Source organism: Engystomops pustulosus, chromosome 5 (assembly GCF_040894005.1).
Source record: "Engystomops pustulosus chromosome 5, aEngPut4.maternal, whole genome shotgun sequence".
In the NCBI taxonomy this organism is placed as follows: domain Eukaryota; kingdom Metazoa; phylum Chordata; class Amphibia; order Anura; family Leptodactylidae; genus Engystomops; species Engystomops pustulosus.
In genome coordinates this window covers 67,659,663-67,948,020 of record NC_092415.1, presented here as the reverse complement: position 1 = coordinate 67,948,020, position 288,358 = coordinate 67,659,663, and the positions used below count along the sequence as shown (strand labels likewise).

Sequence of the window (288,358 nt, the reverse complement as noted above, 5' to 3'; positions counted from 1 at the left end):
CTCCTCGACATTTCATATACAAAAACTTTTTGGGGGTCATTTACTAAGGGCCCGATGTGTTACCCGAATATTTCCGATTTGCGCTGATTTTCCATGAATTGCCCCGTGTTTTTGGCGCACGCGATCGGATTGTGGCGCATCGGCGCTGGCATGCACGCAACGGAAATCGGGGGCCTGGTCGAACGAAAACCCGACGGATTTGGAAAAACCGCTGCATTTTAAATAAAAAATCGGTCGCACGCGCCATACTTACATGCACCAGGAAGAGATCAGTGAACTCCGACGCAACTCAGCGGACCTTGGTGCAGCAGCCACACCTGGTGGACATCGGGCGCAGGACCTTCATGAATCGCCGGAAGACCCGAACGCTCGTCCGAGAAGCCGCCGCTGGAACGCGAATGGACCAGGTAAGTAAATGTGCCCCTATGTTTCTTTGTGCAATCCCTCCAGCAGAGGTGGCTGTATCCGAGGAAGCTCTCTCGTTTCTAAGGGACAACATGACTACATTTATGAGAAATTATCTTCACAAAGGAACATTTTTTTTTAATAACATCCAATTGAAGAAATGTTTATATATGACAGATTAATGAAACTGAATGTGAGTGCCCAGACGAGAATACCCCTTTAATGCTAATCTGTGTGCTAAGTTGTCTCTCCTCCGAGATCAGTTATCCACAAAATGGAGTGTAGATTATATGGCTATGGGGACATAACTTGTTGGTTTCTTTTTTTATAGTAGGTTGCTACTGGCAATGGGTACAGTCCAATCCTATATTATACTGCCATGGATGGGTCTACTCAGTTTGGCTTACTGTGGGAAATAATTTTAGGACATTGTTACTCACGGAGGTTACTGGCATGGTTCCCTATAGCAGGGTGTACAGTGATAGATGTGTTTCCCCATTGCAGGGTGTACAGTGATAGAAGTAGGTTCCCTATTGCAGGGTGTACAGTGATAAATGTAGGTTCCCTATTGCAGGGTGTACAGTGATAGATGTGGGTTCCCTATTGCAGGGTGTACAGTGATAGATGTAGGTTCCCTATTGCAGAGTGTACAGTGATAGATGTGGTTCCCCATTACAGGGTGTACAGTGATAGATGTAGGTTCCCTATTGCAGGGTGTACAGAGATAGATGTAGGTTCCCTATTGCTGGGTGTACAATGATAGATGAGGTTCCCTATTGCAGGGTGTACAGTGATAGATGTATGTTCCCTATTGCAGAGTGTACAGTGATAGATGTGGGTTCCCTATTGCTGGGTATACAGTAATAGATGTAGGTTCCCAATTGCAGGGTGTACAGTGATAGATGTAGGTTCCCTATTGCAGGGTGTACAGTGATAGATGTAGGTTCCCAATTGCAGGGTGTACAGTGATAGATGTATGTTCCCTATTGCAGGATGTACAGTGATAGATGTAGGTTCCCAATTGCAGGGTGTACAGTGATAGATGTAGGTTCCCTATTGCAGGGTGTACAGTGATAGATGTAGGTTCCCTATTGCAGGGTGTAGAGTGATAGATGTAGGTTCCCTATAGCAGGGTGTACAGTGATAGATGTAGGTTCCCTATTGCAGGGTGTAGAGTGATAGATGTAGGTTCCCTATTGCAGGGTGTACAGTGATAGATGTAGGTCCCCTATTGCAATGTGTACAGTGATAGATGTAGGTTCCCTATTGCAGGGTGTAGAGTGATAGATGTAGGTTCCCTATAGCAGGGTGTACAGTGATAGATGTAGGTTCCCTATTGCAGGGTGTAGAGTGATAGATGTAGGTTCCCTATTGCAGGGTGTACAATGATAGATGGAGGTTCCCTATTGCATGGTGTACAGTGATAGATGTAGGTTCCCTATTGCATCTGTGTGGTCAGATGTCTCTCCTCCGAGATCAGTTATCCACATACTGGAGAGTAGATTATATACTATACACTGCTGATCTGTTTGGTCAGATCTCTAATACTTGATATTCCACACTGTTGATCTATTTGTTAGAGCTGTCTCTCCTTTGAGAGTGCTATAATAATGTGGTGCTTAGTTTTATGGTGAAATATCTTGCTGGAGCTCATAATACATGAGTCACAGGTGGCATTGTGGGGTGCTAGCCCTGTGTCCTTCACAATGAGCCCATCCCTTGCAACCTCTTGGGGGGATGCAAGTCCGTAATGAACAACTCAGACACAGTTTATAACTAGAATAAACTGGAATCTTTAATGTAAAAAAAAGACTATAATCCAATGCACATTTCAGGGTACAGACTTGTAAGGTGTCAAGAGTGTTGGCCACAATTCCCTTTTTTACATAGTTTTCACCAGCTTTCATATTGGCTATGGGGACATAACTTGTTGTTTTTTTTTATAGTAGGTTGCTACTGGCAATGGGTACAGTCCAATCCTATATTATACTGCCATGGATGGGTCTACTCAGTTTGGCTCACTGTGGGAAATAATTTTAGGACATTGTTACTCACGGAGGTTACTGGCATGGTTCCTTATTGCAGGTTGCACAGTGATAGATGTAGGTTCCCCATTGCAGGGTGTACAGTGATAGATGTGGGTTCCCTATTGCTGGGTATACAGTGATAAATGTAGGTTCCCTATTGCTGGGTATACAGTGATAGATGTAGGTTCCCTATTGCAGGGTGTACAGTGATAGATGTAGGTTCCCTATTGCAGGGTGTACAATGATAGATGGAGGTTCCCTATTGCAGGGTGCACAGTGATAGATGTAGGTTCCCTATTGCAGAGTGTACAGTGATAGATGTGGGTTCTCTATTGCTGGATATACAGTAATAGATGTAGGTTCCGTATTGCAGGGTATACAATGATAAATGGAGGTTCCCTATTGTAAGGTGTACAGTGATAGATGCAAGTTCCCTATTGCATGATGTACAGTGATAGATGTATGTTCCCTATTGCAGGGTGTACAGTGATAGATGTGGTTCCCCATTGCAGGGTGTACAGTGATAGATGTATGTTCCCTATTGCACTGTGTACAGTGATATATGTAGGTTGCCTATAGCAGGGTGTACAGTGATAGATGTAGGTTCCCTATAGCAGGGTGTACAGTGATAGATGTAGGTTCTCTATTGCTGGATATACAGTAATAGATGTAGGTTCCCTATTGCAAGGCGTACAATGATAAATGGAGGTTCCCTATTGCAGGGTGTACAGTGATAGATGCAAGTTCCCTATTGCATGATGTACAGTGATAGATGTAGGTTCCCTATTGCAGGGTGTACTGTGATAGATGTATGTTCCCTATTGCAGTGTGTACAGTGATATATGTAGGTTCCCTATAGCAGGGTGTACAGTGATAGATGTGGTTCCCCATTGCAGGGTGTACAGTGATAGATGTGGGTTCCCTATTGCAGTGTGTACAGTGATAGATGTAGGTTCCCTTTTGCGGTGTGTACAGTGATAGATGTAGGTTCCCTATTGCAGGGTGTACAGTGATAGATGTGGTTCCCTATTGCAGGGTGTACAGTGATAGATGTAGGTCCCCTATTGCAAGGTGTAGAGTGATAGATGTAGGTTCCCTATTGGGGTATTCAATGATAGATGTATGTTCCCTATTGCAATGTGTACAGTGATAGATGTAGGTTCCCTTTTGCGGTGTGTACAGTGATAGATGTAGGTTCCCTATTGCAGGGTGTACAGTGATAGATGTGGTTCCCTATTGCAGGGTGTACAGTGATAGATGTAGGTCCCCTATTGCAAGGTGTAGAGTGATAGATGTAAGTTCCCTATTGGGGTATTCAATGATAGATGGAGGTTCCCTATTGCAGGGTGTACAGTGATAGATGTAGGTTCCCTATTGCAGGGCGTACAATGATACATGCAGGTTCCCTATTGCAGGGTGTACAGTGATAGATGTAGGTTCCCTATTTCAGGGTGTACAGTGATAGATGTAGGTTCCCTATTGCAGGGTGTACAGTGATAGATGTAGGTTCCCTATTGCAGGGTGTACAATGATAGATGTAGGTTCCCTATAGCAGGGTGTACAGTGATAGATGTATGTTCCCTATTGCAGGGTGTACAGTGATAGATGCAAGTTCCCTATTGCATGTTTAACAGTGATAGATGTAGGTTCCCTATTGCAGGGTGTACAGGGATAGATGTATGTTCTCTATTGCAGTGTGTACAGTGATAGATGTAGGTTCCCTATAGCAGGGTGTACAGTGATAGATGTAGGTTCCCTATTGTAGGGTGTACAGTGATAGATGTAGGTTCCCTATTGCAGGGTGTACAGTGATAGATGTAGGTTCCCTATTGCAGGGTGTACAGTGATAGATGTAGGTTCCCTATAGCAGGGTGTACAGTGATAGATGTAGGTTCCCTATTGTAGGGTGTACAGTGATAGATGTAGGTTCCCTATTGCAGGGTGTACAGTGATAGATGTAGGTTCCCTATTGCAGGGTGTACAGTGATAGATGTAGGTTCCCTATTGCAGGGTGTACAGTGATAGATGTAGGTTCCCTATTGGGGTGTACAATGATAGATGGAGGTTCCCTATTGCATGGTGTACAGTGATAGATGTAGGTTCCCTATTGCAGGGTGTATAATGATAGATGGCGGTTCCCTATTGCAGTGTGTACAAGGATAGATGTAGGTTCCCTATTTCAGGGTGTACAGTGATAGATGTATGTTCCCTATTGCAGGATGCACAGTGATAGATGTAGGTTCCGTATTGCAGGGTGTACAGTGATAGATGTAGGTTCCCTATTGCAGGGTGTACAGTGATACATGTAGGTTCCCAATTGCAGGGTTACAGTGATAGATGTAGGTTTCCTATTGCTGGGTGCACAGTGATGGATGTCTTCACTGCATTCCTAAGGCATTGGAATGCAATAGGGAACCTATTGCATTCCAATGCCTTAGGAATGCAGTGAAGACAGCCCCGGATGAGAGAGAGGGAGGTACATAGATCCCGCGGTCACAGCATTAGATCTAACTGGTTAACAGCCGGATCATAAGACATAAGACGGATCATATAACAGCCAGGGCACTGATATTCTTCCCTGTACGGGAAGGGGTGGGGCGGGCAGAACTTAGGCTGGGCCGATGGAGAAACCGGTTGATCTAACCCAAGGCCGCTTAGTGACCGATGTAGAAATCTGTATGGATGGTCACTAAGGGGTTAATTATTCAGGCCTATTGTGAAGATAGATTATCAATAGTAGTTCCTGATCAACCCTTTGAATAATAACTTTTCCCTTTTTCATTTCCTTTTACAAAGTTTTGCTTGACATTTAGAATTGAGTGATCTCTAAGCAGTGAAAATGCCTGTTGTTCTAAACGCGAAGTCGGATTCTATTCCAGCTTTAATCAACTGTGATTTATATGCTATGCTATGCGTATTTATAGGTATGTGCTTTTAATTACATAGCAAAAATAATAGTATGGCTAGAGACATGTTCTGTGAATTAATGACTCTCAAAGGATTTTCCATTTATAGCGCTGTATCACTATTTTGAAGATTTTCCAGCCAATGGAAACAATGGAAATCGAAGGAATAATGTTTCTATAGTAACCATATCATTACACATTGGGGAAGGTTCTTACGATTCATGCCATTTTGTCATTTAACAACTGTTACTGAAAGTGTCTATAATGTGTATGACTATAAATATAAGGCCTTTTTACCGCGTGGCTTACGATTTGTATGCATATTCAATGAAATCAATACATGAACCAGGTTTTTATAAACAGTGTGCTTTTTATTCATGTGTTAGCATATCAAAGACAGGTTCATCTGATACAGTTAGAGGTTGCTATGTAAAGCAGTTACTATTTCCAGCTTATGGCACATTTTAATATGTACCTTAGAACTTCATATTGGTTTGGATAACTTCAGACGGTAAAACCAATTTTATACTGTAATGAGAATGTGTGTCGAAGAATACAGTTAATTGAGACAGGAATACTGGTTGGTATCAGAGAGGAAAATGGAAAATCTGGCAATGGCTGATCCTCGCTGCCTTGATTAGCACATTAATTATAAGGCAGGTGTTTCTGGACTGTGTAAATTGCCTGTGTAAAAGGTCAGGAATGTGTAGCTGTCATTTCTCCAGAGCGAGTATTGATTATTTCCCAGCTACTCACATTTTTAATGTCTTTGCTGAGGGAAATTTACTTTTCTGCTGCATATCATATACTTCACACCATCATTACGAAAAACAAAATATATCAAGGCACACTTGTTTCCGCATAAACTTTAATTGGTTTGTGCATTAGGGTGCCGTTTTGATGAATTTTTTCATGTGGCTTTAGAAGCCAATGCAAAATCTAAGACGAGAAGCAGAATCATTTCAATTTTTTCCTTCCCTTTATATATCTACTGACGACATTGCCTTTTAAAAATCTTAAACAAGTGTACTCAGAGAAATGTACATAGTTTCATTTGTACAGTGTCAACTATTGTCTGTAATATTACTAAAAATTTATGTAATTGTATCCCAGCTTGAAACTCTTCATGTTTATAATTGACTATGGTTGATCTTTGAACAATGGATTAAAATGTAACTAAAACATTTATTGGAGAAATGAATTGTGATAATAGTAAGCTTTGTAATATATGTATACATTTTTTCAAAACGTTTCTTCTCTTGCAGTGTATCTGGCTTCACGGGAACAGCTTAAAGGGGTTGGCCATCCCTTTTCATAAGTGTCACAATACTAGTGGGACGGGAGCAGGAGTCCAGTAGTCAGGTAAGGCAGAGGAGGCTGGAGGCAATACACAGATAGCCCGCAGGGGGCTGCAGTAGCAGTCTTGAGCAGGAGTGCAGAGACCAGAGTAATAATCCGGTATATCTCAGAAGCTGAAGGTGCAGTATAGATAACTTGCAGTCAGCAAAGGAAATGTTCCGAGGAACTAGAAGAAGATCTCCAGCAAGGAGGTCTCCTGGGTGTACAGGCTGTACTCAGAAAACTGAACACAATACTAACACAAACAGGAAGTGTCAGAGGCACGTATATATAGGCAGACCAATCAAGGTAAACTCAGGGCGGTACTAATCAGGAGAAGCAGGTGTCGGGTTTTGCAAGTAGGTTCAGCACCATAGTCCAGCAGACAACTATTCAACTAGCTGAGTGGCTCAGCATACAAGGAGACAGAGAACCAGGCACCAGAGCACAGGTTCGAATCCTGACATCACTCCCCTCCTAACGGCGACCTCTGGGCGCCACAGGACCTGGTTTTGTTGGATACTGCTGATGAAAACGTTTAATCAAGCGAGGAGCATTGATATTAGATACTGGTTCCCATGAGTTTTCTTCTACCCCATAGCCTTGCCATTTGATAAGATACTGTAGTTGATTTCTGCATTTACAGGAGTCTAGAATCTTTTCCACAACAAATTCTTCCTGTCCATCAACTTCAACCGCATCTGGAGGTGGAGAAGATCTTTCAGGAAATGGATTGACTGTAACCTTTTTTAGTAGAGACACATGAAAAACAGGATGAATTTTCATTGTTTCTGGAAGTTGTAGACGTACTGCAAGTGGACTAATTATTCTAGAAATTTTATAGGGTCCAATAAATTTCTGTCCGAGTTTGGGTGCAGGAACCTTCAGCTTAATATTCCGAGTTGAAAGCCACACTCGATCCCCTACTTTGAATTCAGGAGCCGGTCTCCGATGTTTATCTGCCGCTTTCTTATATCGCTCCTGAGCAGCTCCCAACGTGTCCTTTAACATCCTTAGATTTTGTTGCAATGATGTGATTCTTTCTGTAACTGCTGGAATTAACGAAGCAACCGGATTTTTGGGGAAAATGCTTGGATGGTATCCTAAGTTTGCAAAAAATGGTGTTTGCTTTGTTGAAGAATTCTGAGAGTTGTTGTAAGAGAATTCAGCAAAAGGCAATAAATCTACCCAATCATCCTGCAGATGGCAAATATAACAGCGCAGATATTGTTCTAAGGTTTGATTAGTGCGTTCTGTCTGTCCATTAGACTGAGGGTGGTAGGCAGTTGACAGGTGAAGTTTAATATCTAACGATGTACAGAAACTCCGCCAGAACTTAGACGTGAATTGGACTCCACGATCTGACACTACTTCGTCCGGTACACCATGAAAGCGAAAGATGTTGTTGATCATTAAGTCAGCCGTTTCTTTGGCAGAAGGCAAACCAGTACAAGGGATGAAATGAGCTGCCTTAGTGAGTCGGTCCACCACTACCAGTATTGATGTCTTTCCTTTAGAATTAGGTAGATCTACTATAAAGTCCATTGAGATCGAACTCCAAGGCCGTACTGGAATGGACAACGGCTGCAGCAAGCCCATCGGTGAGGTACGTGAAGGTTTGTAGCGGGCACAAGTATCACAAGAGAGTACATATTTTTTCACCTCTTCTAAACAGCCAGGCCACCAGAAGTAACGGGATAAAAGTTCTTGTGTCTTCTGTACTCCCTTGTGTCCTGCTAATCTGGAATCATGTACAAACTGTAGAATCTTCAGACGCATGGCCTCTGGTACATATAGATGCTTACCATCAGTCCACACTTGATTCCTAAGGAATAGGTGCACATCGCCTGATGGATGTGCTAGAAATGGGTCAGTGTCATAGGCAGCTTTTAAGTCCTTGAGTAAGTCACCTTCATGAATAATACCTACCACCTTTTTCTCAGGCACAATGGGATTAGGTGGAACTGATGGGTTAGAATCACTAGAGAACATCCGTGACAAAGCGTCTGCTTTCCCATTACGAGATCCTGGTCGAAAAGAAATTGTGAAATTAAAGTGATTCAGGAATAGACTCCATCGGGTTTGACGAGGAGAGAGGCATTTAGCTGATCTAATGAACTCTAAGTTGCGGTGGTCAGTTAAAACAAGTATCTGTTGTGAAGCTCCTTGAAGAGGGTGTCTCCACTCTTTAAAAGCTGAGACAATAGCGAGTAATTCTTTGTTCCCTACATCATAATTCTTCTCCGCTGTCGACATCCTTTGGGAGAAGAATGCACATGGATGTAACAGCTTCTTCTCGCCTGATCTCTGAGACAATATAGCACCAACCGCACCATCTGATGCATCAACTTCCACTACAAATGCAAGTTCAGGATCGGGATGACATAGAACCGGAGCTGTGGTAAATTTAATCTTTAAACGAGAGAAAGCTTCATTCGCTTGTGGTGTCCAGGAAAAGTGGCTCTTTTTCTTTGTCAGCTCAGTGATAGGAGCTACAATTGCTGAAAAATCTTTAAAAAAACGTGTGTAAAAATTAGAGAAGCCTATGAATCTTTGTACTTCCTTTATGGTCTTGGGGGTTGGCCAATCAATGACCGCTTGAATCTTTCTGGGATCCATACGCAATCCCTGTGAAGAGATAATGTATCCTAGGAATTGTATCTCTTTCCGATGGAACTCACATTTTTCTAGTTTGATGTAAAGTTGGTTTTCTTGTAGTCGTTTTAAAACACGTCTTACATGCTCTTGATGCTCTTCTAGGGATCCAGAGAAGATTAATATATCATCTAGATAAACTATCATGAATTGATCTAATAAGTCTCTGAATATATCATTTGCTAAGTGTTGGAAGGTAGCAGGAGCGTTGCATAGCCCAAATGGCATTACTAGGCTTTCAAAGTGTCCATATCGAGTACGAAAGGCGGTTTTCCATTCGTCCCCCGGCCTTATCCGGACTAGATTGTAAGCACCCCGCAAGTCTAATTTGGTAAAGATCTTTGCTCGTTGAACCTTTTCCAACAGTTCGGGAATTAGAGGCAATGGATAACGGTTTTTTATTGTAATTTTATTAAGTTCTCTGTAATCTACCACTGGCCGCAGTGAACCGTCCGACTTCTTAACAAAGAAAATAGGAGCCCCTGCAGGAGAGGAAGATGGACGAATAAACCCTTTTTTCAAGTTCTCGTCAATGAAGTCCTTAAGGGCTTTTAATTCCGGTCCTGACAATGGGTATATAGTCCCAAATGGTATGGGTGCTCCAGGAAGCAAGTCTATCGGGCAATCGTAAGATCGGTGAGGTGGTAGTTTGTCTGCTTCTTGTTTATCACAAATATCCTTCAAATCCTCATATACTACTGGTAACTGAGGCTGTTCTTGGTCTTCAGTAGAAACTGGTGTTTCAGGTTGATCTTTGACCTTTTCGTCTTTTGTGGGAAATCTCAGCACCTTGGTTCCCCAATCGATAGAAGGATTCTGTGCCTGTAACCAAGGTAGGCCTAAGATGACTGGAAAATGAGGAGAGGCAATTAATAAGAATGAAAGAGTTTCATGATGCTGAGGTTCTATGAGAATCTCCAGAGGTACAGTTTCCTGATCTACAGGTCCCGAACTCAGGGGAGACCCGTCTACTGTCTCCATCAAAATAGGTGAATGTCTTTTAGACGAACGTATTCCATGTTTTTGAGCGAAACCAAAGTCCATGAAATTCCCGCTTGCCCCAGAATCCACCATAGCTGATGTTGAGATCCACATGGAGTTAATAAGTAATTTAAGGGGAATAAAGTAATGTGAGTCCTTATTCTTCTTTTCAACCTGAGAGGTCACTGATGATATATAATGGACACTCTCTCCCGCTGATTGTTCCCCTTCTGAAGCAGAAGACTCCTCATTGGATGCATCAGGATCCACTACAGCTGCCACTGTTCTCCGAGGACGATTTGCAGAGCGGTTTGGGCAGTTTATAAGGAAATGTCCAGATTTCCCGCAATATAGGCACAGATTTTCTTTAAACCTATGTTCCCTTCGCTCAGCATTCTCCCGTTTCTGAATTGCATCAATTTGCATTGGCTCGGGTTGGGATTCACGAGACTGCTGATCAGATGACCTTTTAAAACCCAGTGGTGTTGTGGTAATGTGCTGACCAGTTGTGCGGTTTGCAAAGCCCCATTTCTCTTGTCGACGTTCGGTCAGACGAGTATCAATCTGAATGCAGTGGTCAATAAATTCAGAGAAAACTGAGGGTGCTTTCGCTCGTGCTAATTCGTCTTTAATAATGCTAGAAAGTCCACTCTTGAAAAGTGCTAATCTTGCAGAGTCATTCCAGCTAGTGTCCACAATCCATCTTCGAAATTCCATGGCATAATCTGCAACAGAACGTCTGCCTTGCCGTAACGCTAGTATGGTAGTCTCTGCTGTAACTGTTCTGTTGGGGTCATCAAACATCCTTTTCATGGAATCCATAAAGTCTTTGTAACTGTTTAAGCAGACGTCATCAGTTTCGATTAGCGGATTTGCCCAGGCAATAGCTTTGTTTGTAAGTAGCATAATAACGCACAGCACTCTTGATCTTTCAGTCGGATACTGGCTTGTATGTGCGTCAAAGTAAAGGTTGCACTGGTTCAGGAATCCTCTGAATTTGTCCCGGTCACCATTGAATCTAAATGGAGGCAATCTTGGAGATGGAACAGAGACCGGAAACAGGCCTTGCGTATCCAGCAGAGCAAAACGTGTTGTGACCGTATTCACGGATTCCTGCAATTCCTGCAGAGCTTGGCCTTGCACAGAAATTTTGCCAGTGATCAGCTGATCAAAAGACTCCCATTGTTGTTTCATATCTTGGACTTCCGCATACATCGCACCCAAGGCAGCTTCTACTTTTTTGAAGCGGACCTCCCAAGCTTCTTTCCCAACGGACTCCATTGTAGGTGTTAGTATTCTGTCACAATACTAGTGGGACGGGAGCAGGAGTCCAGTAGTCAGGTAAGGCAGAGGAGGCTGGAGGCAATACACAGATAGCCCGCAGGGGGCTGCAGTAGCAGTCTTGAGCAGGAGTGCAGAGACCAGAGTAATAATCCGGTATATCTCAGAAGCTGAAGGTGCAGTATAGATAACTTGCAGTCAGCAAAGGAAATGTTCCGAGGAACTAGAAGAAGATCTCCAGCAAGGAGGTCTCCTGGGTGTACAGGCTGTACTCAGAAAACTGAACACAATACTAACACAAACAGGAAGTGTCAGAGGCACGTATATATAGGCAGACCAATCAAGGTAAACTCAGGGCGGTACTAATCAGGAGAAGCAGGTGTCGGGTTTTGCAAGTAGGTTCAGCACCATAGTCCAGCAGACAACTATTCAACTAGCTGAGTGGCTCAGCATACAAGGAGACAGAGAACCAGGCACCAGAGCACAGGTTCGAATCCTGACAATAAGTTGCCCATCTGCATTTACTACCTTGTAGATAATCCTTGAATGCTCATCAGGTGATTCAGCAATCCTGCTACTTACTTTTGTACTGTTTGCAGATCCTCAATGCTTCTTTCTTTATATCTCTGAGCTCTGCTGAATAGTTGAACATGCTAAAAACAGGGAAAGGCTGCAACTTGGGTAATTGGGTATTACATGGGTAATAGAAGATATTTATTGAAAAGTGACTTGCCCCTAAACTCTGTAAATGTCCCCTGGATGCATTAATAAAAATAGTGGTATGCCCAGGGCTCAATACAGATTATCTATTTCATTTTCCTGGCCGTCAAGCAAACTTCCGCTGTGGCTTGGACCAAAAAAACTGTTTCAGTTTTTCTGAAACTGAGGTTGAACTGATAATGATAAGCTCACCTCTATCTTAAATAGACAAACACAACAGGTTTTGTAGATTTGCTTCCCATGGTGGGATTATCTTCACTCTTTTAACAGTGCAGCCTCCCTGCTTTTCCTCTAGTACCTGTTACAGTACGTGGCCTAGCCAAACAGGACCCCCCCCCCTTATCTTTTCTTTTTCCCTTAATCTACTCCTTTCTCTTTAACCACACCAGTCTTGTAATTATAAAAAAAGTAGTTTTTCTCCTTGATTAATTGTTTACCTAATATTAGGGATTTTTAGCTTCTTAAGGACAGCATAACTATTGAGTAAGAAAATTTTGCTTAACAAGCTAACCATACTGGCTTTTTCACACACGTAACAAAGCTTTAGTGAGTGGTGCAAACAAGCAAAAAGTCACACAACTCTTAAGAAAGTGAGCATAAAAATTTACAAAAAATGTTTTTGAAATGTTTTGAAGGAAGAATTGTGTAAGCATGAAAGTCATCTGTATACCTTTAATGACAGATGTTAGTCTGCAAAATGGACCAAATTAGAATATTTCCATTTTTTCCTGGAATCACATCATAGTCAATGGGAGAGTTTACGATTATACAACATACTAGCGATCATGTTATCTCAAAGATGCACCAGGTTTATGAACTTATTGATAAATTTACCTACTTTGAGAATTTTTGCATCCAGAATTCTGGAGTAAAGGGAAATTAACCATCGTAACTCCCACTTAGATTTAAGTGTTGTCTGTTATTGCACCAAGACATTGATGTGTGAATATTATAAGATATGTTGCTGTCATTTTATCACCATTACAAAATTACACATGTATTTTGCAGCATGGAAATTTAGCTGTAAGGCAGATGGCTTTGCAAATTATCATATTAACAACACATAACAGAAAAAGACACTACAGTATAATAAGGTTATTGAATTATACTGATCCAAAACAGGGGTTTAGTGTAGTGTGTAGTGTGCAGAGGGCACCAGATTCATGATTTGTCCCAAATCTTGTGCACCCTGCACTGCCCTGACAGAGTGCACCAACAATTTTTTGGTGTACCTTTAAACATGGGGCGTGCAGCACACTTCTGTTGGACATTGGATATTAAATGTGGCGCACACTCCGACTGAGAACTGGAAAGCCCATTCCAGTGACAAAATTTGTGTTGCGTGAAGAATAGTGCAGCCTAGACACAAAAAGAACTTGTGAGACACATATGTGGCGCAGATACTTCTTAAATACATGTGCAATAAGTTTGCACATAAAATAACGTGCAAAGTTCGACAGATAACCGGTGCAAGGTCCATAGTAAATGTGACCCACTGGGGGTAATTTACTAAGGGCCCGAATCACGTTTTTCAGACGGGTTATCCGAAAATTTCCGATTTGCGCCGATTTTCCCTGTATTTCCCTGGGATTTTGGCGCACGCGCCAGCATGCGCGAAACGGAAGTCAAGGGGCATGGCCGTATGAAAACCTGACGGATTCGGAAAAACCGCCGCATTTAAATTAAAAAAAGTGTCAATTGCGCTTACCTGCAACCACGATAGGACGGTGAACTTCAGTGCACTCCGATGAACTTCAGCGCAGCAGTGACACCTGGTGGACATCGGAGGAACTACCTTAGTGAATCCCGGCAGAACCCGAATCCTCCGCAGAGAACGTGCCGCTGAATCGCGAATGGACCGTGTAAGTAAATCTGTCCCAATATGTTCAAATTGAGGTCTGATCCAGTGAAGGACCACCCATCTGATAATAAAGTTTGCATAATTTCCATTTAGTTTCACTACCTATCTATGCTGCAAACTGTAAGTTAGGTGGTCAGGGGCTGGAATAGACTTAATGCCTCACCAGTTCTGACAATAGAGATCTGTAACTTAAAAGAGAAACTAAACCTTTGTTGCTATTTCAACTGAGCAGGTACATTTTGTAATATACTTCATTAAGTAAAGCTGCTTCTTTGTGTCTTGTTTCTGATCTTTTGCTTTAGTTAGAAGTGTATCTGAAAGCCTTAAGAGGTTGATCCACTTCAGACAGATAAGAAGGCTACTGATTAACTCATTCCAAACCTAGAGAACATTTCCCTTGTGATTTATCTCTCTCAGGTGACTTTCCAGGGACTGTCTGTTAACATTTAAGTCATTGCCCACGTTATCAGGTTCCTTTATGATTCATCTTTCAGTGAAGAATAGTACAGAAATCTGATTTACAGAAACTGCTTAAAGTGGTCCTGTCACCAGGTTTTACCCTGTTACTCCTCAGGTAGAAACATGCTTTTTGTACCATATTAAAGATAGGACTCTTGTCACACAAAGATTATGGTTCTGTAAGCTGAAAAACTGGACATGTAGGCAGTTTTAAAAAATAAGCGGAGACAGGTTCCAACAATGGCGCAGATTTATCAAGCTGTCTGAAAATCGGAATATTCTTGGGTGCCCATGGCAACCAATTACAGCTCAGCTTTCATTTTACCAGTGCTCATGAAAATTTTAAAGGGGAGCTGTGATTGGTTGCCATGGGCAACTAAGAATATCCTGACTTGATAAATCTGCCCCTGTGTCTTTAGCTGTATGAAAGATGAGATGTGTATCTTTAGTATGACATCCCATGTGAAAATGATTTTAGAAAAGTCATATTTACTTCATTTTGGGGGAGATTTTTTATAGGTAAACATGTGAAATTTCACATAAAAGAGGAAATTCTAGAAATGACATTTTTGTACCCCAGCTGAGTGTGCCAGTAGTTTAGAGGCTAAACACCTAATGGCTTCATACGCAAAGCCAATGAATCAGAATAAAAATATCCAATAAAACATGGTAAACTTTATTACTGATGATCAATGTTACATAAAATACAGTAAAACTGCAGGCAGTGTAAAGGGACAGACAGACAAAAAAGAAAGTACACTCAGTTCAATCAAGGTAACAATAGACACTAAGTGTTCCCAGGTAAGTATGGCTACGGAAAGTAAATGGTGGACACAAGTAACGCCACCCACACCTAAATCCGCAGTAACATAAATCCAAAGTGGAGGCTTAGGGAAAACAAATATGCAATACAGACCAAGAGCGTGTGTACCACCCCGACACGTGTTTCGCACGATAGGCTTCTTTGTGCGAAACACGTGTTGGGGTGGTACACACGCTTTTGGTTTGTATTGCAGTTTCACCCCGTGAACTTTTATGCAGTAGTTTAGAGGGTTAAAATCTGGTGGAAGGTCCTGTATAAATAAGGATGTAAAAAATATATAGGGTGTGATATATGTAATAAGATGTTATATATAGGGGTATATATCTTTATAGGGGTAACATGTAATAATATAAATGTATATATAAATGTGTATAAAAAAATTATATAACTAATAAAAAGTGAATACATTTAACCCCTTAAATGTTTGAAAAGGCTTTAGGTAATTTTTGTTGTCATTTTTTTTTTCATGATACATAGAGCTAAGTAAAATTAACAATTGTTAAAGGACTTTTTTTAGATTTTAATTGGGTTTAAAGTGAAAAAAAGCCTTTCTTTGTACTGTAATCAATCTTGGTTCTTATCTTGTGTCTATGTAGTATTCTTATTTTCTTGTAGTTCGTGCATCTTTAAGATGTCAAACTGCTGTTTTGAAAAACTGTTCTTCTAATAACATGCAGGGGGTTATGGACAGAGGTATTAGCTGGACGCCCCCTATAGGTCGGCCTAGCGTAGCATCAGCATGCGGCCCTGCTTGCAATATCTATGTATCTCGCGTTTAGTGAATCAACACATAGTGCTATATATCTGCTTTCGTCTTGTCCAGATGGGTCTGAAAGTGGAAGCAAAATTATCTCATGTCATGTTATTTTTTTTTCCCCCGATACAAGAGCAATTGAAAATACTTGTTTTAGCAGGATGCAGACAATGTTATATTAGGTGCAAAATATTGTTTTAATGGACATCTACCACCAGGATGAAGGATTGTAAACCAAACACACTGAAACACTGGTGTGAGCCCCCTCCGGCAGGATCTGCTCTTCTTTAAGTTACCTACGCCTTTGTTTTTTTTAAAGGCTTTAAAAATTATGCAATAAGTCTGAGATGCCCCAGATATGAATGGAGCCTTGAGCAGCTCAGGCTCTTTTCCATGATTTTAAAACCCTTTTTTGTAAAAAAAAACATGAAATTAGAAGCTAAAATAAAATCAGGCCCTTCCAATGTATTTGGTTTACAAACCTTCATTCTAGTGGTAGATGTCCTTCAATGGAGTTTCACCACTACTTTTTATAAAATAGTGGCTGCTTAGTTCCATAGTTAGTATACTTGAAAAGGGACACATACAATTCTGTAGTCTATTAGTTGATTTTAGCATTTTATTGGAATACAGAATTTCCAATATGCAAAATATTTCCTGAGAAATTAGAAGTTAAAAATATACAATACATTGCCATGGACACTGATGATTTCCATTATGAAAACATCAACCCCACTAACTAATGTTTGGGTTTGATGGGATCGGAACTTCGAAACTTCAACTCGGACTTGAACTGAAACCCAATTCTGAACCGCATTGAAATCAAAGGGTTTCAAATGTTTACACCCAAAAATGACTGTAAAAAGGGGGTAGTAAGCAGTAAGTGGCTGCAATAAGCCTTCCAAAGTGCACTGGGGAAAGTACTTTCAATAATATCATACAATAATTTTTATTTACTAAAGCCAAATTAAATGCTTTCACTGTAAGACAGTGTATACAGTGGGTATACAGATGCAATTATTTTGACTACGCTATAATATACTACAGGAATCCAGATGTAGCAATTCATACTACATTATAAGAAGCCAGGGCTAGGGAAATTACCATTTCAGATTAGAAATCCAGTGACTTCTTATGAGACCATTTGAGAATAGAAATGTAGCCACTGCTCTTTGAGACTGTTTGAGATTAGTAATGCATCTACAGCTGTATGAAATCACTTGGGATTAGAAATGTAGCGTATGAGAACATTGAGCTTAGCAAGTCAGTGACTGCAGTGTGAGACTGAGAATAGAAATGCAGTGGCTGTATATTAGACAGTTTGAGATTTGTCATGCAGGGACAGCTGTATGAGACTGTTTGAGATTACAAATGCAGTCCCAGTGACTAGCACTGCACTTAAGTACAGTATGTGTATACAGATGCAGTTATTCACACTGCCAAGGAAAGAGCAATTTCCAGCTGTTCTCTTATAAAATAGCTGCCTCTACTATACCTACCCAGCTGCCCTGAAAAGGACAACAATGAAATCTTAATCAGTCCGTATATGCCTGTCCCTTTCTCCAGCGGCAGCTTTTCCCTTTCCGATTCCTCTATATAATATTCAGCTTCAAACCAAAGGTGGGCTTTGGTTTGTGGACCTAAATGTGTCAATTTTGGTACAGACACAAACGTTATGGTTCGGGTCTGCTCAACACTACCGTTGACCATATTTCTTAAAAAAGAAGATGTTAAAAGGAAGCTTATATGTGTGAATGTACAGCTAAAAGCTAGAAGTGTTTTATGTCGGCCTGTGGGTCATTCAAAGGGTCAGTTGCCAGAGTGAATCTACCAGTTTCTCCTATAAATGATCAATTGGCAGTATATCTGTCACCAGGGAAAACAAAGGTACTGTTGCAATCTTACAGTACTCCGAATAAAGATAATGGTGGCTGTTTTTTTAATGGCAGGACATGCATGAGTTCATTGTATACCTTAACCAATGTCATTCTCTTATCAGATTCTCTGCAGAAGAAGATCCTAATGTCATTCATTATCTAGATGTAGAAGTTAGAAAATCGCAAGATCAGTTCATTACTACTTTATACGCTAAGGAGACTGATCGTAATAATCTGTTAAATTATGACAGCTATCATGCTCCTCAAACTTTTAAAGGAATCCTGGAAGGTCAGTTTATACGGACTAGAAGGATCTGCAGTAATATTGAAGAGTACCTGATCCAGATGAAAAAATTGATACAGAAATTTGTAGAACGAGGCTATCCGAGAGAAGAAGTAGAGAGAGTAGGTATGGAGGTGTCATTGTTATCAAGGGAAACAGTTAGATCACCCAAATCAAAATGTGTTAAGGACCAAGTGTCCTATATTTCTCAATTTGATAAACATGCCCATCTTATTAATAAAACTATCGTTAAGCACTGGTTCATACTTACCCATGATCCTAGGTATGGAACACTGTTTAGGGGTAGTCCGAAATATATTTATAGGAAAGGACGCTCCATCGCCAATGAATTAATCAGATCCGATATAGCAGTTAAGAAGAAATCATGGCAAATATTTTTAGCTAAAAAGAAAAATGGTACATTTGCATGTCTGTCTTGTCAGAACTGTACAGGGATCATTAAAGGAGACACTTTTAATCACCCAAGAAAGGGTACATTGATACAAACAAAGGGATTTTTTACGTTCAATACTCACTTATGTCGGAAAAACTATGAGATCAATCAAAACTAGACTAAATGAACATAAATCACTGATTAGACAGTTCCTTACTGAAACCGATGAGGGACTTAAGAACAGCAATGAAAGGGTTAAGCATGAGACAGGAGTTGCTAGACACTTCCGGGAGTTTAATCATAATGTTAGCGATCTACGGTGCTTAATATTAGAGAGTGTTGAAATAGATGATGAGACTGCTTTAAAGAAGAAGTTACTCCAGCGTGAAGTATACTGGATTTCTATATTGGATACTATACAACCCTGAGGTCTTAATGAACAATGTCATTTTAATGTATTTTTGTAATCTTTGTATTTGTTTGTGTCTACTGTACTATTGTTCTATGTAGGTAAGCTATATGGTATATTTGGTAGATTTTTAATTGATTAAAAATAGGAAATAGACATTAAAGTATTTAAAGCCTTACCTGGCCGGCATTACGCATGTCTGAGGAAGGAGGACACACCTCTGAAATGTCACAGGACATTCCGGGCATTAGCGGCTCAGTGAACAGCCATTACTTCCTAGCGTGCATTTTTCCCACGGACAATTGGCATATCTCGCCGAAGTTTGGTGATGTATATATATGTTTCATGTCATTGGATGTTTTTGATACATAAAAACGCTTAATTACATTGATGGTCTGGATATTTTTTTAAAGACGTTATGATTTAATGGGAAGTGAGAGCCCATGATACTAGACCAGTGTACACACTGGGAATATTACAATACGGAGCCGATTTTTTGTATTTGTCAGGACATGTAATGGTCACTGTAACACCAAATATACCTGTAGTTAGTGCTTCATAAATACACGAGATGTTGTCACGATCTTATAGGCCCTGCTTCACTTAGAAATCTGGTCACAGTATTTATCCATAAGAATAGTTTTATTATTAATAGGCACAACACGTTTCCGATACGGGCTGGAGCCTTTGTCAGGTGCAGTTGATTGTAAGCATTGTGATTGTGATCTCACTTGAGTTCTCTGCACTCTTTATCTCGTTTCTCTATATTGGCTTTGTTGTTGTTGTACGTCTGTGGAACTCCACAGTCATCTACCCAATGCCAGTCCCTCTGCATGTAGTTAGTGCTTGAATTGAAGTCTAGAGTCAGTGTTGCGTAATGAAGGCACCTCCTGTGTCTGAAAAGTGGACAATCAAACTGTCGGAGCTGCTTGTACATGGTGGATCAAACGATTCTGCGTTATTTCACAGTATTCTGTATGTTATACTGTACCTCTCCCAACAGGTAGCTCAGAACAATGTAGATGTAATTTTTAAAGCAATATTTCTTCTCCCAGTCCAATATATCTTTGAGGAATATCTAACAGTCAATTGCATCTTACCAGGGATAGATTACCCAAAAATAACTGATAAAGAGGGTGTGGGGATTGTGTTCTTTTTACTCAGTTCCTATTTGTTTCAGTGGTTTTATCCAGCCCCTTAGTCTATGCTATTTACCATAAGAACCCACTCCAGTCTTTCATACATCACAAGAGTGACATACAATCCTCACAAATATTTATATATAAAAATAGTTTACTAATGTTATACATGTGTCAAAGTAACTACATAAAATACAATACAAAATACATAGAGGACACAACTACACACAAACCTCCTTTCCTGCCCCCTCATGGACCCCAGTAATGTGTATGTATATACAATATATTCTATTACTACACCATATACATGTACCTGACCATATACATGTACATATAGAGACTCATGCACAATAGCATCTATATATCTACTCCACCAATACACATGCAGGGCAGAGATCCATGTGTGAATGGGATATGGCTACAGGTTGTACATGTAGTTATACTTATATATACACACTCACTACAGACAGTTATGTATATATGATAAAACACAGAACACCTGGAACATCTATAGGTACACGCATAAAGTCTACTATATTATAATAAGTACTATCTTATAATTACTCTTATAAAGTTATATACATACACAGAAAGCACACACAATATATGACCTGGCTCCTTATATTAAGTGCTGGTCGTCCAGGAGGATCAGGAAACAAAGAGAGCAAGATTTCTGGTTTCACCAGGCTAGATATCCCTGTGGGCGGCCCCTGCCCACCCCTCATAACTCCACCTTAAGACCACCTTAGGATAGACCCCAGTGTGTGTAGAGAATCTCACACCTGGTTCATGGTGGCTTCTTCCTGGTCTAAGCCTTTTGCTATGTTAATGACATATGCCCTTGGTACACACTGACATCTCACCACAGAATATCAGTGACTGTGGTCAGTATATACTGTATCCATTTGCCCTATATGCAATATATATAATCATAGAGCAGAGGGTCCAGTTAGGAACAATATTCCCCTGTAACAGTAACCTATGATAACTTCTGTATAGATGAGCAGGAAAAGCATGATAACTTTTTAGTATTGCAAAACCTGTTGTCTATTTAAACCTCACGTAACTAATTAAACCACACTTAAACTTTTGCCTGAGACATAAGTGTATTCCAAGTTTCTTTCCAAGTATTTAATGTGGCACAATTTTATTAAAATATAAATGTTATTAAACATGAATGCTGTAAAGGATTTAAATGTGGAAATCAACCGTGCACCAAACAGTCCATAGGTACTTTTTCCAGGCACCCAATGTTTTCACATCCCTATGCTTTCTCCAAATTAATGTTTGATAACATCTGTATGTTTGAAATGTTACATTTTAATCAAATTATTCAAGAAAACCTTTGTCTGCTTCATCCTTATGTTGTGCACAGGCTTTTTTTTTCTTTACATTGGACGGGGTGGGGTAAAATCTCAAATGTAAACACTGAATATTTCCAACGTTTGACTGTACATTATTGATATTTGATGTTTTATAGGTTTTGCAGCAGTCTGACATTTCTATCTGGGAGTATTGTTTGGTAATGACAGTATTTTGTTCAATATTAGTCAGAGAAAGAAACTAGAAGATGCAAATGACTTGTGTGTGTAAATATAACTAAGAACAAAGGCTTGTCATGGTCATGTACACTGTAATCCATGTAGGAAATAATTAACATGGAGTCACATTTTTTGATTCAAAGCTCATACAGGTAAGAAGTAAAAGAGTGGTGTTTTTTATTCTGTCAAGTTCATCAAATTTCTTGTAATAAACTTAATACATTTGGTGTAGAATAGGGAAACACAAATTTCAGCAAAACTAACTTCTCTCAAACATTCCTCCTTTAATACATAAAAGGGGTTTTGAGAGTTATAGGTAGTGTTAAGGAGATCGCACTGGTTTCGGACATCATCTTGCATACTGTCAGCCATTTTAGATCCAGCGGCCATGTTAGGTTCGACCTGGGGGGGGGGTTATGTTGCCAACTCAGAAGCTATATGGTTAAAAATCACTATTCAAACTCCATCCAGTGTGAAAGTGTTCACTTTGTTCTTGCTCCTCTCCACTTGAAGGTCATGTTATGACTTAACAGAGATAACACAAGGCCAGTTATCTGAGAACAGGGAATAGTTTACACTTCATTAACCTTTTCCGAGAATGTGTTGATAAATTTATTATGGCCAATAGCAGACCATGTCTGTGTCTTGGGCTTGTTCTCTCCATGAAAGATTTAATTTAAAAGTCACCATGCAATGGAGGGTTTGAGCCCCAGATAAAAATCTGTAGAAGTAGAAACAGATAAATGTGTCATGCTAAAATTCCACACAGCTTGATAAAAATACCAAAGATTATCAGTGATGGTGATACAAGGGTTCTTTTTTGGCTGAAAAAAGTAGTTGAACCCTTTAATGCCATTTAGGACTTTTTACTTTAACTTTACCACTGTACATGGCATGGGTTTGGCCTCACCCAGAATATAAAGTTCACTTCTGGGCACCATTTCATTGAAAGGATGCCACATAGTTGGAGTGGGTACAAAGAAGAGGAACAAAAATGAAAAGGGGTATGGACGGCCTCAGTTATGAGGATTTATTAAAATAATTAGATTTATTTAGTCACGAAAGAGACGGAGAGGGGGCATGATTAATTTACATAAATATATAAATGGTCCCTACAAAAAATGTGGTGAAAAGTTGTTCCTGTTTAAATCAAATCAAAAGACAAGGGGGCACTGCCTGAAAACAAGTTTTAATCTCCAGAGGCGACACGGCTTTTTATTATGAGAACTGTAAATCGGTGGAATAGCCTGCCTCAGGCGCTGGTCACAGCAGGGACAGCAGAGAGCTTTAAAATATGGAATTGGTTTTCCTTACATCCCTTCTTCATTCCATCCCTTCCCTTTCCATCCTTGGTTGAACCTGATGGAAATATGTTTTTTTTACCCATACCATCTATATAACTATGTAACTTTATAACCCTTCAAATGCTAATCCTTTGTGACCCAATAGGTAAGTAGTACTAGCTTTTGATCTTCTATATATTCAAACAAAACTCAGCAAGGTACAAAAATAAATTGACGAATACATAGAAAATAAATAAACAAATCACCAGAGACAACAGCAGATTCCATTTACCCTTCATATGATTGAAATGGACACATAACAATTTGTGCTCAATCTATGCTACTGAAGTGTCTATGCTACCGCCTCCTGTCATCTTTCCGAATCTGTGAGCATGCATTGCAACAATAGATGATAGTATACCAGTTTATTTAGGTTTATTTCACATTTTGTGTGCCCAGTTGATTGCAAAGGAGTGCTTGTTTTCTTCCCAGTGTCTCAATCAGGTCAATTGCAGAACAGTAGCGGTGTGATTATTATGTGACAGACAAGCATGCCTCTGGGAAACCAGTCAATGTAAAAGCATATTGGTGAAGGAGTCTTCAATTAATATGATTGAGAAGCCATATAACTTTCTTTGCTTATTACTAGCTAAAATGTGAAAGAAAATAACAGAAGAAATGGTCAGACAAATAATACATCCTCCAAATGAATCCAAAAACAATCATCCAGACATAAATTATCTTTCCATAAGCCTGATTACGGAATGAATTTTGCTTGTAGTAGGCTTCCTCAGAATTGTGTCTCTTGGGTATCATATTTGATGGCCTTGAAAAAAAATCTGTTCATACAAGGTTAAAACAGCATTTTCAAGCTATAAAAAGCATTGTGACATTGTCTTCTCATTTATTTCTCCTTATTAGCTTGAAAAAGGCAAGATATAGATATGGCAATTATATTAATCCCTCAAGGGAGAGTAAAATAAATGATAATTTATATTAGTAAATTATGATGCAAAGGACGTTACTGGTAATACATCTGAGCAGCAGTGAGTGCATACGGTTATTTATATGATATTTTCTAGCATAACAATTTCAGAATTATGTTGTGGCTGTCTAGTTCCAGGGTAGTTTATATATTATTAGAATTTTATTCGATTTTTTTTTGTCTTTGAGTGTAGCTTTTTGTCATCGCTAGAACTATTTGAAAAGTTTAGGACTTCTCTGTTAATAAGCTTTTGTTTTCATTGGCATTTACTGTGAAGAAAGACAGCTCAGTGCATGTAGCTAATGGGAAAAGAGCTAAACTATACACGGCTTTCTATAGACAGTAACTCAATTTTTCCCATAGCAAATACCAAAAATGACTCCCCACGAGTGCATTTCCAGAACAATAGATGTTTCATGTGTTCCTGTTGAACTTTTCAACCATGATGGGTTATCTACAATGGTGGTGGTGGCCAACTGTCATACCAAAGAACTACAACACTCAGTATGAGTTGGCAGCCATAGATTGAGTGTTGTAGTGACAATAGATTGGGATAACTACAAGCAATGCATCTTGTGGAGAAACAAAAGAAAAAAGAATAATACTATACAATTACAAAAGATTCAAATGAATTAATATTTTATGCTTTATCTATGCTTTAACTATTTTCCATATTTTTCTCCTTCTTAAAAGCTATATCTTTTCACATTTTCCTCTCTCAAAGACATACAGTACAAAGGAATATATTTTGAGGGTTGTGTTGCATTTTTACAGTGGTATCATTTTAGGTTCATATAACTTAATGTTGAGCTTGTTGGAATACATATTTTTAGTGGGTGGGGAATAAAGAAAAAAAAATAAAGTGGGTGCAAAAAGTATTCAGACCCTTGTTACACTCTTTTTAATTGCAGCCAATTGGTAAGAGCAAAAAAAATCTTTTTATTTGCTCATCAATGTACACTCCGCACCTCATCTTGACAGAAAAAAAACAAAGATATAGACATTTTTGCTCATTTATTAAAAAGAAAAACTGAAATATCACATGGTCATAAGTATTCAGCCCCTTTGCTCAGTACTGAGTAGATGCACCTTTTGAGCTAGTACAGACATGTGTCTTCTTGGGATTGATGCAACAAGTTTTCACACCTGGATTTGGGGATCCTCTGGCACTCTTCCTAATAGACCAGTGATGACAAACCTTTTAGATGCCAAGTTCTTAAACTACAACCAAAACCTACATATTTTTCGCAAAGTGCTGATGCGACAATTTTAACAGTAACTTATTGCTCCCTACTCTGTCACATGTCTAAATTGTATAGGCACCTGAGGACACAAATACAGTAGAAAGAAGGAGAGGAATCTTCCTTCTAGGGTCCTGGGCTGCCTGGGACTGCAAGAGGCCTTGAGTCCTTTCTGGTGAACTCTGTGCGGGGGTGATGGAATGGGTGCCCATAGAGAGGGCTCTGAGTGCCACCTCTGGCACCCATGCCAAAGGTTCACCACCACTGACCCTATCCAGTTCCTTCAGGTTGGATGGTGAATGTTGGTAGACAGCCATTTTCAAGTCTCTCCAGAGATGTTCAGTTGGATTAAGGTCAGGGTTCTGGCTGGGCCAGTAAAGAATGGTCACAGTGATGTTCTGATGCCACTGGTTTGTTGTTATTTTAGCTGTGTGCTCAGGGTAATTTTCTTGTCTTTGTCCCAGTCTGAGGTCCTGAGTACTCTGGAAGAGGTTTTCCTCAAGAATCTCACTTTATCTGACCTCACTCATCTTTCATTCAATTGTAACCAGTTATCCTGTCTTTGCAGCTGAAAAACACCTTATAGCATGATGCTGCCATGTTTCACTGTTGGGATTGTATTTGCCAGGTGATGAGCAGTGTCTGGTTTTCTCCACACATACAGCTTAAAATGAACACCAAAAAGTTCAACCTTCATCTCCTCAGGCCAGAGAGTCTTATTTCTCATTGTCTGGGAGTCCTTTATGTTTTTTTTCAATTTGTCTCTTCTCCAATGATTGCTTAGTTTGGCTGGACGGTCAGTAAAATTTTGATCATCCCAAACTTTTTCCATTTAAGGATTATGGAGGACACTGTGCTCTTAGGAATCTTGAATGCTGTAGAAATTATTTTGTATTCTTGACCAGATCTGTGCCTTGCCATAATTCTGTCTCTGAGCTCCTTGCTCTGACATGCACTGTGAGATCTTATATGGGCAGGTGTCTACCTTTCCTAGTTAAGTCCAATCATTTGAATTAAACAAAGCTGGACTCCAATAAAGGAGTAGAGCCATCTCAAGGAGGATACAAAGGAAATGGACAGTATGTGAGTTAAATATGAGTGTCACAGCAAAGGGTCTATTTCAGTTTTTCTTGTTTAATAAATTAGCAAAAATATCTATATTTCTGTGTTTTTTTTTTTGTTAAGATGGGGTGCAGCATCTACATTATTGAGCTTACTACTTGGCTGCAATGAAACTAAGAGTAAAAAGTATTTGAGGGGTCTGAATACTTTCCGTACCCACTGTATGTCGCTTTTTTGTGCTTTACCTTAATCATTGAAAGGATGCCACATAGTTGGAGTGGGTACAAAGAAGAGGAACAAAAATGAAAAGGGGTATGGACGGCCTCAGTTATGAGGATTTATTAAAATAATTAGATTTATTTAGTCACGAAAGAGACGAAGAAGGGACATGATTAATTTACATAAATATATAAATGGTCCCTACAAAAAATATGGTGGAAAGTTGTTCCTGTTTAAATCAAATCAAAAGACAAGGGGAAACTGCCTGAAAACAAGTTTTAATCTCCAGAGGCTTTTTATTGTGAGAACTGTAAATCGGTGGAATAGCCTGCCTCAGGCGCTGGTCACAGCAGGGACAGCAGAGAGCTTTAAAATATGGAATTGGTTTTCCTTACTATTCTTCTTCATTCCATCTCTTCCCTTTCCATCCTTGGTTGAAACTGATGGAAATATGTTTTTTTTTACCCATTCCATCTATATAACTATGTAACTTTATAACTCTTCAAATGCTAACCCTTTGTGACCCAATAGGTAAGTAGTACTAACTTTTGATCTTCTATATATTCAAACAAAACTCAGCAAGGTACAAAAATAAATTGACAAATACATAGAAAATAAATAAACAAATCACCAGAGACAACAGCAGATTCCGCTTTTTTTGTGCTTTACCTTAATCTCTGGAACAGTACACTTCTGGAGTCACCAAATGTAAATTGTTATTTAAAAAAAAATAATGCTTCAAAAAGATTATAAATTAATCATATTTTGCTAATGAAAACTTTCATTGGCAGTGGCACACCCCATAAGTATTGCCTAATAAAAGTGTTGGCAAATTAAAAATAAAATATATCTGCTCTTTTATATGCAATTAATATGCAAAGATATGCAACTTAGGCATGCATATATATATATATATCCATTTCAGAAGTGATGTGATGATGTCATCACTAGAGATGAGCGAACACTAAAATGCTCGGGTACTCGTTATTCGAGACGAACTTTTCCCGATGCTCGAGTGCTCGTCTCGAATAACGAACCCCATTGAAGTCAATGGGAGACTCGAGCATTTTTCAAGGGGACCAAGGCTCTGCACAGGGAAGCTTGGCCAAACACCTGGGAACCTCAGAAAAGGATGGAAACACCACGGAAATGGACAGGAAACAGCAGGGGCAGCATGCATGGATGCCTCTGAGGCTGCATAATCGCACCATTATGCCAAAATTATGGGCAACAGCATGGCCATGACAGAGTGACAGAATGAAGCTAGATAGCATCTAAAACATCCAATAATTGACCCTGACACTATAGGGGACGGCATGCAGAGGCAGCGGCAGCAGGCTAGAGAGTGGCATGGCGACATACCCTAAATGGACTCAGGCTTCAAACCAATGGGTGGCAGAGAGGAACCAAAGGAGGTGAGCAAGAAGCGCTCAAATAATATCGGTACATGATAAAAGTTTGCCAGTATATTTTGTGGATTACACAGCAGGGTGGCGACAAAGTTAACATGGAAGCCATGAAAACAACCCAAAATTCTGCCTGACACAGCTCGTTTGATAAGGGGACCATGTATGGAGGCAGTGAACTAGTAGTAGATTAAAGGTGCTGCAGTTAAAACTATGTTAGTTGGATCTTGGCATGGAGCTGGCGCTCCGCTGCCAGGCGAGCTTTCGCCAATCCAAGCCCCTGTCTCTAGGCTACTCCCCAAACAGCACTTCTAAGAACCTTTTGTATAAGATCAAGTGTAGTAGCGTTCTTATAAGTTTAGGATATGCCGGGTGAGGGGAATGTAAACAGATGCGCAAGAAGCGCTGAAATAATATCCCTAAATGGTAAAAGTTTGCAAGTATATTTTGGGGATTACACAGCAGGGTGGCGACAAAGTTAACAACTTTGATGTGGAATGCCCTGTAATAGCTCTTGGGCGGTGTGCCTTTTATCGCCTAGGCTCAGCAGTTTCAGCACCGCCTGCTGTCGCTTAGCGACGGCACTGCTGCTGTTCCTAGAGCTACCGACTGATGGCGCCATGCCCACGGATGGTAATTCGGAGGAGGAGGAGGTGGAGGAGGGGTGGGAGGAGGTATAGTAGGCCTTTGAGACCTGGACCGAGGTAGGCCCCGCAATTCTCTGCGTCGGCAGTATATGACCAGCCCCAGGGTCAGACTCGGTCCCAGCCTGCACCAAGTTAAGTGTAGTAGCGTTCTTATAAGTTTGGGATATGGCGGGTGAGGGGAATGTAAACAGATGCGCAAGAAGCGCATGATGCGCATGGAGCTGGCGTTCCGCTGCCAGGCGAGCTTTCGCCAATCCAAGCCCCTGTCTCTAGGCTACTCCCCAAACAGCACTTCTAAGAACCTTTTGTATAAGATCAAGTGTAGTAGCGTTCTTATAAGTTTAGGATATGCCGGGTGAGGGGAATGTAAACAGATGCGCAAGAAGCGCTGAAATAATATCCCTAAATGGTAAAAGTTTGCCAGTATATTTTGGGGATTACACAGCAGGGTGGTGACAAAGTTAACAACTTTGATGTGGAATCCATGAAAACAACCCAAATTTCTGCCTGACACACCTCGTTTGATAAAGGGACGATGTATGGAGGCAGCTATATGGACGACTTTTGGAGGTAGCAATGGAGACAACGTGTGGAGGCTGCTATGGAGACAATTTAATTTGGATAGTGCCTGTATGTGGCAGTCCCAAACATTTTTCAAACCAGAGGAGCAGGTAGGTGGCCCTCCAGTAAAATGGGATAGATTGAGTGCCTGTATGTGGCAGTCCCAAAAATGTTTCAAACCAGAGGAGCAGGTAGGTGGCCCTCCAGTAAAATGGAATAGATTGAGTGCCTGTATGTGGCAGTCCCAAAAATTGTTCAAACCAGAGGAGCAGGTAGGTGGCCCTGCAGTAAAATGGAATAGATTGAGTGCCTGTATGTGGCAGTCCCAAAAATTGTTCAAACCAGAGGAGCAGGTAGGTGGCCCTGCAGTAAAATGGAATAGATTGAGTGCCTGTATGTGGCAGTCCCAAAAATTGTTCAAACCAGAGGAGCAGGTAGGTGGCCCTGCAGTAAAATGGAATAGATTGAGTGCCTGTATGTGGCAGTCCCAAAAATTGTTCAAACCAGAGGAGCAGGTAGGTGGCCCTGCAGTAAAATGGAATAGATTGAGTGCCTGTATGTGGCAGTCCCAAAAATTGTTCAAACCAGAGGAGCAGGTAGGTGGCCCTGCAGTAAAATGGAATAGATTGAGTGCCTGTATGTGGCAGTCCCAAAAATGTTTCAAACCAGAGGAGCAGGTAGGTGGCCCTCCAGTAAAATGGAATAGATTGAGTGCCTGTATGTGGCAGTCCCAAAAATTGTTCAAACCAGAGGAGCAGGTAGGTGGCCCTGCAGTAAAATGGAATAGATTGAGTGCCTGTATGTGGCAGTCCCAAAAATGTTTCAAACCAGAGGAGCAGGTAGGTGGCCCTCCAGTAAAATGGAATAGATTGAGTGCCTGTATGTGGCAGTCCCAAAAATTGTTCAAACCAGAGGAGCAGGTAGGTGGCCCTGCAGTAAAATGGAATAGATTGAGTGCCTGTATGTGGCAGTCCCAAAAATGTTTCAAACCAGAGGAGCAGGTAGGTGGCCCTCCAGTAAAATGGAATAGATTGAGTGCCTGTATGTGGCAGTCCCAAAAATTGTTCAAACCAGAGGAGCAGGTAGGTGGCCCTGCAGTAAAATGGAATAGATTGAGTGCCTGTATGTGGCACTCACAAAAATTGTTTCAAACAGAGGACCGGGTAGGTGGCCCTCCAGAAAAATTAAATGCATGAAGTACTATAGCAAGAGCCAGTGGGCCCTGTCAAAAAATAGCCATTTTCCTCTGCTTTACTGTACAAAGAGGAGGAGAAGGAGGAAAATGAGGAGGAGGAGGAGGAGTGGATCAATTATTCAGGTTGAGCTTCCTTCACCTGGTGGAGATTGGAAATTCTGAGAAATCCAGCCTTTATTCATTTTAATAAGCGTCAGCCTGTCAGTCGACAGGCGTGTACGCTTATCGGTGATGATGCCACCAGCTGCACTGAAAACCCGCTCGGACAAGACGCTAGCGGCAGGGCAGGCAAGAACCTCCAAGGCGTACAGCGCCAGTTCGTGCCACATGTCCAGCTTTGAAACCCAGTAGTTGTAGGGAGCTGTGTGATCATTTAGGACGATGGTATGGTCAGCTACGTACTCCCTCACCATCTTTCTGTAAAGATCAGCCCTACTCTGCCGAGACTGGGGACAGGTGACAGTGTCTTGCTGGGGTGACATAAAGCTGGCAAAAGCCTTGTAAAGCGTACCCTTGCCAGTGCTGGACAAGCTGCCTGCTCGCCTACTCTCCCTCGCTACTTGTCCCGCAGAACTACGCACTCTGCCGCTAGCGCTGTCAGAAGGGAAATACTGTTTCAGCTTGTGCACCAGGGCCTGCTGGTATTCATGCATTCTCACACTCCTTTCCTCTCCAGGGATGAGAGTGGGAAGATTTTGCTTGTACCGTGGGTCCAGGAGAGTGAACACCCAGTAATCGGTGCTGGAATAAATTCTTTGAACGCGAGGGTCACGGGATAGGCAGCCTAGCATGAAATCTGCCATATGCGCCAGAGTACCAACGCGTAAGAATTCACTCCCCTCACTGGCCTGACTGTCCATTTCCTCCTCCTCCAACTCCTCCAACTCCTCTTCTTCTGCCCATACACGCTGAACAGTGAAGGACTCAACAATGGTCCCCTCTTGTGTCTCGCCAACATTCTCCTCCTCTTCCTCCTCATCCTCCTCCACCTCCACCTCCTCCGATATGCGCTGAGAAACAGACCTCAGGGTGCTTTGGCTATCAACAAGGGAATATTCTTCCCCCGTCTCTTGTGACGAGCGCAAAGCTTCCGACTTCATGCTGACCAGAGAGTTTTTCAACAGGCCAAGCAGCGGGATGGTGAGGCTGATGATGGCGGCATCGCCACTGACCATCTGTGTTGACTCCTCAAAGTTACTCAGCACCTGACAGATATCAGACATCCACGTCCACTCCTCATTGTAGACTTGAGGAAGCTGACTGACCTGACTACCAGTTCTGGTGGAAGTTGACATCTGGCAGTCTACAATCGCTCTGCGCTGCTGGTAAACTCTGGATAACATGGTCAGTGTTGAATTCCACCTCGTGGGCACGTCGCACAACAGTCGGTGAGCGGGCAGTTGGAGGCGGCGCTGCGCTGCCCTGAGAGTGGCAGCATCTGGGCTGGACTTCCTGAAATGCGCACAGATGCGGCGCACCTTCGTGAGCAAATCAGACAGATTGGGGTATGTCTTGAGGAAACGCTGCACTATCAGATTTAACACATGGGCCAGGCATGGCACATGTGTCAGTCTGCCGAGTTGCAGAGCCGCCACCAGGTTACGGCCGTTGTCACACACAACCATTCCCGGCTTGAGGTTCAGCGGTGCCAGCCACAGATCAGTCTGCGCCGTGATGCCCTGTAATAGCTCTTGGGCGGTGTGCCTTTTGTCGCCTAGGCTCAGCAGTTTGAGCACCGCCTGCTGTCGCTTAGCGACGGCACTGCTGCTGTGCCTAGAGCTACCGACTGATGGCGCCGTGCCCACGGATGGTAGTTCGGAGGAGGAGGTGGAGGAGGGGTGGGAGGAGGAGGAGGCATAGTAGGCCTGAAACACCTGGACCGAGGTAGGCCCCGCAATCCTCGGCGTCGGCAGTATATGAGCAGCCCCAGGGTCAGACTCGGTCCCAGCCTCCACCAAGTTAACCCAATGTGCCGTCAGCGATATATAGTGGCCCTGCCCGGCAGCACTCGTCCACGTGTCCGTGGTCAGGTGGACCTTGTCAGAAACGGCGTTGGTCAGGGCACGGATGATGTTGTCTGACACGTGCTGGTGCAGGGCTGGGACGGCACATCGGGAAAAGTAGTGGCGGCTGGGGACCGAATACCGAGGGGCGGCCGCCGCCATGAGGTTGCGAAAGGCCTCGGTCTCTACTAGCCTATAGGGCAGCATCTCCAGGCTAAGCAATCTGGAGATGTGCACATTAAGGGCTTGGGCGTGCGGGTGGGTTGCACTATATTTGCGTTTCCGCTCCAGCGTCTGGGGTATGGAGAGCTGAACGCTGGTGGATGCTGTGGAGGATCGTGGAGGCGACGATGGGGTTTTTGTGCCAGGGTCCTGGGCAGGGGGCTGACTAGCAGCTGACACAGGGGAAGGAGCAGTGGTGTGCACGGCCGGAGGTGAACGGGCTTGTTGCCACTGAGTGGGGTGCTTAGCATTCATATGCCTGCGCATACTGGTGGTAGTTAAGCTAGTAGTGGTGGAACCCCTGCTGAGCCTGGTTTGGCAAATGTTGCACACCACAGTCCGTCGGTCATCCGGTGTTTCCTTAAAGAACCTCCACACTTCTGAAGATCTAGCCCTCGCCGCAAGAGCCCTCACCACGGGAGCTTCACTAGTTGACAGTGGCGCTGATGCACCAGCTCTGGCCCTGCCTCTCCGTCTGGCCCCACCACTGCCTCTTCCAACCTGTTCAGGTCGAGGACTCTCCTCCGTCTCAGAAGCACTGTGTTCACCCGGCCTCTCAACCCAGCTTGGGTCTGTCACCTCATCATCCTCCGATCCCTCAGTCTGCTCCCCCCTCGGACTTCCTGCCCTGACAACAACTTCCCCACTGTCTGACAACCGTGTCTCCTCATCGTCGGACACCTCTTTACACACTTCCACTACGTCAAGAAGGTCATCATCACCCACAGACTGTGACTGGTGGAAAACCTGGGCATCGGAAAATTGCTCAGCAGCAACCGGACAAGTGGTTTGTGACTGTGGGAAGGGTCCAGAAAACAGTTCCTCAGAGTATGCCGGTTCAAATGCCAAATTTTCCTGGGAGGGGGCAGACTGGGGGGGAGGAGGCTGAGGTGCAGGAGCTGGAGGAGTGGCGATTTCGGTGACATGGGTGGACTGCGTGGAAGACTGACTGGTGGTGGACAAATTGCTCGAAGCATTGTCAGCAATCCACGACATCACCTGTTCGCACTGTTCTGGCCTCAACAGTGCTCTACCACGAGTCCCAGTAACTTCAGACATGAACCTAGGGAGTGTAGCTCTGCGGCGTTCCCCTGCTCCCTCATCAGCAGGTGGTGTCTCACCCCGCCCAGGACCACGGCCTCTGACCCCTGCAGTAGTTGGACGCCCACGTCCCCGCCCTCGTCCTCTACCCCTAGCCCTCGGGTTAAACATTTTTAAAATGAGAGTTATAACTTTATTTTTTTTTTTACTTTTTTTTTTTTTTTTTTTTTTTTTTTTGTGTTTTTAAAACCAAACAATGCTATCCTATTGCTATGGCTATTTTCTAGCCAAGTATCAAAGGAAGCACAGTACTATGCCAGATGAGATGACACTGAGTTATTGCCTAATAGAAATCCAACCCCTACTGAATTTTGCCACTTCGGCCTTTGCTATGGATATGTGCGCCACTAAGCGCAGAACACAGCGGTCGCAAGTCCCACTACAAATTGCTCAGAATTGGCAAGTACATGCACTGCAGAAACTACAGCCACCAGCAGATCAACCAGAAATCAAATATATAGAACGCTACTGTAGGCTTCAAGATCAAGAAGCTGTTTGTATTCTCCTATGGCTATTTTCTAGCCAAGTATCAAAGGAAGCACAGTACTATGCCGGATGAGATGACACTGAGTTATTGCCTAATAGAAATCCAACCCCTACAGAATTTTGCCACTTCGGCCTTTGCTATGGATATGTGCGCCACTAAGCGCAGAACACAGCGGTCGCAAGTCCCACTACAAATTGCTCAGAATTGGCAAGTACATGCACTGCAGAAACTACAGCCACCAGCAGATCAACCAGAAATCAAATATATAGAACGCTACTGTAGGCTTCAAGATCAAGAAGCTGTTTGTATTCTCCTATGGCTATTTTCTAGCCAAGTATCAAAGGAAGCACAGTACTATGCCGGATGAGATGACACTGAGTTATTGCCTAATAGAAATCCAACCCCTACTGAATTTTGCCACTTCAGCCTTTGCTATGGATATGTGCGCCACTAAGCGCAGAACACAGCGGTCGCAAGTCTCACTACAAATTGCTCAGAATTGGCAAGTACATGCACTGCAGAAACTACAGCCACCAGCAGATCAACCAGAAATCAAATATATAGAACGCTACTGTAGGCTTCAAGAAGCTGTTTGTATTCTCCTATGGCTATTTTCTAGCCAAGTATCAAAGGAAGCACAGTACTATGCCGGATGAGATGACACTGAGTTATTGCCTAATAGAAATCCAACCCCTACTGAATTTTGCCACTTCGGCCTTTGCTATGGATATGTGCGCCACTAAGCGCAGAACACAGCGGTCGCAAGTCCCACTACAAATTGCTCAGAATTGGCAAGTACATGCACTGCAGAAACTACAGCCACCAGCAGATCAACCAGAAATCAAATATATAGAACGCTACTGTAGGCTTCAAGATCAAGAAGCTGTTTGTATTCTCCTATGGCTATTTTCTAGCCAAGTATCAAAGGAAGCACAGTACTATGCCGGATGAGATGACACTGAGTTATTGCCTAATAGAAATCCAACCCCTACTGAATTTTGCCACTTCAGCCTTTGCTATGGATATGTGCGCCACTAAGCGCAGAACACAGCGGTCGCAAGTCTCACTACAAATTGCTCAGAATTGGCAAGTACATGCACTGCAGAAACTACAGCCACCAGCAGATCAACCAGAAATCAAATATATAGAACGCTACTGTAGGCTTCAAGAAGCGGTTTGTATTCTCCTATGGCTATTTTCTAGCCAAGTATCAAAGGAAGCACAGTACTATGCCGGATGAGATGACACTGAGTTATTGCCTAATAGAAATCCAACCCCTACTGAATTTTGCCACTTCGGCCTTTGCTATGGATATGTGCGCCACTAAGCGCAGAACACAGCGGTCGCAAGTCCCACTACAAATTGCTCAGAATTGGCAAGTACATGCACTGCAGAAACTACAGCCACCAGCAGATCAACCAGAAATCAAATATATAGAACGCTACTGTAGGCTTCAAGATCAAGAAGCTGTTTGTATTCTCCTATGGCTATTTTCTAGCCAAGTATCAAAGGAAGCACAGTACTATGCCGGATGAGATGACACTGAGTTATTGCCTAATAGAAATCCAACCCCTACTGAATTTTGCCACTTCAGCCTTTGCTATGGATATGTGCGCCACTAAGCGCAGAACACAGCGGTCGCAAGTCTCACTACAAATTGCTCAGAATTGGCAAGTACATGCACTGCAGAAACTACAGCCACCAGCAGATCAACCAGAAATCAAATATATAGAACGCTACTGTAGGCTTCAAGAAGCTGTTTGTATTCTCCTATGGCTATTTTCTAGCCAAGTATCAAAGGAAGCACAGTACTATGCCGGATGAGATGACACTGAGTTATTGCCTAATAGAAATCCAACCCCTACTGAATTTTGCCACTTCGGCCTTTGCTATGGATATGTGCGCCACTAAGCGCAGAACACAGCGGTCGCAAGTCCCACTACAAATTGCTCAGAATTGGCAAGTACATGCACTGCAGAAACTACAGCCACCAGCAGATCAACCAGAAATCAAATATATAGAACGCTACTGTAGGCTTCAAGATCAAGAAGCTGTTTGTATTCTCCTATGGCTATTTTCTAGCCAAGTATCAAAGGAAGCACAGTACTATGCCGGATGAGATGACACTGAGTTATTGCCTAATAGAAATCCAACCCCTACTGAATTTTGCCACTTCAGCCTTTGCTATGGATATGTGCGCCACTAAGCGCAGAACACAGCGGTCGCAAGTCTCACTACAAATTGCTCAGAATTGGCAAGTACATGCACTGCAGAAACTACAGCCACCAGCAGATCAACCAGAAATCAAATATATAGAACGCTACTGTAGGCTTCAAGAAGCTGTTTGTATTCTCCTATGGCTATTTTCTAGCCAAGTATCAAAGGAAGCACAGTACTATGCCAGATGAGATGACACTGAGTTATTGCCTAATAGAAATCCAACCCCTACTGAATTTTGCCACTTCAGCCTTTGCTATGGATATGTGCGCCACTAAGCGCAGAACACAGCGGTCGCAAGTCTCACTACAAATTGCTCAGAATTGGCAAGTACATGCACTGCAGAAACTACAGCCACCAGCAGATCAACCAGAAATCAAATATATAGAACGCTACTGTAGGCTTCAAGAAGCTGTTTGTATTCTCCTATGGCTATTTTCTAGCCAAGTATCAAAGGAAGCACAGTACTATGCCAGATGAGATGACACTGAGTTATTGCCTAATAGAAATCCAACCCCTACTGAATTTTGCCACTTCAGCCTTTGCTATGGATATGTGCGCCACTAAGCGCAGAACACAGCGGTCGCAAGTCTCACTACAAATTGCTCAGAATTGGCAAGTACATGCACTGCAGAAACTACAGCCACCAGCAGATCAACCAGAAATCAAATATATAGAACGCTACTGTAGGCTTCAAGAAGCTGTTTGTATTCTCCTATGGCTATTTTCTAGCCAAGTATCAAAGGAAGCACAGTACTATGCCAGATGAGATGACACTGAGTTATTGCCTAATAGAAATCCAACCCCTACTGAATTTTCCCACTTCGGTCTTTGCTATGGATATGTGTGCCACTAAGAGCTAAACACAACGGTAGCAAGTCCCCCTGCTAATTCCTCACAAAATGGTAAAATATGCAAATTAAAATAAAAAAAGTAGAACGTTATTGTAGCCCTAAGAAGGGCTGTTGGGTTCTTTGAGAATCACTCCTGCCTAACAGTAAGCTAATAGAACACCCTAACGCTTTCCCTGAGCAGCAGCAGCTCTCTCCCTAGCGGCATCCAGAGACAGAATGATCCGAGCAGCGCGGCCAGCGGCTAGTCTATCCCAGGGTCACCTGATCTGGCCAGCCAACCACTGCTATCGACGTGTAAGGGTACCACGTCATGCTGGGTGGAGTGCAGAGTCTCCTGGCTTGTGATTGGCTCTGTTTCTGGCCGCCAAAAAGCAAAACGGCGGGAGCTGCCATTTTCTCGAGCGGGCGAAGTATTCGTCCGAGTAACGAGCAGTTTCGAGTACCCTAATGCTCGACCGAGCATCAAGCTCGGACGAGCATGTTCGCTCATCTCTAGTCATCACCTTTGTCCTTTTACAGCAGCACAAGAACAATGGGCAGTTCTATTACTTTATTATTTTATCATTGGTATTGTTCAAGGGAGTACAGTATAGGACGCCGGGATGTGGGTTGGGGATGCTACTTGGATGGTGTAAAACATATAAGTTTATAAGGATATGCTGCCCTTTTTCTGAAATTCCTTGCTCTTTCACCCATTGCTCCACTAATCCAATTGGAATCAATCATCCAAGACTCTACCCACTACTATGTCAGCCGTTGTCTCTCCTTACATTTTATACCATTCTATTCCTTACCAAGAGATACCAACTTTCTCATGGTTTCTCTGTATGTGTGATATTGGAAAAAAAGTAAATAAAGTACTAATATGAAGCTACATTATTCAGAAAATGACACACAAGTGGTATTCTTCAGCATCAAAGTCATGCTGAAGATCCCTACAAGAGTAGGGAACTTACAACAACATCTAATGGCTACATCCAACCATTCAACTTTTTTCAAGGGAACTAATTGGCATAATATCTCGTGTGTGATATATAAATCATCATTGTATCTAAGCAAATCATTTTGAAGCACACACCAAACAACCTACCACTTTTCAATTTCCTGGCACCCCACATCACTGCTGCATACCTTCCTTGTGATGCTCCCTGCCTCCCAGTCTCAACCACTTAGAATCGCCAAAGAAGACCTGGGATACAGACTATAGGAATTATTTGCGTGTACTTACCATGACCGGACCCCTTTTTAAAGCATTTGGTCTCCATGGCAACAGGTCTACAAATCCTCTGTTTACAGATCCCTTTAACAAATTGACCCTTCTTCATATCTGACTTTTACATTGAACACAGGTTGCTGAGCAATTCTATGGCTACTGTCCCTCTCATTTTTTCTCTATTCTTTTTTCTCTCTCTATCTACCATAATCTTGACATTCTCTCCTTTAACAATATCCTCTGAGTCTTTTGTCACTTTTATTCTGCCTTTTAACACGGGTTTAATTGTTGAATTGCAACCTTACTGTGAAATGAATTGTCTATCATCACCTTTCGGTTAACTGCACATTGCACATTGTTTTGTTAATGTGTTATGATTGTTGCAATAAAAGCATAATAAAAATGAAAAATAGGGTAAAAGGCAGTAGCAGGAATGAGTTAACACTGAAAATATTAGTTTTTTTTCTCAGTAGTGCTGCTAGTTTTAGTGTGATCACTTGTAGTTTTGATTGGGTTATAACCAACCCTATACAAAAAAAATCAATTATAGTAACATTTATTTAATTATAATAATTTAATGTTGATCAGTTTAGTTAACATATATCAAAAATATACTAACATACTATTTTATAATACTTTACAAATCAGACATTACAATGAAAGTATGATCACAGAAGCTGGCAGTAAAAAAGTAAAAAAAACTTATCAGCAGGTTGGAGAGCAGGGATGAGATGTCCAGCACTCCGGGCTGCTAATTATGCATGTCCCCTCTCTGTGACATCGCCTCCCTCTCCAATACAGGGGCATGCATAATTAATATACCAGAGCACAGGACCTCTTGTCCTTGCTCTCCAGCCTGCTAATATTAAGTCTTTTTTCTAGGTGATCTCAGCGTGTCAAGATAAGAGAAGACAAGCGCCAGGATCAATATGATGAGCAGGACAGGTGAGTATCTGAAGGGTTTTTTGTCCTGCCACTTAAGACAAGGCGAGCTTTTACGCACTTTTTAGCAATTTTTTCGTCGCTGGTAGCAAATACAACTAACTGTAGTTAGTTAGAGGTTCCGATACTGTACGTTCCACATGACCCAGACATATTGACAGATTGGCTGGCCACTCAAAGATGTGGCTAGATACGAAGGGCATTAATATACTGGATTGACTGTACTGCAGCCAATCCAGCAAGATTTCCATGTTGTGTGGGGGCGCACCCGAAACCTGAATGTAAAAGTAGAAAAATGTAGAAACCCAACCCATTTTGAGACCCCTCAAAATGTAGAAAAAAAATTATATATCTCCTCAATCATATGCAGTGATAAACCTGGTGCATCAGAAAGCTGTCTATATTAACTCTTCACTGTTTAGCTCTGAAGAATAAGCCCTTATAACTCTTGGTTATTGTTTCTTGTGTTGTGTGAAAAGTGTGCAGTACTGCAATTGTCTGAATTTCTGTGTTTCTGATCTCCAGCTCTGTATTCTGTTCTGTTGAACAGATCTCGCCCCAACAGAATTTGCCAACTCTGACCTCCAGCTTGTACCTTGGACTCTATCTCATGGCTACCTGCCTTGAACTGCAACTTGTATCTCAAACGAATTTCTGCCTGCCGGAACCTAGACTGTCTCTGACTATTCTCTTTCTCTGGTACTTTGTGCTGGGTGAGATCACACACTTGAACAGAATTGAAAGAGTGATAAGCAAATGTATGAAAAGGAATAACACCCTTTGATTAGTCTACAGACAAACAGTTTAGGTTGGTCTACATCCCACTACTGGTTATAATCAAGTACTGAAACAAGAGTTTACAATCCATGAGGAAATTTAGATAGCACAAAATTCTACTTATATTGTACAATGGTGGGGAATTTATAAACGCAGTTGCGCCACAATTCTGTTGGTTTTGCTTCTTAAATATCTTGCACCACAGTTATCAATGCGTTTAGATCTTTTTTGGGTACTTTCTCGACTTGTCCGATTAAGAGGGAGTGGCCTTTGGGAGATGGGTATGGCTTCACAAGAAAGGGACATGGCTTGCGGGAAATTGTCTGTGCGCCCAAAATTCTAGCGCACAGTTTATACCAACTAAAAGTAGGTCTAAAGTAGGAACAGACAGTCTTATGCTGCACCAGAATTCATCACCATAGTGATAAGTCTGGCGCAGCAAAAGACTAGTGTTTTCCAGCTAGAAACTGTCAGAACCTGAGACACATTGTTACCCCCCCCCCCTATGTGTAATACATTATTTGATACAGTAATACATCTACCTTTTAACAAACAAGGTAATAAAAATTTAATGACTTGAGTCAACAATGGTCAGTTCTAACCATACGGTATACAAAATAAATTATGTAAATTTTATCATAATGGTCATCACCTATGCAGTGACATCATTTATACAAGGGATTGTACTTTTTGATTCATTTTTACTACTTAGGTAAAAGCAGGTTCATAACGAGGACATCATGTTTTTGCTCCAAACAGAATCACATGGCTAAGCAAGTTTTAATTTCCTTTTTTCCCCCATGGTATGAAAGTTTTCAGCAAGTATTAAGCATTCATCCATCCATTTTTATCTTCTACAACCTGAAAACTTTCAACCATTGGAAGTCTAAATTGAATGTAGAAACTTGAAAAGTCTTTAATGAAATATACCATGTTTATTGTAATAAGTAAGAAAATGAGCTCAACAAGTTATGAATAAGTCCCACGATATGTGTGAATTAAGGATTCAGTAAATAGCATATTCAATAAAATTGAATAATGTACTGCTTTCCAACACTGAACAATGCACAACTAAAATCTATTTTAATGATCAATATCGTAGGGAATCGCATTAGTTCTTATAAGAATGAAGCAGCTACAAAAGCCTAGCTGTAAATAATTAATGAAATATCCATATAAATTTGTGCATTTTTAAATGGCTGTGCCCTTGACAATTTTTTTCTTAAACAAGAGTACCTTGTAATCACTTTGATGTGTGACTTCCTTGTCATGGTTAATAATGTCACCATGGCAACAAAATTAGAATTTGCTATGGTTTATTGACACATATTGTTTGTGTTTTTACACAGTATCTCTATGGGGAATTGGAGGTTATACCATAAGAACATTTGCAATTTATTATAAGGTTTTTTAATCAGCATAGATTTATCCCATTTGTTGACTTGTTTACTTGGCAGCTATTTACATATAAAGTCTTCTGAAACAAGTTTGGAATATTAGTTGCTTTATGTTTAATTAGCTGTATTATACTATATTTCCTTCCTTTGTTTTAGTATATACATTAGTTATCTCTGAAATCCATGTTAATTGATATTCAGTGTTTCACCTTTGTCTCTGGTATACATCCTCATTGTATGTGGATGTTACATTTCTGTTTTTTTCTACAGTATTTCTCCAGGATCAAAGTGTATCAATGACATTTCACTTTCCTATTGTCTTCTAAAATGGTCTTGTCCTTAGAGTCTGTGTTCTAAAGATTATGTATTGGTTCAGGTTTGGATCAGATAAAGCCAAAGGCCTCCCAAGTCATATTCATTTAGTGGAAAAATCAATTTCCTTTTATTATTTAAGGAGATTTATCAGCTTCAGTCGTTCATGATGAGTCCAGAGGGAATTATCATTGCATTAAGTTGCATTATCATAGATTAAAAAAGGTAAAATAATGTTCATTATGTTCCCAAACTGCACAAATCATATAGAGAGGCCTTGTGTGGCACAACACTAGCTAAAAACCCTGAAAGACTGAGAAAGCCTTTTCACTACAACAATGGGATGTTGGTTACAGTGTTGCTGCCCCACTTGGAGATAGGTGAGCGGGCCAATTTACAGATTCCTTCTGTTTATGTAATGTTTAGCATTAATACCCCATAAAGAAAACAAATGACCCATGTAGCTCCAGGTGTTTAAGGTCTATTTTGAACAGCCCTTAGAAGGATGCTGGGGTTCCTCCCAAATGGTTCAAATTACTGAAACTTCAGGAGCCAAGATGGGTCATAACTCAATGGATGATCATAGAGTACATGTTCTCAGTTTTATATTGTGTATTCAATAAAAGAGGATCTTTACTACGAATGTCTTGCGAATGTCTGTGGAGCAGTGCCGGGATAATCTTTCCACCACATCATAGAGTAATGGTACATATAGAGACCAAACAATGCCCGGTTTTGACGCTTCCCAGGGAAGTTCTCCATATCTCCTCAAATGAGAGTCCTAGGAAAGACTGAAACCCAGGAAAGCTTTCATCCTCTTCGCCCAACACTCCAGTAATGTACTCGCTGGCTAGAACGCACCATAACATCATAACACACTTATGAATTATGTCCCAAAGATTTCTTTGCAGCTTCGGCTATTTGTGTCTTAAGGAGATCTCGACTCCAGCCAATCTGGCACAGGTGTTAAAATCCCATAGCCTCTGAAGCCAGACCCCCTGTGGTTAGTGAGCTTGAAAAGAAGATATTATTTGGAGGTCGTAGGTTGTCCTGTGTGTGATGGGTATAATATTGCACATGAAACTGATTTCTCTACTATATTCTCCACATCAGGTCCCCACTCAAGTGAACTCCCACTCATTATTCATCTGGATACCACTTATTTCCTGTATGAATCTGACAAAATTACATTTATTCCCCAGTCTCGTCAGTACAGAACTGTAAGGGAACATTATCATTACTGTACTTAAGAATTCTCTCTTGGGCATTTGTGATTTTTAAGCTCACCTTATGTTTGACTTTTTATGATAATTATGCCACTTCTGAATATGAAAGTGGGTGACGTTAGCCTGTTAAAGGGTTGGTCCAGGTTTCATTGTCTACTATCCACAGGGAAAGACAATGTGATGAGTGTATGTTAAACCTCAGGGACCCAACTAATCACATGAAAGGGGGGTTGCATTCCTTCTAATTGATGAAGTGGCATGTGAAGCATGTGTCTTCTTCTACATTCAATGTCTATAGGGCTCCCCAGATGAATCAAAAATATATCTACAGTAGTATTGTAGAAATACATTCAATTGCCAGAGTTAGCTGAGCATTGGATTCCACTACAGTTCAGATCCAGGTTTGACAAAGCGCTAGTAGAGCGAGAAAGCCTGTTACCTTTTGGACCTCGGCCTCCTCACACGTCTGCTTGCCTGCACGCTAAATAAAGTTTGTGGATTGTATCAACGAGTGCCATCCTATCCTTGGATCTGAACTATTACATCTATTTACCTTTGGGACTTGAGCACTGCAAGTGATCCAATTGCATCTGAAGACCCCAGCAGGTACCGCACCGACTTTCTTTTTCGAGGGTTAACCAGCGAGAAGCAGCGGGGGTTGTGCCTGTTCTACTGCGATTCTTTTCTCCCTTGCTGGATTTCACTACAGTATTTCTGATACGTTTTCAACTGAAGGAACATCTTTTCTGATGATTAGTGGAGGTCCTGCACATGCACACCATTAGATTGTTATTTCCTATGCACAGAGTTTCATTCCCCTAAATAAAGTCAGGATATTTTTACTCCAACAGATGTAAACCAGCAACACTCATATATCCAGGCACTGTGACTGTGGATATCCTTTATATTTGTTATACTTGGTCTCCTTCCTCAACTTTTAAAATTATTATAATGAGCCTGAAAGATTTCTGTGGGTGTTATTAGAGCCCCTTCATGCAGCAGATTTACAGGCTGCTACACTGTGCAGATGACTTCCTCTCCCACTATGTGCTGAAACTTTCTCTGCTGCAATGAGATTACAGGGAGGGGGAAATGTAGAGGGAGCAAAGGGGGAGGGTTAGACAATGAAACAACCTTTGAAGATGCAGCATGGAGTGGCTCTGTAACCCCTCTCCCCGAGCCCTCAACTAGAGTTAATTTTAGAAGAAAGGAGGCTATGGGTAAGAAATAAAAACATTATATTTTCTTTTAAAAAAAAGTACAAAGCCTATTTATTTTTGTAGACTTTGGCACATTTGGAATTTTTTGGGAGTTTATTATAGAAAATTATTTATGGAGTTAGTTGCTGACAATGCACAGCAATTTCATAGAAGGTCATTATGAATTCTATGACTATTTTGTATGTTATGAGAACAATGACAACTTTGCTCTCATAATTGATTCTATTCATTAGAACACCAGCCTTTCTTTGTATTCACATCTTCAGTTTCATGTCTAGTGAAACAGCGAACTGTGTTGATACATCTTTAGAGTCATGTGTAAAAATGGAAATGTCACGGTGGTGCCTATATATTTAAGGATAGCATAGAGGAATAAATTGTGCATGAAATAAAAAAGATAACTTCATTACTGAAAGGCAGAAAATAGAACACATGAAAATGTACCATGAAAAGATGTTGTGCTTGATCTGCCAGTACTTATGGAACAGAAAGATAAAATGTGCTCTTCAATTTAATGTTCAATTTTGTGCATATCAATTTCCATGCAATAAATCTGGCTAGGGAACAGTATGGTTTCTGTTTTCTGGAAACTGCATAAGCAAAATGGAACATGCTTTGGTAATTACATAGTGACATGTAGATTTAGCATAGTAACCTATAATTTAGACAAATAGAATTGATCATTATTGCCTCACCCTTTCTTGCACTCTGTTGGGTTAGAGGACTTCTTTACATCTGGAGAATATCAGGCCATATTGTGGTGCTGATAGGTAATAACTATGTTGTGCAAGTCTGTAACTTTTATTGAGATTCATGAACTATTGAAAACTGTCCTCATATCAAGTTCACGCCCAGTCAATAAGGGATGCTCCGTATTGATTATCCAATAGGTCTTATCATTACTTTAATACAATTTACACAAATTAAGTGATACCCTTGTAGATCTACGCCATAACTGAAATGTAACTATTCAGAACCCATATAATAGTGATGTAAACTCCAAGATTAAAAATGTCTGATCTCTCTATTGAATTGCACATCTTAACTAGCAAAATGATATGTAAGCATAGAGGGTTATTTATCATTAGGCAGTTTTTTCTATGTCTGTTTTGGGAGCTTCGCTTCACATCAGATTGATTAAAGTGGTTTTGGCCCTTTAATAGATCTTCTTATGATCTAATTGCTGCCTTTCCACCCCTCTCCAATATGCTATGCTTGTATCCAACCTCATGACCGCAGGTTTGGACGGCAGTAGATACCTGTCCCGACTCTAATACCTCCATGAAGCCCCTGATAAGTACCAGCATTTGGTACGTATAGAGCCTCAATAGGGTCAGATTGGGACTACCCTTGTAAGGGCAGGAGCAAACTAACACGGGGATGCCAGGGTGCATTAGGGCATAAACAGGGCCTTATATGCGTCACCTGGTTTCAACCACTCAATAGTGGACCTATGGACCTAACAGGCCACAAAAATTCGTGTGATACCCCGTTAAGAAGACAGCAATAGGTAAGAACAGTCTACTTTACTTCTGCTGGCTTTGAGCAACCATTATACCATGAAAGCTATACTGGGAGTAAGTATGGACATGGTGAGGCACTTGTCGTACATTTGGATGAAAATACCCATTGCACATTTATGTAGTACTTGTCTGTATAAATCATATGGTTATCCCACTTGCAGTTAAATATTTAGCTTTCTAGACGCTGTATGGCTAACATAAACTGTTTAGTTTGGATACGTCTACAGTCCTCTATATCTTCTCTTGTGTAAGATACACTAGGTCACACAACAAGGTTGTGGCAGGTGTAACCTCACGTTTGTACGATTTGTCTGTTATGAATTGGAGCACGATTCCTTTTTAATTGTATTTTAGAATAAAAGTTAAAGTTTTATTTGTTCACTGATGCTTATGAGTAATTTTGATTCATGGTGAACCTTTCTGTGCACTTACATAATGCACAATACTTGTTCTCTTGCTTTTTTGTTGTTCTAATTGCTTCCTGTAATTTTGTATTCAAAAAAACGCATGGCATTGCACTAGCAGTAGTAGTTTGTTTACGCCAGATTAATATAGTCGAAATAGTCCTGTGCAACTTTTTAGCAGTGGAAAGTCCCAAAAAAACCTCAATGTCATTTTTTGAGACTTTATTCACGCAAAAAAGTCTGCCAACACCAATGATAAACACTAGAGATGAGCGAGCATTAAAATGCTCGGGTACTCGTTACTCGAGCCAAACATTTCCTGATGCTCGAGTGCTCGTTTCGAGTAATGAGCCCCATTGAAATCAATGGGAGACCCGAGCATTTTTTAGTAAAATTAAAAACTGAACGAGCACTGTTCAGTGCAGATGTTTTCACTAAAAGAACAGAGTGAAAGAACACTGCAGAACAGATTGCAGATGTTCGCAAACATCTGCGATCTGTTCCGGAGACATGCGTGCAGAACGATGTTCTCTGCAACTGTATTTGAAGAACAATATGTGTAGAGAACAACTTGCAGATGTTGTCAAACATCTGCAAGTTGTTCTTCACACATATTGTTCTTCAAATACTATTGCACCGTGCAAGCGTGTCTCCGGAACATCTGCGATCTGCTCCGGAGACACGCGTGCAGAACGGTGTTCTCCGCAATAGTATTTGAAAAACAATATGTGTGAAGAACAACTTTCAGATGTTTAACATCTGCAATCTATTCTGCACAGTGTTCTTTCACTGTGTTCTTCAATTAAATGATTAAATTAAATGTTTTAATTGTATTTTTTTACTGTTCTTTACTTTTTTTTTTTTAAATTAAATGCTCGTTATCGAGCAGGGCAAATACTCGTCCGAGCAACGAGCCGGTCCGAGTATGCTAATGCTCGACCGAGCATCAAGCTCGGACGAGTATACTCGCTCATCACTAATAAACACCCCTATAATGTCTAACTGGGGAGTGCATCTGTTGTATCACATACTGCCAGATCACATTTACAGAGGAGTAAATACATTGTTGAGGCAAGAGCTTATGCCAGTTTTTTAATATCAATTTACAGTAAGTGGATGTTCTAATATAGCTAACCCAATCACAAAATAAGCTCAAGATGAGAAGAGATAAATAATGGACTCAAGAATGGTAAGTATAGTCATTGGTTTTTTTTATTCTATTTTATTGAAACTATTCTGTTTTTCTATTTCCTATTTGCTTTTTTAATTTGTCTCAAGCCTTTCTTGCTGTCTTAAAAATGGAGATGTCTAATAGATGCCATCTATTACTTTGAGTAGAGTTTGCTAGTACAAATGTTAAACCAATCCCTTATCACTATCCTGATACTCCCTGCCAGAACTGGTTACAATCCAGTTATTCAGCAGCAACAATTATTTCATTATTAGGGTGGATATAGTCTAGGTACTATGTGGGAATTATGCACCGTGTATAACATCAAGGAAGTGGAGAATTTAGCACTGAAGTCTATCTATTACCTTCTAAGAATGCCTATGTCACCATATTTGATATCCTTACATCCATGAACATCAGTAACTGGCTCTCCTAAAGTCTTGTGACTTCACAACACAGCAGCAGTGTTTTGTAAGACGATGAGAGCTATATTCTTTTTGGGATCATCTGGTATGTGCCCTTTAACCACTGACTCATTCATTGTGATTGTGTATGTGCATCACCAAATAAATGCTTCTGCAAAAAAAGTACTTTATGTATGTGTGTGGGGGGAATTGTTCCGGTAGATTCTTGGTAGTAGTGCAGGAAGCAGGGACACATGCAAGATATAGTCTAAATCAAGCCTCAGCATAGGCATAAACAAAAACAAATCCTACTGGTCTGAGTTCTGTCTAATACAATAGCACGCCCCTTGGCCAGCAGGATACATGGAGGCACTCAGTTACCTTTGCTGTATGAACACAGTCCAGCCTTCAGCTCTCCAGGTAGTGCCTCACCTACTGCTTCTGGCCTGCAGTCTTAATCAGGCTCTAAGTCCTGTGACCCGCACCTGTGGACTATACAAAATCCCAGGTACGATTCCCATATGGAGTAGGCGACCCACTTCCAGCCTACCCCTACTCCATAATATGCAGGCCCCAGTACAGACATTACAAAAGTGTTTGTGCTATCTAGGCCAAAAAAGACTAACAAACTTAACTCTGGGGTAACTGTAGACAAATCTAGATCTTTTACCATGCACCCTTCATCTGACTGTATGACAGATAATGGTGTCCCAAACAACACCTCTCACTTTCCCACTGTATGTCAACATCCAACAACAATAAAACCTGGGCTCAACGTGTTTCCTTCTACTATATGTTAACTTTGTTTAATTTACTTGGCCACAACTATAGAACATAGAGCAGGTGTACACAATAAAAATATATACAGAGGAAAGATTTTAGTATATGTCATAAATACACTGAGCATGAACGAAACTGCCTAGTAGAGCAATAGATCCACATCTTTACATGAGGCTTGTATGAGGTCGGCATCATTAAAAGCACATTATGGCAGGCCATGCTGTGTTGGCTGAGGATCGAAGGCACTTACTGACTACTCATAATGGTTATATCTTACAAGCTACAAAACTACAACTGTGCAACTAGTTACCTTGAATACAAACCTCAATACATTATGTTTAGGCTCCCTGGTTCACAACACACACTGCACACCTTCAGCTGCAAAACTACAGCTTATTCTTTGGCTGCCATCCCCATAGGAGGCTTATTTAATGAAAATACATCTTTTAAATAGCTATCTAGTTCATGGAACTCTTTATTACAATCATCTTTACACTGTGTTAGTAAGGCAGAATAGGGAAGTTATTACTTATTCCAAGAGACTATTAAAATTATTTTATTGTTCAGCTATGAAAGTGTAAACCTAAAACAAATAATATTTAATTGCAACCAGTTTTTATTTCTAGCAGTTGCAATTCACACACACACAGACAGACAAACACAACCGTGTGTGTTCTATTTTGCCATTAAATTGTCCATAATAATGATAATAATAATAACAACAACAACTATAATAATAGCAATAACATTGTTTGAGTATATACTGAATCATGAAATGAAATCCAACCGTAGATTTCTGGCTGAAGAAAATTGGAGCCATTGCTTTTTGTATATAATTTATTGGGAAGTGACATTTTGACAGTATGCCAATCATGAAGAAGTAAGAATGAAAATAACTGTTAGATTGGCAAAGTCCAGGTCACAAGAGACTACTGTAAATGTCACGAACCGGTGAAAATGATAATCTTCAAACTGATGCTGATCTTGTTGCATTAACTAGCACTGAGGTAAAACATCCCAAAAATAATGTAGCAAAATATTAATCAATATTTACTCTTACAGATCTATTCACATTAGTTCATACACTTAGAAATCCAAGATAAGTTATATTCCACAAAAATAGCCATCAAGATTATTCAAGCAATGCTATAATTCAACCAAAATAAGAAAAAAATTGTAAGATGCTTGTAAGAGAGACAATGCATACAGTGTATAAAATATGTATTGTAATAAAATCTACATCTGGCTACTGTACTATGAGTAATGAAGCAGGAGCCTGGCAGTGTTGCAACTGCAACAGTAGAAGTAGACTCAGATTGTGGCCTTTTAACCCCTTAGACACTAAGGTCAATACTTACCTTATCATCCAAAGACATATGTGTGAAGTACAACCTTGTCCACTCATTGTCTGGGCTGCAATTTGAAAAGAGGGGGCATCGTTATGGTAGCTGGAGGCCTAATGAAGGCCCCATGATTGAAAGTGTTAATCCCATAGTAGCCATTGCTGAAGGAAGATGTAAAATGTTTGAATCTTTTTTTTACTGACAATCAGTCTATCACATCTTCTAGTCCCCTCCTGTGAGTTTTTATTTAATATGTTTTGAGAATTATAAATACAGACGTGGGCTACGCTATTGATGCTATGTAATTATGGGATAGATAGTTGATTTTGAATATTTAATTTATAGGTCCTGTAGGTATATGGAACAAATGTTAATTTTTAGCTTACTATGTTTCAGTATGAGTCCATTGAATTTATAATGGCTCCTTGCTATTTAAATATCACTCAAATCCATGATGTCACCGCGATCATGATGTCTTACATTAAAGGGTATTCCAGGAATCAGCATAATTCATATGCACTCAAAATATAAGCTAATATATAATAAGTTGCTATTTAAAATGTTGCTCCCCTTAGCAGAAAATGCTGTGACATACACTATGATGGAGAATTAAAATGCTACTTTCCCTTTAATCAGTCCGTTAACTTCCTCCTCACGAAGAAGACACTATATAGAAGATGGCCGCTGGTCACATGTCCACATCACATGTCCTGCACCTGCCTGGGAAGGTCATGTGATCACTACTAGGTTTGGCTGTAGTTGGTTGCTTGCAGTGCATCCAGTATGGCCAGTATGGCCACATCATCTCAATGAGGTAATGGGCAGGGATGGCAGTTACACACATCATTACTATGGTAACAGAGCAGGACAGTCTGTTATATCATCACTGGGAGCAGAGCATAAAAGGGAGGAGGAGTTACTCAGAACTAAAGGATCATGAAACTTGTAGTTTCCAGTGGTGGCCATCTCGGTGATAACTCTGCATTCTTTAGAGAGGCCATACATTTTGTAAATCATAAAATCCAAAATATTTAAGCTCCATTTTGTGATTAATGACATTGGGGCTCATTTAATAAGGGTCCGCGGACCTCACTATCATCAGAATATCTGACAATTTCCTATGTGCACTGTATTTAGAAGGGTTTTTTGGTGCACTCAATCGGCACCGGCTTTCATGTGACAGAAATCGTGGGGGGGTGGGAGGGGGGGCGTTGGACAATCTGATGGATTCGTACTAAGCGCAGGATTTAACATTCAAATTTGTGTCGCAAGCCACGCACTTACATGCACTAGGAAGAAGAAGGTGAACTCCAGCGGACCTGAGTGGGGAAGCGACACATGCAGGATATCGGGCGCGGGATCTACGAGGATCGTCAGGTAACGCACCTCGGGGATCAGTCAGGTAAGTAAATGTGCCCCATTGAGTTTTGTTATATTCATTTATTTATATCATCATGGGTTTTTGTGTCAGAGGTTCATATTCCCTGAATAGCCCTTTAAATCCAAGTAAAATAAATGAATACAACATATATTTAGTAAAATTGACAAATTAAAGTTAGTTTTCCAATACAATTGGTAAAGCACTGAAGCTGAAGAGAAGCCAGGGACTGTGTTTTTTGTATATGTATTATAGATCATAATGCTTTTACTCCTGATTATCACAAATAAAAATTTTTTTAGCTATGATTGATTGCTACAAATGACGTCTGATGCATATCCATTCGGATGATATTTATGAAGAATCAGTAAACAGTCAGAAAAGAACAAACATTTTATTTAACACAATATAATCAATAGTAAACATGAATATAAGAAACATTGTAATTTATTTCAAAGATAGTTGAATCCTGAATCAATGTTTCTAGAGAATGTCTACTTCTTATTGACACCTACAATGACCATGAAGCATACATACTGTGCCTCTTTTTCTGCTTCTCCGAAGAGATCATCAAAGGCTCTCAGAGCTGTTGCCACATAACTCTTATTGCACCCAAACTCACACTAAATGGCATACCATAGGGTATAAGCAGAGAAATATTAATTTTCTGCCACATTGTAGTATTTTTCAATGGAAACCCAAAAATGGATACCAAAAATGATCTAATAAAAAAGAAAATGTGATAAGGCTCCATATAAACAGTACAACAGTAGTTTGGATTCTCATTACAAAGATATGTAACCAATTTTGTGTAAAATGACGAGACACAATTTTAACACTCACATTGTGAATTGCTCTAGTATCTAAACACATTCTTCAACTCAGGGAGTACATTGATTCGTGAGAGCCAGGACTCTTTATAGACATAATGGAAGTACTTTGGCATGCAGCCATTAACAAAGTGGAATAGTCTTATAAATTATACGACGCTATGTTCATCAGCTAAAGGCTTGCATGCCGTAACCAAGCTTGTACCTGGCTCCCAAGCTTCCAGCAACTGCAAGTAATATTGTTCTCTAACTTTAAGTGGCTGCTGCAGATGCTCATAAAAGAGTTTTATTCAAGGATTAAGTCTTAATGTCACTAAAAAGCATACAGTAAAGCCCACTGTTAACTTGGCTGAAATTCTACTTCAATTTCTCAAAAAAGCAATGTAAAACAATATTTACAGTCACGGCCATAAGTTTTGAGAATGATTCAAATGTTAATGTTTACAAAGTCTTTTGCATCAGGTTTTATAATGCAATTTGCATATACTCCGGAATGTAATCAGCTTAACAGCAATTAATTGCAAACTCAATATTTGACTAGAAAATTAACCTTTTTCCCCCAAAACATATTTCAACTTCATTGCAGGCCTGCTTTAAAAAGAGCAGCTAACATTGTTCCAGTGATTACTCCATTAACACAGGTGTGGGCGTTGATGAGGACAGGGCTGGAGATCAATCTGTCATGATTAAGTAAGAATCACACCACTGGACACTTTAAAAAGAGGCTGGTGCTTGGCATCATTGTTTCTCTTCTGTTAACCATGGTTATCTCTAAAGAAACACGTGCAGTCATCATTGTAATAGATGATGTGGAAAATCCCCATGTACTGCCATACTATACTATGGCAATATATGGTAGGATCAATAAGACATCATAGGCTTAAAGTACCCTAGGGTGTCTTAAAAATAGTAAAAAAACAAAAACAAATATAAGGTGTCACCACGTCTCAAAATGTACGAAATATCAAAATATAATAATGGTTATTCCCAGTGTTTAACCACCGAATGGAAAATAGCACCCAAATACGAAAATGCACTTTGCAACACATAAAAAAAGTAATAAAAAGTGATCAGAAGGCCGTAGAGACCTCAAACAGAGCACTGAAAACGTTATCACAACTCACAGAAAATTACACCACACACACCTTTGTACACTGAAGTATGAAACAATAAATTAGTTCCAGAAGATGGCAAAATGAAGAATTTGACAAGAGGTTTTAATTTTTGTTAATGTATGAAAACTAGAGATGAGCGAACACACTCGTCCGAGCTTGATGCTCGTTCGAGCATTATCGTACTCGAAACTGCTCAGTGCTCGGACGAATACTTTGCCAGTTCGAGAAAATGGCATCTCGCAGCATTTAGATTTTTGGCGGCCAGAAACAGAGCCAATCACAAGCCAGGAGACTCTGCAGTACACCCAGCATCACGTGGTACACTTATATGTCCATAGCAGTGGTTGGCTGGCCTGATCAGGTGACCCTGGAATATACTAGCCACTGCCGCGGTGCTCGGATCATTCTCTGCCTGGATGCCGTTAGAGATAGAGCTGCTGCTGGTCAGTGATAGCGATAGGGTGTTCTATTAGATTAGTGTTAGGCAGGAGTGATTCTACAAAAACTCAACAGCCCTTGTTAGGCCTACAATAGCGTTAAATTTTATTTTTTTTTATTTGCTTGTGGCTGGGCTTGCTGGCACTAGTAATGCAGCTACTACCATATTGTGACCAATTTACAGGTAGACTTGTAAACGTTATTTTTGGCTCTTAGTGACACACATATTAATTTCAAACAGCTAAGTGGGACAATTTATTGGGGGTTTGATTGAATTAGGCACAGTCTGCCAATTTTTCTTTTTTTTTTTAAAGTGAAAGTCACAGCACAAAATACTTTTGTGTGCTGTCAGTGGTGCAAATGCAATTTCACCGTAGTCTGCCCGCTACTGTTTAGTAAGCTAGTCTCCAGAAATCCCAATCCACATTCTCTCTGCCGGTGAAGCGTGCTGTATGTCACTTGTGGCATAATCTAATACGTTTTTTTGTTCACATTAGTGTCATCGCCATGCTGTTGCCCATAATTTTGGCATAATGGTACGATTAGGCAGCCTCAGAGGCATCCATGCATGCTGCCCCTGCTGTTTCCTGTCCATTTCCGTGGCGTTTTTATCATTTTCTGAGGTTTTTGGCCAAGCTTCCCTGAGCAGAGCCTTGGTCCCCTTGAAAAATGCTCAAGTCTCCCATTGACTTCAATGGGGTTCGTTATCCAAAACGAGCACGCGAGCATCGGAAAAAGTTCGACTCGAATAACGAGCACTCGAGCATTTTAGTGCTCGCTCATCTCTAATGAAAACATTATAAAACCTGTATAAATTTAGTATACCCTAGATCGTACGAACCCAAAGAATAAAGGAGAGCACAGTTGAAACATGTCAAATCCAAGCCCACAAGAAAATGGCGCAAATGCATTTTTCACCAATTTCACTGCATTGGTCATATTTTTACCACTTCCCAGTGCATGGCACTATGAAGTGCAATTTTTTACGCCGGAAACAAGCCCTCACACAGTTTGAAGGTGAGGAGTGAAAAATGGAAACACAAAAATGAAAATCTGCCCAGCATTAAGGGGTTAAAAAGAAGCTTGAAGGCCCATCACATAGATCCGCAGCTGATAGCTAGCCATGGATCCACAAGTGATTGCCAAAATGATAGGTAAATAAACAGATTCTTTGGTCCCAAACCTCTGAATAACCTATTCACAGAATAAGCCAAAAATCAGTAATGGGGGGGAGTGCATCTCTTGTAGGGAGCATCTCTCAATTTTTGGATTTTGGAGATTGGCTTTGGCAATCTATGATTCTTGTAACTGTTTAACATTATTATACACCAGAAATGTGAGAACATTTGCAAATAACAGATATGATATATTCTAAATGTATATTTCAAATCTTTTCTTTTTCCTGCAGGAAAACGTAAAACCAATTTTCTTTGAGGAGGTAATGCTCTGACATTCTTTTACGAAAATAGAAACATATTAAAATATTTCTTTGAACAGAATTTGTTGAGTCAGCATCCATCGCGTTGTGTAATTCACCTTGGAATATTCAGATGTGTCTGCAATACTTTTACTTTGTCTATGCTTAAAATGATTGAGTGTGACATGCAAACTTGATTAAATGCATTAACCTATGTTTTCCCTTCTATCATCTGGAAACAAAAGAGACATTTATGGACACATAACATAATTAAATTGAAAGACATCTAGAGTATATAATTTAAGACTCAAAATATAAAGTTTATAATGGTTTGTAAACATTATGTTATCCCCAAATCCCCACAACATTTCCACAAATGAGAGTCAACAAATTCATAAGCGTTTTAATTACAAAGTAATTTAGACATAATATGCACAACAACGATGTCACTGTTAATAAAAAACATGCACGCAAAAATAACTAATATGTACTTAAGTATACTTCAATTCATATAATAAGTATGTCAATCAAATTTCCCCAGTGTCACATCAAAGCAAGAAGCTTCATTTTTAATGCAATTGCTAGAATTATGTCTCGCTGTAAACATGTTTCAGCCAATCAAAATACGCCATCATTATTAATTATATTTCTTTCATTAACGTGCTAGGACATTTTTAATAAAGCAAATTAATCTGTTTCTCTGGCTTATTAATTGTGCCACAACATAAACATTCAGGAGTTATGTATCTATGAAAGCTATATTACACTCATTTACTCTGCGTGGTATTGGTATCTTTTTGCTGAACTGGAAAAAAGACTCTAGACCGATCTCCTGAGCTACTTCCAAGTCAATTATTTAAAAAAAAGACTAAAGATGATATCATATTGGCATGTATAGTTGGCCAATAAAAATGTTATTCATATCTGCTAAAAGTAGAATGTGCTTTTCTTGGTCCCGTGACCAGTTGGCCAGTTGGCCTTAGAAATGGTCATCCCATAGAAGAGAGAAAAGCAACTGCATCAATTAAAAATGAAAGGGAATTTATAATTAAAACAAGCATGATAAACCAGGGGCACTCATAGATCCAGGCAACTTGAATGTGGTCATCTTTTTATATATATATATATTTCCATGGCCTCCTTCCTTTTATTGTCAACTTTTAAAAATATGCTAATGAGCATTACAAGAGCCCCCCTGTGTTGTAGGTTCACAGGTTGTTACACTGTGCAAGTACATTTCTCCCCCTCCCCTGCTCCCTCTAAAAGTCCCCCCTCCCCTTCTGCCTGCTGTAATCTCACACAGTTGGATCGGGAAGTACTTCTGCACACTTTAACAGCCTGCAAAGCTACAGCAAGGAGGGACTCAGATAACACACCCAAGAGCCCTTCTGACTCTTTAGCATAATTTTAACAATATAATAAGATTACCACCATACTCTAAGAGTAAGTGCTCCTAGTTTATCATACCTAATTTTGATGGTAGATTTAATTTAAAGAATAACGATCATTTTAAAAAAAACTGTTTTTATATGTTGTAGGGTATGCAATTATAAGCTCTTTTGCAATGAGATTAGTTACACGAATCTTGCTCCTTTCGCTTCTTTTCAGCAATCTTCCCCCAGTTATCAGCCTCTGTCAGTGATGCCTTAGATGCCAGTTGCTAGGCACTGTACTTGTCAGATACACCCCCTCACTGCTCAGCTCTCCTGCACTGATTCTCCTCATGACTTCTACCAGCTCTCATGTGCTGCTATGAGCCACAACTTATGCAGTAACAATCTCCTTATACACTCCCTGTCTCTACCTAACTACAGTCATAGCCAAACGTTTTGATAATGACACAAATATTATATTTTCACATGATCTGTTGCCCTCTGGTTTTTATGTGTGTTTGTCAGATGTTTTTATCACATACAGAAATACAAGTGCAATCATATTATAAGTAACAAAAGCTTTTATTGAGAGTTAGAATGAGTTAATGCAGCAAGTGAATATTTGCAGTGTTGACCCTTCTTCAGGACCTCTGCAATTCTCCCTGACAGCTCTCAATCAACTTCTGGACCAAATCCTGACAGATAGCAGTCCATTCATGCCCAATCTATGCTTGAATTTTGTCGCAATTTGTTGTTTTTTGTTTGTCCACCCATCTCTTGATGATTGTGAATGCAAATAAAATAATAATGTATTAAGTTTATGTGAACACAATTATTGCCTTGTGCTGGCTGTCTTAGGTCGTTGACCTCTGACAAGAATAGACATTGTACAGCTCTGTGAATGACAGCTGTAGCTGGACTCTGCAAGACTTCCCCCATCACTAAAGACTATTTTTATATTTAGTTGCACATTCTAGCTTTCTCATCAGCTTTATGTAAAGGACATATATGGATGGCATCATGCGTTCTCTTATGTCATAAGTCACATGTTTATGTAGATTGTGAGGGGCAGTCCCAGGATTTCACTATATATAATAAAGTTTATTTGAATGCTCTGAGGGGGGAGAAGGTGGATGGAGCACTAAGCAACAACGTGTCACCTGTGTCTCTGTCCCTACTCCCTACCCCCACCATCTCCCATGGGGGGATGACTCTGTTCTCTCTGTATGTCTGTCAGTCTGTCTGTCTCACTCTCTCACACCCATAGATAACTTGCTGTAAGCCGCTGCAACGACATTACTTGGGGGCTATCGTCCGCGATTATGGAAGGAACCAAAAGAAATAATTCATGGCGGGCAGTGGCTAACAGGACAACAGGGAATCACACTATTGGACTGGTGAGTAAGACAATTAACACAATTGTATTGGCTGCTGTCCAGGTGTTGTTTTCTCGGTGTTAAGTAGGAAGTATATGGACCTAGTTTTCTATGGGTTGAGTATATGTACAGTTGTCTATGTTTAGTTGGTGTTAGAATAAGAAACTGACTGTGTGATGTTCCTAGGTTGTGAAAGTGATCCAGGTTGTTAAGAACTAACTTTGAGTAGTAATTAGGAAAGTATCTAGGGGCCATTCTAGTTTAGAAATTTAAGGTTGAGTAATCCTACATTTGTTAAGTAACTCATTGATGTTGTTTAAGGCCATTCTGCACGGAGCCTAGCAGATTCTGGTGGTAGTTTAACCAGCTGCGGAATACAAGTTGATGCTAGACGCTTGATCCGGTGGAAATCAGGTTGGCTGTGAAGGTAGGGTGCAGATTGGTTTTTCTACACCCGGTGATAGTTACTGATTTTTTCAGGTGAGGGATCGCGTTTTGGCCTGCGATATCAGAAGTCTGATCAACTTCTTTTGTTTAATTACTGTAGTGGCACGTGTAGTAAGGTGAGGTGCGGACCGGTAGTTAATTAGTTGCGCCTGTAAGGTCAGGTGTGGATGGGAATATCGGGGTCTAAAGCTAATGCAGGAAAGACCACAGAGAGTGGGGAGCTACGGCAGCAGAGATAGTTACTAGACAATGTACGGAGAAGGCAGTTAAAAGATGCGGCCCTTGGGAGCTAGAGATTTAAGTGATGTGATTTGGAGAGCTAGACATAATGAACTAACAGTAACTTTTAACAACTTTAAGAATTGTGCCTTATCTGGAACTAAGTGAATGAGTGAATTAACGTGTTTATGTTTTTTTTTTCCAGGTAATGTGAGTTAAAAGGGAGAACTGTCTATTTGTAATTTCAATATGTTGAAAATGTTTGATGTAAAATGTAACGGATATCCTTCAAATTGGTTAATTGGTACCAGGTCATGTGACAACAAATGAGCTCAGTTTTGCATTCTGTGTGCATTTTGTCTGTTTTTGTGTAATTGTGCATGTGCATTTTTGTGGATGTAAAAATTGACGTTCCTATTTTTAGGTGCATGCCTTTCCTTCTGGAGTTATGTGCATGTTGTGGAATGTTGGAAAGATCCATGCCAATTGATTGACAGGAGCAAAGTGACATCTGTGACCATTTGAGGCTAAGAATAGGTTATGTCACATTTTTGGTGTCTGTTAAATGTCACTAAAGTGTAAAGTTAATGTATTATTGCACATGTTAGGTATTGTATTACTTATGATTTTTGGTGCCTGGGTAAAGGCCTGCCCAGTCATTCAATGTATAAGGTAAATTATAAGATTGAATACATTTGCAATTAAGATCTTGGCAATGTTTTTGTTTAATTTTTTATATGTGATCTACAACTAAGTGTTCTATGTGTTAATTCTGCACAGTTGTAGTTGGAGCTCCAGTGAAAAATTTGTCATAAGTGTCTTGTGGGCCCATTGTCTATTTATGTTAAATGTATTTTGTTTGACCCTTTTTGGTGTCATTAGTTTCACCTGTGGTGTCAGACAGCTGTCACATACAGTGATTTGTATTTCTTATTTGTTGTCTACAACAGGTGCGGAGTTTACTTGTGTGTGGATCATAAAGAAATAGCAACATAGAGTCTGTTTGAGACTATTGTGGGAGAATGATTTCTCTATGCATCTTCACTAAATGTTTACTTTGTATTTGTTCATATACCATTATTTTGCTTATTTATTTATTTCTTTTCCTGAGCTATTCAAATTGCTGATTATATTGATTTACAAGGCCACAAACAAATATTATCATCAATTATGTTTTAGTCTGGTTGTTTAAGTTAGTGAGATACGCAGTCTCCTATTTAACATTTGTCTGCCTCAGTGAGTATGAAACCCTTCCTTTATTTAATTCTGTTTTTATATCATAGTAGTGTGTTTTGTACCCTGCTATATTACATATTCAGGGTCCAAAAAGACGGGAGATATGATATGGTTAAATAAGGAATGACAGACATATGGGACTGTGGGATAGAATACAGACTGGTCACAGGAAATTCTCATAGTACACAGGTGACTACATTGCTCATTGTCTAACTGATACTTTAAGTTGTCTTGTAGATTATGTCCTGAGGAATCTACTAGATCAGAGATCTTCTTACCATCCTGACAGCTGGAATAGAGAACCACTCCTGCCCTGTCATCACAGGAGGAGCTGAGGGCATCGCTGATACATGTAAGCTGGTAAGAGGTGTCTTTGGTATTGTGGTTATGGCCAAGTCTGAGATGTTAAGACCTTGCTGGGTCCTCAGGAAATCTCATGATGAATGTTGATGAGTGGTTGTGATCCTGACACTGCCTCTGTATTGTGTATTATCAAGGTGTGGACACATATATGTTATCTGATGAGGCAGCTGAGGCTGCTGCCCTGCTCTACCTTTCCTATAGGATATGGTCTCTTTCATGACTGTGGAGGATAAAGGTCCTGTAGTCGTGTTAGATGAGCTGCAAGGATGGATCCCAATGGCTGAGAGGAAGCACTGGGAAGCCTTCAATGTATCTTGAAGTGATGGAGCAGGAATAAAATAGTGTCTGCCTAGAACTATGTTTCCATAATGGTTCAGTTTGTGGATGGAGGGACAAGTGTCAGGACTAGGACTATGTTTACATGATGATGGGTCACCCTGGGATCTAGCAATGCTGCCAGATTTGTGCAATGATATATGTGTCTGCCATAACCTGACAACACTATGTGAGTTACAGAAAGGCACATGGAGAGAGCAGCTTACACATCTCAGCGACTGCAAAGGGTAACTAGAGACTGTCAAGGGTTGGTGAGTATAAGGATGTTCTGGTCTGTGCAGATCTCTTCTCAGGTGGACAGAAGGTAGATGTACCAGTAAGAGTGATAAAGGTATTGCCTTTGCTCAAAAGGTAATAACTGAGATGTTTTAAAGATTCTGGATAGAGGTCAGGCTTTCCACACTCCTTAGTCTGAAGAGAAGTGGGAAGGTGGAAAGACTGAATTAGACCATCCAGCTTGGAGTTCTGGTGGCAATGAGAAATGTGTGTTAACTAATGACAAATGTTTGTCAACTGATGAGAAATCAGGAAAACCAGATGAGAAACATGGTATAGTGTTTATCTGTCAGCTCTTTTTAATTTTCATAAAGGAGTATTAAGGCTATAAGCTTGTTAAACATCATGTGACCATAGTAAAATATAATTATTATCATTATAAGTGTTTCCTTTTTATGGAAGTAGTTTTTTTATTAAATTATTGGGACCTGGCATAGTATTGTTAAAAGTAGTGTCTTTTCTAGTAGTATGACATGTGCCAGGTGGTGGGTTCTATCAGTGATATATAGATCCTTTTGGTCTTTGTGGGTCTAACATGATGTTGAGCAAGTTTAAAGGTTAAGGAAAAAAAAAATTTCAACCATAATTTCTAACTCAGTAGAGGATGAGAATTTCTAGTGACCGTCCTGTCTTAGTTTGTTTAGTTAACTGGTGGTGGCCTTGAGGGATTTATCAATTTTAGAGATTTTAAATGTATTGATTGTAGGGATATGTATTTTTGCTGTTTTTGCTGTCTTTTAAGCTTGTGTTTTGCTTTTGTGTAAGGTAATTTAAAGCAACAGCTGAAGATGCTGAAACAGTACAAGTCCATTGTGGTCCAAGATCAGCAGAGTCCAAGGGGAGATGATTAAAGCTTTCTGAAGTCAGATGATGTGACCCTTGAACTTCTGGAGTTTGGCGCCGCATAAGAAGATCACCCTACTTCAATACTTTATTTGATACAATCCCTTAGATATAGTGAAATGACTGGTCTGCAAGAGTTCCAGAGTTTTAGTATTTCCTTATGAGGTTGTGGCCCAACTGGTGAATGACGTTCGAGTGTCCTGGTCCGGGGGATCCGGCCAGAAGTAGCTGTTTGGGTGCAACAACATAAGGAGGCAATAAATGTGTTCAAAAGGAGGAAATGTGAATGCAAATAAAATAATAATGTATTAAGTTTATGTGAACACAATTATTGCCTTGTGCTGGCTGTCTTAGGTCGTTGACCTCTGACAAGAATAGACATTGTACAGCTCTGTGAATGACAGCTGTAGCTGGACTCTGCAAGACTTCCCCCATCACTAAAGACTATTTTTATATTTAGTTGCACATTCTAGCTTTCTCATCAGCTTTATGTAAAGGACATATATGGATGGCATCATGCGTTCTCTTATGTCATAAGTCACATGTTTATGTAGATTGTGAGGGGCAGTCCCAGGATTTCACTATATATAATAAAGTTTATTTGAATGCTCTGAGGGGGGAGAAGGTGGATGGAGCACTAAGCAACAACGTGTCACCTGTGTCTCTGTCCCTACTCCCTACCCCCACCATCTCCCATGGGGGGATGACTCTGTTCTCTCTGTATGTCTGTCAGTCTGTCTGTCTCACTCTCTCACACCCATAGATAACTTGCTGTAAGCCGCTGCAACGACATGATTGACCACAAGTTCTCAATGGGATTAAGATCTGGGGAGTTTCCAGGCCATGAACCCAAAATCTCTATGTTTTGTTCCCTGAGCCACTTAGTTATCACCTTTGCTTTATGGCAAGGTGCTCCATCATGCTGGAAAAGGCATTGTTGATCACCAAACTGCTCTTGGACGGTTGGGAGAAGTTGCTCTTGGAGGACATTCTGGTATCATTCTTTATTCATGGATGTGTTTTTAGGCAAGACTGTGAGAGAGCCGATTCCTTTGGCTGAGAAGCAACCCCACACATGAATGGTTGTAGGATGCTTTACAGTTGGCATGAGACAAGACTGGTGGTATCACTCACCTTGTCTTCTCCAAACAAGCTGTTTTCCAGATGTTCCAAACAATCGGAAAGGGGATTCATCAGAAAAAATTACTTTACCCCAGTCCTCAGCAGTCCACTCCCTGTACTGTTTGCAGAGTATCAGTCTGTCCTTGATGTTTTTTTCTGGAGAGAAGTGGCTTCTTTGCTGCCTACGTTGACACCAGGCCTTGCTCCAAGAGTCTCTGTACTCACAGTGCGTGCAGATGCACTCACACCTGCCTGCTGGCATTCCTGAGCAAGCTTTGCACTGGTGGTAGCCTGATCCCGAAGCTGAAATACTTCTAAAAGATGGTCCTGGGGCTTGCTGGTCCTTCTTGGGCACCCTGGAGCCTTTTTGGCAACAATGGCACCTCTCTCCTTGAATTCCTTGATGATGTGATAGATTGTTGACTGAGGTGCAATCTTTCTAGCTGCGATAATCTTCCATGAAGGCCAGTTTTGTGCAGTGCAATGATGACTGCATGTGTTTCTTTAGAGATAACCATGGTTAACAGAAGAGAAACAATGATGCCAAGCACCAGCCTCCTTTTAAATTGTCCAGTGGTGTGATTCATACTTAACACACAACACCTACACCTGTGTTACTGGAGCAATCACTGAAACAATGTTAGCTGCTCCTTTTAAGGCAGGCCTGCAATGAAGTCGAAATGTGTTCACCGATGGTCAAATAACTCAATATACATGATAAATAGATCACAGTAGGCATATATTCAGCACTGATCTTCAGACCTGGGCCAAAACATGACTTTTAAGTCAGGTCCTGTAGAACTCACTATTATCAGTTTGTGCATATAATGAATCCATTAATACTTTCCATTTCAGTTGACATAAGCTTTATAGGGGAGATTTTTCAGAAGTGTCTAAGAGCAGAACCAATCAGATCTCAGCTTTCATTTTCCCATAGCTGCTTATAAAATTAAAGCTGAGCTCTGATTGACCTCAGCACTTCTGATAATTCTCCTCTTATGTGTTTCTGTGTGGGATTTTTCTACCTGCCTTAGTGTGGCTTGTGCTGATTATGGCCGGATATGCTGGTGGTACGTCCATACAGTTTTTGTGTGTATTTATTGATCACACCTTTATATAGTGTATGCACAACAATAGAGCCTGTGATAGTTCCTCAGTCTTGATCTTGTCTCTAAGGTGACTCCGATAGTGTAAGTCTTTTGTTTCACAGGGCATCTCATTTTTTTTAATCCAGCTTGATGTTGTCGACTTGTACTTGACATGTTTAACACTGTCGTTGATTGATTTCTTTTGCTGTCCCTGTTGGGACTGTATGACTGTAACGAAAGCCATCATCCCTGACCTTTTAGTCAGCATCAGCCAATTCAGAGCCTGCCATATTAAGTATAATTGGACTTCTCTGTGTCTGGTCGGTTCACCAATTCCATGTGCATGTTAGCGAGGTCTAAAGGGAAGAGATGCTGTAAGTGGTCAGCAAGCTCACCCAGGCTGTTATTTCTTAACAACAAGGAATCATGTTTGACATTTTGCACTCTGTGCATACTGTAGCTCTAAACCTGATTTCCATCAGTTGGCTTTGCTATTATGTATTGTGACTGAAACTCTTTACTTCTTCTGAAATGTAGGACCTTGGTCATAAAAGATGTTCTTAGTGTTAAAAGTAATGCTCAAACTCCCTCAATTTCTTTGTATGTGCACAAAACTTTTTTAGTATTAAAGATGAAAGGCATGCAAACAAAAAAATTATTTTCTAATTTAAATTTTATTTTCTTTGTTTACTGCTTTGCTCAGAATGCAAGTTGCTTGGTAAAAAGTGGATATTTTTGTTCAGGTTGCTTCAGCGGTGTCCTGGAAAACATACATATTCATTCTGCAACTTATTCTCTTTATCTTATTCTCATTGTAAGAAAACAATACAAATGTACAGTTATTTTATGTTAATATTTAATTCTCACATTTAACGAGGTTTACTTGCCTGAATGCAACTATAATTTTCATTACCTTGGAATTAACTATAGAATCTAGAATAGATAAAATATGCACTTGACCATGTACACATTGATTCAACCTGGGAAATCCAGACCTCTATGCAAGAAGCCCTTGTTATTCATATCTCTACTATTTGCATCCAAGGCTTTTTATTATTTGAAATAAAATAGCATTTCCTGGAAGCAGCAAATTGATATGATTTTTTTTATCAAGTAGAAGAGTAGAAATCCTTGTTTAGGAGGTTTTTTCCAAGCTCAAATATCACATTGTATGAGAATTACATTTTTTGTTAGTAGTTTCTATTGATCCAGGGAGTTATTCTGCCTACCATATGAGGGGTGGGGAAGGAATATTTTCCTGCTTTGTGCCAATTGGCATCAGCCTTACGGGGTTTTTGCCTTCTTCTGGATCAATGCAATATAATGTATAGGTTTGGGTTGATGGACTGATGTCTTTTTCTTACCTCTTTTACTATGATAATAAGGCGGTTAAAGATAGTGTAAATGTAGACATTGGGCCACATTTATCACTATTAGTTGCGCACTGTTCTGGCGCACTGTTTTTAAACACAGTTTAGGTGCAATTTTGGCGCAGTTAAGGTGCAATATTAGATTACATGTGATCCTGCAACAAGCTCCTCTCTGCTTCTCCCACATCCTAGAATGAAGATAACACTCACAGCAGCACCCAGGTGTGTGACACCCTGCATCCAGTTACCTCCTCAGCAGAGGCTTCTCCTGGAGGGGATCCCCCAGTGCTGGTCTCCTACTGCACCCCTGTAATTCTTCCCAGTATCCTCCTCAGACACACTGGTTATATTGTGCAGGATTAGATGGGGGACACTTGTCAGTGCTATCTGCAACATTCTGCAAACTTCTCAGCTCTTGCTGTGAGCTCAGAAGTTTGCAGAATGTTTTGTAAATAGAAGGTGATTAACTGTAAATAGAGGCTGCAGCTCCTGTCTGCAGAGTATCTAATGTCTGTATTATCTGTACTAGTATCTGGCTGAGCTTTGCTGCTGGGAATGAGCTGCTCTGCAAAGGGGCTCAGTGCTACTTCTCAGTTTACGCCACCTTTGGGCTGGAGTGTTTTTGCGCCCGATTTTGTGGCTAAATGAAAAGTCGCAAGTGATGAATATCATTAGGCACAACAAAACATCTGGATTTGTAGGAAAGATGAGGGAAACCTGGTTATTTTTGCTGCGTGGCTAGTTTGGCGCTTAATCTTAAAAATGGCGCAAAAACGAAAAGGCGCAAAAACAACTGAAAAAGCGAGTGATACATGTGGCCCATTATACTCTAAAAAGGTGAGTTTTCAACCAGCAGCAGCCACTGTAATGCATATGGTGCAATTAAAACTAGTTTAAAGAAGCACCAAGAAAAGAGATATTTGACTTTGAAGCAAATCTCTAATTTTAGCAATAAAAATTAGTTCTTGTTAATATACCATTAACCCCTTAAAAACATGGCCTTTTTTCATTTTTGGCAGCACTCCCCACTTTACAAAAGCCATACAGTTTTATGGCCCTGGTCTGTGTGGGAGAAAAAAACACTATACTGTTCTTTACTTTGACTATACCAAGTGTAATGTGTTACAAAACTAGCATTTGGAATGCTATTTATAGCGATAGATAGATAGATAGATAGATAGATAGATAGATAGATAGATAGATAGATAGATAGATAGATAGATAGATCTATAGATAGATCTCATTACACAGAAATAAAAAACTAGAAATGGTATTCACCTTTAATTACTCATGTCCTTATGTCAGGGCAGTAGTCATCTAGAGGACATGAAGATTGAAGATGTAAAATTGAAGCCACACATTAAAGCCAGATAATTACCTTTTGCTTTTCGAGTGCTGTAAGAGAATGATAGACAGTACTTGGGGGACATCATTTATACAACTTGGATGTACGTTGGCTAGCTAAAAATACAATGGGAGAAGAATAAAAATAAAGCATGCATATGCTAGCACTATATCTTCAGTAATGATTTCTCGGTGTAGAAGACATAAATCAAGGTATTCTAAATCTTAATTGTTTTGAAGTATGTCACAGAGCCTTAACATTTTTATTAAACCTAATAGCTATTATACCATACATTGAAAGGACCTTCAAGCAAAAGATATATCATAAAATACATTTTTCCCTTGACAGGGAAAATATTAAGGCAGGATATTTTACAGATCCCAAAGAAATTATGCTATAGTCATTGAGCTTGAATGTTGTAAAATTTTATATAGTGAAATAATTATGAAATGATGTGAATGTAAATTATAATTTTTGAGAAGGCGAGAATTACTTTGAATTGTGGTATAAACATTTATAAACATTTTTCCTTAAAGAAACTTGAAGTGTCCTCTCAGAAAGTAATTATCCAGAGCCTGAACGTCTCCATTCATTGGCCCACATTTATTAAAGCCCCTGCACTAGTTTTTTGCCTGACTTTGCACATTCTTTTCAGTGCAAACTGCTGGCACATGTATTAATTTGTGTCACCGCTGTACTGTACCCGAAGCAACACAAAATTCTGCACTGAAAGGGGCATCCGAGTGCAGTTGGACCATGTGTTACATTTATCATGCAGTGTATGACAGAATTATATTGCACGTAGAGGAATGGGTCTGCCAGATCCTCTGGTATATTATATTGCACTTCACAGAAAACAATGGACATAGATCAACTCTCCCTCAGGAAGACAGCTGGAATTAGATATAGAACTCACAGATGTTTCAAATGAGAAGATGGCTTGGGCTGGGGCCTGTCACAGACACATTGCGTTTTGCCCAATAACTTACTAAATAAAGGTACATTTACAGTTCTAAGAAACCAGATCTCTCTCTTCTCATTGCCATCCCTGACTGGGATTCTCCAGTTCTATATTAGACCCATGAGTAAAATCACAACTGGAATCTGGAGTAAGCTGGAATCCATTTTAGACAAACCAGATCAATCCAAGGGCCTAGCAAACTACTTAGACACCCCTTCCCCAACATACATTTTTACACAAAATTAAAGTAGACAATTTTGCAAGATAGATTACTGCTAAACATCCTTGGATGGGAACTCCAACCTGGTTAGAAGAGATAATGAGTAAACCCTACAGGACAGAAAGGCTAAATTCCCACTATATACAAGAAACTACTAGAGAGGGAGAAGTAAAACCGGATTATATTGCTAGATGGGAGAATCATTCACCTTCAGTGATGCTGATATCACTAAAATACACAATAACTCTCATGGCCTTTCCACATGTGTGAAAGTGTAGGAGAACTCATATAAATGAATGACAAGATGGTACAGAACCCCAATATTACTCCATCAGATGGGACTATCACCACACGATTAGCGATGAAATGCCTCAAATGGCTCACAGGTTCAAATATTTTGGTCCTGCCCACAAATTCAAAAATTCTGGAACGATGCTTAACCAAATCACTACCCAGGTCTTACTTCTTACACCAGCAAGTGTACTGCTTTGGCTACCCAATAAAACATAGGCACCTTCTAAAAAAAAAGTTTAGCTACAGCCCTGTTCCAAGCTGCTATATTGTTAATCCCCCTCCATTGGCCAAGCAAGACCCCCCTACAATCCCAGAATTGATTAACAAAGTAGATCAAATGTGCAGTTATTACCCAACTTCAATAACTACAAGTGACTTAAGAGACAAACGCTAAGCTGGGTGAAACATTCGATCGGAGGTAGCAAATATATTGTCTACCAACGATTGGATGTACTATATAAAATGTCCCATATCCTGGTCTTGATTCAAGTTATTCAGTTAATATTTTTGTTTTTAAATGTTGTACCTGTACAGTTTGTTTAACCCATTTGGTTTTATTGGTGACATCAATGCAGTGATACATTAGTAGCGGTATAAGTTGCAACCAGGCACTTTGTGAACAAATAGTACAGGTCGTTCCCTACTTAAGAACACTCGACTTACAGAAGACCCCTAGTTCCAAACGGACCTCTGGATGTTGGTAATTTACTGTACTTTAGTCTTAGGCTGCAATAAACAGCTGTAACAGTTATCAGAGGTGTCTTCAATGAAGATTGTTAATTCTGGTTTTTATGACAACTCAACATTTTTAAAATCCAATTGTTACAGAGACCAAAAAAATTCTGCCTCAGGTTACAATTATAAAATATACAGTTCCGACTTACATACAAAGTCAACTTTAGAACAAACCTACAGAACATTCCTGTATATAACAAACAATTGTGTGAGATTTTGTAAACAATTGTTCTCAAAGATATAAAACTTTCAGTGAACAATATATCCAGGAGTGTTATGGTATCATATATGGTATCGTCAAACAGCTTTTTCCAGTCAGTGTGTTTGGCCTGATACTGAGACTTGATATTAGCAGACCTGCTGTTATTGTTATGCAATGGTAATGCAAAAATGAATAGTTGGGAAATTTTGAGAAAACTCATGGGTGTGGAGGATGTATACACATTTGTGGCTTTGCTTTTACGCGTTCTGTGTTGTAACAATCTCGACGTTGTTGCAAGTGATTGCACTTGCCATCATGCGTCTTGCTTGTCTTGGAATGACTCCGCTCTTAGTCCATCTGTGCACACATGTGTGATAGAGAGAACGCTATATCCGGATAGTAACAGAGTTATTTTTTTTTAATCACATCTATAAGCCGCATATGTAATTCCTAGATTTCGTAACAGGAATATCCTCAGACTTCTTGGTGGGAGTTTCTCTTTATGAAAAAAGCATTGTGATCTTTGTTGTACTGTGCAAATTGACTCTTAGATTCGATCCATCTCCATATATTACTGTTTGTGACTCTCTTACTAAATGCGCTTCGAAGTGTACTGCTTCTTCATCAGAAATATATATACAGAACATGTTAAAGCAAAGCCACAAATGTGAATACATTCTCTACAACCGTGAGTTTTTTCATAAGTATCCAACTATTCATTGTATCATTTTCGTATCATCATTGCATAACAATAACAGCACATCTGCTAATATCGAGTCTCATTTCATTGAAGAGCCAACAAATTGACTGGAATAAGCTGTTTGACTGACTACTCATATCGGAAGTGTAGGGCACTACATTCTGATAATATAACCCTCCTCGATATTTTGTCAACTGAAAGTTTCATATCTTTCAGAACAATTGTTCACAAAACCTTACACAATTATCTTTTATATACTATAGAGGAAAGTTTTAAATATGATATAAATTGTATTGTTTTGTTTTTATTTATTGATTTTATGAATCTTTACCTTGATATTAATTACTGTATTATTATTAAATACTTCATTATATGATATACTGTATAAATTCTGTAAACCTCTGTTAGTGCCCACATTTCCGTTGTTTAAAAAAAAAACTGTCTAGGATTGTTATGTGGGTATTATTTTTAGTTCTTGTTTGTTTGGACCAAATGCATTAAGTGTAGCTGTCGTTATTACATGTCATGCCACATGTTATGAGGACATTATTAGGTGAGTAGCACAATGAATGTGGCCACAAGAAAGGAGTGTAATATAAAATAAGGGGCCATATATTTTATACGGTCGCTGTAATTGGCGGGTTTATCATAAAATGTGAGGTCATGATAAGTGGGGCATACACAATGTGCATGCACAATGTAAAGTACTGTGTGTAAATCAGAATGTGGAGTTAATAATGTGAGGGACAATTATTCAGTCATTAGAAAGTTTTGGGGCCAAAATCCAGACAGTGCAGTATGGAGGGCACAGTTGTTTGTAATATAGAGTGTATAAAAACCCACATTTGAGAGCATTATGTAATTAAGGAATTATTAGGAGGACATTTTATAGTTTAGGACCAAGAATAGGGGGAGTTTACAATGTGTTAAACTAGGTAGAATTATGTGTATGGATATTTATATTATGTTTTGGGGATGGGGAACTGTGTGTATCATTGCTGCAGTATATTTGTTTGGCGCTATCACATGTGAAGGTAGCATGTGCATGAGTGGACACTACTATGATTTTGCATATGCTTTGGGGCCTCTGAGCAATAACCACTAGGGAAAAATCTTTTGTGGTCAAGCAACACTATCATGCTTAAAGGTCACCAGATTTTTTCATAAATACAGCTAGTGGCAGGTTCTAGAGCCCTAGTTACTAACTGATACCCTTCTTTTAGCTAAAAATTGTTCCCCCCATACATTCAACTTTATAATTTTACCTATCTAAGGATGTATATAGTGAGTTGAGGTGGACGTGGCCTCCTCAGCAGCTCCTCCCCATTCTTTTTCTGCATGCAGCAGTAATGTCATGTGACCAGGGTAACATTGTTGCAGGTCTCTTAGCCTTCTAACTTTAGAATACTGTACCCAGCATATTTATCATGAAATCGCAGCAGCCTTCATGGAGTATAAGTCTATGCAGGCATGCTGTGATTTTTTTATGTTGTTAGATGTCAGATATGTGCATGGGGTACAGTTTGCTAATGTTAAAAGGCTAAAAGACCTGTGATGATGTCACATGACCAATAGTCTCACACATAACCAGCACTCTGTATCTTTCTATTTATCACTAATGGTAAACAACACTACAATCAACATAAATTAATACATATATGCCATGCTGCAATGATATTCACTTTCAATGTATATATTGCAAGACTCCTTGATGAAATAGTAAAAGTCCTGCTTTATCAATGTGTATACACAAAGCAATGTATTTGGTCAGCCTTTGTCAATATTACTAAGGAGTCCTGTCATGATTGACTCAGAAATCCTGTCCCAATACATATTAACCTATCACAGACAGTAATTTCTCCCCACCTATCATACAATAAGCTGCTATGACATAGTGCAGCACAATGCAGATCCAGACCTGGGAAGAGACCTGACTTGCTTATGGTTCTGATGTGGCCAGTAGGCGAGGACTACTGAATAAGTAAGCAGAACAAAGACAGCTCAAAACCTAGTGCAGTATGGAGTAGATCAGCTGATCAAGTTATGACAGGTAAATGTGTGGATTCTCACCTCTCTTTACTCATAGCTAGGCATTTAATACATTAGCAGCAGATGTCCCCTCCTTGATGGAGTTTAATCTTACTAAGCTCCAGATACCTCTATCCGGTTTTGGAGTGTACTATCCACGGTGCAGATCAAAACACTTTAAAGGATTGCTTTAAAGATGGTGTTGCAGCTATGACAATTTTTGAAACTACTACAAAGAGAGGCGCTAAACACAGATTTCATTAGTTTTCTATTGTGGACATTGAAAAAATCCTAAATTATATACAATAACAGCAATCGAAGGTTTATTGTCATAGAAGAAGAATTATTTTTGCTGCTATGTTTGTTAAGATGGAAATGTAAAAATATATAAAAGGAAATGTCCATGGTATGCTTACCGCAGCTTGGAAGATACAGGGGGCATGGCCAGGAATTGCAACTTTTTATTTCCCTATGTCACCTCCAAAATAAGTCAGCATGGAGAAGCAAGGACTCCCCAGCCTGGTGTATTTGATTTAGCTTCTGCCAGGAAGTAGCACCTTATTTGGAAATCACCTGGGAGCCAAGGAAGGGGTGGAGTATCACAAGTGGCACATGATGCGCCTAGTAATGATAAATCTCCTCCACTAAGTATGATAAAGAATGGAAATTATGTAACCCTCCTAGATGAATAATGGCAGAGCATAGCCCAGTGGCATATCTCTACAGGTGCTACCGCTCCTGCTGCAGAATTCTTTTAACTTCTTATACATCATTTATTGCTGAAAAATTTTTAGATTGGAAGGAAATGGTCTGATTTTTATAAATTTGTAAAGAACAAATAACTCCATTATGCTTTCCTCCTGTATACCACAATTGTGCCTACTCAGCCCGTGAGCTTCGAGCATCTGGGTAATAAAACGATTACAGAAAGGGAGCACTAATGTTGTGTTGTATGAAATGAAATCAATGTCTCTCCTCCTACTTTAGAAATGAAAGAAAAATCGAAAAAATAGCATGAGCCATAGTCTGGTCTAGCTCTTCAAATTCAGTATGTTTGTGTCTTTGCTGTGGATTCCCCATAGCTACAGAAATGTACTTTAACAGATGTTAAAATATGAAAGTTTATAAAGACAACTTATTCAGCGCTGAAAGTGATATTGTTATGTATTTGGCATAATAAACTGTTCTCATTTAAGCTAATGGGCAGCACAACATAAAAAACTGTTCGATAATTGGAATTCAGAGAGAGCAATCTCTATTGTTTCTGCCCAACAGCATAGAACATCAATTTCTTTCTTCTAGTTATTGAATATTGATGGGAGACTTTCCTTCTGACAGGCAACAAAAAATTAAGTCAGCACTTAGCCAGTCAAATCTGTTGAATACATAAGAAGGTTAATGCCTGAAACTAAGTTTAAATTACTTCGCTTTCCCATAGTAATTACAATTTTTTTGCATTACATTTTGTTTTAAAGTGAATATGTGTGATTTTCAGCTCCTGAAGGCCAGTGGATATGAGATGGAATTTTACCTTTTTACAAACTATGGAAATTTCAGATTAAATCAACTCTAAGTTAGGAAAAGGGGAAACTGACTGAACGTGGATTGACGACAACTATTGCCGAAGGTTACATGGAAACAATTAATACAGCAATCAATAATGAGCTTGTAGTGGATTTAGCTCCTACAGGTTCAAAAGAGCAAAGTAGATAACCTTGTTTAAATGGAACAACACAGAATTCCCTCATTAACACCAATAACAAGGGAAAGACAAACATGTCATTACACAAAACAATCTGTTTGGATATTTATAGAATTATAGAAGACAAAATTGTTACAGTCTATGACAATATCATTTAGAAATGTCAGTCATATGGCAACAATGTTGTCCCGTAGCATTATCTATACATTACTCTATACACGCCATTATCTTTAGAGACATCTATCAGTGCAAATTGTATAAGGTGTTTATTATATGTACCATGCAGCATATTATAATATATATTATATACATAAATCACTTAATGGATGAATGTGATAAAGGTACAATACTTTTCGCCTTTTTTTAAATGATTAACATAATACCCCAGGATGACAAAGCTTTAAAATATGGAAAATAAACTTGTCTACAAGCTTGTTTAAAAATCCACCTTCCATTACGAAATCACCATTCTTGAAATGCTATTTCGAGACAAAGGGGCACATTTGCTAAGAATTTGGGAAACTGTACTAAAAGTGCTCTGCCGTGTATAATGCTGCGTGCGACAAATTCTTTAAGAACGGCCCAATAAAGTTCACTAACTTTTTTGTGGTGCGCCTTTAACATAGTGCTTGCAACAGAGTTTGCATGTTAAAACAGGTGCAAGGTCGGACTGAGCGCCAAAACGCCCGTTAATTCTTGCCACATGATGCCTAGTGTCACGCGCGACACATTTGTGGTGCAAACACTTCTTAAATACCTGTGCAAGCAGTTTACACCTAAAAGAATGTGCAACGTCTGTCACTTTTCTCACTCACTGACTACTCTAACTACTATTAACTGACTTAATCTACACTATTGTAGTTTTTATTACTTCTCAACACATAGCAGTAGATTAATCACATCAATTAAGTAATGCCCTCTGGGGCATATGTACCTCTAAATGGTGATAAAAAAAAATCCAAATTATCCCATGTCTTGAACCCTGCACGCCAGAGTCCAAACATGGGGTGAACCTACTCTATGGAGTCCCAGAATTTAGCCCTTGAGGTCTGCCCACTTGCACTAAGTGGCGTCCTAACGCTAAATTTACTCCATGCACTCGGCACCTAGATCCAGTCACTGCCACCACCCATGAGTTACCTATACAAAGAAGGCCATAGGCACCTCAACTACACAGACAATGCACACTGATGGTTCACACATGCAATTGCTACGTATAATATATTAAAAAGATGAATTCGCACAGTACATGTGATTGTTACAATTACTACATATACCGTATATACTCGTGTATAAGCCGAGTTTTTCAGCACAAAAAATGTGCTGAAAAACGTCCCCTCTGCTTATACACGAGTCAATAAAGTGTGTAAACTGTAAAAAATACTTTAAAAATAATCTTATATACTCACCATCCGGTGGCCTCGATGTGCAGCGCTGCTCCCCCAATGTCTGCGCCGATTGTCTTCAGGCTTCCGCGCCCGTCTTCTTTCTTCTGCTGGGCACCGCCATGTCTTTCCCCCGGGCGGTGCCTAGTATGACGTCAGGAGCGGCGCATCATACTAGGCGCCGGCCAGGAGAGAGAAATGGCGGCGCCCAGCAGAAGAGAAAAGGAGTCAATAGTTTTTCCCAGTTTTTGGTGGTAAAATTAGGGGTCTCGGGTTATACTCGGGTCGGTTTATACTCGAGTATATACGGTACTGTGTACAAATGACCTCTGGTAACCTAATTCCCTTCAAAAAGTCAGATTCTTTAAGGCTACAAGCAGAGGCTTATTAAAGTTAACACTTTAATATACATAAAAAAGATAGTACATTCAAAAACAAACTTGTGAGATTGCAACAAAAGAAAAGAAATTAAAAACGGTATACACACATTACATACAAACAGTTTAAGAAAAAAGGAAACAATATTACCCTTACTATCAGATAGCAAGTGGCAAATTGGCCGGGGGACACGGCATAACTTTGGGCCAGCCTTCTAGTGAATAGAGTCCTCAGAACTGAACAAGACCATGTGGTTGCTTTACTGATTTAAAGCAGAAGGTTTTTGACACCCCCCTCCCCCCCCGGCCGTTATGTCACTATAAGGGGGAGTATATGTACCCCCTCCCATCAGCAAGGTACTCTTTGTTTCTGGGGTTTTATTAAAACCCCATAACTTTTGATTGGAAGATGGCACCTTATTACTTTTCACCCCATACCAAACTCAGGGTGTCTAAGCTTGCAGATAAGCTTCTGATACTCAGTCCAGGAGTGTATTTAGATTCTATATCTCCCCCTTGTAACTGGGGACCAATAATTATGAATTATGCCCCAGTTATGGACAGCTATGATATTTCCTTTGTCTGAGGAGGGAATAGACCACGTAGTCTTTCATCCAGTGTCTTCCAGCAGAAGCTGGCACAAGGTGTCAATTATCCCACGAAGAGCATGTTTCTCAAATTAAAAAGAGACTACCTGGGGTTTGGAGGCTCACTGCCCCGCCCCTCTTCCTGGCTGGTTGTAAAGCAATGTGCCCCTTCAGCCATTTTCTCTCAAGAAATGGAGCATCATGACTCATAACAGGACATAATGAAACAACACAAAAGAGAAAAAACACTGTAAACACATATGAAACGTTTTCATAATGAAACAACACATGTCATCAAAGGTCCTTTACCCAATTACATGCAATGTCTACCAGATATATTTACCTGATCACATGAAATCACAGCAGCATTCATGGATTTCTACTTCTCCCCATGCCTCAATGTAGGAATGAGGTGATTTCATGTGATGAAATACAATCCTGGGGTAGACGTTTGGAACCTTGACTTTAGATGACATCACCGTGTCACATGACAAGAACTGATCAATGAAATAACAAAGCTCTTTCTCAATGTTCCACATAGCAGCATGTTCTAGTGATGAGACCTGTCAATCAGGAACACGGAGACAGGGATTCACTTATTGTGGTTGGACTCACATCATCTGAGTTGCAAGTTTACAAACAGATTTTTTATCATTGCAGCAAAGGAAAGGAAAGTGCTTTTCAATCATAGTTTTTGCTTTTCAATCATAGTTTTTAATTAAGTGTTTATTTTGGGTGGGATAATTAAAATGGCAGATTCCCTTTACGTGACTTTCTTTGACTCACTTCTAGCTCCCTAATCCTCCTTTTACTCAGAAATCTCTTCTGAATTCTATATTTTTGTAAGGGCGAAAAGAAGATGATGGTTTATACATAAGCTCTATGGAGAAGGGAGGGGGGCAGTAAGTATCAGAAGAAAAGTCTCTAGAAAGGAAGGACTGTCAATTTTCCTACACACACCACAGGCCTATATCCCTATTTCTATTGCTTGACAAATGTACAGAGATATTTTCCACTGTAAGACTTGCACATACTCTTTTATTATACTCTGAATGAACACCAAAAAGTCTGCCTTTATTAAAAATTACAGGTACGGAAGCTGCTCCATGCATGTTGTAGGACCCTCTTTACAACTCCATCCATAAGGGTAGAACTAGAGATGAGCGAGCACTAAAATGCTTGAGTGCTCGTTATTCAAGTCTAACTTTTCCCGATGCTCGAGTGCTCGTTTCGAATAACGAACCCCATTGAAGTCAATGGGAGACTTGAGCATTTTTCAAGGGGACCAAGGCTCTTCACAGGGAAGGTTGACCAAATACCTGGGAACCTCAGAAAATAATGGAAACACCACGGAAATGGACAGAAAACAGCAGGGGCAGCATGCATGGATGCCTCTGAGGCTGCCTAATCGCATGCCATTTTCTCAAGCTGGCAAAATATTCGTCCGAGCATCGAGCAGTTGCGAGTACGCTAATGCTCGAACGGCATCAAGCATGGACGAGTATATTCCCTCATCTCTATATACAACAATTGTATCCTCTGACCTATACAGAATTTAATTTTAAAGGCCATTGGTTTATTTAAACAGAATATATTTATTAGTTAAAGCTTTTGAACATGTATTTGCATAAGCATTTATATACTGTAGATTTCTGTTTTGTGTTTATTTCCATTTTCTACCTGCATTTGTGAAATCCACTGATGCACATTTTAGTGCTTTCAAGTTAAATCCTCCATAAATCTTTGATGGTTGTTACAAATATATTGTCTCAGTCTGCAGTGCAATTGTTCACCATTAGCCGCTTCAGCTTGATGGCAATCAAAGGCAAGGTAATAAGCGCAATAAATAAAATTAATAAGATTTACCTGAGAAGGAAACATTCTTATGATATCCTCAAGTCATGGAAAAAGAGTTCTTCAAAGAGAAATAGAGGAAGGGAAGTTCATAGAACCTGCTTTCTATATATCTTTCACAGTCACTGATGATTATGTTCCATATTTGCTTCATCTGACACTTCCTTATGAAATGTTATTTCCAGTATTCATTATTTTCCACATGCCACAATGGCACTTTTATACAGATTCACTTCCTTTGCATTTCATTACGGCCACTTTCATCACTTACAATTACCTCTACTGGTTTGTCACTTCAGCACTTTCCATATTTGGCTTTTCTATTCAACAGCAAAATGATTAAATCTGGTCTATTTATCAACCTATCTTCTGAATCTATCAATATGTTTTTATCATACAAATTACCTATTTTTTCATTAAAAATCTTAAATATCTTACACATGCTTGGACTGACAATTTACTCAGGCTACCCTGTAGCATCCAACACATTATTGTTGAAGCGAATGTACCACTTCCCCAGGCAGTTCAGCCTACTGGGAGCATGTTGTGGAGAAAAGCACTAGGATTTCCAAAATACCTTATTTCTGCCCCTTATGCAGTTTCTAAAATAATCCTACTTTAATGTTTATGTTAATGAGGCAGTTGGTGCACCCCGTAGAATGTCCTCAAGACAGGGAGCACTATTATTGCTGCATGAATTATTCATCCCCCATAAGATAAACTGGAAATTTGGGAGAAACACTCGGCAACAGTGGAAGGAGAAAGTAGCGATCCAGGCAGGTGTAGCAGTGCTCCGGGTGCTAAAGACATGTATTGGTTGTATCAACTAGCTAATTAGCATAACAATCCAAATAGAAATATCTCAGAAATTGCTTAATGGAGAAGAATAGTAAGTTTGAAAACATAGGTCAGTTCTGTACAACATGCAATAGATTATTACACTTAGTGGAAGTGGCAGACTTCCTTTGAATTCTCAGAAATCAACATACTACACTAAATGGTGATTCTGGCTCCAATAAAACTGTCAGCAGCCAAACTGTATTTAACACACCAATGTGCCAGAGAGGAGGGATGAATGCTTCTCGACCCTTCCCCCTCCATATAGCATAGTGACATGTCCTATATTTTCCTGTGCTCAATGCACACAGGGCCAGGCACCAATATCTGGCTGCAAATCTTGAGGCAGGATATCAGCCCCTTTTGAGTTTTTTTGAATGTACCCTTAGAGTTACATCTACCCATTGATTTCACCACAACCCCAAAAGTATATGTTTGGTTATGGAAGAACGGAAGGGTTTTCTTTTCCTCAGCTAACAAATTAGGAAATAGAAGGGTCAGCCGTTTTACTTCTTCTTTCAGTGTCAACCACTGCCAATAACTTAGTATAAAGTAGAGTTTTCCCAGAAGTGGGGTGCTTGACTGGGGATATATACCTGTCAAGGTGTCCTAAGGCAAGCTCAGGGAGGACAGAAATCTCCTGTGGAGCAGAACTTTTTGGATTTTGTACAAATATGATTAGCCTACTATCCAAAATGTTGCCCCATTAATTTAGGATAAAAGTATTGAGTCAAACAGTTAATGAAGTTGTTATTAGCCTTTCAGTCCATTACTGGGAGAACATGTTTTTGGCAAGGGGGTGTGGGTGACATTTTCCAGTCAAATAAATGTAATATTTTTATTTTTGCCAGAAGTTGGCACAAACTAATGGTCGCATCAATGACTGCAATTTCTAGGATGGATTGAATTGGTGGAGCAGAATCTGCTTATCCAGATTTTTGTCAAATTTGCTGCTCAACATCTCAGGGCCAAGGAGTTGCAAGTATTTCCACCCATTGGCAGATGTTTTTTCAATTTGTTTTCTTTCAAAATAATAATGGTCATAGAACACTATAGGATTGCTTTTTAGATATAAATCTCTGGCAGATTGACAAGACTATAAATCATGGAATGGTTCCCATATTTGGCTCCAAAAGTTTGAATATTTTTTCAATTTTATTAAAGACCATTGACTTATGTTGCTTTTTACTGAAATTTATTATCATATTAGTGTAATTTGGCCCTTTCTATTTATTTAGAATTTTTTAATTTCTCACAATAGCCACCACATAATTTTAAGGATACCACGAACCTGGAACTGCAAACAAATGACTCAATGCTCTGCACAGTCATCAAGTGGTGTCACATTGTCATTTCAAGCCCATTGACTTAAGTCTGAGTCAAGTCTGAGATGAAAAACAGTATTTTTACAACAACTGTGCCAAATATAGAAAAAATAACAATGATAAATAAGCCCCAGAGAATCCATAACACAGCAGATGAGTACATCTTTGCTAGAACTTGCTTGAACCTTTTCTGGTCATGGACACATTGGCACATTTCAGTAGTGATGCATGTGTCCTAGGACATATCAGATTATTATTATTATTATTATTATTATTATTATTAATAAACATAGCAACTTTAATATTTGAAGCAAGTGTTAAGGTAAACCTGCTGATAGATCAAATCCTGTCATTTCTACTTGTTCTATATTCCTAAAATCATTGTAACAGAGACTTCATTATAAGATGGCGCCGGCATCGTGATCGTAATGAAAACAATTAAAGCTAAAGAATGTCAACAAGACTTCAATCCTGACGTCAATAAGCAACAGCAAGGAAGTTCTCCAATCAAGAGACTACACGAGCTGGGAATTCTCCGCCCCTTCTCCTTCTTCCATAATTTCTATATAGTTTTATGAAACCAAATAAAGTTCTGGCAGTGCAGATGTGCCATGGCCATGATCGCATGAGTGAGATTTAAGTCAGCAAATGTGTCTGAATTAATTTCTTATGATGTGCACGCATGCTTATTGATTAGAAACACGCAGCCAATGCACACTAAAAGAGGATGTCTAGAATCCTACCCTAACACAAGCATCACAAATCAATGGATTATTTTAGTCAAGAGTGCACAACCTATGACCCATAGGCTGCAAGTGGCCTGCTGAACCTTAAGTTGTGGCCGATACCCTGCTGCCAGTCAGAGTTCAATGAGCACATCCGTCATGACTGGAATCTCTCATTGTTGTAGGAAGCAGGGTAGCTGGGAATACATCCAACAAGTACTTACCCTTCACAGCACCTCTCCTGATGCTCTGGCTTTTGATGCTAGGAATATGTTTTGATGTCAGGACCAAGAAAATGAGAGGATCTCGGAGCAGTGACTAGTTTTTAGCTTTTCTGTACTTACCATTTCCAAGTCCTCTCCTGCTCCTGGTGTCACTCTCCTTCAGGTTCTGACATGGCTAAAACAAGCAGCATAGTGACACAGAGCAGAAGAAGGGTGTAAAGAGGAAGAGTGGTTTATTTATTTATTTTTTTCTCTGGGGTCTCCACTATTACTTGTCTGCTCTAGGGGGCTCCAGTATTTGTCTTATCTGTGGTCTCCAGTATTAGTCTGCTATGGAGTCTTCAATATTAGTTGGTCTAAGAAACTCCAGTATTAGCCTGTATAGGAGTCTGGGATATAACAAATATGTTCTTGAGTGTCTGGTATTTTTATTATCTGCTATGAGTTCTCCCATAATATCATTGTCTGCTCTTGGGTCTCCAGTATTTGCCTGCTCTGGAAGTCTCCAGTATTTTTATGCTTGCGGTGTCCAGTTTCAACTGTCCTGGGATCTCTGGTATTAAGGGGTCTCCATTATCATCATTTTCTGCTATGGAGATCTCCAGTATTATTATCACTGTCGGATCTCCAGTAATTGTCTGCTATGGATGTCTCCACTATTCATCTGCTTGGGTCTTTAGTATTATTCATGTGCTCTGGGGTTTCTGGAATTATAACTTTTATTATCTATTGTCTGGTCAAAGGAATGTATTATTTTGTTATTGAATGCAATATTTGTATGGTAGATGGTATTTATTGTTGTACTGTGGTTTTAATAACTTTTGCGGTGTCATTTTGTACTGTTTTGTGGATGTTGGTACACATATGAAAATTCATTGGGTGCAGGCGCACTCTGCAATGGGCCCCCCTTTACACCCCCTCCCCCAGCGTGGAGGTGATGGAAAGGGGGAAATAATCACAAGTGCTAGCAAATATGTCAGATAACTTTAAGCCAACCAAATACATGGAAAGAAGTTTTTCCTTTTATAATATGCTCTACACATTGATATTTTCAGTAAAAATGGGAATTTAAATAAAAGACGGAAATGGCAAATATGACTTGCTAAAGCAATTATAATAGCATTTCGACATAAATGTCATGGTATTATTAAATAAAATTTAATTAATTTTTTTTGGTCTTTTGATGTGCTTGACAAATTAATGTAATTCTGAGAATAAAAGTAAAATGTGTTATCTTTTGCTCTATGGACATGGAAGTATTACTGCTCCAATTTTTACAGAGCCACTTTAAACCTTATTGGACAGTCATTTACTCATGTATGTTCAGTTTTATAAAATGGTAGACAAAAGGGTATTTTTTGGCAAATTCTTACCATGTATAAAATTACTAAAGAGAGGCACCAAATATGTATAAAGGAAATCTTCCAATATATTCAAGCATGACACCTACACATAGATCCAGGCATCGTGACTATGGTAATCTTATTTTTGTTATTCATGGACTACTTTATTCTAAAATAAACTTTTAAACGTATGCTAATGAGCCACAAGAGCTCTGGGATGTGTTACCAGAGCTCCCCCGTGCTTCAGCTTCACAGCTGTTTCACTGTCTCACTACCTACCTCCTCTGCTTGCCTACTCCCTCTGCCTGTTGTAATCTCATGGCAGAAGAAGTTTCAGCACATAGTGGGTGGGGGAAGAACCCTTGAAGAATTTGCAGGACAGATGGGCTCTAGTAATGCCCCCAAGAGCCCTCTTGGCGCATTAGCATTGTTTAACAAGTTAATTTAAGTTGGAAGGAGAACATGAATAAGAAATATAAGAAGAGTATCAAAGTCATAATTCCTGGATCTATGGTGTCCCTGGTTTAATTTCCTTCATGGATTTTTAGCATATAATTTAGGGTCTTATCCCACCTTATGGGATTCCTGATGTTCATATAAAATCTTATGAATTATTAGGAGTTTTATTTAAATAAAGGATACTGTATGTCTTTGAGCTGTTATCTTTTCACCAGATGTTTTTAATCGGAGGATATCTTAAAGCAGATTTAGCTCGAAAAATGATATAAAGACTGGATTATAATATTGGGTTTTTTTCAATTACATGATTGCTTGTTGATGAAGCTCGCCTAACTTTTCAATAAATCATATAGATCAATAGTACAATAATGAGGGACAACATTGTTTTTGACATTTATATGTATTTTATTAATTTTTTGGCAGTTTTACCATCTGCAGTCTCAGTGTTTAATTTGATATTCTTCATAAACTGTCCAAAGGAGAGAATTTTCTCACCTACAATAACTCTTAATACTACTGAAGCATTAGCAGGGTAATACAGAAGAGTAAGGAAAACAGGCAATACTTTTTTGAGGCTAAAGGACCTTAGAAACACCTTAACCCCTTTGCGCATCTGGGCATCATAGTACATCCTTGCAGGTACATACTTCCCGCCATGGGATGTGCTATTACTCCCAGCTTCTTAATTTAAAGTAGTGGAACCAGCACCACATACAGTAAATGGCCTCTAGGTCATTGCATGTATGAATAACTCAACCACAGAAAACAAAAGATACATGCAAAGGCACACATGACCAAGACAATAAATTCTTTTATTTATTTGTTGATGTAACAAATCACCACAAACAAAAAAATAAAAATATTAAAAATGTGAACAAAGTTGTACAGGAAAGCTATACAAGTGATAGTGTTGGTTGTCCTAAAACCACCAGCTCCCCCTATAGACAAAGGCCTCATATAACACGAAAAAAAGTACAACAATAATATTCTAATAGCAAATGCTCAGTGAGCTCAAGATAATACAAATCCAGCATACAAAAATACCACAGAGCTACACCTGAGTCAAAAAATGAACGTATATTACCTGTGTGGCAAATGTCCAAACAAGAGGGAGTTGGGGATGAACACCCCATGTGTATCACCACCAAATGTGGCTTCTTCAGGGCTCAGACCAAGTGGCCCAGGGCTGCCCAAAGACTGCAGCAGTCAGACCCCTTCCAGGTCTGACTGTAAACTGTCTGAGCATGCTCCAGTATCGCTGGTTTCAGTCCAAGTTTGTATAAAGTACAAAAATGTAAACAAAATAAGCTTACACAATTAAAATATATAAATAAATAAATTATAAGTCTAAAATAACACATTCCAATATAAACAATTTATACAGCATAAAAAAACACAAATAAACAATAATCCCAGACATATTGTATATAAACGAGTATAAGCTGACCTGAATATAAGCCAAGGCCCCTAATTTTACCACAAAAAACTGGGAAAACCTATTGACTCGAGTATAAGCCTATGGTGGGAAATTCACTGGTCACAGCTTCCCCAGTATATAGAAACCAGTGCCTGCCCCACCCCACTATATAGCAGCCAGTGTCTTCCCCACAGTATATAGCAACCAGTGTCTGCCCCCCAGAATATAGCAGCCAGTGCCTTCCCCCCAGTTTATAGCAGCCTATGCCTGCCCCCAGTATATAGCAGCCAGTGCTTGCCCCAGTATATAGCAGCCAGTGCTTGCCCCTAGTATAAAGAAGCCAGTTCCTGTCCCCCAAGCATATAGCAGCCAGTGCCTGCCCCCAGTATATGGTAGCCAGTGTCTGCCCTCCATTATAAAGCAGCCAGTGCCTGCCCGCCCAGTATATAGCAGCCAGTGTCTGCTCCCCCCACTATATAAAAGTCAGTGCCTGCCCCCAGTATATAGCAGCCAGTGCCAGCCCCCCAGTATATAGCAGCATGTGCCTTCCTCCCAGTATATAGCAGCCATTGCCTGCCCCCAGTATATAGCACCTAGTGCTTGCCCCCCAGTTTATAGCAGCCAGTGCCTGCCCCCCCAGTCTATAACAACCAGTGCCTGCCCCAGTAAATGGAAGCCAGTGTCTGCCCCCCAGTATATAGCGCCAGTGCCTCCCCCCACTATATAGCAATCCTGGTCTGCCCCCAGTATATAGCAGACAGTGCCTGTCCCCCAATATATAGCAGCTAGTGCCTGCCCACCCAGTACATAGCAGCCAACAGCCCTCTTCTCCGTTTTACAGCCAATTGCCCACTCCCCCAATATATAGCAGACCCCCCCCCAGTATATAGCAGCCAGCAGTCCTGTTTTACCCCCTGCATGTCTTCAGTTCGATCCGTCCGGGAGTGGGAGGTCTGTGCTGCACACAGCGCTGACATCAGAGTGTGTTCCAGCTGACGGCATACATAATACTATTGCAGCGCGCTGATGTCAGAGCCTATGACACTGCACGGACCTGCCGATGCCTGACGGATCAAACAGAAGACCTGCAGGGGGCTCAGGGAAGGTGAGTTTCCAATTTCTTTTTTTTTAACCCCAGTGTAACCTGAGTTAGGGTTTTTAAATTTTTTGTGCTGAAAACTGCGGCTTATATTCAAGTATATAGGGTATTTGGTATCATTGCATCTGTAACAATCTTTACAATAAAATGGAATCATTATTGGATTATTGGTGAACACCATAAAAAGCCCTGAAAAACATTTAGAAATAAGATAATTTTTATTAACACCCTTAAAAATGCTCTAAAAGGTGATAAAACAACTCTTCTCCCAAAAAACATTTGTCATCCAAAAAATAAAAAGTTATACCACTAAAAAGATGGTGATGTTAAAATTAACAAGATTTTCTCAAAATTAGTTTTTATTAGACAGTAAAATTATGAAAAAAAATAAAAATGAGGAATTTTTGTAATTGTGGAAACCCATATGAGGTATTGGCAAATTCGACAGAAATTGGAACCTTTTGTCATTTAATCCATTGTGAATGTCTAATTTTCCATCCAAAACATATGTATTGTCCAGAAGTATTACAATTTGTAACAATGCTTGTTTGGTGAAAACTACATTTGTACTTTTAGGCCCCTGCTGTTTTTATCATGTTCTCAGAAGTGTTTGTGTCTCAAGTTACTTTATTTATACTCAGTAATGCTGGTGGAGGGGCCAGGGTGTGGATAATAACATGTGAGGATGTCATGTAATTTATGGTGGGAGTGATAAGGCCATGACATCACCTCAGGTCCCCTGAACACAGTAATGAGCTGTGTATAGGGTACTGAGGACAGTATACACTGAATATACAGTATACACTGACAGTATTCTGAAGTACACTGACAGTATGCACTGAATACACAGTATACACAGAAGGATTTGGGGTCTGAAATAGTCAAAACTCTTGCTGTTCTAATATTCAATTCAGGTAGAAACATCACCATGCACAATTATTTCACCAATGTTAAACTAGGCAATTTTCTGCTTGCAAAAGCTACCGTATTACACTTGTTGGTACTGTAATGCCTCACATGATAGAGCCAAGCGACTTAAAATGCTTGCCAAAGCAAACTAAAGAAACAATGAAACAGTGTGACGTACAGCTTCAGATTATTCCAGAGCCAGGAGAAAGAAAACAAAAGCGTTGTTTCATGTGTCCGAGAAACATAGAGAGGAAAACTGAGCGAAATTGTTCCATTTGTAAGGAAACTGTTTGCAAAGAACACTCTTCTGAAAAAATAACATGTCAGAATTGTTTGGAAGACTAATATAATAGAAAAGAAAGTTAGAATAAAAATGTAGCTGCAGCTAATTTGCTATAGATTTCTATGCATTTTTGTGTGTTTTCATGTTTCGCGTGAAATTTGGGGGAAAAAAAGATTTTTTGGTGTTTTCTGTGAAAAATTATAATTAAAATGTTGTCCACTATTCATATTTTATTGAGCAATTTTGAAATAAACTTTTGAAATTTATTTAAGTGTGTTTTCTATATTATGTGCATGGGGGCCTAAAAGGCCCCCATTACGTTAATATGAATATTTTTAACGTCATGCGTTCTAGGGTTAAAAAAACATGCCAAGATATACATGCCCCTGTATATCTTAAAGCGTTCCAAAACTATAACCACATATACTGACATAGGGCAGATTTTAAAAGTTGGGCTGTGTCCTGGAGGGGTTATGTGCAGTTTGCCTCGCTAATGTGCAGCCAGTGAAACATTCAACCAGTATTCACATGTATGAATGTGCAGTCTACGCTAGAATTTTGGCATGGACTGCATAGTGAATCTGGGTCTAGATCTTTGTAAAGAGGTAATAGAGTGAGAAAAAGGAGAGGTCTAGGGATGAAGCCTAGTTGTGAACCAAAGTCAAACGATTAGGATTGCACAGTCGGTTCACAACCCACAGTGCTTTACATAAATGCCCAGAACCAGGCTCACTACATAAATTCAGCATCAAAACCAAGTTTAGTACAAAAATACAATCAAACAAAGTTATGAACATTCATACCAAAAGTATTTGTGGACATTTGGTAGTGATGATCAAGGAGGAGCAAAGTGCAATACCAAATTTCGTGGTGCTGACCAAACTATTTTACTAAGCCACATAAAATTTTGACACATAACATACCTGTTTTTTGGGACAGGATACACACATAAGTAGTAATGTACATAAAGTACTGATACTGGTTGGGTCTTCCAGTATGACAATGACCAAAAACACACAATTCGGGCAATTAATGAGTGGCTCAGTTAGAAGTATTTCAATGTCCCAGAGTGGCCTAGCCAGTCTGAAGACCTGCACATAATAAGAAATTTTTAGAGGTAGCTAAAATTCAATGTTGCCCCAAAACCTCAGAGATCCGAGATCACAGCCTGAGAGAAAGCTTCCTAGCGATTATTCCTGTGTGTTTCTGCTCCTGAGTCCTGTGTTGCTGTGTTGCTGTCTTACCTAAGTTCCTCCATGTTGCTGTGTTACCTTAGTTCCTCCGTGTTGCTCTGTTAACCGAGTTCCTCCGTGTTGCTATGTTACCTGAGTTCGTCTGTGTTGCCATGTTACCCAAGTTCCTCCGTGTTGCTGTGCTTGTGTGCCCATTCCCTTCTGCTTGGACCTCCCATTGCTGACCCTGGATTTGGACTTGAACTTGACCCTGCCGCCTGCCCTGACCCTAAGCCTGGATCCGAACTCGAGACTGTCTTCCGCTAAGGTACCTCAACCTCGCCTGCCACCGCGCGGTGGAATAACGTGGTAGTATCCTGCCGCAGCAAGTCCAACCCACTTTGCGGCGTGCTCTGTTGAAAACCAGGTGCCACTTAAACTCCTGTTCCAGGTGTCGACTAGTACCATCTCCCGCGGTGGTCCAGAGGTTCCACTGATCAGTACCCTGACACCGGTAAAGATCTGTATTAAGGATTAGCCCAAAACCTCTGTAGTGTCTGAAAACGTGGTCAACTACAAGCAATGTCAAATATTACATAAAATGGCAAATATTTGCCTCTTGCAATAAAATTCTAACTATTTAAAACTAATACATTGTGAGTTTCATGTTTGTTTTTTTTTATTTTCTCACCCAAAATTGTACATTCCTTGTAGGTAGGAAACCAGCAGTTTCATGGTAGGAAATACTTATTTTCTCATATGTATATATATATATATATGACTTGAAACTATCTTGAGATAATATTATGAGTTTCATCAGATTAGAACTGTACATGCAAATACTCTCCACTGAGAACTGCAAATGCCTTCAGCTATATTGAAATGCTGCACCATAGTATCATTGGCAACCTATTCATCATGCTCCAGGAAAAATCGGTAACTATAAATTAATCTTCTCTTGGTAAAACATTGTCTTATCTATGGATGAAACTTTGTCTTCTAGAATTGATTGCCTTCTCAAGCCTTCTTCACCCTAATTATTTAGCCATGCAGTATTTTTGTTAATATTTATGTCCTTATATACTCTTGAATCTAATCTGAAAACTGACATACTTTCTGAGCTTAAACTAATGATAAAAATGCTTTGAAATTTTAATACATTTATTTATAATTCCTAACACAGAAACATATCTGTGGAGGTTAAAAAAAAATTACAAAAAGTTTTTTGCGTCCTTTTTGCTGAAAAAATCCAATTTAAACTAAATCAGAGATTTACATTTTGAGGAGTTCATCATTAAAGTACATAAGTACTAAACATAGTAATATAAATGTTAAAATAAAAACCAGAAGCAAAGCTTTGATTGATGGAAATAATTACAGACAGGACACATATGCTACATATGTTTCATCAGAATTTTCATCTTACACAATTAAAGAAAAATGTAAAGATGAAGTAAAATGAAGATTTAAAAAAAAAAAAATACAAAGAAGATATTGACCTTGAGGGCATATGTCAAGTAGATGTCACCCCTTTCAGGGTATTTAGGGAATTGTAACGCAAATCAACATAAAACGAAATGATAATAAAAAAGAAGAAGAAGAAGAAGAAGAAGTTGTTAATTTCATTGTGCTAGAACTTAGGTTTGAGTAATGTTGAGTAGACCCGACCAGCACTGTTCATGAGAGAGGATACAGGTAGAATCACAGTAAATGACACCTAGAAATTTTAACTAATTACAGTTTTCAGGGCATTGTCCAGAACTGAGTGTATATTCCCAGAATGGAGAGGCCAGACAAAGTTAAGGCATTGTTTAATTTCATTGCAAAGAGTGTCTTAATTTTCACGTTGTGAAAAGCCCTCCACCTCACCCCCCATTCAAAACAGCAAGTATGTCTTAGCCACAGGTCAAGGAGTCACTAATGCTCTATTATTAATCTACTAGATTCCATGGGCCATCTACCTGCCCCGGCAACAGTTGCAGAAATAGAGCTCCCAAATGCCCAACAAATTTTGTTGGAGGATGAGGATGTGGACAGCCCCTACCATGAACATGAAGAAACCAAAGTGTCAACTTTTGCATCTTTCTTTAGACTGAAGACTGACAGGTTGACTACGGTGATAGCTTGGTGGAAGAATTCCTGAGCGGTGATGACATTGTCTTAGACCAAACATGGCTCAAAGGCAATGATAGTTCTGAGGAAGAGGCAGTCGTCACAAAGCCCTAGGTAGCAAGCATAAAATGCAGAAAGGAGCAAAAGTGCATCGGACACCTCAAAGCCACAGCATGGCTTGTTACCACCCACCGTACCCAGTTATGAGCACACAAAGGCGTGGCATTTTTCTTAAAAAGTGCGCAGAATACAAAACATGCGTCATTTGTACTTTGTGCCAAAATATTTTTTGAAAAATGAAAACTTTGTGGGAAAAATAAACTATTTACAAAAACAAACTATACAACCCATGAAAGGTATTCACAGATAACATCAGTTTTATGATCTACATATTAGTCTGCACTGTTCACAAACAACCAAACTTTTATGATTTACATATTAGTGGATACTATTCACATGCAACAGCACAATCTACATATTAATGTGCACTATTCAGGGAATTAGTACTTTTGCGCTTTTTTTTGGAGAACATCACTTTTATGATTCAAGTATTAGTGTGCTCTATTCATGGAAAATTCTTTGGAAACTGTTTTATGATTTATGTATTGGTGTGCGCTATTCACTGACAACAGCACCTTTATGATTAAGGTCTTACTGGGCGCTATTCACAGACAACAGCATTTTTATGATCTACGTATTAGTGTGCACTGTTCACAGAAAACAACACTTTTATTATCTATGTTTAAGTGTGCGCTATTCATGGAAAGCATCATTTTTATGATTTATGTAGTGTTGGTGCACACTATTTGTAAATAACAGCACTTGTTCACAAAACAATGATCTATATATTAGTATACACTATTTACAAACAGAAGCAACATTACAATTAATGTTTGATTGATGATGATTTTTCTGAAGCTGAAAAATATACAGAAACAGGACCTTCAAGATCTTGCTAGATGATGACATAACATTAGCCTCCTTTATACACCTAAGTGCCCTGAAAGGGGCAATTGATGGTTTTTTTAGAAGTCCCCATGACAAACAGCAAGCTCTCCCTAGCTCTATGTGCTGTGTGTAATGGTGACTAGACATGTCCCTGGCCAATGACAGAAATGCCTACAGAGGACATGCCAAGGGTTGCTAACCTGCTGCAAGCTGAATGATTGGCTGCTTCAGCAGTCAATCAAACAGCTTGGTGCATTTTTCTGTATACAGAATCGGATCCCTATATACGGACACCAATTTTATTACTCTTTTTTGATATTATTATTAGAGAAAAAAGGAATTTTACTGTTGCAGTTTTTGCTGTGTTCTGTATTACATTACATACACAGTATGTAATCATTTAACCCTGGTTTGTTTTGAATAATGAAGCTTCATTAAACCTAACAAGCAAATAGTTTTCATCTGCAAATATAGAGCTGGGGTCATCTTCTTTTTTTGAGTCTTTAGAAAGAGTCTTTACTTTTAGTTTTTTTTAATATACTGTTTGTTATTTCTTGTAATGTCTGTAATGTTTTTCTATGTTTTCAAGTTCTTCTATAGAAATCCATGGTTACAAGTGTACCTTGACCTTCAACCAACTTTAAACTTTTAATAACTTAGCCATTTTCTGTTACTATATTTCTGTTTTTTAAAACACTCCTTTCAAAAGCCATAACTTTTTTTTATTTTTTAGTCAACAGACATGTATGAGGAAATATTTTAAACTTGACATAGCCTCAAATACTCTAATCAAGTAAGGATAAGTACAGGATGTTAGCAAATGTCTTATAGTCGGTGCTCTGAAACCCATCTGGCCCATTAGAGGGGGACATTTTTATTGTTTTTATTACTTCCTCAGTTGTTATTTCCTCTTCCTCAGGGAGAGTTGAGCTTTGCAAGTTGCTCTTTGGGATTGAAAGTTTTGGATTTGTTTTTGAGTTGGTATATTAGTGTATGGGTCTGTGTTTAAATTATATAAACTTTTATAATACTCCCTAAAAGCGTATGGGTAAAGTGTAAGTGTGCATTGGGTGGTGTATATAGGGAATGTTGAATTGTAATGTGCATTTTTTAAGAGAGATCCTACAATTTGAACTAAGTTTTTGCATAATACGGGTATGTCTTTGGAGTAATAAGTTTCTCAGATGGTGTTAAATTCCAACTCTCTGACTCTTCTAATTTTTTTCTTTTTTTCATCTTTGATATACCTTTTATGGGTAATCCAGAAGGAGAGAAGGTCTACCTCTGTGTTATCATTAAAGGTCAGGATTTCTCTAAGAGCCAAATCTATCTATTTAAGCTGAATTTTGGGGGTGTGCTATAGAGGACATATCTGTTTTCCAAACAAAATCATTTTGGTTAGCTAGGTGGTCCGTCAGTGTCTCTTTTACTGGGACGTGATTGGACCACTTATTTAATCAGATAGGGGAGGAAAGTACTCAATCTATTAATGACTTGCGTAAATATGATTTGTGTCTAGGGGAAAAGTTGTTTATTGTACACACCAGATGTCATATATCTCGTTTTCCCAAAGCAGATTGCTGAGAGAAGAAGATCTATATGTTCTCTGAGATGTGGTATCTTCTAGAGGGTGAATTATGGTATTGAAATCTCTGCATATCATGAGATACCGTTTCTTAACTACATTGACTTTTTTCAGTAGGAAGTTTAGGAAAGATATTTGTCCACTATTAGGGGCATAGAGATTGACGATCATGTATATGGTCCTGTTGATTTCGCAAACCAATATTATGTATCTACTATCTGTATCTACATATAAATGTAGTATCGACACTGACAGGGATGACTTGATCGCTATAAGAAACCCTCTTTTTTTGGAAAAGTAGACATAAAGATGTGTGAGAATTTTGGGTGGGAAATTTTTGGCAGATTGAAAGAACTTGAATGCATTTCTTGAATGAATAAAATATCACATTTTTCTTTTAAGGCTTCCCACCAAAAGAGTGATCTTTTAAATGGGCAGTACAAACCTTTAGCATTGAGTGATAATATTGTTATCCCCATTTTAATTGTTTACTACGGAAACTATATACAATGCTAGTAGCTCCATCAACACCACCAATTGGTACACAGTAAAACATATACTGATTATCCCTAAAGCAATCACAGGTCATAAGGTCAACAACACAAACTAACTTCATAAAACTATAAAAAAAAAGACAAGCATGGTTTTACGGTATTTGTTGTAATAAAGTACTTTGTTCGGGGTAAACAGCTCCAGTGGAAGTGTAGTGAGAGTCTGGGTAGCCTCCTTTCTTCAGTTCGTCCAACTAGACAGATGGATAGAGTGGCAGAAATTATTTAACGTTCCGGTCAGGGTCAAGCCGGCCTTGACAAGATGGTCTTGGGAGAGGCGAAGGGTCTTCTGAAGAAATGCTTTCTGGTCAATATGCTGCCTATATTTTCAAAGAGAATGGGGCAGATTTACTTACCAGGTCCATACGCGATCCAGCGGCGCGTTCTGTGTGGAGGATTCAGGTCTTTTGGCGATTCACTAAGGCAGTTCCGCCGATGTCCACCAGGTGTTGCTGCTGCTCTGAAGTTCATCGGAATGCACTGAAGTACACCAAGCCGGGCCGGGTGCAGGTAAGCAGCGACACTTTTTTTTTAAAAATGCGTCGGTTTTTCCGAATCTGTTCGTGTGCACGCCAGCGCAGATGCACCACAATCCGATCGCGTGCACCAAAAACCCGGGCCAATTCAGGGAAAATTGGCACAAAAAGATTCGGGTAACCTGCCGAAAAAACGGGATTTGGGGCGTTAGTAAATAACCCCCAAAGTGTCATGATAATTTAGGAACAAAAACAGAAGCCTTTTAAGCAGAACAGGGACAGGATCACAAGAATGGCCTTCTGTATTCTTGGTGATTAAACATTACACAGGACTTTGAATCTTGCACACAAATAACCTAAAGTGTCATGGAGGTGGAGAAGAGTAACACTGGTCTGACCCATCCTGAATTGATTTATTTCCTGTCTAGCTTTACTATGGGATATGAATTAAGCCAGTAGGGGACATCCATGTGTCCTATACATAATTTCTGTTCCTCACAGGACCTTCTGCTTAACTCTATCACCATCCACTCTTTGACTTCTGTCATGCTTATCCCATACTCTGGAACTCTATAACAAAATGTGTCAGACCACCCCCACTTTCCAAACCTTTAAACATAACCTGAAAACCGATCTGTTCAGGGTCACCTACAACACACATTAATTGCCCTGCTTCCTCAAAACATAGATTGTGAGCTGTCAGAGGCAGTGTCCTTCTCCCACTTGTTTTGTACTTGCATTTCTTGTCTTTATATAATGTATGTGAATCCCTTATTAATGGTACAGCACCAATGTTTTCCTCATTAGCATATTATCTGCATACAAACTGTCAGTCTATATGGATGCTGGGAAGTAGGAGTCCGGCTTAATGATCTTATCAGCTGTTTACATGAAAATAATAAATGAAATAATATAAAATTATTCTGTAAATATTATATACTAGATTTTATGCATAATTCTTACTACTGTACATTGAAAGCCTACTACCTCTTTCCACCATAATGACATCTAAAGCAATTCATAATTGCTCTTTATGTCATGCCTCTTTATGTAGCGTGAATTTTGTTTCTATTCACAAAAAATGTTCTTTAAATTTTCAAATCGCTAATATGTTATTTAGCGCTGCTGCCACATGTTCTAAACCTTAAAATATGATCAGTACAGATGGCACTTTGAAGTTCTCTCGGGAGTTTTCAAGCAGATTGCAATTGAATCCTTGACTTTAACCATTTCAGGTATAAAAATCATGCAGTGTTACTGAAATATTTACTTAATTTCATGGTCTCATTTAGACAGGCATTAAAGCAGATTTTTTTAAACGCAGCATTAAGAATCTCTGAGTAATAAGAAAACTGGCAGAAATCCCAAAGTTATCAAAATCCGAGAATAAAAACACAAAACTACTATTCTAAATGTCAGCAATTAAAATTAATTAAAAGTCATTAGCTAACACCCTGTTCATTTCTCCCTATTGATGTTTTTTAATTTTCACAGCACAGATTTAGTCATGACTGCAGAGCTCTTGTTATTCTGCACTAAGAGTACATTTATCTAAGTAAATATTCTTGTTTTGTAGTTCAAAGGATGGAATATGTTTTCTTTCATTAAAAACACAGCAACAATATCGTATTCTAAATGCATGCCTATATATATACATATTTTATACAAATATAAAATCAGGACAGAAAGATAGTACAATCCATTTGAATTCTATGGCTGTATGCGTCATGGCAGAAATTTTTAAAATCTCGTCCTCAGATAAACCAGAGATGAATGCCCACCAACGGATCCTATCCTGTCATTATTTATTTAATAAAAATGAAGCCAAAATGTAAAAGTCATGTGTGAATAATTAAGTGCACCCCATGAATCAAAAACTTTTACAACCTCCTTTAGCAGCAACATCTAGAAGTTACCATTTCATTAAAACCATATCACTTTGAAAGAGTTTTGGCCCTTTATTTCTATAAAGTTGAATCTGCTCAGGATTTTTTAGGGCAATGTTTGTGCTCCCACTCTATTCTAGCACAAAATAAACTTTATCTTCATCATCATATGACATACATATCATAGTCTTGTACACTAGAAGGTTAATCAGTGACTTTAGTACTAACACAGATAAAAGGGGCACTTAACAACTCACCATTGATTATTGTGCTCTTTTGGTTTTAGAACTTAATGTTTTCTTCTCTATGAAATATCACTGATGAACTTGATCTCGTGATATAACACCACACTACTCCCCTAAAAATACTATAGTCACTTGCAGTCCAGCATCCCCTGGGTAACAAATATGTCCCACACTTCTAAATACAGTATACATCCCACATTGCAAATTGACCATAATGTGACCCATCAACTATCAAATATGCCCCTCACAAATCTGTAGGTATGCTTTAAACCTATAATACAAACATATACATTTAAAGGGACAATTTATCATGCCTTGTATTACATAAAAGGTATGAAAAGTTCACAATTCCTGATGTACAGCAAGGAATTGTGACTTCTTCCTCCTCTTGGCACCTTCACACGCCTTCTAACCATGCAAGTAGTAGAGACTCCATGTCAATCCCAGAGCCCTCCACCTGTCTACCACAGTGTTCCACTAATTGTCTTTCAATTTTCTCTGCCCTGCCCCTTATCTGTTTATGTGACAGGGATCTCCATTGGTCTTAAAAACATGACACTTTTTAATGCTGTTTATACATTTACACAATGCACAGACAGTATACTATAAGGTCACTTTTCATGGCGTCTGTATTAGTTTCTTTCTTCACCTGGCATCATCGGAGGAGGGGTTGTGCGGACTGAGAAGTTTACTCCTGGGCTTGTGCTTTCTCTGGAAACATGATTCTTTCACTGGTAATTTACAAGCCATCACCAGTGACATAAAGATAAAAACTGTACAGAAGTTTCCTGACTAATGAAAAGTGTGTTGTCCATCTTGGGCCCCTTTCACACTGCCGTTGTTTATAAGTATATGTGGCCGGATATGCATCCCCATACACGCATATGGTGTTCAGCCATAGTACATGTGCAAGAGTTCTCACTATCATTTCCAGTGTTTACACTACACAATGCTTGTCATGCCTCACTATGAAAAGTACTCGGGGAGACCGGGAGGGGTGACTGTGGGCTATGGGCAGGGAAATGTGAAAAAGAGGCCTAAGATCAGCAAACAGGGAATACCAGCTTGACAGGCATTGTTCTAGAGAAGTGGCTGTCAAGCTGGTATCCCCTGTTTACTGAACTTAAGTAGAGACCATACTCTTTGTTGCATCAAGAGGCTGCTAGCTCCCTAAATGTCATGCTTTTATGTGGTTATGGATACAAAATCTTAGAAGGTGAGTGCAACTCAACTCGCTTTCAATTTGCCATTTCTTAGTTTTAAGGGTACTACATTATTTAGCCTTTTTTATCTTCCCACTTACCCTAGTGTATTCTACCGCATGATATGGAATAAATAACAAGAGATTAAAAAAAAAATCTAATATGAGGAACATTAATAAGAGATAAGAAAAATGTTGTATAAAACAAATGTAATATGAACTTATTTTAACCTTTTTTATTGTTTATGATGTTTACTACACATGCTATAAATAAGTGAAGGTTTTGACATATGGCAAAATACAGGGTCAGAAGAGAAGCTCTCTGGCTTTGCTTGATTTTATGAAAAGCACTTTGTGTTTTAACCCTTACAGAACCTTTTTTGTTTTTGCGTTTTTACTCACCTCATTCAATAAGCAATAACTTTTTTATGTATTCATTTTAATAGATGTAATAGGGCTTCTTTTCTGAGGGAGAAATTGTACTTTTTAGTGGTGCCATTTAATATTCCATGCAATGTACTAGAAAGCTGGAAAAAAAAATTCCAAGTGCGGTGACATTGACAAAAAGACACATTTCCTGCATTTTCTTGTGGGCTCTGTTTTAATTTTGTGCTTCAAATTATGAGGGCAGTTCAATAAGTACCTATGTTAGAAATGAAAACACCATTTTTTCCAAAAAATTTTTTTTATTTTTCAACATAGTCCCCTTTTAGAAAAATACACATCTCTCAACATTCCTGACATTTTTTTATTTGGCTGCGACAAACCCGGATGAATGTGCTGGTGCATTATTGTGGTGAAACAGCAACCTCTTTTTTGCCAAATGCGTGGTGAAACAGCAACCTCTTTTTCACCAAATGCGTCCGTGTCTCCCTTAATTTTTCGTTGAAGAGGTCCAATAACTCACTGCAGTATTCTTCCATTTTCTAAAAACTCCATGAGGATGACACCGTTTGCATCACAAAAGATCGTTGCCATGACCTTTCCGGCCGATGGGACCTTCTTTGGAGGAGATTCACCTGGAGAAATCCATTGTTTTCATTGTTGCTATGTTTCTGGTGTGTAATGATGAATTCAGGTTTCATCAACGGTGACAAATCAACACAAAAACTCCTTCGGATCTTGCTTAAATTGCTCCAAAGACTGCTTCAAAGTTAACAGCCGCATCCGCTTGTTGTCTGCTTGAGCAATCGCGGCACCCACCGGGCCAACTTATCATGTAAAATATTAATTGCCATTCCGGTTGACACACCTAAGGGCTCTGCTACTTTGCCCACTTTTGTTCGTTGATCAGCAAGTATCATGTCAAAGACGTTTTGAATGATTTTCTCGGTAACCCGGCATCCTGGTCGCTCCTCATCAAAAATGGATGTTAGCCCATTGAACCAATGAACCAACTGTGGTCATAGATGGCAAAGTGTCCCTTTAAACGGCATCCAACTTTGCTTTTATCTCCTCACATTTTTTCACCCACACATATAGTACAATTTATCAGTGCTGCAAGAACAGTATAAGAAGACACATAAAGAAGTTAATCAGTGATCATTTAGGCCTCCTTCACATGGATGTATGCTCGCCCAGCTGTAGTCTGGGCGAGTATACTGCCGCAAGCTGGAGGGGTGGAGGGATGAGAACTGCTCACCCCTCACTTCTGCATAGCTAAGAATGGTGGCCGTCTGTAAACACGAGATAAGATATCTTTTTTCTGTGCAAGGTACGGTAAGGTGACACATGTGTGAGAAACTTAATATTAGAATATATGTGGTACAGTTGTGAAACAGAACCTTAAAAGCAATAAGGGTATTTTATTAACTACAGTACAGATTTCTTAATGACCTTCTCTGTTGTATGGAAAATGAACTAGTAGCTCAGTCATATTAAGAACTGATTAATTACTAGTGTTTTAAGTGATCCACAAAGGTGCAGAGTCAACAGATCAATTTCTGTGTTGCAGTCAGGATAAATTAGATTAGCATAATTGCATGAACTAAACAAAGCATTATTTAACCACTTTTCACATTGGAATATACTTAGAATTTCAGGCAAACAACAAATTCATCTGAATAACAATGAAAGATTGAGTTAAATGTGAAGCAATTAAAGTCTGCCCAAAATATAAATATGGCTTTATCCTTCAAAGTGATCAAAATATTTCGGGTAGCAATTAGTCAAAGATAATGCTCAAGAATTTTCTAAGCGGAAATTAATGTAATACAACTTGTTCACTGTCTGTTATTGAGATATTTTAATGTTTGTACCGCTAAAAAGTCTTAGCAACGTGTAGTTCATTGCTAAGCTTTTCTCCTTATAAATGAGTATATAAATATTGTGAAAGAAAATCATATATATTCACTCGTCTTCCTTTTTTTTGCAACATAAGAAAGAAGTATTGTAGATGTGAAAAGTGACATCATGTTCTACATAGGAAAGACGATGTATCCCACTAGTTTCTGCTCTATAACCTCCATATATGCCATTCAGGCTTACAATTATGGTGCCTACATAAAAAATACGGAAAGTAGACTATTTTTTATAAGGAAATAATTATAGTGGCACACCAAAGGAGAGTAAAGAGAGGAGGATATTATTACCTGATATTATTACCAGATTTATATAAGCCTGTGTCAATGTTTGTCTCATATATTAAAGGGCGGTAAGTAGATAAATATGTAACATAAAATAATCTGGTCCAATATTATTCATTCATTTGTGCATGGGATTCATAATTACAGAACAAAAAGATAACTTAGACCGTCGTAAGAATCAACATTCCTTTCTTTATAGTTATGCAATACAAAAGACACACATTTGGCATGAGTCCTTCCCCACTCTTCGCTTACAACATGCCGTAGTCCGTGTTAAAAGTCCACGATTAGGCTTCCATTGTTTCCACTGAGATGCCAAACGCCTGGTAAGTCCTGTGACGTTTTGTAGGGAGTTCCTCCTTCCTCAGACATTCCTCAGGGAACTCCCTCCGAAAGGTCACAGGACATACCAGGCGTTCAGCGTCTCAGTGGAAGCCATGGAAACCTAAGCGTGGACTTTTAATAGTGGACTTTTAATACAGACTATGGCATGTCATAACCAAAGAGTGGTGAAGTACTCATGCCAAATATGTGTCTTTTGTATTGCATAACTATAAAGAAAGGAATGTTGATTCTTACGATGGTCTAAGTTATCTTTTTGTACGTGATTACTATGAACGTGAGAGGCTCTGAATGACTAGTGTACACACTTAGGATTTGTATATGGAGCGGTTTCTTCTTTTGTAAATGTCAAGATCCATAATTACAGAACACTGCTGATAGGTCATTTTGCACCTTCATGAACTTTCTCAAGCCTATATTAAGGCAAAATAATAGAGGAATTGTCCAGCAGTAAAAATACAAATCCTTTGAATTTGGCTGGGAATGGGCAGTAAAAAATAATAAACTTATCTCTGTGTTCCCAAACAGCTACTGTGCTGTTTATAACTGCTTGACTCTGCATACATAGGTCAGCGGTGCTGTCCCAACTATAGTCATGCAACTGCTACAGCCTGAAACTCATGCTGTATCAGGCTAGTGGCTGTGGTCGGAACAGCACTGCAGTAACCGGTAGTGATGGACTGCACAGCAACTAAAATAAAAGCTGAGTATAAAAGGTTTATTTCTGTTATATGCAGCAATATATATATATATATATATATATATATATATATATATATATATATTTTTTTTTTTTTTTTTTCCCCAGATAGTCCCTTTAAGAGTAGTGACCAATCACAGGAGGGGTTGTTCTTGATCCCCAGGTCGCTCCAGATGTATTGTACCTCAAGGATATCATTGAAAACCTGTAAAATCTTTAATAGTGTTGGGTTGGGATATCTGTGAATGGTCCTGGACTGTGTTGCCTGCTTTTGCTATTTTACCACACCTGGAATCCATTTGTCTGTATTGATAAGCATCACCTGTCCGTTAAGGCATTTTGGTTTGGTGGTCTACATGAACATATAGTACAATACTGTACTAGAGGTTATATATTTTGATGATGGTGCGCTGTAAGTAGTGCTTCGACAGTTTGTTAAAGGAGTCCCTGATGCTGTAAAAGTAGTAAAAATAAATGAATTATCTGGAGAACACGTGATGCATGAGAGGAAGACTTTCTTATCAACAATGTAAAGTGACGTAAGGAGATGGAATTGTACTCAATATTCCAGTTGTGGGATAATCTACATCTTTGGGAGATATGTAAAAAAGTGATGCAGGAAGCAGAGGGTGATTCTGTTAAAGGACACCTGCCATCAGGTCTGTGTCACTAGTTCTGTCACCTCTACCTGTTGGAGCAGCTCACAAGGATCCCATCCCAGCCTTTATCTTGTTATTTCATACATTAATCATGGTAAAATCATCTTTTCTTTATTATGTAAATGAGGCTGGTCACATGGTCAGAGGCAGTGATGTCACCCCTGTTACCTCTCCCCTCTCCTCCCCCTGCTCATGTCTCTGTGTAATGTATAGTAAAGCATTGCTACTGTGTGAGCTGCATCTGCTGACATGCTGCATTCTCCTAATACACAGAGACACAGACATCAGCTACACAAGTACCTGATATGTTCTGCTATACACATGTGTGACACACAGACATCAGCTACACAAGTACCTGACATGTTCTGCTATAGCATGGCTGCCTGGAGCTGTTGTATCTCTCCTATACACACACAGGCTGCAGGGGGTGTGGCCACCAGCAAGCACATGGGGCAGCCATTACATGGAGCAGCTGTCAGTCAAGCACTGGGGGTGTGGCTGTGCCTCCCACTCATGAATAAGCCAGGCAGCTTAAATATGCTAATGAATCATTGGACATTTCACAGGACCTCATTGCTTAAGTTTACAGGCATGTAGAGGGACAATGAAGGGATAGAGGCAATGCTCTCTAATGGCAGTTTATGAAAATATATTTCGTTTAGGGGGTTATTTTGCATGACGGGTTCTCTTGAAGTATTGCTTCTGCTACACAGGCTTGTGACATGTGCATTAACAACATTGTCTCTAGGTCTGTCACATTGAGGAAATTTGTCTTCCAATTTAACACCAAGAAGAGGCAGACCACTGTCTATCTGATATCAATCACTTATATGAAAAGTTAAGACACTTAAGACACGTTAACAACTTCAAATGTATTGCATAGATGTGGATCAGTGTAATTATATCATCTAGCAAACAGTGTAAGTAATTGTGCTTAAAATAGGAATACTGTCAATAGCTTGTCAGAACCGTAAGACAAGCTTGACTTGTGTATATATATATATATATATATATATATATATATATATATATATATATACAATTTATAGATGTAATATATATATAATAACTTGACTATATACATATATATCTCTGGATATGTTGGAGGTATCAAAAGCAAAAAAGTGTCAAAAGCAATTCTAAGCGAGTCTAAACTTGTTACCTAGAAGAGAACTTTTTTTCTACTTACTTTACTCCCTCATTGCTCCCTTGCTCTCTATCTGATACTTGGAAGAATTGACCAAAGCTTACTAAACTTTCATATTACAAAATGAATGAGAAGAGGGAACAATGAGTCACAGCAGTTAGAATCCTACCCACCATTTTGAGGGCTCCACAAATGAAAAATATACTTTTCAGATAACTGCTTAAACATGAATTTAAGTAAAATTTCACCAACTTTTTCAAATGATTTGGTTCGGTTCTGAATCTATTCAGTTTAAAGCATAGTTGCTTCAATTGTTCTATAAAAGCCCTCTAGTCTTCTAAAAAAACAGGTTTAAAAAAGTGTTTAAAAAAAACCCTCAGCGATACAGTGCACTACTGACATGTAAAGTTGGAAAGTTTAGGATAGCTTTCTGTTTTCTAAACTCATGTGTGTTACTGTAAAATCATATTTTATATTGTTTATTTATTTGTAGAATTAGACAATGATATCTTAAACAATGTAAACATTTATCTAAAAATTTGAAAGTAAACTGCATTTTTTTAAAGATGTGCAGCAGCAAGAAATTTGCATAAAAGATTGTTAAAAAACAGAACAAATAGCTGCTCATTCTGAACATCTGCCAAGATCTTTTGCAGATAAACCAGAGGTTACTTATTCAGGTCAGCGCACAATACCTTACTTATGTGGCATATACTCTCTTGAAACCATCTTTTATATTGCCTGTTTCCTTTAATCATCCAGTAAGGTCAGACATCACAAGCAAAGTGCAGGTAGAAAAACAAGCTGTTACATGTGATATGCTCTTAGGTGTAATGAGCCATTGGCCTCCTGTTTCCAAAGAAGATTGCCAATGTTTTATTAATATAAAGCCTGAGAACAAGGAAGAAATATATACTAACATGTCATAAGGCTTTCCATATTGTGAAGTTGACTTGTAGGTAAGAGCAATGCATGGACCCATCACTGTACGAGAAAAGCTTGGCAGGGAGCTAATTTGACAGAGCCCTGACATGGCTGAGCTCTCACTTTCTGGAACATAAACTTGGCAAGAGAATGATTCTACATAGTGAACCTGCAGAGAACACATTGTAATTCCTTGATAAATTGCCATGATTGCTTAGTGCTTCTCCTCGCTGATACATCTAGCCCCAAATATATTTTACAATTTTTGTTTCACAGTCTGTAAATTTTCCAAGCTCTGCTCATAAAGTGTCAGCGGAAAAAAATCTAACATTTTTTGACTATAAAGCATTTTTAAGGCGTATTAAATAATGATGATTTCTGCAATGTAATCAGAGGCTGCAATAATTATGTATTTTTCTATGTTTCATGGATTTATGTTGCACCTTTCTTGGAGTAGGATTTTTCCATAATTGGAGCACAAATACATCTCTGAACACCAATTAACAAAAATACATGATACATATCCTCAAATAATTACCTAAATATACAACAGCTGTCGGTGACATAAAAAAAAAAATAACAGCGTAAGACACACATGAGTAATTTCCTTACAGAGTTTGTTGTAAATAACATTAAACTTGCTCATTAACACAACTACACGGAGAGTACTGGTGGGTGACATTGCCCATCACCCTGACCTGTTCCCCACAGTCAAACTTCATTACCTTCATATCATTCTGTAGGACCACTGACACTTTATGACTGATGGATTATAGAAGAAACATGTTGTGTGTCTATCTAGCAAAATGTCAAACATTTATCTACAAAGATGGCAAAACAATTTAGCGTTTTAACCATTTCCACCACTTCATTGTGCAACCAAGACTATACTGTTCCAAAAAATGTTAAATTTTTCTTGTCTTTGCTTTTTTGTCATATTTTCTCATATATGTCATTTATGAAATCTGTACCTTATTACTTGTATTTGATTTTGTTAACAGGGTTTTTTTTATCCCTTTATCTATAAAGCCCTTTTCTATTTTAAATGTGTTTCTGTGTTTTATTATTTTTCCCAAATTTGAGAACTTTTCTATTTTTTTATTTCATTTGAGATACAGTGGGTACAGAAAGTATTAATACCCCTTTCAATATTTCACGCTCTGTTTCATTGCAGCCCAATTTATAAGATCAAAAAAGTTCTTTTTTTGCCCAATAATGTACACTCTGAACCCCATCTTGACAGAAAAAGACAGATAGTTTTGTTAATTTACTAAACAGGAAAAACATAATTATACAGACTCTTTGCTCAGTATTTAGTAGAAGCCCATTTTGAGCTAGTACAGTCATGATTGTCTTGGGAAGATGCAACAAGTTTTTCACACCTGGATTCAGGGATCCTTTGCCTCTTTCTTGCAGATCCTTTCCATTTTCAAGTCTCTCTACAAATGCTCAAATGAGTTTAGCTCAGGGCTGTGGGTGGCCAAGTAAAGAATGGTCACAGAGTTGTTCTTAAATTTATATGCCCACGGAGACAAGTTTCTTAAATATTCTCAAGATAACAAAATAAAACATTCTCTAATTCACTGTTATTAACACAAATACAGCATTTCACTGATATAATTCCAACCTGTCTCTATCTGTCCTGGTGTACACAATTTCAGTATCCCCTGGTATGCGTTGCTGTATCTTCTGACTTTAGGGTTGGCAGTAGAGATGAGCGAGCACTAAAATGCTCGGGTACTCGTTATTCGAGACGAACTTTTCCCGATGCTCGAGTGCTCGTTTCGAGTAACGAGCCCCATTGAAGTCAATGGGAGACTCGAGCATTTTTCAAGGGGACCAAGGCTCTGCACAGGGAAGCTTGGCCAAACACCTGGGAACCTCAGAAAAGGATGGAAACACCACGGAAATGGACAGGAAACAGCAGGGGCAGCATGCATGGATGCCTCTGAGGCTGCTTAAATGCACCATTATGCCAAAATTATGGCCAACAGCATGGCCATGACAGAGTGACAGAATGAAGCTAGATAGCATCTAAAACATCCAATAATTGACCCTGACACTATAGGGGACGGCATGCAGAGGCAGCGGCAGCAGCGGAAGGCTAGAGAGTGGCATGGCGACATACCCTAAATGGACTCAGGCTTCAAACCAATGGGTAGCAGAGAGGAACCAAAGGAGGTGAGCAAGAAGCGCTCAAATAATATTGGTACATGATAAAAGTTTGCCAGTATATTTTGTGGATTACACAGCAGGGTGGCGACAAAGTTAACATGGAAGCCATGAAAACAATCCAAAATTCTGCCTGACACAGCTCGTTTGATAAGGGGACGATGTATGGAGGCAGTGAACTAGTAGTAGATTAAAGGTGCTGCAGTTAAAACTATGTTAGTTGGTTCTTGGCATGGAGCTGGCGCTCTGCTGCCAGGCGAGCTTTCGCCAATCCAAGCCCCTGTCTCTAGGCTACTCCCCAAACAGCACTTCTAAGAACCTTTCGGATAAGATCAAGTGTAGTAGCGTTCTTATAAGTTTGGGATATGGCGGGTGAGGGGAATGTAAACATCTGCGCAAGAAGCGCTGAAATAATATCCGTAAATAAAAAAAGTTTGCCAGTATATTTTGTGGCTTACACAGCAGGGTGGCGACAAAGTTAACAAGTTTGATGTGGAATGCCCTGCAATAGCTCTTGGGCGGTGTGCCTTTTATCACCTAGGCTCAGCAGTTTGAGCACCGCCTGCTGTCGCTAAGCAACGGCACTGCTGCTGTGCCTAGAGCTACCGACTGATGGCGCCATGCCCACGGATGGTAATTCGGAGGAGGAGGAGGTGGAGGAGGGGTGGGAGGATTTGGAGGTATAGTAGGCCTTTGAGACCTGGACCGAGGTAGGCCCCGCAATCCTCTGCGTCGGCAGTATATGACCAGCCCCAGGGTCAGACTCGGTCCCAGCCTGCACCAAGTTAAGTGTAGTAGCGTTCTTATAAGTTTGGGATATGGCGGGTGAGGGGAATGTAAACAGATGCGCAAGAAGCGCATGATGCGCATGGAGCTGGCGCTCCGCTGCTAGGCGAGCTTTCGCCAATCCAAGCCCCTGTCTCTAGGCTACTCCCCAAACAGCACTTCTAAGAACCTTTTGTATAAGATCAAGTGTAGTAGCGTTCTTATAAGTTTAGGATATGGCGGGTGAGGGGAATGTAAACAGATGCGCAAGAAGCGCTGAAATAATATCCGTAAATGGTAAAAGGTTGCCAGTGTATTTTGTGGATAACACAGCAGGGTGGCGACAAAGTTAACAACTTTGATGTGGAATCCATGAAAACAACCCAAATTTCGGCCTGACAAACCTCGTTTGATAAAGGGACGATGTATGGAGGCAGCTATATGGACGACTTTTGGAGGTAGCAATGGAGACAACGTGTGGAGGCTGCTATGGAGACAATTCAATTTGGATAGTGCCTGTATGTGGCAGTCCAAAAAATGTTTCAAACCAGAGGAGCAGGTAGGTGGCCCTCCAGAAAAATGGAATAGATTGAGTGCCTGTATGTGGCAGTCCAAAAAATTTTTCAAACCAGAGGAGCAGGTAGGTGGCCCTCCAGAAAAATGGAATAGATTGAGTGCCTGTATGTGGCAGTCCAAAAAAGTTTTCAAACCAGAGGAGCAGGTAGGTGGCCCTCCAGAAAAATGGAATAGATTGAGTGCCTGTATGTGGCAGTCCAAAAAAGTTTTTAAACCAGAGGAGCAGGTAGGTGGCCCTCCAGAAAAATGGAATAGATTGAGTGCCTGTATGTGGCAGTCCAAAAAAGTTTTTAAACCAGAGGAGCAGGTAGGTGGCCCTCCAGAAAAATGGAATAGATTGAGTGCCTGTATGTGGCAGTCCCAAAAAATTGTTTAAAACAGAGGACCGGAAAGGTGGCCCTCCAGAAAAATTGAATAGATTGAGTGCCTGTATGTGGCACTCCCAAAAATTGTTTAAAACAGAGGACCGTGTCGGTGGCCCTCCAGAAAAATTAAATGCATAAAGTACTATACCTAGAGCCAGTGGGCCCTGTCAAAAAACAGCCAGTTTCCTCTGCTTTACTGTAGAAAGAGGAGGAGAAGGAGGAAAATGAGGAGGAGGAGGAGTGGATAAATTATTCAGGTTGAGCTTCCTTCACCTGCTGGAGATTTGAAATTAGGAGAAATCCATGCTTTATTCATCTTGATAAGCGTCAGCCTGTCAGCGCTGTCAGTCGACAGGCGTGTACGCTTATCGGTGATGATGCCACCAGCTGCACTGAAAACCCGCTCTGACAAGACGCTAGCTGCAGGGCAGGCAAGAACCTCCAAGGCGTAGAGCGCCAGTTCGTGCCACATGTCCAGCTTTGAAACCCAGTAGTTGTAGGGAGCTGTGTGATCATTTAGGACGATGGTATGGTCAGCTACGTACTCCCTCACCATCTTTCTGTAAAGATCAGCCCTACTCTGCCGAGACTGGGGACAGGTGACAGTGTCTTGCTGGGGTGACATAAAGCTGGCAAAAGCCTTGTAAAGCGTACCCTTGCCAGTGCTGGACAAGCTGCCTGCTCGCCTACTCTCCCTCGCTACTTGTCCCGCAGAACTACGCACTCTGCCGCTAGCGCTGTCAGAAGGGAAATACTGTTTCAGCTTGTGCACCAGGGCCTGCTGGTATTCATGCATTCTCACACTCCTTTCCTCTCCAGGGATGAGAGTGGAAAGATTTTGCTTGTACCGTGGGTCCAGGAGAGTGAACACCCAGTAATCGGTGCTGGAATAAATTCTTTGAACGCGAGGGTCACGGGATAGGCAGCCTAGCATGAAATCTGCCATATGCGCCAGAGTACCAACGCGTAAGAATTCACTCCCCTCACTGGCCTGACTGTCCATTTCCTCCTCCTCCAACTCCTCCAACTCCTCTTCTTCTGCCCATACACGCTCAACAGTGTAGGACTCAACAATGGTCCCCTCTTGTGTCTCGCCAACATTCTCCTCCTCCTCATCCTCCTCCACCTCCACCTCCTCCGATATGCGCTGAGAAACAGACCTAAGGGTGCTTTGGCTATCAACAAGGGAATCTTCTTCCCCTGTCTCTTGTGAGGAGCGCAAAGCTTCCGACTTCATGCTGACCAGAGAGTTTTTCAACAGGCCAAGCAGCGGGATGGTGAGGCTGATGATGGCGGCATCGCCACTGACCATCTGTGTTGACTCCTCAAAGTTACTCAGCACCTGACAGATATCAGACATCCACGTCCACTCCTCATTGTAGACTTAAGGAAGCTGACTGACCTGACTACCAGTTCTGGTGGAAGTTGACATCTGGCAGTCTACAATCGCTCGGCGCTGCTGGTAAACTCTGGATAACATGGTCAGTGTTGAATTCCACCTCGTGGGCACGTCGCACAACAGTCGGTGAGCGGGCAGTTGGAGGCGGCGCTGCGCTGCCCTGAGAGTGGCAGCATCTGTGCTGGACTTCCTGAAATGCGCACAGATGCGGCGCACCTTCGTGAGCAAATCAGACAGATTGGGGTATGTCTTGAGGAAACGCTGAACTATCAGATTTAACACATGGGCCAGGCATGGCACATGTGTCAGTCTGCCGAGTTGCAGAGCCGCCACCAGGTTACGGCCGTTGTCACACACAACCATGCCTGGCTTCAGGTTCAGCGGTGCCAGCCACAGATCAGTCTGCGCCGTGATGCCCTGTAATAGTTCTTGGGCGGTGTGCCTTTTATCGCCTAGGCTCAGCAGTTTGAGCACCGCTTGCTGTCGCTTAGCGACGGCACTGCTGCTGTGCCTAGAGCTACCGACTGATGGCGCCATGCCCACGGATGGTCGTTCGGAGGAGGAGGTGGAGGAGGGGTGGGAGGAGGAGGAGGCATAGTAGGCCTCAAACACCTGGACCGAGGTAGGCCCCGCAATCCTCGGCGTCGGCAGTATATGACCAGCCGCAGGGTCACACTCGGTCCCAGCCTCCACCAAGTTAACCCAATGTGCCGTCAGAGATATATAGTGGCCCTGCCCGGCAGCACTCGTCCACGTGTCCGTGGTCAGGTGGACCTTGTCAGAAACGGCGTTGGTCAGGGCACGGATTATGTTGTCTGACACGTGCTGGTGCAGGGCTGGGACGGCACATCGGGAAAAGTAGTGGCGGCTGGGGACCGAATACCGAGGGGCGGCCGCCGCCATGAGGCTGCGAAAGGCCTCGGTCTCTACTAGCCTATAGGGCAGCATCTCCAGGCTTAGCAATCTGGAGATGTGCACATTAAGGGCTTGGGCGTGCGGGTGGGTTGCACTATATTTGCGTTTCCGCTCCAGCGTCTGGGGTATGGAGAGCTGAACGCTGGTGGATGCTGTGGAGGATCGTGGAGGTGACGATGGGGTTTTTGTGGCAGGGTCCTGGGCAGGGGGCTGACTATCAGCTGACACAGGGGAAGGAGCAGTGGTGTGCACGGCCAGAGGTGAACGCGCTTGTTGCCACTGAGTGGGGTGTTTAGCATTCATATGCCTGCGCATACTGGTGGTAGTTAAGCTAGTAGTGGTGGAACCCCTGCTGATCCTGGTTTGGCAAATGTGGCACACCACAGTCCGTCGGTCATCCGGTGTTTCCTTAAAGAACCTCCAGACTTCTGAAAATCTAGCCCTCGCCGCAGGAGCCCTCGCCACGGGAGCTTCACTAGTTGACACATTTGGCGCTGATGCACCAGCTCTGGCCCTGCCTCTCCGTCTGGCCCCACCACTGCCTCTTCCAACCTGTTCTGGTCGAGGACTCTCCTCCGTCTCAGAAGCACTGTGTTCACCCGGCCTCTCAACCCAGCTTGGGTCTGTCACCTCATCATCCTCCGATCCCTCAGTCTGCTCCCCCCTCGGACTTCCTGCCCTGACAACAACTTCCCCACTGTCTGACAACCATGTCTCCTCATCGTCGGACACCTCTTTACACACTTCTTCCACTACGTCAACAAGGTCATCATCACCCACAGACTGCGACTGGTGGAAAACCTGGGCATCGGAAAATTGCTCATCAGCAACCGGACAAGTGGTTTGTGACTGTGGGAAGGGTCCAGAAAACAGTTCCTCAGAGTATGCCGGTTCAAATGGCAAATTTTGCTGGGAGGGGGCAGACTGGGGGGGAGGAGGCTGAGGTGCAGGAGCTGGAGGAGTGCCGATTTCGGTGACATGGGTGGACTGCGTGGAAGACTGACTGGTGGACAAATTGCTCGAAGCATTGTCGGCAATCCACGACATCACCTGTTCGCACTGTTCTGGCCTCAACAGTGCTCTACCACGATTCCCAGTAACTTCAGACATGAACCTAGGGAGTGTAGCTCTGCGGCGTTCCCCTGCTCCCTCATAAGCAGGTGGTGTCTCACCCCGCCCAGGACCACGGCCTCTGACCCCTGCAGTAGTTGGACGCCCACGTCCCCGCCCTCGTCCTCTACCCCTAGCCCTCGGGTTAAACATTTTGAAAATGAGAGTTATAACTTGTATTTTTTTTTTACCTTTTTTTTTTTTTTTTTTGTTTCTTTTTTGTGTTTTTTAGTTTTTAAAACCAAACGATGCTATCCTATTGCTATGGCTATTTTCTAGCCAAGTATTACAGCACACTACTATGCCAGATGAGATGACGCTGAGTTATGAAAAAAATAAACGTAAAATAAAAAAGGAAATGGCAGACTGTGCCTAGTTGAAATACAACCCCGGGCCCTAATAAATTTTCCCACTTCGGTCTTTGCGATGGATATGTGCGTCACTAAAACACAGTGGTCGCAAGTCTGACTCCAAATTGCTCCCAATTTGATAGTAGATGCACTGCAGCAAGTACAGCCACCAGCACATCAACCAGAAATCAAATATATATAACGCTACTGTAGGCGTAATTAAGACGTTTGTATTCTCCTATGGCTATTTTCTAGCCAAGTATTATAGCACACTACTATGCCAGATGAGATGACGCTGAGTTATGAAAAAAATAAACGTAAAATAAAAAGAAACTGGCAGATTGTGCCTAATTGAAATACAACCCCGGGCCCTAATAAATTTTCCCACTTCGGTCTTTGCGATGGATATGTGCGTCACTAAAACACAGTGGTCGCAAGTCTGACTCCAAATTGCTCCCAATTTGATAGTAGATGCACTGCAGCAAGTACAGCCACCAGCAGATCAACCAGAAATCAAATATATATAACGCTACTGTAGGCGTAATTAAGACGTTTGTATTCTCCTATGGCTATTTTCTAGCCAAGTATTACAGCACACTACTATGCCAGATGAGATGACGCTGAGTTATGAAAAAAATAAACGTAAAATAAAAAGAAACTGGCAGATTGTGCCTAATTGAAATACAACCCCGGGCCCTAATAAATTTTCCCACTTCGGTCTTTGCGATGGATATGTGCGTCACTAAAACACAGTGGTCGCAAGTCTGACTCCAAATTGCTCCCAATTTGATAGTAGATGCACTGCAGCAAGTACAGCCACCAGCACATCAACCAGAAATCAAATATATATAACGCTACTGTAGGCGTAATTAAGACGTTTGTATTCTCCTATGGCTATTTTCTAGCCAAGTATTACAGCACACTACTATGCCAGATGAGATGACGCTGAGTTATGAAAAAAATAAACGTAAAATAAAAAGAAACTGGCAGACTGTGCCTAATTGAAATACAACCCCGGGCCCTAATAAATTTTCCCACTTCGGTCTTTGCGATGGATATGTGCGTCACTAAAACACAGTGGTCGCAAGTCTGACTCCAAATTGCTCCCAATTTGATAGTAGATGCACTGCAGCAAGTACAGCCACCAGCAGATCAACCAGAAATCAAATATATATAACGCTACTGTAGGCGTAATTAAGACGTTTGTATTCTCCTATGGCTATTTTCTAGCCAAGTATTACAGCACACTACTATGCCAGATGAGATGACGCTGAGTTATTAAAAAAATAAACGTAAAATAAAAAGAAACTGGCAGACTGTGCCTAATTCTACTCAAACCCCTAATAAATTTTCCCACTTTGGTGTTTGAGGTGGATATGTGTGTCACTAAGAGCTAAACACAACGGTAGCAAGTCCCCCTGCTAATTCCTCACAATATGGTACTAGCTGCAAATAAAAAAAAAAAAAAATTATAACGTTATTGTAGCCCTAAGAAGGGCTGTTGGGTTCTTTTAGAATCACTCCTGCCTAACAGTAAGCTAATAGAACACCCTAACGCTTTCCCTGAGCAGCAGCAGCTCTCTCCCTAGCGGCATCCAGACAGAGAATGATCCGAGCAGCGCGGGCAGCGGCTAGTCTATCCCAGGGTCACCTGATCTGGCCAGCCAACCACTGCTATCTACGTGTAAGGGTACCACGTCATGCTGGGTGGAGTGCAGAGTCTCCTGGCTTGTGATTGGCTCTGTTTCTGGCCGCCAAAAAGCAAAACGGCGGGAGCTGCCATTTTCTCGAGCGGGCGAAATACTCGTCCGAGCAACGAGCAGTTACGAGTACGCTAATGCTCGATCGAGCATCAAGCTCGGACGAGTATGTTCGCTCATCTCTAGTTGGCAGCCATCTTGCCAAATGCTTCACTGAGCTTCTCTCTCCCTCTGCTACCTGGAGGAGCCCCTATCCCTGCAATACAGGACGAGCTCTCACACACTGATAAAGACTGCCAGCAGCTGCGTGAGGAGTATAAAGCTACAGTCAGATAAGTTCTTTATACTGGGTAGAGGAAGAGAAGTATATAGATGTTTATGTTATGGCTGTGATAGAGGGGAGAAAGTCATCTGTAATATGCATCTCATAAATCATCTTTCATCTCTGATCTGTCACAAATCTATTTTCAAGTGTCAGATTAGTACAATGTTCATAAACTAAATGAAAGTGTACCCTGATCATCTAACCACATTAACAGAACAGAGAACTAGAGGGATCATGAAGTGTCTGCTTATAGCATCCCCACCCATACTCTGGAATCTTTACACTAACCATCACTGAGTGATAGGAGCTAAAACACCAAGTAAGGGTTAAAAAACATTAAAAACAGAAGCTGACATTACAGTCGTGCACCAGCTGGCCCATGCTCATGGAGTTGTTGCGGACCTCGTGCTGGCATGAAGAAAGAAGAGGCGCTGCCCATGGAGCTGTCGTGGACCTGCCGCACACCTGATGATAGATGAGGAGCTGTTTAGGAGTACTCAGTATATATATATTTTTTTTATGAGCAAGCTATGCGCTACAGGGGGCTGGCTATATACTTCAATGGGCTGGTAGGCTATATGCTAAAGGGGGGGTTGGCTATATACTACAAGGGGCTGGCAGGATATATACTATAGGGGGCTGGCAGGCTATATATTACAGGGGGCAGGCAGGCTATATACTAGAGAGGCTGGCAGGCTATATTCTAGAGGGACTAGCAGGCTATATATTAGGTGGGCTGGCAGTCTATATACTACAGGGGGCTGGTAGGCTATACACTACAGGGGGCTGGAAAGCTATATACTGGGGACACTGTAACCAATGCATTTCCCACCCTCGAGTCAATAGGTTTTCCCAGTTGTTGGTGGTAAAGGTATGTTTGAGAAGAGAAAAATTTTCAAATAATTTAGAACTTACTGATTGACACTAAAATTGGAGTGTAACTTTGCCTATTATCTATGTTACCTATATCCTATAGTTTCTTTGCTATACCCCTCAGATTACCTCAGTGCTGCAATTGCTGCCTCCTCTCCATGTGCTGATAAGCCCTATAAGTCAGTAGCTTGTTTACCCTTTGTTTCTGAGTTGGTTTCATGGAAAGGGAGGAGCTGCTTCTCCCTGCTAACAGAGGAAAATGTCATGTGACAGTGAATGTAGCAGCGCTGAATGTGTACAGAACATTGAATGTAGATGTCTCCTGCACAGAATAGTGAGGTACAAGATCTCCCTTGTTCTCTGTCAGTCCCTCCATCTGAGTCTGTGATTCTACAGAACTTTCTCTGTCTCTGCTCTTCATGCTGCTTACTTCCCCCACCTTGACATCTACAGTATAATCTAGCAACCCTTAGTGCTCACACATCACAGGCATAGACTCAATGTACTAATGATTTTTACCACTTATTGCATGCTCCCTCTCAATCTGATAGAAGCTGCCAGGCTAGTCACCATTACTTTGAGGGAAAACACAAGGCACCATGGGATCTGTGGGCAAGCTTGCTGGCCTCAGCCTGAGGGCATAGACTCACAGACTCCACACACTTCAACACTGGAAAGATTTTTATCAGACACTTTCAGAACACACAATACCATAACTTTGGAAACAAAGCAGTACAAAATAGGTCTTGTTCTGTTTCTTTTCAAAGGGAGAAGCCCATGTAATAATTTGGTAAAATCACTAAAGCTTTACAGTTACGCTTTAAGCATTGTGCCTATTTTGCACATTAAATTGTCATTTAGTAAATTTTTCCTTGTTCTCTCTACATTCCCATAACTCTGGAGAGGTGAGCCGAGTTACCTCTGTGTGCTAGCAGTACCTATGCATAGTGTGTGTCCAGGTCAACTGTACAGCACTTAAAAAGTGTGTATCTGGGTGTGTGTGCTATCCTGGGTGTGTGTGGGGGCATCTCATGAGCCATAATTACAAGTGGTGGCAGGGTTCTGCGCCCCTTGGGCATTTGTGGTGTGTAGTATCTGGTATTCAGATGCGTTCTGTTTCCCTGATGTGAGAACTGAGTTGAATCGGTGTGCTTTGGGAATAGGAATTAGCACAAGGACGCCATTTTGCATAAGTGGGAAAAACTTAAGGGCTAATTTGCAAGGTTCCCTGGCGTAAGTGCACCCTGTGTTTGAATTCCGGTGTGGAGCTTCATGACTGGGACCATGAGGACGAAAATATTTAGGAAATGGCAAGAGCCAAACTGAGATACAAATGTCAGTCAATTAAAGATAGTTTTCCAAACAAGCACTTAATAAAAGGTAAACAAGGTACTTAATAAAATAGAAAAAAAGCATAATGCAGCAAAAACTCACCACAAATACCACTAATTGCTGTTGTTAACCATTTAAATGGTGCTGGCAAAATGGAAAGTCCAGATGGTCAAAGGCATTCAATTTGTGATGAAGGAAAGTGGAAAGCATGTAAATTCACTTTAGCTCTATAGATCATTGACATAAAAATTGGCAACAGCACATAGTACACCACCAAGATGTCAAGGAGAGAGCCCCCTCCACAAAGGGTGGTGGTCTAAGTCAGCACATAGACACGACTATTGTGGCCTTAACTGGGGCCCCATGTGACTTTTAAAGAAGAGCAGCAGATTCACAATATATTACAATAAAGTAGTATTGCAGTAACTAACAAGGTCTAAAAAGGTAACAAATTAAAAAAATTATTAAACATAGAAAAAAAATCAAAAGTTCAAATCACCCCTTTTCTCTAGAAAACATAATTAAAAAGATAAAATCATAAATTCGTCATGTATGGTATCCATGTTCCCAAAATGCCATCCCTCCTTCCAAATATGCCATATCTATCAAAGTATCAAAATAATTATCCCATACGATGAAGCCTGTAATGTTAATAAAAATCTAAAAGTCCAAATTGATCACACACAAAACATTTTAATAATAAGTTATAAAATATTCAGTACAGCACTACACTATGGTCACATGCTAGGGAATGTGTGAAACGCAAAATGGCCAGTCGCCTGCTGCAGTTTGCTTGTCTTCTGTATGCTGCAGTAATGTAATAAAGTTTAAAGTTTTCGATGCACAACTTTAGTGTGTTTTTTATCATTTCATATTGTAGCTCAAAAATTGAGCACACCACAAGTAAAACTCCCAACAAAGAATAGATTTGATCAGCTCTTCAACTGACTCAAAATCATTCAACACAGCTTGGCTCCAATGAAGACGACACCATGCCTGGGACCATTTGCTGCCTGTAACAAAGCGGAAAAGTTTAATGTAAAATAGGAAAGGATGCGAACACTGTGGCTACATTTTAGTTTTTAAGTACATTTTAACCTGACATATGTGTGTCAACACCAACAGTAGCTGAACAGTTTCTGTGGCGAAACACAAGTTAAATGCCTTCAAGATTAAGGATATTTAATTTGTGTTTCACCCAAAATACATCAGCTACTCTTGATGGTGAGATGCATATGCTGGGCTTTTAAATGTACTAATAAAGTAAGATGTTTTAGCCACAGTGCTAGGATCTTCTCCTATTTTGCATTCAAGTTTTTAGTTGAAGTCCAGGCAGCAAATGGTTCGGGGCTAAAACTAAATAGTCAAATCCAGAAAGGGGCATGGAAATTTATAGCACAAAATGAAAGTGTCTCCAGCTCACCTTTGGCTAGCAGTAACTCATTTACGGTAGCACGGATCCAACTTGGCTGTCACAAGTATAGCAATTCCGAAAAACATACTTCACGGATCCAGCTTATTGCAAAGGATAAGACCGCCTTTATTTTTCTTTACATTGCATCCAGCAGCATATATCACCGTCAGCTATATCATCAAATACAGGGGGATCAACATGGCTCAATAGTGTGGGATTTTATAAATGTGGAGGGACTCCATGCAAAACATGCAATTATGTTAAAAATGTAAAGATGTTCAGCAACAATAATGGGAGTAAAAAGGTACCCAATACGCAGTTTTATTAATTGCAACGCGATTAATATCATATATGCGATTTTCTGCGACGCCTGCCAGGTACAATATATTGGACAGACGAGCAGAAAGTTTAAAACAAGGTTTCTAGAACATCTGAATGACAATAAACACTCGGAAGACAAAAACCTTTCGGGTGTATCTAAGCACTTTGCGAATGTACATGATGGTAAAACCAATTTGATGACAGCTTATGCCTTTGAGAGAGTCCGACACCCCAAGAGGGGAGGTGACATCGCCATGCTTTTAAGAAACAGGGAAGCCTTTTGGCAATTCAGCCTACAAACAATCTTTCCACAAGTGATGAATTATAGGAGCTAGCTAATGCAACATTATTGAATAATACAACATTTTCTGTAACATAATGTATGTAACAGGCAATGCGCTGCTTCTGGTGATTCATATTTGTTTTTACAGTCTCTGTAAATAGTTTGATAATTTTATACTTTTTATCTCCCTTTTTCTAGTCCCCCTCAAGGACTGGTCTCCATCCGAAGGCCAACCGGCGATCCAATGCAGGTTTTATCTCACACAATTTTGCTATCCATTACTTACCTGACCAGCCGAACTTCGCGGGTTGGTCCTGGATGAACCCGGTCCTGAGAAATATCGGTATAGTGCCGCTAAGATCATGAACGTGGCATACTTCATGCTTTTGTATGTGGTTACCATAGCAACGGCACATTCTCATAGTCAGCATGATGCACTCAAGCCAAGGAGTCACGTGAACAGTCAGATGACCGGTCACCTGGGTAACGCTGTGCAGCGTCTCCAGCAATCAAGACACCAGACTCCTGTATTACAACATACACTACTGGTACAAAAATATTTTACCAAACTGTACAGGGGGACTGAAAATATGAATATGTATGCATTTTTAAATTTAACTATTTGTTTTTTGTATTTGAGAGATATCTTTGTATGGATAGGGGAGGGTCGTGATTGGACATCAGGTGTATAAATCACCTCTACTCCCTCATAATTAGTAGTCATGAGTAAGAGCACGTTCCTGTGCTAGAAACCCTTTGACGTTTATATCCTGTGTACCTGTTATATGCTGCTGGATGCCATGTAAAGAAAAATAAAGGCGGTCTTATCCTTTGCAATAAGCTGGATCCGTGAAGTATGTTTTTCACAGGGAAATTTGTAGGCCTGCCATTGCCAGGTCTAACTATGCACCACAAATTGCAGCAATAAATGTCTAGGGAAAAAATAAGTGCAAGAAAACTGTTGGGAAAGAAAAGCCATGCCCACATTAGAACCAAAATATAAAAAGGGCATGAATTATAGCAAGCTTGGCTTTTTGTGGCACTGATACACTGTATTTGCTCGAGACTGGCGCAAATCACAAAACCATAAGATAGCCCGACTAAAGACTGCTGTAAAACATTATGAAATTGCCCTTATTGTCTGAAAACAAGCAAATCTTATTTCCTGTACTATTACTATTCATTTTGTTAAATATATCATGAAAAATAATCCTTACAATCACACAATATGTATTACTGAAATATACTTATTTTTACTATTTGTTTCTCTGTGAGTTTTTGATATTTATATACAAGAAATGAATTGTATTCAAAAGAAAACAAAATGTTGCAAAGAATCTTTTGCAGTTTTCACTTTAGTGAATCTTCATTAAAATAACAAATATTAGTTCAGAAATACAATATTATACTGCTGTTTTAAAAGTAACCTACAGAACAGAGGATGATTTCAGCTCTAGGGAGGGCAAGGGGCATAACTACAGTGGTAGCAGCCGCTATGGGTCCAGTAGTGCCTTGGGGCCCTCTCATCATGCCTGACACTAAAGAATTGAGGATGATATTTGCACATTTTACACATTATAACATATATGTGATATACAGTATATATGAAGTATAAGTGTGTATGTGTAAGTGTGATGAATATATATTGTGTTTATATCATCTATGGTGTATATATACTTTATATGTGTATATGCTCTCTACATCTCTATATAGCACTGTATGTGTGTATATGTGATTTGTGTATAGATGCAGTCCCCGGGTTACGTACAAGATAGGGTCCGGAGGTTTGTTCTTAAGTTGAATTTGTATGTAAGTCAAAACTGTATATGTTATAATTGTGGATCCAAACAAAAAAAATGTTGGCCCCAGTGACAATTTGAGTTTAAACATTTTTTGCTGTAATGGGACCAAGAATTATCACCAGAGGTCAGAGGGGTCTGTCTGTAACTATGGGTTTTCTGTAAGTTGGGTGTCCTTAAGTAGGGGACCGCCTGTACTCTAAATGCTTGTGTGATTGTGTATAAGAGTGTATAAATGTGTGTGAAAAAATGTATGCTTATATATATAAATATATAAATGTGCACGTATACATTGTACTATGTATTTTTTAAGTGGGAAGGGGAGCCCATTCAGAAGTCTTCTATAATACCCCCCTTTTCCTAGTTACACCCATGGGAAGGAGGGATAAAGGACATGCAGACACACATAAGCTGAAAGAAACACTGTTTCGCATGAATAACACACACTTTTGGGATGCTCTTCTGTTTCTGGTAGGGTGCCAGGTAGGCTTACAAAGTTAATTTACTGGGGATAGGAATAATGCATTTGTTAGCTAAAAACAGTGAGGACAACAGTTAGTATAGTGCTGTTGGAACCTGTTATTAGACTTATTAGGGAAAATCTGATGACAGGTTCCTTTTAAAGATGCATTCATTTGAACTAATTACATATTTTCAAATGTTTAATTACAGATGTGTCTTTTTTACCTTACTACATAAAATTGGTGTTCAGTTTTCATGAAGTTCATGTAACACACCAATGGCTTTAAACAACAATAGCATGAAATAATATACCCAGAGAGAATCAAGTAATATTAAAAAAAAATACATTTAATCCATCATATAGAATGAAAACACCCAAATGCGTAAATATCTGACTCTTGCAAAAGTTATCAAATTAAAAAAATGCTTTAGAAGTTGAAAGTATTTTACTATTTGCCCAGTATTAACCAGTATACAAAGTATGTTTTCCAAAATCAATATGAGAAGTTGCAAAAACAAGGTCAACTCAATAGCAAAAACAACAGATAAGATTTGAATGCAAAACAGCTTTATCACTGTATATCATTAACAACACAAAAAGTCCCGTTTTTCAGTGGTCGTAAATTAGTAACAGATCTAACAGGTATTTTTGAAAATCATATTTCATTTCATAGTCATCGTCTTTAGTTTCCTCTTTTCCAAGGGAAAATAGCATACAATTATTTGATTTGAATGTCTCATAAATATTAATGGCTCAAAATCAAATGTCCTTGTAAGCGATTTCTTTCTGTATCAATGCCGTTCGATTGCTTTACAGTTCTTTCTCATTTTCCATGCTTCATTTCATTCACATAGGAGTATAGAGGAAAATCAGCACGTTCTGCTGAGACTTATACTGCAAGGCAGCAAAATGGACCTGAATTTTATGTAGATCAGTGCTCCAAAAATGTAACGCAACAAAACACATCTAGTAAAAAGGTAAATGTCCGTTATAAATAAGAGGATAAAAGAAAACAAAGAATGCAACTATTAAAGTTACTGCCTGAGGAACCAGCACTCTAAATTTATCATTGTTACATGACTCGGTTATTATTTTTCTTTTGCTTCTGCAAATAAGGCAATCACAAAATATATACTGCTAAGAGTTTCATTTCTCAAGCCTAATGTAGGCAATTATATTACATAAGCTTGCAGCAACATCCTTGTAATTAACCCAAAAACCTTATGCCAATGTTCATCATGATATACATAATCAATACAGAATAATCTGGTACAGTATTGCACACAGTTACACTTGTAACACTTTGCCATGGGATGTAGAATGGAAATGAAACATATCATAATGAAATCTTACCAAAGTTATGATCATTTTACATTTTACTGACCCTTCCCATAATGGCATTTTTATAAGACAATATATATCATCTGTAATCTAACGTTAAAACCTTGTGCTGGCACTTCTTGTTATTAGAAGGGGCTTTCTTAATTTTTGAGGAAAATTCATTCAACAGTGTTGGAACATACAAAAATTGTGGTATCTTAAAAATCTTGTCTCTTCATCACAGCTCATATTTATTATATAGGCAATTACCCCTAATTACAAACGGACCTCTCTACCCATTGTGAAATCTGGTGCAATAAAAGACTGGTGAGTTGTAATTTGCTGCACCACAATATCGAATTTTCTGGTGCACAGACTGAATTTTCTAGCACATAGACTACTCAAATTATTCTTTTAGATTTTTTCACAATGCGTTTGCACTTACCTCGCATGTACATTCCATTTACATCACAATTTTTTAACATTGTATTTATGGAAACGCAGTGTAAATGCAATGTCAGTGGAATATTAGCAGAATGTGCTCTAGATGAGCATACAGAAATTACAGCTCAATACTGTTCATAGTAGCTTCTCTGACATCACCTGCCGCTGCTGATAGGACAGTATGAGAGAAGATTAGCATAACACACACCTCCAACTCCAACACTAGCTCCTCCTTTCTAACAGAACACAGATTATAATGGTCAGATACTGGGACAGATATCTCTGCAGACGTTGGGGCTATTAAGGAAATTCAAAGTGTCCCTGAATTTGTGTAGCCCCTACAGAATGGCATTCTAATCCATATAAGTGAGGTGGTGAAATGTCCTCTATAATGTGACTTGATAGAGCTTCAGTATTAAATATGTGACTTACTTTTTTTTTTTTAGGAAGTTTTTCTATTTTCCAAACTAACCTCTATTAAAATATTTTTGGTTCATAATCCATCTCAGTGGTTATTAAATGAGTTTGTCTAAACTCCTATACTTCAGTTTATATCAAATACATAAAGAAAGCACAACCTTGCTGCATAAATTGCTCAGGTAAGAGTCACTTAAAGTGCCATATACATAAAATAGTAAGTTTAAGTGTATCTTTAAATGGCTTTAAGTTTATACTGAACTGTAATTGCTGTACTTATATTAGCCTCAATTGTAACCTCCTACTTTCAGACTGTACAAATTACTGCTGCACCAGCACGAGTGAATAATTCTGTAGCTCTGTAATTTTATTTTCAGTTTTTGGAACAGCTTGTCCTGTAGCTTAAAATGTACTTCACTGATTTTAGGTCTAGGAAGGTGACAAAATCTTGAATAACCTTCTGAGTAATCTAAATTAAGAAAATAGTGGCCTTTTTGTAAACTTAATTAAATACAGCACTTTTTTTTGTAAAAAATGGGAGGAATTAATATGGATATCTTTGGATACATTTCTTAATGTTAATCTACATTTATTGTTTGAAAAAAAAGAACTTTTGTATGAGAATTTTACTAAGCCTGTATTTGATTTGTTAAGTTTTTGGTGTCATTTCTGGTGCTTCTATGTTTTACACAATTCGCAGCAGAGTGACTTTAAACGTCAGGCTGGTTCCCTGCTAACTCACTCTCCACCTTTTCTCTTACCTCTTTTGTATTTTTTATTAAATTGATTCATGACCAAATCAAAGTTAACTTGCATATGGTCCCACATCAGATACGGGAGAGGTCAGAGAAGAACTGAAGGACAAGCCACTCAATCAGTCTTCTGCAGCTGGCTGTATAGTGTACAATACATAATACTTAAGAAATATAATTGTTTTTAAGAACAATTCCTACTGTAACTATGCAATTCCTTTTCTTTACCTTACTGAGATCCCACTCATGTTATGCAAGTTTACATAACTTTGAAAAGTAAGGACTAGAATTAAGGTACTGAACAGGTGGGCTAGGAAATGGATCGCGCATGGAGATCTTTTCTAATGTAGTGCACATCAAGCTAATACACTTTTTACAACCAATTCACTTTTTACAAAATAATACTGAATATACCCAAATAAAAGGAGTTGGACAGTTTTTCCTTAATTTAAAATAAAAATATTGAACAAATATATAAATAACTCAAATAATTTTTAGAGTTGTCATACAGCCTTATTACAGTATTCCTTTCCCCTCTCTCCTCCTTGCTAACCATAAGAATTCTACATTATTAAGAATCAGAACACAGATATAAGAGAATGGGGTTAATGTGCACCAGTCTTAATAATTGGCACACCTGGCACACGACATACAGTGATTACTAAGAGCTTCAGACCTCCAACTATTTCCGGCACTGCACTGGTATGCTGGGATTGAAATGTATGTGAGTTAAGAGCATGAATAGATGACAACTGTAGCTTGCACCAGTTTTGTTTACGAATATTATATTAAATTTGGTTAGCCATGGTGTCCCCTCCCCAGTCTTCCATGTCATTTTATAATGGGCACAAGGGGTGAAAAGTTGCAAATTCCCAAGTGTGTACCAGTGCTTGCCACCTGCACAAGGCATTATACATTGGCCCCAATATGTTTTAAAATCATACTAGAAAGAAACTATTTTTAATATGAAAAACCTTGTCTGAACATGATGTTTTATTCTGTGTTTTAACCAAGACTATTTCCAAAACTGCTTCCCCTTATGTAACTGATACATTTGGAAACTAAATGAAAACAGTTGGGCACATTTTTGAACGCAGATGTTTCTTGCACCAATCAATCAATCAATCAATCAATTAGCAGTTTCACTGAAATGAATCAATAACTTCTGCACACAAATTCATAGTCATATCTTGAATACATAACATTGATATAATTACAGGGGTTTCTAATTTTGAAGGTACTGGTCAAATTCATTGTATAAAAAGTAAAGTGACTTCACTTTCAGGTCATTGTAGTGCCTCGAGCAGACAGAAAAAAAAATCCACAAATCAAAATTGTCTAATGATACAGTGAGCACAAATGTACATCTTAGCAGTCATTACTGAGTTTGTTAAGTGCCTTAGTCGCATGTATTCCAGTGCTAAGAGTACAAGTTATCCTCAACAGTGCCATACATGTCAGCAAGTCTTTTAAAACGAGGACCCCAATCACTTAGGTAGTCATAATTATGTTCAGAGTTTGAGCTGATTGACCCTAAAGAGCTTAGTGACTCTGCAACTGAGCCATTTCCTTCAAATGCATATGTTTGTAAGGAGTCATAAGGTGGGGCACAAGGATCCACATCAGCTTCCTTTAGTCTTTCCCAAATAAATTCCCTAAAGATTAAGTTGTCTGGTGCACTTCGTAGAGATGGTCTGCTCAAGAACTGGATTTCTGGCGTTACATCCCTTCTGCTTTTGTTGTCTCGAATTATATTGAGATTCCTCAGCGTTGTCATGTCAAAGGCTTCTGTGTCTTCTTCACCTCCACCTTCATCATCATACCTTACAATGTTCTCTCTAACATCCCTCTCTTCATCAAAAATTAAAGGCTCCTTTTTTCTTCTCCTCATAGTGACAATAAGAAGAACAAGCACTAAACAAAAAAACAAAATGAGTTAGCTTCAAATAGACACTTTCAAAGAAATACATTCACTCAGGTTTAAAACTGCTATCTAAGCTCTGATGTTGCCTACCCCTCATCTGTCTCATAGGATTAGACTGAAACCTTTCAGGACGATGCTCCTGTGTATGAACAAAATTGCCGATGGGTGCTCCATCAAGCAGCAAAACTATGTGAGCCCAAGGTGACATTGAATCTTTGTGGAGAGACCCTTGCAGCAAGGCTAGATACATGTGCCCACCTTATAGTGCATAAGGCAAGAAGTCAATTATGTGAGTATGCCACGATAAGTAAAAGCTGGGCCAAAATAGTAACAACAACCTTGCGAAAATAATTGGTTTTGTTTACTGCGTTTAAATATTTAACAGGACTCATACTGTTTAAAATATAAGAAAATGGGATTTCATTTAAAATGTAATAGCATGCTTGGATAGCTATCATTTCTAGGTGAATTCCTCCATGCTGAATTATTGCTTAGGTTAATATGTGTTTTCACATTTATTTTACACTTTGGGAGATAAATGATCCTAATTTACAATACTTATCTCCTGTATCCTCCTTTGAAAGATTTTCCTTTCTCTGTTTAAGCCTATGGGGAAAACTGTTAAAAGTCGGTCTCTGTCTTCATAACGGGGTGAAGCACATTTTTTTCCTGCAGCCTCCCTTGACACATATAACAAGCAATAAATTACTTGTCATGTAGTAGCTACCAGGCTTTCCTCTAATGATCCATATATTAGGAGATGTCTTTCAAATGTAAAATATTGCTCGATCAGCCTTAATATTTGCTTGAGAAATAATGTAAACACTAGTTCACTTCTAAATTAAATAGAGGAGACAGCAGTTTTAGGCATATTAGCAAGAATTTTTCTGCGATGCTTTAAAGAAATTTCTGTGACCTTTTCAAATGGCATTTAAATGGTTTTATGTTGTCTAAATAAGCCGAGGCAGTATCATTTATAATTAAAGAATAAGATAATTTTCCATGAATTCTTTGCCAATTGCTTCATTACAACTGGAACCACAACAGCTCTTTTTCGTCCAAATATTTGTATGCATTTTTGTGATGCAATACACTAATTATATATCACCTACAAATTTTACATTTGGAAAGTGTATTAAGAATCTTGGTTAAGATATTATACGTCAGAAAAGTAGATAACATAATTCTTATGTTTAAAAAATATACATTTTTAAAAATGTTTTTTCATAAAAATGAATACATTAACATTTCTGGTGTCCTTTAACTAAACTGCATTACAGCTGATCACCTCTGTAACACAGAGATAACCTCAATAATCCTCTTACTAAAATGCAAGGTCTGCAAAATCAGCATTGACAGTAATGGATTAAATCTGCAATGTTCCAAAGAGGAAATCTAGGCATGGGTCTCTTACTCTTGTGCCAACAATCATTTCCCTCAAGTTCATAGTAGAGGAATGAAATAATTTCATCCTTCCACAGATAGTCTTATTATAATAGAAGTGCTACACTAATAGATCATAATTAGAAGCATTACATAAACATACTGATAGGTTAATTGCCATTAAATTGCCTGCAGGATACTATACCGTATAACATTATATAATCAAACCATTAGGGACAGGGACTGTTGTGAGAGACAACATGCAGTTTGGTAGATTTATTACAGCTGTTCTACATTTAGACAGCTTAAAACTAGATGGAATAGGCAGAGCATGTGCCAAAGTTATCAGAGTGGTCTATCAGAGTGATATACACTGTCTTGCAAAAGTATTCAGCCCCCTTGAACTTTTTTACCTTTTGCCACATTTCAGGTTTCAAACATAAAGATATAAAATTGTAAAAAAAAAATGTTTACGAGTAATGAACAACAAGTGGGACACACTAATGAATTGGAACAAAATGTATTGTTTATTTTAAAATTTTGTAAAAAATAAACTGAAAAGTGGATTTTTATCTGGCCCATTTACTTTCAGTGCAGCAAACTCACTCCAGAAGTTCAGTGAGGATCTCTGAATGATCCAATGTTGTTGTAAATGACTGATGATGAGAAAAATCCACCTGTGTGTATAAATACACCTTTTCTGTGATAGTCTCAGGGTTATGTTTAATGTGTAAAGAGCATCATGAAGACCTGGGAACACACCAGGCAGATCTGTGATACTGTTGTTGAAAAGTTGAAAGCCAGATTTGGATACAAAAAGATTTCACAAACTTCATCCCAAGGAGCACTGTGCAAGAGATCATATTGAGATGGAAGGGGTATCAGACAACTACAAATCTACCAAGACCCGGCCGTCCCTCTAAACTTTCATCTCAAACAAGGAGAAGACTAATCAGAGATGCAGCCAAGAGGCCTATTATCACTCTGGATGAGCTGCAGAGATCTACAGTTGAGGTGGAAGAGTCTGTCCATAGGACAACAATCAGCCATACACTGCACAAATCTCGCCTTTATGGAAGAGTGGCAAAAAGAAAACCATTTCTCAAAGATATCCATAAAAAGTCTTGTTTAAAGATTGCCACAAGCCACCTGGGAGACAGACCAAACATGTAAAAGAAGGTGCTCTGGTCAGATGAAACCAAAATCAAACTTTTTGGCCACAATGGCGAATTATATGTTTGGCATTAAAAGCAACACAGCTCAACACCCTGAACACACTATCCCCACTGTCAAACATGGTGGTGGCAGCATCATGGTTTGGGGTTTTCTTTAGCAGGGAGAGGGAAGATGGTTAAAATTCATGGGAATGTAGATGAGCCAAATACAGGACCTGTAATTCTGGATTCTGGAAGAAAACGTCTTGGAGTCTGCAAAAGACCTGAGACTGGGATGGAGATTTATCTTCCAACATTAGAATTGGGTACACATATTATACTTTTTCTTGCCTTTTTCTTTAATGTTTGAAACTTTTCTTGGTTCCTGTGCTAATTTGCTAAATTTTTGCGCCTAAAACCATGTCCTTTCAAAGTTCACCATTGTCTAGTTTCCTGCAGTGTTATCACCTCAATCCAGATGTGAAGGTTGCGGAAAAAAAAGTCGCAAAAAGTCACACCTTTTTTGCTAATCTACCGCTGCCTCCGGCCAGGTGTAGAAATTAGCTAGGAAACTGTTTGAGACTTTTTGCGACTTTTGTTTTAAATAAACAAATAAATAAAAACCATTAAGATGCATCTGACCAACAGGAAAGCCAAAAAAATTCTCAAAAAACAGACAGAAAAAGACAGACTTATGATACATATGCCCCAATGATTCCAAACATAAAGCAAAATCTAAAATGGAATATTCACAAATAAACATATCCAGGTGCTAGAATGACCAAGTCAAAGTCCAGACCTGAATCCAATTGATAATCTGTGGAAAGAGCTAAAAACCGCTGCCCAACCTCACTGAGCTCTAGCTATTTTTCATGGAAGAATGTACAAGACAAATCCCAAGCAACTTGCAGCTGTAATCGCAGCAAAGGGTGGCACTACAAACTTAAGGGGAATTATATTTCACGCCCCACTTTTCAATTTATTATTTTTATGTTTCAAGGCTGAAATGTGGCAAAAGTTTGAATAGTTCAAGGAGACTGAATACTTTCACAAGGCACTGTATTTTTGGTGCATCTGGCTAAAAACTGCAGAAACTTTTGAGGCCATTTAGCTTCTTCTATATTCGGCCTTTAGCTGGAATATATCTCCTGAACCCTTCCACCTAGAAACGTTCTTGTGTCAAATTAAATAGGAGAGTTTACCATTTAATATGATATATGAATTGTGTATGGATGCTTTACAGATTCGAAGATATCTACTCTAAAAGTTACAATCGGCAATAGAAAGCTGTTCATAAAAATTAACTTTTTAGTACAAATTTAACGGTGAATATCTCTGGCCCTGTAAAGCATCAATACACAATTTTATAACATATTAATGAGGAGATTTGATTCTCCTTTTTAATTTGACACCAGCAATGTGTTTCTAGATGACTGGTTTCAGGAGATACAGCCACTTGAAGTTGGCTACTGTTATGACTTAAACAAATGTCCTTTTGGCAATCTGTCACAGTAAAAGCTGTCATATATTTACGTGGAGTGGTCATGAAGAGGATAAACTCTTCCTGAACGGAGAAAGCTGCAATTTTGTGTTTAAATTCCTGCCTCTTCATAGATTGTAAATAGTAATAAGCGCACCCTAAATTTAATCGTTGGTGTTAACCGGAGGGAAGTTGAGGCAAAATTGGACCCACGCTTCTTCCAAAGTTTGAAGTCAAGTTGAGGTCACCCGATTACAAAAAGTTTGGTAAGACATTATTTGTGTATGTACCCCATGATAAAGTGCTGCAGAATATGATGACACTGTATAAATATTTATTATTCTTGTTGTAACTATAAAAATTCTGGAAAAAAAACTTTGGTACATTTTTCTGGGAAACTTCTGTAAGTTAAATTAATCAAACTGCAAAGAGAAATGCAGATGATCACTGTTCTATAGACAGTAACCATAGTAAAATGTTAATTACAATGCAATATTTATGCTGGATGCTGTAGTCACCCAGATGTTGCTTTATAAATAAATGTCCTAATGAGAAAAATATTTTAATAATTTTGCTATGCAAATATGAACAACATATGAATCTTCATACAAAAACAAAACATTGCAAGGATTTCACATGCAATAAAAACCATATAATAAAACTTTTTCCAACAATTTTGACACTTAATCTAGAGATTTTCTCACTTTACTCCCACAGTATATAAGCCCTGTCACTGCCTATGACAGGGTACGTGAATCATCACTGCCTATGGTCTTATATAGAAGCTGCAATGGTGATATTATTGAGCACTAGTGTGCAGAGATGTGCCAGGTTATGGGCAAGTTGGCTGACCAGCGAACAGTGGCTTTCTGACCAAAGATGAAAACAACTCAATTGTATTATAAGTGTAAGCACCTGGGGGTAAACTTTTCAAGAAGTGCATAAATTAGTGTTGGTGCAATAGAAAAACTAGAAAAAGTGGGGGCGGGGGCAAAATTAAACTTATGTTCACTTTTACCTACAGCCAAATTGCTGTAAATTGCCATCGCAAAAATTATCACATCTATATTAGTCTCTATTAGAGATGAGCGAACATACTCGTCCGAGCTTGATGCTCGTTCGAGCATTAGCGTACTCGAAACTGCTCATTGCTCGGACGAATACTTCGCCCGCTCGAGAAAATGGCATCTCCATTTTGCTTTTTGGCGGCCAGAAACAGAGCCAATCACAAGCCAGGAGACTCTGCACTCCACCCAGCATGACGTGGTACCCTTACACGTCGATAACAGTGGTTGGCTGGCCAGATCAGGTGACCCTGGAATAGACTAGCCCCTGCCTGCGCTGCTCGGATCATTCTGTGTCTGGATGCCGCTAGGGAGAGAGCTGCTGCTGGTCAGGTAAAGCGTTAGGCTGTTCTATTAGAATAGTGTTAGGCAGGAGTGATTCTACAAGAACCCAACAGCCCTTCTTAGGGCTACAAAAACGTTATACATTTTTTTATTTTTATTTGCAGCTAGTACCATATTGTGAGGAATTTGCAGGGGGACTTGCTACCGTTGTGTTTAGCTCTTAGTGACACACATATCCACCTCAAACACCAAAGTGGGACAATTTATTAGGGGTTTGATTTCAATTAGGCACAGTCTGCCAGTTTCTTTTTATTTTACGTTTATTTTTTGATAACTCAGCGTCATCTCATCTGGCATAGCAGTGTGCTTTCATAGTTGGCTAGAAAATAGCCATAGGAGAATCCAAACGGCTTACTTAGGCCTACAATAGCATTATATATTTTATTTCTGGTTGATCTGCTGGTGGCTGGCCTTGCTGTAGTGCATCTACTACCATATTGTGAGGAATTTGCAGTGAGACTTGCGACCGTTGTGTTTAGCGCTTAGTGACGCACATATCCATCGCAAAGACCGAAGTGGGACAATTTATTAGAAGTTGGATTTCAATTAGGCACAGTCTGCCATTTACTTTTTATTTTACGTTTATGTTTTCATAACTCAGCGTCATCTCATCTGGCATAGCAGTGTGCTTTCATAGTTGGCTAGAAAATAGCCATAGGAGAATCCAAACGGCTTACTTAGGCCTACAATAGCGTTATATATTTTATTTCTGGTTGATCTGCTGGTGGCTGGCCTTGCTGTATTGCATCTACTACCATATTGTGAGGAATTTGCAGTGAGACTTGCGACCGTTGTGTTTAGCGCTTAGTGACGCACATATCCATCGCAAAGACCGAAGTGGGACAATTTATTAGGGGTTGGATTTCAATTAGGCACAGTCTGCCATTTACTTTTTATTTTACGTTTATTTTTTCATAACTCAGCGTCATCTCATCTGGCATAGCAGTGTGCTTTCATAGTTGGCTAGAAAATAGCCATAGGAGAATCCAAACGGCTTACTTAGGCCTACAATAGCATTATATATTTTATTTCTGGTTGATCTGCTGGTGGCTGGCCTTGCTGTAGTGCATCTACTACCATATTGTGAGGAATTTGCAGTGAGACTTGCGACCGTTGTGTTTAGCGCTTAGTGACGCACATATCCATCGCAAAGACCGAAGTGGGACAATTTATTAGGGGTTGGATTTCAATTAGGCACAGTCTGCCATTTACTTTTTATTTTACGTTTATTTTTTCATAACTCAGAGTCATCTCATCTGGCATAGCAGTGTGCTTTCATAGTTGGCTAGAAAATAGCCATAGGAGAATCCAAACGGCTTACTTAGGCCTACAATAGCGTTATATATTTTATTTCTGGTTGATCTGCTGGTGGCTGGCCTTGCTGTAGTGCATCTACTACCATATTGTGAGGAATTTGCAGTGAGACTTGCGACCGTTGTGTTTAGCGCTTAGTGACGCACATATCCATCGCAAAGACCGAAGTGGGACAATTTATTAGGGGTTGGATTTCAATTAGGCACAGTCTGCCATTTACTTTTTATTTTACGTTTATTTTTTCATAACTCAGCGTCATCTCATCTGGCATAGCAGTGTGCTTTCATACTTGGCTAGAAAATAGCCATAGCAATAGGATAGCATCGTTTGGTTTTAAAAACTAAAAAACACAAAAAAAAACACAAAAAAAAGTAAAAAAAAAATTAAAGTTATAACTTTCATTTTCAAAATGTTTAACCCGAGGGCTAGGGGTAGAGGACGAGGGCGGGGACGTGGGCGTCCAACTACTGCAGGGGTCAGAGTCCGTGGTCCTTGGCGGGGTGAGACACCACCTGCTGATGAGGGAGCAGGGGAACGTCGCAGAGCTACACACCCTAGGTTCATGTCTGAAGTTACTGGGACTCGTGGTAGAGCACTGTTGAGGCCAGAACAGTGCGAACAGGTGATGTCGTGGATTGCCGACAATGCTTCGAGCAATTTGTCCACCAGTCAGTCTTCCACGCAGTCCACCCATGTCACCTCCTCCCCCCCAGTCTGCCCCCTCCCAGGAAAATTTGGCATTTGAACCGGCATACTCTGAGGAACTGTTTTCTGGACCCTTCCCACAGTCACAAACCACTTGTCCGGTTGCTGCTGAGCAATTTTCCGATGCCCAGGTTTTCCACCAGTCGCAGTCTGTGGGTGATGATGACCTTCTTGACGTAGTGGAAGAAGTGTGTAAAGAGGTGTCCGACTATGAGGAGACACGGTTGTCAGACAGTGGTGAAGTTGTTGTCAGGGCAGGAAGTCCGAGGGGGGAGCAGACTGAGGGATCGGAGGATGATGACCCAAGCTGGGTTGAGAGGCCGGGTGAACACAGTGCTTCTGAGACGGAGGACAGTCCTCGACCAGAACAGGTTGGAAGAGGCAGTGGTGGGGCCAGACGGAGAGGCAGGGCCAGAGCTGGTGCATCAGCGCCAAATGTGTCACGTAGTGAAGCTCCCGTGGCGAGGGCTCCCGCGGCGAGGGCTAGATTTTCAGAAGTCTGGAGGTTCTTTAAGGAAACACTGGATGACCGACGGACTGTGGTGTGCAACCTTTGCCAAACTAGGATCAGCAGGGGTTCCACCACTACTAGCTTAACTACCACCAGTATGCGCAGGCATATGAATGCTAAACACCCCACTCAGTGGCACCAAGCCCGTTCACCTCCGGCCGTGCACACCACTGCTCCTTCCCCTGTGTCAGCTGATAGTCAGCCCCCTGCCCAGGACCCTGGCCCAAAAACCCCATAGTCGCCTCCCGATCCTCCACAGCATCCACCAGCGTTCAGCTCTCCATACCCCAGACGCTGGAGCGGAAAAGGAAATATAGTGCAACCCACCCGCACGCCCAAGCCCTTAATGTCCACATCTCCAGATTGCTTAGCCTGGAGATGCTGCCCTATAGGCTGGTAGAGACGGAGGCCTTTCGCAACCTCATGGCGGCGGCCGCCCCTCGGTATTCGGTCCCCAGCCGCCACTACTTTTCCTGATGTGCCGTCCCAGCCCTGCACCAGCACGTGTCAGACAACATCATCCGTGACCAACGCCGTTTCTGACAAGGTCCACCTGAACACGGACACGTGGACGAGTGCTGCCGGGCAGGGCCACTATATATCGCTGACGGCACATTGGGTTAACTTGGTGGAGGCTGGGACCGAGTCTGACCCTGCGGCTGGTCATATACTGCCGACGCCGAGGATTGCGGGGCCTACCTCGGTCCAGGTCTTTCAGGCCTACTATGCCTCCTCCTCCCACCCCTCCTCCACCTCCTCCTCCGAACTACCATCCGTGGGCATGGCGCCATCAGTCGCTAGCTCTAGGCACAGCAGCAGTGCCGTCGCTAAGCGACAGCAGGCGGTGCTCAAACTGCTGAGCCTAGGCGATAAAAGGCACACCGCCCAAGAACTATTACAGGGCATCACGGCGCAGACTGATCTGTGGCTGGCACCGCTGAACCTGAAGCTAGGCATGGTTGTGTGTGACAACGGCTGTAACCTGGTGGCGGCTCTGCAACTCGGCAGACTGACACATGTGCCATGCCTGGCCCATGTGTTAAATCTGATAGTTCAGCGTTTCCTCAAGACATACCCCAATCTGTCTGATTTGCTCACGAAGGTGCGCCGCATCTGTGCGCAATTCAGGAAGTCCAGCACAGATGCTGCCACTCTCAGGGCAGCGCAGCGCCGCCTCCAACTGCCCGCTCACCGACTGTTGTGCGGCGTGCCCACGAGGTGGAATTCAACATTAACCATGTTATCCAGAGTTTACCAGCAGCGCAGAGCCATTGTAGACTGCCAGATGTCAACTTCCACCAGAACTGGTAGTCAGGTCAGTCAGCTTCCTCAAGTCTACAATGAGGAGTGAACGTGGATGTCTAATATCTGTCAGGTGCTGAGTAACTTCGAGGAGTCAACACAGATGGTCAGTGGCGATGCCGCCATCATCAGCCTCACCATCCCGCTGCTTGGCCTGTTGAAAAACTCTCTGATCAGCATGAAGTCGGAAGCTTTGCGCTCGTCACAAGAGACGGGGGAAGAAGATTCTCTTGCTGATAGCCAAAGCACCCTCAGGTCTGTTTCTCAGCGCATATCGGAGGAGGTGGAGGAGGATGAGGAGGAAGAGGAGGAGAATGTTGGCGAGACAGCAGAGGGGACCATTGTTCAGTCCTTCACTGTTCAGCGTGTATGGGCAGAAGAAGAGGAGTTGGAGGAGGAGGAAATGGACAGTCAGGCCAGTGAGGGGAGTGAATTCTTGCGCGTTGGGACTCTGGCGCATATGGCAGATTTCATGCTAGGCTGCCTATCCCGTGACCCTCGTGTTCAAAGAATTTATTCCAGCAGCGATTACTGGGTATTCACTCTCCTGGACCCACGGTACAAGCAAAATCTTTCCACTCTCATCCCTGGAGAGGAAAGGAGTGTGAGAATGCATGAATACCAGCAGGCCCTGGTGCACAAGCTGAAACAGTATTTCCCTTCTGACAGCGCTAGCGGCAGAGTGCGTAGTTCTGCGGGACAAGTAGCGAGGGAGAGTAGGCGAGCAGGCAGCTTGTCCAGCACTGTCAAGGGTACGCTTTACAAGGCTTTTGCCAGCTTTATGTCACCCCAGCAAGACACTGTCACCTGTCCCCAGTCTCGGCAGAGTAGGGCTGATCTTTACAGAAAGATGGTGAGGGAGTACGTAGCTGACCATACCATCGTCCTAAATGATCACACAGCTCCCTACAACTACTGGGTCTCAAAGCTGGACATGTGGCACGAACTTGAGCTGTACGCCTTGGAGGTTCTTGCCTGCCCTGCCGCTAGCGTGTTGTCGGAGCGGATTTCAGTGCAGCTGGTGGCATCATCACCGATAAGCGTACACGCCTGTCGACTGACAGCGCTGACAGGCTGACGCTTATTAAGATGAATAAAGCCTGGATTTCTCATAATTTCCAATCTCCACCAGGTGAAGGAAGCTCAAACTGAATAATTTATCCACTCCTCCTCCTCATTTTCCTCCTTCTCCTCCTCTTTGTACACTAAAGCAGAGGAAACTGGCTATTTTTTGACAGGGCCCACTGGCTCTAGCTATAGTACTCTATGCATTTAATTTTTCTGGAGGGCCACCTACTCGGTCCTCTGTTTTAAGCAATTTTTGGGAGTGCCACATACAGGCACTCAATCTATTCAATTTTTCTGGAGGGCCACCTACCTGCTCCTCTGGTTTGAAAACTTTTTTGGACTGCCACATACAGGCACTCAATCTATTTCATTTTTCTGGAGGGCCACCTACCTGCTCCTCTGGTTTGAAAACTTTTTTGGACTGCCACATACAGGCACTATCCAAATTAAATTGTCTCCATAGCAGCCTCCACACGTTGTCTCCATTGCTACCTCCAAAAGTCGTCCATATAGCTGCCTCCATACATCGTCCCCTTATCAAACGAGGTGTGTCAGGCAGAAATTTGGGTTGTTTTCATGGATTCCACATCAAAGTTGTTGACTTTGTCGCCACCCTGCTGTGTTATCCACAAAATATACTGGCAAACTTTTATGATTAACCGATATTATTTCAGCGCTTCTTGCGCATCTGTTTACATTCCCCTCACCCGCCATATCCCAAACTTATAAGAACGCTACTACACTTAACTTGGTGGAGGCTGGGACCGAGTCTGACCCTGGGGCTGGTCATATACTGCCGACGCCGAGGATTGCGGGGCCTACCTCGGTCCAGGTCTCAAAGGCCTACTATACCTCCTCCTCCTCCCACCCCTCCTCCACCTCCTCCTCCTCCGAATTACCATCCGTGGGCATGGCGCCATCAGTCGCTAGCTCTAGGCACAGCAGCAGTGCCGTCGCTAAGCGACAGCAGGCGGTGCTCAAACTGCTGAGCCTAGGCGATAAAAGACACACCGCCCAAGAGCTATTACAGGGCATTCCACATCAAACTTGTTAACTTTGTCGCCACCCTGCTGTGTAATCCACAAAATATACTGGCAAACTTTTATCATTTACCGATATTATTTCAGCGCTTCTTGCGCATCTGTTTACATTCCCCTCACCCGCCATATCCCAAACTTATAAGAACGCTACTACACTTGATCTTATACAAAAGGTTCTTAGAAGTGCTGTTTGGGGAGTAGCCTAGAGACAGGGGCTTGGATTGGCGAAAGCACGCCTGGCAGCGGAGCGCCAGCTCCACCCCAAGATCCAACTAACATGGTTTTAACTGCAGCACCTTTAATCTACTACTAGTTCACTTCCTCCATACATGGTCCCCTTATCAAACGAGCTGTGTCAGGCAGAATTTTCAGTTGTTTCACCACATACATAGTGGAACTCGGCGCGTCTGTCGCCGCCATGCTGGAGACCTGCAGTTGCAATCATAGAAGCGCAATATGGATGCCCCATACTGTCGCTCTTAATCATGGAAGTCCTCTCCATGGCTGCCTCCAAATGTCGTCCCCTTATCAAACGAGCTGTGTCAGGCGCATTTTTCGGGTGTTTCACCAGATACGTTATGGAACTTGGTCACTATGTCGCCACCATGCTGTGTTAATGACTAAATATACCGTCAACCTTTTGTTCACAGAGGAAATAATTTCAGCGCTTCTTGCTCACCTCCTTTGGTTCCTCTCTGCCACCCATTGGTTTGAAGCCTGAGTCCATTTAGGGTATGTCGCCATGCCACTCTCTAGCCTGCCGCTGCTGCCGCTGCCTCTGCATGCCGTCCCCTATAGTGTCAGGGTCAATTATTGGATGTTTTAGATGCTATCTAGCTTCATTCTGTCACTCTGTCATGGCCATGCTGTTGCCCATAATTTTGGCATAATGGTGCGTTTAAGCAGCCTCAGAGGCATCCATGCATGCTGCCCCTGCTGTTTCCTGTCCATTTCCGTGGTGTTTCCATCCTTTTCTGAGGTTTCCAGGTGTTTGGCCAAGCTTCCCTGTGCAGAGCCTTGGTCCCCTTGAAAAATGCTCGAGTCTCCCATTGACTTCAATGGGGCTCGTTATTCGAGACGAGCACTCGAGCATCGGGAAAAGTTTGTCTCGAATAACGAGTACCCGAGCATTTTAGTGGTCGCTCATCTCTAGTCTCTATGCATTAATCAAGTGACCTGCAGATAAGAACCTTCTCTGGGGGACCTTTCTTTGAGAGGTTTTTAGCCAAACAGTATTTCCAAAGGTACTATCCACTGATCCTCCTGTCATGCACTCTTACTTTATGAATTAATTTTGATAGTTATATGTATGATATAGGTTTCTGTGTTCAGCAGACTCTTTCAGCAGCATGTAAACTTGATCCAGCACTGTGCGCCACCATTTTGGAGAGCATCAGTGTTCCCCAATGTTGTTATCGGAAGTGCAAATCCTCCTCCAAAAATGCTGAGTACACACTGCATTTATTTTAATGTTGCAGGTGCTGTTTGCGGCTGTGGTTCGGGTCCGCATTCAGTACCCATACCTGAATAGAATTTAAACTCAAACATATAAGGGTTTTCCGCTCATTACTAATCAGAAGTCCTGAATGATTAAGTCATTGGCAACACTTCAATAACAAACACTAAGCATGCCAATTTTAGGATGGAAATTATGATCCACACAAACACCCACTTATAGGACTTACAGGACTTCTTTAAAGGAGATCTACCATTTGCTTTTATGCATTACGAACCAAACATACCTAGAGAATGCTGTAGCTATACTTATGCAGAAACATAATTTGTTTAATCACTGAGCTGAGTGATTAAAACTATAAGTATAAAGTTATGATAATGAGGCTCTGTCGCTCCTGTGGCTGCCTCGGGGGTTCTCCCCACCCCAATTATGCACTGCTCTGGCCTTATCCTGTCAAACATAAGCCGAGAATACATCATCAATACATCCCCCAGCTGCTGTATATGGTTCATCCATCTGAGGTTGATTAGTCCTGTCTGGATGTTTTTATTTTAGCAAAACCAATCGGTTCAGGGATTAAACAAGATTTGTTTCTGCATTAGTGTAGCTACAGCATTCTCAAGGTATGTTTGTTTAACAATGCATAAAACCAAATGGTAGATTAAAATTTGTTAATTAATTGAAAAAGAATGTTTTCTGATAAGTTAGCAGATGTATACTAACATCTGCAATCTATTCTTCAGTGTTCCGCACATATATTATCTCCCAAGTCTCCGTGCTGACCCATGTCTCCGTGCTGCCCTATGTCTCCCTGCTGCCCGATGTCTCCCTGCTGCCCGATGTCTCCGTGCTGCCCGATCTCTCCGTGCTGCCCGATGTCTCCCTGCTGCCCGATGTCTCCCTGCTGCCCAATCTTTCCGTGCTGCCGCTGCCCCATGTCTCCGTGCTGCCCGATGTCTCCGTGCTACACCAGCCCGATGTCTCCATGCTGCCCGATGTCTCCGCGCTGCCCGATGTCTCCGCGCTGCCCGATGTCTCCGTGCTGCCCGATGTCTCCGCGCTGCCCGATGTCTCCCTGCTGCCCGATGTCTCCCTGCTGCCCGATCTCTCCCTGCTGCCCGATGTCTCCCTGCTGCCCGATGTTTCCCTGCTGCCCGATGTCTCCGTGCTGCCGCTGCCCCATGTCTCCGTGCTGCCCGATGTCTCCGTGCTGCCGCTTCCCCGGTGTCTCTGTGCTGCTCCCCGGTGTCTTTGTCCTGCTCACCGTGTTCTTCCATGTGTTCTTCACACATATATATTGTTCTTCACATACTATTTTGTTCGCACTGTTCCGCACGTATCTTCCGACAAGTAAGAAGATGTGCCGAACATCTGTAATCTATTCTTCACTGTGTTTTTCACTGTGTTTTTCACTTAAATGATCCTGTGTTCACTGTGTTCACTGTTTTTATTCTATTCTTCATTGTTCTTCACTGTGTTTTTTTAATTAAATGCTCGATCACGAGCAGGGGGAATACGAGCAACGAGCCGTTTCGAGTACCTTAATACTCGAACGAGCATCAAGCTCGGACGAGTATACTCGCTCATCTCTAGTTATATGTTCTGAGTCCCACTGCTTTGTGTGACTGTTCATGGAACTGATTGCTTGCAGAAGTCTTTCCTCAGTTACTTGTAGTCCAGGAGGAACACTAGAGTTTTTTCTGCTAGAAAAGTGAATAGTTTTTTTTGGGTTGGGATTTTTGTTATTTTTTTAAGGACTGATTACCCCTTTGGAGCGTGCGGCTTTCAGCAGCAGAATACCATACTGGGCTCTATTGGTTGAATCAACTATGAACAAAAACCAGTAGATACATGATTATCTTAACATATGAAAGGTTTAACTATACATGTACATGCTGTCAGTGTCAATTTCTCATATTTTCTGATCATAATAATACTCTAACTTACCCAATAATGTCAAAACACAGGCTAATATTGCAATCAGCGCTCCTGTACTTAGTCCAGCAGGTAAAGTGTAGGCCTCAGCATTGCAGGTTTGAGCAATTCCATCTGCATCACAATCACATACCCTGATAGTAAGAGTATTGGTGCTACTAAGTGATGGAGTTCCACTGTCCACAATAACAATTGGAAGGTAAAAGACTGACTGTTCTTGCCTCCGAAATCCATTTCTCTTTGTAATAACTGAAGCTGTATTATCTGTAGGAAGACAAATGTTGTTAGTATTCCTATTTTTATAAAAATGTAAAATTAGGGGTTATGGATGGATATTGGAGACCTATTATTATTTCTGTTTATTTTTTCGTGCACAGATGTAGCAGTTTCCAGCATGAATTGAATAGCCTGTTGGGGAACAACAAAGGCCATTGAAAGCCATTGCAAAAATGAAGCGGAAATTTATGTCAACTTATTATTTCACTCTAAGTATATATTTTTTTTGTAATAATACAATAACAATGATTATTTTAATAATTATTCTTGCTTTTGATATATATTTTCTGTAATTTTTAAAGGGATCATGTTAGGTTTTCACCGTTTAATCAAATGACAGGTTTCCACAGAAGTCTTCTCACTGTCTCTCAATCTGTCTTTTTATAACTATCCATAACTTATATTTTTATTCAACCAATTTAAAAATAGTAGCTGACACCTTGCCAGGTGCCACCTTTTGCTGAGTCACCAGGGGCATGTTTTTCTTTTCCAATGTCTCTCTCCGCTCCATCATTCCCCCTTCTCAGGAATTTTTCTTCAGTGAGTCACTGTGTCACTCGACCAATGTCTCCCTCAACAATGAAGAGAATTGAGGTAGACATTGACCAAGTCACACAGGGACATTCCTGAGGGCGGGTGTATGAGGATGGTGAGGGAAATCTTGGAGACTAGAAAACATACTTCTTTTGACTCAGTGGGGGTCATTTATCTTTAGTCTGGACAGTTGAGTGTATCTTTTTAAGGTTATTCCGGGTTTTAGACTTATGTTAAACATTAATATATTAGGCAACTGTGTCTGTAGTGCTTTAGCGACTTTTTAAAAAAAAATCGTACAAAAGTCGCAAACTCTTCTGAAACCCTTCTAAAGTTTTTCCTACGCTTGATCATGACTGGAGTTTATTTGTGACTTTGTAACTACAATTTGCACCAAAATTTGACTTTTGTTTACATTCACATCTGGATTTCAAATATATATCAGGTGCAACAATGCAAAATTTTTGCTTCTCTTTGCTAGGCAAGTGAAAAAGCTCACTAATGTTGCAGAAAAAATGCAAATGCACTAAAAAAGTCTCAAATATAAAGGGAAAATCTTAAGATAAATGACCTCCTGTGAGTATTCTGGCAGGGGGCCAGCTACCATTTTAAAATTGATATAATAAAGCAATGAACAATGGATTTTTATAATAAAAACTGATTGGGAAATGGTGAGAAGACTTTTGTAGCATCCCACAAGGTGTAATGGTAAAAACTTGATGACAGGTTCCTTTTAAAGAAAGCAAACTATTAACTATGATCACATATTTCAGAAATTACTATAAATGATATTTTATACAAAAATACTACTACTGTGTATTTTAATCATTTTAATACTATTATTATTTATTTAAAAATATAGCTACCACAAATTTAATATATGAGAGTTAACATTTTGGATAGAATACAACATAGCAATAAATATAAAGTACTATAAAATTTTTGCCATGAGTCATTCAAAAGAATATTTTCTGTACAATTGTGGGTTCAAGATAAGCACCAAGATAAGCACCATCCTAAATTAGCATCTAAATATTGTTTGTATGTATGATGTATATATTTCATTTTGAAGCATTAGGCCTCCTGTCACAATCCAGACATGATACAAAGTCAAGTAAATGTCACATTGCAGATCTTCAATCCACAGTGAGAGTGAAGAGGGACAGGCAATTTAGCATTACTTTTGATTTCTCACTTTTTGTCAGCAGTGTATTACCCTTTGGCAATGCCAGAATTAATCAAACAGTCTACAGTACAAGAAAAAGAAATATGTGCTCATGTCTTATAAAAACAACAAGTCCTGGAAATCTATGAAAATTTTTTTGCAATAGAAATAAAAAAAACAAAAAAAAAATAATGAAACCCCCTTCATGGATTTTCACAACCCCATATGTCGCAAATGTAAAGTCTACATTTGATAAAAACAGGAATGCACAACCACATTGTGAAGGAATCCTTAAAGAAAAAATATTTATGTGTCTTTTGTAATAAAGAGAACTTCAAGCACACAAATATTATCCTGAGCCGGAGTAAAGAAAAAATAAATTGTACTGACAAGAAGGAAAGACTGATGACTTTTTTCAAAATGATGTCCTTGAAGATGTAATATACTACAGTTGATCTGTGGTTGCACAGAAAACAGTTACCATGACATTTCTTTATTATATGGCCGAGCGGACTGCTGTTTGTGCCGGATAAAAAAAAAAGACTGCGTTGGAGAGGTTAGAAAGGCAGCAAAACACTAAGAGAAAAAGATTGTACTTTTGATTAAATAATTTTAGGCTGTCATAGTTATTTTGTGTCTAGAAGTGACATCCATAGAAATGATTGTAAAACTTGTCCTTGGATGTCAGTTTAATGAACAATTCCCATTGTCAGTACAAGACAACATAATTATTAATTACAGCGGTCACCAATTAATGCCCAACTCTATAATCTACTCCTAAAATATTTGTTTTAGAAGTTGCTTTTATTTGACTACAATATAAAAAAAAAGCCAATAACCTTTAATTTATCTAAAGTAAATTACCATGTGATGATTTTACCTAAAGGATATCTAACACATGGGCTGATCCATTATATGATGTTTAACAAATAGAAAATTAAAGGAAATCTATAAGCATAATCAGACCTTATAAAGCAGCATCGCTGAGTTGTTCATCTGTGCACCCTGATTATGGATGTGTGCTTTTATTTATTTATTTTTTTTATGGGCTCCTTTTCCAGAAAAAGTTAACTTTCAAAAATATGCAAATGAGGCAGGAGGGTTTCACGAGTGGCCATCAGGTGCTTTGGCTTTACTTTCTAATGCACGCCCCCACACCTACCCACCACAACCTGAATCTTTTGTCCTCAGAGATGTCATCCAGACAGAGTTCACTAACTTTTATGTGGTGCACCTTTACCATAGGGCGTGCAACAGACTTAGCATGTTAAAGCCGGCGCATGGTCTGACTGAGCGCCAGAACACCCCATAATTTTTGCAGGGGACTCTTTCTAGCCAGTACGCAACACAAGCTAGGGGGCGATCCGCCGCTCAGTTGGATTGTGCGTCGGATTTAACATGTAAAGTCTGTTGCACGTCCTATACAATAGTTGCACGGGCACTTCTTAAATACCTGTGAAAGCAGTTTCCACTAGAAAGAATGTGCAAAGTCTGTCAGAAAACAAGTGCAATGCCCTTAGTAAATGTGCCCCATCATTAAGGTAGCTATGAAGGTAGGTTCCTATGAACCTTCGAAACCTTATCTCTCACTGGTTAAAGATCTCTCCCCACCTGCGCGTCTTTGACGCCATCTCACCCTACCTGCAATGATGTCTTTATAAAGGAAATTTGTATGGAAGAGTGGCATCTCTAGGTTTATTTTCACCAGACTAGACACAGAGTAAAGAGAAAGGGGGGAATGGACTACTAGACGCCTATACCTATTACATTCACTTAAGAAAATGGGTACAATTGAATAATGCAGCTGCGAGAACTTTAGGGTCAGACATTTAAAAAGCTCTAATTCCTACAGGTCTTTTAGTATGGGCCCCACCCTCTATCAATACAAATTCTATAGTGGTATAATGATCATTAGTGATATATACCATATAATGGTATATATATATATATACCATTTAGTAGCTAGAAATTACTTTGCTAGAGCAGAAACCCCATCTCCGGTGATGCCAGCAAACTTGATCCCCTACTTTACACACTGGGAAGCCAAAGATGTCTTAGGCGCATGAACTTATTTTAAATTGATGTGCAACTGGGAGATTATGGCCCTGGCGAATAACCAGGATGACCTAACTGCCTATTTGAACAAAGTCCTATCAAATACTTATACACAGGCTAGACATAACTATGACCTGTAACCATACAAAGGAGATGAAGAGACCTGATGACAAGCTTTCCTGGCTGGAGGAACATCCTTAAAAAAAGTGATCCAAGGCATTTTATAATTATAGTATTTGTTTGCATAGCACCATCATATTCTATAGCACTTTAAAAATCATAGGGGATATATGCAAATAAAATACTACATTGCAAAGTCATATGGAACAATAGGAGTGAGGGCCTGTCAAGGGTGTTCCTGCGACCCATATCGCGGGTCGCGGGCTCACCCGTTCCCCTCGCTCCCTGCAGGCGCAGTGCCAGCGTCTCACACCTCTCCACACTCCCAAGTCCAGGCCTCGCTCCATGCGCGTGTGTCACTGTGCCCTAGGGCGCGCGCAGACTTCAGGAAATTTAAAGGGCCAGTGCACAATTAATTGGCGCTGGCCATTTTCCCAGAAGGCTATTTAAACCTGCATCTCCCATCATATCCTGCCGGATCTTCATGTCTCACAGCCTTAGAAAAAGCTCCCTAGTGATTATTCTGCATTCCTGTGTCTCCAGCATTCCTGTGTGTTCCTGTGTATCCTGCTACTGAGTCCTGTGTTGCCATATTACCAGAGTCCCTCCATGTTCCTGTGTTACCAGAGTCCCTCCGTGTTGCTGTGTTCCTGCGTTGCTGTGTTCCTGTGCCTATATTCCTGTTCCCATCTGCCTGGACCTCCTGTTGACCCCGGATTGGACTTGACGTTGCATCTCTTCAGCCTGCCCAGACCCTGTGCCTGGACCTGACCACGAGACTGTCTTCCGCTGAGGTACCTCAACCTCGGCTGCCACCGCAGGCTAGTTGCACCCGTGGAACGACTTGTTGGTACCCTGCTGCAGCAAGTCCTTCCCTCTTTGCGGCGGGCTCTGGTGAAGACCAGGTGTCACTTAGTCTCCGGTCCCAGATGTCATCTAGAACCACATGCCACAGTGGTCCAGAGGATTCACGCATCCCGAATCCTGACAGTCCCCTGCTTGCAATAGCTTACAGTTAAAAAGATTTCAGCTTGAAAAGTGATAGTTGAATATCACTTTCACATTTTATAACAAATGTCTTCTTATTGAAAGAATCTTTTACTTCATAAATAAAATCTGTAATTTATTGCTACATTAGTTTTTAATACATGCAGCCTTGTATTCTAAATTTATTCAAAGAAATCACAAAGCAAATCATGGAGAATTTATTTAAAAGTTGCCATCACATATGAATTACTTCCGTTCATAGTGATTACACTGAAATTGTTTAAGAATCATTTACCCACTGGCTGCTTCCAATGAGTCATATTTCATCAACAGATGAAGGGTTGGAGTTTGCCTATTTCTGTTTTAAAGATAAATTGATACACTGCATGGTTGATAGTATTTCCTTAAGGACTTGTTGGAAATGATTATCTAAATATTCCACAAAGTAGATTTTTTTGTTGTTGAAAGTTAAGGTTATTTCTGACGTGTGAAATTATTGATCTCTAGAACCTACGAAAATAGTATTCTATTCCATTAAAAGTAATTGTTGGATAATTCAGTATACAGTAGTTATATGAATGGCACTAACTTGCCTCTGTGCAAAACCAACAATAGACTCCAAAAATCTAAAAGAAATCTGCCAGCTGTTTTTGCCCTGTAAATGGCAGTAGCCCTAGAATGTTGTTCAATCACAACTTATTGATTTTATATTCAGAGTTTCTAGCTTCTCAAGGCCATGTATTCTCACTCTGTTTTACTGTCCGCGTTGTACTGAAGCTAGCACCCAAGTACAAAGCACAGTCTACAGGATAGGTGGTTTAGTTACCCTCCTTGCCACAGTCTCTAATCTATTCTATGGACATTGTCCCATTAATTTCAAGGGCAGGAGTCCCACAGGTTTAAAAAGTTTAAAAAGGGTAAAAAGGCTACTAGGTTACATTATTATCTAAAACAACAGTCTGCTTCTAGTAATAGAAGTAATACCCAATACCTGAATTGTGAACAAAGTGACTAGACATGTCCACTTTTAATCAGAACACTGCATAAAATTATTTTAACAATCTATTAAGGCCGTATTATTATATGGTAATTTGAAACGAAACTTCATGATACCTGTTAGTATATTTAGCTAACATTGTCTGCAGATCAAATTTGGGCAGATCTGCTGAAAGTTTTCTTTACATTATCGTCAGTACAATTCATCCTGATGTTGAACATATAAGAGTAAAACAATAGCAGAACATAAGAACAATGGTCTAAAAGAAGACAATCGTATACTGTTTTAGATATGTCACATTCACTTCACATCAAGTTTTTTAACTCCTGGCTCCACTGAGACCTAATTTATGCACACACTCACCTCATTGTCATTCCCACCGCAATGTATTCTTGCCTGATTTCTTGCGCAGCAGCACAGGGTACCTGCGAGCTGCGCAAGATTGTAGATTCCACATCTGAGCGAGAATTCCAGACAGTAGGGTGATATCACCGGCTATCTGGCCGCGGAGAGGCATGGGAGCGGAGTATAACAATGTGGAGGTGGACATGCAAAAATTAGGTCTCGAAGGAACCAGGAGGCACTCGACGGGATTGTGAGTGCCCTCGGCTCATTTGAATATTTTTAAAAGTCGCTCCCCGGAGGAAGCGAAAAGAGGATCCCTCATGCCCTACAGATAACATGGGTACGTTATGGGACAGTCTACCAAAGAGAAAATGGTGGTAGATGTCCCTTAACATATTGAATTTCAAAGTGATGATATTATTGAGATGTGAATTGGCCCTTAGTGGTGCTTGTCCATAAACAAATATAACTGAACAAAATACTAAATGTTCCCATTATTTTGTGTGATTGCTGAGAGAAAAGTTAAAACAATATTTTAATAAGGTTTTTCAGAACATTTTCTTAGTTTATCTTAGTTTGCAATGATAATTTTTCTTCACTCCAGAGCTCGTGACTTTGTGACTGCTATGGCCATTTAATGCAGCAGTATAATTAAAGAGGTAGTGTGATCACAACAGAGGGAAAATGGGGATAACTTGCTGATTGGTGGCACCAGTGTGTATTACAAGAATAGGGGTCCATGGTATGCTCAAATGAATGGTGCAGCTGGTCAAACTTGTGCTCTGCTGCTCATTTCAGCTTTATGCTAGGCACAGTATTTGTCTACTTGGTTAGTGCCATAGACAGTAAATGGAGCAGCAACACCATGATTGAATTAGTGCTCCATTTATTTGAACAGATGCCTGTTCTCCCGATCCATTGGGGTCACACAGGGATCCCTACTGATCAGCAAGTTATCCCCTATTCTGTGAAAAGGGAATAACTGGTTGGACTGGAATACTCCTTTGACTTATGAGGCAAAACAATCTTTACAACTTTTTTCCACAACATGGTTACCTTTATTGTCTTGTAATGTGAAATTGATGCTACTTGCATCTGGAGGCAGACTGAAATAGAACCAATGGCCATTTAATGGTTCATCTTTATCTACTGCACTTATCTCTTGAATTACCTATAAAAAGAAGAAAATACACATTTTAAATCTGTAAATATGAATTATGACAAAACCAAAGTGGAATTTAAAAAGGTTTATTTAAACTACAGTAAATGAATTAACATGACAGTAATCATATATATGCGCAGCTTGTAGAAGGGATTACAGTTGTAGTACACAAAACTTAATGTCCTTTATTCCTACTCCATCTTGCTGATGGATGTTAACTCTTGCCGGTGCTGGTGGGTGTTAACTCTTTTCCCAAGGACCCCTATTTCCCAAAGATTGTAGCTCCATCTTGTTGTCACACTTTGCATTTAAAGTTAACACTGCCAGCAACGATCACGGGTGTTATCAGTGGGGTGTGCATTCTGGTTTCTAACATTATTCCTTCATTATTTTTAGTCCAAAGGATTAAAATTTAATGGCAAATTTCCTACTCATCCCAAAATGTCTTATGTGTAGTGTTGAGCAGACCCAAACTTAAGTAAGAAGTTCAGGTAAGGGGTTTGTTTTGGCTCAACTTCCCATCACAGTTAATGCCCGTGATCGGCGCTGGAACAGATCGCTGGTGTTATCTATTTAAATGCAACTAATACTTTTGCCAACAGCATCTAAATTGCTGTGGCCGAGCATCAGCATTTAGTGGTGGGTCTCTGCTTACTGATGGTATCATTGAGAACAACTACCCACCCCAAAATACCACGCCATACAGACGCAGTAGTTTTAATGCTACTTCTTGCTTTGCCAGTGGCATTTAAATAGCTTACACTTGTGATCATTGCCAGCACCGATTGCAGGTGTTACTGTTTAAGGTCACAGTTGGGGTAGGTTTCCAGCTCTAGGTTCATTCTGATGCCAATATAAAAGATGGGATTTTTATTATATATTATTAATATAAAACTGTCTGGTAACTAGAAACATATAGACCATTTCATTGTTAAAGGTACTGCCCAGGATCAGGTTTAATTTATTTGGGCCAAAAGGGATATAAATTAACAAACAAGTTAAACTCCCCACAATCTGGTGTTTTGGCTCAGTGCAGCACTACCTATCACAACAGGCTCTAGTTGTATACAGAGGCTCAGCTGTGATGCACATCTACAGCATGTAAGCATGTACCTACTACTCTAAGCATTGTATGGCTGTCAATGTGACATCACCTTGGAACTTCTGTATACAAACAGAAGCCAGTAATGATGCTTTACTAATTCAGTGGTTTCAGTGATGTTGCTTTTTATCAGAAATGCCCTATTTGCCCCCTGTGGATGAAATCTCTTCTCTCAACATCTTCTAGCATCTTATAACTTAGCATGTTGTACTTTTAAGACACTATAAAAGGTTTGTTTTAACCCCTTAGCGCTCTGCGCCGTAGCTGTACTGCGCTGAGTCCCGCGAATAGCGCTCAGCGCAGTACAGCTACTGCGCAGAGACGATGCCGGTTCAGCGCTGTATAGCAGCCGAACCGGCATCGTTAGCCGCGGGATTTCAATGGTAATCTACCGTTGACATCCCCGGCTAACACCCGCGGTCGGAGTGGGCTCCGATCGCGGGTGTTTAACCCGTTAAATGCCGCGGTCAACGCGACCGCGGCATTTAACATGCCTTCTGGGGGTCTTTACCCCACGATCGGCCCCCCCGCACCGTTTTCGGGGGGGGGCGATCGCTGTTTTGGCACCTCTGGGGTCCGATCGGGACCCCAGAGAAGCCTGGAGGGTTTACCTTTAAGATGGCGTCTGTGACGTCATCTTAAAGGCAAAGTGTCAGCCTATGCATCTGCATAGGCTGGCACTGATAATACCCTGCAATACATTAGTATTGCAGAGTATTATCAAGAACAAGCAATCAGATGATTGCTTGTTCATATCCCATGGTGGATCATGTAAAAAAATGTAAAAAAAAATGTTTTTCAATAAAAAATTACTTTATAAATCACTAAAAATGCCCCTAAGCCCCAAAACATATAAAGAGACATATAACACTCAAAAAAGTCTAAATCATAACACAAACCCCACATATATAGTATCACCGCGTCCGTAACAATCCATAGAATAAAACTAAATAACTATTGAACCCATATGATGAACGCCGTAAAAAAAAACGTTAAAAAACCGCCAAAAATTATGATTTTTACCTATTATATCCCACTAAAAATGCAATAAAAAGTGATCAACAAAACATATGTACTCCAGAATGATATTGTTGCAAAGAACAACATGTCCCGCAAAAAACAAGCCATAAACCAGCTCTGTAGCCAAAAACGTAACAATGTTATGCCACTTGGAAGACGGCGATGCAAAAATGATAGATTTTTCCCCACATTAGGGTTTTATTTGGCAAATTTAGTAAAACATAAGAAAAAATATTCATGTCTGGTATCCCCGTAATCGTATCGACACATAGAATAAAGATAACAGGATTATTAGGCTATACGGTGAACACAAAAAAAAAAAAAAGTAAAAAATCCAGTACAGAATTGATGCTTTTCTACTCATGACCTCAAAAAAAGTTCCAACATTTTCAACAATAGGTGATACCAACCCCAAAATGGTAACACTGGAAAAAGCATCTCGTCCCGCAAAAAAAATGCCATCACATGGCCCAAATAACGGAAAAGCGAAAATGTTATAGCCTTCAAAAGGGGGCAACTAGAAAACTAAAATCCTGGCAGCTGCAGGGTGCTCCTTCCCTTCTGCGCCTTGCTGTGCCCCCATAACACAAGTAATGTCCACATGTGGGGGGTCGCTGCACTCAGGAGAAATTGTAGAACAAATTTCATGGTGAGTTTTCTCTTTTTATCTTTTGGAAATGTGTAAATTTTAGGGCTAGATGAACGTATAACCGACAAAATTTGACCATTCTAAATTTCACCGCCATTTTGATTCAATTACTATGAAGATCTCAAGGGGTTAACAATCTTTGTAAATGCTGTTTCTGATAGCTTGAGGGGTGCAGATTTGAAAATGGGTTGGTTATATAGGGGGTTTTGTTGCTAAATATGTAAAATTTGATTTCAAACAGTATTTATCCCCAAAATAGTCAATTCCGAAAATACGGAAAATCGCTATTCGATTTGTAGGCCGCGTGACGTCAAAATAAATTATCCAAACATTTCAAAAATTATGAAAATGTAAAGTAGACAAATGGGAAATGTTATTCTGCAAGTTATTTAGGTGGTAAATTTATCTGCCTGAAAACGCGGTGATTTTGAATTTCGAAAATGGCAAATTTTTCTAAAAATTCATCATTTTTTTCTTTTTTTTGTAAATAAACGCAAAACGTATCAGCCAAAATTTACCACTAAAATGAAGTACAACATGTGGGGAAAAAACAATCTCAGAATCGCTTTGATAAGTAACAGTGTTCAAAAGTTATAACCATATAAAGAGACGCAGGTCAAATTTCAAAAAAAAGTTGCGAGCCTTAACCTGCAAACAGGCTGCGTCCTTAAGGGGTTAAAGACCAGCTTACAACACTGTATCATAAAGGCAAGGTAGATGCACCTGTCCGGACGTCTCTATTGATCCTGTCTGAGAAAAACAGCCTCAAATTAGTGGCATGCAGGTGTCCAGTGTAATGGGCAGGGGCACCATTCAGACTTGCTATGTATGGTGAGCTTTTAAAGCAGTGGTTCTCAACCTTCCTAATGCTGGGATCCTTTAATGTAGCTCTTCACGTTTTAGTGACCACCACCCAGAAAATTATTTTCATTGCTACTACATAACTGTAATTTTGCTACTGTTATAAATCGTAATAATAGTCACAGTGATAGTAGCCAGTATTCACAGCATTCTCTGGCTAAAGGCTTCTGCAGCCTTTGACAAGGCACAGGCAGACATGTCATGACACTTGGAAGGTGGGAGCTGGCAATATGCCTCTGCGTTGTCTCGGTTCCTTGGTTATGATGGTCTTAGGTGACCCCTGTGAAAGGGCCATTCGGCCCCAAAGGGGTTTCAACCTGAAGGTTTGGAACTACTGTTCTTATTAATATAAGAGGGGGCTGGAGGCTTTTGGAGAATTGTGGAGCCTTTAATGCCATGTTTCTTCTACCTTCATATAAATACATTTTATATCACATTAATGTCATTTTTTTAAATTAAACTACCACACTGGGTAATGAAAGACACATTGGGGCAAATTTACTTACCCGGCCCATTCGCGATCCAGCGGCGCGTTCTCTGCTCTGGATTCGGGTCCGGCCGGGATTCATGAAGGTAGTTCCTCCGCCGTCCACCAGGTGGCGCTGCTGCGCTGAAAATCATCTCCACGCGCCGGAATGCACCACCTCGGACCAGGTGAAGGTAAGCGGTCACCAAGCGACACTTTTTCGGGTTTTAAATGCGGCGGTTTTTCCGAATACGTCGGGTTTTCGTTCGGCCACGCCCCCCGATTTCCGTCGCGCGCATGCCGGCGCCGATGCGCCACAATCCGATCGCGTGCGACACAATCCCGGGGCAATTCAGGTACAATCGGCGCAAATCGGAAATATTCGGGTAACACGTCGGGAAAACGCGATTCGGGCCCTTAGTAAATGACCCCCATTATCTAGAAGACTGTAATGTGCATTATAATCTACTTACTTATTATGTAATTTTTTTGCAGCCAGGATCTCTTTAACCATTTATTCAGAACTAATAGATAACTGATGGATGAAGTCCTAATTTGTGTGGTTCTTCTCAAAGCCGGCAGAACCAGTATGATGTGGAATGATGATCAAAGATTTATGAAGAAATCTCTTCTGCTGTACTGTAAATTGATTCTTTACCTTTAACCTTGTGTTTTCTTTAATTATTTGGGATTAATGAATGATTTTTTGGAAGATTTTAAAACATAAGGGGACATTCATTTAATGACAAGTTTCCTATAACATTGAAAATGTTAATATTAGAATGAAATTATGTCTTTTTGGTGTATACATGACAAGCTATCATGTGACCTGTAGGTGCATCTCCATGTCAGAGAATAACAACACCAATTTCTGGAAATAAGTCTAGATAAGTCTTAATAACTAGATAGTCATAACCATCTTTGATGGGTGACTTTTTCTCTCGCTCACTGCTAAAGATTGGTCATATTTTATGTTAATACTAAGTGTGCTGCTGGTAAGCAGTGTGAAGGCTTGTATTAGCCACCAGCTTACATGCCATCATATTCCTACAGTAAAAATAATTAATTGACAAAAGGCTATCCCCATATCAGTCCTGCTGACCAACTGCCAACTTTTTGAACTATGATATCAATTAGTGTTAAATATGATATATAAATAGTTAAACGTTAATTACCAACTACTGATATGACATAAATTATCTATAATGGTATCTAAGGAGGTTGGAAATATTGTATGTGCAAATAAAATCTAGAAACATTATTTTGCACACAAAATAGAAACCTCATGAGCTATGCTAATATATGAGAGTCACCTGAAAGAAGAAACTGGTATTCTCAGCATTGATTGAACAGTGCAGAAGCATTTTCATACTATTTCCCTATCTGGTCTTTCCCCAGCTTGCAAACTCTTACTTCCTGACCCTAGTCAATAGCTTCTCACTCAGCAAAACCAGTTCCCTATGCTGTACAGAGGAGACCCAACCAGGTTGAGACATTGATGTCTATGGTTGGGAATCTGTTCTTTCTGGAATAGATACACTGGTTTGGCTTAATCCCACATCATGTTACTAGACTTCTTCTAGGTCATGATTGGAGTTAAGGGGGCTGCCTTTTAAGGTAGCAAAAGGAAGCATTGTTTTCCATTTCCCACCTTGGAAAATGTATTTGCATATTTCTCAGTAAAAACGGTGAAACAAAATAAAAACAGTGAGCTAAAACAAATGAGATTTTTAACATTTTTGGTTTAATTTAGTGAAATTGGGCAAATTAAAGTAAACTATAAATTAGGTACCACCATAATCCTAGTGACCTATAGAATAAATATAACATTTTATTTTCAATGTGGGGTGAACAGCGGCAATGTGTTAAAGATCCATTACAAAAATAGATTATTTTCTCTTCCTTTACCCAGAAGGAGTTAATAAATTAATCAATAATATATAGATGCCTCAAATTGAAGCATCTGTAAAGTACATCTCATCCTGCAAAACATAAACCCTCATATGTCCACACTGCCATGAAAATTAATATTTTATAGCCTGTATAATGCAACAATGCAAATTGTCTCTAAATGGCATTTCTTCTCTTTAATGTCCTGCCATGTTCCCAAATAGAAGGTTATCACTACATATGGGGTACTGGCACATACAGGACAAATTGGTGAACAAACTTTGCATGCATTTTGACATTTTATCCATTGTGAATGTTTTAACCTGTGTAAAATATTGAAACGATTAACACATTTTGTAAAAGTTTTGCTACGCAGGTTGAGGGGCTTAGTTACTGTAATACATTAATTCATGGGGTTTTACTATTATTTAGGTCGCTCAAAGTCACTTGAAAACCAGGCAGGTCCCTGAAAATGTGAGTCTTGGTGATTCTCATGGAAACTTGAAAAATTGCACCTAAAAATCTAAGCCTCCGAACATCCTACAGAAATAAGAGGATGCATAAAAAACCATGCCATAAAGCAGTCATTTTTTAACTAACATGAAGTACATAGCGAGGGATTTAACAATATGGCTCAGGTTCTATCAGTTTCTAGCTGGAAAACACTTGTCTTTTACTACGCCAGACTTATCACTGTGGTGATGAATTCTGGTGCAGTATAAGTCAGTTACTACTTTAGACCTACTTTTAGTTGGTCTAAAATGTGCGCCAGAATTTTCCAGTGCATGGACGATTTTTCCGCAAGCCACCCCCTTTCTTGCAATACCTCACTCTTTCCCAGAGGCCATGCCCCCTTGATTTGACAAGTTGACAAAGTGCCAAAAAAAGGTCTAAAAGCTTTGATAAATGTGGCGTAGGGTATTTTAGACCAAAACCACCAGAATTGTGATGCAAGTGTGTTTATAAATTCACAAGATAACAAAATCCCTAAATTACCTGCATCTCTTAAAGTGTTCCAAATTTCTAACCATGTCACAAGGGTGCAAAATGGCCTGGTTGTTAAGGGGTTAAATTAAAATGTCATTTGAGATGAGTTTTTTTTTTTGGGGGGGGGGGGGTTGTTGTGAAGTGATAATCCTCACTGCTCAAACCTGTGTTATCATAGACAGGAAGATCACAAGTAAGTTCATAGTCAGACTCCATAGACTCACTATATAGGCTGGAATATGGATCTCTACAATAGGGAGCTCTGAAGCTAGATATTTTTTACAAACTAAGTAGAAATTCTTCACAAAGTATATTAAAAAATGTTCACTACACTCCCCATGACTCATACTATATTAAAAATGATCTAAAATGGTGGTTACACATTAACACCAGAAAAGAAAGATTGGAGCCAATGCTTTATAGGACCAACAATGTATGTAATTACAGGAATTTGAAAGAAGAGATGGAACCAGGTTGAAGCTGTGCTGTTTAGAGTTGGGAATCTGTTCCTTCTGTAATAGATATACATTAATTCCACATAATGTCACTAGGCTTCATGAAAGTCATGCTTGATGGTAAGGGGGCTGCTTTCCAAGGTAGCAAAAGAGTAATTGTTTTCCTTGTCCCATCCTGGAAAACGTATTTGCATATTTTACATATTTTAAAGAGTCCTGGAAGAAGGACATTCACATTTTGCTCTCCCAGACACAAACAATGGCAATCTTTGTATATGTCAGTGTGAGTCAGATGACTTACCTGTCCTGGAGGTGCATTTTCACAAACATTGGTCTCATATTCCATCGCAAATTCAGGTGCATTATCATTGATATCTAAAATGCTAATAGCAACATAACCTTTTCCAATTTGTGCAGGATTTTCTGCGTAAAATTACAAAAGCAATGTATGAATAAATTTAGCTTGATTTAAAAATTTCTGCACATATGTTGTTCAAATATATTGTCATATCACAATTTTTTATGCAAATGAGATGAAAACTATTCCCAAATTTCCACATCCGACCTGGACATGCAGCCTACATTACAGGAACACAAGTTTTTTATCATCATTGTTATGTTGAGGGGCGCAGATGAGGGTAACCGTAATTCTGAGCCAAAAAAAACTGCATTCCAAAGTATTTTGCCTCTCAGTCCCCATTTAGTACCTTTTTTGATCCATAGCAACCATGGTTTCCAGCTCTGAAAAGAACTCCAATTAGAAATATGGAGGGTCTGAACCTGCCTCCTGTGACATCATCACAAGCACATGTTGCTGACCAATGAGACCATAGCTTGTGCATCATAGACACACTCAAACAGGCAAGTGTGAAGGTTTGTTCAAAGTTTCAGTATTATAATTTTTGAGACTAGAGAAGAGAAAACACCCAATACTAGTAATAGGGGGCACAAACACAATGTACCCCCACTAGATTAAATAGATGTTGCCCAAAATCAAGTAACAGCACAAGGGAAAGGAAACAAAAAACTAAAATGTAGAAAGCATAAAATAACACTAACACTACTTACAAAAAAGTATTACACATTACCCAGAGGAATAACAGAGAGCAAGGGACACATACACAGGTCTACATACACACATACCCCAGATGAAGCATGGAAAAACATGTGTCAAGTGGTGCCCACCCTAGGTCTGTAAACACCTGTGTATGTGTTCCTTATCCTCTTTTATTCCTCTGGGTAATGTGCAATACTTATTTGTAAGCAAATACCCTGAATTGTTCTGAGGACTAGACCTTCTATACCGTCTATACAGGTTACTGGTGAAAGGGGGAGGGATACTGTGCATTTGATATATATATATATATGGAAGGTTGAGGGTGTACATGGAAAGATAAGAGGGTAGGTGTGTTACTATAACATTGGTTGGGGCTCTTGGCAGCACAAGCTGAGAGCAGGGAGAGAAGAGACGGTGTGTGTCTTACATGTACATTCTCACTCTGTATTCAGCCCAGTGAGGACAGGAAATGCCTTGCCATGGCCATCTGAGGAGTCACTGATAGCAGGGGAAAGCTGCTGAATAGCAGTCAAAAGAGCAAGATACTTGCAAACTAATGCAATTGCAGAAGTGCTTAAAATTGCCAGCACTACAACATATGAAATGTTTCCATCCCCAATACAAGACCAGTTCTATAAACCAAATTATTATCGTTAATGTTCAATGGTACCAATCAACTTTATGTTATGCCTTTTGTGGAAAATAGTGATGAGCGGACTTGAACCACAATTTGGCTTTTCCAGTATTTAAAGGTAATACCCGCAATAAGTGCCAGAAATGATCACTGGTATTGCCAGTGGGGTTAAGCATGAGGATTTGGGTTTGTCCAAATTAGGCCAAGCCCGAACTTGAATGGGTCCACTAATCCCTATTGGACAGGTTTTAGATCTACTTCAGCAAACATTTACAAAGTGAACTTTCAAAACTACTAAGTCCCATTGTAAATACTGTCAGATATAAAATCCAAATTAAAATAAAATGAATCTACTACAATCAGTCACCAGAACATGCATATGTGGACTGTCTGTGAGGTATTGCAGATTGGAACACATGACAATAAAGATTTCAAGAAAAAAAAAAGCAGTTATCCTAATCTTGGCTCTCAGTGGCAATAAACAATACAGGCCCCTGTCTTGCATCTAAGGCATTTCATCCAGCCATCCATGATGCATAAATCCAATGCAACCCCCCCCCCCCAGGGACTCGGTTATTATTAGAAATAATGGGATATGGCACTGATTAGTAAAATCTTTATCATTCTTTATCTATAATTTGCTATGCAATTAATTTAGATTAGAACATAAACCTAAGCTTTTTATATATTTTAATTTTTTTCTAAAAAAGACCACAATATGTCCATTATCTTAGTCAAGCTGTCTTACAACTGAAACCTTGTGTTGATCTAAACAAAGATAAAAAAAGAAGTAAAAAAAATCCCCTGAAAACCATCCTTGAGGGTAGATTAATTCCTTCCTGACCTTCTAAATTAAATGGCAATTGGATAAACCACTGGATCAATAGTCTAAATGGTGAAAGAGAATAACCCTGTGTATTCTGCTTCAACAGAAAAAATGCCCAGTCCTTTCTTAAATGTATCAATACTTTCTACTTTGACCAGTTCCTGTGGGGAAACGTTTTTTGTATGTTTGTTTTTTAAAAGTTAAAGAAACACCTTCCCATTTAAGATACTCAGGATTTCAGAATCTTTTTTCTTAGATGCCATCTCAGCAATCAATGACTTTGTTGATTTAGTTTGTATTTCCCAGCATGTCGCACTACCGTATGCAGGAAAAAAATACATAAAAAAATTTAAAGTAAATAAAAATACAAATGATATTTAAAAAAATTAATTGCAATATTGAGTTCACATCAATTTATAGTACTTATAGTATTTATAGTGTCAATAAAGGAATAAGGCAAATATATTACTTCTATGTTTGTCTAATATGTATGAAAAATCAATGGAAGAGAACTGTCTGCTATAACTAGAGGCAGAACACTTGCAAAAGAAAATCTTACAGTTTATTTTAACAACTTGGCTTAAACCTGTCATATTGAAAATAGGAATTACACATCTTTTTTACTTAAAATTGGACTTTAGAAACTGAAATGAAGTGGGTCACACAAACGCTGGTGCAAAGGAAATAATATGCACCTGCTGTCATTTCCTATTACAGCACAACACATGCAATTTGATCCATACAAATACCTTTGTACCATAGGTTCAACTAATAAGATGTGCTACATGGGTTCTACGACTTTCATTTAATAATGCTTGTGAATCATAGTAATAAACCCGTAATAAACCTTAACAGTAAATCTTCAGCATATCTGAATCAATCAATAAAACAATTACTTACGACTCTCGATTGCCAGAACTGTTATGTTGTGGACTGCATTGGTCTCTCGGTCCAAGGGTTTAGCTATAGTAATCAGTCCGCTGTTGGCATCAATGTTAAAATATCTCTCCAGGTCGGTATTACGATCAATTGAGTATCTATTTGAAGCCAAAACAAAAAAAAAGAAATATTGAATCATGAAAGCAATTTAATTCATTGTTAAAGAATCAAACAACTAGAATGTATCTAAGATATGGCTCACCAAACAATTTTCTTATATCATTTTATAAATAGAATAGATCTGTTTACCTGTTAGTAGCAATGATTCAGAAATGTTATAGGGATGGTAGCAGATTAATGTTTCAAGATGTTTAAATGGAATCCAGGCTACACACAACTTTAATGTCTAAAATGTACTGATAGCAGAAAATTTACAGGGTATCATATTTTCCCCAGCAGCCATGCTGTTGTGTGGTTTTAAAGGGCTTGTCCAGTCATATAAAAAGTTTATATATATGGCTGTGGGGGCTTATACTAAACTCTCTCCCTGCACCTGTTCAGTTGCTGGACCGGCTGTAACTCCTGGTTCCCTGTTTGTTTACAGAGGCAAGCAGTATCATCCCAACCACTGCTTCACCTGCTACTGCCTGTAACTAATACTGTAGTGTGGTGTGGACGACACTGCTTGCCTCTGTAAACAAATAGAGACCCGGCAGTGGCGACTGATTCCATGGCTGAATGGTAGGGGGGTGGGAGGTAAGTATATACTCTTAATTATTTTTAAAGCCCCCCCAACCATATATAAAGTGAACTATATACCTGAACAACCCATTTAATCAAACAGGGAAAAAACTCTTTTAAAAATGTACAGCTATTATTTTTCTAATTTCTATACATATTCATTTCCATCCATGAAAAGAACACATTTCGTTTATTATAAAGCTGTTACAGAATGGTCATTCAGTAGGTCTTCCAAGAACATAGTATTCTGCTATGGGCCATTGTTCATGAGTCGACCTATAAGTAATTAAAGTACAATTTCAACCTGTAGCTTTTAATTAGTGTACTTTCATCCTCATTATCAGATTTACCTTATGTAGCCATGCCATGAATGGCCGAGCAATTTTATTTTTTGTTCCAAGAGCTGAAATCATTTTAATCCTCCTCTTCGATATATTTGTCTTTGAAAATGAACATATTATACATATGCACTCCACAACAAAGCTAATAGAAAATATAAAAAATGGTTTCTGTCTTATGTAGGGATATAAATACAATGCTCAGTAGAATTCAACGTGGACCCCCAAGTCTAAATTATAGAAGAAATAGAAAACTGGTTTAACCCCTCATCATCAGAGCGCTGCAGTTACAAAATAGAACAGTCTCTACCACTTTTCTTAAATGGAGCAGTAAACCTCTTGCTCTTAGGGTGTGTCACGTCTCCAAACTCTGGATCTTAAACAATTGCACAAAAGGAATTGATACCAATGTACCATGTACCAGCGAAGTTTGGGGTAAAAATCATTTTCTTACAATGAGGAAATGATTAAAGACACATAAAAGAACATACAGTTTCCATGACTGGTAAAGTCACTTTTTGTTCGTAAAAATTGTGTACACATCATATTCATTTGTTAAGATTAGACTGTCATGAAAAAAAAAGAAAGTACATATATTCTTTTAGGTAATTGTTGATGCATTTCTTCTTTAGATTTGTTTTATCAAATGTTTGAATGCTCCTGGCCAGCAAACTTTGCAAACTACTGCTTTTATAGAAGAGGTTACACTTACTGATGATCACTTAATCAAGGAAATTTACTTGGAAGCACCCTGCTGCTACTTATCTTCTTTATCCCTGTTGAAGCAGGTATATGTTATTTTCCATACACATCTTCTGCATTTTGGCCTTGTTTTGGCAAAGAAATATTGTCACAATGTAAATTATTAACTATTTTTAACTATAATTAACTTTTTTTTCTTGTTATGTCCCAATTTGTAAATCCATTAGCATTAAAAGTGTGTACTTTCTTTTTGTAATGACTGCATTCCATTTTATTTCTCTAATGTGCAGAGAAGAACAACTCAATATCATTTTAGGGGTAGACCTTTTAGATTGCATCTAATAACAAGTGTACAGAGAATAATCCAGTAAGCTCTAATGGATGTTTAGACTCGATATTATCAATTTCCTTGCTAATTCGTTTGCTCATTATGCTGTCACCTCTTGTGTTGTATCAAACAGTAAAAGTAAAAGATAATATGTGGTGATTTCACACTATGTAGAACGTTTGCACAGTTGATGCCTTTCTCAATTTCACATGTCAATGTGTCTGCCATTTTGTAGGCAGAAACCTTTTACAATGAGAAATAATTTAATTTTCTCCCTGAGCTCATGATCAATGAGGCAAAAATGAATGTTTTGAGCCTGAAACATAGATTGTGACCTAAATGTTAAGACATGAGCAATGTCTACAATGCTGTTCAGTGCATGTTGATAAGGTTTTATTTTTGGCAATGCTGTTTTTCTCAGATATAAAAAAATAAAATGTAACTATTTATTATGCAAAAAGTTGGAATTATTCAAATATACAAAATAAAAAGTACATCTATTTAATTACTTTACATACTAGAAATTGAAAATCAAAACAAAAAGGTTTTAATTCTTAGAAGGTCTTAACCCCTTAATGACCTAGCCCTTTTTGTTTTTTCCTTTCCATTTTTCACTCCTTATCTTAAATAATCTATAACTTTTTTAGTTTTACAGATAAATAACTCTGTGACAGCTTGTTTTCCGCGTAAAAAAATTACACATAGTGATGGTATTTAGCCCGTGAGCCCTCTCCATTCAACAGCACCCGACACGTGCCGTACTATTGCGGCACACATCGGTAAGGGGTTAAAAGAGGTTAACACAGCCTTGGATTATCAACCACGCACAGCACTTTCCACCGTGTCATGGTAAAGGGAGGTCGGGACTTATTGATGACAGGCAGGGCAGTGAACCGTAAGCTAGCACCCAAACCTGCTTACTTACTGGGCACCATCTGTATCACATTTATGCATGTTCATTGTAGTCACCTTTTCCCTATAGGAATGGGGATTATATAATTGGGTATAATGCTGGTTATATCATAACTGATGTTGTAATAAAATTGTGTATATTTTTTACGAATGTTTTGTCTCTTGTGGACTGTTTACACAACACACTAGGAGAGTTTAGTACACTTGGGTAAAAGCACACACTGCTTCCTGCAGCTACCTAATATACACTCTGTCCAGAGCTAGAATTCTTAATGATAACTAGATCCGACGTGTTTCCTGATATCATTGATCAGGGATCAGATATTTTTAATTGATACATTGTCAACACTATAACAAATTGGTAGAGTATCCCCACATTGATGGCAGCAGCAATCTCCCACAAGGGATGCCAAGCTAATGAGCCAGAGGGGCACTGGGAATGTTATTAGTGGCCTTCCATTCTGCAGCTTCACAGGTTGTTACATTCTGAAGGAGCACTTCTGAATACAAGGCTAAGGGTGAGACTTAGATGCTCTGCTGCAGTGTGACAAAAGCATGTGAATCAAGAGCAGAGAGGGCTCCAGTAACATGCCCATAGCCCTTCCAGCTCATTAGCATAACTTTAAAAGTTGATCTTAGAAAGAAAGAGGCCATGGATAACAAATATAAGAAGATTACCACAATCAATGTGCCTGGATCTATGAGTAAGTGTCCCTGGTTTATCATTCTGGATTTTAACCAAAAGAGCCATTTTGTTAATGAAAATACAGTACTTTAGGTGATGTCATAGAATACACTTCTCAGTGATGTATATGTGAGAATGTGTCTATACTTTCCATATTCTCATAAATACATTCATGCATTTCATGAATAAATAGCTGAGATGCTTTCTACCATTAATATAAATATATGTATATAGTCTATCATCAATATGTTATTAAATATGTCATGGTTACCTTCCCTTTCGTTCAGATTCTCAATTCATTTCCTAGTCAGAGGAAAACAAGTATTCTGTTCACAGAAAGATTGATGAGTTAACTCTGCTGCTAACAGCAATTTTAAATTCATACATATATGATGAATGAATGTCACAAAGAGAACATTCGCACAGGAATAAAATTTACAAAACATTTATGGAGGTTGAGACTTCATTAACATTTTTGTATTCTGGATGTGGTCTGTTTTGTGACAAAGCTGACTGCTCCTACGGAGTTGATTAAGAGTTAGGGTCAGATCCTCCAGTAATGCCATTCACTCCTAGCAATCTTTTTTTTGGCATTGAAAAATAATCAGAAAAATGACTACCTCACAGAGCTGTGCGAAGAATCTGGGTCGTGCGCTGTTACTGTTCCAATGCTGCTGCCTATTTTTGCTGCTTCAGACTCCACCATTGTATAAAGCCGTTGAGAAAATACAGGCGGCTCATCCACATCTTCCACAGTAATTTTCACTGTTGTTGTATCCATAAATGGACCAACGCTGAGAAATCGATTGTCCACGTGTTTATTTGAGGCTTCTATTCTCAGTGTATAGCTAAATTTAGTTTCATAGTCCAGCTCCTGTAAAACAGAGCAGAGGAGAACATGCATGAGGAAAATTATCGAAAAAAAATGAATAGTATAAATATGAATATTTTCTTAGAAAATTGACATACAGTAACAGAAACTGTTTACACACATTTACATTTTCAACTATTCACAAATTTCTGCAGAAATTTTTTACTTTCAGTCAACAGGCTTCTGTCTAAAACCTATACTCCAACAATAGTGTTGGAGTATAGGTTGAAATTGACATGTATTTATTCAACCTTAGCTAATATGATAATATATTGTTCTTATCTTTCTTTTCTTGTCTTATGTGCATACACAAAATGAACCATTTCTAAGTGTATGTCAATGTTTCCCCCCAGAATTACCCAGGTCTGCAAAACAAAAACAAAAAATTCAAAAGCTGTTTTGGTCATTCCATGTAATCTTTATGGTTTTTAGTGCACTGAATGCAAAAATGACCTGTTATATCTGCTATATAAATATAGATTATTATAATTGTTATTCAATAATACCACAAAATACGTATATACTCGAGTATAAGCCAAGTATAAGCCGAGGCCCCTGATTTTACCACAAAAACCTGCTAAAACCTATACTCGAGTATAAGCGAGTTTGGGTTTTCAGCACATTTTTGCACTGAAAAAATAGGCTTATACTCGAGTACATATGGTAAATGAAAATAGACTTATAAATGTATTATTTTATTTTATTTTTACTCCACTGGGATCAATATCCCAGGATATAAGAGGAGTGTAGATAAGTATTTGTAATTTTATATGTTTAACAACCCATGGTAGACTTCTTTTAATGTCCTGGTGAAATTTTCAGGGCAGTAGTTAAGGTGGGAATGTAGGTCTGTCCATGCACACATTGAAGCAATAAACCAACTTGTCTTATTGGGCAGAGTAAGGAACTAACTATTTTTCATAATGTCTAAACCATGAAAAAGACACTCCTGGTAACAATAAATTCCTTCCTTTATCCAAGTAAATAAGTTTTTGGGAAGATTCAAGTCTCTTACTAAATAATTTATTTCCTCCTGAAAAAATCTTTTTCTTGTCTTGTAAGTCAGAACTTGATTCTTCATCTCATTCAGGTATGGTTCCACCTTTTCGGAGCTTAGTATTTTGGCCAAAGTAGCAAGGGCCTTGGCTACCAGTACATCTGTGCCATGGGGATGAGAAGACTTGCTGAGTGAAGATTGGGGTATGAAATGGAATGCTTCCATTTGGAATTATACACTTTCACAATGCATGAGCAAAAGTCACTATGCTTCTTTTTTTCTTGCCATACCATAGGAATCCTATAACAGAAAGTTTTTTTCATACCCATGAACCAATATCAGAGGTACTCAACACACCATTTGCACACTTCATAAGGCACCCAAACTTTATCTTGATCTCCAAGATTTAGTCTGAAGTATGTAAAGTATACCTATAGGTGTGTGGCAAGTCCTGACATCTAGGATTAAAAAAAAATGTCCAAGTTCAAAACACCAAAATACATGGAAATTGTATGAAAATAAACAAAAAGCTTTTTAGTCGGAGACTTACGTTACAGAATGCTTTACCCACCCCTATTCCCAGCTTATTTAGAGTAGAAATGACCTTATGTTTTCTTTGGAGAGGAAACATTTTTAAAGGGTTCCGTAAAGTAGTAATGCTGGGAATAAGGCATTATGACATCAAGTTTTCTTCATCTGACTTTAAAAATCCTGAGCATTGGTAAACTATAGATACAGTATGTCAAAGTATATATGTGTTTTTTTCGTCTGATAGGTCTTCTGCAGGATATTTTTCACACAAAGGTTGAAATCATCATAATTATATTATTTTAAATAAAATGGCCAAACAGGTATCAGATCAATTTTAAGGTTCAATTTATCAATTAAAATTACAGGTGGCCCCCTACTTAAGGACATCCAACTTAAAGATGACTCCTAATTACAGACGGAGCTCTCTTCCACAATGTGACCTCTGGTTAAAGGGGTTGTCCGAGACTTATTAAAAAAACAAAAGGTGGCCGTGAGAGGGCTGCTTAAAGAAATAAAGATGTACTTACCTCCCAGTGCCCTCCGGGTGTCTCGCTTGGCTGTCGCTCTGTTTCGTGGCCCATGTAAACAAACTTGGCCATGGAAGCAGCACTGGATTCAGTTTCCGTCCAGACCCGACAACCAACTGTCCCGCGTATACAATGCTGTGAATAGGGACCGGTGGGCGTGGCTGGCTACGGCCGGCCCCGAAGCTGAATCAAGAGCTGCTCCATCGACCATGTTTGTTTACATGGTGCACGGACTGTAGCAACAGCAGCGCAGGACACCCAGAGTGCACCGGGAGCTTAGTACATATATTTTTTTTTAAGCAGCCCCCTCCCGACCACCTTTTATTTTTTTAATTAGTCTCGGACAACCCTTTTAAGCTCTATTTTATTCCCAATCTGCAATCATCAGCTGTAAAGTGTCTGTAATGAAGTTTTACTGATAATCCATGTTCCCATGAAAGCACAAAAATTTGAAAATTCAATTGTCACAGAGTTACAATCAGAAAACATACTAGTTCTGACTTACATACAAATTTAACTTAAGTACAAACCTAAAGAACCTATCTTGTACGTAACTGCCTGTACATATCTGGTTGGACATCAGGTATTATTCTGTTAAAAGGGATGGATTTCATCACTGTCTTCCTTTGACATGGCATACCCTTTTGACAAGAGACTAAAATATATAGCTTTAAAATATATGATAATATCTTACATGAAATATTAAAGTATCCTGAAATTAAATTGCATTATCATATATATGAAGTATAAAATATTTAAATGCTGCAAATATATCTAGTGTTACTTAGTCATTACATATCTATTAAATACACAAAGTATACATATATATATATATATATATATATATACATATATATATTATATATATATGTATATATATATATATATATATATATGTATATATATATATATATATATATATATATATATATATATATATATTATATGTATACAGGTGTTCCTCTACTTAAGAACACTCGACTTACATGCGACCCCTAGTTACAAACGGACCTCTGGATATTGGTAATTTATTGTACTTTAGTGTTAGGCTATAATGATCAGCTGTAACAGTTATCAAATGTGTCTGTAATGAAGCTTTAGTGTTAATATTGATTCTTATGACAACCCAATAATTTTAAAATCCAATTGTCACAGAGACCAAAAAAGTTCTGGCTGGGATTACAATGATAACATATACAGGTCCGACTTACATAGAAATTTAACTTAAGAACAAACCAACAGACCCTATCTTGCATGTAACCCGGGGACTGCCTGTATAGATATATATATTTATATATGTATAAAGTAAATAGTCCAGCTCACCTCCCTCCTGGTCCTGGTGCAAGAAAGCCAAACTCCGAGAACCTCCAGCCAAGCAAATCTTTCAGCAATGCTACAGCACTCACGGATCAAGTCAAAAAAAGATGCTTTAATCCATTAAAATCCATATCAGGCTGATTTCTGCTGTGAGGATTCAAATGGAAACGAGGCTATTGTTTGTTCAGACCATGATTAAGCTTCTATAGCGAAACGCGTAGGTCGTTTACCTGTGCCGACTTTATGACTGTCACCTCTGTATGTTTATACCAATATGGATTTTAATGGATTAAAGCATCTTTTTTGACTGGATCCGTGAGTGCTATAGCATTGCTGAAAGATATATATATATATATATATATATATATATATATACACTCACCGGCCACTTTATTAGGTACACCATGCTAGTACTTAATACCATTCTTCAATAGGTTTGATCACACACCTGCCTCTCCCACCTCACAGGCTTCCCTCCTGAGACAACATGAGTCCATGTCATCAGGAAACCATTCTATTGTCTCCTCCACACTCAATGTCTGCCCCACTAGATCCCCTGCTGTTAGCCCTCATCCACAGATCAGTCACAGCTGTCAGTCATCAGCCTACAATTTGATCCTTACAAGTGCCCAGGTGAGAAAAGAGCTGAAAAGACTCAAAGTGGGCAAGGCTACAGGACCAGATGGTATCAGTGCAAGATTAATCAAGACCTGTGGTGATCAGCTTTGTGGTATCATTGCACATATGTTCAACATGAGCCTGGAGTTGGGAAGGGTACCACAACTGTGGAAAACATCTTGTGTGGTACCAGTTCCAAAAACACTTCACCCATCGGACCTCAACAGCTACAGACCGGTGGCATTAACATACCATTTGATGAAGGTCTTCGAGAGGTTGGTTCTCACACATCTCCGCCCTCTAGTGAGCTCATCTATGGACGCCCTACAGTTTGCTTATCGGCCAGGCATTGGTGTAGATGATGCCATCATCCACCTACTACATCGAACTCTTTCTCACTTGGAGAAACCTGGGAACACTGTGAGCATAATGTTCTTTGATTTCTCCAGTGCTTTCAATACCATACAGCCAGGGCTACTAAGAGACAAACTGGATCTGGCTGGAGTGGACCACCATCTCTCTAGTTGGATCCTAGACTACCTCACAAACCGACCTCAATATGTGAGAGCCCAGGATTGTGTGTCGGATACTGTGATGAGTAGTACAGGTGCACCTCAAGGTACATTTCTGGCTCCCTTCCTCTTCACATTGTACACAGCAGACTTCAGGTACAATTCATGTAGCTGCTACCTCCAGAAGTTCTCTGATGACTCTGCAATAGTAGGCCTCATTACAGGTGAGAACGACAGGGAGTACAAAGAACTGATCCGGAAATTTGTGGACTGGTGCCAGCGAAACCACCTTAGGATTAATGCTGGGAAGACCAAGGAGATGGTGATGGACTTTCGTAAGCACAGTCCTCCTTCTCAACCGGTGGTCATCCATGGGACGGACATTGAGGCAGTGAAGTCCTATAAGTACTTGGGTGTCCTCCTCAACAATAAACTGGAGTGGGCAGAGAACATAAACGCACTTCACAGGAGGGGTCAGAGCCGGCTACACCTGCTGAGGAGGCTGAGGGCATTCGGAGTGCGGGGGGCTCTTCTTAAGACCTTCTTCAACTCTGTAGTGGCACCAGCCTTCTTCTTTGGCATAGTCTGTTGGGGAAGCAGCATCTCAGCTAGGGAAAGGAGCAGACTGGACAAACTGATTAGGAAAGCCAGTTCTGTCCTGGGGGGTCCTCTTGACACAGTGCAGGTGGTAGCTGAGAGGAGGACACTGGGTAAGTTGAAGTCTATTCTGGAGAATAGCTCCCATCCCTTGCATGAGACTGTGGTGGCATTGGGGAGCACCTTCAGTGACCGACTGCTTCACCCCAAATGTGAGAGGGAGCGTTATCGTAAGTCATTCCTCCCCGCTGCCATCAGGCTGTTCAACAAACAAGGCCCAAACAGAAGTAACCTGCGCCCCCCATCTAACCAGTCCCTGCAGGTCCCATCCACAGACTAAACATCAAACTGCCGATCATTGCTTGTCTCTTTTATGTCTTTTTATCCCCCTTTTATTTTTGTTCATTTATCCCTAATATTATTGTTGTCATAGTTTGTACTTCACTCTCTGTACCCTCTCTGCTGCTGTAACGCTGTGAATTTCCCCACTGTGGGACTAATAAAGGATTATCTTATCTTATCTTATCTTAGTAACGGGTTGGACCCCTTTTGCCTTCAGAACTGCCTCAATTCTTCGTGGCATAGATTCAGCAAGGTGCTGGAAGCATTCCTCAGAGATTTTGGTCCATATTGACATGATGGCATCACACAGTTGCCGCAGATTTGTCGGCTGCACATCCATGATGCGAATCTCCCGTTCCACCACATCCCAAAGATGCTCTATTGGATTGAGATCTGGTGACTGTGGAGGCCATTTGAGTACAGTGAACTCATTGTCATGTTCAAGAAACCAGTCTGAGATGATTCCAGCTTTATGACATGGCGCATTATCCTGCTGAAAGTAGCCATCAGATGTTGGGTACATTGTGCTCATAAAGGGATGGACATGGTCAGCAACAATACTCAAGTAGGCTGTGGCGTTGCAACGATGCTCAATTGGTACCAAGGGGCCCATAGAGCGCCAAGAAAATATTCTCCACACCATGACACCACCACCACCAGCCTGAACCGTTGATACAAGGAAGGATGGATCCATGCTTTCATGTTGTTGACGCCAAATTCTGACCCTACCATCCGAATGTCGCAGCAGAAATCAAGACTCATCAGACCAGGCAATGTTTTTCCTATCTTCTACTGTCCAATTTCGCTGAGCTTGTGCAAATTGTAGCCTCAGTCTCCAATTCTTAGCTGAAAGGAGTGGCACCCGGTGTGGTCTTCTGCTGCTGCAGCCCATCTGCCTCAAAGTTCGACGTACTGTGCATTCAGAGATGCTCTTCTGCCTACCTTGGTTGTAACGGGTGGCGATTTGAGTCACTGTTGCCTTTCTATCAGCTCGAACCTTTCTGCCCATTCTCCTCTGACCTCTGGCATCAACAAGGCATTTCCGCCCACAGAACTGCCGCTCACTGGATGTTTTTTCTTTTTCGGACCATTCTCTGTAAACCCTAGAGATGGTTGTGCGTGAAAATCCCAGTAGATCAGCAGTTTCTGAAATACTCAGACCAGCGCTTCTGGCACAAACAACCATGCCACGTTCAAAGGCACTCAAATCCCCTTTCTTCCCCATACTGATGCTCGGTTTGAACTGCAGGAGATTGTACCTAATAAAGTGCCTGGTGAGTGTATATATATATATATATATATATATATATAATTCTTCCTTAAAGTGTAACCGTCATTCAACCGTCACCTTGAAAAAGGCTCTCTTGAGCCGAAACGTCGCTATTGTTATATGTGATGGAATAAAAGGACCACTTTATATTTTTTCACCACAAACGTAGTGCTGCACGTTTTCTTCATATATCTATCTACCTATCTATCTCATATCTATCTATTATCTTTCTAATATCTATCTCTCTCATATATATCTATCCATCTCATATCTATCTATATTTCTATCTATCTCATATCTATCTATCTATCTATCTATCTATCTATCTATCTATCTATCTACCTCATATCTATATATCCCGTATCTATCTATCTATCTATCTATCTATCTATCTATCTATCTATCTATCTATCTATCTATCTATCTAAGATAAAGGAAAGTTCAGAGCAGCACAGCAACTTCGGTGGGTGCACGAACCGTAAGTCCCTAGGCCAAGGGACTGAAATATAAGTTGAGGAAAAGGCAGCACTCCGTAAATGGTGTCAAAATAAAGTGGGTGTCTTTATTCCATTAGCGACGTTTCAGCTCCTTACGAGCTTGATAAAGGCTCGTAAGGAGCTGAAACGTCGCTAATGGAATAAAGACACCCACTTTATTTTGACACCATTTACGGAGTGCTGCCTTTTCCTCAACTTATCTATCTATCTATCTAGGTAATTGAAAATAGGCAGCACTCCAAGGTATTCAGTGAAAAAGTGGTGTTCTTTATTCCATGTTAGAGTACATTAAAGTACATAAGCAGCGACGTTTCGGCTCCAGGGAGCCTTTTTCAAGCCAAGTGAAGACAGTGGAGCTCATATATATACCAAACAGAGTGATCACATGATTAAGTAGCCCCGCCCCCTAATTTGCATATCCCGTCTAAATTTACAAACATGATAGGCATTAAATATCCACAAAATCATCAATAAATATATACATAGTGAAAGTGCATGTGCTGTGGTACAGTACATACCATTGATTTTACAAATATCATCAAGATTGTGTATTATAAAGTGCTAAGTGCAGTGTTACAAACAAAAACAATGACAAAAGATTCCAGGATCTCACCATCCCATCCACGCGCTGCAGAGGGAAAAAACCAGCCTGTGAGCGCGCCGATAGCCTCCGTGCGTTATACGCACATATGGAACGCAAGCCAAAGGAGGTGTAATGCGCATGACCGGAAATGCTGCTATACCGTTGTCTAGGAGACCAACGTCACTAATGCTCTGCTGTCACTCATATTACTAGAACCAGTCAGTGTAATGCAAAGCGGTACATTGTAAATTATATGCGTGTGTAACGCTGAATAGATTAGGGTCAATGGCACAAAAAGAGGGCATATATAGTTATACAGAGTCGGCACTTTTAGTGTCCGAGGGGCCAACAATGGCCAATGAAAGAGGAGGTAACGGGTCAGGTCCCTGCGTATTCAGGAGACAGAACCCACGGGCATCTAATCGACCCTGCAGCATCCAATTAGCTTGTCAGGGGATACGGATCCGGTGCCACTACTCCCCATGTTAACCCTACACAGGAAAGCCACTCCCTTGGCACATAATATGACCACTGGGTACATTAACTGGTACCGTGGGTACCTTGATTTATTAAGGGAAATTGTACAAGAGTAGACAACAAGGTGAAGCAACAAATCCAAAAAAGGCAAAAAACGAAAAAGTAGCAAAATTTAAAGTAGATGGCAGCATATGGTGGTGTCGGATGGTGAGGAGACTCCCGGTATTGGCTTCAATACATTCATATATTCATGTCATCTGGAAAAATAAAAGAAAGACATTTTAGTAATATTACTCAAGTGTCGTAAAAATATTTAGACATTCATTAGAGGTGTTATCACTTTGTGTCAACACATCCTATAGGATATCATAAAGGTCTCCAGGCTAGAGCATTGTCACATACATTTCAAATACCGGTCAACTTAAAATCAACATTAAGACCTTTTGGTCTAAGGGTGTCAAGGACATATATCCATTCTAACTCCTTCTTTTTCAAAATGCGTTCTCTGTCCCCTCCTCTACGCAATGGGGGTACATAATCGATCAATTGGAATCGTAAGTCCTTTTCTGTGTGGCCTGCCTCAATAAAGTGTTTCGGCACGGGTAAATCTCTCCTACCGCTACGTATTGTGTAGCGGTGTTGGTTGAATCTAGTTTTAAATTCGAGAGTAGTCTCTCCAATATAGATGAACCCACAAGGGAAGCTCAGTTTATAGATCACATAGCAGCTATCGCAGTTAAGGTAGTGTTTTATTTTATACTCAACATCATTGTGAAGGAACATCGCACCTTTATCCATTTGTTTGCAGTTGATACAACTGCGACAAGGATAAGAGCCCTTGTTTAGTTGACCCATAGTCAAATCGGACGTGGGGTCCATGCGAAAAACCAGACAAACAGGGATTATGGGTCAACTAAACAAGGGCTCTTATCCTTGTCGCAGTTGTATCAACTGCAAACAAATGGATAAAGGTGCGATGTTCCTTCACAATGATGTTGAGTATAAAATAAAACACTACCTTAACTGCGATAGCTGCTATGTGATCTATAAACTGAGCTGCCCTTGTGGGTTCATCTATATTGGAGAGACTACTCTCGAATTTAAAACTAGATTCAACCAACACCGCTACACAATACGTAGCGGTAGGAGAGATTTACCCGTGCCGAAACACTTTATTGAGGCAGGCCACACAGAAAAGGACTTACGATTCCAATTGATCGATTATGTACCCCCATTGCGTAGAGGAGGGGACAGAGAACGCATTTTGAAAAAGAAGGAGTTAGAATGGATATATGTCCTTGACACCCTTAGACCAAAAGGTCTTAATTAGAGATGAGCGAACACTAAAATGCTCGGGTACTCGTTATTCGAGACGAACTTTTCCCGATGCTCGAGTGCTCGTCTCGAATAACGAACCCCATTGAAGTCAATGGGAGACTCGAGCATTTTTCAAGGGGACCAAGGCTCTGCACAGGGAAGCTTGGCCAAACACCTGGGAACCTCAGAAAAGGATGGAAACACCACGGAAATGGACAGGAAACAGCAGGGGCAGCATGCATGGATGCCTCTGAGGCTGCTTAAACGCACCATTATGCCAAAATTATGGGCAACAGCATGGCCATGACAGAGTGACAGAATGAAGCTAGATAGCATCTAAAACATGCAATAATTGACCCTGACACTATAGGGGACGGCATGCAGAGGCAGCGGCAGCAGGCTAGAGAGTGTCATGGCGACATACCCTAAATGGACTCAGGCTTCAAACCAATGGGTGGCAGAGAGGAACCAAAGGAGGTGAGCAAGAAGTGCTCAAATAATATCGGTACATGATAAAAGTTTGCCAGTATATTTTGTGGATTACACAGCAGGGTGGCGACAAAGTTAACATGGAAGCCATGAAAACAACCCAAAATTCTGCCTGACACAGCTCGTTTGATAAGGGGACCATGTATGGAGGCAGTGAACTAGTAGTAGATTAAAGGTGCTGCAGTTAAAACTATGTTAGTTGGATCTTGGCATGGAGCTGGCGCTCCGCTGCCAGGCGAGCTTTCGCCAATCCAAGCCCCTGTCTCTAGGCTACTCCCCAAACAGCACTTCTAAGAACCTTTTGTATAAGATCAAGTGTAGTAGCGTTCTTATAAGTTTAGGATATGCCGGGTGAGGGGAATGTAAACAGATGCGCAAGAAGCGCATGATGCGCATGGAGCTGGCGCTCCGCTGCCAGGCGAGCTTTCGCAAATCCAAGCCCCTGTCTCTAGGCTACTCCCCAAACAGCACTTTTGTATAAGATCAAGTGTAGTAGCGTTCTTATAAGTTTAGGATATGGCGGGTGAGGGGAATGTAAACAGATGCGCAAGAAGCGCTGAAATAATATCCCTAAATGGTAAAAGTTTGCAAGTATATTTTGTGGATTACACAGCAGGGTGGCGACAAAGTTAACAACTTTGATGTGGAATCCATGAAAACAACCCAAATTTCTGCCTGACACACCTCGTTTGATAAAGGGACGATGTATGGAGGCAGCTATATGGACGACTTTTGGAGGTAGGAATGGAGACAACGTGTGGAGGCTGCTATGGAGACAATTTAATTTGGATAGTGCCTGTATGTGGCAGTCCCAAACATTTTTCAAACCAGAGGAGCAGGTAGGTGGCCCTCCAGTAAAATGGGATAGATTGAGTGCCTGTATGTGGCAGTCCCAAAAATTGTTCAAACCAGAGGAGCAGGTAGGTGGCCCTCCAGTAAAATGGAATAGATTGAGTGCCTGTATGTGGCAGTCCCAAAAATTGTTCAAACCAGAGGAGCAGGTAGGTGGCCCTGCAGTAAAATGGAATAGATTGAGTGCCTGTATGTGGCAGTCCCAAAAATGTTTCAAACCAGAGGAGCAGGTAGGTGGCCCTCCAGTAAAATGGGATAGATTGAGTGCCTGTATGTGGCAGTCCCAAAAATGTTTCAAACCAGAGGAGCAGGTAGGTGGCCCTCCAGTAAAATGGGATAGATTGAGTGCCTGTATGTGGCAGTCCCAAAAATGTTTCAAACCAGAGGAGCAGGTAGGTGGCCCTCCAGTAAAATGGAATAGATTGAGTGCCTGTATGTGGCAGTCCCAAAAATTCTTCAAACCAGAGGAGCAGGTAGGTGGCCCTCCAGTAAAATGGGATAGATTGAGTGCCTGTATGTGGCAGTCCCAAAAATGTTTCAAACCAGAGGAGCAGGTAGGTGGCCCTCCAGTAAAATGGAATAGATTGAGTGCCTGTATGTGGCAGTCCCAAAAATTCTTCAAACCAGAGGAGCAGGTAGGTGGCCCTCCAGTAAAATGGAATAGATTGAGTGCCTGTATGTGGCAGTCCCAAAAATTGTTCAAACCAGAGGACCGGGTAGGTGGCCCTCCAGAAAAATGGAATAGATTGAGTGCCTGTATGTGGCACTCACAAAAATTGTTTCAAACAGAGGACCGGGTAGGTGGCCCTCCAGAAAAATTAAATGCATGAAGTATAGCAAGAGCCAGTGGGCCCTGTCAAAAAATAGCCATTTTCCTCTGCTTTACTGTACAAAGAGGAGGAGAAGGAGGAAAATGAGGAGGAGGAGGAGGAGTGGATCAATTATTCAGGTTGAGCTTCCTTCACCTGGTGGAGATTGGAAATTCTGAGAAATCCAGCCTTTATTCATTTTAATAAGCGTCAGCCTGTCAGCGCTGTCAGTCGACAGGCGTGTACGCTTATCGGTGATGATGCCACCAGCTGCACTGAAAACCCGCTCGGACAAGACGCTAGCGGCAGGGCAGGCAAGAACCTCCAAGGCGTACAGCGCCAGTTCGTGCCACATGTCCAGCTTTGAAACCCAGTAGTTGTAGGGAGCTGTGTGATCATTTAGGACGATGGTATGGTCAGCTACGTACTCCCTCACCATCTTTCTGTAAAGATCAGCCCTACTCTGCCGAGACTGGGGACAGGTGACAGTGTCTTGCTGGGGTGACATAAAGCTGGCAAAAGCCTTGTAAAGCGTACCCTTGCCAGTGCTGGACAAGCTGCCTGCTCGCCTACTCTCCCTCGCTACTTGTCCCGCAGAACTACGCACTCTGCCGCTAGCGCTGTCAGAAGGGAAATACTGTTTCAGCTTGTGCACCAGGGCCTGCTGGTATTCATGCATTCTCACACTCCTTTCCTCTGCAGGGATGAGAGTGGCAAGATTTTGCTTGTACCGTGGGTCCAGGAGAGTGAACACCCAGTAATCGGTGCTGGAATAAATTCTTTGAACGCGAGGGTCACGGGATAGGCAGCCTAGCATGAAATCTGCCATATGCGCCAGAGTACCAACGCGTAAGAATTCACTCCCCTCACTGGCCTGACTGTCCATTTCCTCCTCCTCCAACTCCTCCAACTCCTCTTCTTCTGCCCATACACGCTGAACAGTGAAGGACTCAACAATGGTCCCCTCTTGTGTCTCGCCAACATTCTCCTCCTCTTCCTCCTCATCCTCCTCCACCTCCACCTCCTCCGATATGCGCTGAGAAACAGACCTCAGGGTGCTTTGGCTATCAACAAGGGAATATTCTTCCCCCGTCTCTTGTGACGAGCGCAAAGCTTCCGACTTCATGCTGACCAGAGAGTTTTTCAACAGGCCAAGCAGCGGGATGGTGAGGCTGATGATGGCGGCATCGCCACTGACCATCTGTGTTGACTCCTCAAAGTTACTCAGCACCTGACAGATATCAGACATCCACGTCCACTCCTCATTGTAGACTTGAGGAAGCTGACTGACCTGACTACCAGTTCTGGTGGAAGTTGACATCTGGCAGTCTACAATCGCTCTGCGCTGCTGGTAAACTCTGGATAACATGGTCAGTGTTGAATTCCACCTCGTGGGCACGTCGCACAACAGTCGGTGAGCGGGCAGTTGGAGGCGGCGCTGCGCTGCCCTGAGAGTGGCAGCATCTGGGCTGGACTTCCTGAAATGCGCACAGATGCGGCGCACCTTCGTGAGCAAATCAGACAGATTGGGGTATGTCTTGAGGAAACGCTGCACTATCAGATTTAACACATGGGCCAGGCATGGCACATGTGTCAGTCTGCCGAGTTGCAGAGCCGCCACCAGGTTACGGCCGTTGTCACACACAACCATTCCCGGCTTGAGGTTCAGCGGTGCCAGCCACAGATCAGTCTGCGCCGTGATGCCCTGTAATAGCTCTTGGGCGGTGTGCCTTTTGTCGCCTAGGCTCAGCAGTTTGAGCACCGCCTGCTGTCGCTTAGCGACGGCACTGCTGCTGTGCCTAGAGCTACCGACTGATGGCGCCGTGCCCACGGATGGTAGTTCGGAGGAGGAGGTGGAGGAGGGGTGGGAGGAGGAGGAGGCATAGTAGGCCTGAAACACCTGGACCGAGGTAGGCCCCGCAATCCTCGGCGTCGGCAGTATATGAGCAGCCCCAGGGTCAGTCTCGGTCCCAGCCTCCACCAAGTTAACCCAATGTGCCGTCAGCGATATATAGTGGCCCTGCCCGGCAGCACTCGTCCACGTGTCCGTGGTCAGGTGGACCTTGTCAGAAACGGCGTTGGTCAGGGCACGGATGATGTTGTCTGACACGTGCTGGTGCAGGGCTGGGACGGCACATCGGGAAAAGTAGTGGCGGCTGGGGACCGAATACCGAGGGGCGGCCGCCGCCATGAGGTTGCGAAAGGCCTCGGTCTCTACTAGCCTATAGGGCAGCATCTCCAGGCTAAGCAATCTGGAGATGTGCACATTAAGGGCTTGGGCGTGCGGGTGGGTTGCACTATATTTGCGTTTCCGCTCCAGCGTCTGGGGTATGGAGAGCTGAACGCTGGTGGATGCTGTGGAGGATCGTGGAGGCGACGATGGGGTTTTTGGGCCAGGGTCCTGGGCAGGGGGCTGACTAGCAGCTGACACAGGGGAAGGAGCAGTGGTGTGCACGGCCGGAGGTGAACGGGCTTGTTGCCACTGAGTGGGGTGCTTAGCATTCATATGCCTGCGCATACTGGTGGTAGTTAAGCTAGTAGTGGTGGAACCCCTGCTGAGCCTGGTTTGGCAAATGTTGCACACCACAGTCCGTCGGTCATCCGGTGTTTCCTTAAAGAACCTCCACACTTCTGAAGATCTAGCCCTCGCCGCAAGAGCCCTCACCACGGGAGCTTCACTAGTTGACAGTGGCGCTGATGCACCAGCTCTGGCCCTGCCTCTCCGTCTGGCCCCACCACTGCCTCTTCCAACCTGTTCAGGTCGAGGACTCTCCTCCGTCTCAGAAGCACTGTGTTCACCCGGCCTCTCAACCCAGCTTGGGTCTGTCACCTCATCATCCTCCGATCCCTCAGTCTGCTCCCCCCTCGGACTTCCTGCCCTGACAACAACTTCCCCACTGTCTGACAACCGTGTCTCCTCATCGTCGGACACCTCTTTACACACTTCCACTACGTCAAGAAGGTCATCATCACCCACAGACTGTGACTGGTGGAAAACCTGGGCATCGGAAAATTGCTCAGCAGCAACCGGACAAGTGGTTTGTGACTGTGGGAAGGGTCCAGAAAACAGTTCCTCAGAGTATGCCGGTTCAAATGGCAAATTTTCCTGGGAGGGGGCAGACTGGGGGGGAGGAGGCTGAGGTGCAGGAGCTGGAGGAGTGGGGATTTCGGTGACATGGGTGGACTGCGTGGAAGACTGACTGGTGGTGGACAAATTGCTCGAAGCATTGTCAGCAATCCACGACATCACCTGTTCGCACTGTTCTGGCCTCAACAGTGCTCTACCACGAGTCCCAGTAACTTCAGACATGAACCTAGGGAGTGTAGCTCTGCGGCGTTCCCCTGCTCCCTCATCAGCAGGTGGTGTCTCACCCCGCCCAGGACCACGGCCTCTGACCCCTGCAGTAGTTGGACGCCCACGTCCCCGCCCTCGTCCTCTACCCCTAGCCCTGGGGTTAAACATTTTTAAAATGAGAGTTATAACTTTTTTTTTTTTTTTACTTTTTTTTTTTTTTTTTGTGTGTTTTTTTTGTGTTTTTTGTTTTTTTTTGTGTTTTTTGTTTTTTTTTGAGTTTTTAGAACCAAACAATCCTATCCTATTGCTATGGCTATTTTCTAGCCAAGTATCAAAGGAAGCACACTACTATGCCAGATGAGATGACACTGAGTTATTGCCTAATAGAAATCCAACCCCTACTGAATTTTGCCACTTCAGCCTTTGCTATGGATATGTGCGCCACTAAGCGCAGAACACAGCGGTCGCAAGTCTCACTACAAATTGCTCAGAATTGGCAAGTACATGCACTGCAGAAACTACAGCCACCAGCAGATCAACCAGAAATCAAATATATAGAACGCTACTGTAGGCTTCAAGAAGCTATTTGTATTCTCCTATGGCTATTTTCTAGCCAAGTATCAAAGGAAGCACACTACTATGCCAGATGAGATGACACTGAGTTATTGCCTAATAGAAATCCAACCCCTACTGAATTTTGCCACTTCAGCCTTTGCTATGGATATGTGCGCCACTAAGCGCAGAACACAGCGGTCGCAAGTCTCACTACAAATTGCTCAGAATTGGCAAGTACATGCACTGCAGAAACTACAGCCACCAGCAGATCAACCAGAAATCAAATATATAGAACGCTACTGTAGGCTTCAAGAAGCTATTTGTATTCTCCTATGGCTATTTTCTAGCCAAGTATCAAAGGAAGCACACTACTATGCCAGATGAGATGACACTGAGTTATTGCCTAATAGAAATCCAACCCCTACTGAATTTTGCCACTTCAGCCTTTGCTATGGATATGTGCGCCACTAAGCGCAGAACACAGCGGTCGCAAGTCTCACTACAAATTGCTCAGAATTGGCAAGTACATGCACTGCAGAAACTACAGCCACCAGCAGATCAACCAGAAATCAAATATATAGAACGCTACTGTAGGCTTCAAGAAGCTATTTGTATTCTCCTATGGCTATTTTCTAGCCAAGTATCAAAGGAAGCACACTACTATGCCAGATGAGATGACACTGAGTTATTGCCTAATAGAAATCCAACCCCTACTGAATTTTCCCACTTCAGCCTTTGCTATGGATATGTGCGCCACTAAGCGCAGAACACAGCGGTCGCAAGTCTCACTACAAATTGCTCAGAATTGGCAAGTACATGCACTGCAGAAACTACAGCCACCAGCAGATCAACCAGAAATCAAATATATAGAACGCTACTGTAGGCTTCAAGAAGCTATTTGTATTCTCCTATGGCTATTTTCTAGCCAAGTATCAAAGGAAGCACACTACTATGCCAGATGAGATGACACTGAGTTATTGCCTAATAGAAATCCAACCCCTACTGAATTTTCCCACTTCGGTCTTTGCTATGGATATGTGTGCCACTAAGAGCTAAACACAACGGTAGCAAGTCCCCCTGCTAATTCCTCACAAAATGGTAAAAGATGCAAATTAAAATAAAAAAAGTAGAACGTTATTGTAGCCCTAAGAAGGGCTGTTGGGTTCTTTGAGAATCACTCCTGCCTAACAGTAAGCTAATAGAACACCCTAACGCTTTCCCTGACCAGCAGCAGCTCTCTCCCTAGCGGCATCCAGAGACAGAATGATCCGAGCAGCGCGGCCAGCGGCTAGTCTATCCCAGGGTCACCTGATCTGGCCAGCCAACCACTGCTATCGACGTGTAAGGGTACCACGTCATGCTGGGTGGAGTGCAGAGTCTCCTGGCTTGTGATTGGCTCTGTTTCTGGCCGCCAAAAAGCAAAACGGCGGGAGCTGCCATTTTCTCGAGCGGGCAAAGTATTCGTCCGAGCAACGAGCAGTTTCGAGTACCCTAATGCTCGACCGAGCATCAAGCTCGGACGAGCATGTTCGCTCATCTCTAGTCTTAATGTTGATTTTAAGTTGACCGGTATTTGAAATGTATGTGACAATGCTCTAGCCTGGAGACCTTTATGATATCCTATAGGATGTGTTGACACAAAGTGATAACACCTCTAATGAATGTCTAAATATTTTTACGACACTTGAGTAATATTACTAAAATGTCTTTCTTTTATTTTTCCAGATGACATGAATATATGAATGTATTGAAGCCAATACCGGGAGTCTCCTCACCATCCGACACCACCATATGCTGCCATCTACTTTAAATTTTGCTACTTTTTCGTTTTTTGCCTTTTTTGGATTTGTTGCTTCACCTTGTTGTCTACTCTTGTACAATTTCCCTTAATAAATCAAGGTACCCACGGTACCAGTTAATGTACCCAGTGGTCATATTATGTGCCAAGGGAGTGGCTTTCCTGTGTAGGGTTAACATGGGGAGTAGTGGCACCGGATCCGTATCCCCTGACAAGCTAATTGGATGCTGCAGGGTGAATTAGATGCCCGTGGGTTCTGTCTCCTGAATACGCAGGGACCTGACCCGTCACCTCCTCTTTCATTGGCCATTATTGGCCCCTCGGACACTAAAAGTGCCGACTCTGTATAACTATATATGCCCTCTTTTTGTGCCATTGACCCTGATCTATTCAGCGTTACACACGCATATAATTTACAATGTACCGCTTTGCATTACACCGACTGGTTCTAGTAATATGAGTGACAGCAGAGCATTAGTGACGTTGGTCTCCTAGACAACGGTATAGCAGCATTTCCGGTCATGCGCATTACACCTCCTTTGGCTTGCGTTCCATATGTGCGTATAACGCACGGAGGCTATCGGCGCGCTCACAGGCTGGTTTTTTCCCTCTGCAGCGCGTGGATGGGATGGTGAGATCCTGGAATCTTTTGTCATTGTTTTTGTTTGTAACACTGCACTTAGCACTTTATAATACACAATCTTGATGATATTTGTAAAATCAATGGTATGTACTGTACCACAGCACATGCACTTTCACTATGTATATATTTATTGATGATTTTGTGGATATTTAATGCCTATCATGTTTGTAAATTTAGACGGGATATGCAAATTAGGGGGCGGGGCTACTTAATCATGTGATCACTCTGTTTGGTATATATATGAGCTCCACTGTCTTCACTTGGCTTGAAAAAGGCTCCCTGGAGCCGAAACGTCGCTGCTTATGTACTTTAATGTACTCTAACATGGAATAAAGAACACCACTTTTTCACTGAATACCTTGGAGTGCTGCCTATTTTCAATTACCTACCTCTGGAGGACCTAAAGCCTGGTTCTGAGTGCCTGCACCCACCACTGCTATTTCTTTGATGTGCTGTTTTGGACTTTCCCTACGTATCTATCTATCTATCTATCTATCCATCCATCTATCTAATATCTATCTATCTATCCATCTCATATCTATCTATCACGATTTGGGTAACTAATCCAATTGCAAAAGTGCTTAAAATTACCTGCCCTACAACATATCAAAAGTTCTTTGAAATGACGGTTACAATTTAAGTGAAACGTGGCTATTGAGCTTTTAAAGCAGACAAATTTGTTCACTTATACAATACCTAAAATCAAAGGTAAATCAGTAAAATGTACAATCAGAAACTGGACAGCAGAACTGTCAGTAAGAATGCCCATATTCATAAGGTGCAGTGGAAGTCAACACTCTCCAAGGCATGAGGATTCTCAAACCTTTCAGTGAGTAACAACATCCTCAAAAGGATTTTGAAAAGTGACCTTAACAGAACTCAAAATCACACAGAAAATCAGGGGCTCTGGATACACCCTCCAGAGACCCTGTGGCAAACGTTTTATAGACCGCGTGCCCAAGCTACAACTAAAGTCCACTTATTTACTGTGAAGTGCCAACAATGCATTTTAAGCAGTTACTAGTTGCTCCCACATGTTTCAATTGTATCAGCCCTTGAGGCCACCATTACAGTTGAAAGAAGGAGGGCAAATTCAAACTATCATTGTAGCTTCTCTCCAGAGTCTCTCTGTAGAAGAAGAATGAAGGGTCCAGCAGGGTGACTTTCAAATATATTGCAGTTCTGTCAAAACCTTCTCACTTTTCCTGCAGTTCCAAACAGCCAAAGAAGTGTCGCTTTAAAATAGCGGTGAGAGCAGTGTCTGTAAAGTTGCGTGGGACTGCAGGAAGATTTGGTTGATTTGTTCCTGTCTGGTAAACTCTATCCTGGGGTGACAATCTGGGTGCCCACAGAAATCGCTCTGAGTGCCACCTCTGGCACCCGTACCATAGGTTTGCCACCACTGCCCTAAGGTATGTATTATAACCCTAGATAGACTTGTGCATATAAAAGCCCCTGTCAATTTTATGTATGCACTTATCCTTTAAATTTTGCTGGGGTCAAATAGGGAGAACTTATTTTATAAAAGAACAAGGATGTGTATAATATACAGTACTTGGATCACCTGCGTACAAGTGACTTATTATACCATGTTATGCTTACATGCTTTGTGGAAGAGTGCTGTTAGAATTATAGTACTGAACTTATTCAGTAAGGATTTCACACACTGCCAGATCTGTTTGAAATAATTTTTGGCCAGAAGAAGATGCCTTTCTAGTGTTGGATTGTATCTCCTACATATAGCAGTCCCTTAATGAACTTTTTTTTTATCTTAGTTTTGGATGCCCCCAAATCATGGAACCTCCAAAATAAAAAATTACAAATTGGAAGAATAAATAAAAATATATAGCATTTAAATGCTTACTTCACTACTTCTCCAGGTTCTCCAAAAACAGAACTCAACTTCTAAACACGTGCTCATTTGGTGCCAATAGACAATCTTCTGCAAGATCCTTTGTGATCACATACAATATCTGAAAACATACAGCTATTTCCTCATGTTTGTCCATGAATGCAGCTACATGTAAATAAATAGCATGACCTTGTGAATTGTTGATGAAAGGCTTAATGCATATGGCTCAGGGTCTTTTTCAGGGAGTCAAAAGGTTTATTTGATGAATGGCTCTCTGCTGTGGTGAAAGAGGAGGGTGGACCCTAGGAATAATCATTTAGGTGACAAATTGACATAAAGTGCAACATCATGAAAGCTAATATGGCTGTCAAGTGTAATGTATCTAAAGCTTCTAACAGAAACTCCAATGCCAATGTGAACAAGGATGAAGAATAAAATAAATGCAGAAGAAATTTGGAGCAACGAACTGAGCTTTTCACATAAAGCTTTTGCTGCAGAGTCAAATTTTCTTCTTTTAGTTTGAAGCCTTATAGCTGCTTTTGTTGCAAATTTGGTAACATATTTAATTATATTAACTTTGCTATGAACCTGTATTAAGATTGTACATAGTCTTGTGCCTTATCTAAAAATGCGAATGGAGGTTTGGGTTTTTCATATTTATTTCTACAGTCCTGAAGACCAAAAGTTGTTGTGTTAAAGGGAATCTGTCACCAGGAGACCCATATTTAGCACTCTCCCAGTCCCCACAGAGCATAGTACAATAGGTTTTACAAGAAAAAGAAATGTTATATTGTTCCTTTCAATACCATGTGTTTTGTGACTAGGCACGAGGCACCTGGGAGTGGCTATTAAAGAGCAGCCCCCACCCCACCCTTGGGAAACAGCTCCTCCATGTGACCTTTTCAAATAAATGAATCAATCCCATCACTCAGGAGTAGCTGGAGCAGGGGGCTTCACTAAGCCAAGTGAGTGTTTTCATATATTTGAAAAGGACACATGGAGTAGCGGTTTCCCAAGGGTTTGGGGGTAACTGCTCCTTTCCAGCCACACCGAGGGGACGAGTGCCTAGTCACACAGCACATGGTATTGAAAGGTACTATATAATTTTTTTTTTTTTCTGTAAAACCTATTTTTTATACATTGTATGTACTATGCTCTGTGGGAACAGGGGGAGTGCTAAAATGGGTCTCCTGGTGACAGGTTCCCTTTAAAAGGAACTTGCCATTCAAAATAAAACTATGATTAGAAAGCAATGCCCTTATGCCTAAATGGATCATTTCCATGGCTGCAATGTTAAAAAATAAGTTTGTAAACTTCTATGCAGCTCAATGTGCAACGTGCATGTGCAGTGTACACTTCACTGCCTTGCCTCCCTGTTCCTGACTGACAGGTCTCAATTCTACCAGCACCACTAGAGACAGTCTGCCAATATGAAACTATAGACATATACAGATGTAAATATACAGATAGTAAATACTGTGTCAAATGTTTTACACAATGCCTTGCTGGAATGTTGAGAGAAAACTCTGTTACATCATTCAGCACTTCATGTCATGTGACTAGGGTGATGTCATCTAAGATCCTTTAACCTCTAACATTGTAAAATGAACCCCATGTATGTATCTGATCACATGAAATTAGAGCAGCTTCCATGGAGGCATGGAGAGAACTCATCAAATGAGGTGCTGAATTGTGGGAAGATGCCTAAGGCATGGGGAGGAGCTGCAGCACAGGGTCGAGGAGGCCACACACCCCTTGACAGCTGTATGCTAGATAAAATAACAGAGTTGATTTCATGGGGATGTGAGGAAAACAATCTTTTAGCTATTTGAAGGGTGGCTTTTAGTTAATATGGTTCTATTCGAACTTGTTACTAGCTGTATTTAGGAAAAATGTGTTGACAGGTTCCCTTTAAACTGGGCTTTTTATAAATTATTGACATCCTATTGTAGGTCATTAGTAGAAAAGGAATCTGGAAAACTCCTTTAAGAGATTTGTGTAGAACTAGATATAGAACAGCCATCCAAAAAAACCTGTTGTCTAGTGTACCAATATTGGTTGATATTGCATTTACCTTTATTCCACGCCAGCTTTTCCTGCAAGTGATAGTAATCATTCAGAAAATATTACTTCTCAATGAAACCATTACCAGCTATGCATACCTATAGAGAGCAATTAGCATGTTTTACATTTTTTTATTATAACATTATTACTGAAAGAGTGACATATTCACTGATCTTCATCCATTAACCTTTAGTTCACTCGTTCATCTGTCAGTAGAACCTTAAAACTGACATAGTTTCCCGTTATGAGGAGAATAATGTATATAAATCTATGTGGCCTTATCAGTGGGGAATACTTTGCTATTAGCCAGTCTTCCAAAGGCCTAAAGACTATTTTTTTTGCAGAACATTTGATATTTGACGCACAATTTGACTGTATATGGGGGTCATTTACTAAGGGCCGATTCGCGTTTTCCCGACGTGTTACCCGAATATTTCCGTTTTGCGCCGATTGTACCTGAATTGCCCCGGGTTTTTGGCGCACGCGATCGGAATTTGGCGCATCGGCGCCGGCATGCGCGCGACGGAAATCGGGGGGCGTGGCCGAACGAAAACCCGACGTATTCGGAAAAACCGCCGCATTTAAAAAAAAAATTGTGTCGCGAAAATTTCACTCACCTTCATCCTGGGTAGGCCGGTGTATTTCGAGGCATTCCAGCGGACTTCAGCGCAGCAGCGCCACCTGGTGGACGGCGGAGGAACTGCATTGATGAATCCCGGCCGGACCCGAATCCAGCGCAGAGAACGCGCCGCTGGATCGCGAACGGACCGGGTAAGTAAATGTGCCCCTATAAGTCTTCAGTAATTCCTTGAATCCAGTGTAGATTTTACATCGGGGCAGAATATTTCCTTTTTTCTGCTTCTCTTCATTCCCATCAGTATCATCCTCTATGAACATTTCCTTATGTCAAGTTGCTAGCTAGTTCTTTCTAACTCCATATTAGTAACCACTTAATCATAAGCCTAAGATATATCTTTTAAGACAGAGATCAGAATGAGAGGTGTGATCTACTCTTTTTCCTGTCATCCCATTTCCTAGAATCTGAACTCCTAAGAAATTAATAAGATACAGCACGTACATGGGCTTTAAAGTGTATAGTAGACATAAGAGCTTAGCTGTACAGCCTTTACATCATGGCTTGTTATTTATTAGAGATAAAGGTTTTGTTGGACTTATGACTAATAGATTTTGAGAATTTGATGACATTTATCAAGCCGTTAAGATCAGACATGAAGACAATTAGTAAGTTTAAAAAAAAACTATTACAGTTATTTTTTTCACCTCGGTAACAGTTCGAATGCTATTTTCCTATATATTTAACATTTTGTAACATTTTGACTTTATGCAACAATGTAAAAACAATGGTAAAAACAATGGTTATGCTCACATAACAAGGTCTTGCCTATTAGAACATAATGCTTGTTCTATTTTCCCCACTTCTTTCCTGTATGTGACTATTTCCATTTGATTCTTAAGCCTAGTTCATGCAACAATAATTGTAATGTATTAATTATATTTTAAAAAATTGTAAACTCATAGTCTAAATAAATATTCTAAATTACTAAAAGAATACCAAAAATAAGATTAAAATATATAGAATAAAGGAAGAGACTGGTATACTGCATGAACAAGCATTCAGTTACAGATGCATAAAATCAAGCATATGACAATGGGAGCTCCAGACCTACAGGTTTGCGTCCAACCTTACAGAAATTTAAAAAAATCTTTTAAATTCTCTAAAGTCTTGTGGATAGTTATGAATGGACCTCAACTTCAAAGATAAGGTCCGTTATGAACATGGAAGGTTTGGGTATTCCAGACTGGATTCCAATTAGAAGTTCACAATGGGGTCCATCTCAAACCCGTTAATGCCCTCAAATGGGTCTGGCTACAGTTTAAATGTTGCTGACAAAATCAGCAGAGACATTTAAATGGATAAACTGTATATGGGTGTGAATGGTGGAAGGTCCGGGTTATATCTATGTATAAATTTAGACGTTAGGTATAATGTTGATGGAATATAAGAAACTCTGAGGGTTTAACTTCAAATCCTTTCGAATTATAGAATATTGATCTAAATTTGTATATTTAACCATTGTAAAAATGTTATACAGTTCTGTGTCAAATATGTGACAATCATTTGTGCATTTCTTACCATGTACAATTTTGGGGAAAAAGGGGACTAATGCAGCTTTTTACTTTTATGTCTCCTTAAATAGGACATACAACTGGTTGTGAAACCACCCTTAAAATTGGATTTGAACCATTTCAAAAGTTGTTATTCAAGAGTCATAGTCAGTTTTTTATTCTTTAACACCTCTGGACATCATTGCAACAGCAGCTCAAGACTGCTACCACTCCTATTATAATTCCAATGTGGGTTAAAGCTGACATCTCTGGGTCTGAATACACTGATCTGAAGCTCCCGGGGTCAAGCAGAGAATACTCAAATGGATATTTAGTTCTAGGCAGGAGCAGATGGACAGAATCCAGAATACAAGTCGTAACATAGACAGGGAGATTTTAAGGTACGGACCATAGATCAGCTTGGCAAAAATGGATCAGAATCTGGTCTAGCCAGGGTCATCATCAAAGCAGTATAGAAAGTTCTAGTCTTGGGGAAAAAAACCTTGGTCACAACAGGTAACTCCAGAAAAGCAGATACAACACACCTTCCCATTTACCATAAAGGATGATAATGTTTAGGCATAAAAAACCTTATCACCAGTAATATACATTCAGTGCAAGTGTACACAATTGGTGTGGGCACACTGACCGTTAAAAGCTAAGGAACTGAGGCGCAGGCAAGCCTTATGAACAATAAGCTTTTGGTGGCTAGCTGCAGCTGGAAAATGTGCTAATCAAAGGGAACCGTAACATAGTAGGCACTGACTACCACTGTTGGCAATGGCTGACCATCCAATGTATCTGACCTTAACTCTTCTCCTGGCTGGACATTATTATTGGGATAATATGGTAAATAGTTAATTAGAAGCCATGAAACAAGAGAATTGAGTCCTCTGCTTCCTTCACCATTATCTGTTAACTAACACAACTGATGAATGTGTTGGACCAGGACTGATCTGTGCTTAAGGATCTATCAGGTAGTTTATCAATATTTTAAGCCTAAAGTACGCCTTGAAGCGAAATGTAGTTATACGTACTGTAGTATTGAAATAATTGTGTTCTGTGAAGTTTTGAATGTCCTTGGACACTTTGAAATCCATAGCTCGAATATACTTGGATGCAAGGCTGGCAATATGCTACTCTGTATTGATTGTGTGAATTATGTGTAAACACACAGCTTGTTACTTGCATAGCACAACTGGAGACAACAATCGGTAGAGAAGGTCATTGTCCTGATTTACAACCTAATCATTTTGTCACTCAAGTCAAGAATGACAAACAAACTCAAAAAACAACCTGGCCTTGTATGGTTTATGAACTGCAAAATTTATTTGGCTGCAATATTATGAAGTTTTCTAGTCAATTGCGCTTGTTTGTAAATAAAGTTTAATGAAACTGCACATTTTTATTTTAGCATAACCAAAGAAGCAATAACAGTAAATTGATAGATTTTACAGCACTTTTTTTACCTGGTTGTCAATTAAACATTAAATCTACTCCAAATAATGGCTTTCATAATATCTGTTAGATTTGATCAGCCTATAAATACTGACATTATCTTCATAGCTGGGTGTAAATTAAAGCTTCAAAGTATAGATCCTCTTTGTTAGGGAAGTCAAAGCAGAGTATAACTCATACACTACATTAGTGATAACAATTGATTAGATCGTAGAAACTAATTACAGGTGATATCTGGAGGGGAAAATATTCTTCTTATCTTATCTTTCTGTTTAATCTACTGTGAAAACTAATACAGTCTCAAATGCAGAATGAAAATGATCTATTTATTTTAGTTGAGTTTTGTTGAACATGAAATATACAATATATAGTGATAGGTTACAGGGGAAATATAGAATAAACAGACATTATTTAGTAGTCACAATATTACTCTTCAATTTGCTGTTAAAGCTATACTGATGTTTGTGGTGGAGGTCACTTAGGTTGGTTGGGTTCATACAAGTTTGCTAACATAGAAGATGACCATCACAAGAGCGCAGCATATAAGGAAGAGCCAGAATATAAAAGATGGGAGTGTATCCTGGTAGTGAATGTGCCAACATCAGCCATAGCGCACCTTTACGGAACAATAATCAGTGCTTAGATTCTACCCTCCTCCAAAACCCTAATATCAGATGGGTTTTAGTCTACTTCTTACTCTGTGGACCTGTTTTTTCTCTGCCGGAATGAGTCACTCAAGACCAATGCAGCTCTGGATCATATAAAAGTGATTGAAAAGGGGACTAATGCAGCTTTTTACTTTTATGTCTCCTTAAATAGGACATACATATTATAACAACTGGTTGTGAAACCACCCTTAAAATTGGATTTGAACCATTTCAAAGTGATTGAAAACTACATCCAGGCGATAAACAATGACATCAGCCTCATTGTCCAATGACCCAGCCAACCTGTTAACATAAAACTTGTGAAATGCATTGTGAAGTATTTGTATAAAACTATTTGTAGCTGCTGCTAATAACACCCACCACAATGGGTGTCTCTATTAAATTCCTTTTAAGGGAAACTTTAACATTCTGTTGCCTCATTGTAAACAAACTTCTATCCATGTAACACTTATGAATCTATATCGGTCATTTATCTTATCTCTGTTAGTTTTGGCTAGTATTTGTCAGTTTTTTTTACGTCTGCTTCCTTAGTAATTTATCAATCTCACTTTTTCCTTGCGTTAAATGGCTTCATTTTTTCAGATCTCTGTTTGGGACATTAGTTAAAAAAATGTTGCACAAATGTCCCAAGTCGCTTCTTTCCATTTTCTAAGTTTTTCCTTAAGTATGGTTTTGTCTGGACTTTGTTGCGCTAAAGAATTTCACACATTTTAGACGATTTGAAATGATAAATGTCATTTGCAACATCTAGAATAGAAGATAAATGTGTCTTACTGACGAAAAACAAATGTTTGACAGACATTTCAAAATGGCAGCAAAAAGGCGCAAAAATAGCAATGCGCCAAAGAATTTCTCAAAAAGTCTGAAAAGACAGGAATAAAAACAAAGATAAATAACCCCCAGTGTGTGTCATAGCACCTCGTTAAAGTGGCCATACAAAAAGAAAGGTCAAAGTGAAGGGTAAATTGACTTGAAATCTGATACTGTTATAGAAGGTCCCTGCTATGACAAATCAGAATCCTATATTTAAAATATGTTTTATACATTTTAAATATATACTGACATGATCTATTCAACACAACTACAAGAGAAGAAAATTACTTGCTCATACCTTATTAATTGCAACAATTCCTTCTTGCGTGCCTTTATCTACATTAATTTTAAAAACTCCTTCCCCATCTCCATCAACAATCTTATATTCCATCTCTGCGTTCTGTCCAATATCAGCATCTGCTGCTTTGATCCTTGCCACGGTTGAGCCAACAGGCAAGGATTCAGGCACATAATACTGTTCAGACTCTGGAGGAAGAAGAAGTAAATCATAAGTAAACATTTATCCATCGGTGAAAGCTTCGTGACATGTATAATTTTGATTTTAGTTGCATGAAAAAACTGTTCTTATTGACAGAAGATCAAGAAATAACTAAGAAGTACACATCAGATCAAGGGAATGTCTATCCTCTGTTATACTCATTGAATGCAGAAGGCAATGGGCTACAACTGATACTATTCCGACTTTGAAAAAATTCCTGAAGAATCCTGTATTGTATACAGAACAAGCTGCCCTATACAGGGGACATGATTCAATGTACAGGAGAAAAAACTTGTTAAATGTGATTAATACAATTAAAGTTTTATTGTGTAAAATGCCCTTTCTCTATTATTCCTCAAGTCTGTATTTTGGGGACAATCCTTCTCATTTAAAGTAGTCACTTTAAAATTTGGGATATTATGATATTGGAGGATATTGCCCATGCAAAGAAATGTGGGTATATTATTTTTTAGCGTTTAATTCATAAAAATGTCATAATATTTGGATAGCAAATGCTATACAGTGCACAGATTATGGTTTGGAATGAAAATTGGAATTGTTGTGAAGGTACATACCGTAAATGAGGTTGGTCAGGAATGTATGGGGCCTTACAGTATGTGTTAAAGATGTTGAAGGAATCTAGGACATATTTTTAAGTACAAGACAATACAATCCATATTGTAAAGATCAAGTGAAGGTTAACTAATCTTATGGAACAATATAGGATTCCAAAGTTGAAATTAGGCATTTTGTTCTTTCAATATCTTTACAGTAAGTTTGACTTATTGGGGGAGATTTATCATAAGTCTTTTAGAGCAGAACTGTTCTAGTTGACCATGGAAAGCAATCAGAGCTCAACTTTCATTTTCCCATAGCGATTTATAAAATTAACCCCTTCCCGACGCGTGCCGTACTAGTACGGCGCGCGCCGGGTCCCGGTGCATGGAGAGGGCTCGCGGGCCGAGCCCTCTCCATAGCCGGTAAGTCTTTGCTGCATATTGCAGCAAAGGCTTACCGGTAACACCCGCGATCGGTGCTAGCACCGATCGCGGGTGCTTTCACGGCGATCGCCGCCGGCAATGCTGCCGGGGGCTTCAAAAAGATGGTGCCGCATGGGCGCCACCATCTTGCCGCGGATCGCCGCTCCCCGATGACGTCACGGGGAGCGGTGATCTGTTGCCATGACAGCATCGGGTCTCACGAAGGCCCGATGCTGTCTCGTTTTAACCCATTCATTACAATGTGCTATCAGCACATTGTAATGAATGAGGAGTAAAATCCCCATATACTGCCATATTGCAGTATGGCAGTATATGGTAGGATCGATCAGACAACCTAGGGTTAAAGTACCCTAGGGAGTCTGAAAAATAGTTAAAGTAATGGTAAACAAAAGTTGAAAAAAAAAAATTATATTAAAAAAAACTAAAAATTCAAATCACCCCCCCTTTCCCTAGAACTGACATTAATATTAATAAACAGTAAAAATCATAAACACATTAGGTATCGCCGCGTCCGAAAATGTCCAATCTATCAAAATATAATAACGTTTTTTCACTGCGTTTAACCCCGTAACGGAAAATAGCGTCCAAAGTCAAAAATGACATTTTTTTGCCATTTTGGAAAATATAAAAAAATTAATAAAAAGTGATCAAAAGGTTGTACAGTCCTAACAATGATAGCAATGAAAACGCCATCAAAAGTCGCAAAAAATGACACCACCCACAGCTCCGTACACCAAAGTATGAAAAAGTTATTAGCGCCAGAAGATGGCAAAATCAAAAAAATAATTTTTGTACAGGAGGTTTTAATTTTTTTAAATGTATGAAAACATTATAAAACCTGTACAAATGTGGTATCCCTGTGATCGTAGCAACCCAAAGAATAAAATAGACCTGTCATTTGGGGCACACAGTGAAAGCTGTAAAATCCAAGCCCACAAGAAAACGTCGCAAATGTGTTTTTTCACCATTTTCACTGCATTTGGAATTTTTTTCCCGCTTCCCAGTACGCACCATGGAATATTAAATACCGCCACTACGAAGTGCAATTTGTTACGCAGAAAATAAGTCATAACAGAGCTCTTTATGTGGAAAAAGAAAAAAGTTACAGATTTTTGAAGGTGGGGAGTGAAAAATGGAAGTGAAAAAACTAAAAAAGGCCAAGTCGTTAAGGGGTTAAAGCTGAGCTTCAATTGGTTTCCATGGACAACTAGATCAGTTTTACCTCCCCCATTGTGTTGTGATCAACATAAAGCAACCAAGCAGCACCACTGTTAAAATGCAGCCTTCCCAGATTCATCAACAATCATCAATAAAAAAAAAAAACATTTATTAAAAACAATATCACTCTTCAGAAAGGAACAGGAGTAGTATGTAGCATAGTTTACAATTCACAATAATCTACCAGAACTGGGTACTAGGCTTTAAAAGGAGCCACTTTACTCACTATATGTCACATAAACATTTTTGAACAATTACTGCTCAGACATTACACTACTCTCAGCTTCCCTTTGCCAATAATCAAATTTAACAATAACAGAAAGTCCAACAATAATCCTTTAGTGGGTGATAAGATCATAAATATTATGTATATCTTTGTACAATAAGGTGCTGGACCCATATTGAAGATTTTAAAAAGAATTTGTCAGCAGCTTTCACTAAACAAAATGCAGGACAGTGCTAGGCAGCTTCCATGGAGATCAGTATAATCAAAGCTTTCAGTGTGTTATTGGTAGCAGCGGGACTGTGAAAATGCGCTTATATTCCAGGATGGTAGATGGACTTGATACACTGGGGGTCATTTACTAAGGGCCCGATTCGCTTTTTCCCGACATGTTACTCGAATATTTCTGATTTGCGGCGATTTCCCCTGAATTGCCCCGGGATTTTGGCGCACGTGATCGGATTGTGGCGCATCGGCGCGTGGAAATCGGGGGGCGTGGCTGAACGAAAACCCGACGGATTCGGAAAAAAAGCCGCATTTAAAACAAAAAATCTGTCGCGGAGCTTTCCCTTACCTTCACTCAGCCTGAGCCGGTGAACTCCAGCGCGTCCCGATGCTTTTCAGCGCAGCAGCGCCACCTGGTGGATGGCGGAGGAACTACCTTAATAAATCCCGACCGGACCCGAATCCAGCGCAGAGAACGCGCCGCTGGATCGCGAATGGACCGGGTAAGTAAATCTGCCCCACTGAGTGTACTCCAGTGTGAGATCTTACAGCACAGTCCCTCCCCCTTGAATAACAGCAGTTACATTCAAACAGAAGCCTGATAGTTCAGTAACTAATAGCAGGGGAGAATCTGTGCTGTATTCAGTGAAGAGATGTCACACAGCAGTGCATCTGAGTGCTTAATTCCAGCTACAACCCTGGAACATATTTTTTTTACATTCCTGCTGCTACAAGCAATACAGACATAAGTATCTTAAAAATAACTCCTAGACCAATACCTTACACAGTCTGCAGCTCTGTATGGTCAAAACTGTTGGCAGACTCCCTTAAAATATACATTTTTATAAAACTGCTAGAATACAAACAAGTGACAAACCTTTGAAGTTAATGTATCTGCCTCATACCTCCCTCATAGAAAGCAATATAAAGCAGCTGACAGGTTCTTTTCCAGTATGACTGGACTCAAATTATTACATTCATTTCTGCACTGTATTCTGACACATGATTAGGTTTATTGAAATGAAAAAGTATAAAGTAACAAAGAAAAGGCAAATGCTAGCACCCATGATGTGAAATGTCCGTCCTTTGTCATGACTTGAAACTTTTAATATGGAAGTGTGTTTCACTTCTCTATACCCTACAGTAATGGAAATGATGAAAATGCTATGTAAGAACTGTCATTAAGCAAACAGTACTATTTTTCTAATTATTTCCGCTTTTAGAATTTGAATAGTTTCCATAAAATCTAGTGCTTCAGCACACTTTTTAGCATCCCATTAACATTAATTTTCATCCATATTTTAATATTCTATGCTCTCATTGTTAGCACTTTCTTTTATTTTCCAATCCCTGCAAGTACCGTAAGTTCTTTATCAAGGATTATTTCGAATGTACATGCCGACTCAGTATTATCATCTTGACCTTTAAGAGACAGTAAAGTCCATTATCCAATTTAACAAAAATTTGAATTCAAGAACAGCATAAAGTAGCAAAATACTAGAACTCCCTGCAATGTGATAGTGTGTATGAGTTCTACTCTCTTTACCTTACCATCCCTATACTCGATGATTCCTATTAGTAAATTATAGAGGAAGATATAGGATGATTTGCAAGAAACAGTTAAAGGAAATCTTAAAGGAAACTTTCTTCCAGTAGTTAAATCATAAAACAATTTTTTAGCGTTATTTAAATGAAGCACAAGTGTGTCATGGGTCCCATCCTAGATCCTGGATCTCTAGCTCTTACACACCAAAAAAAAAACACTTGTAAACGTCTGCCTACTCCTCCTTCACTCCCCTCCCCCTGTCTGAGAAAATCTTATTGCAGCACATGCACTCACTGGAACCATAAGATTCAGGCAGGGGGAGTACAGAGGGAGCAGGGAGGCATTTACAAGTGCTTCAGGGGTTGTGTTAGAACAAGAGACCCAGAGACCATTTAAATAAAGATAAAAGTTGATTTTATAAGTAAACTACTGGAGGAATGCTCCAAATAAACATACATTTATATTCAACAATTTTTTTTACATAGTTGGTAATTTATTTTAAACTTTTATGTATTGTATGTGTTCATTGAAATGTCTGTTTGCATCTTTTAAAAATGTCACAAAAAAAGTGCAAAAGCTAGTCTATGTCTTACCGGCCTGGTGCACCTGTTTGCATCTTTTAAAAATGTCACAAAAAAAGTGCAAAAGCTAGTCTATATGCTACACTCAGCCTGGTGCACCTGTCCCAATGGGTGAATAAAACACCTTGATTATACTGGAGTGCTGCCTCGCTTTCTGCTTTTGTGAAATACCTCTATGTCTCTCAAATATAACCTTGAGCCTTTAGCATTAAAAATAAATTGGTGCAAGATACAGGTGAAACAAGAAATTTACGATATGTCAACAACACTGGACTGTACTTTCCTGACTATTTAGTCTTTCCAGACTGTTCCTTGGATTTCTGTTTGGGAATTTACATATAGCTTTTGTTGTGCATTTGGCGTGAATATGAATACTCTTTAGCTGGTAATTCTGTCTAGATGTACCATCCTGGTTTTGACTCAGCATTTGTGCACTTTATGTTCTCCTTTCCCTTAGTGTCTGTGTAGGGAATGTGACCAAGGTGTGGCGATCATTAAATGTTATCATTGAGTAGGCAGGGATAGTTGGGTGGTTTAGTATTAGGGCTGCTCTATCCCTTCCACTTCCTGACATTACAGATAGACAGTGTTATACTTGGTTTTGGTTTAATGTTTCTGTCAAAAATTGTCAGTGGATGACTTTTTCTTGTATTAATATATGTGTGTAACTTGCCCTTTATCTAATTTATGAGAACATGAGACTTTTTGGCTCCTGAAATGTCTGTTAATCAGTTTCATTGTCCTTGGTATTTTTACCTTATCTGACAAACCTTCTAGATGTGTGAGGCTTTTATTGATTATAATACAGTGACTTTTGTGCAGGAAATTGCTTTGTGAACATAATTTCCAACGCTTCTCAGCTTATAAACTGAATCTCTGCCCCTTTTCTAAAATAATATTATGATCCTGCATTAAAATAATATACATTACAGCATATCTATTCCACTCACTCTTCTGCTTTATGTTGCTTATATTAAATGGGTTGGCCACTTGTAGAAAACTTTAACAGGGTAAATATAAGACACTAGTTTGGTCACCTATATCATACTTACACTGCTCATTCACCACAGGCAGACATGGGCAGCAGGACTCAGGACTTCCTGTGACGTCCCATGTCCTACTTCCTGCTGATGAAGTGGGCCATGCAGACTGTATGCACGTTCCGTCTGTTATAACCGCTATCATATTTGTGCTATTAGGGGCATGTGGAAGTGCTGTGTCCTGCTTCCCGGGGGTAGAATAATCAATACACTCACTTCACACAGTACAGTTAAGTAGTTAAAGTTAATCTTTGGTCTCTGTGGTCATGCCTGGGAATGCTGGGAACAGTCATCACATATACAAAGTAAAATGTGACTGAATGTAACTGAAGAGCTAATGCTGGACCATGGTGACTTGTCTTGTACACACAGCCTGCCCTACTAAGCAGAATGGATGTAAACTTTCTGATTTGCAAGGAATAAAAAGTGCCCAACCAAATAAAAAATAAAGATATAATAGACAGAAATGGGATGTAGGTGTATAGAAAATTTAATTCTGGGCTGAATATACTGACAGTATACAAGGCTATTTTAACTACCAGGTGGGATATGCAAATATGTCCACAACCCATGGGCAGAGAAACTTAGCTGCATACTTTGTTTCTTGTGATTTTCTATTACAGGTAATACATTGAAGAAAAGCATGGGGCATCGGATCCAAGTATAATTCATCCAGTGAGAACCCTCTAATTACTATCTGACTCACCTCACACATGAGATCAGGTCACCAGGTGACCGGAAATTTATGAGGAACTGAAGAGGGTAAGAGATACTCAGCACCAAGAACGTATATAGAGACGCACAGCACAGCAGCGTATACAGAGACACTGCACAGCAAACTATACAGAGACACACAGTAAAGCAGAGTATACAGAGACACTGCACAGCAAACTATACAGAGACACACAGTAAAGCAGAGTATACAGAGACACTGCACAGTAGGATATACAGATACACAGCAGAGTATACAGAGACACAGCACAGCAGAGTATACAGAAACACAGCAGAGAAGAGTATACAGAGACACCCAGCATGCAAGGTATACAGAGACACAGCTTAGCAGAGTATATAGAAACACCCAGCATGCAGGATATACAGAGACACCCAGCACAGTAGGGTATACAGAGACACCCAGCACAGCCGACTATACAGAGACACTACACAACAGGGTATACAGAGACACTCAGTACAGCAGAGTATCCAGAGACACTACACTACAGGGTATACAGAGACTTCCAGGACAACAGGGTATACAGAGATACCCAGCACAGCAGAGTATACAGAGACAGTGCACAAAAGGGTATACAAAGACACTGAGGGCATTTATAATTTTTGGTGCTTCTAAGTTTTTCCATGCACCTGTTTTTTTGGCGCCCACAAAAAAGCCACACTATGCCAATGAATCAGTTCTGCATCCGGGACTGCGCTGATGAACCAGCTCTGTGTCCAAACAAGTATACTAAAGACAAGGCCCAGGACTACAGAAGCTACAGAAGAGGGAGGCAGAGCCAATTCCAAGCACCACTCCTCAGTCTGCCCCATTACTATTTTACCAGAAAATCCACCTGTGTTCCATTGGCTCCCTGCACCCAATCCTCTATCTGTAATCACCCTTCCTCTGCTGGCCCTAAAATGTATCATCAAAAAGTTTCTGATGAATATGGTGTCCTTGTATGTTTATTCTCTAAGTACACCTCTGAATCTTCTCCTTTTCTTTTAGACCAAGATTTTTCTGGTACATTTTTGCACCTATCTATGTGGCCCAAAAAAACTTTATCCAAACATAAATAAGTAGCAATGAGCACAGAAATAAAGCTGTACCCATTTAAAAAAATAAATTATAGCGCAGAGAACAAGAGAATGAGGTACACAAGTTCTAGGTGTGTCAAACAACAGAAATAAAAAAGATTTAATAATAAAGATTTAATAATAAATGACCCTTACAATAATAATAATCCCTTTATTTATATAGTTCACACAGATTACGCAGCGCTGCACAGAGCTGGCCAAATTGGTCCCTGTCCCCAATGGAGCTCACAATCTAATCAATAAATGTTCAACAGAGGCCTGGATGACTCTCTGCAGAGCAGAAATATAACATGTTATGGAAAAAAAACATTTGTTTAATTCTTAAAGGTTGGACTTGATGGACTTTTTCCAGCCTTTTATACTATGATACTATGAACCTACCAGTATGTTTTGGAGTGTAGGAGGAAACTGGAGGACCCAAAGGAAATCCACGCAAACACCGATAGATCATACAAACTCTTTGCTGATGTTGACGTGGATAGGACTTGAACATGATCACATGGCTGTGACGTCAGTAAAGGTCCTTTAGCCTACTAGTGGCCACACTGTGTTCTGCTGAGTGGCAGCCTCTGCCTATGTGCTGCTGAACGATAGGGCTGTCTGCACATTCTCTCATGTGTTATTATAATGATAACACCCCTCCCAGCACTCTCCGCTAACAGCCGGCTGCCACACAGCGGAACACACTGTTACCACTAGTAGGCTAAAGGCGTCATAGCCATGTGATCAGTCACATGGATATCAGCTGGTGACTGGCTGTCTGGCTGGAGAGAGGGCTGGGAGGGGTGCATAAAAATGAAGCGGGGGCTGCATAAATTAGGTGTGGGAGGAGCAAGGAGGCGCTCGGCCGAAGCAACCCTGAGCGCCTCTGCTTCATTTGAATATTTTTATAACCTTATTTTCTGGCTCTTACGGAATCCCAGGGGGAAGCTAAAAAAGGCTCAGTCATCCCCTGCAGGTAACAAGGGTGCACTGTAGGACAGTCTACCACTGACAAAATGGTGGTAGATGTCCTTTAATATTTGTTTCATCTCGAAGAAAAAGTGTCTTTTCATGCTCATCATTGCTGCACTGCTCCTTTCTGTCAGTTGCTAGAGAGTAAAAAAGGAAACCAAATGAGTCTGAAGAACTGAAAGTAAAATATTGGTAAAGCAAAACCCTCCAATATAGAATAAGGTTTCTTCTCAAATCTAATAAATAGCACCTTATTCAGTTATTATGACTTTTCACCATCCTTTTACGGATAACAAATTTTACTGTACAAAACTCTTCTAAATTTCATTCAGATATAGGGAGGTAAGCAGTACTGTGACACAAGGAACTTACTTCGAGGAAACCTTGGAGGGTTGTCATTGACATCTGTAAGGGTGACTGTAACAGAGGTTGTGCCTGACAATCCTCCCATGAGTCCAACCATATCTTTTGCTTGTATAACCAGAATATATTGGTCTTTGGCTTCCCTGTCCATGTTAGGTAAGGCTGTTCGAATAATGCCTGTAAGTGAATAAGACCAAGAGTAAGGATTAGACTAATGTAATCATGATCAATAGAAAAAAATTCATACAAAGTAGAGTATATACAAAATAAATTAGCGAGTTGCCACCATTTTGAATAAAAACTTTGAAACCTTCCTCACTGATACTTTAAAAACAAAGTAAAAAGTTTTTTTCATTATTTGACCCCGTTAGACCTTTTCTACCAAGATTTCATAAAAATAAAATAGAATTTTCATTGATGGCAGTCACAATTTTGTATACACAACAGTAATTGGTCGTGAATTCTCCCAGTTAGACCACATAATTGTTAGACCTTTGGGTTTAAGGGTCAAATTGACCATAATCACAGTCAGTTTAACAGACAACTTCTATCCACAATTGCTTTCGTTGTGATATTGGCCTTTTAAAATATAGAATAAGTCATCAATATTAAATAGGGCACAAAATCAGCAGGAGGTTTGGAAAGCAGACAGTTCTGTTCTTAAATCTATATAGCCCCTTTATGATCCATCTCCAAGATATCTTCCATAAATTCCTTTCTAGAAAACTGTGCCAAAATTTTGGCGCATCTGCTAAATCCTGATGCACTGACTCCATGCCCCTTTCCAGAGGCTTCACTTCTTTCCCCTACTCGATAGAAAAGTGACAACACCCCTTAATGAATTTAGTCAAAAGCATTTTACACAGTTTGATGGGTTCCAGTTGGTTTAATTTTCTGCTTTGCAATAAACTAAAATGTTTTCTATAATTATAATAGCATTTTAATGACACAAGTACATGTTCTACTCTGTTTTATACAGGTCATTAGTTTCTAAATATTTATTTATTAATTTATTAAATGTGCAATTTCTAATTATTTAGTAATAATAATATTTGAGTTGACTTAAAGGGGTTGTCCACTTTCAGCAAATAATTGATATTGTTTGTGTAATGAAAAATTATAAAATTCTCCAATATACTTTCTGTTAAATAATAAGAATGATTAGACAAAAACAAGTATTCATTTAACACATAATCATTTTACATTTTAGTGAAACTTCTTATCTAGGAATATACATTGTCCTAAGGACTTTAATTTTGGGTAAAAGTGCCTCATTTAATATCTTTTAATATGACATGCAAACTTCCTGTGTGAATACAGATATAAGAGGGTTAGGCCCCTTCCACACTAGCGTTGCATTTCACGTCAGGGTGCAATGCGTGAAAAACTGCCGTTTTTGGCTGCGTTTTGTTCCATTTTTCCTGGGAGTCATTAGCGTTTTTGCGTTTTTCACGCGCGTGTTGTTCACGTTTTTTTTGCGTTTTCGGTGCGTTTTTCACGCACGTTTTTTAAGTCAATGGGAGACTCGAGCATTTTTCAAGGGGACAGTGGTTTGGGAATAAAATGTTTTATTTAACTGAAAAAGAATGTCTTCTGATAAGTTAGCAGATGTATGCAAACATCTGCAATCTATTCTTCACTGTTCCACGCGTATATTATCTCCCTACAAGTTAGCAGATGTGAAGAACAGTGAAGAATAGAATAAAAACAGTGAACACAGGATCATTTAAGTGAAAAACACAGTGAAGAACACAGTGAAGAATAGATTGCAGATGTTCGGCACATCTGCTTACTTGTTGGGAGATACGCGCGGAACAGTGCGAACAAAACAGTATGGGGCAGATTTATCAAGCTGTCTGAAAGTCAGAATATTTCTAGTCGCCCATGGCAACCAATTGCAGCTCAGCTTTCATTTTACCAGTGCTCATGAATATTTCAAAGGAGAGCTGTGATTGGTTGCCATGGGCAACTAAAAATATTCTGACTTTCACACAGCTTGATAAATCTGCCCCTATGTGAAGAACAATATATATGTGTGAAGAACACATTGCAGATGTATGGAAACATGGAAACATGGAACAGAGTGCAATGCAAGTTCTGCACGTCAAACGCTAGTGTGGAAGGGGCCTAAAGGTAAGACCCAATAGACACTACTTTTAAGAAACTATAACTCTTTCTTTGTTATGGAAAAGACCTAATGCAAACTTCTTGAAAACCAGTGCTACCATTTTAAGAATTACCAATTTAGTTTTCACAAATTATTTAACTTCATATTTTTCCAAAATTAATGATAATGTTTGAGTTGACTTTACTTGAATGGTGTGTGCAGAATAATTAGAATCATGTGTACATCATGATTCTTGCTGTTTCAGTAACTTCTGATTTTTTATGGGACATTTTGTTCTAGTAAAATGTTGACATTACATTTTATTTGTAAACTTGGCTCACATCTAAAGAGATACATTTTTATTTACCTCATGTATATTCCATATAGTTAGGACAACTGCCTACAAACAGGAAAGTACACAACTTCCCCTGGGAACGAACAAGCACACGCTTAGAAGGAGAAAGTTCTTTTAGATAATTTGAATGATAGAGACCTTAGAGAATCTTATCACAGCCCCTATGATATCGGATGTTTATCTCTCATGAGACATTCCTAAAATGTAATCTCTGGAGGATGGCAAAAATTTAAAAAGAGCAGATAAGATGAATTTCCAGATATTCTGAGTTTCACTTAGGCACAGTGTGAACTCATCCATAACTGAAATCTTGATTTTAAATATTTAACATAGAATAATATAAAACTTTAGTTTGCTATGTGCAGGATTCTTAAATGTATATTTTTTTACAGCACAATTTAATACATTTGATTGATTTTTATTCATTTAAAGTAATGAATTCTATTTGGCCTAAGTCCTGATAAATCTCTTTAAATAGGCAATATTGATAATTTCTACCCAGGATATTGTTTGTTCTTGATCTGATTAATTTTACTCCATGATTGTGAAGCGAACTGTGTCACTACCGAATGGAAGCGTATGAATGAGAAATGAAGATGACAAGAACATTATAGTACACTAAATGGACAATGTACAGTAAGTGATGTGATTCACAAATGATTCATATTTTTCTAAGAATGTTATTATTACTTTCCTCTGATAGAATGTTTGGAACATTTTTGCATCTTTATCAAAGAATCCCAAACAATACACAAAATATTCTTGGAATCTTACTAAAATATCAATTTTACGTTTAATCTTTATGAAATATATGGGAACATAACACAAAAATGCATACTATTTTAGGGAACAATCCATTTTAATTAGCAAATTCTTGAGGAGATGAGTGATCTGTTTTTAGAAAATTTACATCCACCTCTTTTTTACCTTCTATCATCTCCATCTTCTTGGTAATCTTAATACAGTTCAACCTTAATATGTGGCACTTGGAGGTAGATGGATACATGAATAAATTCATTTTATTTGTATTTTATGACAAGTTTAGTGTTCAATGAGCTGATCTACTGTGAATAGAACTTTCAGGATTGGCTGGCACATAAGCTGTCCCATATGTCCAATAGAAATTAATGGAGAGAAGGACGTCCAGCGCTTCACTGGCTTTTGTAGGAATTCTGAAATATCTTATAAGATAACCAACCCTAGAATTTTTTCTGCTGGTGGTCCCAATGTTTGGATTCACCATGATCAGACATTTATCCTCTGTTTATCTGTATGGCCTTCTTGGAAGATCAGCAATCTAAAATATTATTACAGTGAGTCACACTGCCGTTGCCCACCATCCTGTAGCCCGGTGGGCACAGGGTGGCCCTAGTGAGAGGAGGAGGGGGTGAGTGCTGCTCACCCCGCCCCTCTCCATAGAGGAACATGGCACATATGCCACAAGTGTGCTACACCGTACCACTCCCGTTGCCCATTGTCGTCTATGGGGGACGTATATAGGCCATATATACGCCCCCCATGCGGCAGTGTGAATGTAGCCTAATACAGAACAATAAAACCACTTCTATGGAAGAAAACCCCCTGCTTACCAAGTACAGAGTACCTTAATTTGTCTTAACAGTCATCAGATACAGATAACCACAGGATCCTGATATCACAGATGTCTTTCCATAGACGGTATGATATTGGAAATGTCACAGGGCATGTGGTGACATAATTAAAGAATATCTTCCCATGCATGCTGTCATTGCATACAATATGGTAAACTGCATATATAAATAAAAGTATCTATATTCCTAGTGCAGGAAATTGGCTGTCCTTCTTGAAGATTTTAAATATTGAACTGTTTGCCGCTGTATCAGACTTTGTTCACATGTCATTATTAACCTCCAAATTCAAGTATATATTGTGAGGATTCCTGATGTAAACTTAAAGTGGAGGGCTGCAAAACACAGGGTGAGATTTATCATACACCAGTGCTTGGCGTCGGCATATGATAAAATCCCTGCCCCCTCTGGGGCCTCTGGATACATCAAGAGGTTTCAGAGCCTTTATTTCTATGAGAGGTCCTACCTGGTTTAGAAATATGTCCAGAGTGTGAACTTTCAATAATAAAAGTTCACAAATTGCAGCGAGTGCCGGTGGACACCTCATGCCCACACCCCCCCTTCATGCCCCCTCCATGCCCCTCCATAACAATGACAGTTTGCTAGCAATTGTGATTATTTCCAGGCTACTACACCAGTTTATTCGCATAGAAGCAGTGGGATGTATAATCATGTGAAGCCCCACCCTCTATGAAAGCAGGAGGAGGAACCAGCATCATCAGGAGGCAGGGATTTGCTGCTGTCAATGTTCTGGGTGTTTCTTGAGATTTAAGTCTCCAAATATGGTTGCCATATATCTGTCTCCCAAAGGTTATTATGAAATAGTGTGGTCTGCTTAGCATTTTCAGCTTTCATTTCTGGCTTTACTGCCACACATACTGATCAAACAGACAAGAGATATCATTTTCTCCTCCATCTAACAGTCTATGAAAACGATCTCCTAATGAACGTGCTGAACATGTATAAAAAACAAGATGTGATTGGAGCTGTACTGAATTATTACTATTAATGTCAAATAAATGTTTTTTTTTAATTTATTATTGTAGAATATTTGTTTTCCACATGAATATGAATATATGTGGTTAATGACTAGAGATGAGCGAGTATACTCGTCCGAGCTTGATGCTCGTTCGAGTATTAAGGTATTCGAAACGGCTCGTTGCTCGGACGAGTATTTCCCCTGCTCGAGATCGAGCATTTAATTAAAAAAACACAGTGAAGAACAATGAAGAATAGAATAAAAACAGTGACCACAGGATCATTTAAGTGAAAAAGACAGTGAAGAACACAGTAATGAATAGATTACTTGTTGGAAGATACGCGCGGAACGGCAGCAGGGAGACATCAAGCAGCAGGGAGACATCAAGCAGCACGGGGAGACATCGGGCAGCGGGGAGACATCGGGCAGCGGGGAGACATCGGGCAGCACGGGGGAGACAGACATCGGGCAGCACGGGGGACACAGACATCGGGCAGCACGGGGGACACAGACATCGGGCAGCACGGGGGACACAGACATCGGGCAGCACGGGGGACACAGACATCGGGCAGCACGGGGGACACAGACATCGGGCAGCACGGGGGAGACAGACATCGGGCAGCACGGGGGAGACAGACATCGGGCAGCACGGGGGAGACAGACATCGGGCAGCACGGGGGAGACAGACATCGGGCAGCAGGGGGGAGACAGACATCGGGCAGCACGGGGGAGACAGACATCGGGCAGCACGGGGGAGACAGACATCGGGCAGCACGGGGGAGACAGACATCGGGCAGCACGGGGGAGACAGACATCGGGCAGCACGGGGGAGACAGACATCGGGCAGCAGGGGGGAGACAGACATCGGGCAGCAGGGGGGAGACAGACATCGGGCAGCACGGGGGAGACAGACATCGGGCAGCACGGGGGAGACAGACATCGGGCAGCACGGGGGAGACAAACATCGGGCAGCACGGGGGACACAGACATCGGGCTGCACGGGGGAGACAGACATCGGGCAGCACGGGGGAGACAGACATCGGGCAGCACGGGGGAGACAGACATCGGGCAGCACGGGGGAGACAGACATCGGGCAGCACGGGGGAGACAGACATCGGGCAGCACGGGGGAGACAGACATCGGGCAGCACGGGGGAGACAGACATCGGGCAGCACGGGGAGACTTCAGTGGAAGAAGAGGAGCGATCCCGGGACAGCGTATCACCCCGACAAGTAAGCAGATGTGCAGAACATCTGTAATCTATTCTTCACTGTGTTTTTCACTGCGTTTTTCACTTAAATCATCCTGTGTTCACTGTTTTTATTCTATTCTTCACTGTTCTTCACATCTGTTAACTTGTCTGGAGATAATATACGCGCGGAACAGTGAAGAATAGATTGCAGATGTTTGCATACATCTGCTAACTTATCAGAAGACATTCTTTTTCAATTAAATAACACATTTTATTCCTGAGCCATGGTCCCTTTGAAAAATGCTCGGGTCTCCCATTGACTTCAATGGGGCTCGTTATTCGAGACGAGCACTCGAGCATCTGGAAAAGTTTGTCTCGAATAACAAGCACCCGAGCATTTTAGTGCTCGCTCATCTCTATTAATGACCATTAATTTCATAATCAAACATTCTCCAGTTTCTCGGCTTAATAGATTTAGGTTACATGAGGGACAATGCTCAATGTGTATTTCCTCCTGGACACTAGTTTAGTGTCTTGCATGAAGGAAAGACTTTTACTCACACATCTTTATGTTTGTGTTTAAGTCTACTATTTTATTTCATGTATAACTATTATTATTTCTTGCCTGTTTTTGGTTCCACGGAAAAGTACGGCTGACCGGTAAGAATGCTGTAGATAACCCGAGCACTGTTTCCATAAGTAGGATCATCGGCATCTGTTGCTGTTACTTGCATCACTGATGTTCCTTAATAAAAATATATTGGCTTTAAGTTAAACAGATTTCAACCTACAACAGTACATTGTGAAACATTTATAATAATTTAATTTTAGAAACAAGTGGAAGACGTACATTATACTTATTAATGTATGTACTGCACAAATCTTATATAAAACACCTTGTTAAGCCAATTAAAAGACTTTATTTACTAAATAAATCCACCCATATTGTATTTTTGAACTCAACTTTACATACATGTTTCAAGACGTGAGATTAAAATGCAATTGTGTAGCGTAATTGTTTTGTGCCCTAGATATTCACAAGGAACAGACTTTTAATTCATTAGTTTCTTGTTATAGCCTGAGCTCTGTGCCTTTAATAATGAATCTACTTTCCAGAAAATGTATTTCTGCTAAAGTTTTATATATGAATACAAAATGGTTGCCTCTAAAATACATATGCATGAGAAGAGGTGCATATTAATCACATTTTAATGGTACATATTCATGAGTCTATAAAAGAAAGCAACTCAAACATAGGAAAGAAATTGAAATAGTAATTGAATTATGCCTATATTTATGGAACCTGAACTGCAGACTTAATGCAGTACACATTCAGTTCTTAAAATGTACACTGCTGATACTGTACTATACCTACTGTACTGTGACCTTATAACATTGGTTTTTGCAAAGAGCACTGCCTGTGTACTACTGTATGAGTAATTATAGCAAAATGGAGAACACTAATCATCAAAGTTTCTGTGTGGGACTGTCAGGAGTTTATTGGACAAGTCACAGCCTGACCAGATTTTCTTTGACAGCTTCATGCTGTTCAGTTTGTACATACATCTCTCCTGGGAAGAGTGTCTAGTGAGCCAGTCAATGCCTGGTAGATCTGCAATTTTGCTTGTTATGGGAGGAAAGGTTGAAGCAAAAGATATTAGCAAAAAAATAGAAAGAAATAAAACTTTTATTCAGCAAGAGACTATAACAGGTGAAGAGCAATGTCTTTCTTACCGACAGGAGACATTTCGGGGATACCAGCAATGTAGGGTCCATCAAGAAATTTTGGCTCATTGTCATTTATATCTTGTACTTTAATGATAAATTCGGATTCAGGCTCCACTGATTTATTAGTTTGCCTGTCAATAGCCTGGGCCTTCAATGTATAGTAAGCTTGTTCTTCTCTGTCCAACCTCTTTGTAGCATGAATGTCCCCAGTATTTTCATCAATATTGAAAATGGAACCAGCCCCTTCACCCATCAAAACATATTTGATGGTTTCTACTCCTACGTCCACATCAGAGTGAAGCTGTTGAGAAATAGGAAAAGAATTGTCAAGTTAAAAGGCCGAGTGACATGGAGAAAATCAAGTAATATCCATTGTCTCCAAGTGAAATACATGAATTGTCATCGCTTTGAAAATGATCTGGAAAAGTTTCTTGTTCACCGAAAAATATGATGAAGATCTGTCAAATGCTTTGGGAAGCAAACCAATTTTTATGCCTCCCAATAAACAATTTGATGCTCTCTGTATTTCACACTGTGATGAAAATCACATTCAGACCGCCGAGTTTAAAGCTCTGTCACATTCATTGTTTAGGAAATATGACTTGTAAATACTTTACAATTTATTTCCTCTAGTGTCAGTGGGTCACTGCCAAGTATCTCGGATAACGTTATTTATGCTGTTTTATATCAAATGGAAATTTTTTCACATTCAACATTCCATGACATTTTGTTATGCCATTATGGACATTCCATTCTTTTTATTATTACTTACTACATTACTAAATGTAGGTGTTCTTTACTGACAATCAAAAAACAGATCTTTAGACTTTTAGCTCCCCAATCACTGATTCGGTCCATACAAAATCTTAAAAGTGGCTACAACAGTTTTTGGTTGACATCTTGTTCGATTATTTCTTTCCTGCACTACTGGTAAAATTTCACATGTGAGAGATTTATTTTAGAAGCAACTTAAGGGCAGTATGCTGTGTACTGGCTACTCTGTGTGCTTGGGGAGCCTATATCATTTAGGTGGCCACAATGATTTTTTGACTTACAGCTCATTAGCTCCGGTCTCTATTTTACGTTTACTAAACTAATTTTGTTCATCAAGTATCCAAAGCAGAATACAAAGTTTGGCTTGTGTAGGTGTAGTCCATATCTCTCATTAATAATGTCCTATAGATTGCATAACTGTATTATAGACATATATGCAATTCTTGGAGATTTTTAAGAAAATTGCTTAGTTTGCAGTTGGAGTATTTACAAATTATACAGGCCTACTGAACATGTTTTAACTGGAGGTACCAACAAATATTAGTATGATATGCAAATACATGCAGGCAAAATTCATACCCATAGCCTCAAATTATGTACATCAACAACTCAGCTACTATTTGCAGAGAGCAATGGGCTAGTTGTTGTATGAATGAATGTGTAGGATTTGGATTTTATTATTCTGAATTACTTAAGAACAAGCCTTGAAGAGGAATCACCATAGATAGCATCATACTTTTCTGACAACCATCAAAATTTACTACTACAATCTTTCAATTCTTCCTATGGGTGGTTCCACTTTACCTACTGTAACCTATATTATTTATCACACTATTTTTCTTTTTATGCATTGACTTGTGAGTCTTCAAATTTTAAAAGAATCCATGTAAGAGGAATAGACTAAAGTCTTTTTTAAACAGCCATTGAAAAGTATTAACCCCGGCACCATCATCAATGGCACCTAAACATTAAAATAACATAGTAAACATACATTTACTAATATTTTATGGAGGCGATTAAAAATCCTTTGGAGGAAATAATCCAAAATATATTTCCTTAAGAAGGAGACAAAATATTTCTCAATATGTCTGGAATCTATTGGTTTACAGTGTTTTAGAGCCCCTACCCAAAACTTGCACAAAAGTGGTAATTTATCTTAGGTTCTTCTCTTTTCTTGTCTCTTATACTTGCAACTTTTTTTTGCGCAATTGTATAATCCTGTCTGATGTACTTTTAAAATCCAGATGTGGTTGTTTGAAAAAGTTGCAATTTTGGTACAAATCTTGGTTAAAAAGTTGAAAATAGACTCCAGTTCCAATCAGTATTGGAAAAACTTTAGAAGGGGTGGCAGAACAGTTTGTGACTTTTGTGGAATTTTTGTTGCACATAAATGCCCGACAGATAAAGATGTCTTGTATATCAACCTCTAAGATAAATCAAACAATTCCAAAATCCAGTGAAACACAAAAAACACAAATGACTAAAGATAAATAACCCCCATCGTCTGTAAATTTGACTAAAGTTCTCATCCAAGCTACAGACATCAAACATAACAGGCATCAGAATTGCCCTGGGTAGGGTGCTGGTTTAACAGCTTCACAAATGGTAGCACTGTAAAGGGGTTATATGCGAAATGTGTCAACCAGAAATATTCTGTGAGATACAGAATTGGGTGTTCATTAATAATAGAAATGGTTAATGTCTAGTTCACATCTCCATTATTGTGTTATTGTGTTATAACTCCATTATCAGTTATTGTGAGCCAAAACCAAGTGCGGAGATAACACAGAGTTAAAGTACAATGATTTATACATATTCTATATAAAATTTCCATGTAAACTAACTAGGGTCATTTTTGTCCACAAAAAACAAATGTCTGTTAGATGCTGCATCTAGATTGTTTAGGTTGGATAATGCTCTAAACCAAGTTCTAACTAGGAAAGGCTGGGCCCCACAGCAGACATCTATATATATCATATTATTACACATACAGAATATATACATACAGCTCCATATACAGACATTTAGCATATGCACAAACACATGCAGCATGTACACATATAGAGAATAAACATATCACATATATGCACACATAGAGCATACAGCTACGTTCATACAATATAGAAACACCCCATATGATAGACATGCATACATTTATACACTCCTACAAACATGTATAAAATCAATTTCTGACAGATTTCTTATTCCGTGGCCTATAAGCTTTTGACCACATGAGGTAAATAAAGGGCAGAAAGTAGAGATAGAAGATCCCTAGCCTGACGTCCGGCTGTCCCTTGCTCCTCCCCGGACATTTATTATGTGAGCTCCCTCCTGAGCTGAGATGTGTACTGTGGAAGATGTGAACTGTTATAAACAGATTATTCTACACAATGTGAAGCATAATATGTTTATATAATGGTGCACATGCTCTGGCAGGTTAGGTGGCTGGGCCCCCTGACACTGCAGGCCCCATAGTGGCTGCTATGGCTGCTACTACTGTAGTTACGCCCCCTGCTCTAAGCAAAATATTGTAGGGCCTAGCAAAAGTAGTGCTTGTAAAATACAAGTCAGGCTGCTACTCCTAAAGACCACATAGATGGTCACATTTGCAGTAAATCTGTTTTATACACAACCATGTCCTTTCTTTAATTAAATCTGTCAGCAGTTTTGACCATACAAAGTTGCAAACGGTGTGAGTTAGCATCCCTGAAGAGCTGTGTAAGCATTCCTCTGTGTGTGTTATCAGTAGCAGCGGGACTGTAAATAATGGATTTATATTCCAGGATTGGAGATGGATTTGGGTCACTCTGGTGCACTAGTGTATTAGATCTCCTCACTACTGCTGTGCAAACGCTCCCCCTGAGTAACTGCTGTGACGAATACTACGAAAGTTACTCAGGGGGGTTGTGTTGTTTTTAATGACTAAATCTCACACACCAGTGCACCATAGTGATCCACGTCCAGCTACAATCCTGAAATATAAACGCATTTTCAGAGTTCTTCTGCTTTATATGGTTAGAGCTGATGGATTCAATTGAAATGAACACAATTTTTTCAATTAATATTCCTTAATCCCATATTCACCGTCAGAATAGGATTAGATCAATGGCAGATTAGTACCTTATTTAATTTTATATCACAAAATTCAATCAACAATAGAGTGTATTGTGCACCACAGAAGCTTAGAAAATCCATTGCAAGTGTTGAATGACAGGCTAGATAAAATAAAATAAAATCCGTCTCAATCTAGATGGCATGCATCCAACATTTTCCTTTTAAATCAAGTATTGTTCAATTATAGTCAGGCCATTTTTTAATCTTCAAAGGAATAAGATTTGTAGAAAGTCAAGGGAGCACCTCAACCTGAGAATTCTAGATCAGTAACCATGACATCTAAAGTCAGGAAGCTTGTTCTCCAGAATATATTGTTGTTAAGAGGTGTTAGAACAGCTGAACATATTTCATGTTTTTAAGGCCTTGCTAGACCTTCAGAGATTATCGTTGAAAACATCAAGGTGATACAAAATCAAAATGTGCACTCTGCTATACCATATAAATATCCTGAATATGTCCCTGATATATGTAGTCAGCAGACATAGCATTTACTTCAATTTTAGTTCCACATAATGCTATGCAGAATGGGGTTTTTGAATATTAGTTTTACAATCTTAATCAACACACAGTGGTGTTAGAACAAAATCAATGCACATAGTTATGTGACATAAAAAAAGTAATAAAACTTAAAGTTTGAGTATTAAAATCAAGTAAATACAAATGTATAAGAAGAGATATTTATGATTCCAAAGTCAGTAACATTATGACATAGTAATTACACAGGCATTGATATGGGTTAAGTATAAAGCTACAACACAAAAATACAGAGATGATCGGGATGATGACATCATAACACAACTAGCAGAGTAATGCAGGTAAACAAAGTTTCCCATGCATCATTTTATTAATCACTAGGGCTACATTCACATGATGTTTTTTTTAATACTCTGCACATACAACAGGAAAGCTCCTGACATATGCTAAACATATCCATGGACATTCACTAGCAGGAGGCATCCTTTATGCCTTCGTCTGCACAGTATACATTGCATGTTATGGGAAACGCTGGATGGAAACAGGTAGCAAGCTGCATCTTTCCATATGCTCCCTCCTGCTGTGCAACATAAGAAGCTATGGGGATGGATGGAAAGTATTGGACAGTATCTTTCCTGGCCTCCACTCAGCGTACGCTCTAGCAGGTCCCCAGTGATGGAACTGTCTTTATAAGGCTGCATTCACACTACTGCAAGGGGGACGTATATACGGCTGACGTATATACGGCCGATATACGTCCCCCATAGACGGCAATGGGCGCGCGGCGCCCTACGGGAGCGGTACGGTGCCGCACACGTGCGGCACTGTACTGCTCCGTGCCCCATGAAAAAATAGGACATTTTTTCAGGGCATACGGCGCCGTGCGCCATATATCCCTATGGAGAGGGGCGGGGGTGAGTAGCGCCCTCCTCCTCTCCCCGCACGCTGCCGTGTGCCCGCCGTGCTACGATACGGCAGGCACTGGTCGTGTGAATCCAGCCTAAGGACAATTACATCACTGGTGGCGATGAACATAAATGAACATCGCTGGTGATGAGTCACAATCTGCTTCCAATGTTCACTCCTCCTCCATGTGCGCATATCTCTTAATATGTACATACAGAGGGATATATGGTAGCCCTCCATTTTAAGAACATGTTATGAATCCTCCCGATGTAGCCTTAGAATGGAGGGCTAAAATCATAATGGAAACATAGACTAACTATATTGTACCTCACCACCTTATGAAAAATTACCCTCTTATTGGTTAAGTTTTGTTCAGTAGATAATTAGATACATTTGCATAAGTGGTTCTAGACAATAGACTAGCAGAATATGTTGAAGTGGCAGTATTTATATACCAATCATATTACATTAGCTGTTCCATTCACCTTCCATGGTTTGGCTTTTTTGTGATGTGTTATTTGAGGCAGGTCAAATGCAGGCCTCACTAACAACCTACATAAATGTCACATCAATAACCAGATTCGGCAGTTATGAGCCATGTGTGTAGTTTCAGTGGTCACCTGTCTGCAAATAGAGTTTCACAGGAACATCTAAGTGACCTCTGCAGACAACCTCTTAGAATCTAGTCACATTTCAACTCTGAAAAAATATAGGCTAAATCGTGTCAAATACATGTTGTAAATGCAAAGTCTAATCTATAGGATGTAAAAGGTAACATGTTTTATTACAAACAAGATAATGATGAAAAACGCTTTTAGTACTGTACTGCATCGATATTTCAATTAAATAATTTAACATAAGCATTGCGAAGGTTATTTGTTTCATGTTATATTTCTTCAAGTTCCAGCCATAATACTCAATTTTGCCTTTTAAAAATAATAGCATTATTAAAATAATAATAATTTAAAAGTTTTGGCTTAGAAATACTGTACTATATCTACATTTTAGTGAAATTATTTAACATGAGCATTGTGAAGGTTATTCTTTCCATGTTATACTCCTTCAAGTTCCAACCACAATACATTATCTGTATTTTACATCACAACTCTGCCTAGAAGAAAGAATAATTACTACCATAAAGAACTTCCAAACGTTAAAAGGTGAAGATGTAAACCAGCTAAACCAATAAGTGTGACTAATTGTCACTATATAACACTATAAACTGCTGAACCATAACCACTTTAATGCTAGACTGTAACTATTCTTAATGCTTTGTGCGGCAAGGACATGCACATTTCAAAAGATTTATGGAATTTTAAGACGGCTTAACTACAGATGCAGAATTTTTAATTTACTAAATAAAAGGTTAAATATAATTATTTCAAATTACATTAAGAAGATTCTGATACACTTATGTCACATTAAAACATTGTCACATTGTCCATAGAGCAAAGAGCTTCTAAACGACAGAAAATCTTTAAAATTATTATTTTTACTATTAGAATTTTCAAGTGACAGTTGACCTACATCAGAGCTTCCCATAGTTGACATATAAAAGAGGCTTTTCATCCAGGAACTACTTTACATATTTTCCAAGCAACCATTGCTTTAAAATGTATTTAGCTTTCTGTAATGTCTCCCAGAAATTCAACAATTTATTGCATATAGCTGTGTTTAATGCATGACTATTTCAGACCATAAGACTCCATGTACAAGAGGCTCCTTTATCCAGGAACTGCTTTGTATATTTTACCAGCAACTTTTGCTTTAAAATGTTTTTAGCTTTATGTCAAATCTCATAAAAATTACTCAATTAATTGTGCATAGCTGTGTTTAATGCATGATTCTTTCACACCATAAGACTCCATGTGATACAAAGATCCAAAAACATGGACATCTACATCAAATTGCCTCTTATAGTGTTTGTCCAAAATTTCTTATATTCCAATATTTCCTATATCCTAGCATTTACATATTCAATATGTACTATAGCCTGAGTGAACCCCGTTATAGAGACTGTTTATGTTAATATTTTAGTATCTGGGGCTTATAAGAGTATAAGTTACCAGATACTACTGGACTGAAGTGATATAGTATGATGCTTTAAAAGACTTAACTATAGAATTGCCCCTCATGATGAAATTATCAGAATATATAGGTTGGTTGTCTAAGCAGACATGGAAACACCAAGGAGAGGTCACTTGTCATTGGTTCTTACATGGCCTTGTGGCTCTGGGGGTTACTAGTAGATCAAGAGTCATCTTGGTATGTATGTACAACCAAGGGAAAAAGGAAGTAAAGATGCAAATGGTGGGCCCTAGTGTTGTATCTTTACCTACTTGTCAAACCTAATCTAGACAAGAGAAAACAACTGGGTGATGCTCCCTTTCTGCTCCAAAGTGCAACCAAGATACAAAAACCTAAGAAAACGAAACACAGGAGGAAGGTCGTACAAAAATGGAAGAAAACTTAGCTTATACTGAGACTAGACTGAACAGAACACAACATCATGGCTATACAGTATATACTAGGAAGCTCCTGAAAAGACTTGTAGCAAGCACTAGGAAGTTAGACTTCTGATGGGATATCAGAGCCTATCATCTAGCCCAAGCAGAAAAACACACCAGCAGTCGATGAAATTGAATGAAGAAGGCATCTGTCTATCACATCTACCTTAAACGTCTGCAGCCTAGAACAAAATCAACAGGTAACAGACGGGCATGGTGAAACTTATTTAAGACAACCAGGAGTGTAATGAGGCAGCATTCATATTAGTGCAAGACTAAAATGCTAAATAAGCACAAAGTCATAGTTGACCGTGCGTTCTAGATTTAGCTTTAACTAAATTAAATTGTATGTAGGCTTCAAAGCATTTTTCAATCAGATTCCGTAGTCAGTAATTATTGATTTGAAACCTCATATAAGAAAGTCTTAATCCCTGGCTGTTAAGATAATATGAGATATAATATATTAATGTGCAAGCCTTCATGCGCACAAAAAAAAATCAACCTTACAGTGACAGTACGTATCACAGGATACACGAGAATACAAATGGGTTAAAGCCTTAAAGGCTTATGTACTAATCAGTCTGTTACCAGAATGTGATGTAATAGTCTTCAAATGCAATGTGTTACTGGTAGAGAACCCATTCAGCTAACATTTAAGACTTCATGTACAGTAAACGGGCAGTTCTATTACAGCTTCTCCTAATAGGAAACAATATGATACAGTGGCCAAATGGCTTCCTGCACATGGCTTTGGAACTAGAGATGAGCGAGCACTAAAATGCTCGGGTGCTCTTTATTCGAGACAAACTTTTCCAGATGCTCGAGTGCTCGTCTCGAATAACGAGCCCCATTGAAGTCAATGGGAGACCCGAGCATTTTTTTAATAAAACTGAACAGTAAAAGAACAGTGCCAAAAAAAAATTCCAGATGTTTGCAGATGTTTTACTTGTAAGAACACATTGAAATAACACTATTCTTCACTTTGCAGGTGTTCGCGCGTGTCTCCCGCTAAGTTAGGAGATGTGCACGGACATCTGGAATGTGAAGAATATTGTTCTTTCAATGTGTTCTGCACTTAAATGCTCCTGTGTTCACTGTTTTTAATGTTTTAATTCTATTCTTCACATTGCAGGTGTGCGCGTGTGTCTCCCGATAGGTTCGGAGATACGCGCGCACAGCTGCAAAGTGAAGAATAGAATTAAAACATTAAAAACAGTGAATACAGGACCATTTAAGTGCAGAACACATTGAAAGAACAATATTCTTCACATTCCAGATGTTTCGAACATCTTCGAACCTAGCGGGAGACACGCGCGAACACCTGGAAAGTGAAGAATAGTGTTATTTCAATGTGTTCTTACAAGTAAAACATCTGCAAACATGTGTAATATTTTTTTTTACAATAAAAATACTTTTATTCAATTTATTTTATTAATTTACTGCTCGATCTCGAGCCGGCGAGATACTCGTCCGAGTAACGAGTCGGTCCGAGTATGCTAATACTCGACCGAGCAGTATACTCGGACGAGTATACTCGCTCATCTCTATTTGGAACCCATCACAGGGCACCCTGGGTGGATAATGAAAGAGGAAATCAAAAAGTATCACAAAGTATCTTGAAGAATTAATTTAATTGAAAAAAAAATTGTAATAAAATAGAGAAATTTGATAATTAATTGAGATAAAAGCTTGAACTGGATTCCAAAATGACAAATCTGACTGATATAGGAAATTATCAACACAACAAAAACAGTATGAATCTAATTTATTTATGCAGATTTGAGTGAACAAATGTGGTCTTAAAGTACACTTATTACTATGTTTTCTGTTAGAAAAAGATGGTTCTGCATATATACGTATATATCTATCCATATTAAAAATATTTGTTATTGAGTGGACTACTCAATATATACATGCCTGTAGTCTATTATTCTAAAAATCAGATACATGTAAGTGTCAGAACACTGTTAGGGACGGTCTGTGGTGACATAATATAGTTCTATAACTGGTATGTAACACCTGTCCGGGCATCTTCCACATTTTACTAAGGACTGCTGAGGATGTGCTGATGGGTCATTGTGTTTCACTTTGACATGAATAATATCACCTGGTTTATACTTGCTGGATAACTTGATTGTTTTTGCCCCCATCAACCTGTTTCTAAATCTTCTCTTGTTTTCATAGAGTTAACCTACGGTTAGTTCTTAGCAAGCTCTTGGTTATCCGATTATTATGCTTTCTGTATCCTGGTATTATCACTCTATTGCTTATATTTATACTAACGTGATTTTGTACTGTGTTTGCCCTCTTTGTTGTGACCCAGCTCTGGAGACTATTCTGTGATTGTATTGTTTTTTTTTTCGTGTTTTGCAGTCTGATGTATGCAGGGAATGTCGACCATTTGTCAACCACCACCTAGGATGGGTTGGGCAATAGACAGAGAAGCCTATAAAGGAGGGCTCCACTATCTCTGTCTGTGTCATGTGTTCTCGGATCCAGTGTTACATGGTAAAATGACTGTTGTATTTTTTGGACTATAAGGCGCACCGGATTATAAGGCGCACCTGATATAAGGATGAATGACTAGCAGGTGGCAGACCTATGCACAGTTCAAGGCAGCTGTTGTCTGTAAGTTTGGTTCTTATATAAGGTGCACTTGACCATAAGGCACACCTTTGATTTCTGAGAAATTCAAAGGATTTTTTGTGTGCCTTATAGTCCGAAAAGTATGGTAACTTATTTTTTTATGCATGTGACTTTTCACTTTCGACTGTAAACTAACTGTAAATAATATTTAGGTGGGAGGATAAAATAGGTGCTTTGCACCACATTTTCTCTATATATGAAGTTTTCCTTTAGGTAGGGTTCCTTTAAAGGTTCTTTGTAGGATTTTGATATTTAGACACCTGTCAAACACAACAATTTTATATATGTACATTACTTTGGAATGTTCAGGCCCCAATTGCAGTATTTAAGCTTTAAGGGCAAAGCTGTAGTCTACTTGATATTGGCAGCAAATATAGAAGAAGACAAGTCAGATGAATCTAGGTGAATGCCATCAGCAAGTACTAAATTGCTTCATGATAGATCTACCTATCAGCAGGCACTGCCGAGATTCTGCTGATGCTCGGAAGATGGAGAATGGAAGAGATAATCAGTTGATCAATATTCTTACCAGTTTGTACATCCTCAATTTTAACCAGAATACTATGAAGGATAATGCATGCGTAGGCTACAAGTATATAATCCTGTGTTATATGGCATCTGTATTAACCCATTGTAGTATAGTCTTGCTGAGCAAAGTGATCGCTCTTCTACTGTACAGCAGAGTCATAGGAAAGTTTCTTACATCCATTGACACAGTCCATGGGCTGGATATTGACTGTCAAAATTATTATTTTGATAGCTAACAATCCATCATTATAGCTTGTTACTACTACAGTATGCAAGAAATAGGTTTGCTAGTATTGCAAGTAGTAACCATCACATCCATCTTTACTGTCTTTCTCTCTTTTTCTTACAAGTTTTTTGTGCAATGTGACAAAGTAAGTGATCTTGGAAAAATAGGGTTTGAATTAGTAGCTATTCCTTTTACTTGTAACCATTTCTTAAGAGAAAAGGGCCAAATCAAGGAAGGACCACTTTTCTCTGATATATGATACAGTATGTGTATGTAAGTATGTATCTATGTCCACTAAAGGAACCTTCATCATCATGTTTACAACCACCAAATATTGCACAGCTGCTCCATCTGACTCAGGAAACATCATAGACCCAAAATACACTTATTAACTACCATATACAGGAGCCATTGTATGCTGGCCTCTGTACCAGTTAGAAACCAATCACAGTTCAGTTTCTATTTTGCCACAGATCATTAATATCAGCTCTGAGCTTTAATTGGTTACTACAGGCAATGAGTAGAGCACAGCTTATGTGTGAGGTAATATGGATAGAGATAGAGAGAAAGACAGAGAAATAGACAGACATAAAGAGAGGCAGAGAGAGATCACAAGAGAGACACACAGAGACAGACAGAGACACTAAGAGAGAGACAGAAAGCGAGACAAAGAGAAACAGAGACAGACAGAGAGACAGATAGACAGAGAGATACAGACAAAGAGAGAGACAAAGGGAGACAGAGACAGAAAGAGAGAGATACAAAGAAAGAAAGAGAGACAAAGAGAGAGAAAAACAGAGACAAATAAAGAGAGAGACACACACACAGAGACAGAGAGATAGATAGATATAGAGAAAAATATATATAGAGGCTAGGACTAAAAATGAGTATATGTATTCAATGTATGGATGAGGTATTTTATCACTGGGGGCACTGCATGTGGCATTTAATTTCTGGGGGAGGCTGAATGGGGCATCCCATCCTGGAGGGCACTGCATGTGGCAGGTCATTACTGGAGAAGGCTGCTGTAGAACATTTTTTACTGTGGGCTGCTGCATGGGGCATTTATTTAGTGGTTGGGGCTGCTGAGTAAATCATTACTGGGGAGGCTGCTGGGTATTACAATACTGGGGGAAGTTGCTGGGAATTAAATTATTGGAGAGGCTGCAAGGGGCATTTTATATTAGGGAAGGCTGCATGGGCATTTTATTTTTGGAGGAGGTACCCCCATTCTTTTCAGTGTGCTTTTTCCACACTTCAGTTTTTTTCCATTTATCCAATGTTGTCAGTGAACACAAACAGGTTTTAAACTCACCACTGATCAATGAAAAAAAAAACTAAAATGGGAAAAAGCCCACTGGTTGGGTTAGTTAATCAGTATAAAAATCACTGAAGCTGGGAAGAAAACCAATCTGTGTCCATAAGCCAAAATGGCTTCAGTGAATATTAGAGAATATTAAACACCAATTAGAGTCTACCCTAATGAGAATTAAGTAGAAAATCATTTGTAAAGGAATATATTCTGTGACCATGTGGAAATTTCCGACACTGATAATGTCATATTAGCCAGACTATAGCAGTGAAGATGGATATGGATTAAGGAAAATAGGAAGCAGTGTTACCATGAGCTTTTAGACTAAGCTTTTCACCCTAGAGATTGTTCTCATCAATGATTCCAGAATCCTACTGTAATAGAACATGACCATATCAATAAGAACTGTCATTAAAAAGGAGAACCCTGATAGAGAAGCAGTTGCTTTCATGTGCAGTCATCATTCATGACCTGACAGACCTATGTGTATAGATAGGAGGAATGAGCAAATGAAAGAATTTATCTTTACAATATACAGCTATAGATTCTATGCTTCTTTTTTATTTATTACATTCTAGTTTGTCACGTTGTAGACTTATAGGCAATTCTGAGTGTTTTTTATGACAACCTATCAGTGATGATTTACATTATATATGTTCGGTAAATCTCTGGGGTGGGGGTAATGGGAGAACAATTTTCTTTAGAGCTATATTAAGTTTAGATGCCACTAATTCGACAAGCTCCTGGTGTTATGCTACTTCTCTGTGGTATATAAAGGTGCTAGCACATCCTGCCATCTCTAAAGACATGTTAAGTGTTAGCACAGCAGTTAGAGATGCAGACTCCCTGAGCCTATTTAATGTCAGACATATGAAATCAAGTAATTCTGTATTCATGAGAACTATAGTTGCCCATTACTTCTGATTGCTTAGTAGCAGCTCTGCCTGGGAGAGTTACCCTATCTAGGAACTTTGTTACATTAATTAACTACTTCCAAAGAAGAAGCCCTGGAATAGTCAATTAAGTTAATTTGTGCAGAAATTGCCCAGGTAGGTGATGCATTGTGCCTGCAAGCATATTAATTAGGCAGAGGGAATTGATTGTAATAATCTGTAGTGAGTCACATGTACTTATTAAGAAGATGAGTGCTACCACCTGCTACACATCCTACTAATCACATTGCCAGGATATTAACAAGTGCCCTTCCCGGTACACCATGCATGTTCTTACCTGCATTATTATTACAGAGCCATCAAAAAGTCATATCATACAAAGCTAACTAGTTACAGATATTACAGTATGACACAATTATAATCTGCATTCATTATACAATATAAATAATGAACAAATCTGAGAGAAAATAACCTGCACTGTTCTACTATAAACCGTTTTAAAGACCGACACAATGATACATCTTTCCCATCCCAGATGTCCACTGAATGCATCTCCAGCCAACAGCTGACCCTCCTTTCTTATACATATACATGCATGAGGAAGAGGAAATCGTCTCAGCCAACAACCCTGTTGATGGTTTATCACCTGGACTGATGTAAATATATATTAGGGCATATGTATTATAAGTGTCCAAAAGTAATACCTTGCACCGTAAACCCCTTACTGCTCCAGATGTATCAAAGTATCTGATGCTGGATGATAAATCTGGAGTTGTTTCATAGACTCTACTCCAACTTTGCACCTTCTATTTGTGTCTTAGTTGCCAAAATGTGCCAGATTTTGACAACCCTGTGGTGAATATTTGACACAACCTAAGCTTTACCCCCTTTAGGTTATGCCTCATTTATTATTCAATAAAATTGTCTAAACCTCATTATTAACGGAGAAGCAAGGAATTGGCATTTGATTGATAAAATTATAGAATTCTTTAGTTTTATGTTTGTACATACAATGGATAACTGAAATTTGTTCAGAACAGGATTTTACAGATTTCAGCATATAGAGTAGCATATGGCAGCATATAGAGTAGCTTCTTCTGTTTATACTCCAATGGCTTCCATATTTGGCTTTTCCCCACATTTTATTCATATTTTACTTACTGAAGAAACTAGCTCCATTAACAACAAATGGTAGGAAAAAGCCTAATATTTTGTTTTAAACTTTCTAAACAAATTTAAAGTAAAGAAAAATAAGTTGCAGGGTATGCTGATTCTCAGTTAGCCAACACAAGTCTTTTTCTGCGCTAGATTTATCATTGTGATGATGAAGACTGTCAAGTCCTACTCTATACCTATTCTTTAGTTGCTCTGGATTGTGCGCCACAATGTACTACTTTACTCTAAACCACACCTCCAGTTCAGAGGCCACACCCCTTAGCTGAGCTAGTCAGAGAAGTGTCAAAAAATGTCTTAAAGCCTTAATAAATGTGGCGCAAAGCATTTTATAAAGTTTTTTGTCTGCAAATGGAGCCAGAAGTCTGACAAAAATGTAATAATAAATTCCTATAAAATATATCTGTTTCATATTAATGGTTGATTATTACTATAATTTCTAAAACGTGCAGTAACAATGGAGGAAAATGAAAATGAAATAAGATGTAACCTATTGTTACAGCAAATGTCATTGTAATGGAATACATTTATGTGTTAATATTGTGATTGTTACTTCTTTCCATTAGGAATTATATTAGAAACCAATCATATCAAAATACTATAAATTAATTAACAGTTTGCATTTATTATGCATAAACCTGGAGGGTATGATACTTTTGACAATTATAATCATGTATAATAAATTCATCATGACTATTAGGAATTCATCTATGCTCTTCATTAACACAGTTATTAGAATAGGCAGTTTTTCTTTAGACAATAGTCCTCATTTCCAAAGTTGTTAAGTCTTTTTCTGGTGTAAACATTTCCAAATGCAAATCCAAAAATTACAATCTCTCTTAGGCTGTACCAAATGCACTGCATTTTTAACAAGTGAGAGCCTTTAATTACCGTGGCAGCACAAATCACTCCTATCTCTTTTAATTAGTGTATGATATCAGTCTTAGTAAATGTGAGCCGATGGAAGTAGTTTTCTGCAAGGAATATTACAAGCAAATAAGCTATAATATGCAGAGCCTTATATATACAAAGGCCACATTGAGACAACATGTTGATGTGGATTAGATTCAGATTCACCAAACAAGCTCCCCACAGCTTGAAAGCTTGTATCATTAGTGTCTCCTACAATGCTCTATCCAGGAATGGCAACATATTTGTTTACATGTGCACAGAGATTACACACACCTCAATTTTAACTATGCACACCAAATATAACCATGCATGCTGCCGGTCAGGGCTGCCAGTGGGAATTTTAAGGCCCCTGACTAGTAAATTTTGTGGCTCCCACTTCCCTGAGCACACTATCTTATCTTTGCCATTTGGTATGGCAGTAATTTAGGTTTGTGGGCATCCCCAGTGGTCTACATTTTTTAAAGAATACAGTCCCTGGGTTACATACAAGATAGGGTCTGTAGGTTTGTTCTTAAGTTGAAATTGTATGTAAGTTGGACCTGTATATTTTATCATTGTAATCCCAGACAGAACTTTTTTGATCTCTGTGACAATTGGATTTTAAAAATGTTGAGTTGTCATAAGAATCAGGATTAACAATAAAGCTTCATTACAGACACCTCTGATAACTGTTACAGCTGTTTATTGTAGCCTAGGACTAAAGTACAGCAAATTACCAATATCCAGTGGTCCGTTTGTAACTAGGGGTCGTATGTAAGTCGAGTGTTCTTAAGTAGGGGACCGCCTGTATCTACCATCAGGTTCCAGGATCGAGATAACAGGTAAAACATGTAAAATCCAAAACAACCAGAAACCAACTCAAGCTAAAACAAGTATAACAAACACAATGCAGGTAGTAGTTAAAATTATATTTTATAAGTATACCATCACTGGATACTGGACTAGTGAGAATGCTTCTTGTGGACAGGGGAATCACACTTCTCTATCTGGCAGTCTGATGGATGAGTCTTGGCATTACACACCCCGTTTTCAGTGCTGAGTGGTTTGCTGAACTGCCTCTCAGCTGTTTCATCAACCAGTTATAAAACCATGCTTTGGGGTAGATTTATCTGCCAGTAAATCAGACCTATCTAGGCTAATTTGTTTATACTGCTTGACCTAGATTTGAGCTGCCTGACCTTCTAATTTGTTTCCTTGACCATACTGCATTGACATCTGTGACCCCAATTTGTACATTTGTACATTTTTCCCTGGTTTGCAATTTTGTTCTGATCTACAATCTCACTATTGACTAGGATTGATGATTTGGTCTTGCCTCCCCTCTTTAATATTGCTGACCTTATTAAGGGTAGGGAATGTCCCATCATCGAGGGCAGTGGTCAGTTGAAAGGCGATAGCTGGGGGAGTTTGTATAAGGACTCCCTTAGCCTCATCCCTCATCTGATTTCTCACTTGGTTTGGCATAGACCAGTTCAAAATTCCATTACATTACTGCATTGCAACAACTGTAATGCAAATTTATCATTGAGGCCTACTACAACCTGATATGGTGTGGTGAGCTCCCTATGTAAGATGGGAGGGGTGAGCAGCATAGTCAAGGATGTGCTTCGTCTGTGTAAATTTGGAAAGCGACCTGTATGATGTACACTGCTATATGATACAGTAGTGCATATGTGAAATATTGAAACCACAGTACAGCTGGCAGCACTACAAAATATGCAAATAACAATGAAAAGGAAATTGTTCGCATATTATACAAAAGTGGCTCTAAAATGGATGTTGATAATGGTAGAAATAACAGTACATTACCAGTGTCATTACCAGTTATTGACATTGACACGCTCAATTACAGCAGTAAAACTGTGCACACATTACTCATAATGTCCAGTAAGAAGCATCATGTGTTATTTACTGTATATGACCGGTAATAATACATGCTAATGTCAATGGCAGTTTTATGATACATTTGGCTTTGTGCATTTTTCTATGTCAGTAACAATAAACAATGTGACATCTTTATGACAGCTATATAAAAATATGTTGATGCTACCAGTGACCCTGCTTTTATTTTAACGATTTTGTATTAATCTACTTAAGGACATGGATTTACTTCTTCTACTAAAGTTTTGCAGGGCAGTAATGAACAAATGTATTGAATAATATATTCATGTGGAGCATATGTATTGCAGAAATGTATGCTACTGTTTCATTCATCTGCAAAGCTTCATCATTCAATGAATGTGAAAGTTTTTAAATGGAACCTGTCATCAAGAACAGGCACAATAACTACCCCCCCCCCCAATGTGCCTTTTATTGAAAAGTGCAGTGCAGGCATCCCAGCTTTAACTTAGTTGCTTCCACCCACTACAAAGTGGCTCCGACTACCAGTGCACAACCCTTCCTATCGCTGGGGGGGGGGGGGGGGTGAAATCGTGAGGAGAGCTGTAGCTTTCCCCATAGTGCTCACTGCTAAATACACTATGAAAGTGAGAGGGACAGCATTCTGCTCATGTCAACGTTTGAAGAGTAAGCTGTCAGTCAAAAGAAGGAGGTGTGGTTTACTGGAAGCCTGGAGAAAAAATGAGCCTTCTCTTCAGAGGTTTACTCATCTATACCCATTTGCATAACAGAAAAATGGGTGTAATAAAGGTTCAATTAGGTATTACTCACATGAGGGGTAACAATTTTAATAGTTTAATGTGCAAAGATCTTAATATTCTGTATCTTCAATTTCTGCTTTAGATTACATCTTAATAATGCCCAAGGGCTGTTTAAGGATTTGGACATTAAGTCGAAAGACTATCTCCTTCCCAATAGGTTTCACAAGTATATATATATATGCATTGGGTTGTTGTGGGATACTGGATTTCTAATTCTTTCCAAATATGTCTAGAAAGTGTTTATTCCTCAATTTTTCTCCAAAAAATAAGATAGGGTTTTATATTATCTTTTTAAAGTTTAAATAGAGGCTAGGCATTTAACGTAGTCTCCTGTTTTTTGTGGATCTGCAAAAACGAATGGCACATGAATGACTTGCGGACCATTGTTTCACATGAGGAATTGACAAATATGGCTGCAAAACACAACCTAAAAACTAACCTACAGGCCTGAGTTTGCAGACTTGTTGTGAAAGAGGCCTAATTCTCCAAACCCTGCATTCCACTATGAATCATTGCACCCAATGTCAGACACTGTCCTACCGTTTGTGTGATACATATGTGTCCTTCCTTCTTATTTCTCTTGGCTGAACATCTCAAGATCTATGTGTTCCACGATGATTTTTTCGCAGCATCCCATCACTTATCCTACACATGTACACGTATGGCTACAAAATCATTGTTTAGTGAGTTGGTAGAATTTTACAAAATTATTTTAGAGGAAAAGCTGAATCTCTGCTCCTGTCTCATGCTGTGGGGGTAGAGGAGGACAGGACAAATAACCACAGAGAGCTCTTCATCTTGGGTTATCATATGGGCTGTCACTCTAGCACTGGGGGTGTGGCTATGGATGAGACTCATGAATAAGCTCAACTCAACCAATTTAATGTTTAAGTTTATAGGCATTGAGAGGGGAAATACAATTTATAATGGCAGTTTATGAAAATATATTTAGTTTTGGGGGTTTAATTTGACCAACAGTTTCCCTTTAAATAGGTTTAATGAGAAAACTGAGTTCTTAACTATATTAGAGATATAATATTTATATTTATTATATTTTTATATTTATTATATTTTATTATATTTATAATATTATATACATATTTATACAGCACATTCAATGAAAGGCTGATTGTGCACCACGTCTCTGCTGAAAACGGATGCAAAAAACCAACGTGTATCATTTCTTATCCAGCTGTACTCTACCTATGGGCACTAAATGGAGACACCCTTCTCAGCTACAGGTCCATAGTTGTATCTGGTGGTGATAAAGGACTGTTAAAATGATAAATGTGAATGCACACTTATCTGATTTGTATATATGGCTATGGTTTTGGTTTATTTTTAAATATAGTGCCGTAAGTAATAAAGCAAAAAGTCATAAAAGTCAATAAAAGGCAACAGTGTTACTGTAAAAATTCAGACTTTCTGAAATGGCATTTAATAGGTGATAGCCATCAGCTGAATAGGTTATGCTGTAACACTAAGGGACCAATTAATTGTATCTACTGACACTTATTCCCTCAAGTGAAAAAAGAAGGAAAAAATAAAAGACATGTCTTTTCTTTAACCTACTTTTCTAAAATAATAAATGTATTTAATTTTGATAGACATCAATCCTTCAATAGAAAAAAGTAACTCTTTTGTACTATAACAAAGCCATTGTTCAGAAAATATGGTTAATTTGTATGGTTAAAGTTACAAAAAGAATATATTAGCAGGTTTACAAACGTTGGTATCATAGAATGAAATAAAGTTCATTTACTCTTATTATACACCTTGCATTGGTAAGGAGCTAATTACTATGCTTGAATAGTTGCAGAATAGATGCATTTCCTCCTGGATTCCATAAATTATTTCGACCTAAATAAGCTCTCATTAAATTGCAGTTACATTTGAATCTACTATGAATTGCTATTAGGTCTATTTAGAAGTTTGGAGTCTTTTTAACATGTGTAATGTGTAACAGCAATGTGAGTTAAAATCTGTATTCGTGACTTAAAACATAAAAAGTAAATTGTTTTACTCCATCAAAAAGTGCTCTTTCTATGAGCTGTACAACAAAATTAAAGCAAATTATCATGAACTGCAATCCTAGTGAATGCTACACTAAGGATTCTGAGAAGGAAATATTCAAATACATTTTCAAAGTGGGTAAAACTTTGTCTCCTACATAAAACATATGAACAATGACTTTTAGGAACGCTCATGACAAGGTGGGGGATAATAGCTAAACCATTATATCTAGCTGGATGAGAGTCACTGGACGCAACTGAAACCTAGACTCCTTAAGTGCACCTTTTCAGATGTGTGGAGGCTTCAAGGCCTTGTATGCTACACAAGGGATTCTGGGAAGGAAATATGCAAATACATTTTCCAGGGAGGGATATGGAAAACTTTGCCTCTTGGCTACCTTCTGAGGATTTTCTCTTCACAGCAACTATGACTTATAGAATTCTGTGATGTGATAATTAGTGCAAAAAAAAAATAACTTAGTTGACATTGGGCTCGATTGCAACACAATGTATCAAAAATGCTTTTAATCTAAGTCAATAGGAGATCCAATTTTTTACAGTCATACTGTGTAAATATATCTGCCCCAACATCTGAAAAAGCACCCATTATGTCTTGAATTAATTATTTGATTTTATTAATTTATTAAGCGTCATGAAAACTAGAAAGTGTGCCATCTTTAAATTTTATCAGTACATAACATATAAATAATCCCTAAATATCAATTATTATCTGGTCCTCAGAAGGTCTAGGTAACTGCTACACTTAGATAATCAACAATGCAGATCACCAATACAGAATATTTTATGTTCTTAATCGAAAAGTGTATAACTTGTACAGCCACCTGTAGCATCAGTGGTAAAACAAGATTGTATCTTTTTGTTTAGAAAATTGCATTTCATAGGACTAGAGAGAGGTTATATACCCACTTTAAGGACAACTAAATAAAGAGGAGAGTCCGCTCACCTGAGGGCTCAGCAATGTTTCCTGGAGCACCAAGCACAGATAACCTTTGTTCAGTCCAAATCCAAGCATAGAAAACTAGAAAGACTCCAGCTCACAGGACAATCCAGGACGATCATAAAAGCATGGCAATTTTCTTTATTTCTATCATAAAAAAATCCATAATGCACAAAACAGAGGAAAACGCATAGCCACAACTCACGGTCTACGCGTTTTAGAAAGATTCTTTAATCATGTGTGGTATGTGCACAGGTGTATTTAAATCACCCGTGTTTGCAATCACTTGACCTCGCTCTGGGAAATTAACAAGTGTTTAAAATCTTATGTTCCAATACAATTAAACATAGAAAACATAAAAAAGACAAAGACAAATGGGATAAGGGATAGTACTTAACCAAATACCAAATGTTACAGAAAGAATAGTGATTATTAATTTATATTAAATTTGGTATATCAAATCTTGCCTCTTGTTCAGACCTAGCGTAAATCTAGTGGTGATCTACTAATGTGATCTCTTCTACTGCTACTTAGCAATCGTATAAAATTAAAAATTTCGAGTGAGGTCACACGAGTGATTTAAATACACCTGTGCCCTTACCAGAATCTTTCTGAAATACATAGACTGTGATCTGTGGCTGTGCGTTTTCCTCTGTTTTGTGCATCATGGATTTTTTTAAATGATAGAAATAAAGAATATCGCCATGCTTTTATGATCATTCTGGATTGTCCCGTGAGCTGGATTCTTTCTAGTTTTTATTATTTGAAGGACAATTGGAGAAACGTTGTTTAAGATTAGCTTTTCTAAAATTATGTATTTCCTTCTTGTGTAAAACCTGCCTAGATGCTCTAGAGCGTTTATACCATTAAATTTCCAAAAATGTCCCCTTTTATGTGGTCACACATGTTGGTGATTAAATAAAAGTTATTTACTCAGGGAGCAAGGTCAAGGAAAAAGAAGAATACATACATACCCTGCTATGACACCTGGTTACTGAATTGCTCTGGTACATCTGTTTTTTGGTACTGCACCTAATCAGAAGTTATTAGGTCATGGGACACACAGCATTCAGTATCTGGCCTTCTCAGGCCAGGGGACTACGCATCCTGGAAAATGGAAGTGAAGACACGTGTCCTGGGATTAATTGAATGAAGTGAGTCCGGACCCCTTGGAACTTTTGCCCAGGCACAGGGTCCAGAAATAGAAGTTCCTTGAGAAACACAGGAACAAGGAGCAGGGACAGGATAAGTATGTGTTCTTTTTTAACTCACCTCTGGCTGATCCTTTCACACTTACTTTCTTCTGTTCATTCTGACCTAGTTTTTGTGAAGTGCATTGTTTCACGTGTTCTTTCTTTCAGTTTATACATACCTTATTTAGGGCCTTCTAAACAACATATACTTTTACAATTATTAGTAGTATAACCTAAATTTAAACAAGACTACAGCAATTATGGTGTCCATTAATGAAAATTGTTACTTGTTGGAGGTGTGTGTGACCCAAATTTTGTGGTCAGGTCCACTCAACACTAGTCACCACTAAGCAGTCAAACTATATCAGACTCTGTGGCGACAATTATTCGAACTATATTATACAGAATTGCTGCCATCACTAAATAAGTCATATAATAAAAATGCTGTTTTCTATTTTTAATATTGAATAATAATTATTATTTATATAGCGCACACAGATTACGACAATTTAGTCCCTGTCCCATGGGGCTCACAATCGAATCAACTTACCAGTATGTTTTGGGGTGTGGGAGGAAACCGAAGGACCCCCATGCAAACATGGGGAGAACATACAAACTTTTTGCAGATGTTAACCTGGGAGGGAGTTGAACCCAGGACCCCAGTGCTGCAAGGCTGTAGTGGTAACCCTGATGCCCTGATTGAAAAAATATACTGAACAAATTAAACCTATTTGTTTAAAAATACATTTTTTAAATTGCATTATATAAAAAATGTACCTTTGTAAAGATAATTTTCCATAAATGTAGCCAAGATGTCCCTTAGAAACAAGACAGATGTCCTTGGAGGCATACACCCCAACACTCTGTGACCAGACATGTGAGTCCTACCTAAACACATGCTCATGGATTCAGCGATCATTACCACAGGATGGCTGTAGGACATGTAGTAATTACCAGCCATTTCATATGTGAAACCATTTGCATAGCGGTGGTTATAACCAGTGACAACAATCCCATTTCTACATAGCTACATTTATGCAGATTTATTTTCACACAGGTTCCTTTTTTTTACTAATAATAATAAAATTGAAGAAATGTATCTAAATAGCAGATAAATCCAATTAAATGCCATTGCCCAAATGAGAATTCCCCTTTAAAATGCTGCACATGATTTTGCAGTGTAGCTAGTAAATGGTATTTTATGCATCAGTTGCATCTTATAAAAAACAACTGTAAGACCACAGAAAAATAAGCTAGCTCTTTTTGGGATTGTAGCAGGGACAAATTTCGAAATTCATTGCCAAAATCATACATTGTGCCAAGCTGTACGTTGCAGTTTTTATCAAGCTTTTTTAGAAATGTAAATTATTTACAATTTACAAAAATGACAAAAGATCTATTAAGAATGTTATTTATATCACACAAAACAGACCTTAGAAAATATAAGCCAAGTCAAACTATCACATTTTCAACTCTTTCTCAAATGCCTCAAAGTGATAGTCCACAGAACATCAGCACTATAGATTTATCCAATTTACAATCACTGTACTATATTTGTTTAGTTCCTCATTGAAAACACTGTGGAAGATCAATGCAACCATTTTACAAATAAATAAAATTAAATACTGCCAAATTATGCATAAAGTGTTGGGGACACAAAAATATATTTGGGTAATTTATCATTAGGCTGGAAAATTGCTTATTATTTTAAGTTAAAAAAAATCCTTGTTATATCCTCATATAGCAAAAAAAATATTTAAAACATCAATATCATCAAACAACATTCTATTTTACAATATTGAAGAGATATAGCAGACATACATAAATACGGTAAGTTATTAATTTATACAACCTTCTTCACCATCTTAAAGATAGCTGACAGACAGATACTAATCGGAGAGAGGAAACAAGAGAATGGTAAAAAATGGGATTTTTTTTGTTATTCCAAAAACCACCATTTTCATTTTCTAGGTTATACTGATCACATATCTTTGCCTTTATTTTTACCCAGTGATCCTCTTTCCCTATATTTTTATAATGGCCTCTTTCATAACTTAGTTCTTGATAGATGGAAATTGTGTACTACCACATATCCTCACTATCATCAACGTTCGTGAAAATAATCTATTAATTATATCCTTTCTTTCCGTGGGAGTCTCCTGGAATCCCCAGTCTTGAATAACGCCACTATTACTGTGATATTAACTGTAGTGTTCCCCACAAACTAAATTAAATGAATATCCTTCTCTCAATGTTGATCTAATTTCTGACAGTGCCAGACTATATGCAAATAATCTGCATCTATCCAAAAACATCTTGTGCATTCGGTATTATCCCAACTTTATTGGTGTATAATGCAATATGTGCAAAATATAAACGTGATACCTCCTATGAATCTCAATTCAATTTTTCATTTCTCTATTGCTTATTAGATTTATCTTACGAGTGTGTCACATCTGTTTTTCAAGGTTGTAGCTTTTTTTTCCGACTTCTTTGCAAAATTTGCTAATTTTTGCACCACCCACTGCAAAAGTTTAACCTATGCCTACTGGGAAGTACAGTGATTTTGAAAAAAAATGATGGCAATTTAAAGACATCTGGGTTCCTAAGATAGCTTGGTTTTAGTGAACCTTGCAGGGAGTGTGCCTTGCAAATGTACAAATGTACAAAAAAAAGTAGCAAAACTAAGAGAAAATGTATATACCCATAAAAACTATAAACCACTCCCATTGTATATTCTTATATTTTGCAAAGTTTAAATTCTTAATTGGAATAGTAAGAAATTGTTTCTGAAAAACACAACATAACATTGGCTTTGCATTTTGGCTTTCCAGGTAATGAAAGTTGTTTGGGTATTGCAGATGGTAGATATTCTGAAATGTGATATAAAATGATAGTCAGGACAAGCAAGGTCCATGATAAATTCATAAAAAGGTCGATATGCTACTGAATCCAAACATAATCATTTCAACATAACACTTTCATATGCTATTGCATATGTATAGGAGATTTCTCTTTTTTGTTTCTTTGCTTTAAAGTTTTTGTGCACTCTATTTATTTAAAAGTGTGTATCATGTAAAAATTAACATTATTTTGCTGTTATGGCTTTTAAGGGGTAGGCCACTGTACCTCATGCTTTGTGTAATGTGTGTGGGTGGCAGTATATAAGGTAATTTAGCAATGTACATCTATTAATACATTTATTATTCTTGATATAAACCTCTAGAGTTGAGACTTCTCTGTACAGGACAATTATCTGCTGTATTCCAGAGCAGACACCTGTTGGACTAACCTGCCAGTTAACATTTTAAGCCAAAACTGCTATTTAAAACCTTAAGTGTCACTATCATCGACCGTGGGCTGTAACTAGTGCTAAGGCCAATATTGGCACGGATGGCTGTACTGTGGCCCATTATCAAGGCTTGGGTTTGGTATATATGACAATCAGGAGTCCAGCAAGGCTCAAGTACTGCCACTAAAAAGGAATATGAAGAAAAAAATTGCTAAGAAAAAATTTGAATAACATGATAACATTTCAAACCATGACTATATCCCATGTAATTAAAGGGGTTAGCTACTCTACCTCATGTTTTTTGGACTGTGTGTGGATACATCTATTAAAAGTTCTGCAGCGCTTTATTGATATGTAAATTGAAATCTCATATTTTACCTCATCAGCCAGACATTCCTGATCATAATATGTATGCAGATGAAGGGTCATCTGATCTCTATCTGAAGGGTCACCCTGCCAGGACCTTGAGCTCATATTCATGAATAGTATCATAAGGCGCTGGTAGGGCGATTGTTCATGGAGAGATAGAGATCACATGACCCTTCATCTGCAGCCATTTTATGGAGCTTTGTCTATACCAGATTAGCCATCTTGTGCTGCACATCTAAGGTGCCTTAGTTAAGTGGTCAATGTTCTGGGGCTTTTTTTTTTATTACCATGTACTTGTGTAGTGCTATTAAAGGTATATTATATAAAGGTACTCCATTCTAAAGTCAAGAATAAGCATTGATGTAGTAAACATTACCAATACGTCAGATTAGGTCTCCATTGTTAAATAAACATCCTGTAATAAAGAAAGGATTAAAAATGAAAAAGACGGAGTAATGGTGACAGAACATGAGATGTAAATGACTAAGCCAGTGACAAGGATGTGATTAATGAACAGGGACATTAGTAAATACTCAGGTTCATTAAAGATTTATTGATGAATCACAACAGATAATTAGAATAATGAAACACCATTAACATCAGAACATAATATTAGTTCAATTGGATTCATTCATTGCTGTGCCTAATTGTCAATTGATTTGCACAGGGCTCAAAGTAGTGTCTGCTTCTCTGCATAGCGAACTTCATGTAAAGTACTAATGATATTAGGTATTCAAAGAGGTTTCAATGAATACGTAGTCAACAAGATAGTCTAGACTTTTAAAAAATGAAACTTATCAGTAAATGCCGTAGGGCTTGTCAGACTACATGCATGATGATATTGCCCCTTAAACCAATGGAAAAAATATGATAATAAAAACAGTAAAACACATGCGGGGCACGGGGGGTTGTTGTTTGTGCGCTGGCTTAGGTCTAACCTGTCATAGTTCTTCATAAAAACCTGGGAACAAATGTTCACTGGCTCTTACAAAGTGCCCAGACACTAATAATTGTCCCACATAGGTGCTTATTTACTAAGGGTCCGCGGCCACCCTCAGATTTTCTGATGTTTTCAGGTTTTGCATAGCTGTGACAGGTATTTAACAGAGGATTGTGTTGCACCTGATTGGATTTTGACGCAGCTGCACTGGCTTTCATGCGACACAAATCAGGACGATCCGACTGATTCAGACTGAGTGCAGGATTTAAGTTTCAAATTGTGCAGCAAGACAATGCACTAACATGCTCCAGGAAGGAGAAGGTGACCTGAGTGGGGAAGCAACACATGCAGGATATTGGGCGCACAATCTTAGTGAATCGCAGATTATGGTTGGATAATGCACTTTCGGTGAACTCCTCTGGACAGGTAAGTAAATGTGTCCCATAATGTTTATCTTGTTTAACCTAAAAGTGTGTTTTGACAATGTTCTAGGTGCCTAATCTCAGAAAATAGATAATAAAACTGTTTTGGATGATTTTTAATTTACAACATTATTTATTTGATTCCATGTATACAGAAGAGTTTTATAATCCTTTACTACCAAATGTGTAAAATGGCAAATGACCCCTTAGAGAATAAAATAAAAAAATAAATGTGTAATGAGACAGACTGGAAACAAAAAGGCGGATACAGACTTTGAGCCCCAAAACTGAAACCCCCACACAATTCTACCTCTCCTGCCACTAGCCTACCTAATTATGCAAAAACTACCCCATATAGAGCTATATGGCATATAGCTCAGAGATTGTCTATGTTTTACTGTAAGCGAAAGAAACAGACAATTAAAAAATAAACTAGCCTAGGTGTGAACTGGCCCTTATTTTAACTTTTATTCGTACTTCTTACTTACCATAATTATTAAGGAAAAGGGAAGTGTGTCACTTAATCATAGATCAAGACGCTGTTAATCTTATTATATTTGTTATCCAAAGCCTTCTTCTTTTCAAACAGTAACTTTAAAAATTATGCTAATTAGGGTAATTAGGTAGGATAAACGGGTGTTCATGTCTCAATATATTACTATAACATGCTAGAATATAGTATGAAGTATAGTTGAAATGTATGCCAGCTCATACTGGATTTGGATTTCAATTTATGGCAATGTGATGCACCTACATAATTATATAATTATATAGCCAAGAACAAGAAGAAGCATTATAGTACTACCATTGTACTCACAACCCTAGGCATGGTGAATTTTAAGCCACGTTAGTCATCTCCTAGTACTCATCACTAACAATTAGCAGGGACCCATAGAACACCTTGAAATTATTTTTGGGTACCTGAGCCTGAACCACACCCCCAGTAACACCCATGATTAATGATGGCAATAGCCAGTGTTACTTTTAAATACCTCCAGCAAAGTTGCCAACAGCATTAAACCAATGTGGCGTCTGATGGGGAGCGCTGATCCTTCCCAAAATAGTGACAAAGTCACAAGTGGTATTCAAAGACCTATTTGGGCATTTCAGGGTGTGGGTTCAGCTGAACCTGAACCCAGATTTCTGATGAAGTTCAGGGTCAGTGATAGCAATGGCGACTCCATCTGTCTTTTTTAATGTTTGCTTATAAATTTGTACTATAGTTACCCACTAGACACACATAAACACCAAGAGGGTAAAACAAAATCCAAAATATAATCTTTTACTAGGATATCATAAAGAGTGAAGAAGAAATCAGGTAATACCCTTTTGAAGCTTACATAGGATATTTGATGGTGAGCTGAAGAACAGAACTACTATTCTTGAAAGCTCACTATGAAATATACTCATTTAGCCTTTAAACAATTTTTCCTTATTTCTTGCTATCTTGCTAACATGGTCTAAGCTAATAGGATATCTTATTACACAATACCAAACTCAGAGAGCTAAAACACAATGGGGGTGGGGGAGAATCACAAATCTTTTTGTTGAGGACCTAAAAATATGCAGTGCAGTTACAGACATGAGCTATTTTAGGTGCAGTAAATTCAGCAATTATAGCCATGCATCTGTTTAGGTGCTAAACAAGCATAGAGTTGTTGCAAATCCCCCCAGATATGAATAAAACCTTGGAAGCCGGAGGTCTGCCATGTATGGTGGCCAATTAGGCCCAGTCCAAGACTGGGTCTAATAAGCAAGCTATCAGTAAAATACTTTCAGATACAATACATTGCAGTACAGATGTACAGAAGTGTATTGTAAGAGGGATCAAGGTATCCCTAGTGCAAGAGAGTGGGAGAGTTAAAAAAAAATGAAAATAAAAACCACCACAAATTTCATATATTTCCTATCTAGAAATCTATTTTGAAGTTAAAAAAATAAAATAATAAAACCCATCCCAGAAAATTGGTACCATCACGTCTGTATGGATCTTGGCCAAGCAGATATAACATTATTATATCCTTATTGTACAGGGTATAAAAAAGAAAAAAATAATTAAAAATGGAAATTTTAATGCTTCCCTTCAGCCCAAAATATGTAATAGAAAGCAGTGAAAAAGACATATTTATCCTATAACAGTACCAATTTAACTGTTACCTTTTCCCGCAATGAACAAGTTCTAACAATCCTATTTTATAAAATAATTTTAGCATGTTTATTAAACTGTATCACCATACTGTTAAATAAACATGCTAAAATTATTTGTATATGTATAAAAGTTGTGATTAAAAAACAAGTGTCAAAACCACTGTTTTATTCTGTTCATTGCAGGAAAGAGTTCATAAATTTGAATCATCATGCTATTTTTAACATAAAAATTAACCCATTGGAAAATGCTAATATAAAAAATAAAAAAGTTATTGGAATTTAAGCAAGGAAAAAAACATTGAAAAATTTTCAAAAAAGGTGTTAAGGTGCTACTGAAAAGAATGAAATAGCACTAAACATGCATAAATAATAATAACAACAATCATGAGGCTAACCACTTTGCTTTAGTGTGTTAGGGACCATGATAGGGTAAGGATAGAATAATTTGTTTATAGACCTACAGAAAACCTCTAAACATGACAATACATAAGGATAGAGAAGAAAGTTTCATATGAGAAAACATTCTGTAAACTGTCAAGGAGAGATGTGTGTTAGAAATTTTTTTTTATCAACATGCCATCAATAATAAGTCTTGTTTTTGTTAAAATATAGTATATTACTTTAAATTCAAATGTGGGCTAAAGTTGACTAGCACAGAGCATCTCATCCCGTGGGGTAAGCTGACAACATCGCCTACGGCAAAACAACAGTAGAGACAGCTGAAACATGGTTCTCATGATCTGACTGCTTTATAGAGTAGATTCAACTCCCAATGATATGCTCTTTGGTAATATGCAGTCATAATTGGTTGCAGAAGAGTGTGCTTAGTGACATTTTTTCCTGTATCTATTTTTTCCTCCATTTATCTATCTATCCTACTATCTATCTATCTATCTATCTAAAATAAATCTAACAGAAGGAAATATGAAACGAAGGACACAGTATAAATAATGCATATTTTTGATTCTTTAAAACATTGTACTGATTGTATAGTGAGACCTGGAAACTATCATTCAGCAATCTGGACTGATTCGTATACAGCAGCTCATCATCATCATATGTCAAGTGACTTTACCATACACAGATGTTTCCAAGGATACCAAAATAAATACAGAAGGAATGCTTTCTTCATCACACATACTAAATGTAATTCAAAGAAGTCAATCCAGACTTATCATTCCTCAAAATATGTTTGATCCAATATGAATTATGTAAATTTGAGAATCTGATCAGTATTAAGTTAAATCTAAAATAAAAACAGTCATTATTTGTTCTCTTGACACTTGCGATCTTTATGTTATCATAAAATTATTTAACCTGTCACCAGAAATTTATCCTCACCAAACCCACAATGCCTGCTGGCAAAGGATTACAAGTTCTCTCCATATCACCTAAAAATAGATGCCAGTGAGACACTGTACTTTTTTATACAGTTTCTTGGTCATTAACATTTACAAAATGTACCCCATGTATATATTTTATCACATGAATTTACAGCATGCCTCCATGGAGGATAGAGAGGAGGAGAAGTCCATGGAGGCATACTGTGATTTAATGTGATCAGATACATGGGGAACACTTTGCAATTGTAAAAGGTAAACAACCTTAGATGACATCTCCCTGGTCATATGAGATGAAGTGTTCTATAAGGAGGCCAATGGCATGAGGAGTCGATGGGAGGAGCCGGATTAGCAGCACACGCCTCCTCTGATCCCAGGTAGTATAACATAAAGTTGATTTTATGGAGATATAAGGGAAACAATTCTTAGCTAAAAGAAGGGTGTCAGTTAGTGTTTTTATGAATACAGTGATTTAATGTTTATACTGTAACTTTTTTATTTGTTTGGTTAAAAAAAGTGTTTCAGGTTATCAGTTTATTTTGAAAAGACGGGTTTAAAAAAATCAAGTTATTGTGTAATTGTTTGCCAGGGTAAAAATTAATAGCTGAACAAAAATGAACTGCTGGTGATGAAAACTTCTAAAATAATAAGTCCACCCTCTCTCTAATTTTATTTAATAATATTATTTAACACAATTTATGGCAAGAAGGCTTCAGAGCCTTGATAGATGTTGACATTTTTCACAGCCAGGGGCCTAACTATTGACTCTTGGGAAAGAGTATAGCTTGAGGGCCCAGAAAACTTTTTTTATACCCATCATTTAAAAGTGTATATACCTGTTGATGCATACAGGTATATACAGTTACTCTCTATGTTTAAAAACTGTATCACATGATGCACACAATGAGAAGTGATTAATTTTAGGTATTATCTGGTAATTATTTCTCTGAATGTACTGTGAGTAGAGGAAATAGAAAATATATTGTAACCCTTGCAGATCCATATTTTGTCTTAGGCTCAGTAGATATAAGTGGATCTATTTGTCCATTCGTAGACTACAGATGTTCTGTTTTGAGATTATTAGTTTTAGCATTAGCCCGAATGCTAACCCTAATACTAACCCCAACCTCAATTTGAAAGAAAATGTATGAAGTAAGGTAGGACCTTTTTTATTTAAATAAAATATCGGTTTTAGAGGACTAAAGGAGGCTATATACCAATTTCCTAAACAATTGAAGCAACATTCAGACTTTATAGTCTTAGTTACTTGAATATACAGCGGGTATGAAAAGTATTCAGACCCCTTTAAATTTTTCTTTTTTGAGCCAATTGGTAAGATCTCTTTTTTGCTTGTTACTGTACACTCTGCATCCCATCTTGAAAAAAGTCTAGATATTTTTTCTAATTTATTAAACAAGAAAAACTGAAATATCACATGGTCATAAGTATTCTGAATCAAGTAGAAGCACCTTTTGAGCTAGCACAGCAATGAGTTTTCTTGGGAAGTTCACCCCTGGATTTGTGGATCCTCTTCCATTTCTCCATGCAGATCCTCTCCAGTTCCCTCAGATTGGATGCTGAATGTTGGTGGACAGCCATTTTCAAGTCTCTCCATAGATGTTCAATTGGGTTTAGTTCAAGGCTCAAGAATGGTAGAGTTGTTCTGAAGCCAATGATATATCATTTTAACTTAAGGTCATTGTCTTGTTGGAAGGTCGGCAAACTCTGCCATAAAGCCCAGACTGATGGAAAGCTGCAGTGATAGTTCACTTTGTGGAACTTTCTCCCATCTCCCTACTGCATCTCTGGAGCTCACCCACAGTGATATTTGGGCTCTTATAAACCACTTTCATCAAGGCTCTTCTCCCATGATTGCTTAGTTTTGCTGGATGGTGAGGTCGAGGATGAGTTGTGGCCACTGTGCCTCTGTCTCTGAGCTCCTTGGATAGTTCCTTAGACCTTCTGATTTTTATGTGCTCTGACATGCACTGTGAGGTCTTGTGTGAGGACACGTGTTTGCCCTACCTAATAAAGCCCAATCAGTTTAATTAAACACAACACAAATGCAGGAATAGAAATATCTCAAGGAGGATCAGAAGGAAATGGACATCATGCAAATTAAATATAAGCGTCACAGCAAACAGTCTGAATACTTATGACTTATGTGATATATCTCTTTTTTTTATCTTATCAATTGTCTGCAATGAATCAAAGAGTGAAAAATGTTATACTGGATACTGATCTACTATAAATTCTCAAATTAAAAGGTTAATGATCCCTAAGGGGTAGTTTCTGGTCGATGTCTGTTCCTTGCTTTACATTTATCAAGGGTTTACGTTTTTAGGTACCTTTACTACTAATGTGACCTAATGTGTCTAGTTTTAGAAACAGTGGAGGTTTCATAATTTGCATTATGCCAAAATGTGCCAAAATACACCACAATATAATTTATTTTTCTTGGATATTATTATTCAAAAACTAGGAGATGCAAACTGTGCCTTAACAGCCTTAAACTACAGCTCATTTATCATCTATTTATCATGTAAGGTCTAGGGTTAAAACAAAACCCTAATTTTAACCCTAACCATAACATTGAGCATAACCCTTATTCTTACTCTAATTAGAAAATAGTAAAAAATAAACAAAATCAAAGTGTGAAAATAGATAGTAAATAGTGATGTCTCCCATTTTACACATGCAAATACATCTGTACTACACAAGGACAAGAAAGGAAAAATATCTGCATCATTCTCTGTTAGTTATTATTTTGTATATCACCCAAATTAAGTTAATGAGGTAGGAATCACATCATTGCCTGGTGTCTAAAGGCCCCACCAGAACAAACAAGATATCAATATAAGACTCCTTTCAGATGAACTTATGCTACATCCCAGCTGGGACCTGGCCATAGTATACTGCCAGATGGAGAAGGGGGAGGTGAAAGCTCTTCACCTCTCCCCTCTTCTTAGGAAGTCGTGCAGCCGGCCATATGTATGGAAGAAAATAAAGCATGCTCTATTTTTTTCCAGTGATGGCACACATTCAAATTAATGGCCATATTGCCTATTAAAATCAATATGGCTGTATAGTACCTGTACTGAAACGGTACAGGTAGCACATTGCCATATTAAAATGTTCATCTGGAAGGAGTCCAACAGAAAGACTCCATACCTGGAGACATGAATATTATAAATATATGATTTCTACTGGGAAAGTGACTACTTCTGAGAAGTACAGTATAAGAAGTTTTTAATTTGTAATATAATGTACCAGCTAGCGAAACATGTTTTCTTCGCGGATATAGCATTTACAGTAATTATAGTCAATATCCTATGCTTTTTATTTTTATTTGATTATAAATACATAACCTTTTTATTTAGTATTTTTAATTAGTATCTTTATTTTCAAACTATTTTCGTTACCCAAAAACACACAGAAGAATAAAAAATAATCAAATATTTATTGTTTTCTGGTCAGTGTCTTTGCCATCACTCACGCACCATTAAAAAAACAACATAAAAAAATATTGAATCTGGGCACAGCCATTGATACACATGTAGCTGATTTACTATCTAAATAGTAGATCGGGTTTGGCTCAACCCTCCCTCCTCCAATCGCGTTGGAGCCTGAACAGATTTTTTAAAATTTTCACAGGTTTGCTCATCACTACTAGTGATTATGGCTGTGGAGTTAGTAAGAAAAGTTTTTTTTTACAGACCTACTAAACAGACCTGCTATTATGTGTTAAAATGAAACTGGCCTAAGATAGAGGAGGGAGAACACTGTATGAGAAAACCTATACACATGAATTCAAAATTGTTAACTTTTCAACATGCCTTCAAAAATAAATTTGCATATTCTACACCTTCAATAATTGAATAGCACTACATGAATTAGATAAAGATTTTATTTAATATATATATTTTTTTTTTAAGCCAGTTTCAGTATACTTCTTGTATCTGAACCAATATACAATATTGGTATACAACCAATAGAGTAGCTTGTAGAAGCGGTTCAACTAATCCTTTCAGTGAACGGTATCACTTTCTGATAACAGGCAAATTATTCCATGAAAAAGATTCCCACGATCCAACACGTTATTAAAATCAGGCTTTTATTTCTTCATATTTAAAAAGGTACAAAGCGTTCAGCATTTCCCTGTAACAAATAACACATTTCGAGTGTTACCACTCTATATCCACCATAGCTGTGATGAAGAGTGGTAACACTAGAAACGTGTTGCTTTTTATGGTCCAATGCTGAATGCTATGTACCTTTTTTAAAGATGAAGAAATAGAATCCTGATGTTTGTTATGCGCTGGTTTGTGAAAACTTTTTTCACAATACTTCAACTGTCTCCTACTCTTACTCCACAGAAATCTGATTCAAACTCTATTTTTCTAAAACAATTAGCTAGAATTTTTTTCAACAAATATTCTAACCAAATTCTTCTCTGTTAAAACTTTATTATTTCTTAAGCCATCATATACTTATTTCCACTCTATTTTGAGTCCACTGGATATCGTGAAACTTTTAATACAGAGAAAAATCACATATTTCTAGCTCTATCGAGTCAATAGGTAATTGTAAAACATGTTTTCTGAAATATGTTTATTTTTTGTAATGCAGAGAGGAATTGTCCACAATTGTCTCTATTAATGCTTGAATTTTTTCCAGCTACTATTAAAAAAAGTTGAGGAAAACTTTTGTTGGTACGGTACTTATAGCTATTTGCATAGAAAAGACAAAAGAAACCACTAAGCCATTACCCAAACCAACAGATTGCTTTCCTAACAACTGAAGGAAAAATAATCTCAGAAGTTAATTATATAGCTAAGGAATGTAATCACTTGTTTGCATCTGTTGGTACTTAGATTGTTCACCAGTTTCTCAGGACTTTTTTCACATTTTGATGAACCGAATCACTGCATTTTGTGTCTTAAAAAGGAATCGATGTGGAGTTTCTACCATCCACAGCAATTAAAGCTAAAACAATTGTTGAGGAGAAATCTACATTTAATGAAACAAATTTTCAGGATGTTGTTAGCAAGAATATGAAAGCAGCAGTCTCTTATACACAGTCACTACTCTTATACTTTTACTACTCACCGCCAACTTGTAGACTGGTGACACATGAGGCTACTATTGGTCATTCATGGTCACTGCATGAGCTGCTTTTGGGTATCCTGTGAAGGTCTCCTGATATGGTATGGTATGTGATGACTTATTTTCAGTGAGGTTTTGCATGAAGAGAAACAATGTAGGCTGATAACAGACTATGGACACTGACTCACAAGGCTCTAAAATATAAGTATGAAATAAGACAACATTTCCTAACATAATAAGGGGGAATCTGGAATTAAACTCAATAATATTGGTAGGTTTTCTCCTTCTAAAATGTTTGCCATTTATCTCTGTTAAGGAGATTGCACTGGTTTCAGACACCATCTTGCATACTGTCAGCCATTTTAGATACAGCGGACATCTTTGCTGACCACTGTCCAGCTAATGTCATGATTCAGCCATTTTTGTGTAACCTGCCTGTAAAAGTTTTTCCTTGGCACATGTGAGAGATAATTGACCTTCGGTATATTCTCCTTCTTTTCATGTTTTTGTTCTGGAGCCATTCTCTGTACATTCTGTAGATAAACATGTCTGAAAAGAGATAGTTTATGGTTCATTCTCATTGGGAGAATGTCTTAGAGAATGTCCTGGTATTATTTATTATGGCCAATAGCATTACAGTATTCTATTTCCTTGTCACACCCCATTGATGATGATGTTTCTGTCTTTTGTGTATGCAACTGTGGACTAATAAATGGGGAGAAGATTTTTACATGCACTAAAAGACTGATTTGTGTCCTAGTTTTTGTTCAAGTCCCGGTACCAGAAGCCATGAAAGAGTTAATTTGAAAGTCACCTTGCAATGGGGGGTTTGAGCCCCAAATAAAAATCCCTAACATCTCCAATTAAAAATCTGGAATATTTGTTTTTTATTTATTTACTTTTACAAAGTATTTGCTGTATCGGTGAAAGCACCAACTCCATCAATCAAAAGATTGCAGTTTATTATAGAACAAAGAAATATCACTTTCAAAACAACTGATAAATCCCCTTTAAACTCATAAACAATATTATGCTGGGAAATGTATTGCTTCACCTTTCCTTGAAAATAAGAATTGTTCGTTCGGGATATCACTTCTCATCCTGTTTTCTCCTCCAGAGCAAATACTGTCATAACAGAGAAGAAGATTACATTCTTCCTATTGTTTCAGCAGCGGTCTCACTGCCTACTGTCAACTAGACTGAAGCATTCTCTATCTCATCACAGCAAGGATAGGCAGAAGCAGAGTGCAGCCACTTATAGGCACATAACACAATATAAACAAATGTGTGCTGCAATCCTCTGCCAGAAATTGACGCATCAAGATAGATAGGAAAAGTCCATATCCTTTTAGTGCATAACAAATAAGAATCTACTGTGCAAACAAAAGTCTTTAAATTAAATCTTTCAATTCTGTCAGCTGATTCCAAGGCTCCAACAGTTATACATCGTCTTACCTTCCCACAACATGGCATAAGGAATAAGTGTTGTCTTTTATATGCCACTTTTACTTATCTGCAGTTTTGGAGCAGTTTATCAAAGATACAAATACTGGCAGTAACCAAAGGCAGCAAAATATTGTATTATGCCATAATGCAATGCTTATATAGGATAAATATATTAGATCTGGATGTGCAGGTTAATGGACTTATTTTTCATGACTGGTCACACAGTAAAATTGACAGGTATAAAACATTGCAATGTGTAAATATTGCACTTGTAAGTGATTAAGCAATTGCATGTTCAGGTCCCAAAAGAGAAGTTTTCAAAACATATTTAAAAAATGTACATTCAATTTAAAAATGCTAATTGCTTTTGTCTTCACACAGAGAACAATAAAAAAAAATGCCAGAATTTCAGTTTTTTATGTTTCCCAAAAATGTTCTATAAAGCTGCATGAACCCCAAAAGGGTAAGATTAAAATGGCTCATTGTCAACATTTTTGGCACTTTTATTTGGCCTAGTATTTTCTTTTTTATTTGTGACTTTTTGTTGTGCATGTGTATTTTTGCAATTTTTTTGGCACCTAAGACAACCTCCCTTCAAAGTTCATCATGGGTGAGTTTTCTGAAGTGTTCTCTGAGTTATCATCTGATTCAAGATATCTAAGAAGGGAGTGGATAAAGCTGATTGTGACTTTTGTATAAAAACATTGCAGTTTCAGTAAAGACTAGAGATGAGCGAGCACTAAAATGCTCGGGTGCTCGTTACTCGAGCCGAACATTTCCCAATGCTCGAGTGCTCGTTTCGAGTAACGAGCCCCATTGAAATCAATGGGAGACCCGAGCATTTTTCAGTAAAATTACAAACTGAACGAGCACAGTGAAAGAACACAGTGCAGAACAGATTGCAGATGTTCGGGAACATCTGCGATCTGTTCCGGAGACACGCGTGCAGAACGGTGTTCTCCGCAATAGTATTTGAAGAACAATATGTGTGAAGAACAACTTGCAGATGTTTGGAAACATCTGCAAGTTGTTCTTCACACATATTGTTCTTCAAATACTATTGCGGAGAACACCGTTCTGCACGCGTGTCTCCGAGACATCTGCGATCTGCTCCGGAGACACGCGTGCAGAACGGTGTTCTCCGCAATAGTATTTGAAGAACAATATGTGTAGAGAACAACTTGCAGATGTTTCCAAACATCTGTAATGTGTTCTTCACACATATTGTTCTTCAAATACTATTGCGGAGAACACCGTTCTGCATGCGTGTCTCCGGAACAGATCGCAGATGTTCCCGAACATCTGCAATCTATTCTGCACTGTGTTCTTTCACTGTTTACTTCAATTAAATGATTAAATTAAATGTTTTAATTGTATTTTTTTACTGTTCTTCACTTCTTTTTTTTTAATTAAATGCTCGTTATCGAGCAGGGCAAATACTCGTCCGAGCAACGAGCCGGTCCGAGTATGCTAATACTCGACTGAGCATCAAGCTCGGACGAGTATACTCGCTCATCACTAGTAAAGACCTTAAAGGTGTTTTCACATGAAAGAATATTCTCAAATTTCAATCCACTAGTGATGTTAATACAATAAAGATAATTTTAACCCTTGACTTCACAATTTTACTCAGTTTTATTGCTGTTTTATCACTGATGGTCAGGGCACAATTCCAGGGTGGGCAAGGACTCTCTAGGCAGACACTTCATGATCTCTCTAGTTCTGTGAGTTGACAGTGTGGTTAGATTATCAGGGTACAAGGTTTATATACACTTTCATCTGGCTTATAAACATTGTACTAGTATCTGACACTAGAGATAGAAAGAGGGATGAAACAGATCAGAAATGAGATAATGAGATCCGTTAGATGCCCACAATTACACAGTCAGCTCTCCTACATTTCTGCTATTCCACAACACACTAGATCTATTGTGCCTTCCTGCTGTTCCTCGTCAGTTAAAGAATGCATCTGTCTGTAGCTAATAGATCTCCTCATGCTGCTGCTGCCAGAAGGAACTCTGTGTATTCTGCGTATCAGTGTGAGCTCCACCCTGGACTGTAGGGGGCGGGGCTAGAGTGCAGGGAGCAGAGAGAGTGAAACACAGCTCCATGGCGGTCACTCAGAAATCCAAGATGGCGTCCCTGATCCTAAGTCAGAAGTTACAGGGCTATGTCTAAGGGCAACTGAAATTGTGTACTGGAGGACTGATAGACAGGTTGACTGATAGACATATCTGTGAAATGCTGCATTTTTGTTAATAACAGTGAATTAGAGAATGTGTTATTTTGTTGTCCTGAGTACATTTAAGAAACTTGTCTTCATGGGAATACCCATTTAAAGGGGTATTATCATTTCAGCAAATTAATGTTATTGTTTGCATGATGAAAAATTATAAATTTTTCTATATCATTTCTGTATCAATTCCTCACAGTTTTCTAGATCTCCAGTGGACAGAAATCTGACCATGGTCACACAGGTGCATGGCTCGTTAGTATCATAGAGGGTAATCAGAGCTGTGGATTATAACGAGTGGTGCACCTGTGTGACCATGGTCAGATTTTTGTCCACTGTCATAAACAATGAAGCTTTCTATAGAATTACAGCAAGCAGAGATCTAGAAAACCATAAGGAATTGGTACAGAAAGTATATTGGAAAACTGTATAACTTTTCTTTATACAAACAATAACATTAATTTGCTGAAATCTTTCTTTTCTCCTTTAATCCATTGTGTTCTTGCTTATTTCATATACATCTCATTGTAGAGTTTAACTGAGTATTCTAGCTCTACAAATAGTGTTTGTCTGATACAAAGAGTAGACCATGAATAAGGCTTGACAGCAGAAACATGTATGTCCATGGGTTGCTCTATTGGATACTCGTCTTTGTATGTTTTTTATGCATTATCTCCAATAAAGAAGAATACTACTTTTTTACCTAAACCACACTTCCTGAATATGCAGATTTGTGCCGAGATTGGGTCTATTTTTTGTTCTACAAAAAAGTGAAGCCTGCATTCGCACACAGTGCATTTTGTCTTTTGCATACTAGCTCTACTTCTCCTTCACCCCTTTGGGTGCTCAATCTCACACCATATTTTTCTTCAAAATGCAAAAACAAGTCATTAAACCAGAAACGCAGGAAATTGTCGAATTTCCAAATGGTGCCCAAATTGTCTGGCCAAAAAAAGAGCTTGAAAAGTACCAATATTCTTCATAAATAAGGTGCATTCGGCAAAGCAAGGGGAAAAAAGTCAGTAATGAATGACTTCCAATGGGTCCACAAAAAAACAATGATGACATTTATGTGTATTTTTTCTCGAATGATGCTGGGAAACCAGGTGTTTTGCAATCTAATTTTTAAAAACCGTCAGTTTTTTTGCAGATGTCAAAAAAAAATATCAGGGATTGTCAAAGGAATGTGAAAGCAAAACTATACTGATAAAATTTTGGTGCACAAAGTACGCAAAACTGATGTGTTCATCAGATGTGTTCAATCAGTGCCCACAAACTGTCAAAAAGTAAATTATGTCCAAGTACGAAACATATAGGTGGACATTTAACAGTGCGTCCAGGCCAGCTTTCTGGTGTAGTAGTGTCTTCGCACTGCAAGAATAGCTATTATTCTTGTGACTTCGACACCTCCACATCAGATGGACTTGGTGGAGGCATGAAGGGGCACAGCGGCTGGTGGAGTGGACTGGCACAGGGTGTTTCTTGCTAAAAGTCTGGGCTTGGTTTAGTTTTACCCAGTGATGCAGCTGCCTGAAAAATCCATTAAGAGGTATTTACCTTGACAAGGGGTTGCGGCCTTTATTATACATGCTCGTGCAATAAATTCCCCTCATAGTTTATGAGGATCAGTGTAAAATGTATGCCAAACTGAAGAAAACCAGCTGTAAAAACAGATGTATGTGTCCAGGTTCTTGTCTGGGCAAGCATAACAGCATAATTAAAGAAGTTACCCGTTTCAAATTTATCCCTTTGGGATTTATACATCCCTTAATGAATCTTGAATTTAGTTACAAAATTTAATATTTGAGGAAATCAATTTAACACAATATTTTCACATGCTTACAAACTTCTAGAAAGGCTGCAGTAAATAATGCCAAAAAACGTGTGGCACGCTATCCAATGTAATGTTATTATACAATATCCTCAAACACATGTACGAAGTGCCTAGCCTACAGGAAAGGAAAGAAAGAATGTATGTGGATATAGGGGCTTATTTACTGAGGGTCAGCAGATCGCAATTCAGTCGGACTTCCTGAAGTTTTCAGGATTTACGCCACTGAGACAGGTATGTAGAAGGGGATTGTGTTGCATGCGATCCGATTTTGGCGCAGTGGCTCTAATGCGACAGAAATCGGGGGGTGGGCCGTTGAACGATCCGACTGATTCGGACTGAGCGTGGGATTTAACATTCAAATTGTGTCACATCCAATGCACTTACATACACCGGGAAGAAGATGGTGAACTCCGGCGGACCTGAGCGGGGAAGCGACACATGCAGGATATAGGGCTCACGATCATAGTGAATTGGGGCACAGTGCATTGTCAACGGACAATGCACTTTCGGGAACTCCGAGGGACCAGGTAAGTAAATGTGCCCCATAGTGTTAACAAAAGCTCAATACAGAACCCAATTGAATGAGACTGAAGACAGTTTATTATTAATCTATACTTTTTGCCTTTATACCTATTCCATCTTAGATGTTTGCCTATTGTATCCCTTTATTAATTTCATTGCTAAAAATTGCTCAGAAAGTTTTTGCATAAATGCCTAAATGTTCCACTCTTGGCAATACAAGACCTGAGTGATATAATGCAAATGTTTCCAGCTGAACAGTGAACAACTCCACGAAATACAAATAAATTTGTTTTAGTTGACATCACTGAAATGCTCAGCAAATGCAAAACCTTCTGTTCGTGTTTACAGACTCCTAAGCACGAGTCCAGCGCTTGTAATTTTATAGGTATTTCATGCTAATGGTTGTGAACAACAGCAAGTAAGAGGCAGGAGAGGAAACTAATCAATACCATTGATTTCTGAATATTAATCTACTTGCAGAATCTCACGCAGAATGTACAAGCACTCTATGTTGATGCTGTCACCGAAGCCTCGACACTTATTTGCATACATTCTGCACACTTCATTGCTATAACTTAATTGCTTTTCTGAAAACCTCCTTGTTTATAAACTCCTCTTTTCAAAGTATTTTCCTAGCGGCCTATACAGTGCTAGAGCAGGTTTTAGGTGACATTGCTAAGCAATGGGAATGTAAAGAAATTATTACCAATAAATATTTTGAAGTCATCTTTTCTGGAGACTTACATATCTGCTAAAATAAGATATGATTGATAAGTTTTACGCAGCTTTAAGTCTGTCTCGAGATGTTACTCAACTTTCTGGGCAATCTTATAACGAGACTAAAAATTACTACATTTTTGCAAATTTGAAAAACATATTGGAATTCTGTCTTAATAAGCTAACTGCGGACCACATCCCACCCACTTTTCAAATGTGCAAAATGTAATTTGGACAAATTAGTTAAAAATTATGCAAATCTTACAATATTTTTAAGTCAGATTACAGCAGTGGTGAACTATTACCCCTTGTCACATAACCTGTTCTCCTCTTAGATAGGCAAGGGTTAATATATTGAGTATTTTGCTTTCTGCCACTCTCAAGTATTATACTCTTATAGACCTCTTTGTTAGACACTAAGTTCCTTTGTCTCATTTCTTCTTTCTTGCTGTAATTTCAGTTTTTTTGTTTACCATGTTGTCTGACCATGAATATTCTAACCATTCTCTTATATTCTCTATTTTGTACCTCATTTGATATGGTGTGTTTTGACCTTGGCCTGCCTGACTTCTCGTTCATTCTGCATTGTTCATCAGCTTGTCCTGCAAATTGTAACCCCAAAGGCTTAGTTTACACTTGCGTCAAGGACTTTCATTACACTCCCCATTTTAGCAGACTGTAACGGAAACGATGAGTGGCAGGTGAAACGGAAAGTGTCCATTTTCCTTTTATTCCCTTTCGTTCAATATTTCCTCATTCTCTTCAATACATGCAAGTCTCGGAGACGCTGGTTGCCATTTTTTCTGCTACTTCTTTACAGATGGAGCAATGGAACCTGCTGATTCAGGTGTGAACTGAGCCTTACACAGCCTTACATGTACTAAAATAAAGGATGTCAGAATATGTAGATACAAAGCCAGTTGAGTGGGGTTCGAGATTGGTGACTGTGAAAAAAATCTGGCAAATTGATTCCTCAGGCTACTAGCCGCGACTATGTTTGGCCATCAGTGTGCTCCTGACCAATCACAGATATAGCTAGTAGCTAGGGGTGTCAATTTGATGGATTGTCTGCATGGATGCCGGGTCCTGTGGGATGCAATCAAACCCACACCAAAACGTAAAGTTCGGGTGCTCTCATCTCTAGTTAATTTTTATAAAGGTATTAAAACTTGTGAAAAATATTGAAATTTGTTATCCCTGTGATCTTGTTGACCCTAAGAATATAGAGAAAAAGGGCTTTGGGTCATGCAGTTAAAGCAATTAACACAAAGCCCATATGAATGTGTGGCAACTGCATTTTTTTGTAAATTACACTGTATTTATAATTTTTGTACAACTATGCTGCCAGTATGTAGCACATAATATAAAATGGTGCTATTAGGGAGTTCATTATTTCCCACAGATATGGCTTTGTAAATGGAAGAAAATTAAGTTATGACAATTATCTTGCAGCAGTTTCTTTACTATCCTCCTCAGTTAAGTCTCACTCTGCAGTAGCTTCATTTACTTGCTGATGTCCCCTGTGAGTCTGTAATGTTGTTAAGAGATATTGGGAGAGGCTGCTGCTCCCTGTTCACTGTAGAGGGAGTAGGGGAAGATTATGTGAAAGTGCTCGCTGTGTGCAGCGGAGTGTGTTCAGTGCCATGGATGCAGAAGTCTCCTACACAGAATAGTGATGTAAAATATCTCCTCTGTTCCCCATCTATTTTTTTTCATCCCAGTCTGCAATTTTCTCTGTCTATATATGCACCTCATGCTATTTCATATACTCCTCCCCATCGTCTGCTCTCTCAGTGCTTTTTGTCAGTAAAAGTATTAACCCTTAGTTCTCAGAAACCACAGTCTACATTTCATGTAACGTTTTCACTGATGGTTTCAACAACTAATTACATGCTAAATGCTCATATTTGCGATGGAAGTTTCCAGACTAGTCACCAAATAGATCCTATATGTACACTATATAGCGTTTAGTGGATTAACTTGTATATATTTCACTGGATTTCCTTCAAAAATTGCTTAATAACAGAACAAAATTTATAATAAGAACTGTGTAACTTGAATCAGCTTCAGGGCAGACACAGGATACAGGATGAATATTTTGCTGCTGCTGAGGAAGATTTTTGACAAGCAGCTACAGAACTGCATTAAAATTATGCTGTAAAAACAGCATATTATGAGACACTTATTAAGCTTTCTAGATATACCGTATTTTTTGGACTATAAGGCACACAAAAAATCCTTTGATTTTCTCAGAAATCAAAGGTGCGCTTTATAGTCCAGTGCGCCTTATATACGAATCTTACGTACAGAAAACAGCTGCCTTGAGCTGTGCACAGGTCTGCCACCTGCTGGTCATTCATCCTTATAATCAGGTACGCCTTATAGTCCAGTGAGCCTTATATATGAACCTAGACATTTTAGCAGGCATTTATTGATGGTGCGCCTTATACTCCGGTGCGCCTTATAGTCCGAAAAATACTGTACTATCCCAGTTTTCTCTTGTTTAGGGGAAACTACCTGAATACCCTGCCGGCTTATGTACCTGTTTGTGTACCAGTTCTCTTCTTTCTACACCCTATTTCTAGGGTGTTAAGGTGCAGTGCTTTGTAGTAATGGAAAGAATATTTAGGGAAATTTGAGGCAACTGCAAGCATGATCCTGTATATATATATATATATATATATATATATATATATATATATATATAAGCAAAAAATGGCAGCACTCCGAGACTTTTATGTGAAAACAGAATACTGGTTTATTCACTGGTTGGACCCCCTCGGTCCAAATCAGACTAACATTAGTGTAATATATACGGATTAAAGTTCTACTATATTGTTATTAGTTTATTTCAAGTCATATATTTACTCTGTTTTCTTTTCTTTTAGATATTGTTATCACATCATTAAAAGCACTTCATTGTCACTTCACAATTGAAGATCTGATCTTCACTGATTACCATAAGGATCAGATTGTATATGCGCAGTGATCTTTGACTTTTGTTTGTGCACATTTATTCAGGGAGACCGGATTTATATTTACCTCGGGATGCAAATAGTTTCATCTATGGGACCCTAAATGTGCAACTGTTGGACATCGTCCTAAATGGTTGCTATGGGTATGGTTGGTGCCAATAACGCAGCCGTGATATAGTGGCTTGAGTTGGAACTTTACACACCTTGGTCCTTAGAAACTTAGTGACTCATTCTTTTCTATATCACAATTTTGCTGTATTATCTTCTATTACCTTTTTGATTGCTGTCTTCCCTTCTCCAAGATGGCGCCGTGGCCTACAGCACGTTGGTGCGCATGCGTGCCTGCTGTTCAGATCACGTGATCGCCTGGTAGTCATATGATCACTGACATACGCAGTGTCTTAGGCAGGACGCCGATGACACTTGCACAGTTCTTAACTGATCCTTAGGTAAGCGATTGATCTCTATTGAACTACACTTTATAGTATCACGCTGTTGTAGTAATGGAATTGTAATATACATACAAATGTTTATGGTTACATATACCTTGTCGATCACATGATTGCTGATATGATGTTACTGTGCTGCCATTTATTGCTTTTCTACATGTGGAAAAAGGTTCTTGGACTGTGCACCTGAGATGAATGTCAATATATTTGAGTGCTGCCCCATTTCTTTATTGACTGCTATATATATATATATATATATATATATATATATATACACTCACAGGCCACTTTATTAGGTACACCATGCTAGTAACGGGTTGGACCCCCTTTTGCCTTCAGAACTGCCTCAATTCTTCGTGGCATAGATTCAAAAAGGTGCTGGAAGCATTCCTCAGAGATTTTGGTCCATATTGACATGATGGCATCACACAGTTGCCGCAGATTTGTCGGCTGCACATCCATGATGCGAATCTCCCAATGCTCTATTGGATTGAGCTCTGGTGACTGTGGAGGCCATTTGAGTACAGTGAACTCATTGTCATGTTCAAGAAACCAGTCTGAGATGATTCCAGCTTTATGACATGGCGCATTATCCTGCTGAAAGTAGCCATCAGATGTTGGGTACATTGTGGTCATAAAGGGATGGACATGGTCAGCAACAATACTCAGGTAGGACTTGGCGTTGCAACAATGCTCAATTGGTACCAAGGGGCCCAAAGAGTGCCAAGAAAATATTCCCCACACCATGACACCACCACCACCACCACCAGGCTGAACCGTTGATACAAGGCAGGATGGATCCATGCTTTCATGTTGTTGACGCCAAATTCTGACCCTACCATCCGAATGTTGCAGCAGAAATCGAGACTCATCAGACCAGGCAACGTTTTTCCAATCTTCTACTGTTCAATTTCGATGAGCTTGTGCAAATGGTAGCCTCAGTTTCCTGTTCTTAGCTGAAAGGAGTGGCACCCGGTGTGGTCTTCTGCTGCTGCAGCCCATCTGCCTCAAAGTTCGACGTACTGTGCGTTCAGAGATGCTCTTCTGCCTACCTTGGTTGTTGTAACGGGTGGCGATTTGAGTCACTGTTGCCTTTCTGTCAGCTCGAATCAGTCTGCCCATTTTCCTCTGACCTCTGGAAACAAGGAACTGCCGCTCACTGGATGTTTTTTCTTTTTCGGACCATTCTCTGTAAACCCTAGAGATGGCTGTGCGTGAAAATTCCAGTAGATCTGCAGTTTCTGAAATACTCAGACCAGCCCTAGTGGCACCAACAACCATGCCACGTTCAAAGGCACTCAAATCACCTTTCTTTCCCAAACTGATGCTCGGTTTGAACTGCAGGAGATTGTCTTGACCATGTCTACATGCCTAAATGCACCATGTGATTGGCTGATTAGAAATTAAGTGTTAACGAGCAGTTGGACAGGTGTACCTAATAAAGTGGCCGGTGAGTGTATATATGTATGTATTAAGCCACAAAAGTACATGATAATACCTATATATATTATATATATATTATGAGTCATGAATCCACTGTGCTAAAAACTTTTGTATACACGCTATATATTGAACCCTGAAATCTGGAAGAGGCATTTCAATTTGTACTACATTATTTTTAAAGGATTTTTACAATTTTTTCTTATTTGGAAAAAAAAAATTTTGAAATACGCATTTTTCTTTTTTACGTCATTCTTTCTCAACAAACATGCAAGTATCAGCATTGTAGACAAACACTTTGGAAAGGTTTAAATCTTTCTAAGACTTTTCCAACCAAACACAGATTTCTGCTAACTTTGATTTCAAGACCTGTGCCAACAAAGTAAAGATTGGAAAATATGCAGTACATTATTCATATTTTGGATTTTTTATAGCAATATTCAACATTGGTTTTGGTTTAAACAATGATTGACAGGTCTACACATAATATAGGTGTCATTCTATATTAGGAACGCCACAATAACTAGATGATTGTGCTTACCCATTTCAAGAGCAAATATGTAATTGAATAAGTGACAAATTGTATGTTATCATTTCCCACAAAATAACAGCGCCTACATAATATCCAGTAGTTTCATGTTGATAAGTTGGCTATAAAATGCTCATAGGATCAAAAGTACAATAGATTTGTAATTTAAGATTGCTAGTAGAAAAGTTCAGAAGTGATTCACTTACCTATGATTATATAACAGGTATGGAATTCATTGCCAAATTTTACCAACCTTGAAAGACTGTGATAATTATGTCTACATGCAGGGCTTCGAAAATCTTTATACTGTGCACTCAGACTGTTACCTTTACAACTTATACTACATATCAAAGTCATGACAAACCCACATTAATTCTTATTCTCTTTTCTCAATGTGAAAGTAGAACTGTGTGTGGCAAGTGTGCTATAAAGTCACAGCAGGAAAATGAAAACTGTGAAGTGAACTTTCTTGTGATTCCTCCCAAGCACACTGGGTATCAAAGACAGCAGAATTATCTCTTCAGCTTCTACTTTTAAACAGTTATATTGAAATTCTAAACTGCTTGCGTTTATATTCAGTTCTGCCACATGAGAGTTCGGTATCCTGCTTGTTAATGGACTACGAGATTCAAGTTTTTATAAACAAAGGTAAGAAGTTCAGCTAAGTCTTAAAGTATAAAAGTATGAAAAGCCCCAAGCAATCTGTCATATTAAAATTCAAACATTAGGGAAATGGGCATTTCTTCTCAAGAACATAAACAAAAAGTTTGTTCACAAAACTTTAACTACTGTATATTATTAAATATGTCAATGTTGGTATTTAGCAAAAAGTTTGTTTGACTAAAACATTAACTACTTTAGACAGTATTGCAGCCAAGGAAGTCAGTGCCTTACTTAAAGGCTGTTGTATCATTGTATCTGTGCTATGAACACCTAGCTATTAGTGACAGCTAGAATCAGCTAGACCACCTGTTAAACCCTTTAAATACTATCATTAAGCCCTATTGCAATAACAATTAAGAAAGATAATTCCTTCTTTCTTACCATCAGTTACCACACAATTGCAAGCCAACATGTTGCTAAGTCAACTAATTGTGGCTGGGATTGCATAGATGTTACAGGTTGATTAGGGTAGTATGTGAAGGCAGCTATTTGGGACTCCCATCTCTATTAAAATATATTATATAATTAAAGGACATTTTACCCCACAACCAAGTATTGTAGACCAAGCACATTTATATGCTGGTATTCGCCCCCTGTGGCTCTAGTTTTAGGTTCTTATGCCCTTGTTTTTACCCAAAAAAATGGATTAAAAAGTTATGCAAATGAGCCAGGGGGACTCAATTAACAGCTTTGGAACCTGGAGCTCCAAGAAGCTAAAAGAAGAGTAAAACCTGCAGTGTGGATCCTGCATGTAAGTCCGCTTTGTGTACAATCCTTGATCATAGTGGTAGATTCCCTTCAAACAAACAATACTGTGGGAGGCATCTATTTAGACTAGTAATTTGAAGTCTTAATTCATCCCGCTGATGGTCTCCAGGCCAGATATACTAAGATGCTCTGACGTCTTAGTATATCTGGAAGCAATTTCCATCAGGTCAGACAGGTTTGAACTAGTGGAGGTTTTAGTCTGCACTGGTTTTCCTATGAGCACTATTGTAAATAGGGTGGGCCTAGGCATCTATCGCCAGCCCAACCCTCTCTCTGCTCCATGTTTCCCAGGGCAAAATTCTGTTAAAAATGGGGCTTTCTAGATGCCTAAAAACAGGACTCTAATTAAAAATGTCCAAATACAGGTCCAATTTCAGTGCTGTAGGAACATTTCCTTTATCTATGGCTTTATCAAGCCCCCTAAATTTGGTGTAACTGATAATAAATGACATACACTAAATATTTATGTGTTCTGAAGTAGAATATTATAAGTACCACTTTCATTATAATTGGGATCCAGCAAGTCAAAACTTTCTATCCTCAGCACAATTAAAATAATTGAAGCTAAATTGTAGATTTAGTTTGTTAGTGAGAAAATTCCCTTCTAATAGTCCTTTACTTTTAACTGTAATATGATTTTTTTCTTCAAGTCAAAGTTTTCTAAATGGACTTCAAATTAGACAACGTATTCTTAGAAATGTTCACTTTGTTTAATTAGGAATGTAATGAGCCCATTTGCAAGAACACTACTCCTATAATAAAACTATTAGACCAAATAATAATCGGTTTATATTGCGGCAAATGGAGATGACAAGATCGACTGAAAAAGTTATTTGCTGTATTACAGTTAGCAGATGACTATGTTAAATCAAACTTTACTGATTCCTTAATATGATTTTCCACTGATCTATATGTAATGGAAAAAAATATGCCTATTGAAAATGTTAAATGGATTGTGTGCTATATAATGAGGGCAGATGTATAATTGCATCTGAATGATTTGATTCAAAACGAGTGCATATATTGTTTTAACATTACATTTCTAGATGAATATTTTAGTCAAACTTCAACATGAACATTGAAATTTCTATACAATTAAGCATTATGTAATAAAGGTGGTATCCAAGAAACTGAGATTTATAACACTCTTCACAAAGTGTTTGTACTAAACATTTGTTGTATCTGTCTTGGGCTGGCATGTGACATGCAGTCAACACGCTGGTCAATGAGAAAATAGCTCCCCTGAAAACCAAACCAGTAGCCAAGCAAGGGTTAAGTACAACTATTTCTATTGTTTCTTAGGGACAAGTAGGACAATAAGTATAGCTATAGACATACTGTAGTTGAGATTGCTTTAATCAGGTATAAAGCCCAAACACTGTATTGGGTTGATTTAGCTTAATTTCTTTTTTTTGTCACTCACCCTCGCCCTTTGTGCAGAAAAACTTCACTCCTCCACTGGCGTAGGATAAAACTTAGAAGAGGTTGCTCAAGAATTTGCTACTTTTGGTAACAAGACAGTTTGTAATGTACAGAACACAAGATCAAAAAATTCTATTGGGGATAGTTATCGTTGCAAATCTGTGCAATGTTGTTTCATGTTTGCAGAAAAATATGCACAAATTCTGTCCATTGTGCGTTTTTTGTCTAATATAATGGCAAAGGTGTTTTAACGTCATTCTTGCAAATGTTCCCGGGGGCAGCAAATCATTAATATCATTGTTTGGGAATGTGCAACAATATCCAAAGGTGGATTTACTATTGTGATTTTCTTTTTTTGTGCAAAAAAATAGCTCTGTCACTCCACCCTGGAGCAGGTGTATGATTTAAAGCTTAAATGATCCCAAAGTCTATCTGTTTGTTAAATAAAGCAATATTCACAGTTCCTATAAATCAATACAAGTGGACCCTTTAATTTCAAGGATGATCTACTTAGATCTGATCTTCACATGAACTATATTTGTAATTGCTGGCCTGCCTTTACAAACAAATATTTGACATAAAATAGTGAATTTGACCATTTACATATTTTTAATTAAAAGTGATTTTAAATATATAAAGTTCAAATTATTACCTTCTGTTTTGTGTGTGTGTGTGTGGGGGGGGGGGGTTAGGTTTTTTCTCAAAGAACATGTATAAATTTTTGTGTTTTATTTTTAATTTAGTTTTCTGGGCAAGAACTGGCCTAACTATGGATCATTAATAGGTGCAATCAACAGAGCCAATATGTGGTGAACTGAACTTTTTTTTCTTGTTGTCCTCGGTCAATAGTATTAATCAGTTGAACAGCATGGATACCATTTATACTGTGAATTTTATATATATATATATATATATATATATATATATATATATATATATATATATATATATGCATATTAACTAATTGGATTATTTCGTAAAACTTAGTTAATGTAATGTTGACTTTATTTTGTACAACATATTTCAATTAAACTCTATTTTTCATAAACACAATTAAGCATAGTGCTAATTGTTAATCAGTTAAAAAAGTACTAGCACTTTCATGCAAATGATCTCCTCTGGAGTGGTAATTTAATAGAAGGACGCATTGTACTTTAATAGAAATATTCATATCAGTATAATGAGATGGCTTAACTCTACCAAGTCAATGGCAAGGAGAAATAGAGAAATTACAAAGGCTGTCCAGTAAAAAATAATAGTACTGCTGCATAAACATTTTCTCATGCAATGTTGACATGAGCTTTTCAGTCACTTATTTGGCACTGGGGGAAATCTCCTTTCAGCACTCATACTGCTCCTTAGGTGCCTATAAACATTGAAATTTTCCAAATCTGTCAAAGGCCTCATTCACATGACCTTCTGGGGCCCCATATAAGACCCCATAAAAGGCAATAGCGGCCCAGTGTCGGTACGGTGCCCATGTGTGGCACCATTCATGGGGAAAAGATAAAGCATGCTCTTTTCCTGTGTGTGCGGCTCTGTGGCACTGTTTTCTATGTAGAGGAAAAGGGTGACCAGCACTCATTACTCTTCTCCAATGCACCATTGTATGACCGCTCGGCTACGGCCATACGGGCATACATCTGTGGAAATGTACCCTTATACTGCATTTGAACTTTAGAGTTTCGGTGTCAGAGTTCAGCAACAAACTGGGATGAAACACAAGCTCACCTGTTACTCAAACTTTTCTTAAAAGACTCTTGAAAGATTCAATATCAGTATTTTGCATTGTAAAAAATTATAATGGTACATGAAGGTTTATCAATAAGAGCGATAAACATGCAAATATATCACCAGTAACTGTAAACTAGTACTACCAGTAAAGAAGTAGATATACTGCATCCTCACTAAAATAGCGTGTGAGCTTGTGACTCACCATACTATAGTTCTGCCTCTGGTACCAAAGGTCCTGAGTTAAAATTCCTGCTGACACACATTGTACGATTTGCCCTTTATTTTGACAGTCATCTCAGCTGTGTGAGTAGACTGACCCCATGACATAAAGGAGAGGAAGCATTTTCTCGCCGTGTTAGAAAGTAGGCCAAAGTTGAACAAACATTAGCAAAATTTCTAATATTATTGAAAAAAAAAGTTTTATTTGGCAGTAAGCTATCATTTGCAAAAAATATAATCTCCCCTTCCCCTGGCAAGACAACCTCTTACCTACATTAAACTTTTAACCATAAATGATAAATTGGGCAAATGTAAATTGTAGAATTTGCAAAAATATTCCTGTGCTCTCCCCTTCTTACTGCTTTTAGCAGTGTGTATGAATTTGTTTTGCCTCCCATAGCAACACTGAGAGCTAATAGATTAGAAACTCATAAACTTTTCTAATGAATTATCCAATCAGCTGTGTACGGAACGTTTACCCATTCAGCCTCAGGTTCGCTGAGTTCCCCCCAATCTGACCTGAAAGTTTGGTTCGGGTACCTGAACGCTCAACCCCACTAGTTACCCTTCAGTATCAGCATTGCTTAACGTGATGTCAATAAGGAACAACAATCCTTGGAAAATGGTAGCACCAATCACAGCTGTTACCGGCAACTGGCTCATCATAAATGCCAAACCTAGAAATTTCGATTCAGGTCAACTCATCCCTATTAGCTATTCTTAAAATATTTACAATTACTGGTCCATTTTTCAAAGCACATTTTAGAAAAAAAAAGAACTTCTACCAATTTTGATAGCATCCCCAATCTTTCTCTCCAAATCTTGGAAATATGTGTTATGTAATGCCATGTGGATTTTTAGAATTGAACATGCTAATCATAGATAACTTTAATACTTTGAGTGGTGTGATCATATTTCTAGCCAATAGTAATCATACCTTACTATAGAAAAACGTAGTACTATATTAAAGCCATGACAGAGGTTGAAAGTGGAGACCTCTCTCTTACAACTGCACTTGTGCTGCCATTTTTGACCACATATGGCCTTTTTCTTAACAGGAGCTGAGAATTAGTGGAGAAAAAAAGGTTTTAACTTAATAACTATTTTTATAAGTACCCCAAGTACCTTAAGTACCCCTTAAAACTGTGTTAAATGTGTAGGGCTCTTAGATCCAAGTGCTCTCAAATTATCCTGGGTTATATATACTTACAGACATCCTATCTGTATATATAATGAAATTAAAAATATACCACTAGCCCCACTAGAATCTTTATTGAATAGAACTTTTAGTATTATTCACTTTAATTGTAGTAAGCTTAATCCAAAATGATTACATATGGCAAAACCAATATTTCTTTGCATTATTCTTTCATTTTTTCTGGTTTTAATAAAAAGTTTGATAGAAATAGTAGGTTTGTGCATGTACATTACTTACTTTGCCAACATATAAAGGTTCTGTGCCAGTATATTCCTCAAGAACAAAGAACTGGTTCCACACCCAACTTCGCTTTGTCCTTGATTTTCCAGACTGTATGTAAGGCTTGGACGTAGACATTGAAAGTTCAGCTTGGCTTATTCCAGACAGACAGAAAAAAATAGCTATGAGCTGAAGATAGTGACACATTTCATGTTTGCCCATCTTCATTTTCTCACTTTTAATAAAAATATTACAATAAAAGAAACTGTTCCCAAATGTATTCTTAGAAAATCCAGTCTTGATCCAGGCAGTGTTTAGTTGTTAAGGGTTGAAGGTTACTTGAAGTATATATCCACAGAAAAATCCTTAAGTACCTATGGGAAAAAGAAAAAAAAAAGTTGGTTTGATCTAAAGGAAAAAATTGTGCTGTTTCTTGTGCTCAATCATAATCAGGGTTATAATGTGTTTCTCATAAGATTTGAAAATATTTCAGAAACTCTTGTTCCCGAACACAATCATTGCATATATTATTTGTAACTAAACAACTTAAATAAATCGTAAAGCACAACTAAATCTTAATAAACATTTTTTAAACTATTTAATTTTAGAAATAAATACAACAGTTTATAAAGAGGGATGAGCTTACCAATTGAAGTTGAACCGGAAGTTCAACTGTTGAACCATAAAATTCTCTTATGTACCCTAACCCAAACCCCCACTAGTAACACCAATTGCAGTTGTCAACTCTCTAACTGCTACTGGCAAAGTTGTAACATGGAACAACAATCCACACACCACCAGCATTTAGGTGCAACTCATGCGTTGTCTTCATTTAAATAACACTTTAACACAGCTTTGCCTACAGAATTTCAAGTTAACACCCGCAATTGGTGGGGTTAGTTGATTTTAATGATGTAATTGGGGACTGATGCACCAATTCTAGGGGTTAACAGCAGGGGAGGGGGTGTTAAACTGAACTCAGCCCCAGGACTCAAACTTGCAAAGTAAGGTACAAACCTGCAGTTCCAGTCCGCTCAACACTACTTGTTAATAATGCCCAGTGTACTATCACATTTGCATTGGAAGCTTGGACCTTGCCAAGAATGAGTTTGTTCTACTCTTGTTAATAAACCCCCTAGATGGGATGATCAACATTGACTATAGAATTTTAGGTCATACTACTCTACAGAGTACCAATAGTAGGGTTATGAGATGTCAAAGTTTTACAAAACAATACCACAATTAATGCATAAATTAATGCATATTCTTCATATGTATATATCAGAAAATATTTAGTATTAATAATAAAATAAAGACGGACTTCTAATTTTAGGACTTCAAAAAGTGTAAAAAATCTGTATTTACATTATATTAAAAATATTTACCCAAAATGTCAATATATAAATATAAATGTCAATATATAAAAACAGCTTATCAAAGAAAATAGTTTTGCAATGCAAAGGTGAAGATAACAAACACAAGTGCTTGTTCTATGAGTGAGGTACAACCTTTCTTGGTGCTACAGTATAAACACATTTATAATGTACTCTATTTACAACCTTAATATACAAGTTTTAGTTTTTAAATGATTCCTTTATTTAACAGGTCAATCCAGTGCTTATCAAAGCAACAACTAGCTTAACCAGTGTTTAAGTAATTTAATATAAGTACAACAGTGAAATATCAACCTGACCTATTTGTGTTGGAAGTGTGTTGTCTGCTTTTAACTAAATTAGCCCATGTTCAATTAAGTAATTGGTGTGAACGGTGGTTTTATGTCTGTTAATCACAAGAAACCAGCTAATTCACAAGATTGATGATAAATATGAAAGCAGACAAATATCTCCCAAATGAAATCGATCAGGTTGGCATCTATGCTAATATCAGTTCTATACTTCAAATGCAAGCTGTCAGAGTAGGCAGCTGGTGAAGAATATATTAATGTTATCAGTTTATAGGTCAGGACAGAGAGTAGAAAATGATGGCTATATGGAAATAAGGTGGAAAATAAAAGGCTAATAATCTAGTTTGGAGATAAATCACATGTAGACCAATCCCTGTCACAGGTGAAGGCTTTATAAATGCATCATATGAGGTCATTGTGCACATTATTCAACATAGTTTTGCATATCAGAACACAATGAAAGAACATCTGGGACTTGCAAAACATGAAAATTTGATAAATACACTTTAGATGTACAGTACAACTAAACAATTACATAATGTACTTACATATTTAACAAAAATAGGCAACATTTTAGAAGTAGGCTGTACAAAATAAAGTACTTATACTACTAATTACTGCTATTACTAAGTAGTAGTAATACCATAGGAATTGGGAGCGTAAGTAGCAAGCAGTTGTTATAATCAGATGGCTTTGACTAATTGAATATTAGAAAGTGTGACCGCTTTTTATGAAAGAATAAGTTTCGGCAGCTGCCTATTTGGAACATTCAGGTGTGTGCTAACACAATGCCTGCAATAATGTTAGAGTAGCATCAATCTGTGAAATATTACTATGCCAAACAATATGTAGCCCACAATTATATTGTGCACTTTTCTACTGATTATTGCAGACGGTAGCTAAGATCTAACTATTGAATTCTTAGATATTTTGCAAAAAACACAATCCAAGACAATGTAGTTTTCATCTCAAATTTAGTTGGAGTTTCACATGCAGGAGATGTTGACTCATACTTGTTTACTCTTAATGGATTAACCCCTTAACGCTCTGCGCCGTAGCTCTACGGCGCAGAGGTATAAGGGATGTATGAAGAGGGCTCACGGGCTGAGTCCTCTTCATACAGAGGTGGGGGTTTTTGCATTTTGCACAAAACCCCCACCGCTAATAACCGCGGTCGGTGCTAGCACCGATCGCGGCTATTAACCCTCTAAACGCCGCCCGCAAAGTCGCGGGCGGCGTTTAAAAGACGGCGGCGCGCGGGCGCCGCCATCTTTTTTTCGATCGCCATGCCCCCGAACGTCATCGGGGGGCGGCGATCGGTTACCATGGTAGCCTCGGGTCTTCTTTTGACACGAGGCTACATGGTTTATGCAGGTTCGTTACAATGAGCCAGTGGCTCATTGTAATGTAAGACCTGCAAAAACGCCATATATTGCAATACTGTAGTATTGCAGTATATGGTAGGAGCGATCTGACCATCTAGGGTTAATGTACCCTAGATGGTCTAAAAAATAGTGAAAAAAAAAAGAAAAAAAAAAGTTTAAAAAATAAAAAAAATTAATAAAATATTAAAAGTTCAAATCACCCCCCTTTCCCTAGAACGGATATAAAACATAACAAACAGTAAAAATCACAGACATATTAGGTATCGCCGCGTCCCAAAATGCCCGATCTATCAAAATATAAAAACGGTTACGGCCGGCGGTGACCTCCGAGGCGGGAAATGGCGCCCAAATGTCCAAAATGCGACTTTTACACCTTTTTACATAACATAAAAAATTAAATAAAAAATGATCAAAATGTCGCACAGACCTCAAAATGGTAGCAATGAAAACGTCGCCTCATTTCGCAAAAAATGACCCCTCACACATTTCCGTGCGCCAAAGTATGAAAAAGTTATTAGCGTCAGAAGATGGCAAAAATTTTTTTTTCTTTTTTGTACACATTCGTTTAATTTTTGAAAATGTATTAAAACACAATAAAACCTATATAAATTTGGTATCACCGCGATCGCACCGAACCAAAGAATAAAGTAGGCGTGTTATTTGGAGCGAAGAGTGAAAGTCGTAAAAACTGAGCCCACAAGAACGTGACGCACGTGCGGTTTTTTTTCAATTTTTCCACATTTGGAATTTTTTTTCAGCTTCGCAGTACACGGCATGTTAAAATAAATAACATTACGGGAAAGTAAAATTTGTTACGCACAAAATAAGCCCTCACACAGGTCTGTACACGTAAAAATGAAAAAGTTATGGATTTTTGAAGTTGGAGAGCGAGAAATTAGCCGAAAAACCCTCCGTCCTTAAGGGGTTAAGCATTTTTCTTTGGAGGGGAGATAAAACACTGCTGTTGGAAGTGTTAGTCTTGATAACTTTTTCTTGATAACATTATGCTGATTTATTTCAATTAACTTTCATTAACTCTTCTTTTTTACTGTTGATTATTTCCTCCAGGGTACATGTATATATTGTGAACTTCCTCTCAGTTATTAGACTTTTACTAGAGTTGGCAGTTTTGACAGCTAAGAATTATAAATCTTCTCATTTTTAAAAAAAACAATTTAAACATTGCTGCATATGCATCTCTGTAACAGTTGTAAGTATGAAAGTTTTAACATTTTAATCCCATAGTGATGTTGTTTACGCAATAATGATATTTTTTAACCCCTTACTTTGCAATTTTAGTCAGTTTTATTTCTGTTTTTGGCCCTATCACTCACTTGGGTGGTCAGTGTAAGAATCGAAAGTGCTCTATTTCTAAGCAGGCACTTCATGATTCCTCTTTGCTAAGAGATGCTGTGTGCTGACAATGTGCTTAGACCTTCATAGTACAGAGTTTATCTACACATTTAACTTCTGAACATTGTACTAGCATCTGACATATAGAAAAAGAGAGACGAGACTGATCAGAGGTGAGATAACAAGATACATTAGGTGGATATAAAACACATGGGGCACATGTTTCAAACTTTTGCAATTGTTCATGGACAGATTGAGATCACATGCCCCTCCATCCACAGCCATGTTATGGACAGGAATGAGGTAAAAGACAAGAGGCTTCACTTTATATATCAACTATTAATAGATGTATATTGGTAAATTACTTAATATCCTGCCCCCACACATTATAAAAAAATACCAAACCCTTTAAACACACTATAACACCTTCATATACAATATTCACACCTTACACCACAAATAACCACACTTTGCCCCCTGAATTTATCATACATATTTCTCACACCATAGTAAACCCCACATTTATCATATATCCCCTCACAACACAACTGATCACACTATGCCCCTGCATACATAATTTGTACCCATAACACAACAGACTATACTGTACCCACAAACATATGATATATAGCCCTTTCAATACAACTGACCACACTGTGTTCCTGCATGCCATATTTACCCCTCACCCCTCTCAACACAAGCATACATGCTGTCAATTCCTTTCACATGCATAAATAAGCACTTGGGCACTGTTTGTGTAAAAAAATTCTGATCCCTTACATATAAAAGAAACACTGTAAGCCATCAATATATTGGAATATAAATATGAAACAATTTGAGATACTGTATATCCTCGAATATAAGCCAAATTTTTCAGCACAATTTATTGTGCTGAAAACTCCCCTCTCAGTTTATACTCGGGTATATAAAAAAAATAAACTCACAGCAGCGGCTGATATCAAAGTTGTGTGTTGGCCAGGCCTTGTGAATGCAGCTGTTGCGGCCCTGGAGCCGGCACCCGCGCACATGAAGACAGAAGGAGCTGCCCAGGGTGTCAGAATGGTATGTACTCCATTTATTGTTTTTATGTGCTGGCCATACTGGGGGCTGGCAAGCTATATACTACACTACACGGGGCTGGCTGGCAGGCTATATACTAAAGGGGGCAGACTGTATACTAAAGGGGGCTGTCTGGCAGGTTATATACTAAAGGAAACTGGCTGGCAGGCTATATACTAAAGGGGAATGGCTGGCAGACTATATACTAAAGTGGGCTGGCTGGATACAGGGGGCTGTCCATATACTACAGGAGACTGGCTTTATACTACAGGGAGCCAAGGCTTATGCTCGAATCCATAGGTTTTCCCAGTTTTTGGTGGTAAAATTAGGGGCCTCGGCTTATAATCAGGTCAGTTTATATTCGAGTATATACGTTACCTGGAATAAATGAATATATTATATATAGTGTCCTAACAAAAGTTAATGTACAGTTCCCCCTTAAATAAATGATACAATTTCCTTAAATTGCCTTATATACATCATTATGTTAATTACAATGCACCCCTCTCATTAACTAAATGGATTATTTTATATGCTGTGCCCTACTGAGCTCCCTACTTGCTGCTGCCACGTGGGTTTTTAGAATTATTTTTATAATGGGGCAGATTTATCAAGCTGCCTGAAAGTCAGAAAATTCTTAATTGCCCATGTCAGCCAATCACAGTTCCCCTTTAGAATATTCATGAGTACTGGTAAAGTAATTGGTTGCCATGAGCAACTAAGAATATTCTGCTTTCAGACAGCTTGATAAATCTGCCCCAATATATTTATTTTGTGAAATGTGAAATATGAACGATATGAACAATGCTCTTCTCATGTTACATACGTAACACTGCTGGAGTCTATGTAGTTTCAATGTTCCCCAAATATATAAAATCTAGCACATTTGTAAGTTTATTCTATAATGTTAGTTTTCTGGGCCAGCTCCTCACTGAAGTGAGATTGCAACTACTTTATTAGCCCTTTACATACTTTTATGGTTTCTACATGAGTTGACATAAATATCTAAAAGTCTGTATGCTCAAATATTTGTGAAACCCCATTCTCTGTTGTTTTTTTTTTTTTTGTTTTACAATTACAAGTTGCTATTCTGTTGTGTTTGAGGTTATTACAGTGTTCTATCAATCTTTTCTGGAATTGCCTTTTTTGACTCTTTTGTTAGGATTGATGAAACTATTTCAATAAACAACTAATATTGGCATGTTCAGTATATGCCCTGCAAAATTATATTGGGAAAGAATATAAAATATATGTAGCTTGAGAAGACAGAACTGACCCCTGGAGATTCCTTTCTTCGTGGTTTGCATGTTCGTGCTTTAATAAATCAGCAGTTGTTTGCACACGTTCTTTGAAGCTGGGGCATGTTCTGCATTAGTAACACAATTCCTGTAATGCATCTCTGGTGAGCTCTATGTTCTTCACTCGCCATATACTGCACATGAGGACATTTGTAATAATGACCTGAATAAGAAATTCAGAATCTTCTTGCAAAAAAGATTAAAAAAAAACCTGAAACTCTACATGGGCATTGGCTTTACCCCATATACTCATGGCTATATGTCTAGTTATTTCATTTCATTCTATAAAAGTGTATACTTTTCCAAATTAAATTATATGGATTTGCTAAATCTATGTTTTGAGGTAAGGTTGTATTTTCTAAAGAATAAGTGAAAGCACAAAATAAAGTATTGAATATGTTCTGTATATTATATATTCTGAATATTTCATTAAGTGGAAATTTTTTGTAAATTAGTTATTAGATACAAAATGAGAAATGCGAAATAAGGGAATATTACTGCAGACCCTTGAATCTGAAGCCTGCTTAAAGGGACAAAAAAACCTTACTCTATCCCTTTGTTGAAAAGTGCATTGCAGAGCTCCCAGTTTAAATCCGCCTTCTCTTACCCGTTTAATCGCTCTCCAAACCTTTTCTTCCTTAGTCAATTGGCCGCGTCCATCATGATTAGCTCCGCCCATCACAGGGTGCATGAAATAGTAATATGATCTGCAATTTCATACACAGTGCTCACTGCTAAATATAGCATGCATTAAGAATAACAACAATCTAGTAAGGACAGGAAGTTGACAGGGAAAAGACTTCTCAGCTCAGGCAGAGATCTGAAGAGACAGAGCTGTCAATCAAAAGGAGGCATGGCTTACTGACAGCCTAGAAAAAGCGTGACTCTTCTCTTCAGAATATGACTCTTCTATATTCATTTGCATTTACAAAAACAGCTGCAATTAAGGTACAGTGCCTGAGTGGTAGATAATATTAAGTGATATAGGGAGGTCTTTTAACCCTGTACCAGCAGGTATTACTGGTGTGAGAGGTATAATTCTGGTCACAGATCTTCTTTCATGGCTTTAGCAACTGAAATGAAACATTATATAAACTTGTAATATACTCTTTGCAGAAGTCCCTTGTGGTCCTTTGAGTATGTCCATCCCATTGTCTGGGCAGATTTGCATGACCTGGAAATAAACAGTTATTGCCAACAAGCAAAATTGTATTGCAACACAGAAATTATCTAAGCAAATTGCATAATTTTTCATTATACAATTAAAATTATTTAATTGTTGAAACCATCTCAACAATCTTCATGATAAAGCAGAATACAGTATGGCACCAGCAGAATCCACTGTTTGTCTTTTCTAAATGGATGGCATTCAAGAGATGAATTTTGGAGACTGAAGGAATAGAATTTGTTCAGAACCTGATTTATCACATGTTACATCACATGTTACATCTCTGGTGCAAACAATAGTGGAAACAGGAAAAAGGGCAAATAAAACATTAATAATCTTTCTTTAAACAAATTTAACTTTTTAACTTTTGCGCTCTGAACTAGGATTCAAAAATAGTGAAATTTATTGCAGATTTATACATTTTAATTTTCTAAAACATATATATTGCAGATTTAGATTTTATGATCTAATTTTAGAGTTTGCTTAGTTTACACCAAAAAATCTTTCCAAAATGTTGGCTTAAACGGTTAGGTCACTTTTCAAAGAAATCTCTCTATATATACGTGTCTATACCACCTTTGATCACCTCAGCCTTTTCCCTTCTCTCCCATTCTACACAAGGCACAGTAAGGCACACACAGTCAACTATTGTAAAAAAAAAAAAAAAAAAATAGTGAATGAATGAACATGTAATTATGACTCTTACCGACCAGAGTACTGTGCTAAATGCCATAGTATTATTATTATGTATCTTGTGTGATGCTTTTCACCTAAAAGGAACAAAATACATCTTTTGCCACAAGACAATTTTCTACAAAGATTTTGAACGTGTGAAAAGGGCCAAAAGCAGTAGTGGATAATAACATAGGTGGTTTTGGCAGTAGCTCAGGGGCCAGGCCTTCTAGGGGGTCCGTGACCACCCAAATCAACCCCCAAATTCTATACTGAGAAGGACCTTCAGCCATGAAATCCTCATACATCTCACAATACACATGTACACAAGAGCCATTTCCACAGATTAAAAACAGGCAGAAAAGTCGAATCCTACATTTCCTAAGAACCTTGATTCAGTACCATATGTAACAAGTGAACTCATAGGGACTATAATATTCATACAGCCCAAGGCCAATGGCAGTCTAAATCCGCCCCTGGCAAAATGAAAGGCATAGAGATTCCTTATCATAATGCAAGCAGTTACTAACCCTCAGAAACATAAGAAATAGGATAAAGACAAGTTTGATTGAAGCCAATCTATACGAAGTTGACCATGTAAAGATATAGATATAATAATTTGAAGTGGATGTTTCATTTTTGTTACTTTTATAGTTTTTTCCACTTTAATATTAACGTTATCTTAATAGTAGCTTCTTGTAAAGGAGGTTATAATTCATTAAAAGTGGATAAACATTACTATACTGCAGCTAAAAATCATACAGCATACAAGCCTTACATATTTTACCACATATTTACTGCTTGATATGATTATGTTTATTTTGATTACTGAAGCACACTGCTTGCCTTGTTACTTTGTGGGTACTGTGGGTTACTTGTGCATCATGGCCGTGACGCAGCTAAGATTTTGGCTGGTAACATCAAGTAATTGTCACCATAATTCATAACAAGATTATTATTTAGAAACAGTTGCATATCAGCATTGTTAACATGGTAACTGCTATATAACTATTTAATTATGAATTTTGGTTGCAGGACATATCACAGCCTCATCCTAGCTACTTTGTTTAAAATGGAATTCTGATCTTGGCAATCACATTCAATTGAAATCATTTCCCAAATGTAAACATTTCTTCAATTGGCTGTTATTAAAAAAATGTTCCTGTGTGAAATAATTTCTCATAAATGTAGCCATGTTGTCCCTTAGAAACGAGATAGCTACCTCGTATACGACCACCTCACATTTAGGCAGCAGTGGCCAGTGGCCATTGAGTCCTCCCTGACCTCCTGGATTCAGCGTTCATTGCCACAGGACAGCTGTGGGACACGCAGTAAGTCCCGGACATTTCCTATACAAAAACCTTTTGTTTCTTTGTGCAATAACTCCAGCAGAGGTGGCCGTATCCAAGGTCACAGTCTTGTTTCTAAGGGACCATAAGACTATATTTACATACATGTAATTTTTTTTTAATAACATCTAATTGAAGAAATGTTTATTTATGGCAGATTAATGAAACTGAATGTATATGCCCAGGTGAGAATACAAAGAGAAACTTGGTATCAGATCTTACCATGTGTGAAAACTGCCAATTAGGGGGAGAGCACGGAACCTCACTCCACTTGAGTTAGTCAGCATCAATCACGTTTGTCCAGCTCCAATCCACCGCAGTCAGGCGTTGTTCAGATAAAAACGTTCTTTATTAATGTCATATAAAAGTTTTATGACATAACATTGTACAAAACCAACGTGTTTCAGACGCCAATAGCACATTATGGATGACATAATGTGATAAGAGCCAGATACAATGTTAAACCTGGCATCATGATCCAACCAATACATACGTAGTTGTGTTGTAACCAAGGTGACCAGGTCACATGATCAAACACAGAAGTGACAGCGCGATGAAAGGAATCGCTTACGGTAGGTGGTCAATATTGAATTGTTGCAAAGCTGTCATAGTCCTGTTAAGTGTCATAGGAAAATGGCATGCAAATTGCATGTGTGAAAAATAAAATTACATTAATGAATGTTAAAAACAATGCTGTTGACATTAAGTTTAACTAACATGGAAGGATACCACAAAAGTCAAAAACAAAAACAGGGAGCAGAAGTGTTTAAAGGCGAAAACCTTCATGTTAGAAAATTAATGGTTATGCAATATTAACTGATTTCTGATATTCATGCCACTGGGAGCCATGGTGTCTAACCGCATGATCCAGTATGCTTCCCTATTCAAAAGAAGTGATTTTATTTCTCACACATGCAATTTGCATGTCATTTTCCTATGACAGGACTATGACCAGCACGAACTTGACAGCTTTGCAATAATTCCATATTGATCACCTACCGTAAATGACTCCTTCCGTGTTTGATCATGTGACCTGGTCACCTTGGTTACAACACAACTATGTATGTGTTGGATCATGTGACCATTATGCCAGGTTTAACATTGTATCTGGCTGATCAATCATGACACACGCCTCTTTCAACGCATGATCTAGCCTTCACTCGAGTCGTGCATTTGTTATAAATTACTCAACCTTATCACATTATGTCATCCATGATTAAGGGCACGATTGGCGCCTGAAACGCGTTGGATTTGTAGAATGTTATGTCCTAAAACTTTTATATGACATTAATAATGAAAATTTTTATCTGAACAACGCCTGACTGTGGTGGATTGGTGATTGATCCAGGTCAGAATGCCCCTTTAAATGCACCTTTTCATTGCTTGTGCAGTTTTATAACATCCATACCTCAATCCAATGGATTACCGTTATGCCAGTATTTTTTTCTTGTGTTTACAAATGAGAACCTGATTTGGCTGATATCCCAAGTCTTATTTCAAAGCTATTTTTTAAGTTATACAAAGTCTTAGAGGGAAGCTATAGATGGCTCTAGACATTTCTTTTTTTGTCATGGTAGGATTCATTTGAATATGTTTTCTTCTGGAACATCACCATTATCTCCATAAATCAGTGGGATATTCTCAAAGAGATTTAGTAACTCACAGAGCCAGGAAGGGGCTAAGATAACGAACCATAGAGATGTACAAAGTAAACTATTTTTGCATAGGAAAAACAGTATTTTGTCTCTTCAAATTCATAATATAGTAAACCTAAAATCTGTATTGATAACTTCAGATCTTCTATTTATGCCTAGACACACAGGAACATAACTAGTATCACAAAAGTCAACATCTTACAAACAAGTGACCAATATTAAGAATGGCAAAAAGCCAATGGCAAAAAATAGGAGCCATGATTTAAGTTTTGTAATGGGCTTACGCCGTACACGGTAAAACTGTACAGAATTTTAAACTACAAGAAAACCTAAGGAGACACATTTATAAGTCACAGTTTTTCTTGTTGCTTGCTGCAATGCAAGAAATGGTAGTCCTCAGGGAATGTTCACGTGCAGTAGATTAGTCAAAAGACATTTACTAACTGTTACATACATCTCAATGGAATTTCAAAAAATCCATGCATACGGCAAACTAACGTTTAGTAGCAGAAATTACTGAAACAAATCTGCACTGGGGAAAATGTGGAATGCGGAGTAATATTGGGTACAATGCAAATACTGATAAAAATGTTTAAAAAATATACTGTGACGTCAATATATGACATCCGATCTGGAGTTAATTTCATTTCTGGCTTACAAAGGTGGTACCTTGATTACTTATAGGTAAGAACCTCTTAATAATTCCGGGATGTCACTTGCCAGGTTTAGGACTGGTGCACATCGCACCAGGCTTAATCATTGATGCGACTGGCAGGTGAATTGCTGCAATTATTAACGGGTTCTGATCCTGTTTCAGCCCTAGTGCACATGAATTGATATACATTCTTATATTTCAGCTATATCCCGCACCAGTTTTGTGACACAGGTTAGACTTTTTTGGTGCAGGTTGTAGTAAAATTGGTTGGACAGTGAGTCTCCCCCCTGGCCATCCTTACTCCCCGCCCTGTTGCATGCATCTTGTAAAAAATTGATGCAAAAGGGGCAAAAAGTTTGGTGGTGAACACTTGAGAGTGGGACTTCTTGATGCATGGTATGGTGCACAAGGCGTGATATATTGGGGTGATTGTGTTTTATTATGTCTGCAATGAATAAGAAAGCTATGCAGCCACCACATGATTCATCCCACTCAGCGAACACATCCAAAAGAAAATCTAAAAACTCAATGCTGGAACAGCAATCAAGAAAACCTCTTTTCCCCCTAATCAAACTGATAAAAACATGATTTGTAGCAAAATATTTGTATTTTTGTTGTACAAAGGTAAATCTTAGAAATAAACTATACACATTTTGTTTTGCTATAATCATGTTGGCCCAGAGAATGCATTCATACTGTTATTTAACCCTCATAGCGAATGGAGCAGAATAGATCAGAACTTAAATTGTAAAAAGACAATTGTGGAGCTCTCCCAGGAAAATTTTATAAAAGTTAATCAATACGCTCGAAAATGATGCCATCAAACCTCACAACTAGTATGGTATGCAATTACAAGTGCGAAAAAATGGCCTTGTCTTAAAGGGTTGGAGCATACTGTTCATTATCGAAAAATGTCTCTTCTTAAAGAAAACCTGTCACCACATTATTCACAAATACAGCTAGTGGTAAGTTCCCATAGAGCCATTGTAACTAACTGCTCCCCTTCTTTTAGCTAAATATGGTTACCCTCAGATTCCCATATATTCAGCTTTATAATTTTACCTGGTATTCAAGCATGACTATATGAAGTGTTGGTGGGCGGGGCCTCCTCAGACCAAATCCAGCACCTCCTCCCCATGCTTTCTCTGCATGCAGCACTAATGTTACGTGAACAGAGTAACATCATTACAGGTCCTTTAGCCTTCTAACATTAGAAAACTGTACACCAAACATATATCTCATGCAATCCAAACAAATCGTATCACATCAATTCACAGCACCCTGCATGGAAAGAGTAGAAATCCATGCAGGCACGCTGTGATATTTTATGTGGTTAGATATGTGCATTCAGTACAGTTTGCTAAAAGTCAGAGGCTAAAGGACCTGTGATGATGTCACCATGGTAGCATGACATTAAGCCATGTCCCTCAACTCGCTCCATAGATCCCTAGATAGAGCTCTTTAGGAACCTGTCACTGGCTGTATTTGTGAAAAAAAGTGGTGTCAGGTTCTCTTTAAGTAATACAGATATATTTTTTATGACCTATGCTCTAGTTAATATATAATATAAGATATAGAGGGGAGATTTAACTGGACTTGCTCTCTAGGAAATGTGCCTGTTTCCCCCTTGCACCACCTTCATGTCAAGTAGTTGTGGAGGAGCATGAAGGGGGTCACACTTGGCGTTCCTGGTCTGTACCTGCTGACTACCTATAGCCTTCCCCCATTCAGGTGCAGAACCTAGAATAGAGCTGCCCTGCTGCCACAGCCTGGTTACATCATACACTGGTGCAACTAGTGCCAACATATGATAAATCAACCTCTAGTGTATATAAGTGCAACCACCCATTGGCTGCATCCTGAATAGTAGTAGTTATGAATTGGCTCTTGTGTGCTCTTTTAATGCTCAACTTCCACAAGAGTTAACTTTTTCACTTTCATCTGGTATATGAAAGCTTTATTTAATTACTGTATTTTCCAGCGTATAAGACAACGTATAAGATGACACCCTTTAACTTTTCAAAATAATATATAGGGTTTGGCATATATTCGCCATATAAGACTACCTTCCTTCCAACACACATATAGTAAAAAAAAATCTGATCTGATTTCAATATGGTCATTTTAATTAAAAACGTCTATTAAAAAATCTTAATTTTACCTTTCTCTGGCGCTAATAACTTTTCCATACTTTCGTGTAGGGAACTGTGTGTCACCTTTTGCAAGATGAGATGATGTTTTCATTGCTACCATTTGAGGACTGTACAGCCTTTTAATCACTTTTTATTACATTTTGTATATATTGCAAAATGCAGAAAAAGTGGTAGTATCGGATATTTGGGCGCTATTTTGTGTTACTTGGGTAAACCCCGGGAATAACCGTTATTACTTTTTGACAGATCAGACATTTTGGGATGCAGCGATACCTAACATGTTTATGTGTGCCCCTCACAACAGCCACAGTGCCCCCCACATTAGCCACAATTCCAACCACAGTAGCCCCAGTGCACCTCACTGCTGCCACAGTGCCCTCCATGGTAGCCACAGTGCCCACGTAGCTGTTAGAGTGCCCCTATAGTAGTCAGTGTCCCCCTGTGCAGCCAAAGTTCCCTTAGCAGTGCGCCCCACAGCTGTTAACATGTCCCCCAGTGCAACCAAAGTGCTCACCCCATAGTAGCCACAGTTTCCCATAGTAACCACAGTGCCCATAACACTGCCCCACTGCTGCCACAGTTCCAAACAGCTATTAGTGTGTCACAGTTTTCACAGTGTCCCCCAGTGCAGCCACAGTGCCACCCCCATAGTAGTCGCAGTAACACCACCTCCCATAGTAGTCACAGTGCCACAGTAAAAATAAAAAACTTTATTCACTCTTCCCCGTTCCCCCGAAGCAGCTGCCGTGATTTTCTTTACTGCTGTGAATGACAGCTGTACGCATGCCTCTGATGCCGTGAGATGTGTTGATGTCGTCACATCTGCTGGCTTCAGAGCTAGCATTTACAGCCGTCATTCACAGCAGTAAAGAAGATGATGGCTGCTGCTTTGGGGGAACAGGAAAGGTGAGTCGCCCACGTGGGCAGCTTTGTCAGAAGCGATGAAAGAGTTAACACCTGCAATCAGTGTTACGGGTGGGTGTTTGCTGTCCCCCATAACCTGGCATTTAAAATGATTCCTGACTTCTGAAAATATTTTAGAGGGTTAAAAAAGGTTGTCTTATATGCCAGAAAATATGGTATTTATTTTGTGGTCAGACTTTTTACATTGAATTTGAGAGATACAGCAAAACTTTTTTTTATCAAAATAATATTTTTAATATAATATTACTACAGATTCTAGTTGCTATGATGATTTAAGAGGCAAAATTATCAAAAATAGATTATTGCACTGAATGCACTGAAATATATTATTAAATTACTTTTTAAAGGAAATCTACCCCATAGTTCAACCACAGAGGGGCTCTGTTAATACCTGCAGGACCAGTCTTATTAGCATATTTTTACAAGTTGATTTTAGAAGGAAGGAAGCTATGGATAACAAATAAAACAAGATTACCTCAATCACGTGGCTTAGATCTATGAGTAAGGCTGCGATATACAGATATACGCCCCCCATAGTTGTCTATTGCATCTGGGTTGGATACATTGAGCACACCTACCGTGCTGTGGCCGCAAAAAAAAATAGAACCTGCTCTATCTTTGGCCATAAGACTTTATTTTCTATGGAGAGGGGAGCGGTGAGCAGCGCTCACCTCTCCACCTCCCGAGCGCACCCGATTTGTGCGTATGTTCATGTAAATGCAGTCTTAGTGTCCCTGGTTTATCATGCTGGATCTTTCAATTAATTTAGCCTCTACAAAACACCACAAGAGTTTTGTATAGGTTAAAATGTTTACTAGTGGTATTCCACAGGATATCAGCTGGCTTGTGCGAAATAAAAAATACTTTTATAATTATTTAAATGTGGCTTAATTGCTCTGTGGGGCATTACCTAGCTATCGGTAACATCCCAGCAACACACCCACGGCTCACTTCTACAGCACATTGTGCCACCTCCAGTCCCACCCTCCTGCTACTCATTGCATCTGTGCAAACTGAAAGACGCAGTAAGTGATTTGCGCTGTATGGTGACATCGAGGGGGGCGGTGCTAGAGGGCTCTGGTGATGGCCACAGGAGCCCTTCTGGTTTGTTAGTATATTTTTAAAAGTTGATTTTCAAAAGAAGAAGACCATGGATAATAAATATAAGAAGATTACCACAGTCATTGTGCTTGGAACTATGAGTGTCCCTGGTTTATCATGCTTCATCTCAATGGTAGATTGTCTTTGAGAAGTAGATCTCTTATGTCTAGTTAGGTTTTATGAGTAAACATTATATGCATATTAATGTGCTTTCTATCCTAACTTTTTAAACTAGTTTTGTCACTCCTTAATGAATACATTGACAAGGGGGCTATACCAGTTGATCGTGTGTCTTTACATTGTCCAATCAGAAGTGACTGTGGCACACTTTGCAGGGAAATATTTTTTTGACAAGCATCTGGTAACACTCAAAGGAGGAAAATTGAGGAACAGTGCAATGCTTTGTACTGCCGAATTGAATACAAGTAGTTAATAAAGCAGACACAGAGAATGGCAGAAAGATGATTCCTTAATATAATATCAGGCATCACTTATATACTATACCTGGAATTCGTTATCTGAACTTTCATTATTAAACTTAGTTTTATAAAAAATAAGGATAATTAGTCATTTAAAGTTTTCTAACAATCTAATATTTCCCTCCGCAGTTTACACAAGAAATGTGTTATCCTCTGCTCACAAATAATACGGGCTCCACTGCATTACTCTAATAGCCATGTCCTAGTTCTTTCCTCTCCGAATCATTGTTTAAACTTGTTCTTCACACATGTTGGAACAAAGTGATACTGTATGAAAGCCAGACAATATATAGCAGGGCTACATTTTCACATTTCTATAGTTTGCTTCATAATTCGCAGCATTAGAGGCAGAACTGTTATTTGTATGAGCTCTACCTATAACAGGAATATTTTGCAGATTTTTTTTTCCAACAAAACCTCCATCCAATAAAATATTTATTAATCTGCTGAATCACACTCTGGAAAAGGATAGTTACGATGAAAAACAAAAAAAAAACGTATTAAAGGAGACAACAGCTTCATACATAGAAGGGGAAACTTTCATATTCCCCCACTCCATCTATCTGCTCAATTAGTGTCTCCTTTGTCAGTACTACAGTGACACCCACTGGTTAACACTGACAGTCCTGATCCTGTGCTGTCTCCCTGCAGTCACTAGCTATGGCAATTGTTATAATGCAGATGTTCAAGGAGCCATATATATTTTATACACATATAGATAAATGGATAGATTTTATGCCATTATCAGTTTACAACAAAAAGAAAAAAATAGAAGAATCACAAACACAACTTTCCTGCTAAATATTACAAAACTTTTCATAGATTTGTTCAAACCAATCTACCAATACATCCAGCTATAGAACTCACATGTATGACTATACTATTATACTATTATTATTATTACTAATATTTTAGATGTGCTGCTATGTGTTTTAGGTTACTTCTGGTATGTGAATGTCATCACAAGTCATCACATGTAATTAGCCAAAATGGCTACTTAAAGGGAACAATACATTGCAACTATTGTGATTGTGAAGAATACTTTTTTGAAATAAAGAAAAACTGATAAAAATAAAAAACTGTCAACAACATTAATCTAATCTTTCTGATTGTGCTCCTCATCTGTCTCTGCAGTGACATACATGCACAAGGCCACTGGCCTCATTGGACACTAGAGACCAGTGATTGTTTGCAGCTGTCACCTGATTGAGGGTGACGTCATATCTGTAGCATAAGTATATAAAAACCAATTGGGGACACTGAGGTTAAGCTCTCAAAGTATATAATTGGGATTTTTCAGACAAGTACGGAGTGTCTTAATATATTTTGTATATCCTGTTTTAAATTATAGTGTAACTGTCATATGAGATATTATTTAGTATGATGTGGGGGGTAGGACAAATTTTTCTTAGTTTAAAAAAAAAGAAAATCAAGCCACTCATTTCCTAGAGATCAGTATTCTAGCCTGTATAATGTATGTCCAAGGAGGCTGGACATACATTATTCTACGTTTGTTTGGTTACACAGCTCTGAGATGGGAGGATTAACCACTTTCAGCCTGATCTTTGAAAATACTGCTCGTAGCAGCCAGTGAGAGAGCAAAAAGGGTTAACACTCACAGCTGTGTAACAAACAGGAGAGGAAAATGAGACCCGTCTTCAAACTGGTAGAAAGACTTGCCATAGCAACGTAGAAGTAACATTGTATCTAAGGGGCACATTGCTGCCGGTTTCTTAACAAACTAAATAGAATTTCTTAGTGAAGTATATTAGAAAAATGTTCACAACACTTCACCCCACCACCATACTTTAAAAAAAAAATCTACTGAAATTATGGTTACGCTTTAAATATGTTTTTAAAATGTTGATCAACTCCCTTCTCTTTGTAGTACATATGGCTTTACAATAACTTTCTGCCAAATTGATAATCCAACCTTCACAAGTTATGGATCTCCTCACTCTCCTGTAGTAGAAAGCACAGCATTAAGTCTTGTAAGAGCTTAGTCTTTTGGGCAAAGTATGTCTACTGGCTGAAGATTGAAGTTAGAATTGATCTACGTGATAATTGCCTTGTGTGACATATATATATATATAAAAGTCCCTTTGCTTCACAGTAAATAGGTGACTGTGGGTATGTTACAGTTATGTATTATCACAATGTGAGATGTTACAGATAATTGATTTTGCCTATAAGCAGGGCTGATCAGATCACTATGCATCTTGGTTTTTATTGCACTTTCAACATAGTTGTTTTTTAAATGATACGTTCAGTCTTATGAATGCAAACACACATTGCCTAAAAACTGGCGTAGCAGGCTTTATTATATCTGGGAATAAAGTAATTGAGCATATATCCAAAAACAAATGAGAACTTCACATTCCCAAATGAAACCGAAATGAAAGTCACATTCAGCATAGGAGAGTATGTTATGTGAAGGAAATCATTTCAATGTATTGTTTATCATATAGATAATTAAAGAGACAAAGGAAACGGAGAGAGAGGCGCAGGCCAGGATAATTAGCAAGGTAAGCTTGTAATCTGCACACAACACATAGGGAGAATGGATTTGATGCATGGGATGCCAGCTGGCCTGCAGCTCCCTATTGTTCCTAGTATAAATATAGCCACCTTCCAAGATGCTTATAATATCTATCTACCTGTATAGTTCTCTGCTAGAGGAGAAAGCGAAATGTATGAACCGATGCACCACAAGCACATGATAACTGACATCTGCTCGCAGTGCACCAGGAACATGATCTCTTACACATCACACAGGGCTCCAAGAATATTTTGCTAATCAGGTTAATACATTCACATAAATCACCCAGGATTAATAGGTTATGGCACTCAGCAGTTCTGTCTATGTCAATTACTTCATTACAAATTGACATTCACATTAGCAAGAAGTAATAGGCATCAAAGTGTCATAATGCAGTTGTTTTGAATCTTCTTTTATCTTCGTAACCTTTAGGTATAATGTTACACACCCTCGAATACAGTATCTGCTCTATCCCGACTACACCCACACACACATATATACATATATATACATTGACTATAAACTTTTCTATGAACTATGAAGTTTTGCTATGCAATTGCTCAGCCTCGGCTATGATCCTCTCCTTTAGTTTAACCTTTAATGTGACTGTGAAGGTTATGTGACATCCCCTTGTTTTAAAAATAAAAAAGTGCCTTTTGTGATCTATGTATCATACTTCAAAACTCGTAGGTATACTATAGAAGTCGCATACAGATTTATTAACTCTGTCCTGTAAGTGGCCACTACAGATAAGCAACAGTTGCATAACAATATCCAATTAAGCAAGACATAAGATAGTATATAAAAGTAAAGCAGGCGCCTGTAGTTCTTGGACAGCCATTATGAAATGTTTCACACTGTAATTTACTAGCTCCTACAGTAACCAGCTAATTATCTCTGCTCCACACTGTTGACTCCTTGTTTCCTATGATTTACTTCAGCTATAGGAAGGAACTATGGGCACACAAAGGTCTAGAATCATAACGCTAGGTCCTATGTATAGATAAGTCATGAGAAATGCTGTATTCTTCATAAAGTTATCAGTCCAAAGCAAGTTAATCTCTAAAATCCATGTGAACTGAGTTGTTCCTTGTGCTCACCTCTTTGTGGTTTGTCAATTGTTAAACTCTGATAAAGCCTAATACATTGCCTATTGATCTTTCCAGTAACATAACGCTTGGAAACATCATTTTTGACCTGAGCTAGGTGTTTTACCAGTAAGCATCTTCTGCAGGGACTCCAAATATGAGATGACACTGATAATAAATAGCCTATCTGATGAAACACAACACCTTGGGTATTGTTGATGCAAATCTAGCACATTCTGCTTAAAAAATAGAAAGTAAATGGACTTGACCTTTATAATCTGCCAGGACAGGTAATTTGTATTCTTAACAAGTTTGCTAGCAAAGCATTTTTTTTGCAATCTCCTGTTACATTAATTACCAGTGTGTTGCATCTACTGTAATGGGTGCACATGTGCACTTGTCTATGCTACTGTACCATATAGTATATACATGTATACATGAAGTGTGAGCAGTGCCAGCACCAACATCATTATTCTGCATTACCCTGAGTAGCTCTTTTCCTGACATTGCCTGGTGAATTCATGCTCAACACAACCCTCTGTGACCTTAGCCTCGGCTAACATAGTGATAAAGTGCCATACTGTACAAGCTGGCAGTCACAACACTTAGAAGAGCACGAGTCATGGAGCATTTAACCTCACCTATGTAAGACAAGAAAGGCACTTTAACAGCAGCATTTCTGTCTATGGATCAGGCAGAGAAAGCAGTTACAGGAAGCATTTCCATTCAGGGGAGCACATATAGCGCACACACATACTGTAGCAATGCAGGGTGGCTTTTTACCTGACTCCTAGTTTTGGATCCCTGTAAGTCCTGTCTAAATTGGCTGCTGCGCCTGAGAGGCATTCTCCCATTCCCGTCTAGCCCTCCTTCCCTTCTGTGCCTTCTCATTTCAAGCATGCTTCTTCTTCTTCTTTTTTTTTTGCAGACTTGCCTTTTTATTTGCTTACTGGCAGCAGGTCTTTTTTATCTCTTTTCAAAGCAACCTCTGATTAGAATGGAAGTAACTTCTAAATGTCATTGATGCTGCATGCAAATGATACATCTTTCTGTGGCACCAAACACAGACCCCCGATACAATTCCCAGGCATGAAATGCTCACAGATAATCCAGAGTCCAAAATAGCAGAAGCATCTTACCTTCTTGTTCTTCTAGTGCAGCCAAGTAAGGAATGATGTAAATCCTCGGTGCCTTATGTGGAGCTGCTGCTACCTGCTCCTGGAGGAGACATGTGCCTGCTCTGTCACAGGGAGAAGTTAGTGGAGCTTTGCTCTGGGCAGACTGTGCAGTAGTAGCAGCAGCTCAGTGCTCTGGGGGTCTCTGGGGCTCTGAACTGCTCAGAGAACCTGCTCTGTGGCCTCTGACTAGTTCACTTCTTCATCTGAGGATATGAAAAGGCAGCACAGTGACTCCTCTCTCTCTTCCTTTCCCTTTCTTCTCTTTTTGTTCCTCTTGGATACAGCAGTTGCTATTAAAAAAGAATCCAAAGCAAGAACATCCTTCTTGACAGGAGGTGCAGATGGAGTCCTCGCTATAAAATCAGAGAAGGTCTATGAAATGGAGGCGTGGTAGCTCCCAATCTATCTCCTGTGAAGTATTTGCATTTAAAAGAGCTTCAGGAGAGAGTTTTAAGATTTTTCTTTTCTTTTTTTTTTTGCTTGTCATTAGGCGCCATGATCAATTGAGCTCCTGAGGCATCAAGCCAAAGTCATAAAAGCCAATCACAACTTTAGAGTTTTCTTGCTTTATAGTTTTGCCCTTTCAATCTCTCAAGCCTGCCCTAGTTCTTCACTCTTCACTTCAGTGTGTTCTCCCCCCTGCTGTGTTATCTGGTGTAAAATCCCAGTGTATGATTTAGTCTCAGTGTGAAACTCATCTTCAGGAAAGGGGTCTGTGGCTAAATACTTTGGAACAATAGAGTGAGAATATATATATATATAGTGTTGTTGAAAAGACTCTGCCCAATGCTCTAGTTTCTATTGTCTGCCTATTGTTAGTGCCATGTAAATGCAGAAGTGAAGGCTGCAGGATTGATTCATACCTGGATTCTCCTCTGTTGAGACCTTGCTGGTTATTATGCAGAAGGACATTGTTTTTGCTATTTTTCATATGGATATTTATATATAATATTAAGGTCAGAACAAATATTTGGATTTCCTTTGATTCCTATCTTGCACAGCACTTTCAACAATCTTTTAGCAAATTAAACAAAATCATAGTAGCAGCTCCACCCACTAATCCATTGCCAATTAAATGATCTGCTGTTCCTAGAATGTTGCTGTTTTGTAACTAGTTTGATTGTTTTGAGTTCGTTTCACTGTAAATGTGGAGTACTTGCTCCTTGACCACAGAATGTTTATTCTAGCGGTAGTCAAATTTGTATGCCAACCTTATATGTTTTTTAAAATGTATTTATTGTTTTTTTTAAAAAATATATATAAATATATAGCCGCACTCACCGGGGCAGGCCATGGCCTATTTGCATTGGCGTTTCTATGGTAACGCCTGCTATTGGGAACAAGCCGCCGGGGTTTTGCATTAAATTAGGCAGGCATTAGCATAGGAACGCTGATGCGATCGGGCCGTGGCCCGCCCCAAACGCAGCCAAAACGGCACGTGTGCCACCACCCTTAGGGTGATGCGACATAGGACATTTTTGGTCCGTTGCATTTTTTTTCCAGTCTGTTCAAAAACGCATCCGTTTTAAAACAAATCTGTTTTTGACTGTTAACATGCATTTGGCTGCTTACAACCTGTTTATCTATTAAGATAATTGGGAAAAACGGTCAAAAACTGATGCATTTGAAAACGCATGCTTAAAAATGGACCAAAAACGCCATGTGTGGCATCCAGAATATTATCCAGAATATTGCCCTCATGTGGTTTGAAGTTAAAGGGTTTGTCCACTTTCAGCAAATAGTTGATATGGTTTATGTAAGAAAAGTTTTACAGTTTTCCAATATACAATTTCTCAGGGTTTTCTAGATCACTGCTTGCTGTCATTCCATGAAAAGCTTTTATATTTTCTTCCAGTAGCTAGGAATCTGTCCACAGTCATGTGATGTCACACAGGTGTACGGCTCATTATATCACATCTCTAATTACTCTCTGTGATAATAACTATCCGTGCACCTGTCTGATATCACATGACAATTGACAGATTTCTATCCAGCAGAAGTAAACATAGAAGCTTTCTATAGCAGGACAGCAAGCAGAGATCTAGAAAACCATTGATATAGAAAAGTATATAGGAAAATTTTCCTTACAAAACCCCATCAATTATTTGCTGAAAATGGACAACCCCTTTAACAAAGGTAGATTTGGCACCTAATTAATTTTACTCTACGGAATATTGTTGCCCATACTCGCCACCCAGAGGTGTGGGTTGAGGGAGAATGATACTGCACTTACTCTCCACTGTAGAGGGGAGTGGCTCCTGCTACACTTATACTCATATCCCATATGGAAGGCGTTTCTTCTAAAACTGGGGCTCATTTACTTACCCGGTCCTGGCGCGATCCCGCGGTGTGTTGTCCGACAAGGATTCGGGTCCGGTGCGATTCACTAAGGTCGTGCGTCCAATTTCCTGCAGGTGTCTCTTCTGTGCCGAGGTCCGCCAGAGTTCACCTTCTTATTCCTGGTGCACGTGAGTGTGTGATTTTGCGACACATTTTGTTTTTTAAATTCCGTGTTTTTTCCGAATTCGTCGGGTTGTTCGACGGCTACACCCACAATTTTTGACGCCTGCAAGCCGGCGCGGATGCGCTACAATCCGATCGCGTGCGCCAAAAACCCGGGGCAATTCGGCGCAAAACGGAAATATTTGGGAAAACCCAACAGAATCACGGCCAGTGGACCCTTAGTAAATGTGCCCCGCTGTGTTCTGCTCTCTGGTGGACAGTGGCTCCTGCAGAGACTTTGGGGGGTTGGGAGTTCTACCAGGAAACCTTGTTTCCAGAATTCATGTTGATGTTAACTTTCTACTCAAATATTGTTCCTTCATTTTGTTTTTCATCAGGGATGATATATGCGTAGGAATGTGCTTCAAATTAAATTTTACATGAGTTGTTTGAATTTATCTTATCAACAAGTCACAACTTCTGGTTCACAAACTAAAGCCAAGTGGTAGCAGCAGTACACAATTCCCAAAAGGAAAACATTGTCACCCACTGTGACCAACACTTTTTAGTCATTATGTTTTTTGATCCCACCTTCAGAAATCCAATTTTTTTCTTATTCCACGTACAGAGATATGTGAAGGCTTGTTTTCTGCTTAACAAATTGTGCTTTCCAGTGACTGTATTTAAAAGGGAACCTGTCACCACAAATACAGCTTGTGACAGGTTCCAGTAGAGCCCTTGTAACTAACTGACACCCTTTATTTAGTGAAGAATTGTTCCCCTCAGATTCCCATATATTCAACTTTGTAATTTTACCTAATATCTAAAGATTTCTAAAGTGTGTTGAAGTGGGCGTGCCCTCCTCTGGCTGAATACAGCAGCTTCTCCACGTTTTTTCTCTGCATGCAGCAGTAATGTCATATAACCAGGGTGACATAATTGCCGGTCCTTTAGCCTTCTAACATTAGCAAAATATGAACCGAGCATTTATCTCATGAAACTACAGCAGCCTGGAGAAGAGTTGAAGTCCATACAGGCATGTTGTGATTTTTTATGTGGTCAGATATGTGCATGGGGTACAGTTTGCTAATGTTAAGAGCCTAATGGACCTGTGATGATGTCACCTTGGTCACATGATATTAGGCCACTCTCTCCAACTTTCTCTAAAGATCCCTAGATACCAAGCAAGTTTATAAATCTGATTTTATGGGGGACCGGAGGGAAACAATTTTAAGCTAGTGTCAGATAGTTGGTAGATATAAACCTGCCACTAGCTATGTTTGTGAAAAATGTGGTGACAGGTTTCCTTTAAATATTTAATACTGTGTACTGGGATTCTGGGAAAAAAAATCCAATATAAACCCACATTTGTACCATGTTTTTGAATGCTGTTTTATTTTGCCTTTCAAATTGTTGAGTTGCGAAATGGCACAAAAATTGTGGTTTGGAAATTTGGGCGTTTACACGCCACTGAAAAATGTTTTTATTTTAATAGATTGGGCATTTTGGGATATGAGGTTACCTAGCTTGTTTATGATTTTTGGTTTATTTTTATATCAGTTCTAGAGGAAGGGGGTAATTTAAACTTTTAGGTTTTTATATATTTTTTTTAACATTTACATTTTTTTCACCATTTTTTAGACCCACAAGGGTTATTTATCCCTTGGGTGTCTGATCACTTCTATCATATACTGCAATACTGCAGTATTGGAGAATAAGGCAGCTTTGATAGTGAGCTTTGCATAGAGTTCAGGCTACATGACAATGCTATCTTTAGCATAGACTCCCAACATCAAACACCGATTGTTGCCCAACCATGATGACCTCAAAATGCTTCCGGCATTTACATGGTTAAAACCTGAGATTGGTGCCAGGACTGTCTGCAGGTGTTACCAGTGGGTGTTTGCTGCCTGTAAGCCCTCTTTGACCAACTGCACCTGACATGCTCCATAGTAGTATGGCACGCATCAGGAAAATGTTAAAGGTGCTGTCCAGTTCATAATTTTTTTCTCAAGGTCCTGGAGCGCTAGTGAGGGGTAAAAATATCGGCATTGTTATATTTAGTCCACCTTGAATTCATATTAAAAAAAATTATAATCCTTGCAATACTGGAAGTGCCTATGTAGACCCTTTCCTGCCGCCACTGCTGCAGAACGACATTGTGTTCTCATTGTCATAGTATTAGGTGGAAAGTAACTGATAGACTCTTGCTTTACAGCTTTGGCCAGGACTTTAAAGGATTTGTCTAAAAGTATATAAAAATAACGAGGTGGCCCGGGAGGGAATGCATAAAAAAACTTGTACTTATCTTGCTCCCTCTGTGCCATACCCCTATTTGTTTCATTGGCACTGAAGCTACACTCTGACACCTTCCGGGCGGCTGGGCACGCTTACCTGACTACTGTCCCAGTACTGCACATAGTGCTGGGACATAGTGACAGGTAGTTGTCTGAGCTGAGCTACTGTGGTAAAAAAAGGTATGGCACAGAGGGAGTGCAGCACAGGACATTGGAGGCACTATACGTGGTAAGTAAAAGTTTATTTTATTTAGCCCCTCCCAGGTCAACTCACTATTTTTTATACTCTTGGAGAATCCCATTAATGAATTAAATAGTGACACAATAACTATATAAAAAGAACTAAACAAGTTGAAAACCTCAGCCCCTATAGTATATAGCCTTCCTGCCCCCTCAGTATATAGCCTGCCAGCCCCCAGTAGTATATATCCAGCAAGCCCCCTGTAGTGTATAGCATGCCACCACCCTGTAGTATATAGCTTGCCAGACCTCTATATTATATAACTATATATAATCGAGTATAAGCCAACCCGAGTATAAGCCGAGGGTGGGAAATGCATTGGTCACAACTACCACCAGTATATAGCCATTGAGCCCCCAGTAGTATATAGTTAGCCAGCTCCCAGTAGTATACAGCCTGCCAGCCCCCAGTACTTTACAGTCAGCCAGCCCCTAGTAGTATACAGCCACCAGCCCCCATGTAGTATACAGCCTGCCAGCCCCCAGCAGTATACAGTCTGCCAGCCCCCAGCAGTATACAGCCTGCCAGCCCCAGCAATATACAGCCTTCCAGCCCCCAGCAGTATACAGTCTGCCAGCCCCCATGTAGTATACAGCCTGCCAGCCCCCAGCAGTATACAGCCTGCCAGCCCCCAGCAGTATACAGCCTGCCAGCCCCCAGCAATATACAGCCTGCCAGCCCCCAGCAGTATATATCCAGCAAGCCCCCTGTAGTGTATAGCCTGCCACCACCCTGTAGTATATAGCTTGCCAGTCCCCTATATTATATACCGTATATTCTTGAGTATAAGCCGACCCGAGTATAAGCTGAGAGCCCCTAATTTTACCACCAAAAACTGGGAAAACTATTGACTCGAGTATTAGCCGAGGGTGGGAAATGCATTGGTCATAACTACCCCCAGTATATAGCCAGCAAGCCCCCAGTAGTATATAGTCAGCCAGCTCCCAGTAGGATACAGCCTGCCAGCACCCAGTACTTTAAAGCCAGCCAGCCCCTAGTAGTATACAGCCACCAGCTTCCTGTAATATACAGCCTCCCTGCCCCATTTAGTATACAGCCACCCCCTAGTAGTATACTGCCAGCCTGCCCCCAGTAGTATACAGCCAGCCTGCCCCCATGAGTATACAGCCTTCCAGCCCCCAGCAGTATACAGCCTGCCAGCCCCCATGTAGTATACAGTCTGCCAGCCCCCAGTAGTATACAGCCAGTCCCTAGTAGTATACAGGCTGCCCCCCCTCCCCAGTAAAAAAAAACTTATATACTCACCCTCCGATGTCAGTGCAGCTCCCCA

The 288,358-nt window shown here is 39.3% G+C and overlaps 1 protein-coding gene and 3 long non-coding RNA genes across 9 annotated transcripts; 2 read left to right on the top strand and 2 right to left on the bottom strand.

The window, feature by feature from the left end:
* Positions 1–64,582: 64,582 nt before the first annotated feature.
* Positions 64,583–76,292, bottom strand: LOC140132900 (uncharacterized). Of its 2 annotated transcripts, none has more exons than XR_011855736.1 (3): positions 76,155–76,292; positions 66,654–66,736; positions 64,583–64,665 (listed from the first exon to the last, which is right to left on the bottom strand). It is a non-coding gene; the product is annotated as an uncharacterized lncRNA (long non-coding RNA). The 2 variants fall into 2 exon arrangements; XR_011855735.1 differs by having other exon boundaries at positions 64,586–64,665; positions 66,554–66,736.
* Positions 76,293–117,099: 40,807 nt separating this feature from the next.
* Positions 117,100–120,668, top strand: LOC140132902 (uncharacterized). The gene is made up of 3 exons (XR_011855739.1): positions 117,100–117,267; positions 119,836–119,958; positions 120,564–120,668. It is a non-coding gene; the product is annotated as an uncharacterized lncRNA (long non-coding RNA).
* A 238-nt stretch (positions 120,669–120,906) lies between these two features.
* On the bottom strand, positions 120,907–282,510 carry CDH7 (cadherin 7). Of its 4 annotated transcripts, none has more exons than XM_072152291.1 (12): positions 282,049–282,510; positions 260,366–260,721; positions 206,081–206,375; positions 204,972–205,091; positions 198,116–198,283; positions 188,946–189,133; positions 161,389–161,642; positions 157,084–157,220; positions 153,968–154,089; positions 146,131–146,245; positions 138,608–138,859; positions 120,907–123,828 (listed from the first exon to the last, which is right to left on the bottom strand). In XM_072152291.1, exons 2-12 carry the CDS (start codon positions 260,573–260,575, stop codon positions 123,335–123,337), a joined length of 2,355 nt encoding a protein of 784 aa, XP_072008392.1. In that variant the 5' UTR covers positions 260,576–260,721; positions 282,049–282,510; the 3' UTR covers positions 120,907–123,334. The 4 variants fall into 4 exon arrangements, with proteins under 4 accessions (XP_072008392.1, XP_072008393.1, XP_072008394.1 ...); XM_072152292.1 differs by lacking the exon at positions 282,049–282,510 and adding an exon at positions 281,693–281,808; XM_072152293.1 differs by lacking the exon at positions 282,049–282,510 and adding an exon at positions 270,538–270,730.
* Positions 121,196–141,323, top strand: LOC140132901 (uncharacterized). Of its 2 annotated transcripts, none has more exons than XR_011855738.1 (4): positions 121,196–121,344; positions 123,947–124,127; positions 138,973–139,084; positions 140,614–141,323. It is a non-coding gene; the product is annotated as an uncharacterized lncRNA (long non-coding RNA). The 2 variants fall into 2 exon arrangements; XR_011855737.1 differs by having other exon boundaries at positions 140,611–141,323.
* Positions 282,511–288,358: the final 5,848 nt, after the last annotated feature.

What these genes read in the sequence shown, in the direction of transcription:
- CDH7 (XM_072152291.1), bottom strand. Translation starts at nt 260,575, where the DNA reads ATGAAGATGGGCAAACATGAAATGTGTCACTATCTTCAGCTCATAGCT. An exon ending in TTCCGTGGAACCAAAAACAG is followed by an intron (nt 198,284 to 204,971) that starts GCAAGAAATAAT and finishes ATTCACTTACAG; the next exon opens with GCATTATTCGAACAGCCTTA. An exon ending in AGTTCTGGCAATCGAGAGTC is followed by an intron (nt 154,090 to 157,083) that starts GTAAGTAATTGT and finishes AATTTTACGCAG; the next exon opens with AAAATCCTGCACAAATTGGA.